Below are 272,633 nucleotides of genomic sequence, written 5' to 3'. Positions count from 1 at the left end.
ATATACATGCAAATCAAAACCAAATTTGGAACTCTTAATAGAAGTGCCTTCAAAAAAAGATTGAAATCAACACTTGATGTCAAAGGTCTCAGGGATTCTAGGCAAGCTCTCTTTGATCTAGCAAAAAGGAAGAGATATGATTGTCCTGATGGTCGATTAGTAGAACGTTTACCTCGAACAAATAGTGCTCCTGTGGAGGATAAGTTATCGGAAGATATTTATATTATATTCCATTTCATTGAAGGAGAAAATAATTACAGTGACATGAAAGCATGTATATCTAAATGGGCATTGAAACATAATTCTGAAACAAGATCATCCCAGCGTATAAACTCAATTCGCAGTGATTGTATATCACAAAGTCCGAAAGCTCCGGTCAATGATAGCGCCTTACAAAGAACTGATGAAGATGCTGATAGAATGAGCACAATATTTGCGCAGATAGCGATAATGAATGATAAGTTTGAAGAAAAATTCTCCAGATTGGAAAACCAGTTGGGTGATATTATCACACGGACAGAAAATGAGATCCTAAACTTAAAGTCAGACTTAGTGGAAACTACGAAGAAACTCAAAGAGGCGAACTCTCATATAGAACAACTGAAATTAAAGGAAGAAAAACTAATCAATGATAATAGAGGAATGTATTTCCAGATGTCATCAATGGCAACCCGGGAAAATGAGATTAAAGAATTATCTTCTCATGTACATCAACATCTAGATGTGATCATGAAAAAGATTAACTGTATTGAGGGAAAGTTAGACACAATTTGTACAAGACACAAACTTTTATTCAATCAGTCTAACAAAGGAAGTGATAGAAACGTAGACTTGCAAATGAAAGAAAATCATGGAAATCATGAACTATCAGCATACAAGGAGAGTAGACATGTTATCTCTCCATCTATTGATCAAGAAAATGTAGTACATGGACAAAAAGAAATACATAAAGAGCCTGCTAGAGCTCTTCCAGTAAATTTGCCTAGCAATGGTCCCGCTATGTTTACATTGAAAGATTTCCCGCCACTTTCACGGAATGATCGGACTAACATAACGGAAAATGTGAATCATAATCAGCGCACAGAAATAACATCTCACAATGCAAGTACATCAACCTACAATCAGCAAAAGAAATTAAGATATGAAGATAGAGCTAACATAAATATAAATGAAAACATAAATAAAGATCAAATAGGGCACAACAAATCACCAAATGATCAAAGAATGATTCCGAATGACGAGGAGAGACAAAAAAAGGAAGATACATCGTATAGACATATTGAGACAATTATTACCAGACCCAATCAAAGGAATATAGAACCGGATGTGTTTGAACCAGTTGTAAGAAACAAAATAAGACGCATTCTGCTATCAAATGTCAAATCGAGAAAAAATATAGATGTAGTAAGGACAGCTATTGCAACTCAGTGCAAGGAGGAAGGTGTGACAGTAACATTCGTCCGCCTCATAAAGGAACGACCCCATTGGGATGGATCAAATATATATACATTTCGACTAAATGTACTGGATAAAGATTTTGAACTGATGATGAATAATGAATCATTTTGGAGTTCTGGAATAAAATGTAGGGAATGGATAACAAACAGAAAATGGAGAGAAGGCTACTTACTTGATGAAACGCATGAGAATTACAAAATATATTCCTAATGAGCATAACCATATGACTAGTAATTGCTTCTTAATTATAATTATGATCATTATTTCAACATGGAATGTACGTGGTATAATGTCTAGCACGCAGAAATTAATTGAATTGTTACCAGACACAGATATATTTGTTATCACTGAACATTGGCTTTGTACAAAGAATCTAACGTATTTAGATAAATTACATGATGATTTCAAAGTAGTTGCGCTACCTACTGAAGAGATACAACAATGCTATAGAGGTAGTGGCGGGGTTGCCGTATTTTATAGATCATCACTATGCAAAGCAAGCACCTTACAAAATGAGTTCCCAAATATTATGGCGGTGAAAATCTTAGTGAGAGACTTGGAACCTATAATTTTGATTGCAACCTACTTTCCCTCGACAACTAGAACTGATGATGCATATGACAAATTTTGTGAAAATGTTTTTGATGTGTATGATAGGTATTCTGCTGAAAATATATGCATAATTACGGGCGACATGAATGCAGATCTTGTGTGTAAAAATCCATCAAGAAGAGATCTTGCTCTCAAAAAAAGAATAGAACAGAGAAACATAGTTGCTACGCTGGTGATAAAACCACATGAACATTACATCACGTATAGATCAAAAGACATGTCACGAACGTCCACACTTGATTATATATTAATACCTGAAATAATTAGAGGTGCTGTAAAAAGACACATAGTAAATGACAAAATCGATTTCTCAATATCGGATCACCTACCTATTACAGCGGCACTTGCAAAAGATATACTGAAGGAAAATAAAAAGACATGTGTATCTCCAAGAATGAAATGGAACTTGGCAAATCCATTAGAAATGAGCATGTATAAATCTGATGTTAGTGCATTCTTGAATTTCACCTATGAGTGTAAAAAGGTAGAAGATATAGAGAAGTATAATGAATTGATAACTAAGAGTGTAATAACTGCATCAGACCGATATATTCCAAAGTCCGAATTCAAATCGCACTTGAAACCATATTGGAAGAAAAGTGGGCTTGAAAATTTACATCAGAATATGAGAAAAGCGCGCGGAGAATGGATCAAAGCAGGAATAAATAGAAGCACAGAGTGTAGCATCAAAAGAAGATACAAGGACGCGAAAAGAAAGTTTAGAAAGAAACATAGGCAAGAGAAAAAGGTATATAAAGAGTGTATATTTGAAGAGATAGAAAAGAGTGCAGAAATGGGAATAGACGAATTCTATGCAGTCATACGGGAAAATAGAAAAGATAAATCGGACATTGGTAATATTGCATTTCGAGGAGTAGAATCTAATACTTTGGATGAATGTGTCAATCTATGGAAACTATATTTTTCTGAATTAAGTGGTACAACAGATGAGGAACATAATGATTGTGTCAAAATGAAGAATATGTACGAAGAAAGCAAACTAGAGAATGATAACATAAAATGTAATAATATTACAGAGGAAGAAGTGTTGCAGCATATCAAGTCTCTAAAAACAAAAAAATCACCAGGCATTGATTGCATATCGAATGAACACTTAAAGTATGGTGGAAAATATTTAATCAGACATTTAACTGCCCTTTTTAATTACATGATCCAGTATGAGTATTTGCCTAATGTATATAGATGTGGGATGATTATACCGATATACAAACAAAATGGTAAAGATAAAAAGGATCCAGTGAATTATCGTGGTATAACATTGACATCTTGTCTGGGAAAATTGTTTGAAAAAATATTGATGACTAGAATTCAAAAGTATTTAGACAAAATAAGCTTTCCACATCCTTATCAATTTGGATTTCGTAAGGAGGCTGGATCTATCTCCGCTGCTTTTACTCTTCAAGAATGTTTGATGTACTTTAATAATCATAACTCTAATGTATATGCTGTTTTTCTGGATAACGAAAAGGCATTCGATAGACTGTGGCATTGTGGACTATTAAAAAAACTAAAAATATTAGGAATTAATGCAAAAATATGGAGAATAATCGCCCATTCCTACACACAGTCAAGTGCCTGTGTAGCGTGTAGAGGATGTATATCTAACACATTTCCATTACGGAGAGGCGTTGGTCAAGGGCGTGTAATGTCGGCTTTTTTATTTCTCGTGTACATAAATGACCTATTGAATGAGCTAGTAATGACTAATTGCGGGATAACAGTGAATCAGATGAACATACCTGGCATGCTTTTGGCAGACGACACTACTCTACTAAGCTCTACGCTGAATGGATTGCAAATACTCGTGAATACAGCTTATCAGTATGCACAGAAGTGGAAATTGAAATATAACTCTAACAAGAGTAATTGGATGATATTTAGTAAAAGAAAGGAAGTGTACTCATCAAATGGAATTACTCTGGGATCACAGAATATTCCTAGAGCAAAAAAAGTGAAATATGCAGGAGTTACCTTTTCGCAATCAATGAAAACTAATGATCGTATAATCTATTCCTACGATAAAGCTAAACGTGTAACAAACTCACTATACTCAACTGGATTAAATGCAAATGGAATGAATCCTATAGTCTCTGTGAAAGTCTGGGAAAGAGTTATATTGCCATCTGCTTTGTATGGCTCAGAACTCTGGTTTAATATGTCATATCAGGGCATTGAATCAATGGAGAAAATACAACGATATTTCGCCCGGAGAGTACAAGGTTTCCCTCAAAGATCGCCTACTGGATCTACGACATCGTGCTTGGGGATGATATCAATGGAAGCTCGCATAGATAAGCAAAAACTCGTATTCCTTGGTCGCATGTGTAGAACATCAGCAAATTTAACGGCTAAAAAGGTTTTCCTCTGGGCTGTTGGAAATTTTATTTTTGACCCCCAACATAGCTACAACTCTTTTATATATGATGTAAATACTGTACTAAAAAAGTATGATTTAGAAGACTATCTCAACGACTTTATTTTCACTGGAAAATTTCCAGACAAAATAACATGGAAAAACTTAATTGGGACAAGAATACAGATATTAGAGGAGAGAAAACATGAAATGAGTATCAGAAATCCATCAGAGGGATTTGGTAGATTTTTAAAAATTAATCCAGGATTAAAAATGCATCATCTATGGAAAATAGCTTACACTGACTCAAGCAGAAAAATGGAATATGGGACATTAATTCGTATTGGAGGAATGCAAGCAAGACCTGGACTGTGTCCCCTATGTGGCAAAATGAGTCATGACCGTATTTTGCACATTTCGATGAATTGTGCCTTAACCTCAGACGACAGAAACCACTTGATGGAAAGTCTATTTTCGTATATGCCTCCAGTGATTTACCGTGATTTCTGTGATCAGATCGATGATGTTATACTGATTATACTACTTGAGCAGCAGAGGGGGCGAATCGGACATTTTGTCCAATCGTTATTTTGCTTAATTATTACTTTCTGCAACTCAACGATCTAGTGTCGTCAGCGCCTGGTAAAAAAAAAAACGACGACGTCGTTGGGGGATCGTCCAATCGTCATTTGGTTTAATTAACACCTTCTGCGCGTCGATCCCCAGCGTCGTCAGCGTCCGGTAAGCACATCGACGACCGCGTCGATGTCATCGCCCCCTCTGCTGCTATGATCTTACAAACAGAGTGATCACTAACTCCTCCTCTTGTAGATCAATTAGGTTATTTGACTGATCGGTAAGTCTAAAATTAATTCTTGTTAAAAACCGATTATGGCATCGCATATAGACCGGATTAATCGGGCTCTCAACGATTAAAAATCCGGGAGGGGCTGTTGGCGAAAATGAATAAAGGATATACCCCTGTTGAGCTTGATTTGATTGCTTGGTATCTACCTGGTAACTCCCTTCGATAACATCACACACTAGATTGATTGCTATCACCGATGCGATATTTACGTTGTATGGAGCAATATGCCTACCACCATCTCCGTTATCGTGTTTGAGGATAGTTGATGGGGGGGTGTCCGCGGGTGGATTCTCAGGCCATCCTAGTATGGTTCTTATTGAACTGTTATAAATATCAACCATATACCCCGGTGTGCTTATTTCAATCGTCGACGATAACGTCGGTTCATGAACCGTAATAGCGATTTTTGATTCCTTTCCTGTGATCGATTTTATCCTGCGTTGAAATTCTTTATTGATTTGCTCTATTTGGTATGACCCAGTTGGTATTGTAACCTCCTCCCAGTTTGGGGTCCCATCGGGTTTATTTGTCCGTGCAAAAACCAGCGAGTTATTAGGTTGTTGTCCGTTAAATGCGTCCGCTCGGATATTAGGCCAACTGTGATATACTCGCAATTTTGCCAGCGCTATTTCCTTTACTGGAACCGGTGATGGGAAGTTCACACTGAATTCGGGTTTCGTTGATGTTATCGATATCATACTTGTTTGTACCGGAGTGGTGTTCTCCGCGATCCGCTGAAGTAATTGAGACCCTTCGGGGTTCAGCGACATTATTATTATTCGTTGTTTTTAGTGTCTAATTTTAACAACCAGGTGGTTTCGGCTTCCAGTTGAAAATCCTCGATTTTTGACATCGCGGAGCTATATAACTGGACCATCGTGGAGAATTCAACATCGGATACGAACAAATTATCAATCGATAACGAGATCAACCCGGATAATTTCGAGTATGCGTCGGATACTATTTGATGTTTTACTGTATACTCGTTGAGTTTTTTCTGAAAACACGATGATATCTTCCTAGTGATTGCGTTGGCGACTCCAGCAACTGTTGTCATCGCGGAGACAGCGATTGGAACAGCGATCGGGGCTATCGTGGTTACCGTGGATAAAATAACACCGGCGCCAGCTACTATGCCCGACACTGAGTACACGACCGCGTCGATGGCGGTTATTTTTCGGCGGTATTTTTTTATTTTTGCACGGTATTGTTCGGAAAGCGTTTTCAAGTTCGCGGAGAATTCTTTTGCGGTATCGAATCGATATTGATGTGACGTCGGTGATACCTCTGATTCAACTTCCTTGGTGGTCATTTTTATTTTAAAAGAGCTAGTGTTTTTAATTACTTAGATTCGCTACAAATTCCACATACCATGTAATGTTTGCCCCGGCTAGATTTCTATCAACGGCATAAATTGTAAATAGTTCAGTTGCGTTCTTGTCTATAATTGTTGATATTGTATTGTTAAACCCGGATGAACTCGACGATAATATATTAAACTGCATCATTGAAACCAGTGTCAATCGATAAATGCCCTTAACAGTTGCGGTGATATTTACTGTATTCTGTGTAGGAGTCCAATCGAATGATCCATGCCGAATTGTGTATACTGTGTTGATGATGTTCTCATGAGGGATTTTTATTTTTTCGAATTGCTCTGCTACTCTCGGTAGTCCGTCTTTAATCGCTTCAACATCAGTTTTAATCGTTCCTATTTCCTGTATATGCGTGTCCACATCTTTTTTGTTCGCTGCAACATTAGTTTTGATTGTTTCTATTTCCCGTGTATTCTCGGTCATACTTTTTTTGTTCGCTGCAACATCAAGTTTGATTGTTCCTATTTCATATGTATGCACGTCTATACCTTTTTTGTTCGCTGCAACATCAGTTTTGATTAATCCTATTCCCCGCCAATACGCGTCTATATTTTTTTTGTTCGCTTCAATATCAGTTTTGATTGTTCCTATTTCCTGGGTATGCGTGTCCATATTATTTATGATCGTTGTAACATCAGTTTTGATTGTTTCTATTTTCCGTCCATGCGAGTCTACATTATTTATGATCGTTGCAACATTAGCGCCGATTATTTCTATTTCCCGTTCATGCGCGTCTACACTCTTTTTGTTTGTTGCAACATCAGTTTTGATTGTTTCTATTTCCTGTCCATACGCAGTGATATCATTTATAGTTATTGTGATTTCATCCGGCTTGGTATTTTTTTTACCAAAGAATTTATCAAAGTTGTCATCGATCCTGTTAACATTTTTTCGCAACGGGGGTAAATTGGCCGACATCTCCATAAGATCCGAAATAGCATTTTTTATTTTTGCAAGATTTGGTTCGTCTGCCGTCGTGGATCCCCGAAAAAATCTTTCGACAGTGTGTCGCACATCGTCGAAATGCGTTAGCGTCAACACGATCCGTTCTTCATATAATTTAATTTCACTACGTAAACCCTTTAACGAATTTGACATGGTTATATAATTGTCGCCAAGTGTACTTATTTTTCCATTTATCGTCAAGATGGATTCACCCGGTTTGAGTCGTCCGTCGCTGGTATACAGCGCGATAGTGTCCTCGGCGGCATCACGCTGTCGTATTAAAACGTCATTCAGTGACACATTACCGGATTTCAATTTACCCTGGCGGTCTTGAAATACAACTATTTCGCCCGGGTCAACACTTGTTAGATTCAACGTATCAGCGATTTCATCCTCAATTAGTTTTTTTATGTCGGCGGCGGCCGTTTCCGTGGATTCTTTCAGCGCCGAAACCGGTCGTCCCCAAATATCAATCATTATTATCTAATGTAATTGTCTCTAAATTTCCCACTAGTGTATTCGTTTACAACCACATGAGGTGGTTTTCGCGATGATGAAATCGCCGCGAGTACGTTCAATACCTCACGGCCACATATCGGTGGGTCACTTAACTGCTGTGTTGGCAGCGTGGAATAAAAAACCCGGGCTGAACACGCCCGGGCTGAACACGCCCGGGCTGAACACGCCCTGATATACCGCATGAACTCTTTCGGCGGGGCTAACCCGTATGAATCAAAATAGACGATTGCACGCGGATCAATCGCGTACGCAACCCAATGAGTTCCCGCTCCGGAGGACCCATCGAGGTTAATTATGCCTGTTTCAGTATTCCTTGGGGCCGCCGGTAATTGATCCCTCATAAAAACACCTCTGAAGTTTTTTATCGCTAACGCGTTTGCGGCGTCTATTAAATCAAAATTAGACATAGGAGTCATTGACTCAGGAGTCATAGACTCCCGAGTTAATAAACGGTTCCCGGTAGTCTTAGACCCTTTCCCGAGTACCATGAATACGGGGTTCCCGGTAGTCTTAGACCCTTTCCGGCCACGGGTCGTTTTTTTTTGTAGCCTTTCCCGGTTGCCTTCTTCAATGCCATCCCCGCCGCGGTACCAACGGCTCCTAACGCCGCCGCCTTAGCCACTGCTGGTGCGGCCGCGGCAATCAACGCTGGAATCGCAGCTAACAGTGGAAATATCCCACCGGTCCTTTCCATGTTTTTAATTGCTGCGGCTGAAAAATCTATTTGAACACCCTTTTTATTCTTCATCGCATCATTGAAATGTTTTATTTGACGCGCCGTCAACGATATCTTATGATTACCACCTGCCATCTGTGACGGCTTCAGCGTTATTGTGGTTCCGCATTGTTTAGCCGACTTTGATCGTAATTTCTTGACTTGACCATCAGTCAACTCTACACTGACGACACTATACGACATTTATTGTAAACGCGTTTTGTGCTTTCAATTACATGTTTTCCACTGGCGCATCAACGATTCTCATTCGTCCACCAACGCCTTCTAGCAGCATTGATTTATCGCTGAGAATGACAGCAACCGCTCTATAATTAACACCACCCGGGGCTATACGAGCTCGGAAGTGTATATCAACGACGGATTGTCTCGTTAAATCAAGATGTTCCAGCGAAAAATAATAAATCGGATACAGGTTTTTAAAATCAAGTTGTGATATTTGCAAACCAGTGTCGACGTTTTGATCACGACCCATATACGACAGCAATCGATGATACACACGTGCGACATGGTTGTCGCCGTAATTAAGCTGTATATCCTCGGATGGTTCCTGTTGTCCGTTTATTCTCAGCGAAACATCCCTGACTCCTAATTGATCAAATATCATATGGCTGCGTTCTTGACTACCCAATCGTTCCCTATTCTGCAGCGCTATGAATATATGACGCGGGGCTGAAACACCCTGTTTTGATGCTAGGTGCCATGTAAACGTATCAGCGACGTTATCCTCTTTAGCATCAGTTGTTACCGCTAGCCAACTCAACAACGATTTCCCTCCCTGTTCCATAAATGCTAACAATCGTGCTTCCGTGGTAACTGATGGAGTCAGCACCGGCATCCACAATGCCATTTTAGTTAAAACGACTTTACCGGCAGCGACGCCAGCAGCACGCCATATTGCATTGTTATCATCGCCCCTTCGCGTCAGCGCGATTGTATGCTTAGCCCCATAGACAACTTTTCTGACATTTCTGCAGAATCCAAATATGTGATGGAGTGGAATCGCGCATGAAAACTGTCGGCGTGGTCCTTGCAACATTCCTACTCGTGCTGCGAATCCTAGATTGTAATCATTGTTGGTGCTTTTTATAATATTGAAATTAGCGCCTGGTCTTGCTCTGCGGTCTGGATTGGCTGCTTCAGCCTGTGGGTCAGTTGCGGTATTTCTTTCCGCCAGCACGTTAACGTACTGAAGATGGTCAGCGTTATTGGTGGTGTCCTTCGAAAACATCATAGATGGGCCCGCCGATCTTGTATAATCATCCGAGTATCTCGCCAACCCAATTATCGTTGTTGCAACATCAACCTCGCGTTCTATTGATTCAATTTCTCGCCCGTCAATAAGATATCTGGCGCTCTCAAATAACGCCATGATACCGTTGTTGACGAAGCCAACTCGAACACGATGGTCATCTGCGTATGGTGCATTATCGGCGGCATTTGTCACGAGTTCTCCCTCGATTTCGATAAACGCTTCACACGGCAGAAAGTATTTACTGGTATCTTGGACTTGAAGTTCAATTCGCGATCGTAGGTCGGGTTGCGCTGCATAATAAGAATAAAATTGATAATCACGGACAGAATCATCCCTGCGCACTGGGGCGTCCATATCAAACGCGGGATCAGCGGTTCGCGCAAACATTCTATTATTTATCATGTTGATGTTTTCAATTGAAATCCATCAACGTCGTTTTCGTCGTAAATTCTTTGAATTTAAACCACTCCCCGCTATCGCGTTCATGAGCGCGTTGGTTGCCGCATCGGCGGATGGCGAAGTCGCCAACGACTGAGTCGTCGCCAACGACTCTAATTTTTCTTCCACGGCGTTATTTATTACTTTACTGACATTTGCAGGCATCACTGTCGTTGATGGCATTACCGGTGGTTTCTGTTTTCTTTTTGAAAATCTCTTGGATTTCACCAATGACATTAGTTTGTCCCGCGCGGCTGAAAGCGCCTTTCCGGCAACATCTCCAATAGCGCTGATTCCCTTATCACGAATAACATCAATAGCCTTCATTCCTAATTGTTTGGCTAACGGCGCTACTTTTGGAGCCATTCTTGTAAATAACCCCGCAATGGTGCTACCGAGACCATCTCCATAGTACGCGCGGTAAACAGGCAATCGCGAGTTTACCACGTAGACGAGTACTGGTTTATCGTGGTTGTAGTGTATGATCATCCTTATTAAAAACACCAGTTTTCCAATTAATCATCCACGAGCTCGTCTATGAGCGTTCGATATGCATTAATGTCCATAATACCGCCTGCAAATAACCGCTTGCAAATATCAGCGGCCTCATTGATTATTTCCGGAGAGTTATTTCCGGCTCGTTTTCCTCCGATTAGTACTTCCAGCCGTGATATATCACTGAGAACACTATTAGGACAGGTAACGCCGTAGGATTCTTTACCAACAGAGTATCCTTTTCCTTTTTTTGGTGTTATACTCTTAACTTCCTTGTGGAATGCGTCGTAATCGGATTTACTACGATGTGGTAATGCATCTTTATGTTTACTTGCTAAATACACTATTCTTGCCCAGTCCTTTAACGACTTTATATTTTTCTCGTAACCGCTATTGATATGCTTCTTATCTCGTATGTTCTTAGCAAAATTGTTGGCAGTAAAATTAATTAATTCTTCCCTGTTGCTGAAGTCTCTAATTTGATCTATTGTGCTCTTCTTGAGTACAATACGGGGTATATTCCCTTCTTTTTCTTCCGGTATTTCTTCTTCCGGTGTTTCTTCGGGTATTTCTTCTTCTGGTTCTTTCGCAGTAGCACCTAATTCTTCCTCGTCGGCCATTGTAACATAAGGTTCTTGTGGTTCGGTTATAGCGAGTGGCGGTGGCATCCGTGTTGTAGCAGCCGCTATTTTTGCAGGGAGTGTTTCTAAAGACCTTTTTGTTTGTTTTGTATCTGCCGCTATCTTTTCAAGCGCACCAAGAACGGGCACAGTTGCCGCCGTAACATCCTTAGTCGCTTTAGTTACCGGGGCAAATAACTGTTCACTTCCAACAGCAAAATCAGTTTGCATTTGTTGTCGCGTTTGAAGTTTCTCTCTCACTCTGTCTCGTAACGGTATGAACTTTTTAAGCGCTGCTAGCCGCTCTCTGGCTAGCCGAGTAGTAAGTGATTCACCTACCATTATTGTAAATTGATCCGCAATTTTCTAATTTTCCGCCGAGTGTACCATCGGGGGCTCCACGGAGTTTTCGTCTATAATCCTTCTAATGTTTTTGATCTTACTAGAAATCTCCCGGCGTCGTTCATAAACACGTCCGAGTTTTTTTCGTATTATTTCAACGGCAGTAAATAGTCCAATGAATGCATTTGCGTCATTGTGGTACAAGTTTTCATTGATCGTATGTTGTAATCGTTTTATAAAAAAGTACTCGCGGGCCAGGGTAAAACGCCCCCGTTTCGACTGTTCGTTAATAATCTCATAATCGGATAATATTTTTTCACTGTCGAGACCATCAGATAATTCAATTCCTTGATTTTTTAATTTTGAAATCTCGGCTAATATATTATTGATGTCTTCGATATTCATTATTCTTATAAAACATCTTGTTTTTAAATAAAAAGAAAAATGAAACCCCGTGTATCAATTCCGAAGGTGTTTAATAATTCGTTAGACGTGACCTCGTCAGCGCCATAGGCGCCGGTGACTTCATCACTCGCTGATTTCTGTTATATATGAAAATCGAATTCTATGCCCGGTCTTTTTTGAGATCGCTGAATTCTGTATTCCTTCTGCAACAAATCGTATTGAGGCGATATAAATGTCAAAATATTTTCCTGCCTCATTCATCGACTGAAATATTTTTTCCTCGTGAGTTGTTGTATCAAATGACTTTACACTCCTTGCTTTCTTTGGGTATTTACCGGTTTGGCCTTTTTTACTATTTTCACTCTGAGAGATGGCTTGCAGATTACACAGTCTATTATTTTGATAATTAGAATCAATGTGATCAATAACGAGAGTATCTCTGATCAATCCGTGGAAACATTCATAGATGATTCTGTGACAGAGATATTTTTTCCCTCCAGCAGTAAACATTAAATACCCGTGATTGTTTTTCCATCCAACCGGCATCTTCAGTCTACGATTTCTAACAATACCGTCGCGAGATGCCTCGTAATTGACGAGCAGGGGATGCGGCTGAAATTCTTGGTCCATTTGTATAATAATACTACTTGTCTAATTTATTATTTGGTTTAATTATGAATCTTTCAACGTAGTCTTGGGGGGTTTTGATGACGAAGTCGGCGGTGGGGTCAATGACGGCGTTTTTAATTCGCTTGTCATAATAGCGTTTTAGTTCCCTGTATCGCTTTCCGCCACAATTAATACACAACTGCGATTTTCCTCTTACACCGACGTGACAAACCAAGCACGGGAGGGGGCCAAGAGAACCATTACGAACGCTTTGTAAATGATACCCGCAGAATTCACCTCTACATGATTTATTGCACGGGGTTGTCGACCCAATCATCAACCATTTGCAGTGATTCATTATACTATATTCTTTCATTTAAATACTTGTTTTAATTATATGGATGAGTTTGAGAGATTAGCAGTAATTAAGCCCTGGAAAAATATTAAGTTCAATCTCGATAGAGTCCTCAAGGACACACCAAAAGCGTTAATAAACGATAAAACCCTGTTGAATAAAATACGCGATTGTATCAATGAATTCAAACGTGATGGTGCATCTCATAGTTGGTCAACATTTCGAATTGATGGTGTTGTTGATGATACCATGAACGACAACCGCGCAGCAATGATAATATCACAACTTGACAGTAAAAGGTATTTCTTCAGAGTAAAATTCATTGTCCGGGTGGAATCAGGCGAATGGATCATGCGTGATAAATTTGAACCAGTTCTCAGCGACAAGAAAACAGTCACTGTCAGCCGCGACTCCAAGCCGGGGTTGTTAACCGGAATTGACAAACCATACTATGAACGAGCGTATCCTGAAACAGCAGTTGTTTATGGAATATACCCGTTAAATAAGAAACCTGATATCGGAAAACTGAAACCGATGAAACAGTCAACTGGGATAAATTGTGTAGCAGAACGAATAATAGAGCATTTTACAAATGCATGTCGAGGAAACAAATTGACTGATTTACGACGTAGCAAAATCAACCAGTGGGAACTAACCGTAAAAGAGCGTGGAGCAACCATCAGCGACATAGCGAGATTAGAAACATCGCTGAGATTTCCAATAACCGTTACAACGATAACCGGTGAAGTATTATACGAATCAAAGTACAAATCAAAGGGAGCCCCAATCAAAATTATCGATCATAACGAACACGCATGGACGCCCGTGATCACAATATTTCCACGGAATAGAACAGTAAAGTATATACCCGAAGAATTCCTGGGAGAACAATTCTCCAAGGACGGTTTTCTCGCGGAGAGGAAACTATTTGATGCTATTGCCTACTTGTGTAAAAACGACCCTGTATCAGTGTGGTTACTTCGCAGCGCTGAAAACGATGCGGATACCTTTGATCAGTTTGTAAGACCAAACGGCGAATTATATCGCACTGAAGCATTTCACAACAGGATGAAAAAAACCGCCATAGAATTTGAAGAGCATGATGAACAACTGCTAACAAATTGTTTTACGATTCCATCGGTTGTAGCTCATGTTGCAGCAAGGAAAAATGCGTGGAGACCAACGCGCAAGGAATTTCTGCCGGATGTACAATCCAGTTGTTTGGAATACTATCACGGTGGACTATGGAACACTGAATACAACCGCGACGCTATGATCTCGGTTGATATGGTTGCCTGTTATCCAGCGAGTTTTCTCGGGTATGGATCCGCCGCTGAGTATTTCAAACGATTTGGACACCCCAGTCATGAAATGACTCGTGTTGCTATTAATCGACCACTGCCTGATTTTGATTTAACCGGATTCGCTCGCATAGTATCATTTGAATTCGCGGCAGGACTCCATCGCTGTTGCTATATTTGGATCGGTAGACACATGGCTGAAAAGAAGTGGCTGCCAATAGCGCTGCTACGGTATATGATTGATTGTAGCATGCTAGTTTCGTTGATTGTCAGTGACGCGATTATATCATACCGGGCGCAGACTGAAGTCTGGTTACCAGAACCGGAGCGTCTAGATAGCATAATTGACGAGTCCAGAAAAAACATTGATGCCGACGAGGAATATATCATCGAATGGTCCAGGAGGATATTTAACCAACGAAACCGCGAGGCAAAAGATCTCGGTAGAAGAATAATTGGTAAGTTCACACAAGGTGGAAAAAACTGCGACTACAAACGATATTGCTCACGGCTGATTATAGATGACGCAGAATATGATTTCGTAATCAAGGACGCAGTGGCAAAAAATAGATACGTGAACTGCAAAACAGCTTTCTTGTCCAATGGAACGAGGTTGGGTACAGTTGTTACCTACAGCGATGGAGACAGCCCGGCGTATCCACATTTGAGGGCGTCTATGCTGGGTTATGCCGCTATCAATTTATTCTCGATGATAAATAGATTCCCCGATACCGCGGTTAGAGTAGCCGTTGATTCGTTTTATATTGACGTAAAGTATAAGGGAAACGTAGCCGAGTTTACTAGTCCGGACGAGAGTTGGGGTACATGGAGAATTAAAAATGAAATACGACGCGATTATTCCTCGTCAGCAGATGTCACCGTTGAGAACAACTACTTACGTGGTGATAAATTGTCAGAATGGTCTAATGCACCATCGTGTTCTGATCCAATTTGTAGACACAAGACGGTTTATTTAAGCGGCTGTGGCGGGTCAGGAAAGACGACTCGGGCAATTGAATTATTTCGTACGCGGGCAAGTATAATCGTGCTTACACCGACCCATAGACTAGCGCGAGAGATAAAACAACGAAATGTTGACGCCGTTACTTATCACAGCTTTTTTCGATACAGCGGCGGTGAGTGGACTCCTGATCGAATGGGTGAAAAATTTATTCCCGACATTATCATCTGGGATGAGATATGTACTGTTTCGTTAGATACTTTACAAATGTTTCTTGAGTGGTTGCTGCGCGCGAATACAGCGGTGATCATGTGTGGCGACCATGGCCAACCACCACCATTTGTCGGCGAGGGTCCACATGATTGGTTAAGGGGTTTTGTGGACTATTATGAAGAAACCGATACTGATTACCGAGCACTTGATGAACAACTGCGCGAGGTTAAAAAATTAATCAGATTACAGCCGGATAGAATTCAATGTGAAATAATTCGCGAGGTGATTCCGGAAACGCCGTTAAATGAATTCTGGGAAACATGGAGATCAAACGATTTGATTGTAGCGAGTAGAAAGATAGTCAGAGACACACTTCAGCGGAAGTTGTTTACGTTGCATAAGGAAAAGTTTCCAACGCGTCCAGTGCCGTTATGTTATAGACCCGCGGACACACGGCGGCAGAACATTGAAGTTGAAATTCCAGGCCGGACAGAAAAACAAATTCTCGTGCTGAATGATATCGTGCTCGTTGATATCAGCGTCGTCGAGGACGCGCTACGTGCTGATAAATCCCCGTGGACGCTAGGATATGCAACAACAATACATTCCTCGCAGGGACTAACCATCACGGACACAATTGTTTGGATAGTTGATAATCGCATCGAATGGTCGAATCTAGTCTATCTTGCAGTGTCCAGAGTACGAAGGATAAATCAGCTTCGAAGAATTGTTATTGACGAAGCCACCGACGAAGCCGGCGACAAAGTCACCATCGATGCAAGCGTCATTGATAGAAAACTCTCGGGTTACCGCCAACAGGATAAAAAAAAACAGCGGAGTTTTGATATTGATGCCGAATTAATAATCTCGCTACGACAACAACAGAATAATCACTGCGCGAGTTGCAATTGTATAATGAGTTGGCGTTATTCGGATAAAGACACTCGCCAATTTACCGTTGATAGGATCGATAACAGTCTCGGTCATGTCAAAAACAATGTGAGGTTGACCTGTCTTGAGTGTAATAGACGCAACGGTGCTAGTTAAGACCACGCGGGGGTAATTGAGTATCGTTAGGTATCACTTGTAGTTGCTCGCGTGTAAATCCGCGCTGAGGAGCAGTTGAATCCAGTCTATAGATCGGTGGTCTACCAGTTGATCGTGTTATCGTTGATATGTTATGTGTGGTAACACTCCAAATAGGATCGGTAGCCCTTTTTTTACCGCCTTCAAGCTCTCCTGGTTCATATAGATATCTAACAGTGACATCGCCAAGAATCGGCTTGGAAACGCTATTTATTTTTGATTTTCCGGGTATATACTCGTATTTAATCGCGTCGCTGGGCTTCATGTTGATTGCTCGGGTAATCTCGTTATTTAACGCTGCAATTACACCTGGCAACCTTTTAACCCATTCACGAGATCGTTTTTCTTGGATGAATTCCTTCGCGTATTGATATCCAAATAACCGTTCAGCGAGAGTCCGATTGAATCGTTCAACAATTGCCTGATCACGATGTAGCGCAGTATGACCTCGTCGTATCGCGACGCTATGATGTTTCAGCGTTGATAAAACAGCGCCGAGAAATTCACTACCGGGATCAACTTGTAATAGATTTGGCCAGCGCAGAGGACCCCTTCGGTAAATCCGCTCAAACGCAGCGGCTACTTCAGTTGCCGACTTTGTTTTTAACGGCTCCGCTTGTTTGTATCGACTCGCAACATCAACTACGGTTAGCGCGTATTTGTAACCGTTGTCATGCGGCAAAAATAGTATATCAGCCTGATGAACTTCATTAGGTACGCTGACATCAAAGCGCGAGAAGTTGATTTGTTTAGGCGGTGGTAGATAGATTTGCCATATAGCCTGTTTGGATAACCAATTAGCCGCAGTGGTCTTTGTTACCTTTGCAGCGCTTGCAAGCTTACCAATTGCGGCCTTCCCCTTCCAGTATCCTCTCGGAGAATAATAGATGGATTCCATGTTGTTATTATAAACGCTATCGTTTTCAATTACCAGCGCCAGAAGCTCCGCTTCCAATCATTAATTTACCTTTCATAGCCGATTTTACCAACCATGAGGCCAATTTTTCTTTGACGGATTTATCAGGAATAGCATTTAATGCGTGAATTAATTTTACATCCGCGATATGACGCTGTTGCAGATCGCTACTTTTGTAAGCAACATCATGAGCATGACACGCCTTATCGATAGCGTTTATTGGATACTCACCGGGTTTGGGCTGATTTTGATCATCGAGTCTAATATCTAATCGTGTTCCGGGGCCACAGTAGTTATATCCTGGGAGGTGTTTTTCTCCTGGATACTTTGCCCACGGTGTTCCGGGGAGTTTTGCCAATTTGGCTGCGATGTCACCTCCTCGCTTTTTTTTAAAACATCTCCGGGTCTAATAGAAATAAATCTAAATTTCTTTGTACCGCATTGTACACACTTGCCAGTAAGGGCCGATCTGTTATTTCTTGTTGTAGCGGTTGTCATATCATTTGTGCCAGTACGTACTCTACACTTCACACAATATAGATCCATAATTTATGTATAGAGATATGAATATAATTGATTTTTCGGCGACTAAAACAAGAGAACCAGTTAAGCATGTTGCAGCGTTACCAAACTCGATCCGGATGATTATCATCGGACCATCTGGATCCGGCAAGACGCAATTGTTACTCAATTTAATAATGAGATGGATGAAGTGGGATAAGTTGTATTTGGTTGCTCCTAGCGTAGATGATCAACGATGCTACGAGGTGTTGAAAGATTTCAACGAGAATGCATCAGCGATCGCTAAAAAAAATGTTATTGAGTTTATTACAGATATCAATGATGCACCGGGTATTGATGATATTGACGGCGACGTTAACAATCTAGTCGTGTACGATGATGTTATGTTAGACAATCAAAAAAACCCAGCTAGGATATTTTCCAGAGGCAGGCATAAAAACACCGACGTGATATATGTCACTCAACGATACACTCAGATTCCAAAAGTAATTAGAGACAACTGTAATATTCTTGCTGTGTTCAACGGCGTTGATACACACACGCTACGAAATATTTGGCAGACATGGTGCGGCGGTGACATGGACTTTAATGTTTTTCGAAACTTTTTTAGTCATGCTCAGTCGACCCCACATGGATTCGTAACGATAAATTTACATGATCCTCGCACACGATATCGTATCGGACTTGACCAAATATTCGGTTAGTTGTAAATAATTTTCATTGTAAGCAGCAGAGGGGGCAATGACATCGACGCGGTCGTCGATGTGCTTACCGGACGCTGACGACGCTGGGGATCGACGCGCAGAAGGTGTTAATTAAACCAAATGACGATTGGACGATCCCCCAACGACGTCGTCGTTTTTTTTTTACCAGGCGCTGACGACACTAGATCGTTGAGTTGCAGAAAGTAATAATTAAGCAAAATAACGATTGGACAAAATGTCCGATTCGCCCCCTCTGCTGCTACTTGGTGGTTTAAATGATATATCAGAACGTTTAGAATTTGAGGCATGGTTAAATATGATCAGACTATCTACCAAGTATTTCATTAAGATAAAGGATATTATATATTCGATTCAATAGAGAACTCACTCAAAATATAAGGAAAGAAATACTTGTACTGGATTGCAAAGAGAGTAGGAAACTATTTTTGTTGTGAGGATACATTTTCAAATGTTTTATCGTATATATATCTCTATCTAGATTAGTAATGATTTTAATTTATTTATTCGTTTGCTATTGGAAATAATTCAATAAGTAACGAATCTACTATTTTTGTGATTCTATGTATTTAAATGCATTTCTTTTTTGTCTTAAAATCTTCAGAAAATGGAGGAATAAAAGAATATCATCATCATCTCTCTCAACATCACTATTAATACTAAGTATTTCGCAATTTCGGAAATGCCTAATTGCGAAATAGAAGATGACGTGATCATGTTTACAAGTAAAATTCACATAGCTTCTGTATGTCTTTGATAAGAACCAATAATTTTCCTCCGAGAAAAAGTTGTTTACTTGACCCTCAATCAAGGCCAGGAACTAATTAAAAAATAGAAACAAGTGTTTCTATTATTAGGTATTTATGGAAACATTCAGGTCAAACTGAATTTTCTGGAAAATATCAAATTCCTAGTAAACAAAATTACATTACATTGACATGTAAGATCCCAAAACCCACAAACAATCAAATCAAATCAAATCAAACACAATTTAAATCAAATAAAAATTAAATCAAATATACGTAAAAGTATTGAATTTTATAGTTTTCAGAAAGGTATATTTCAGTACGTATCAAGAGATACGAATTGTTACAAATTTTGATAACGGAATGATGGGAAGCTGTCGGGTAATAGGAAAGTAAGGAATCACTCGGCATTTTAAGAAAAAGAGAAAATCCTTTTCTTAATAAGTGCAAACATTCTATGTGCGAAGCAAAGATTTCGTTCTACTTTAGTTTTTCAGTTTTCAAAGTGGAAAAATAAAATGTCATAACCTTACAATAAACCCTAGTCTCACGCATAATACTGAGTTTAATAGTGAGGCAAATTGTATAAAATGCCTCTCTTCATGAGTAACATGAAGTAAAGTTGGGGTATTGGATAGTACGTAACTAATCGCAGGATATGGGATAACTGGGTGTTGTTCATTACAAATGGCGTGTTGGATGGTATTTTATAGGGTGCTAAATAGTAGATGACTGAGTTATGGATAGTAAATCACTGGTTGATGGATAATAAATTGTTGTATGTTGGATATTAAGTATGGGTGATGGATAGTGCATAACTGGTGTTTGATAGTAGAGAACTATCTGCTGCTCACTATAAACGGTGTGTTGGATAATTAATGTGTATGCTAGCATATCACTCGGCATTAGTGTCTACAACAGTATGTTGTTCGTATAGCGTGGGTGTTCTGTTGTAATAAATGTTATTTGGTTACTTTGAATAGCATTTTCGATAATAGCTGTAGGGTTTTGGATAATATTTCTCTGGGTATTGGCTAATCTAATGGTGTCTTGATGGTATAATAGCATAATGCTGGTGTTGAAAAGTAGATAACTTTGTGTTGGTCATTCAAAACGGCCTGTTAGAAAGTAGGTGTGGCGTGATGGATAGTAGGTTTGTGTGTGTGTGTGTGTGTGTGTGTGTGTGTGTGTGTGGTTTGGATTTTTAACGTAGTTTTAACAATCTTTCAGTCATATCGCTACGATGTCTCTCTCTCTCTCTCTCTCTCTGAGGACCAAGAACTGATCATAACGCCCCGCTTCTTCAAAAACTCTACTGTCTAGCTGTACCCAGTAGAATAAAATACAAAATTCTTCCCTTTGTTACATTTGATTGACTGCTTCTCGTCCGAAATACTGATCGCATCCATGTGTACACTCCAGCTAGGAACCTGTGCTCATCCTTTACACTCGTATTCTTATAATTCCCAAGGTATAACATGGGTCATGTGAGTGTACATGTGTGTGTGATTTGGATTTTTAACGTAGCTTTAAAAAGAAATTCATTCATATCGCTACGATGTCTGCAGTGTGACAATTTATAGTGATGTCTAGCACTAGGTCATCATGCCGCAGACATGTAGCATGATATTCCTCCCAGTCACATTATTCGGACATCAGGCCGACCAGTCCTAACACTAACCTCTTCATGTTGAGCGCCAAAGCGAGGCAGCTGTTAGTATCATTTTTGTAAGTCTTTGGTATGACAGTAGTGAAGTGGGATACCCTAGCGTCAATGGGAATTAGCATTACAGAACCCCTTGGGACAATCTGGCGTCAATGGAAAATTAACATGGAGAAAAATCGTGGGACAATCTAGCGTCAAGGGGAATTTAACATGGGAATAAATCGTGGGACAATCTAGCGTCAAGGGGAATTTAACATGGGAATAAATCGTGGGACTGTCTAGTGTCATAGGGAATTAAATAAGGGATTTTTTAAAAAAAAAAATTTTTAAATTTAAAAATTTAAATTTAAATTTTAAAAAAAGGGGTAGGCAATTCAAAGACTATCTCTTTTCGAGAAATATGGCTGGCCCTGAAAAGGGCCTTTGGTTTATGTTAATATGCCCTTAACATAAAGGGCATTTGCGACATCTTCTTTTCCTCAAACTTCGTCTTACAGCAGGGCCATACATCAGAGTCCTCTTGAGGCAACCTTGTCTCTCTATATAGACTCTTCTTATCCACAGGCTGCTGTTGGTCCTGTGGACAACGGTCCACTTGGATCGGACATACATGAGCATGTCCGTCCTGAACATCATTGTTGACACAAGGGTTGAAGATTCAACGTCTGTCCACATGTTGAGGCTCCGAGAATAGGTGAATCAATGCAGTGAACGGCGCTTATTTATAGGGACAGGAAGGATTGAAACGGATTGAGTTCATTCACCAATCCTAACACGCGTTACAGAATTCAGTCAGCCCGCATCCAATCCGAAGAGAGCAGTCTGTGACGTCACGTAGTCTATATAGATTCGCTAGCGCTTGTGTGCAGTCAATCTATGCGACAGTGATTCAACATGACGGAAACTCAGAAAACGATCCATTGGGTGCACCAGCAGGGGAGACTGCCCAAGGGAACTCGGACTTACTTTCAGAAGAGGTGAATTGGGATTTTGTGGATTTTCTCTCCTCGCAAGAATTTGTTCCGGAACCTTCGTTACCTTCTTCATTACCGCAAGTGGAAAATTTTAGACAGAGACAAAAAGAAGAATTGGAGAAATTTATACAACGACAAAAGGAAGCGGAACAGGCTTTTCTCCTACAGCAACAGCAACAAGAAGAAGAAGAGGTAAGAAAAAAAACAACAGCAGCAACAGCAAGAAGAAGTAGCAGCAAAGAAACAAGAGGGTGAAAATCAAACGGTCACGGTACTGTTGGACATTTTAGCGGAGTTAAGAAGTCTGAAACAAATGTATCAGACTTCTTTATCACGACCGAAGAGAATACGACCTTCCCGAGCTAAACACGTTAACCCTATGACTAAGCCTACCGTACCACCCTTAGTGATTTCAACCCAATCATTATCAACATTACGCAGTCCAGAAGTAGGTCTTGGCCGTGGCAAAGGCATAAGGCAGTTAAAGTTGATTGCTTAAACTCACCCTTTCACCATGAAGAAAAAAGGCCCTTTTCAGGGCCACCCAATACTCTAGAAAAGAAATACAATTTCAATTTGCCAATAACTCAAAAAAAATAAACCCCACCCATTTTACCCTTATAGTACGTGTCTGTGTATGAGTGCGTGAGTGTACGTTCTTATTTTAAAATCACAACTCAAAGACACTTACCTTATATCATTCATTTATTCTTTTCTCCATTTTTTAAAATCCAATTCACAATTCACAACTCAACACTTTAATTAAAAGTTCATTGACTTCTTCTTTCTCCTTGTTTACTCTCTCTGTTTTTTAAATTTCTTCACCGTCTTTTCCTCATTTTCTTCCCTTCTTCTTTTCTTCTTCTCCTCTTTCTTTGCCTCTTGTAAACAGAATTGTCTTTTTTCTTCCTCTTCTTTCTCTGAAGAATCCCTCTCTTCTTCTGAAGAATCCCTCTTTTCTTCTGACTCCTCTTGTTTCTTTTTTGGGCAATCTGGAGACCAATGTCCTTTTTCTTGACAATAATAACAGGTATCTTGACTTTTGTCTTTTTTAGTCCCTGTTTTTGTTCGTTTTTGACGGTCTGGACACTCTGAAGACCAATGCCCTTTCTTCTGACAGATATAGCAAGTATCTTGACTTTTATCTCTAAAGGAAGGAGAGTAGTCCGTAGGCTGGTCTGAAGAGAATTTTCTAATGACCCCTCGCAAAGCTCTGACGAAACGTTCCATCTGGTTAGTCTCTTCCATCGTTGTGCTCGGCTTGAGAGTGAAATGAATAGTGAAAGGACAAGACACACACCCTTTTATATACGCTGGTCTGCTATGACTATAAAGTAGCTTATGGTGTTTGAACTTGTGTCATTTGACTTTTTGCTTTCAAGATGAAACGATCCCATTCATTCGAGAAGAAAGAAGAAGAAAGAAGTAAGAGGCAGAAACGTGATCTATCGCCTCGTACCAGGGCTGAAATCTTGGCACAAATTCATGCCAGTGATTTTGAAGAGGACATGAGTGAACCAGAATCCAAACCCTCTAAACCAAGTCCATCACCCTTTGTCAACCCTGAAAAGTACTATTCCATTCGAGAGACGGAAAAGCGCTCCTCTAGAAAATTTAGAACCACGGCTTACAAATACACGGTGAAGTTTAAAGATTTCAAGGCTGAAGTGCCGTTAGAGAAAGCAGAAGTGTTCATCACCGAGGTGTGGGATTCTTTGCTCACTGCACTCAAGCAACAATGTCAACCCAAAGAAGACGATCGCTTGAGACTTTCCATACAACACGACGGTTTGAAATCCCTTGTTTGGATCGAGTTTAGCACCCCTGCAGAATTGACCGCTTCCAAAGTCATGGACAAGATTCAACACGTACAACAATCTAATGATCAGTTTGACATCACCGATGGTAAAGCCACACTGGACATGACCCACGTCTCTCCTCCTCAAGGGACAGGACGCAAAAAGATGTTATTGGTGGACGACCTTCGCAACACCAAAACAAGTCTCGTCCGAATTAACAACCCTCATGACCAGATGTGTTTAGCCCGTGCCATCGTGGTGGGACGAACCTATGCCAACAAGAACGACACGGTAGAATGGAAAAGAACCTGGAAAACTATTCAGCGATCCGATCGAGCCAATCAACGAAATGAAGCAGAACTCCTGTTACAACAAGCTGGCCTGTCCAAAGACACACCCTGTGGCATTCCTGAGATGCAAAAATTGCAAGATGCCCTAGCTCCACGCTACACCTTGAAAGTGCACCCTCAAGAAATGCGCGGGTCTCTGTTGTTTCGAGGCCAAGAATTTAAGGACGGAAAATACATTCATGTCTATTATAACGATGGCCATTTCGATACCATTACCAGTATCACTGGATTCCTAGGATACGGTTATTATTGTGAGAAATGTGATTATGGTTATAACAATCGAGAGCAACACAAGCATTGTGGATCGAAATGCCCAGGATGTTTGGCCTCTCCACCCTGTCTGAGCGAAGAACCAGTGCCTTGTTCGACTTGTCTGCGCACGTTTGTCAGCCCTACCTGTTACCAACAACATTTGAAAACACAAGGTTCACAGAAGAAATGTGCTTGTCAACTCCTGAGATTATGCTCTACGTGTGGACAAGGCATACTTACCAACAATGCCAAGGCACACGTATGTCGAGGAAAGAAAAAATGTCACATTTGTCACCACATCGTGGACTTGGAACACCAATGTTACGTGCAAAAATACCAACCCCCACCAGAGAAAGAGGACGGTCACAAGAAGAAAGGCAATTTCATCTTTTTCGATTTCGAATGCATGCAAGAGACTGGCATTCACATCCCTAATTTCTGCGTGGCTCATCGAGCGTGCGAGAAGTGCATTCAAGAACCTATCTTCAGTCATTGCCCTCACTGCAGCAAGATTCCTGGAGGACGTGAAAAAATCTTTCGGGGACCGAACACGTTAGCCGATTTTGCCCAATGGGTCTTAGACCCCGTCGACAAGACGTGGAGCCAAGAGGACATCGAACGTTACCGAGATTGTCATCGTCATGCCACAGTGATGGCTCACAATTTCTCCGGATACGATGGACAGTTTCTTTTGAGATACTATACGGAACAAGGCACCGAGCGTCCTAAAGTGACTTTGAACGGAGCCAAAATCATTTTCATGCAAGTGGGACAAGTACAGTTTAAAGATTCGATGAGCTATTTGGCCATGCCTTTGAGTCGAATGCCTAAAACGTTTGGAATGACAGAAATGGCTAAAGGGTACTTTCCACACTTTTTCAATACGGAAGCCAATCAACACGCCGTTCTACCCCATTTGCCTGAGGCTCACTATTACGACCCCGACAACATGCGTACCGAACAACGAGAAGCTTTCTACGCTTGGTACCAGGCTCACGCCTCGGACCCTTTCGACTTTCAGGAAGAAATGTTAAAGTATTGTCGTTCCGACGTGGACATTTTACGACGTTGCTGTGAACAATTTCGAGAACTGTTCATGGAACACGGAGGGGTCGATCCTTTGAAAGAAGCTTGTACCATTGCCAAAGCGTGTTCCTTAGTGTACCGCCAACGATTCATGCCTGAAAACACCGTGGCTGTCATCAGCCCTCAAACGACCCACTTTGTCAAACGTCAATACTCGGTCAAAGCCCTACGTTGGTTACATTACTTGTGCGACAAGGAAGACAAGTGGATTCAGCATGCCCGCAACGGAGGGGGCGAAAAGACCATCGGAACGTATTCGGTCGATGGCTGGGATTTAGAAAACCCCAAGATCGTGTACGAGTTTAACGGTTGCTTATTTCACGGATGTCCTGTTTGTTACCCTGACCGTGGCACTAAAAATCAGTTTTTGCAACGAACCATGGAAGACTTGTACCAGGACACTTGTCAGCGACGCCTAAAGTTAGAACAGCAAGGATACCAAGTGGTGGAAATGTGGGAACACGAGTACGATCACCGTATGAAAACCGATCCCGAGTTTAAACGCCTCGTGGAAAGTTACCAGTTCATGGACCCGTTGAACCCGAGGGATAGTTTGTACGGAGGAAGGACCAATGCCACCTGTTTGCTGTACCAAGCCGACGAAAAGAAAGGAGAAGAAATCAAATACTTGGACGTGTGTTCGCTGTATCCCTACGTGTGCAAATATTGTCGCTTTCCTGTAGGGCACCCACAATTGTTAACGGAACACATCGACCTGGTCAACATTCGACAATACGAAGGCTTGATCAAGTGCAAAGTTTTGCCTCCCACGAACCTATACCATCCCGTCTTACCTCACCATTGTCAAGGCAAACTGATGTTTCCCTTGTGCCGTACTTGTGCCGAAACGTGCAACCAAGACCAGCCTTGTCAGCACAGCCAGGAAGAACGGGCCTTGACGGGAACCTGGGTCAGCGTAGAATTGTTCAAAGCTCTGGACATGGGATACGAACTGTTAGAAGTATACGAGATTTGCCACTTTCCCAAGACACAACAGTACCGCAAGGGTGATCCCAGTCAGAAAGGCATTTTCGCCGACTACGTGGATGCCTTTTTGAAACTGAAGCAAGAAGCCAGCGGCTATCCTTCCTGGTGTCACACTCCCGAAGACCAAATCAAATTCAAAGAGAAATACTACGAACAAGAAGGCATCACTTTAGACCACATCGAGAAAAACGAAGGCAGGCGATCGTTTGCCAAAGTGATGTTAAATTGCTTGTGGGGCAAAATGGCACAACGACCGTGTTTACCCAAGACGGAATATTTGACAGAACCTTCCCGCTACTTCCAGATGATTCACGACAAAACCAAATACATGAAACACGTGGACGTCGTTCGAGAGAATTTGATCTTGGTCAATTACGAAGAAGATCTGGACTTTGTACAAGACGACCCTTTTGGAAATGTCATCATTGCGGCTTACGTGACAGCCCATGCTCGCTTAAAATTGTACGAAGCTTTAGAACTGTTAGGGGAACGCGTCCTGTACTTTGACACGGACAGTTGCATTTACATCCATCACCCGATTCAACATCACCCTAACATCGAAGGAGACCGTTTAGGAGCCTGGACAGACGAACATCCTGACGACAAGATTCTAAGTTTCGTCAGTGGCGGTCCCAAAAATTACGGCTACGAATACCGGGACAAACAAGGAGAAGTGCACACGACGTGCAAAGTGAAAGGACTGACTCTGAATTATCGTACCAGTCGAGTGGTCAACTTTGGGGTATTGAAAGAAGCCTTGCAATCGGGAGAGGATGGAAACTTTAAAGTGACCACCTATGAACCGAACAAGATTGTACGTTTACCCACTCACCACATCGTCAGTCGACCCTTGGAAAAAGTCTATCAAATTGTATACCAGAAGCGAGTGCGACTTCCCAATCACTTTACCTTACCGTACGGTCACGTCGGTATTGGTCTGTATATAAAAAGGAACCCTAGGCAAGATCGATAGTTCATTGGGACTACCAAGACCGAGCGAACAAGATGAATACTTTGAAAGAGACATCGTTCCAGTTTGGGGATTGTAAAAAAGTTGTATCTTCCTCTAGTGTGACTAATACTGGATGGATAAGACCCAGGCATTGCGACGGAAAATGTCCGGAAGGAAACTGCGATTGTCCATGTGGTTACCATTGTAATTGCGTAACGGAGTTTGCAGACGAGTGCGATTGTGAGCCTTGCGATGTGTATGATGCTGTACGTTGTGACCTGAGCGATGCCGTAAAGCATCATGGGAACTTTAGTGTCCCTACCCCTATCATGGAAAGCGATGCTGTGCGTGTCAAACCTGTGGGATGCGAAAGTGATGCCGCTCGTCCTCTTGGACATTTTACTGGGTTTCGTTTTAAAGGGGAATGTTCACCTTCACGTCTACCCCCCTACGGATGTCATCCAGCCCTGAGCAAACTCCTGCCCATGTCACTCAATCCTCATCGAAACGAACCTGTGAAAGACGAATATTCGTTCCCTGTGCGTTTGTCGGAATACTGCGACTTTGAAAATCGTCTTCAATCGTTCAAAGGAAAATGGCCTAAGTATCTGGGAGGACCGACCCCCGAAGAATTAGCCAGAGCCGGATTTTTCTACTTGGGCGAAGGAGATAAAGTCAAGTGCTTCAGTTGCGGTGTGTCACTTCACCACTGGGAACCGCAAGATTCGGCCTACGTAGAACATGCTCGATGGTCACCGAATTGTCATTACTTACCCTTAGTGGGACCGAGACATTGAAGTAACTTCTTACCATAATAATCTGTTCATGGATACTTTACAAGAGAACATTCGTGCTTTGCCTGTGGAGTTGAGAGAACGCATTTATCGAGAACTGGTCAAAATACAAGTGAAACGTAAAGAACAATTGCATCCGTTACGTCACCGGTGTTTGAACCACTGGTACCTGAAAGCTATACAAGGATTGATTCAATTGAAAGTGTTCCATCGAACAGACATTGATCAACGATCCTCTAGTTTTAAAAAGGATTGGTTTGGTATGGACGATTGTAGTTACATCATTGTAAACGTACTGCATCGAATTCCAGAGGAAGAGTTAACGAATTACCAACATCTTGAACACAATGTCAACTTAGTGAAAGAGGAAACTTCTGAACGAATTGTAATGTGTAGATTAGTGACTCAACGATTTAAATTCGACACTGAAGTGAAACCATGTTTGTGCAAAGAGTACATTTCTTGTGTCAGACCAAAGAGGATTTAGTATGACCTATTCATGGATACTTTACAAGAGAACATTCGTGCTTTGCCTGTGGAGTTGAGAGAACGCATTTACCGAGAGCTGGTCAAAATACAAGTGAAACGTAAAGAACAATTGCATCCGATACGTCACCAGATCTTTAACCACTGGTACCTGAAGGGTATAAGAGAACTGATTCGTCAGAAATTGTTTCAGTGGTCAGACCTTGTTCAATACTTCCAGGCCCCCGATGATTCACGTGTTGATCATTTTGGTTACTTCGAGATTCACCTAGAGCAACCCATTGAGGAAGACGAGGTAAAGGATTACCAACATATTTTACGTGGAATCTACTTAGCGGAAGAGGAAACTTCTAAACGAACTCTGACGTTTCGGTTACAGTATGCAAGATTTACATTCCCCACTGGAAAACGAACATCACTGGCTAGAAAGTACGTGTATTCTTTTCGAAACAAAGAGACTATAAAAACAGGCAGCTATGCCACGACTTATGTCGTATGTCATCCAACAGATTCCGTGGAAGGAACTCAATGACCATATTCAAACCGTGGATCATTACCATCGATTATTACAAGAACTTTATCCATTCAATTTGGGACGACAAGTGGTGTGTGTCTTAGTGACTTGTTTTCTGGGATTTCGTTTACCAGCCGATTCTTTGTGGACTCTTTACGATCAGTACTTACCACCTCCATGGCCTTAAATGGTCACGAAAAACTCCTTTTGCTCAAAGCCTTGCGGTTTCATCTGGATACTTCTCGACCTCAACAGGAAAAAAAGATTCGTCAACTTTTAGCTACCCAAGACGTGTATGACGATGTGTGTGTAGCTTGTGACTTACACCCTCATTGGACAGATGTTCGTGACTGGAAAAAGGGGGGTTTTGAGGCTTGGACCCAAGAAGTGGCCCAGTATGCACAAGAGTTGTTCAAGGAAAAAAGTTACTTTTCAACCTGTGTTAGTGACGGTGCCAGAAGAACCCGTCACCGAGAACAACCACTCGCTTCAGGACAGGACTGTCATGGACATTCCTGAAAGGTCATTCCGGGAGGACACTTGTGTGACAATACCTCATGTAGAGACTGTAAGAACATTACACACTGTCCCTAGGACATCTTGGTTACCCAAAACATGTTGTACAGACACTTGTTTATATTCCACTTTGATCGCTTTGCTGTGTTTTATATTCCTGTACATCACTATTTGGGTTGTATGTATTTTTGTCTTTCGTGTTCATATTTGAAACATTCAATAAACGTGTTCTGAAAAAAGTATATAAACTCTTGTCTTGTTTGTTTTTCGTGTCACAAGTGACATTTCTCACACCATGGCTACCTCTGCTGTCTCTGCTCCCTCTTCCTCTACTGTCAAAGTCATCGACGAACACTTAGATCGTGCCAGTTGGGAGGCTTTGTATCTTCGCCATCCCTTTAACATGCTCATTGCTGGACCTAGCGGTTCAGGCAAAACCGAATTCGTTAAACGTTTGATCGAACATAAACACCATTTGATCGATCGGCCACCTCAACGGATCGTGTGGTGTTACAAAGAGTGGCAATCGGCGTACAGCCTTTTGCGAGAAAGTGAAGGCGATTCCATCGTGTTTGTGGAAGGCATTCGTAAAGAAGACGACGGCATCGTCTCTGACTCCCGTCAAACCCATTTGGTCATTTTCGACGACATGTTAGGAGAAGACGAAGAAGAAATTAAATTGTGGTTCACGCGCAAAGGGCATCACCGTAATGCCAGTGTCGTTTACATCACCCAAAATTTGTTTCAACAAAGTAAAGCCCATCGCACCATCAGTCTCAATGGACATTACGTGGTCTTGTTTAAAAGCCCTCGAGATAAATCGCAAGTGCAAGTCTTAGCCAAACAGTTAGGAACGCCTTGGCTGACTCAGGCGTACGACGATGCCACTCAAACGCCACACGCCTATTTACTCGTCGATTTGAAACCTATGACTCCCGAGGATTTGCGATTTCGTACCCACTTGTTTCACCACTGGTGCCAAGACGGAGGGCCTGTCCTGTACACGTCTCCGTCCTCGACTTCATTTCACTCCCCATGAAAAAAATCTATAAAAACCTCAAACCCTTTTTCGTCTGTCTCACACAGTGTGAACATGACGTCCCTTCAGTCACATCTTCCCGTCAAATTGATTCGTGCCTTGTATGGCATCAGTCGAGAAAAAGATCCACAAACACGAGCCCGTGTCTTAGAAGCTAGTCTCAAAGAAGTCTTACGATGGTTCACGGTGACGGCACGTCAATTACTCCAAGGAATCATTCAGATTCCTCATCAAACCCAACGCTTTTTCGATCGAAACAAAGTCGCTTTGGTCCAACTGGCCGATCCCCGCATCGACACTCAAACCAAAAAACAAATCATTTTGAAACCTGGAGGGAGCGGTACTCTAGGAGGGGTCATCATTCGCTCACTCTTAAGATGGGATCCTAATGCCCCCAAAGTTATCCCCAAGACAAAAGTCCAACGAAGCCCCAAGAAGAAAAAGAAAAAGACCAAGTCCCCAAGAAGAATAACTTCTCCAGTGGCAGGACCCTCCTCTTACCAGACACCACCACCCCGGAAAAAGAAAAGAAGCCCCCAGAAAAAGAAACAGAGAAAAAGTCCTCAGAAAAAGAAAAGTCCACAGAAGAAAACTAGTCGCAAGAGAGGCACTTCGGCCAGGACACAACCTTACACTCGCAAACCACGACCTGCCACAGCGTCTCCGGCAGCCTCACGTTTGTCCACTTCTCCGTTGATGTCACCAGGAACTGAAGAGTACTTGGAGACGTTGATCACACCAAGAACTTCTCCGTTGATGACCCCCAAAAGAACTTCCCCAGTGGCAGGACCCTCCCATTTAGCAGCAGTGGCTGCTGCTCACAAAGTACCTTCTCCCAAAATCAAAGTCCATGAAAGATCGGGCATGTTACAAAGTTTACTGGATTTGTCCAAGCAAGAACTGGCTCGATTTAGTCCGTTACGTACCCCTGCACGACGTGTCATGCCTGTCCTCAAACTGATAAAACGTAAAGACAATCAGTGGCGACGCGTTCCAGTATAAAAAGACCTGTGACCAAGTCGGGGGTATCAGTGAACTTGTAAAAAGATGTCACCTCCAAGAAGCCACAAAAGAAAGAGACAAAGGCAGACGCGTCATCCGACAAAGTGCTTAGCCAAGCATCGACGTTACCCTCAGAAAAGACACAGTCGTTCCAAGAAAAAGAGGCGTCAACAAAGGGGAGGATTCCTTGGCGATTTTAGGAAAAACATTGTCACCTTTATGACAAAGCGATAGTCCCAGAAAAAAGATAAAAGGGTGTGTGTTAAGTCATCGACGTTAGTGTCTGTTCGGTGAATGTCCCGGAACCCACAAGCAAAAATGTCACCCTCCAGAAAACCCCAAGGAAAGAAAAGAAAAGGACTACCACCACGTTTAGCCAAACATGGGGACATGTTATCTGTCCTGTCCAAAGCTTCTCCACCCCTACGAAAAAAACTCATTCAAACGGCCTCCAAAGAGGTCATCGATACCGTGTGCGAATGTTGTTTGAACGTTTTGAAAGGCACGATCCCTTTGTCCAAACACCAGAAACAATGCTTAGGCAAACATCGTCACGTTCTTCGGAAAATGGTTCAAAAGAAAGTTCCCATTCGTCAGAAAAAGAAGATGTTGGTCCAACGTGGAGGCATTTTACCTCTCTTGTTAGGCCCCATACTGAAAGGAGTCTTGGGAACCATGTTGGGAGGACTGGTGGGAGCAAGATAAAAAGGCCTTCGGAAGTCCCAAGATCTCAGAATCGACCGCTGACAACCCCATGGAAGGACGAAAACTAGCTTTAGTGCCTTACAAACGATGGATTGAATACCATCGGTGGCAAGAACAACGCACCCCGCATTTACCTCCCAATCCCAATTTGAGCGAGATGTCCCAGTTACAACACGAATTGCAATCCTTGATGGATCGCCAAGATTTGTCCGAAACAGAAAAATCGCAAAAGTACGGTCAACTCTTGCAAAGACTGCAACTCTTTCACCAGAAAGCTTTAGACGAAACAGCTTTACCCACTCTGAAAGATTTTAAGACCTTGATGAAAAGTCCAGCACCATCATCATCATTACCACCACCACTACTGTCATCCCCATCCGTCACCAGAGATGCTACCCCACGAAGACCTGAGGAAGAAGAGACGCGCGAAGTGTTTCAAACACCGTCAGCAGCTCCCATTTCGAGTAAGATTGCAGCATCCTTATTGACCCCGTCCCCCACACCCCAACGAGAAGAAATGAAAGCTTGGGTTAAAAAGATGATGTCCACACCTCCTTCGACAGAAGTGAAAAAGAAAGAAGGGAAACCAGAAGCGAAAAAAGAAAAGAAAACCAAAGCCATTCCATTGCCACCTCCATCACCACCACCACTACCTTCGACTTCTACTCCCGTAGCCCATCGGACACGTAAATCCGTTTCCAAACCACCCTTTCGACCCACCCAAAGTAGCATCACCGAAGAGTGGGTGACTTATTAACACACCAACACAAAAATGGAAAAAGTCTTAGCCAGCATTTACTACGATCCCTCGCATCCTGCAGGTTACGCAGGAGTTCAAAAATTGTATCGTGCTGCCAAAACGCGACTGAAAAGTCTCCGTTTACCTCAAGTGCAACGATGGTTACAAGAACAAGCTACCTACACTTTACACAAACCCATTCGACGCAAGTTTGCCAGAAGTCGCACCCAAGTGGAAGGCATCGATCATCAATGGCAAGCCGATTTAGCCGATGTCTCTCATTTGGCCAGCTACAATCGTGGTTACAAATATTTGTTTTGTGTCATCGACGTCTTTTCCAAATTTGCCTGGGTCGTGCCCTTGACTTCCAAATCGAGCAACGAGTTAGTGCGAGCCCTGCAACGGGTGTTGAAACAAAGCGGTCGTCACCCTCTTCGATGGCAAACGGACAAAGGCACCGAATTTCTGAACCAAGCTTTCCAAAAAGAATTAAAGAAACGTGACATCCATTTTTTTACCACCGAGAATCCCGAAACCAAAGCCAGCATCGTGGAACGTTTTCAACGCACTTTGAAAGAACGCATGTGGAAATATTTTACGCATCACCACACTCTGAAGTACATCGACATCTTACCGCACCTGGTGCAAGCGTACAACCAATCTTACCATCGAAGCATCGGACGTGCCCCGCAAGACGTGACTCCCGAGAACGAAGTGCTGGTGTTTGAGCGTCTGTTCGGTACGTCCCCGACGAGGGCTGTCCCCAAGAAAAGTGGAGAGTTGACCGTAGGAGATTGGGTGCGCATTGGCAAAACCAAACGCACTTTTGACAAAGGTTACTTACCTAAGTGGACCACCGAATTGTTTCGCATCACTGGACGAGTACATGGCCGTCATCCTGCCGTCTATAAATTGGAAGACATGAACGGAGAAGCATTCAAAGGAACGTTTTATTTGCCCGAGTTACAACGTGTGACCAAAAAAGAAGACGACGTGTACGACATCGAAAGCATTCTCGAACGCAGAACCCGTAAAGTGGGCAAACGACGTGTCAAAGAAGTCAAAGTACGTTGGAAAGGATATCCCCCCAGTTTCGATTCTTGGATCGACGCTTCGCAAGTCATCGACTATAAAAAGAAGAAGTGACCATCATGCCCTTTCACACAGCAGACGCAGCTACGTCGACCACTCCTTCTTCCCCTAGTTCTTCTGTGCAAGATTTACAAAAACAACCCTTGTGGGTGTGGTGTGGAGAACGTGTGCCTAAAACGCAAATCGTCTTTTTCTGCCAAATCTTTGTGGTGTATTGTGTCATCGGGGCAGCCATTGCCAATTTGAGTTTGCAACAAGGAGACAAACAATTGTGGACCATTTTATTGAGCAGTTGCATCGGTTACCTGCTTCCCAATCCCTCCCTGAAATTCTCCTCGAACGGGAACCACGGGAACCTCGTGTCCAGTGCCAGTGTCAGTCACCAGTCCAACCACAACCAGAACCCCATTTTGGGCGGAGACACGCCTCTGACGTCCAGTAATATCCCCTCGGACAGCCACAGAACTCTGGAATTATGAATCACCAAAACCAATTTTACTTAACCTTACCCAGTGACAGTTCCATGGAGGTGTTTCCCCACAACACGTTGTGCTGTTACACGGCCAAATTACCTCAGGCCATCCCCTTAGATCACGAAGCCCATTGGGAAGTGGCTTTAGTAGAAATGATTCACCCGACCCAAGTCCTCAATGTCCTTCCCAATCAAAATTGTTTTGATGTGGAAGTTCATGACGAACAATTGCAACAGTGGATGGATAGCAATGTCAAATATGACAAGAAAACCCGTACACAAAAGTACACCACCTATCACTTGTTCATTTCCCCAGGCTATTATTTTAGTGGTCAACATTTGGTCAGCACCATAGCCTCCAGGTTTAATGCCGTGTTTCTGAAAGCTTTGGAGCATGTTAACAAAAGTGTCACCATGGAGTACCACAAAACAGCTCGTCGCTTCTTGATGAAATTTGAACGGAGTAAAATCCTGTCCATTTTATTTTGTCCTGAATTGTATGACATGTTGGGCGGAGACATGAACCTGAGAATGAGCATGATGAAGAAAAGCGAATTACCCATCGTTTACGACAACGAGTCTTTTAGCAAGTTATTTCGTGCCCCGGTAGAACTGAACCAAGGACTGAATTTGATGTTTGTGTACTCCGATGTGGTGGAGTATAACGTGGTGGGACACACCTCCGTACCGTTACTGCGTGTCATTCCTTTCAAAGTGGATTCTGCCACGAACACTGACGAGGAAGGTGGAAACACTTACCACGTCCACCGCGAATTTGTCCATCCTCACTATTTACCTGTCAGCAAGTCGTATTTGGACACGGTCAACATTGCTATAAAAGGAGATTTGGGACAAAATATTCCATTCACCAAAGGAAAAGTCACGGTGAAACTCCATTTTCGAAAACGGTTTTCTCACGACTCGTAAGTAAGTCATGTATCCAGTGTACCGAGGGGTTGCTCGACAGCGAGGACACGGTTTAGGAGACATGTTAAAATCAGCCTTTCGTTCGGTGGCCCCAGTGTTGAAACCGATGGTGACACGCGGATTGCACGCTTTGAAAGATGCGGCACTGACGCAAGGCAAAGAATTTCTCCAAAATGTCATCATCGACAAACAAAACCCTAAAGAAGCCTTCATGAGGGCAGGCAAAAATGTCTTGCTGCAAACGGGTAAAGACATTTTGGGCCGACGAGACACACCTATAAATGCCCTGCACGCTACCGAGTCAGGCATTCAGCAAGGACAAGGCAGAAAGAGACGACGCAGAAAACACCCTTTCACCAGACTTCAAGCGAGAAAGGCCAAGAAAAGAAGAACCGTTCGAGACTTAGACGTTTTCGATTATTGAAACATAGAAAAAATGATGCACCGAGAGTCTTGCGCCTGTTCCAAGACGGAACTGGATCTGTTTGCCATGCCCCCCACCATGATGACGATGCAAGAATCCCAGTGGGTGGAATTTCACCCCGTCTCCTCATTGACAGCCTCAGCTCCCATCGAGTTTGAAATCAAAGGACAGCCCGAAGATTACATCGATCTGAATAGCAGTTACTTGTACTTGAAAGTCAAAGTTGTCGATGAGGACAATTCGACCCTAGATGGCGATGAGGTAATAGCTCCCGTCAACAATTTCATGCATTCCTTGTTTAGCGGAGTGGACTTGTACTTGAACAACAAACTGGTCAGCAGCAGCATGGATACTTACCCTTATCGAGCGTACCTGGAAAATCTCTTGACGTACGGAATAGATGCCAAGAACACTCATCTCAATGCCTGTGTGCTATGGGAAGCTGACGAAGCAGGCCAGTTTGAAAGATTCGAAACTGATGCAAGCAAAACACCAAACAATGACGGATTTGTAGAACGAAGAGACAAAATCAAAAACGGACAAAGTTTAGAACTGATGGATCGTTTACATCTGGACATGTGGTTGCAAGAGAAATATTTGCTAAACGGGGTGAATGTTCGCCTGAGACTGAATCGTAGCAGTGCCGCTTTCCATTTGATAGGTACTACTGTTTGCAAAACTGTCATCGAGGAAGCCAGGCTCTACGTACGCCGTGTGGAAGTGTTACCTAAAGTGGGTAACGACATCAGTCAGACGTTGAGCAGAACGACCGCCAAGTATCCCATACGACGCGTGGAAGTGAAAACGTTCACTATTCCCAAGGGACAGCGATCCATGATCGAAGATCATCTGTTCCAAGGACAGCTACCCAAACGTTTAATCGTTGGTATCGTCGAGAATACAGCCTTCAACGGAGCTGTCGAAAAAAATCCTTTCTACTTTCAACACTTTGGTGTGTCCAAGATCGAAGTCAGTCGCGATGGCAAGACCTTGTGTACCCGACCTTTCGAACCTGACTTTGAGAAGAAGAATTACTTGAGATCGTACTTGTCCCTGTACGAAGCCACCGGCCAGTTAGGAACCAACACCAGTCACGGCATTACGTACGAGGATTACGCAGGAGGTTATGCTTTGTGGGCTTTCGATTTCACTCCAGACCAAGGCAGCGACGAGGGACATTTCCACCCTATAAAATCTGGTCAAATTCGTGTGGAACTTCAGTTTGCAAACCGAGACCCTGATGTAACGGTGAACGTCATCCTGTATGCCGAATTTGATAATACCATAGAAATCAATAGTTTGAGAGAAGTCATTCTAGATTACTAGAAAGCCATGGAAAACTGTTCTTCCTCTTTACCTAGTGGAGAAACTTTGGAGATGGAATGTGTGGAAAAAGAAGAAGTGATCATGATGAAGTCGAGATGGCCAGAACAAGAAGCCCATTTAGTCTCCTGTTTTGCCAAACACTTGGTCGACAAAATGACGGAATTGATCAAGAAAAATTGTTATGGATGTCAAAACGATCATCCCAGTCAAATTCAACACGATAAATGCCTGATGTTGAGTCAAGAAGAAAAATTGGACGAGTATCTGGACGAAGCTTGGAGTCTCATCTCGAACAAAGACGTGTTGCACCAGTGGTATAAAGACTTGCGTGAACATTCTTGTCCACCATTAACCACTCAAGAGATCCATCGTATCGAAGCTCTCCTATATCAGAGTGAGGAAACAGAACGAATAACCGTTTATTCGTCAGACATTTTCAAGCAAAAAGTCAGGATCGAATTGACGACTTATTATTACCTGTGAAGAAGAAAACAAAACAAATGGATACCTGGGAACTTTATTACCTTTTGAACCACAGTTCGTATACGGCTTCTTGGAATCCTGTCGTCTGTGCTAAAGATGAACTCCCTCATCGCAAACCTAAAGACCATCAAGCTTACGTGATCAACACGGACGACAGTCATCTCCCAGGAACCCACTGGGTAGCCGTCTACTTTCCTCAAGAAGGATGTGTGGAATATTTCGATTCGTACGGATTGCCCCCTTTGGAAGACGATATCATTGACTTTATGAGAAGAAATGCTCAAACCACCCGATTCAATAATGTGAAATTACAAGGCACAGATTCCTTGGTGTGCGGACAATATTGTGTGTATTATCTGCATCATCGCAGCCTAGGCTATTCCTTAGAACAGTTAGTGACTCATTTTGATCCTCGTTCTTCTGCTAGAAACGATGTGAAAGTAGATCGATGGTTTTGTGACCATTATGCTTATCTTTTGTCTCAAGCTAGGAAACGTAGTGTCCATCAATGGCCTAATGATTTCCAACAGTGGAAATCACAATTTCATTCACAACGTTGTCAGCCCTGTTTAAAGTAAATTATCCATTGAAAAAAATGTTAGTGATTAGAAAAAATTGTTTGATGTTATAGTGTTGGATTATTGTTAAAAATGTTAGAGTTGTTGTTTAGTGTTAAGTGATTTTTGAATAAAAAATGTTGTGTTTTGAAAAAATGCTTTTGTCTTTTGTTTAGCTATAAGAATGTTGGATTGATGCTCTTTCATTTCTTACTATCCCTCTCATGACACTCACTAAACGTTGCGACTCGAAAACCGTGTGGGGATGTTTTCCTTCACGTCCGCGCTTTGACTTTAAGAACCGGTTTGTTCCCAGTCTAACCATCCACTGTCGACTCATCCTCCTAAGAAGATGTGCTCCAAACTAGCTAAGCTCAACGAAGCCTACGTGAATTTGCATAGGGTCAGACACAGTCTGATACCGAAGCCAGAAGAAATAGAGAATGTGAGAATGTTAAAAATCACTGAAGACCTAATAGAAGAGCTCTTCAGAGAAGAAGTGAACAGGGAAAAAGAAGAATGGACAGAGAAGTACAGACTTCAAAAACAGCAGCAACAGCAACAACAAGAACAGCAGCAGCAACCTGAACCTGACAGAGGCTTTGTCGATTGCCGTATCGACACCAAAGAGTTCTTCTTCTCTTTCCGAAGAAGCAGACCTATTGCCAGAAAGTCTATCCTCAGAGGACATCGCATTCTTAGAAACTAAAAAAAGAATGCCATAGCAAAACAAAAACAGCCCTTTTCAGGGCTACCCTATACTCTAGAAAAGAAATAACTATTAATTTGCCAATGTGAGTAGGTAGAGTAGTGTGAAAATAAACACTAACTCTTGCTATTAAAAATGTGAGGGTATGTGTTGGTGTGATAGTGTTAGTAAGAGCTTAAAAAAATAAGTTGGTGTGGATAGTAGATTAAAATGATATCTTTTCTTAGTGTTTGAGGTGTAAATTTGGGGTTAGATTGGATTGATTTGAGTATGTGGATAGTAGATTGAAGTGATTTATAAAAAATTTTAAATAGTAATGGGTAGCATAAAAAGTGAGTGAGTGTTTCTTTTAGGTCCGCGCATTGTTGTTTTTTTGGTCATGATGTAGGTAAGATGAATTTTATGTTATTAGGGGATGTTTTCCTTCACGTCCGCGCTTTCAGTATAAATTGAAACTCGTTCGGCAGTCCAGCTACCCTTGTTGATTGATCAACACCAAAAAATGAACACGAGACTTGAGAAACTGTTGGAGCTTCATGTGCATCTGGAATATGCCAGGCGCATATTAAATGAACTGGCCGCGGAAGCCATTGTCGAGGAGGGAAGGATAAGAGAGGAGGAAAGAAGAAACAAAGAAGAGGAGGAGAGAAGATATAAAGAAGAAGAAAGAAGATATAAAGAGGAAAGAAGAAACAAAGAAGAGGAGGAGGAAAAGGAGAGAAGAAAAAATTTCAAAATCCCAGAGAGCGAAAATTGGGATTCTGAAGCGACATATCCTGCCTCTGCTCTCTCCCCCCAAAAGGTAAAAAGTAACTGGGGGATAAGATGCGTATGTGGCGCCAGGCCTGGAAGGTGCCACCATTAACCAGGTGCCCATGAAGTTCCAAACAAAACAGCCCTTTTCAGGGCTACCCAATACTCTAGAAAAGAAATAACGATCGATTTGCCAATGTGTGTAGGTAGAGTAGTGTGAATATAAACACTAACTCTTTATTAATAGTGGAAGTGTATGTGTTTGTGTGTTTGTGTTTGTAAATGATGAAGTAAGTTTGTGTGAATAGTAGATGATGGGTTTCTTAGCGTATGTGAAGAGTATAGTTGGGGTTATATTATATGAAATGAAAAAGTAGGGGGATGTTTTCCTTCACGTCCGCGCGTTGTTCGGTCATGATCTAGGTAAGATCCATTTTATGTTTTTAGGGGGATGTTTTCCTTCACGTACGCGCTTTAAGTATAAGAACCCACAGTATTCGTCGTTCAAACCATTCTGCAAAGAATAAAAAGAAGATGGCGTCAAACCAAATGGACAAAATACAAACCTTGCAAGACGTTTTAGACAACTTAGGAATAATGGAACAGATGCTAATAAGACTCGTTGAAGACCATTATTCCTATAGTCCCCATCGTGTAAAGATGGAAATTAATAACTTAAGAAAAGCAAAGGACAAGATTAGTGGTGTCATGAAAGAGATAAAGGAGGAGAAGGAGGATGAAGAGGAAAGAATAAGAATACGCAAATGGAACGAAAAAATTGAAAAAGAGGAAGAAAGATGAGGAGGAAGAGAAGAAGAAAGAAGAGGAGGAGAAGAAGAAAAAGAAAGGGAAGAAGAGAAAGAGTGTTGGAGATAAAATAAGAAGTTGGTGGAGGAAAAGAAGAAATTAGAAGCAGAAGAAGAAAACCCAAAGGCCCTTTTCAGGGCCAGCCATATTTCTCGAAAAGAGATAGTCTTTGAATTGCCTACCCCTTTTTTTTAAATTTAAATTTAAATTTTTAAATTTAAAAATTTTTTTTTAAAAAGAATCCCATATTCAATTCCCCTTGACACTAGACAGTCCCACGATTTATTCCCATGTTAAATTCCCCTTGACGCTAGATTGTCCCACGATTTATTCCCATGTTAAATTCCCCTTGACGCTAGATTGTCCCACGATTTTTCTCCATGTTAATTTTCCATTGACGCCAGATTGTCCCAAGGGGTTCTGTAATGCTAATTCCCATTGACGCTAGGGTATCCCACTTCACTACTTATGACTCAGCCGGGGATCGAATCCACGACCTCTCGCATCCGAGGCGGACGCTCTAACCACTAGGCCACCGGAGCGGTACGGATAGTAGGTTTGAGGAAATGGATAGTACATGTCTGGATTTTTATTCATTCTAAGTGAATGCTAAACGTATAAACATCTTCAGTATTATGTTTTCCCTTGTCGTCGTACAGGCCTACGATGTCAAACTTATGGACCAACTGTGTAATGTTAAATTTCCATTGTCGCCATAGAGACCTACTTGACATAATGTTGATCTCTTATTGTCGCCATACAGGCTCACAACCTTAAACCTATGTACAAAGGGCACACTGTTAAATTCCCATTTGTGGCCATATATATCCACAACCTTAAACCTATGTACAAAGGGCACGCTGTTAAATGCACGTTTGTGGCCATATATATATATCCACAATGTTAAACCAATATATTAAAGGCATATTGGTAAATTCCCGTTTGTGAACATCATAGATGATAAAAACGTTTTTTTTTTTTTCGTTTTTTTATTTTACCTCGAAAAACGCGTTTTTTTACGTTTATTTTTTTTTGTGCGTTTTTTATATGACTTCATTCACACGAAAAAGCGAAACCGTATGCAGTGCAAGAGAGTGCGAGATGTAGTGTTTGTGCATGCAAATCTTCGCCTGAAAGAAAAGCTGGACAATTATATAGAGGAAACCATAGAGTGGTCAGATCAGTCAGATGGTGATAGCGACATTGAGTGAAACAAATTTCAATGTTATCTGGACTACGGTTTAAAACTTTTGACATTTTTTCATATTTGTATCAATGAAACTTTAAAACTGGTATGTAGCCTGTAAATAAGTAAAATATTGAATTTTGTGTTGCCTAAAAACTACTGGAACGTTTTTTTTTTTTCTTTTTTATTTATTGAGAAAAATGCGTTTTTTACGTTTTTTATTTTAATTTTAACGTTTTTAACATATATGGTGAACATATAGATCTACAACGTTAAACCTATGGACTAAAGGCATACTGTTAAATTTTTGTTTGTGACCATATATATCCAAGATGTTAAACCTATGAATAAAGGCATGATGTTAAATTCCAGTTAGTCGCCAGAGAGGTCCACTCAGGATAAACATATAGTAATAAATTATGCGCATTTGTTATAGCGCCCCATTTTAAGGAATTCTTATATTTGTGTGATTACTTGTTTGATTGTTCTAGGATCGTGCAAATTTATTGTTATAAACCGGTGCGGAGTAGTTTGCGCTCGTGAAAAAAAAGTTTCTGAATTTAATTATATCCATGTCACCGCTTCACCAGGTTTGATGAATATATCGCAACGTGTGTGTGTCTACGCCATTAAACACAACTAAAATATTACAGTTATCTCTGATCACTTTTGGTATTTGTGTGTATCGTTGAGTAACATAAATAACATCGGTATTTTTATGTCTACCACGGGAAAAAATCCTAGCTGGATTTGACTGTTTATCTAGCATCACATCATCATACACAACTAAATTATTAATAAATCCGTTTAAAACATCAACGGACGGTGCTTCATCAATATCTGTTATAAACTCTATAACATCATTATTTTCGTCCAGTAATCGCGCGTTTTCGTTAAAATCTTTAAGTACTTCATAACATCGTTGATCATCAGCGGATGGTGCTACCAAATACAACTTATTCCATTTCAACCATCTCATTATCAGATTAAGTAATAATTGCGTCTTACCCGATCCAGATGGTCCCATGATAATCATTCTGATGGAATTCGGTAGTGCAGGATGGTGTTTAACTGGCTCTCGCTGCCGAGTTGCTGAGAAATCAATTATATCCATATATATTATAATATGAATTTATATTGTTTACGCTGTAAAGTTAAAACTACAACCACTGATTTAGCTACGGTTATAACAAAAAATAAAAAAATAGCGTATGGTGGAAAATGTTCTGTATGCGGTAGAAGGAAATTTTCGTTTTTACCTAATAGGCGCGGTGGTGATATTGCTAATTTGATGTCAAAGTTTCCAGGTGCTCCATGGGCTAAATACAGCGGAGAAAAACATCTACCAGGATATAATTATTGCGGTCCTGGTACTCGACTCGATATCAGGCTTGATAATCAGGATCAACCAAAACCAGGCGAGGAACCAGTAAACGCTATTGATCGAGCTTGTCATGTTCATGATGTAGCTTATAAGAGTAAAAATCTACAAGATAGGCATATTGCAGATGTGAAATTAATCCATGCATTAAATTCCATAAAAAATAAAAATATCAGAGAATCATTAGCTAATTGGTTAGTAAGATCTGCGATGAAAAGTAAATTAGCGCTAGGGGCTGGTAATATATCATGGAATCGATTTATTATTCACCAATTGGATACTGGAAGGGTAAAGCAGCAATTAGTAAACTCGCTGATGCAGCAGCAGTTAAACATTCTGCTGCTAAAACGTGGTTGTCCAGGCAGGCAATATGGCAAATTTATCTACCACGTCCTAAGCAAATTCGATTTGCACATTTCAGTGTCAGTGTTCCTAATGAAGTTCATCAAGCTGATATTTTATTTTTACCATATGATACTGTACTTAGAAAAACGTACAAATACGCGCTAGCTGTTGTTGATGTTGCAAGTAGATATAAAGAAGCAGAACCGTTAACGACTAAAACAGCTGCTGAAGTAGCCGACGCATTTAAACGAATTTATCAACGAGGACCATTACGATGGCCACAGCTGCTACAGGTTGATCCTGGCAAGGAATTTCTTGGTCCAGTATCATCGTTGATGAAACAACATAATACCAAAATACGACGAGGACATACTGCAATTCATCGTGATCAGGCAATTGTTGAGCGATTTAATCGAACACTTGCCGAGCGGTTATTTGGATATCAATACGCGAAGGTATTGATTCAGGATAAAAGATCTCGTGAATGGGTGGCAAGATTACCAAATGTGATAGCAGCGTTAAATAATGAAGTAACTCGAACGACCAACATGAAACCTATTAATACAATTGCAAGCGCGCACATACCTACACAACGACGTGATCTTTCAGCACAACCATTATTAGGTAATATCACTGTAAGGTATTTATATGAGCCCGGCGAACTAGAAGGTGGTAAAAAAAGAGCGACTGATCCTATTTGGAGTGTTACCACACATAAGATATCCACCGTAACTAGATCCTCAGGTAGACCCGCAATCTATAGACTAGATTCGGCTGCTCCTCAACGCGGATTTGTACGTGAACAATTACAAGTTAATAAAATCAAACATGCCTCCGGGATAACATTTAACAGTTCGATCTCGTGGAAATATTGTTACTGCCTTAGTCCACGCATGTGCGTTATGATCAATAATTTCGATCGAAGCTCCTTTTGATCTATATTTTGATTCATACAAAATTTCTCCTGTTATCGTCGCTACGGTTATTGGAAATCTTATTTTTTTTCCTAACTCAGCGACATCTTTAATAGACGCACCAGTATCTTTAACGATTTCTCCCCACGTGTTTATTATTTTACGTCTCTTATCCGTTAGACCGTTTCCACGAGTCGAAACGGTAAAATTTTCTGTTACTCGTTCAGCTACACAATTTATTTTTGAAAATTTCATCGGCGCTAGTTTATCAACGCTAGGTTTTTCATTCATCACATAGATTCCATAAATAACCGCGGTCACAGGATATGCTCGTTCATAATACGGTTTGTCAATACCTGTCAATAGACCTGGTTTGCAATCTTTACTTAGTACGACAGTTTTTTTATTACCGTGGACAGGATCATATTTGTCACGGATAATCCAATCATTTGTTTCTGTCAACACGACGAATTTTATTCTGAGAAGATACTTGCGATTATCAAGATAGTTAATGATAATTGCTGCTCGTTTGTCGTTCATCATAGCGTTAATGATATTTTTGTCGCGTATAATCTTGAACGTTGACCAGACATGAGATGCACCATCTGTGTGAAATTCTTTCTTGGCGTCGTGAATTTTATTAATCAAACTTTTATTTTTCGGATCAACCAGATCTCGTACTGGTAAGTCTGGAGATATTCTGTCGAGGTTTAATTTATCCACGCTCCAGGGCTTTATTCGGGATAATCTATCGAATTCGTTCATATTATATTTCAAACAAATATTTAAATTAAAATATTATGTATACAATGTCTCAATGCAAATGGCTTATCGTGGGTTCATTGACTCGTTGTAATAAATCCTGTAAAAAGGAATTCTGCGGACAACACATGCAAAACGTTCACCGTGGAAGCTTAGGACCAATACCATGTCTGCGATGTGGTGCTGGAGTACAAGAAAAAACACAGTTGTGTGCGTGTTGTGGTGGTAAACGATACAGAGGGCTTAAAAGATATTATGACAAAAAAAATAACGACCCTGCCTGAGTCAATAACAATGCTATAAAATCCGTGGAGAATTATCTAAGTTTTCAGACAAATTATGATTTAAACAAATTATATTATTGTATAATGGAGCAAAATGAATTTGTCCCACATCCTATAATAGGTGGCGCTATACAGTTTCGCATTTTGCATAGGGTTAGGAATTTAAAGAAAAAGAATGTCCCCGGCTTTCCTCACTGGTTATACTGGCTATTTAAAAAAGACCTTGTATATCTTAGGTATAATGCAAAGAACCTTTAATTCCCTTTATTTTGGTGTATGATTGATGGGTGTACTGTGGGTTATAGAGTATACAGCTTGGCCTTACTTCAAATGTGCACCTTTCAAAAAAGTGCTAGCTCTACTTGGTCATTTTCACTTCCTGAACTTCAGAGGTCAATTGTATAAAAACGAGCCGATAACTTTTTTTACATTTTATATATTTGGTAATTCATTCATTGCACTTTCAGAAGCTGGTATTGTCTAGTCTGGCAAAATTCATTTTCCCTATTTTAATAGCTGCTATGTATAGTGTACTTTAGACTAATTCAGACTGATTTTTTAACACAAGGGGGCAGTCATTTTAGTTAGCAGTGTGCTTAAATCATGTAAAATTTCCAAAAGTACAATATCCAAAAGAAATATCATCCACATTACATTAATGTAGCATAGAGGTATGCAAACATTCTCTCCACTGTGCATGTTTTAAATGCGAACTACTTCACCTTACATACGTCACTCTCTCAAAAGCACATATTATCTGGTGAGCGCCACCATAAAGAAGATGTAGGTATTATTTTTTTATGATTTAATTATGTTTATATGGCTGAAACATTTAAGTCGCAAGCATCAAAACAATCCTTATGAATAATTCTCCTGCCTTTTTCCCCACAGAACAGTATTTATGAGTGTCAGAGTCTCTAACAAGTCCAGCCTACCCCCCCCCATGATAAAAGTGAGCTATTTTAAGAATGCACATTACATTTTGTAAACATAGCAACCAATGTTATGCTGAATGATAGGAACATGAAACTAGCCAGAATTATTTCTGAGATATCAACAATGAATTTTACAATTAGAAAAGGGAGGTAACTCATCTGCTTCATAAAGGTCAAAGGTCAAAGTGTAAAATATTTGCCTATTGTTTAATATGGAAGAAGCGAATTCACTTTCTCATCATTTATTTTTTTATTTCATTGCAAATAAATGAAAAGAAACATTTTCACCATATATTTCTGTCACTTATTGCAACAGTTTTAAATTTAAGTTGACTCTATTCCTATATTCTAAGTCTTCTAATTTCCCCATAATTAAGGTCACTACTCACACAAACATACCTCATGGCAAATTATGTAAGCAAGAGAAAAACGATCATAATTAGCTTATTTTCATGCTTAAATGCAATATGAATGTACCATTTTATTCAGAACATCATACATAATTATATGAAAATAAAAAAAAATAATTGCAAACATTTTTTTATTTTCTTTAAGGTGGCGCTATACAGTTTCGCATTTTGCATAGGGTTAGGATTTTAAAGAAAAAGAATGTCCCCGGCTTTCCTCACTGGTTATACTGGCTATTTAAAACAGACCTTGTATATCTTAGGTCTAATGCAAAGAACCTTTAATTCCCTTTATTTTGGTGTATGATTGATGGGTGTACTATGGGTTATAGAGTATACAGCTTGGCCTTACTTCAAATGTGCACCTTTCAAAAAAGTGCTAGCTCTACTTGGTCATTTTCACTTCCTGAACTTCAGAGGTCAATTGTATAAAAAAGAGCCGATAACTTTTTTTACATTTTATATATTTGGTAATTCATTCATTGCACTTTCAGAAGCTGGTATTGTCTAGTCTGGCAAAATTCATTTTCCCTATTTTAATAGCTGCTATGTATAGTGTACTTTAGACTAATTCAGACTGATTTTTTAACACAAGGGAGCAGTCATTTTAGTTAGCAGTGTGCTTAAATCATGTAAAATTTCCAAAAGTACAATATCCAAAAGAAATATCATCCACATTACATTAATGTAGCATAGAGGTATGCAAACATTCTCTCCACTGTGCATGTTTTAAATGCGAACTACTTCACCTTGCATACGTCACTCTCTCAAAAGCACATATTATCTGGTGAGCGCCACCAATAACAAACTACGAATCAAATATTGATGGTATGATCAGAAATTGTCAGAAGAAAGTACCAGTTGGTTCTGTTAATAATCATGGTTATCTATTGTTTACTGCTGGGAAGAAACCTTATCTCTGTCATCGATTTGTGTATGAATGTCACAAGGGGTTGATCAAAGATGGTCTTGTGATCGATCATATTTACGGAAATTCTCAAAATAATAATTAATCCAACCTTCGAGCTGTTACACAGAGCGAGAATAATACATGTGGTAATAATGGGAGATGTAAAACAACCGGAAAGAGGGCGGTAAAATCTGCAAACATAGAAACTGGCGAAGAAATTATATTTCAATCAATGAATTTAGCTGCGAAATATTTTAATATTAACTCGCCTTCAGTACAATTTGTCGCGGAAAATATATATAAATCCACTCTTTCCAAAAAATATAAACAAAAAATTATTTTCTATTATTGTTAATGAGATAAAGTATTATCACTACCTCGAATTATATTTATTAACTATTTATTTTATGGACCCGGTATTGTACAATCGTATACTACTTATTTTTCGACTTATGCGAAAGGGAGATAATTCTTTCAATATATCTTTCTTCGTAGATTTCTGATTTTTATGGTCGTAATTAGTGAATTAACCATCTACGTCGTAATTAATATCAATAAATATACTAAAGAAAGATATTTATGGTTTTTTAGCTCACAAAATAGAAGAATAAACGTATTTCACATCGTACATTATAGCGAGCTATTTTTAAATCTGTTACGAGAAATTGAGGCAAAACACGCTGTTTTAATGCAGATATTTACAATCTGTTCAGAAATACAGAAATATTTAATCCGATCTGTAGGTGGTAAAACGTTTGATGGTGCAGTGGTAGTATGTAAATATATTTTATCAAGACAGAACACGCTGTTAGTGCAAGATATTTACAATCTGTTACGTGAAATCGAGGCAGAACACCTACTCATTTACATATTTACAATATATTCAGAAACCACTGTTTTAATACAGAAATATTTCCAATCTATTCAGAAACCGCTGTTTTAATGCAGAAATATTTACAATCTATTCAGAAACCGATCTGTAGCTATATAATAACTTCTGAAACGTATATTGTTAGATGGTTCGATAGCTCAGTTGATAACGTATCTGGCCGTGATACTCCAGGCCCCAGGATCGAATCCCATGACTGACAACTCTCAGTCGTTTACGCATATTAGTGATTTTTATAATTAATTGGGGCACCGCCAGCCCCTCTACGCTCAACAAAGCCCCTCCAAACACACGTCACCGGTGGTTGATACATGTTTTGTATCACCCACGGGCTGATTATTGGGCGTGTGTGTGTGTTCTGTTGAGCGTAGAAAATGGCCCCATATATGTTTGTGCCGTCCTTAATTAAGATTTCATTCATTGTATATATTTCATTTCATTAATTCATTGTATATATTACATTTCATTCATTCATTGTATATATTTCATGTCATTCGTTCATTGTATATGTTTGTGTGTACCGTCCTTAATTAAGATTTCATTCATTGTATATATTTCATGTCATTCATCCATTGTATATGTTTGTGCCGTCCTTAATTAAGATTGTCATTCATTCATTGTATATATTTCATGTACCTACTGAACTTGCTAAAATACTCGAACAGAGGTTCACATGTGGGGATTGTCATTCATTGTATATATTTCATAAATGTTTGTGCCGTCATTCATTCATTGTATATATTTCATGTACCCACTGAACTTGCTAAAACACTCGAATAGAGGTTCACATGTGGGGATTGTCATTCCTCATAGATGTTGTGTTGTGCCTCTTCCTGAACTCGCTAGAACACTCGACTAGGGGTTCATAGGGGATATTTTTTTATTTTAAATATATATATATACTAAATAATGAACTACGAAAATACAAGTATTATATTTCAAACAAATATTTAAATTAAAATATTATGTATACAATGTCTCAATGCAGATGGCTCATGGTGGGTTCATTAACTCGTTGTAATAAATCCTGTAAAAAGGAGTTCTGCGGACAACACACGCAGTGCATTAACCGTGGAAGCTTAGGACCAATACCATGTCTGCGATGTGGTACTGGAGTGCGAGAAAAAACAAAATTATGTGGAAAGTGCGGGGGAAAACGGTTCAGAGAGCTTAAAAGATATTATGACAAAAAAAATAATAATAGTGAAAATGCTATAAAATCCGTGGAGGATTATCTAAGTTTTCAGACAAACAATGATTTAAACAAAAAATATTATTGCATATATGGAGCAAAATGAATTTGTCCAACATCCTGTCGTAACAAACTACGAATCAAATATTTATGGTATGATCAGAAATTGTATGCTTAAAAGACCGGTTGGTTTTGTCATTAATACTGGTTATCTAATGTTTACTGCTGGAAGGAAAAATTATCTCTGTCATAGATTTATTTTCGAGTGTCACAACGGATTGATCGAAGATGGTTTTGTTATTGATCATATTGACGGGAATCCTCAGAACAACTCCTTATCCAACCTTCGTGTTGTCACGCAAAGCGTGAACTCTGCACGTGGTAATACTGGAAGATGTAAGACAGTTTCTAGAAGGGTGATCAAGGCTACAAACACAGAAACTGGCAAAGAAATTATATTTCAGTCTATGAACGCGGCTGCGAAATATTTTGATATTAACTCGCGTGTGGTAAAATACGTCGCAGAAAATATAACCAAATCTACTTTCTCAAAAGTATATAATCAGAAAATCACCTTTCAATATTGTTAACTATCATCACCACATTGAATTATATTTATTTGGAGTCGCTGTATGTCCCCCTTATACTACTGAATTTTTAATTATGCAAAAGGGAGATTACTTTGTAATATATAGTTTTCTTCGTAAATTTCCCATTTTTATGGTCAGATTAACCATTTACGTCGTACTTAATTACTCGTAGAAGTATATTTATGGTTTCTAACTTACAAAATAGAAATTTCCCATCATACAACATAGCGAGAAACTGAGGTAACTTGACCGTTGTTATTGATCCGCGAGTAGTTGTAGGCAGAACATGCTGCATTTACAATCTGCTTAGAAACCGTTGTTATGCACAAATCGATATGCAGGTGTATTCATACCGCACGCAGGTTTGTATTTGCAGTCTGTTACGAAAAACACTGTTATATTCATAAACCGTTGTTATAATACAGATATATTCAGAAACCGTCATTTTAATGTAGAAACAGTTATTTAAATGTAGAAACTATTCCGCTGTTTTAATTCAGAAATGCTGTAGCTATATATTAACTTCCGAAACATATAGTGTTAGATGAATTTGATAGCTCAATCCGTATCGTATTGGACTGTGACGTTCGCGGTCCAGGATCGAATCCCATGACTGACAATTGGTCGGGTGGTTACGCATATTAGCGATTTTTATAATTAATTGGGCTCCGCCAGCCCCTCTCCGCTCTCAAAACCATCCAAACCACATATCACCGGTGGTTAATACATGTTTTGTATTACCTACGGGTTGATTATTGGGGTAGGTTATTCTGTTGAGCGGAGAAAATGGCCTCATTCATTTCATCTCATTATATATATTTCATCTCATTTCATTCATTCATTCATTTCATTCATTTCATTTCATACTTAATGAACCTGCTTAAAGACTCGAATAGAGGTTCATCCATAATATATGTTTGTGCCGTCCCCCTTCTTGGGCCTCTAGACCGTTGTTTGACGGGTTAGAAGCTCTCGTAGAAGGAATATTTCGTGTGCCTGATGAACTTGATAGAATGCGATGGCAAGCTATGAGTTCTTGGTTGTACTGTCTTTCATTCATTGCATACTTAAACCTGCTAGAGGTTCACATTTCATAATATATGTTTGTGCTGTCCTTGAAACATCCCGACGAACTCGCTAAACACTCGCTAGGGGTTCTATAGGGATAATTTTTTAATTTTAAATATATATATACTAAATAATGAACTACGAAAATATCAATGATGTAATTGTTGCTATTAAAAAATTGGAAAAAGATGGAATTAATATATCTAATGAACTAAATCCTGAAAAAATAGTTTCTGATTTTGAGATTTTACAAGAACGTAAAAACCAAGGAATACACACACTATCATCTGAATATAAGCTCATGAAACGGATTCAGGCGGCAATGTTTCAGTCGCTAGCTACCGTAGAAGATAATCAGGTGCAGGAATTCGTTCCTCTCTCCGCCGCAGTGGAAAAAATTAGATCGCTGTTATCCCACGAGTACGAGGAAAAGAAAACAATTAGTACTCGCATAAGACTATTAAGAAAAATTATGTTAGCGAGTAACCTAGTTGGTGAAACGATCCAAAGTAGTAATTCCGATGAAGATGACTGAGATCTTTATTCTGAATTTGATGGGTGAGTTGGTACTCAGATTTATGCAATTTGCAATTTTGATGGATGAGTTGGTGCTCAGATTTATTATTTATTTATTTATTTTTTCTGAATTATTATTTATTTCTGAATTTGATGGGCTAGTTGGTACTCAGATTTATGCAATTTTTAACTCTGATTGGCTAGTTGGTACTCATATTTGTTATTTATTTATTTATTTTTTCTGAATTATTATTTATTTCTGAATTTGATGGGCTAGTTGGTACTCAGATTTATTATTTATTTCTGAATGAATTTATTTATTTACTGAATTAATTTGTTTTTTTTTAACTGAAATTTAACAAAATTGTACAAATTTCTTAATTTTGACTACCATTTACCCCATCAAAAACATAAAATTGTACAAATTTCTTAATTTTGACTACCATTTACCCCATCAAAATGAAGAATTTCTTAATTATTTCACAAAATACAACAAAATTGTACAAATTTCTTAATTTTGACTACCATTTACCCCATCAAATTTACAAAATTGTACAAATTTCTTAATTTTACAAATTATTTATTTACTGAATTAATTTATTTACTTACTGAATTAATTTATTTATTTACTGAATTAATTTATTTATTTACTGAAATTTAACAAAATTGTGCAAATTTCTTAATTTTGACTACCATTTACCCCATCAAATTTACAAAATTGTACAAATTTCTTAATTTTGACTACCATTTACCCCATCAAATTTACAAAATTGTACAAATTTCTTAATTTTGACTACCATTTACCCCATCAAATTTACAAAATTGTACAAATTTCTTAATTTTACAAATTATTTATTTCTGAATTATTATTTTATTTCTGAATTATTATTTATTTATAACTCTGATGGGTGAGTTGGTACTCAGATTTATGCAATTTATAACTCTGATGGGTGAGTTGGTACTCAGATTTATGTGAAATGATCAAATTTTCAGAAAAAATAAAACATTTTAAAAAAGATGAATTTTTTAACAGATATATTTATTCGACTTTGATGCAGGAGTGTGCCTGATCTCTCTCGACGGAGTTCATCTAATTGTTCTTGTGTTAATAAGAAATCCTCGTTTCCGTGTTCATCGATGGCTAAATTGTTCTATGTTTTGTGAAAACGCGCGTTTTCAAGTGTATAAAAACCCTCACATTAAGATTTCACATACAGATTTATTACAAGCTCTTCTCCACGTAGGTCAATTAAGCGATTAAGGTGGTCTGTGAGTTTGAAATTTATTCGTGACAAATACTGATTATGTGTGCGTAGATAAACAGGATTGGTTGGTACTTGTACGATCAAATCACCAGGGGGAACTTGTGGTGTGAACGTGTATAGGTTGTATCCTTCTTGAGCCTGATTTAATTTTCCAAGATCTATTTGATAACTGCCTTCGATTACGTCACAAACTAGATTAACCGCGACCGTCGACGTTATATTAACGATTCCCGGAGATATGTGTCTACCGCCGCCGAGTGGATCATTATTATGTCTGAGAACAGTTGCTGGTGGGGCTATTTTTCTCCACACAGCTAGTATTTCAGAAAAGTTTCTCGCGACAAGATCACTGAGTGATCTTATCAATTCGCCAGTTTCAAATCCTGGTAGTGTAAAATTTAATAAATCTGCTTCAGTTATTTTATAATGATCAATGTATGTTTGTTTGATACTATTTTTTTCTCCTGTATCTGTAAAATTATTAGCATTTATTACCTCAATAATGGTCTGATTAAAATGTTTAAGATCCAATACAATTTGATTTAAATGTTGTATCGTTGCAATGATCTGATGTCTTAGATCGTCATTAGGATATTCCAGGATATAGTTTTTAAACAACTGTGCTAGTGTCATTAATGTAGTTGTGTATTCAGTTTTAATTTCGCTAACCTTTGATCTGAAATCTCTTTCATAAACAATATTAGTTGATGTTTTCACATCAAAATCAATGATAGAAAACGGTGTCATAGGATAATATTTTCCATCATTAATAATACGAAAATCCCTACCAGTCCATGGATACAAATTTCGGTATTTTGGAGTTGTTATAAACCCGGCATTGTCAGTGATAAAATCAATTAATTTTGGCTCTGGTGGTCCTTCATACACTGGCGCAATATCAGGCCAACCTAGTACGGATCTTATTGTGGACTGATAAATATCAACGACGTAATCAGGAGAGTTTATTTCAATCGTCGAGGACAGGGTCGGCTCATGAACATTAATTGATATTTTTGCTTCTTTCCTGTTATTGATTTTATTCTGCGCGCAAATTCATCATTTATTTGTTCGACCTCATAACTACCAGTTGGTATTCTAACAACAACCCAGTCAGGTGTTCCATCGGGTTTGTCTTTATCAGCAAATACAAGCGAATTATTTGCTGGTGTACCATTAAATGATCTCGATCTGATGTTTGGCCAGCTGTAATATACTCGTAATTGTGCTAGTGCAATTTCATTCGCGCGAATTGCAGTTGGAAAATTGATGTTAAATTCAGGATTAATCGAGCTTAGCGAGATCATCGTGGTCTTGTGCGGGGTTGTGTTCGTCACGATCTGCTGCAGTAATTCCGTCATTATTGATACTCGTACCTTTAATACCAGCGCAATTGTATACGCTGATCATCATTGAAAACTCAAAATCGGATATAATTCCATCACTGAGACTCGCTGATAACAACGAGGATAACCTCGTGTATGCGACAGTTGCTATGTGTAATTTTATCTTGTAATCGGATAATTTTTCATTCGTGCAAGTACATATTTTTTTTGCAACGATATTAAGCACACCTGCAATTGTCGTAGTTGCACAAACACAAATAGTCACAGCTACTGGTGCCATCATTGTTACCGCGGATAATAGTATTCCGCTTCCGGCAACAACAGCGGATACCGAATAAACAACAACGTCGATGATAACTAATCGTCGTTGATACTTTTTTATTTTTGCTGTATATTGTTCGACTCGATCTTTCAACGCTACCTGCCATTCACGCGCTTGATTGTACCTAAATCCTTGAACGTCGATAGCACTCAGTTGAGGTGTTTCAGCTACAAATTCCAAACACCACCAGAAGGATGTTGCGGTTAATTTCTTATCAGCTGCTTCCAGAATAAATATTTCCTCGGTTCCGTTATTTAATATGACTGATACAACCCCGGAAAACTTATCAGTTGAATGACGCCATGGATACGTTGTAAATATTTCAAATTATGCAGCACTAAACACAGACAGCCTGTACACACCAGTGACTGTTGCAGTATATTTGATAGTATTATTTTGCTGCGACCATGTTGCAAATCCCGATGATACCGTGCATACGATGTTGATAATATGCCCGGAAGTCATTCCGGTTGGGATTTTAATCAGACTGGTTTTATTAACGATTTCAGGAATTCCCGCTACGATGTTTTGCTGTGTTTGTTTGATCGTGTCTAGGTTAGTTTTGATATCAACGAGTTTCATGTCAACGGCCTGCGGAGTGCCGAAGAATTTATCTATGGATTCGTCGGTTTTTTTGAAAATTTCTTCGAAATCTTCCAAAAGCGCCTACGTGAACATCATACTCGGCTCTCAGCGTGGATAATTTATTATCTACGATACCATAGCTAATGTCAACATAATTTTTCGTTGCAGCATCTTCACCGGATGTTGGATCTCCTAAAACTACTATTTTATTTCCGTTCATGCTAAGTTCACCTGTCATTGTGTCACCGGTATTTTTTACGCGATTAACAACAGCTGCCGTAATTTGATTTCTGATGGTTGTAAACGATATACTTGAATCCCTGATTCTGCCGCTGTCAGTAAACACGGGTATATTATCCGTAACTGCACCAAGTACTCGTCGAATTATATCATTCCATTTGATATTGCTGCTTTTTAGTTTACCATGTCGATCCTGAAAAATAACAACCTCATCTGGGTCAACTCCAGCCAGGTTCATGATATCAGCGAGGTCATCCTTAGTCGCGTACTTCGATAGATCAACGTCGCCGGGCTTTTTCGTAACGCGTGAGGAAGATCTTCCGTAAATATCAACCATTATAATAAGACCTGTTGTTTAAAACGAATCGGTTGCTTGTATAATCATGCACGACTTTATGTGGCGGCCTGGATGATTTTGATATAGCGTCAAGTACATTAATTACTTCACGGCCGCATATTGGCGGATCTGTCACTGTTTGTGTGGGTAGCGTTGAATACCAAACTTTGGTTCTTGCGTGAAGTGGTGCAACATACTTGATAAATTCAACAGGCGGAGCTAACCCGTATGAATCAAAATAAACGATTCCACGTGGATCGACCGCGTATGATACCCAATGAGTACCGGGTCCGGAACGTTCGTCGAGATTAATAATACCTGTTTCGAGTTTGTTTGGTTGTTTTGGTAATTGATCTCGCATGAAAACACCTCTAAAGGCTTTTATTTTTAATCGTTTAGCAGCATCAAGTAAATCAAAATTTGATGCTGGAACGTCTAACGTGGAAGCTTTAGACCTCTTCCCCAACGAGATCCTGGCAATCTTAGACCGCGTCCCTTTTTTTTTGTATCCTTGCCCTGTTGCTTTCTTTAGAGCCATTCCAGCAGCTGTTCCAACAGCACCTAACGCGGCTGCTTTTGCTACGGCTGGCGCGGCAGCAGCTATTAACGCTGGAATAGCCGCGAGGAGTGGAAAAATACCGCCTGTTTTAATTGAGTCTTTAACCGCACCCGCAGAGAGATTGAGTTTGACGCCTGTTTTTGATTGTTTAGCGTCGTTGAAATGTTTAAGCCGGCGTTCTGATAATGATAGCTTATTTTGACCACCCGTGATCTGATCTCGCTTTAGTGATATTTTCATTCCGCAGTTTTTTGCTGAATTTGATTGAAGGTTTTTAATCTGACCTTGAGTCAGACTGACACTAACGTGTTGATATGGCATTTTATGATAATACTCGTGTTTTTAAATAACATGATTAAAGATTTTCCACTGGTGCATCAACGACTCTCATTCGACCACTACCACCTTCAAGTAACATGGCTTTATCGCTGAGAATAACCGCGATTGCTCTATAATTAACATTACCTGTATCTAATGTTGCTTTAAGATGTATATCAACGACAGATTGTTTTGATAGATCAAGATGCTCCAGTGAGAAATAATAAATCGGATACAAGGTTCTGAAATCATATTGTGATATTTGCAACCCAGTATCTACATTTTGATCATGTCCCATAAATGACATCAAACGATGATATGCACGTCCTATATGATTTTGTGCATAATTTAGTTGTATATTTTCTGTTGGTTCTTGTTGTCCGTTTATCCGTAAGGAAATATTTGTGAGACCTAATTGGTTAAATATCATATGAGAGTGAGTTTGTGAGTTTAAACGATTAGTTTCCTGAAACGCAATAAAAATATGCCGTGGTGCAGAAACACCTTGTTGTGACGCTATATGCCATGTAAACTGACCGTTAACATTAGTTTGCATACAATCTGTTCTTGTTATTAACCATGACAACAAGAATTTACCACCTGTGTCCATGAAAGAAATCAATTTTTGTTCTTCTGCGATCGTTGGAGTCATTACCGGCATCCACAGTGAAAGTTTCGATAATATTACTTTACCAGCATCACCAACAGGTCTCCACAGAGCGTCGTTATCATTAACCTTTCTTACAAGAACAACCGTGTGTCTAGCTCCAAAAATAACCCTTTTAACATTCCTACAAAATCCAAAAATGTGCGATAGTGGAATTGTACATGAAAAACCTCTATTGTCTCCTGACAACATATTTCTACGCGTTGCAAATCCCAAGTTGAAATTTTCACTAGAACCGTGAACCACTGGCCACACATCAGCATCACCGGTATTGGCATTATTTCTTGGTCGTCTTATATTATACGGATCGCTTTCAGGGTTATTGGAGTTATCTTTCACAAACATCATTGTGGGACCTGCTGATCTTGTATAATCATCAGAATATCTTGCTAGACCAATTATTGTTGTAGCAACGTCTACATCTTTCTCAATCAATTCAATATTTTTTCCATCAATCATATACGTGGCACTATCAAATAATGCCATGATCCCGTTGTTGACAAAACCAACTTTTACTGCACCTGCGTAGTTAGTATCATCCGTTTTTATAATTGTACCTTCTACCTCAATAAAGGCCTCAGCGGGTAAAAAGTATCTACTTGTGTCATGAACTTGTAGTTCAATTCTTCCACGTTGATCTGGTACTCGTGCTTCATAAGAATAAAACTGATAATCACGTACTGATTCATCTTTAAGGACAGGTGCTTCCATGTCAAATGCTGTGTCGGATACGCGCTTGAACATTTTATTATAATTATTTCGTCTAACACGTTGATTACCGCGTTCGGAAAATTCCACTTCCGGATATCAAACTTGAGATATTATTTCCCGATTCACCGAGTCCCTGATCTGCTAACGCTGCTAGTTTTTGATTTGCAGCTTGATTTATTATTTTACTTACGTCTGCGGGCATAATATCAGTACTTGCCAGTTTCACTGGTGGTTGTCGTTTTCGTCGCAATAATCGTGCTAGTCTATCTTTGATCGCCGAGAACGCCTTACCAGCAACATTGACAATTGCACCAGGAGCTTTTTCACGAACAATATCAATAGCTTTCATCGATAATTGTTTTGCAATAGGCGCTGCTTTTGGGGCTAACCTTGTAAATAATCCCTGAATGACATCACCAAGTCCATCTCCGTAAATAACCCTATAGATTGGTAATCGTGAGTTTACCGCTCTGACCGATACGGATTTACGATGATTATTGTGTACGATCATCTTATTTTATTTACCATTTATCTAATCGCGGTGACTAATCATCAAAGAGCTCATCAATAAGTTCTCGGTAAACGCCGATATCCATGATACCACCTTGAAATAGTCGCCGGCAAATATCAGCTGCTTCATTGGTTATTTCTGGTGAGTTATTTCCTGCACGTTTCCCCCCTATAAGAACTTCTAACCGTGACACGTCATTGCGGATATTATCAGGACAAACAAAATTATTTTCTCCTGATGCAGTCAAAAAACCACTTCCTACAGCGCCCGGAGGATCATCGTCATCCTTTTCTGCCAACATCTGTTCTCTTTCTTTTTTAAACTCCTCAGTTGGTTCGCTCAATATAGTACTTCGTCGGGCGTATAACCGCTGCATGGGTGAAGGTTTTTGCTGCGGTGAAGAAGACTGTTCTTGTTCTATCTGTTGCAGAGGTGGAGGAAGTTGATACTGAGAGAGTTGTTCTTGTTTTAGTTGTTTCATTCTCTCTTTATAAAGTCTTTTTACTTCTTCATGAAGACTTTCGTATTCTGGACCTCTAGCTTGTTTTTTGTTGTAATATACGCGATATATCCATTTAATAAAATTATCATCATTTACTTTTTCATGACTAGTTTTTAAAATACCAGATTTATTAAATATACCAAATAATATCATTTCAGGTAATTTTTCTTTTTCAGTATTTCTAATATCTTCAACAATTCCTTCGTTAATTCTTGCAATCAATTCTAAGTTTTATCCTACTGGTTTGGATTCAGATGCATGTTTTTTTCTCACGTCGGCGACTTCAGTACGAAGTTTTTCAATACCTTCAAGTATTTCCTCACCAACAGGTGGAGGTTGAGCTGCAGCTATGTCAGTTGGAAGATCTCGTAAAATCTTTTTTGTCTGTTTAGTTCTTCTTGCTATTTTTTCAGTCTGCGCCGCAGTTTGTTTTGATACCGGAAGAAGATCTTCTTTGATGACAGTTGTAACTTTCTCAGTAGCTGCGGTGACGAGCTTAAACAGTTTTTTAGTTTCTTCTTCGTACTCAACTTGTGCTTCTTGCTGCGCTTGTAGATTTTTTCTAAATGAATCTCTAACAGGAAGAATTTTTTAATTGCTTCTAATCGTTCTCGAGCTATCCTTGCAGTATGAGATTCCGGATGTACCATTTTATTATAACATAATGATTTAATTATAGCAGCAGAGGGGCCTTGTCTACAATTATGTTGGGGACAAACAATAACCATAGACGTGGTATTGACCTCTATGAAGGGTCACTATTTTTTTGTATAAAAACAAGGGTGACCATTCCCTAAAGTGGTCTGATCGCCCCCTCTGCTGCTCAAAGACTTTTAAAAATTATACTAGCAGCGGCATCGCTTGGTACTCCGCATTAAAAGTTTAGTGCTTGGACTGGTCGACCTGGTGTCAGGATAATGTGACTGGGTGTGACATCATGCTAATGTCGACGGCACGACGCCCCAGTGCTAGACATCATTCTAAAATGCCACACTGCAGACATCGTAGCGATATAACTCAAATTGTTAAAACTACCTTATAAATCCAACGCGCGCGCGTAGACACACACACACACACACACACACACATCCCCTAGTCGCTATATTAAATTCGTGTTGCAGCCTTAGAGCCCCATTTAGCATATGTTAATTCCCGTTGGTCGCTATATCGTCTCACTATGCAGTTTAAAGTTTATATTGGCCCTAAATATAATATGACTTGGGGAAAGCTCTCTCTCTCTCTCTCTGTTATAATAGAATTTATTTTGCAAAAGAAAATCTAATTTAAGTATGCGCTCCTAATGCAGATTTAAACGACATTCACGGTGTCTTTCACTAGATTTTGGTTGCTAAAATAAATGTTATATAGTTTATTTCCAAATTGGGTGGAATTAACACCAATTAATCCACGCATTAATAGATAATTGTTTTATATGTTTGATGCCATATTTAGAGTCAAAATATAAATAGAAATAATTTTGGCGATCGTCAACTCATGTTTGATAAGACACTACTTTTTTGTTATAAGGCTTTATCATAGCTATAAAAAAGTGAACGTTGACCTGAAGAAAAGTCATTGATTTTTTTTTTCGTCACAGGATCATGCTAATCTTTAATAAATACAACAAACATTACTTTCAACTTTTTGGACTTAGCAAATGTTTAAACTCTCCACATCGGAAGGTTAAATAGAACGAAACATAAAATGGATTTCCAGAGGAAGTGACAGATTAATAGTAAACTATTTGCACGCTATTAACTTTCATGTACATTATTGTAATTGTTTAATTCATTTATTTATCCTTATTCCCACAAAGATGCAGTGTATTTAGTGTGTTCGTTGTGCACATGCGTTTGTGCATTTATTATTGTTGACTACTCTTCACGCGAGAATCACGAAAAGCCTAGTGGCGGAAGGCATGAAAAATTTGATTTGAAGATGATGGATACCACTGTATCTTTCTTGGATCCCCAGAATCCATGGGACAGAAGCGACCGATCTTTGGCTCCACTTCGCAGAGCTCTAATTCTGGCAGAGAAGACCGGTCACATCCGAAAGGTGTTCACCTTTAAACATTGCAGTGGCATACGTCTATTACATTATAAACAAGTTTCAACCTGATATGCTGATTCACAGCCCAAGGATGTGTATACTATAGTAGCTTACAATTTACATGCACTATGCATAAACATTATTACAAGTATAGCAGACGCGTATAGATAAATTGTAAGCAACTGTACGAGTCAATGTAAATCGCATTGTCTAGTGTCGTTGCTAGTTCTACATTGTAAGACTTCACCCCCACTCATATCACTTTTTATCAAATTATTGTACACATATTCCGACTATATTTTAAAGATTTTACATTTTATTATTTTTGGAATACATTATACAGAATTATGACATCTTTAAATTGTATCTTTTTTATTGTAATACCTCAGTTTATTATTTATTTGGAGGGTTCGGTTTGATTTGGTATTTTAGGATTTTTAGTGCTAAGACAATTTGAATACGGTGCTTTGTCCAAGGACATACCTTAGTAACCAAACTGGGCTGATGGTTGAATTCAAATTTGCATCACTTGGTCATGAGTACAGCCTTATAACCACTGCATCACTTGGTCATGAGGACAGCCGTATAACCACTGCATCGCTTGGTCATGAGTACAGCCTTATAACCACTGCATCACTTGGTCATGAGTACAGCCTTATAACCACTGCATCACTTGATCATGAGTACAACCGTATAACCACTGCATCACTTGGTCAAGAGCACAACCTTATAACCAATGCATCACTTGGTCATGAGCACAGCCTTATAACCACAGCATCACGTGGTCATGAGCACAGCCTTATAACCACTGCATCACTTGGTCATGAGTTTAGACTTATAACCACTGCATCACTTGGTCATGAGTTTAGCCTTATAACCACTGCATCACTTGGTGATGACTACAGCCTTATAACCACTGCATCTCTTGGTCATGAGTACAGCCTTATAAACACTGCATTGCTTGGTTATGAGTACAGCCTTATAACCACTGCATCACTTGGTCATGAGTACAGCCTTATAAACACTGCATTGCTTGGTTATGAATACAGCCTTATAACCACTGCATCACTTGGTCATGAGTACAGCCTTATAAACACTGCATTGCTTGGTTATGAGTACAGCCTTATAACCACTACATCACTTGGTCATGAGTACAGCCTTATAAACACTGCATCAGTTGGTCATGAGTACAACCATATAACCACTGAGCCAGCATGACTTCTTATAGGGAAGGGTTTATCTTCCTAAAGTTTCTGTGCAATTCATTTTTAAAGTTTTAGAACTTCACTATTTATTGGCTGACAGCCATTTTTGTGCTGAGATGCTGTTAAACACTATTATATACATCCTCACTAGAAAGCTCCCCACTATACTGCTGTCTCATAATACATCCTCACTAGAAAGCTCCCCACTATACTGCTGTCTCATAATACATCCTCACTAGAAAGCTCCCCACTATACTGCTGTCTTATAATATATCCTCACTAGAAAGCTCCCCACTATACCGCTGTCTCATAATACATCCTCACTAGAAAGCTCCCCACTATACCACTGTCTTATAATACATGCTCACTAGAAAGCTCCCCAGTATACCGCCGTCTCATACAGGTATCTATTGATCTCATTAAGATCATCTAATATTTCTGATTATTTCTGTAAATTTATTTCACTTTATTATTTTAGTTCTTGACTTATATTTAATCAATATAAAGTGATTTCACTTCATGAAATACTGTTTTTGTTTGAATACAGTATCAAAACACAGTCTTTTTAGAACATATCTCTTTATAAGGTTCCATCACTTTTCAAGTGGTCCATTTTTAGGGTTCCTTTGAACTGTACTAGTTTCTTGGTTCTTAGTGTTACTTCATGTCATTTAGTGAATTTAAGGACATTATTGAGTGTTACTTCATGTCATTTAGTGAATGTAAGGACATTATTGAGTGTTACTTCATGTCATTTAGTGAATTTAAGGACATTTTTGAGTGTTACGTCATGTCATTTAGTGAATTTAAGGACATTATTGAGTGTTACGTCATGTCATTTAGTGAATTTAAGGACATTATTGAGTGTTACTTCATGTCATTTAGTGAATTTAAGAACATTATTGCAACAAAAAATAAAGATTTTATTTTATATTTTTGTTCTAGAGGAGTGATTATGAAGCCCAAAAAATTGAAAAGGAGATGGAAGACAAATACCCTTCCCTGAAGCTGATCAATGTCCTGAGAGAGGCCACTAAGCTGCGAGGGGAACTGAGTAAAGTCAGTACTGGATTGACTGCATGAGCATAGACCACTTTTTCACATAGTATTTGTTTTATAAGTATCATAAATTCACGTTGATCAAAATGTCAGGTGATAAAATTTCAGTCACACTTTGCAACAGTGCCTAGTGTTGTCTTTTTCACATAGTATTTGTTTTTGTAAGTATCATAAAGTCACGTTGATCAAAATGTCAGGTGATAAAATTTCAGTCACACTTTGCAACAGTGCCTAGTGTTGTCTTTTTCACATTGTATTTGTTTTTATAAGTATCATAAAGTCACGTTGATCAAAATGTCAGGTGATAAAATTTCAGTCACACTTTACAACAGTGCCTAGTAGGGGTGAAACGATTCATCGATACATCGATGCATCGATACTTTTGCCATTTCGATACACGTATCGATACACAAGGTGAAGAATCGATACAAACCGATATCTACCTTATAATAACTACATAAATCTTCAGCATTTATGATAATTAAATTAGGAGCTCATTAGACCAAACTGTCGTGGTAGTTGTTTTGTATACACAGGAAGTATAGTGTGTGAGATTCAGTTAGTCATCTCCGTTCCCGCACCTGGACCAGTTCTATAGATAAGAGTTTCCTTGTACTAGGAAATTACATTATTTTTTGTTTTTTAAATAATACCATAATTTAAAAATATAATCAAAGACATAAATTAATAATAGTTTCTGAAGGAAAAATTTTTTTCTTAAAATTATTATAATAATGTAAGTGTCAATTCTTTTCTCTTTGCGTGGGACTAAACTATCGGTATGGGTGTGGAACCGGTGATAGAACTTATGATTATTCTTAATCACTAAGACGTTTGGGATGCTTTCATGCAATGAACTACAAACAGCGGGGTGACCAAGGTGATTCCAACATCCGGTCAAATGGAGCAGACGCAAAAGGCCGAAAAAATTGAACCTGCGATTAGAAGATCATTGGCCTGGAACTATTTTGGATATCCTGTGGAGTATGAGAATGGAGTAAGAAAAGTAGACAAGTCCAGGTGTGTTTGCAAACTGTGTTTTACAGCTCTTAGGAATACTGGAAACACCACAAATATGTCTACACATTTAAAACGGCACCACCCAACCATTGCCATTGGAATTCCTTTTAAAGATGATAAGATTTCAGCTCCCAAGGTCAGTGTTTCTCCTACTCCTAAGCCATCACATCCAACAACCACTGGTTAGCTCAGATTGACTGAAGTTTTTCAGTCTCCATTAATTCCATCATCGCAAAGATCACAGACAATCACTAAGCATATAGCGATGTTTATTGCACATGATATGCGCCCTTTCTCAGTGGTTGATTCGCTAGGTTTCAGAAATCTGATTCGTACCCTGGAACCTCGCTACATCATCCCATCAAGAACACACTTCGCAGAGAAAGTTATCCCAGACCTATACCTTCACACCAGACAAGAAGTGCAAAGCACCATATCAGAGGCAGAATCAGTGGCCATTACTACAGATGGTTGGACGTCAAGGGCTACAGAGAGTTACATAACAATCACAGCTCACTTGATTGATAAGGAATGGTGCATGAAAAGCTTTGTTCTTCAGACGAGACCTTTACACGAGTCTCACACTGGTAAAAATATAGGAGCAGTACTAGTTGATGCCAGTAAGGAATGGCAACTGGAAAGGCCCCACAAGTTACTCCCCATAGTAACAGATAATGCTGCTAACATGGATGTTGCTATTCAAGAGGCAAAGTTCACACCACATATCAAGTGCTTTGCACATACTATAAATCTGGCAACCCAGAGAGGGTTACAAGTTCATCAGATGTCACGCCTTCTTGGGAGGATCCGGCACATTGTCTCGTTTTTCCATCGCAGTACAACTGCTACTACCCTGCTGAAATCCAAACAAGAGCTGTTGCAGCTTCCTAAACACAAACTTATCCAAGATGTCCAGACACGTTGGAATAGTTCTTTTGATATGATTGATCGATTTTTAGAGCAGCAGCCTGCCATTGTAGCTACTCTATTAAGTAAGGAAATCAGACAGAGGGAGACGGACTTAAACACTTTATCAGAGGATGATGTATCAAATGCGGAGATATTCTCAAACTGCTCAAACCAATGAAAACCATTACAACGATATTGTGCGATGAAGCAGCACCTACCATATCAATGATTTTTCCTCTTAAACATTGTATTATTAGTGCAATGGAAGTGCAAGAAAGTGACTCTGCACTTGTGAAGGCAGTCAAGGTGGCAATCTCCCAAGACCTAGACAAAAGATACAATGACAAGGACATGCAGCAGTTTCTATTGCAGAGTTGTGCCCTAGATCCAAGATTTAGGGCTCTAACTGATGTAGACGATGCTACAAGGATCCAGATATATGCTTCCATTGTCATGCAAACAGTGAAGGTCAATGAGGTAAGTCAAAAATTTACATACGAGTATCGTTGTGTTATCTACGTGCAGCAGTTGAAGTATAACATAATATTATTGTCCCCTTTAAAGATTTTAAGGATATATGAAATTTCTTTTGGTAGTTAAAATTGGACACTTGTCCCCAAAGGTTACCCTAGATGCACCACTGATCTTGGTATGCCCCAGAGTCACCTTCAAAGTTCTTATGTCATCCGATTCTCTCCATCTCCCTCTGAAACACTGACACACACACACACACACACACACATAGAGCAAACACACAAACTATTACATAACTTCATTGTTTGAAGTTCATAACTTCATATACACAAATATTTCTTAATATTCAATATTGATCTTATATTGATAAAATCATGTTGTTTTATTCATATTAAATGCCAGTGAATTAATGCTAAAATGTTAATTAACATAAAATTGCGAGATTCGTATTAACTTAAGGAGTACATATTATTTAATTTTGATTTTTATTACAGTGTGAAACAGTAGTGAAGACAGAGAAGACTGATGAACTCACTCATGTACTACCATCTAGTCTTCCCCCATTACCACAGCTTCCTGCAGTACAAGTTACAGAACGAGATAACAGACCAGCAGCAACAGCGAAGGTTGAAGTTGATGAGCCTCCAGTGAAAAAGGGTGCACTTGAAGATCTTTTTGGAGATGTGTACGTGGTCAAGGTGGAGCCATCAAAGTCCCTCTTTCAGAGGGCTGACACAGAGATAACACGTTATAGGAATGAGACATCTAGTATACATATTGGTGACAACCCACTGATGTGGTGGAAATTCAACGAAACATCATTCCCTTTGCTGGCCAAACTAGCCAAGATGTTGTTGACTATTCCAGCAACATCAGTGCCATTTGAAAGAGTCTTTTCAACTGCTGGAGATGTTGTATCAGCACAAAGAGCCTCTCTGACTGGGAAGAATGTAGATATTTTGATTTTTTTGAAGAAGAATATGAAACTTTGAAAGTTGTGACGAGTAGTCTGACAGTCTTGTGCATATGTTATGCAGAATGATTTAATTCAGTTCATTTATGCCTTTTACAGAGTCATCACAATTGCCAGATAGTTTTAGAACAATGAGTTTGTGACTTAAGAAGACTCATTCATTTTCTGGAAAACACATTTATGTTGATGAGGATATCATTTTCAATCATCATGAACTTTTCTTTAATTCAGTTATTGGATTCAAATACACATGACAATTTATGTGAAATTACATTTAACACTGTTTGCAGTTAGGTGCTTGCGCGTTATAGACTGATATAGCATATATCAGGTTCAACATTATTTGCAGTTAGGTGCTGTGTATTATAGATTCATATAACAGATCTCAGGCTCAACGTTGTTTGCAGTTGGGTGCTTGTGTGATAAAGATGGATGTAGCAGATCTCAGGTTCAATACTGCAGTTAGGTGCTTGCAAGTTGTAAATTGATATAGCAGATCTCATGTTTGACACTGCAGTTGGGTGCTTGTATGTGTTATAGATAGATATAACAGATCTCAGTTTTTACACTGCAGTTGGGTGTTTGTGTGATATAGATTGATATAACAGATCTCAGGTTTGACACTGCATAATTATTATTTCTGAATCCCAATAATTTTAAATTTATTTTGTATTTTTGTATTACATGTACTTTTTAGTGCATTATTGTGTTGCAGTATGTTATTGCATGATGAATCAGACACAAAACTTGTAATAGTCCTGTGCATCTGTTAGGCAGAATTATCTAATTCAGTTCATTTATGCCATTTACAGTCATCACAATTGTCAGCTAGTTTTAGAACACTGAGTTTGTGACTTAAGAAGATTTATTCATTTGCTGGAAGATGCATTTAAGTTGATGAGGATATCATCTTCAGTTATTAGGAACTTTCTTTAACTCATCTATAGACTTCAATTACACACATGGCAATTTATGTGAAATTAATTAGTGTTTGCTGCAGTGAAGTTTATCATTTGTGTTTTCTAAGATGATCTTTCTTGAACTGAAGAAAGGAGGAAAGTATACAGCTTAGAAAAGGTTGCATAATTATGATTTCCTAATCCTAAGCATTTTAAATTTTTGTTGTATTTTTGTGTTACATGCACTTTTTAATATATTATTTTGTTCCAGTATGTTGTTGCATGATGAATCAGACACAAAACTTGTAACATTTCATTTTTATTGAATGAAGGATAAAGAAACACATCAAAGATTTTGTTATATTTTATTTGGTTACACAGAACAACAATGTTAGTAGTCGTGACATTGTATCTTGATTCAATTTTTTCTCTGTTATCATTATACATAACAGGTTAACAAGGTGACTCACTGCTGATACATTGCATATTTGACACTGTTTGAACTTGAAAATACCATTCAACATATACATTCACATGATTAATCAAATGTACTGTGATAATCCCATTTTCAGTTTGATACATGTATCGATATGTATTGTATCGTAGGCTGTGTATCGTGTATCGTATCAATACGTGGCACAGGCGTATTGTTTCACCCCTAGTGCTTAGTGTCGTCTTTTCGCATTGTATTTGTTTTTATAAGTATCATAAAGTCACGTTTGTTGAACAGAATGACAGGTGATAAAATTTCAGTCACACTTTACAACAGTGCCTAGTGTCATCTTTTTCACATAGTATTTGTTTTTATAAGTATCATAAAGTCATGTTTGTTGAACAGAATGACAGGTGATAAAATTTCGGTCACACTTTACAACAGTGCCTAGTGTTGTCTTTTTCACATAGTATTTGTTTTTATAAGTATCATAAAGTCACGTTTGTTGATCAAAATGTCAGGTGATAAAATTTCAGTCACACTTTACAACAGTGCCTAGTGTCGTCTTTTCGCATTGTATTTGTTTTTATAAGTATCATAAAGTCACGTTTGTTGAACAGAATGTCAGGTGATAAAATTTCAGTCACACTTTGCAACAGTGCCTAGTGTCATCTTTTCGCATTGTGTTTGTTTTTATAAGTATCATAAAGTCACAATTGTTGAACAGAATGACAGGTGATAAAATTTCAGTCACACTTTACAACAGTGCCTAGTGTCATCTTTTTCACATAGTATTTGTTTTTATAAGTATCATAAAGTCACGTTTGTTGATCAAAATGTCAGGTGATACAATTTCAGTCACACTTTGCAACAGTGCCTAGTATCGTCTTTTTCACATAGTATTTGTTTTTATAAGTATCATAAAGTCACGTTGATCAAAATGTCAGGTGATAAAATTTCAGTCACACTTTACAACAGTGCCTAGTGTTGTCTTTTTCACATTGTATTTGTTTTTATAAGTATCATAAAGTCACGTTGATCAAAATGTCAGGTGATAAAATTTCAGTCACACTTTGCAACAGTGCCTAGTGTTGTCTTTTCGCATAGTATTTGTTTTTATAAGTATCATAAAGTCACGTTGATCAAAATGTCAGGTGATAAAATTTCAGTCACACTTTGCAACAGTGCCTAGTGTTGTCTTTTTCACATAGTATTTGTTTTTATAAGTATCATAAAGTCACATTTGTTGATCAGAATGTCAGGTGATAAAATTTCAGTACACTTTGCAACAGTGCCTAGTGTTGTCTTTTTCACATAGTATTTGTTTTTATAAGTATCATAAAGTCACATTGATCAAAATGTCAGGTCATCAAATTCAGTCACACTTTATAAGTATCATAAAGTCACGTTTGTTGATCAGAATGACAGGTGATAAAATTTCAGTCACACTTTACAACAGTGCCTAGTGTTGTCTTTTTCACATAGTATTTGTTTTTATAAGTATCATAAAGTCACGTTTGTTGATCAAAATGTCAGGTGATAAAATTTCAGTCACACTTTGCAACAGTGCCTAGTGTTGTCTTTTCGCATTGTATTTTTTTTTATAAGTGTCATAAAGCCACGTTTGTTGATCAGAATGACAGGTGATAAAATTTCAGTTACACTTTACAACAGTGCCTAGTGTTGTCTTTTTCACATAGTATTTGTTTTTATAAGTATCATAAAGTCAAGTTTGTTGATCAGAATGTCAGGTGATAAAATTTCAGTCACACTTTACAACAGTGCCTAGTGTTGTCTTTTTCACATAGTATTTGTTTTTATAAGTATCATAAAGTCACGTTGATCAAAATGTCAGGTGATAAAATTTCAGTCACACTTTGCAACAGTGCCTAGTGTTGTCTTTTTCACATTGTATTTGTTTTTATAAGTACAGTGGAACCCCGCTACAACGCAATGATCGGGGTTCATAAAATTGGATCGCGTTAAAAGCGGGGTCGCGTTAATGCGGGGTTTTACAATATTTAACTTTTTTTCCGAGAACATATACGTGTATACATGTACAATGATCAAAAGTCGGCTTATCATCAGATGAATATTAACTGGAATGCATTAATTAAGATATATTCAAAATAATCGATGGCTAATATATTTATAGGTTATTACTGTGCATTAAAAACATTTACTAATTTTTATTTGTTTGAACGATAATACAGATTGACCGATAATACCAGACTATCGCTATATCATGAAAAGTGTATCAACACCGTATGCTACCGTGCCATCGTGGCATGCAGTTCATCCTTAATGGATGTAATTTCATTGAAAATCGTACAGATTTAAAATATTCAATAATTTTGTAATAGTCTGAATTCGTCGTGTAAAATATAGGATGAACAAAATATTGAAACCATTTACTTGCCGTCTGATATCGTACGGTCATTGCATGCAGCTATTCCCGGGTCTACATACGGTGTCTGTATTGGATATTATTTACTTTCAACTGTTTGTTGTTTGATCACACCGCCAAGCACAGCATACATGTTGGCGGCTTTCGTCCTTTGATGTTTATTAAATTGTGCGACTCTTGTATCAACCACAGCTTTGGCTGTGATTGCAGTTAAATAAGAAGCCCATGTCGGCTATTGTTTGAGCAACGACTGTATACAGAATTCATGGAAGACAATCACAAAGACGATTTACTGGCTTTACTCATGGATCCGTAATAAGTAACACTTCCGATAATGTTTACTTTGGCTTAACAATTCAAAAACCTAATGAAACCAGTTTTCTCTTCTAGAGTAGAATACGGAGCTTCACCACAACCTGTTCAAATTGATAAATTTCAGAAGCCAAGCGTTGTACACACTATTTCTCGTACGTTATATATATCGTATTATTTTAGAATTCATACACGATCACTTCTCCAAAATCACTTAAAGAACCTGGATAAATTGTTAAGTTCCGATCGTTTATTATTAAAAGTCATACGCGAATTCTTCCACCAAATTATAATAAACGTTTTACACACTATTTCTCGTACGTTAAACAAATATTTTCACGGTCCGATAAAAATACACGTAAATGAATTTCAAATTTCAGGAACCATGCCACGATCATATTATTTTAAAAGTCACAACTAATCTCATGCCCAAAATGAAGTTAATTTCTTGTTTTGTTTTTTTTTTACTTTTCTCCGAATTTTTTTTCTCCTTGTGTGAATGAATATATGAAATTTCGGGAGCCATGCTACGACCGCGTTATATCCGAATTCGCGTTATGGCGGGGCGTGTTATAGCGGGGTTCCACTGTATCATAAAGTCATGTTGATCAAAATGTCAGGTGATAAAATTTCAGTCACACTTTGCAACAGTGCCTAGTGTTGTCTTTTCGCATTGTATTTGTTTTTATAAGTATCATAAAGTCACATTTGTTGATCAGAATGACAGGTGATAAAATTATAGTCACACTTTACAACAGTGCTTAGTGTTGTCTTTTTCACATAGTACTTGTTTTTATAATTATCATAAAGTCACGTTTGTTGATCAAAATGTCAGGTGATAAAATTTCAGTCACACTTTGCAACAGTGCCTAGTGTTGTCTTTTCACATTGTATTTGTTTTTATAAGTATCATAAAGTCACGTTTGTTGATCAAAATGTCAGGTGATAAAATTTCAGTCACACTTTGCAACAGTGCCTAGTGTTGTCTTTTTCACATTGTATTTGTTTTTATAAGTATCATAAAGTCATGTTTGTTGATCAAAATGTCAGGCGATAAAATTTCAGTCACACTTTGCAACAGTGCCTAGTGTCGTCTTTTCGCATTGTATTTGTTTTTATAAGTATCATAAAGTCACGTTTGTTGATCAGAATGACAGGTGATAAAATTTCAGTCACACTTTGCAACAGTGCCTAGTGTTGTCTTTTTCACATTGTATTTGTTTTTATAAGTATCATAAAGTCATGTTTGTTGATCAAAATGTCAGGTGATAAAATTTCAGTCACACTTTGCAACAGTGCCTAGTGTTGTCTTTTTCACATTGTATTTGTTTTTATAAGTATCATAAAGTCATGTTTGTTGATCAAAATGTCAGGTGATAAAATTTCAGTCACACTTTGCAACAGTGCCTAGTGTTGTCTTTTTCACATAGTATTTGTTTTTATAAGTATCATAAAGTCACGTTTGTTGATCAGAATGACAGGTGATAAAATTTCAGTCACACTTTGCAACAATGCCTAGTGTTGTCTTTTTCGCATTGTATTTGTTTTTATAAGTATCATAAAGTGACGTTTGTTCATCAAAATGTCAGGACATCAAATTTCAGTCACACTTTACAGTGCCTAGTGTTGTCTTTTTCACATAGTATTTGTTTTTATAAGTATCATAAAGTCACGTTTGTTGAACAGAATGACAGGTGATAAAATTTCAGTCACACTTTACAGTGCCTAGTGTCGTCTTTTTCATATAGTATTTGTATTTATAAGTATCATAAAGTCACGTTTGTTGATCAGAATGACAGGTGATAAAATTTCAGTCACACTTTGCAACAGTGCCTAGTGTTGTCTTTTTCGCATAGTATTTGTTTTTATAAGTATCATAAAGTCACGTTTGTTGATCAGAATGACAGGTGATACAATTTCAGTCACACTTTGCAACAGTGCCTAGTGTCGTCAAACTCTTGATCATTAGGAATAAAATTCAAACAGCTTTCTAATTACTGGAAAATGCCATTAGTAAGCAGCTGTACAATATAACATTGAAATCTTTCTGTATTGTTTGATTACCATCTGAAATTCTAATTGAACAATATCCAGATACCTTTTGTCAATCCAGCATCCACAATTGACCAATATCCAGATAGACTGTCAATCTGACATCCTTAAACCACCAATATTAAGATATATTCTGTCATTCTAACATCCTTAATTGATAATATCGAGGTAAATTATGTCAGTATCTATTGAAAGGAGCACATGTTGTAAATTTTGGTGTCTCTTATGATACCAATAATTTTCGTACCTTAAACTAATATCTTTTCTTCTCTTTGCTCAGTTATAGTCAAATGAATGTCTTCCATAATCCATTATCAGGCAGTTCTGATAACTTGTTGAAACATAATATGATGGAGAGACCTTTTGAGGAGCCTTTCATTCAAATATGTAATTAAAAAAAGGACGTCATAAATACATAAAAATGCATATAGATGTAGTGCATAGGAAATCTGATAACAGAAATTTTATTTGTTTCAGATAACCTCACAAGAACCTGGAATTTAAATTTCAGGAGGCCAAGTAGTTTTAGTCATTATTGCAGATTGATTGCATTCATAATAACAATGTTCGATTTATTACAAAGTAATCCCCAATGTAGTCATGGGACATAAATGTAGAGGAGATTGCTGTTTGTTGAACTTGTTCAGGGGACATAAATACTGGTGGAGATTGCTGATTGTTGAACTTGTTCAAGATTTTTTTTTATGTACACAGGTTAGTCATAGACAAGAAGGGCCTGAACTTTGATATATCCCACATTTCATTTGATTAACATGTGTCATAGAAAGGTCCACAACTTTGATATATCACACAGGCTTTATTTGATAAATATCTGTCCTAGACTTAAATGGCCATAACTTTGTAAGCCATTAACATGGAAATTTCTTGTAATCAATCTTTTCTTAGATTCCATGAAGATGCATCTTCATTTCATATTCAGTTGAAATCCTTTGATTTGGACATGCAGGCAGACGGATTAAGTGATTGCTGTGTTGCCGTTCACTAATGGGTGGGCCAAGAGTATTTAGGAGATTTTGGTACACTTTGCCTTGAAAATGGAACATAACATGGAAATAAGTGATTTCTGGTTATCAAATAATGAGAAATGTTTATGACTGCCCACCTGCCAGTCCTTTGATGGTGGTTACAATGTGAGGTTTTGCAGAAAATGGCAGTTCTCTCTTATGATAACTTGACATTATTTTCCTTTCAGGTGAAGACATAATTTATTTGCCTTTCAGGTGAATCTGGAGATCCAGTGCAGGATGCAGGACAAAGAAACTAGTGACATTACTCACCTGAATGTGCTAGGTCTGTACACAAGTACCATTTTGAAATACCATTAAATGTTTTCAAAGGCAGAGAGACCCAGTTTAATATTGTGTTCATAGCAGAAAGCTACTTATGTTTTCTGACAAACATTTTTGATATACAGTATGTGATAACTACTTGTGGAAAGTAGAATTGACACTTAACACAGGTGTCTTCTTAAAAATGTAAAATTCTTCTTCAGTTTGTTGTAGGGACTTTGAGAATATAGCTAGTTTGTTGTAGGGACTTTGAAAATATAGCTAGTTAAGACAGATGATTGCTGAATAGAGATGAACTCTCATGCAGATTTGACTGTATTCATTTTATTACATATATACAGTAAAGTCTTGCTGGCTAAAAAATGTTTGGTTTGAAAACACCCTATATTATTCGGATTTGTGGTAATATCTGACAGAATGTTGATAGTAATATTAAATCTAACTTTTACAAACTCACTGTTGTAAGGCAGAAAAATGGTTTTAAAAAATGCTTGGATGCCCACTGGGTAATCATACTGGAAAGTCAAATTGCCCCAGAATTTATTTGGTTTACTCAGATTTCCATAGTTTCTGTTCAGTTATAATTTACACATATTAAGACTTCCTTTCAGCACTTTTTTTGGTAAAAGCCATCTTAGTCTCATTTGAGTTCTTCCAGATCTCGACCTGGCACAACATTTAGTCTCATTTGAGTTCTTACAGATCTCAACCTGGCACAACTTTTAGGAATCAGACTTCTGATTCCTGCAGATTGATAGAGCTATTCCAAATGCTCTTTTATCTAAATAGTCTATGTCATGGGTGATTCTCTGTGTGTGTGTGTGATTTGGATTTTTAATGTAGCTTTAAAATAATTCAGTCATATCGCTACGATGTCTGCAGTGTGACAGTTTATAGTGATGTCTAGCACTGGGGCATCATGCTGCAGACATGTAGCATGATGTCCCACCCAGTCACATTATCCTGACACCAGGTCAACCAGTCCTAACACTAACCTCTTAATGCTGAGCGCCAAGCGTGGCAGCTGTTAGTACCATTTTTGTAAGTCTTTGTTATGACTCGACTGGGGATCAAACCCACGACCTCCCACATCCAAGGCGGATGCTCTAACCACTAGGCCACCAGAGCGGTCCATGGGTGATTTTGCAAATCATATCCCTATTAAAATTTTAAGGTCACAGGAGCCTCTCTGTGTCTTTTATTATCAGCTGCTTTGCCTTTTTTTTTTGAAAACTTCTTGTGGAAGTGTTCTTATTTAGGGAATAGACTGCTGCTTTGTTGGGTTTGAGTCTCGGATTCAGCCAATGTGGGTATGTGAAAAAGCTTGCCAGTAGCTTCTCATGGGTCTGTGGTTCTTTCTGGGGTTTTTCCAGGTTCTTCCTCCACCATTAATACTGGCTGCCATGTATAGCCTATTGTGTGCTGAAAAATGGCGTTAAACCCTACAACAAAAACAACAACAACAACAACAACAACAACGACAAAAACTGCTTTGTTAATGTTCCTCTCCATTGTGTAAATTTGTCATCAGGCTTAGTCACAGGGACCTGTGACAGTAGGAAGATTGATGTCTTTACCCATAGAGGGTATTCATTTATTACTAGCCAGTGACCTAGCTGGAGATAATGTTGTGGTCACTCCACTTGTAACTAACAAGCCTTGTTTGGATCAAAAGGTAAATCGTGTTGAGATTGAAATCCCTGGTTTATACACAACTTGTGCAGTTACTAAAGCTATGACAAAAAAGAATGATGATGATCAGGAAATTATTTCTTTAGTGGACACATTTATTTGTCAGTCTTTTGATGATGTCATTTTTGTTCATGGCATTGATTAATCCAGAGATAACGATCATAGTGATCCTCTTTTTACAACTCATTCTCTCTCATCTAATGAGGGTGAGAAAAGACAATCACTTGTCAAACAGGAACAAGATCATGTTATTTGTGAAAAATGGTGTCCTTATGAGAAAGTGAAGATATTATTATTCTTGACTGTGAAATAGAAAGAACTAATCTTCATTCTACTCAGTCAGAAATAAAACTAAGGTATGACAGAAATACACAGAAAAGGAGTTTTTGGCTTGTTGATAGAGTTCCGGCTCTATTGCCCTTACCACAAAATCGCCTTCAACTTTACAGTGTTTAATTAAAATGATTACATATGGTCTAGGTAATTGTGATGCTTACATTGATGACGTTATAATCTAAAATGAGACCTGGAAAGATCAGATGGAAACAATTTGGAGATTTTGATCAACTTAGTGATACAAATTTGACTTAGTGATACAAATTTGACAGTTAATTTAGGAAAAAGTGAGCTTGTGTTACATTTTTAGGACATATTTTGGGACACTTTCAGTTCCTGGTCAGTCTTCATTTTTCTTCCATCATTTACACTGAATTAACAGCTCCTGGTCAATCTTCATTCTTCTTCCATCTTTCACACTGAATTAACAGCTCCTGGTCAATCTTCATTCTTCCATCATTCAGATAGAACTAACAGCTCCTGGTCAATCTAAATTCTTCCATCATTCACATAGAATTAACAGCTCCTGGTCAGTCTTCATTCTTCCATCATTCACATAGAATTAACAGCTCCTGGTCAGTCTTCATTCTTCCATCATTCAGATAGAACTAACGGCTCCTGGTCAATCTAAATTCTTCCATCATTCACACAGAATTAACAGCTCCTGGTCAATCTAAATTCTTCCATCTTTCTTGAAGAATTAACAGCTCAGAGTTCTTTAATATTTGACAGAAAGCTTGGGTAACTTGTATACAATCAAAATTATTTAGTTGATCTACAGTCGATAGTGACTTTTGTTTTTCTCAGAGTCCAAGATTGCCAAGATTAAGAGTCTCAACAGCCATCTGGAGGCAGTTACAGAGAGCAAGGACCAGTTGATCAGTAGGCTACAGCAGCCATTTGTTGGAGAATATCTCAAGCTGGAAGCACGATATCACAAGTAATAAATACCATAATTTATCAAGTACAAAAGATTATGCTTGAAAACAATGCCGGGACACTTACACCACTGTGGTTTAATTGTGACTATGGCACGAGTCAAATCATGAAATTGTTTATGACACATTTTCTATTTTCTTAGTAATTTTTGAAGGACCGTAGCTTTCATTTTATATGCCGAAGTATTATCAAGATGAATGCATGTTGAAAAGAATTACTGGAATATGTCATTTCTGCACTCTTATATGGACAGAGCAATTGGCAAAGAAAGAAAAGAGATTTTATGATTTTATTTTTATTTTACGTTATTTTTTTTGGTGTATAAAATCTGTTCAACTATTTCGTGAGCCACTTATTTTTTTTGTTTTTAATTTTCCTTGCTGCATGATTATATATTTCTTGAAAATTATGGAAAATGTGGTGCACATTAATTTCATAACAAAAGATTATAAATATTGACCGAGTTCAAAACTGAAAATATGTTTGTAAAATTTTGAAAGCATTAATCTCTAGAGCCTGTCCATTGTTGGATTCAATGTGTTCTTTCTTTTTCAGATTTGCAAGTGAATTGTTTCCAATGATTGCCCCTCTTCTTTCGGACCTAACCACACATCTGGAGAACTTTGTTTGGGTGGAGTCTTTCAAAGTGGCAGATGGAAAATTGGTAAAAGTGCTTGTTTGAGATCACAGAACATACATGGTTCATTGGCCCTGGAGCAAGTTTGTTTCAAGAAACTTTTAGGGAGTTTTCAAGGACTTTTTTCGATGAATATTCTGTCTTTTGGAAACTGAACCTGCTTCATGTGTTTATTTATTGGTGTTATGTATTTTTTGATGAACCAAATTTTATCAAATAATTATTTATTATTTTTGGGTAATATGTAAAAAACAGAAGTTCTCAATTTCAATAGTGATATATTTTAATTCTGTTTTATTGTTTTGTTTTCCCTCAGATTCATTCATTTGTTTTAGCAAATTTAAAGATTTTAAAAAATAAACAGATGTCATTTAAATTCCAAGTTTTCAAGACAGCCCTTCATATTCAAGAGTTTTTCAAGCTTGTATGAACCATTTACAAAGCTATTTCTGCAGATGCATGTGAAAACTGTAAACGTATGGCACATGATATTAGGACTGATGTTAAGGGTCATTCTAACCTCTTCATAACATTAGGACTGATGTTAAGGGACATTCTAACCTCTTCATAACATTAGGACTGATGTTAAGGGACACTTTAACCTCTTCATAACATTAGGACTGATGTTAAGGGATATTCTAACCTCTTCATAACATTAGGTCTAATGTTAAGGGACATTATAACCTCTTCATAACATTAGGACTGATGTTAAGGGACATTCTAACCTCTTCATAACATTAGGACTAATGTTAAGGGACATTCTAACCTCTTCATAACATTAGGTCTGATGTTAAGGGACAGTCTAACCTCTTCATAACATTAGGTTTGATGTTAAGGGACATTCTGACCTCTTCATAACATTAGGACTAATGTTAAGGGACATTCTGACCTCTTCATAACATTAGGACTGATGTTAAGGGACATTCTAACCTCTTCATAACATTAGGTCTGATGTTAAGGGACAGTCTAACCTCTTCATAACATTAGGTCTGATGTTAAAGGACACTTTAACCTCTTCATAACATTAGGACTGATGTTAAGGGACATTATAACCTCTTTATAACATTAGGACTGATGTTAAGGGACATTCTAACCTTCATAACATTAGGGCTGATGTTAAGGGACATTCTAACCTCTTCATAGCATTAGGTCTGATGTTAAGGGACAGTCTAACCTCTTCATAACATTAGGTTTGATGTTAAGGGACAGTCTAACCTCTTCATAACATTAGGTTTGATGTTAAGGGACATTCTAACCTCTTCATAACATTAGGTTTGATGTTAAGGGACATTATAACCTCTTCATAATATAAGGTCTGATGTTAAGGGACATTATAACCTCTTCATAACATTAGGACTGATGTTAAGGGACATTCTAACCTCTTCATAACATTAGGACTAATGTTAAGGGACATTCTAACCTCTTCGTAACATTAGGTCTGATGTTAAGGGACAGTCTAACCTCTTCATAACATTAGGTTTGATGTTAAGGGACATTCTAACCTCTTCATAACATTAGGACTAATGTTAAGGGACATTCTGACCTCTTCATAACATTAGGACTAATGTTAAGGGATATTCTAACCTTCATAACATTAGGACTGATGTTAAGGGACATTCTAACCTTCATAACATTAGGTCTGATGTTAAGGGACATTCTAACCTTCATAACATTAGGACTAATGTTAAGGGACATTCTAACCTTCATAACATTAGGACTGATCTTAAGGGACATTCTAACCTTCATATCATTTGGACTAATGTTAAGGGACATTCTAACCTCTTTTATGATCACATAAGATGAATAGATTAATGTAGAATACACACATATATCTGTATATCCAGAGTTCTCTGAATTTGTTATAGTTATGCAGGTCATCATCCAGTAATGTTTATATTCCAAATTGTACATGACTAATTATCTTAGTTGAGATACCAAAATGACTCTCTTCTAAACATAATCCCAAACCTGCAACTGTCTAAAATTCATATTAACATGGTGGCACTCAACAGAACCCCAGCAGATTCTGCTAGGTGAAAAATGGTAACTTTAAACTCAGAGTGAACAGTTGTCACACCAGCGAGGTCTTAAAATGGCTGATCCTCGCCATTGCTACAAATCTTCCAATGAAAAATTTGCTTGATGTGACTGGGGCTCAAACCTAGAAGTTGTGTTACTTAGAAAATATTTAAAATTGTTTTTTCTTTTCCAACAGGAAAGTTTGCTTACTGATCTGAACAGCATCTTGGCATCTCTGCAGAGCAAGTTCCAGGCTTTGACTCAAGTACGACAGAGTGTGGACCACCTGTACCAATATGAAGTGTCTGATCATGAGCATCAACAATCAGCCATGTCCCATTGATACTTCTGTCCACAGTTCCAGAGACATTTGCATCTTCTCAAGACCGAATTTGAATGATATTTCTGAATTGCTAGCCTCATGCTGTCCCAATGATAATTCTATCCCATGGTTCAGAGACATTTTATCTATTCAGAGACTGTTGCAGTGATATTTAAAAATAGCTATCCTGTGATCTCGACCCAGTTCTGAGGAGGGAGGGCACCTGTGAAAACATTAGGTAGCAAACTATAGTGTTAGTAGACAGCTGGATCTAGCCAATAATTGTTCCCATGTGACTGGTTTACTTTGTCCTTTGCCCAATTCACATGTTTAGTCTGTGTCTGCAAAAGCAAGTTTTAGGAATTGATGAAGATCTTGTAGTGTGAGCAGGATTGCTACAGCCATAAAGTGTCAGTAGGTGTCCTGGTGATATCCGTTAATTTGTTGCTTCCATGTGTATAGTGAGATAGAGCACTTCAGTCTGTCTAGGATGTATCCCACAAGCCTGGACTACAATTCCACAGGCTTGGACTCCAATTCCACAAGCCTGGACTACAATTCCACAAGCGTGGACTACAATTCCATGTGCTCAGACGGGCCCCATTTTTAAAAAATATTTGTCACACAATATTGCCATTTCTGTACTATGGAAAAAATAAAATCTTACAGGATCAGCAGTGTTGATGTTCATTAGCAGGTGTGTCTTGCTTTAAACAGTTTCTCATTATACATTTGGTGTTGTTCATAGATGCTACTTTATATATTTACATTACTAAAGTGCTTCTGCCAAACTAATATTATGGCAAGTCTTTCCATATAATCTCACCTCTGCCAAAGAACGGCCAGTTTTTATTCTAAAATTAAAGCCATCATTGACCAGCTTTAATATCTTGATTATTTATAATGCCTCTCACAACAATGTTTATTTTGTCTAAACTCTCCAGATTGCAACAGTAAGGTAAACAATTAACAGCTTGATGTGTACACATTAGCCTCAATTGGAATACTCGGCTGTGTATCATTGCACCAGTCGCAGTGACTGCTGGAACAGTTCTGGTCCCCAGTAGACTGGTTCTGGCTATTGTTTTGTAATGTGTAGATTGAATGTGTACAATACCATTTTTTCATCTTTCTTCCATCAGTTGTCTTTATTTTAAATCTGTTAATTTGCAAAGTAGGTAGGTTTCTACAACAAAAAAAATGTTATGTGCAGTAGACAGCATTAAAAACTGTAATTTTGTCCTACTGCCAGTAGAATCACAAATTAAAGCCATGTGGGCACTAATTATCAGGAATGCAGGCAATCTGTTACCTATTCATACTTTGTTTTGTATACAATGTTTGCAGCTTTCAATATAAGTGCAGTCAGAAGACAAAGTTCATAAGAGTGAAAGGCGTATATGGGGATAAATACTAAAAGTTTTTGAACAACTTGAAATAAAATCCACCATTTTTTCAGAATCATAAATGTTTTCTATGGAAAATTAGACTTTGTTTTTAACAAACCCAACAGTCACTTTACTTAGAATATAAAAGGTGCCAATATGAAATTAAAGGGGCCCTTTTCACCAGGCTGAGATTTTCTAAGCAGTGGGTATGTTGATAAGACTAAACCTTTATTTAGTGTGATTGGACTAAACTGACAATACAGCCAGCTGTTTTATGATTATGTCCATTAAATACAGTCAAGATGACAGCTGTAGTAGAGCTAGATATCATAGTTTGTTGGTAAGACTGCATACATAGCTGTTCTTGGCCGTGATATAGCCGTAGTTGCACTAGACTGACAATACAACCAGTTTTTTGATTTCTATCTGCTGAATGTAGGCAGGATAAACTGAAATGTCCAAGAGCAATTGTTGATATGTACATTTTTGTAACACTGTATTGAAAACTTCTGAATATTTTTTAGATTCATTAGACAAGGATGTATGGGTTGTGTGAAGTATGGACATGAACCTGTGGATATCACAATGTAACTTTACTGAATAGAACACTGTAAATGCAAGGAGAGAAAGATATAGATAATTACAACACAATTTCTAATTTTGTTTCAAACTGTATTTCATTTGCATAAGTTAGGTATTTCAGGATGTGCAATCATAAGTTTTACAATTACAGCTTAGAAAAATAAAATCAAACAATCCTTGTTACAATCAAAAACATCTCTCAAGGTACTAATCACACAAGTTAAACATGATAGCTATTGTCAAGCTAAACACACTAGTGTAACACAAGCTTGTACTCACACAAATTCCACATGACAGTGTCAGTATATACCCACTCCCGAAACACAAGCTTGTACTCGCCCAATTCCACATGACAGTATATACCCACTCCTGAAACACAAGCTTGTACTCACCCAATTCCACATGACAGTGTCAGTATATACCCACTCCTGAAACACAAGCTTGTACTCACACAAATTCCACATGACAGTGTCAGGATAGACACTCCTCCGTCACAAGCTTGTACTTGCACATGTTTCACATCATAGCTATAGTTAGGATATACACACTTCTGTAACACAAGCTTGTACTCGCCCAAATTCCACATGACAGTCTCAGCACATATACACTCTTGTAATACAGGCTTGTTCAATTTGTAAACAATACCACAGACTTGTATGGCACATTACAATTTTTTTTGAAAAAATGTCAACAATTATATGATGGATTATATTTAATACAGTTATAAATTAAACCTCAAAGTAGTTTCATTAAAGTACATTTTTTTGTGCACAAAACTCTGAATCCGGTTTTAATATAAATCTATGGAATTTTGACAATTCAAAATTCAATAGTCAAAAACTATTGAAATGCTTTCTGAAAATGGAGCTTTCTGTATAAAATAAACACATGTTCACTTTGCTATCATTTGCCTACTAAATATGATATATATGTAGGGGAATTATATGTTGGAATGGCAGAAAATATGCACTTGAAACCAGAAGCCTAAGAGGGCCTGATAACACTGGTAACCAACATGTATGCTTGTGAAAGCAAATTCAAACATGTAATGAATTTATATAGTGGAAAGAGGTTCTGAGCACTTAGTTGCCACACTATCAGTTCTTGCATAAAAAAAACATGTATGTTTTCAGCTTCATGCAAGAAATAAAAAGGGGTTGGTTGGTCTAAATATCTTTTCAAAATAATGTTTTTGTCTCTCTCCATTTACCAGAAGTGATTCATGTTTGCATGACCTATTTTATTCCTTTGAGAAAATATCTGGTTTATATTACTTAACAACATGATGTCATCTGACAGTTACATATGCACTCTATATATTAAGTAACATTGTTATCTGACAGTTACATATGCACTCTATATATTAAGTAACATTGTTATCTGACAGTTACATGTGCACTCTATATATTAAGTAACATTGTTATCTGACAGTTACATATGCACTCTATATATTAAGTAACATTGTTATCTGACAGTTACATGTACACTCTATATATTAAGTAACATTGTTATCTGACAGTTACATATGCCCTCAAATTAAATAACATGATGTTATCTGACAGTTACATATGCCCTCAAATTAAATAACATGATGTTATATGACAGTTACATATGCACTCTGTATATTAATTAACATTGTTATCTGACAGTTACATATGCACTCTATAGTTTAAGTAACATTTTTATCTGACAGTTACATATGCACTATATATTAAGTAACATTGTTATCTTACAGTTACATATGCACTATATATTAAGTAACATTGTTATCTTACAGTTACATATGCACTCAATATAATTAAAAAATCTGACACTTACATATAATTAAAAAACATGTTACATATGCACTCTAATTAAAAAGTACGATGTTATCTGACAGTTACATATGGCCAGGTGAGCATAAAAATGGCAATTACTAATAAAGTCAATATGTGAAAACATTTTATTCATTGCTGTAGATATGCATGTGAAATACAAATCTTTAAGAGCCATGAGTCAACACCATTAAATGGAAAATTTTATTTTCACTTAGGATTTACATGATTTTTAATGTGTTTTGTAATAATGGGACACTTTCTTGCTATGGGTGTGCTTAAGTGTGTTAGGATCATCAATGAAGAAAAGAGCTGTCTTGGCGTATCATCCTATATATTTGCAGGGCCAAAGGCATACTTGATAAAAATCACATTGCTTTTAGGTTTGAGAAAAAAAAACACAACATTAAAACCCTGACATTTTTAAAAGAAAAAACATGTCTGTTGATTGATTTCTGAGTGCAGGTTTAAAGAAAATGAAGTCTCAAGCAGACAACCACATACCTCAACAAACTTGGATGTGGGAAAGTAAATTAAGATTTCAACAATAAATACTCTATGACTGTATGAAGCTGATAGTAACATAAAAACACCCATTAGCAGAAACTGTAGTTATAGCTGGTCCATACATTTGGAATAGTTCATGGATATTTATAGGGGTTCATTATTTGAACAGTAGATCTGGAAAGCTGCATCATCTTGATACCACTGCATATCACATACCTACAAGAAATAACATGTATTACTGATATTAAATTATAAATCATTGCCTATCAACATAAGCTTTATGCTTTTAAGTGCCTTTAAGGAAGAAACCTTCATTTTAATTAAATATTTATGCTACTTTTTCAAGCATTAGTCATAGATAATGAGGCACCACATAATGCTTATGGATATAACATTCTATTCTGGAATACACAATAGGCATTAACTATCATGGCTGTGTTTAGTTTACTCTCTGGCAGTAATTAGAATCCTCCTTCATTTTGGTGAATGAATGGAAAATGATGGAAAGTATTGCATGCTTTTAGGACACATGGTACTAATGGTATGGAAAAATGGGAACCAGCCTGGAAATGGGTGAACATAAAATAGAGTATATATGGGTTAGGCTGACCAGGATTGGTTAATAATGTAAGTTATGTTGTAGGAAAAAGAAATCTTTTGAGAGCTTATCCTAGTTGTAAGTGAAAAAAATAGAGACATTGTTTTATTGATGGAATTTCAGTCCTTTAACAGTCTTGAGTTTGGAACACTCATTACTAAAATTAGCACCTGACTCTTTGGTGCGGAATTGAAAGCACATGTTTCAAACACATGCAGGTCCAGAAAATGCCATGGCTCATATCCTTTCCTTTACACAGAAGCTGACATCCAGGTTTCATCTATACTGATAAATATAGGTTTGATCATGAGCACTGAAAATTTATAAGTTACTGAATTTTTAATATCATGGTGTTTGCATAGGTTTACTATGGGAACTGAATTAGTACCGCGAGTCCTTTAATGTTGCCAAAAGACTTGCAGTTAAAATTTTGAACTGTGCTTATATTTTACAAATATACTTGTTTTGATATTATATAATGTTAACCTGTACCAAGAAGGGGGGATTAACATTAAGTCATAATGAAGTTCACATTATTCAGAATGCTTAATTGAAAAACAAAATGGATGTCTATATCAGATTATCAAAGAAGGATTAGCTGGAGCTAAACATATGTAAATAATGAAATCTACATATATGTATAATGAAATCTACATATATGTATATAAAGAAATCTACATATATGTAAATAATGAAATCTACTTATATGTAAATAAAGAAATCTACATATATGTGTATAAAGAAATCTACATATATGTATATAAAGAAATCTACATATATGTAAATAAAGAAATCTACATATATGTAAATAATGAAATCTACATATATGTATATAAAGAAATCTACATATATGTATGTATATAAAGAAATCTACATACATGTAAATAATAAAATCTACATATATGTATATAATGAAATCTACAAGTTTCAAAATAATCCATCATGAGCAGGACAGATTGCACAGTATATAAAATGGAAGTCAATTACACTATGCTGTGGAGGGTGTTAGATTAGAGTTCTAATGACTACTAATTTTCAAAACAATTCAGTCAATATGCCAAGATGTAATACTTAGTAGAAAAACCTCATTCTAAAAGTACTGACTCAAAGGGCATCAACTAATGAAAAAAAGAAAATCATATTGCCAAGATCTGATACGACATATCAAGCTTATATACGTTAAACTCATTCATTCAATAATTATATACTAATAGCTGACTTGAATACATTGCTATAAATTAAAAGGCAATGAATGTACAAATTTAGCTATTTTAACTGTTTGAAAAAAAGTTGACAAATAAACAAAATGAAGCAAACTTTCAAGTATAACATTCTGATGTGCATCAGAACTTAAATGAGGAAGTTTTGAAACAAATTTAAATTCAAGATGAAAAATGATGAAACTAGCATATATGTTTAGCATATATGTTTTTTAAAGGAAATAAAAAATGTTTTTCATTCCATAAATTATAACAATGACGAACTCTTCACATAAATCTGAGACTCCAACACAGATTTATATACAAGAAAAATCAGCTTGTTAGATTCTCGTCCAATCATAGGATAACAAGAAAACTATTAATGGAGTTTTTCCTTCCACTATGTGGGCACTTCTATATATTTGCCCCATCCATGGAAGCACTTGGTAAAATTGCGGTGTTCCTTGTATTTCATGGCGAGTAGAAGTTTTCTTGGTCTCTCTGGCTGTTTGTTCCTTAAGTGTTGTATATACACCTGAAGCAAGAGAAAAAGGTATTTCTGTAAGCATACAGGTTTGAAATATTGCATATTCTGTCAAAAATGTGTGTGTGTGTGTGTGTGTGTGTGTGTGTGTGTGTAATGATGTTTTACAGCACTTTGGCACACAAGTGGCTATGCAGTGCAAAAGCTCAAAAAATGTAAAACTAAATTGCACAAAGTAATGTTCTCTTATTGCCTTCTCCCATGGAAACTTTTGTTCTTTGGTGGAATATTTAGTGCCTGAGACAATGACAGTATGGCCAGAATACAAATCTTGGATTTGTCCAAGTGATGTACCATGTCTATTGATGCACCCTATTTATAAACTTACAATATTAATAGTGTCCAAGAAATAAGCTTAATGAAATAGTAGATGACAGAAGCATGAAATGGCTAATAGCTTTCACTGGAGAGTGTGGTACATGTCATGAAGTAACTATATCTCAAGTTAATAACCTGTATGAAACAGTAAAATACTGAGCTAAAGACTAGTTAATGCAGGTCACTAGTGTGAAATATAGTTCACAGTGGCCTAGTTATGACTTGTGGGTGTTGCACTTTTCATGATGCATCTACCTAACAAAATACATACACTCTCATAATCCAGACCACTGTGGTGGGAAATATAAGCCAGTGACTCCTATAATGCCATCTTTATCACATAATATATTGCTCTGCAGGTAATAGTGAAAGAAAAGCTGAGCTAAATGCAAACCGTAACCTAGAGAAATGGAGTTTAATGCCATGGCAAGCTCAAACACTGAACTATGAAAAAAGGTATCAGTGACCTGGTTATATTACTCCTTATGAAGACCTCAAACATTTAAAAAATGTGACTCTATAATCAATAATACCCGAGAAAATGACACAAACACAAGCCATAACATCAATGCAAATGTCAGACAGACACCATCAATCCATAAGCTGGAATGCCCTTTGCCATCTGGCCAAACAATGCTGCATCATCAATCCATAATCTGGAATGCCCTTTGCAATGTGGCCAAACTTTGCAATCTGGCCAAACAATGCTAATGCCAGACAGACACCATCAATCCATAATCTGGAATGCCCTTTGCAATGTGGCCAAACTTTGCAATCTGGCCAAACAATGCTAATGCCAGGCAGACACCATCAATCCATAATCTGGAATGCCCTTTGCAATGTGGCCAAACAATGCTGCATCATCAATCCATAATCTGGAATGCCCTTTGCCATCTGGCCAAACAATGCTAATGCCAGACAGACATCATCAATCCATAATCTGAAATGCCCTTTGCCATCTGTCCAAACAATGCTGCATCATCAATCCATATTCTGGAATTCCCTTTGCAATGTGGCCAAACAATGCTGCATCATCAATCCATAATCTGGAATGCCCTTTGCAATCTGGCCAAACAATGCTAATGCCAGACAGACATCATCAATCCATTAGCCAGAATACCCTTTGCAATCTGGCCAAATAAGGATTAGATTTGTGAAATATGATACTGCAGCAAGTACATTTGTTGATAATTTTGAAGCTTGGTGATTTTAGAATGATATATATATAAAGAGATGAGTACATTACTTATCGTAAAAAAAATACTTAATAACAATTTTGATTTAATTCACTTACATATTATATTTTGCATCACTTTACCATCCAAAGAGGTTACAATACATACCTGTGCACTTTTAAAAGCTAGCTTAATCTCCACATCACTAGTTTTTCTGCCAACCCACAGGTAGACAATCTGTCCATTGTCCAGGATCATCACATCATCATCTGCTAAGTCATCCTGACAAATTAAGGATACACTAGTTAGATGGCAGTTAACTGATTAACCAAGCATACACTAATTAGATGACAGTTAACTGATTAACCAAGCATACACTAGTTAGATGGCAGTTACCTGATTAACCAAGCATACACTAATTAGATGACAGTTAACTGATTAACCAAACATACACTAGTTAGATGACAGTTAACTGATTAACCAAGCATACAATAATTAGATGGCAGTTAACTGATTAACCAAGCATACACTAATTAGATGACAGTTAACTGATTAACCAAACATACACTAGTTAGATGACAGTTAACTGATTAACCAAGCATACAATAATTAGATGACAGTTAACTGATTAACCAAACATACACTAGTTAGATGACAGTTAACTGATTAACCAAGCATACACTAGTTAGATGGCAGTTAACTGATTAACCAAGCATACACTAATTAGATGACAGTTAACTGATTAACCAAACATACACTAGTTAGATGACAGTTAACTGATTAACCAAGCATACAATAATTAGATGACAGTTAACTGATTAACCAAACATACACTAGTTAGATGGCAGTTAACTGATTAATCAAGCATACACTAGTTAGATGACAGTTAACTGATTAATCAAGCATACACTAGTTAGATGGCAGTTAACTGATTAACCAAGCATACACTAGTTAGATGGCATTTAACTGATTAACCAACAAATATGATGAAGAGTAGATAAATTCAGAAATACAACTAATGCAGGTTTGAAATGAGGTTTTTACAAAATAGGGCCAAATGCCCAGTTACCTCCAGAAAAGGCAAACAAGTAGGTGCTCAGGTTTTGTAATCAAAAGCTTACAGGAAATGAAGATTATAACGAGATAAATAAATCAATAAGCTGCCAACCATATGTCATGTGTAGACATCACTTCTGCCAATAATTTTATTTCTCTTAATCATCCTAACTATTTCTGAGCTATGCTAACAAATACCAAGTCAAAACCCTAATGGGACTGTTTTTCGCATCATACTTATAACATCATCAACTATATGCGTAAATCCGTCCTCTGCCCCAAACAATTAATTGCATAAATCCATCCTCTGCCCCAAAATATTAACTTAATAAATCCTTTCTCTGCCCCAAAATATCACATTCATAATTCTGTCCTATGCCCCAAAAAATCAACTTCATACATCTGTCCCCTGCCCTCAAATTATCAATTGCATAAATCTGTCCTCTGCCCCAAAATATCAACTTCATAAATCTGTCATCTTCCCCCAAAAATTAATGGCATGAATCCGTCCTCTGCCCCAAAATATCAAGTTCATAAATCTGCCCTCTGCCCCAGAATATCAAGTTCATAAATCTGTTCTCTGCCCCAAAATATCAAGTTCATAAATCTGTTCTCTGCCCCAAAATATCAACTTCATAAATCTGTCCTCTGCCCCCAAATATTAATGGCATAAATCTGTACTCTGCCCCAAATTACCAATTGCATAAATCAATCCTCTGCCCCAAACTTTAAATTGCATAAATCTGCCTTCTGCCTCCAAATAGTGAAATAAAACATATTATACACACGTTTGGACATCAGGATCTACATTTTGTTTCAAACACAAATGTGAATACTTGCTTCATCAGAAATCTGTATTTATGGGAACAAATTCAATCCTTATTTTAGCCTGTATAAAGCATTGTTACAGGTATAGGGTTAGATTCAGATTCAAAGTAACAATGTTCTAATTAGACAGAAACTTCAACAAACAATTTGACCAAAAGTGTGCATCAACATCACGTGCAAACATGAGACCATAAATCAAAGTAAAGATTTACCTAGAAAGGCTTTCACACCTGACCTTTAACTGCTACTGTTCAACAGGAAAACCACATGTGCATTTTCGTCAGACACAAATCTACTTAAGCAAACAATTTCTTGTTTCCGTTGTCAAGCTTACACTTAAGTCATCTTAACATATCAAGTTACAAAGTTTCAATTTTGAAGACAGTTTATTTTAACAACTGAAAACAAATAATATTATATTCATAGATTTCAACTCAAAAAACACAGGTTGGTACTTTCTGTACCATTTCAATTCTACCAGCTCAGATTAACAGAACAGCAGAACAGTATGAAAATGAAATACATTATACATACTGATAACAATTGGTAAGTGCATTGGTTTAGCCCATTAACTGTAAAGAAAAGGGACCTGTAAACTTGTTATGGGGTGGGTGGTTTAGCCCATTAATTTTAAGGAAATGGGCCAGCAAACTTGATATGGTGTGGATAGGAAAGCATTTAAAGACATCCCCACTTTTCAAATTTTCCTGTAGTTCATCCTCAACAGATTAAGTCCTTTCTTTGGAATTATCCTGCTTTCTCAAAGGACTGACACTCTACTGGCTGAAAAGAATTTCTTGGAATTGAAGATAAATCCATATCTTTAATTGCTGGCGTTGAAATCATCTGTGATATTTTAGTGCAGCAATTTTTTTCAAATCAGCCACTCTAGTTGGATGTAAAATCAACACTATTTTCATACAGGATGAAGAGACCTCCATTCGAAGACTTTCAGTGAAAACCCCCATATTGATAGGACATTCTATTCAGGAGAATTAGGAAGATTTTCAATCTATTCCTTGTGTCTGCCCTATATATGAGGTCAGATTGGTATCATTTTCATTCAGGACCAATTTGACTTCTGGTGAAAACCCCACTTTGATATCACTCTCCAGTTTCGAGGAAGAAAAATATCAATGTTTACAAGATGGCTGCCAGGTGGCCATACTGGATAGGTGGCGCTCACCAGATAATATGTACTTTTGAGAGAGTGATGTATGTAAGGTGAAGTAGTTCGCATTTAAAACATGCACAGTGGAGAGAATGTTTGCATACCTCTATGCTACATTAATGTAATGTGGATGATATTTCTTTTGGATATTGTACTTTTGGAAATTTTACATGATCTAAGCACACTGCTAACTAAAATGACTGCCCCCTTGTGTTAAAAAATCAGTCTGAATTAGTCTAAAGTACACTATATATAGCAGCTATTAAAATAGGGAAAATGAATTTTGCCAGACTAGACAATACCAGCTTCTGAAAGTGCAATGAATGAATTACCAAATATATAAAATGTAAAAAAAGTTATCAGCTCTTTTTTTATACAATTTACCTCTGAAGTTCAGGAAGTGAAAATGACCAAGTAGAGCTAGCACTTTTTGAAAGGTGCACATTTGAAGTAAGGCCAAATCTGTATACTCTATAACCCATAGTACACCCATCAATCATACACCAAAATAAAGGGAATTAAAGGTTCTTTGCATTATACCTAAGATATACAAGGTCTTTTTTAAATAGCCAGTATAACCAGTGAGGAAAGCCGGGGAAATTCTTTTTCTTTAAAATCCTAACCCTATGCAAAATGCGAAATTGTATAGCACCACCTTAAAGAAAATATAAAAATGTTTGCAATTGTTTTTTTTATTTTCATATAATTATGTACGATGTTCTGAATAAAATGGTACATTCATATTGATGTTAAGCATGAAAATAAGCTAATTATGATCATTTTTCTCTTGCTTACATAATTTGCCATGAGGTATGTTTGTGTGAGTAGTGACCTTAATTATGGGGAAATTAGAAGTCTTAGAATATAGGAATAGAGTCAACTTAAATTTAAAACTGTTGCAATAAGTGACAGAAATATATGGTGAAAATGTTTCTTTTCATTTATTTGCAATGAAATTAAAAAATAAATGAAGAGAAAGTGAATTCACTTCTTCCATATTAAACAATAGGCAAATATTTTAAACTTTGACCTTTATGAACCTGATGAGTTACCCCCCTTTTCTAATTGTAAAATTCATTGTTGATATCTCAGAAATAATTCTGGCTAGTTTCATGTTCCTGTCATTCAGCATAACATTGGTTGCTAAGTTTACAAAATATAATGTGCATTCTTAAAATAGCTCACTTTTATCATGGGGTGGGGGCTGGACTTGTTAGAGACTCTAACACTCATAAATACTGTTCTGTGGGGGAAAGGCAGGAGAATTATTCAAAAGGATTGTTTTGATGCTTGCGACTTAAATGTTTCAGCCATATAAACATAATTAAATCATACAAAAATAATACCTATATCTTCTTTATGGTGGCGCTCACCAGATAATATGTACTTTTGAGACAGTGACGTATGTAAGGTGAAGTAGTTTGCATTTAAAACATGCACAGTGGAGAGAATGTTTGCATACCTCTATGCTACATTAATGTAATGTGGATGATATTTCTTTTGGATATTGTACTTTTGGAAATTTTACATGATTTAAGTACACTGCTAACTAAAATGACTGCTCCCTTGTGTTAAAAAATCAGTCTGAATTAGTCTAAAGTACACTATATATAGCAGCTATTAAAATAGGAAAATGAATTTTGCCAGACTAGACAATACCAGCTTCTGAAAGTGCAATGAATGAATTACCAAATATATAAAATGTAAAAAAAGTTATCGGCTCTTTTTTATACAATTTACCTCTGAAGTTCAGGAAGTGAAAATGACCAAGTAGAGCTAGCACTTTTTTGAAAGGTGCACATTTGAAGTAAGGCCAAATCTGTATACTCTATAACCCATAGTACACCCATCAATCATACACCAAAATAAAGGGAATTAAAGGTTCTTTGCATTATACCTAAGATATACAAGGTCTTTTTTAAATAGCCAGTATAACCAGTGAGGAAAGCTGGGGAAATTCTCTTTCTTTAAAATCCTAACCCTATGCAAAATGCAAAACTGTATAGCGCCACCATATCACATTGGCACAATATTTATTTAAGACCAACTAGACAACATAAGAAGTTTTCAGTGAAAACCCCATGCTGATATGACTTTCTGCTCAGGAGTAGCAATAACAAGATTTTCAACATGGCTGGAATGTTGGCCATATTAGATGTCAGATTGGCACTTTCATCATTCAAGACCAGCATGACACCATAATAAGTTTTTAGTCAAAATTCCATTTTGATATGACCGTCCATTCAGGTGATGTAGCAATTTTCAAGATAATGAATGTCTGGGCTGCACCATTTTGATTTAGGATTCATTCAGGAAGACTAACAATAAAACAATTTCAAGATGGATGCTATGGTCACCATACTGGACCCCAAATGGACATCATTATCATTTTCGACAAACAAGACATAATAAAATGTCTTTTAGTAAACTCTCCATGTTGGTATAACCATCCAATCAAGATGAGGAGTGAAAACAAGTTTCAAGAGGGTTTTTATTGCAGCCATATTCAATTTGGATCTCTGAGCAAAATATTTTCACAGGATCAACTAGACCTTGGGCTGATTGTGTGAGTAAAATTTCCTGGTAATCCACCTAACAATTTAGAATGAGTAGCATCAACAAACAGACAGATGTTATACAATGGACAACAGGCCTTCCAATAAGCCCTCTTGATCTATGATTAGTTGAACTAAAATGTGTACAGGTTGCTTTTCCATTCTCTCACAAGGCAAGTCTGGGGCACAAAGTAGGCATAGCTAACACAGCCAATCAGAACTCAGCAGCCAACAATTATGCTATTATCTGGTTAATGACTTTCAACATTTAACAATTATGCCACTGTCTGATTAATGACTCCGCATCCAACAATTATGCTGTAGTCTGGTAAATGACTTTCAGCATCCAATAGTTATGCAAATTTCTGGTGTATTGACTTTCAGCAATCAACAATTATGTCATTGTCTGGTTGACAATTTTCAGCATCCAACAATTATACCATTGTCTGCATAAAGTCTTTCTGTAGTACTGAATTTTAGCGTCCAACAATTGTTTTTTATCCTGTTGTCTGGTTAAGGGGGCACTCACCAGGTAATATATACTTTTGAGAGAGTGACACATGTAAGGTGAAGCTGTTTGCGTTTAAAACATGCACAGTGGAGAGAATGTTGGCATACCTCTATTCTACTTTAATGTAATGTGGCTGACATTTCTTTGGATATTGTACTTTTGGAAATTGTACATGATCTAAGCACACTGCTAACTAAAATGACTGCTTTCTTGTGCTCAAAAAATCAGCCTGAATTAGTCTAATGTACACTATCCATAGCAGCTATTAAAATAGGAAAATGAATTATGCCAGACTAGACAATACCAGCTTCTGAAAGTGCAATGAATGAAATACCAAATATCATCATCACTGGCGACTCGGTCTCGAAAGACCATGCGAATAGCGCCCTTGGGGTGTTGTCTGTCTCTGTTGGCATCGTCTGCTGTGGCTGTGCAGGCCTATACGTGAGTGACAGTCCCTACTGCAGTTGGTGCAGACATACTGGGAAGTCTGCATTACTGTGGTTGCTGTTGCGTTCTTCTTTCTCTTACGTTTCTCTGCCGCCAACTGGCCTCTCCTCGCATCAGCGACTGATATGCCATTGTTTACCATCAGTCTCCAGGTGCCTCGGTCCTCAGCCAGCTCTTCCCAGCCATCGGGTGAAATGTTGCATGCCTTCATGTCCCTCTTGCACACATCTTTGAAACGGAGTGAGGGGCGTCCGACTCTTCTCATGCCAGTGGCCAGCTGTCCATATAAGATGTCCTTTGGCAGCCTTCCATTCTCCATGCGTCGGACGTGACCCAGCCATCGAAGGCGGCGTTTAATTAGCAGGGAGTACATGCTGGGGGTACTTGCACGCTGCAGGATCTCACTGTGTGGAACACGGTCTTGCCAGCTGATTTTCAGGATGCGTTTTAGGCACCATACATGGAAGGAGTTGAGCCGGCGTTCTTGCCTCATGTAGGTACTCCACGTCTCACTTCCATATAGAAGGGTGCTGAGAACGCAGGCCTGGTAGACTCGGACCTTGGTGTGCTCTGTCAGCGCGTTGTTTTCCCAAACCCTCTTTGTTAATCGAGCCATGATGGTGTTTGCCTTTCCAAGCCTTCTGTCCAGCTCCATATCAATCGAGAGTGTGTTGCTGATGGTTGACCCTAGGTAGGTAAAGTTGTTGACTGCTTCCAGGGTGACACCGTTGATTTTGATTGAAGGGGCAATGGTGGTATCTTGCACGCTGACATTTGTTTTTTCCAAGCTGATTGTGAGACCAAACTGCGTGCAGGCAACAGCAAAACAGTCTCCCAGTCTCTGGAGGGCTTCCTCGGTGTGGGCCACAAGAGCTGTGTCATCTGCAAAAAGCATCTCCCTGATGAGCACAGCTCTCACTTTGGTCTTTGAGTGCAGTCATGCCAGGTTGAACAGCCTCCCATCGGACCTGGTGTGTAGATATATGCCACCCGTGGACGTGTCGAATGCGTAGGACAGGCAGGGAGAAGAAGATCCCAAAAAGTGTTGGTGCCAGCACGCAGCCCTGCTTCACACCACTGTTAATTGGGAAGGAAGTTGAGGATGATCCATCATACAGGACTGTTCCCTTCATATCTGCATGGAAAGAGATTATCATGCTGAGGAGTTTTGGGGGGCAACCGATCTTACTCAGAAGTTCAAAAAGGCCCTTCCTGCTGACCAAGTCAAAGGCCTTGGTGAGGTCGATGAACATCATGTAGAGTGGTTGACCTTGCTCTCTGCTCTTCTCTTGGAGTTGTCGCAGGGAGAAGATCATGTCTGTCGTCGACCTGCCTGCTCTGAAGCCGCACTGTGATTCTGGGTACACACGGTCTGCAAGCAACTGCAGCCTGTTGAGTATGATGCGGGCGTACACTTTACCAACAATACTCAAGAGCGAGATCCCTCTGTAATTATTACAGTCACTGCGGTTGCCCTTGTTTTTGTAAAGGGTCACAATTGTGGCATCACGCATGTGATGCCACAATTGTGACCCTTTACAAAAACAAGGGCGACCGCAGTGATTTATACCAAATATATAAAATGTAAGAAAAAGTTAATGGCTCTTTTTTATACAATATACCTCTGAAGTTCAGGAAGTGAAAATGACCAAGTGGAGCTAGCACTTTTTTGAAAGGTGCATATCTGGAGGAAGGCCAAGCTGTATACTCTATAACCCATATTACACCCATCAATCAAATACCAAAATAAAGGGAATTAAAGGTTCTTTGAACTATACCTAAGATATACAAGGTCTTTCTTAAATAGCCAGTATAACCAGTGAGGAAAGCCAGGGAAATTCTTTTTCTTTAAAATTCTAACCCTATGTAAAATACGAAACTGTAGAGCGCCACCTAATGACTTTCAGCATCCAATAATTATGCCATTTTCTGTTTACTGACTTTCGTATAAACTTGTGAATATTGCTTAATTCTGGTGTGATTTTTAATGCAGGGAAAATACAATCTGTAGAATATTTTAAAATTTTGTGAGAATTGTTTATCCAAGAGGCAACCATTGGTAATCATCAGACTGGGATGAAGTGCAAACTTACTTGGCAAAAATCAGCACACTTTTCTGATACTATGAAGTACCCTTTCTCATTAGAACAGCGGAATAGTCGGGCATACTGCATGTAAGAAGCATCCTGCAGAGAAGAAATGCATCCATTATGTACCAAACTTCATAAATTCCACTTATTTCTTCTATTTCAACCATACCACTACCAAAAACTACCTGTATCAAGCCCGGCATCAGCAAATAAATGGATCAAAAACATACCACCTTGTGCATCAAATTTTTTTAAGACTCAAATAAGTAAAAGTGGTGTGATGTAGGAAAAATATTGCATAATACAGGCTGACATGTACAGTCAAACCTGTTCTAACAGGTACTTTTATAGTGCAGACACCAGTCACAATGCCTGTTTTAATTTCCTCCATGCATATTTCCTATATATGAGTCGTGTACATAATTGTCACATACTTTTTGCTGTCAGGAGACAGGTATTTTCTAACATGCCCCAATGGTTTCTTCTTGTTTTAAGTGGTCACTGGAGCACATTGACAGTGACCATTTGATACATGCAAATTAAACTTTTGTTTCATGATAAAGGCATAACATGTGAATTGATGTGTAAGCATTTTTTGTATCTTGCTTGCAGTCCTTGTATTCCAGTCATATCGTAAGTGAAACTCAAAGATGTCAGTAGGTTCTGTTCAAAAGCAAGGCAATATATCATTTTGGACAATTTAAGTTGAGGGTTGGTTCTAGTCTTTAAATACTCTGACCCCACCCCCAACAAAACAAAACTCATGCTATCATTTACAGAAAAAAACTCAACACAATATTAGTTGAAAATGAGTCCATCATAGGGACTTATGCTCCAATGGCTGGAAAAGAATTTCCAGAAATTAAAATTGAGACCATTTCTTCCTTTTAACTGTTGAGTGTTGAAACCATCACAAGTAACAACTATATTTTAACTACTGAGTGTTGAAACCATCTCAGTGACAACAATATTTTAACTGTTGAGTGTTGAAACCATCTCAGTGACAACAATATTTTAACTTTTGAGTGTTGAAACCATCTCAGTGACAACAATATTTTAACTGTTGAGTGTTGAAACCATCTCAGTGACAACAATATTTTAACTGCAGTGGACAAAATGGATGTCAGATTGGCATCAATTTCATTTAGACATAATTGATCAATTTTGGATATCAGAATTCATGTCAATAGTCATGTCTCATGCTTTATCGATTACTAGCTTAAAATTTTGTATGGTAGTGATTAATACCTTGGTTTTTTGAATGGTTAAAACTTGTGCATATTAGGTTAATATATTAAATTATACAAACATGTACCTAGTACAGTTTGAAAAGTTGAGTCAAGCCTGAGCATTTATCTACTAATTCTGAAAATCTCTTTGATCCCATCTTATTTCCTTTCAGCTACATCTCATTTTTGTTTTCTTTTTAAGTATGAATTCATTTTAAAAGTCTTAATTTATAATGTAATCCTGTTGGTTCATATTCAATTGGATATTAATGTTTTCTGTTAGACTGTTGATTAATTTCACCATTGTTTTCTTTTTCATAAGAATCAGGCCTGAGTGATTTCAAGTATATTTATTATATATTTTATTATGTATGTCTATACAATGTGGATTTTCATTCAGGATTATAGTTTGTAAAGGTTAATAACATTTTAAAAACTAATTTCCCAACTGATCATAATTTTGCACTCTCAGAAGAAATCATTCTTCTAATCATAGTGCATAGACCCATTCATAAAGTTCCAAGGTTGAATCCAGGTAAACATCATGTGATGTGATGGAGGTTTTGGGTTTTTCTGCAAGGCCAGGTTAACCAAATTACTGATCATCTAGTGTAACCCAAGTGACCTTGTTTACCAGTTTGATGTGCAATGTAAATGAGCCATCTTTATGATTTAGTAACTACATTAGCATTCTATATAAGAGAATTGTTGTGTAGAACAAAGTTGTCAAAATTTAGAAAACTTCTACTGGGTACCCGTTGATTCTGATGATCAGTTACCTGGGTACCCGATGAAAGGGAAATTGTATTACATGTGTACAGACCTGAAGTTAAGTCTGCATTTTTTAAATTCACTGTATCCAATATATATCACTAACTAATGTCATGTGCTACAAAGTCCAAGAATACACCCTCATTGTCTGATAAAGTTCTGAAATCCTCCTTCCTCGTCTAGTAAACTGTCATGGTCAAGTCATCATAAATATCATGTGACTCCTTTTCCTAGGACTCATTGTGATATGCAAATACTTATTTAGAGACTGAACTTGGGCTTATTAAGTAACACTTTGATCATACAATTTCTGAAATCTATGCAAGGTTGCAACTGAACACATATCTATTGTGTGGGAAGATCAAATAACCACCCTCTGTTACTTTTCACTAAACTGTACTTGCAGCACAATTAAGGGTTGTCATGTGGGAAAACAAGCTATGGGATTATGGTAAATTATTTACTGTAGGAGACAGACCTTTGCTTGGCACTGTAGAAGTACACATATTCAAGGTTCAGTCAAAAGAACTGTCAACTTGAAAACAAAGTGAGTGCTGCCTTAACAAGCACTGGCAGAAAACTTGTGTACAGTAAATGGGTACCCTATGGCTCTTTTTACTCAGTTAATTATGAATGGGTGGGTACCCATGTACCCACTGACAGCTTTAGCATATAATTAGGCTTTCTTAGTAGTACGATCAGTCTTGTCTTGGTTATTCAGTTATATTGAGAGGAATTCATTTATTTAATTTCAATCATTCATTGGAATTACAGTGCTCAAACTATTCAGATTATTTGGAATAATTGTTGACACAGATTTAATGTGAATTCATTCACACACATTTGGATATTTAAACTCTGTATCAGAAATACTGTGAATTCATTTAAAGACATTTTCAGATTATATCAGAGTGATTCTTTGGTACTTGGTAACTGAGGATCAGTGTGCATCATTTTCATTTAGAACCAACTAGACACCATTAGAAGTCTTCTGATAAAACCTTATGTCAAAATGACTTCCCATTTAAGATAGTCATCATTAAAATTGCCATACTGGATGTCAGATAAACAGCACAATTTTAAGTTAGGACCAACACAAGTCTTCTGGTGAAAACCCAATGTTGACATAACTTTCTACATTGGAGGAGTAACACAATCATGATTTATAAAGATGGCTGCCATTGTGGCCATATTAGATATCAAATTCGTACCATTTCCACTTAGGACTAATTAGACATACAATAAAATCTACTGGCGAAAGCACAATGTTGATATAACCAACCATCTAGGAGAAATAGCAATAATAAAATCATGAAGATAGTTATTATTGTGGCCATATTGGAGGTCAGATTTAACCATTTTCATTTATGACAAAGAAAACATCATAATAAGTCTTGAGTGAAAACCCTAAACTGATCATGACAATTCATTCTGAAGAAGTATTGGTAAGAATTTCAAGATGGCCACTATGTTGGCCATCTTGAAAGTCTTAGTGGTACCATTTCATGTAGGGCCAACTAGATATCCTCCAAGTAAAAACCCCATGCTGATATAACCATCCATTCAGGAATAGTAGTGATAACATGATTTTCAACTGAGCCTTTGTGGTGACCATATTGGATTTACATGTTGCACTATTTTCACTTAAAACCAATCAGATGTATTCTGGTGAAAACCCCATGTAGATATGAGTATCCAATTAGGAAGAGTAGTGAAAACCTGATTTTCAAAATGGCTGCTGTGGTGGTCATACTTGACATGAGATCAGCACTTTCATTTCGGAAAAACTAGTCCATGGGATGATTTTGAGTGTAACGTTTCATAGCAATCTTCCAAGTAGTTTACAAACTATTACATAAGCTCTTCTGGTCTATGATAAATAAAGAGTTACAGAAAAGCTATTATATTGAATATATGGAAAATAAGACTTACAGTATCATATGGTTTCTTGCCTCCAATTCCCACCCAGAAGAAATTCTCTGGTTCTTCACCTTCATTTATCATTTGAACTGTATAATTATCCTGCAAAAAAAGTTACAAAACAAAATTATCAACATGAAAGAAATGAAACATATTAGCTGGACTCTTATTCTCAAACTTTACAGTGAAAACTTCAACTTGGAAAACAATTAACAATTAAAGATGAATTAAGAACCTGTTCATTCCTCGCAAAAGAGAAAAATATGAGTGCAGTCCTTGTACATGTCTTATTATGTGTTCAAATGTCTTAATCTCTTTTTTTAATAAGGATACCATGTGTTAGGCCATGTAATATTACACAAGTGGAGGTCATTAAGCCATGTAATATTACACATATGGAGGTCATTAAGCCATGTAATATTACACCAGTAGAGGTCATTAAGCCATGTAATCTTACACATATGGAGGTCATTAAGCCATGTAATATTACAGTAGTAGAGGTCATTAAGCCATGTAATCTTACACATATGGAGGTCATTAAGCCATGTAATATTACACGTGTAGAGGTCATTAAGCCATGTAATCTTACACATATGGAGGTCATTAAGCCATGTAATATTACACGTGTAGAGGTCATTAAGCCATGTAATATTTATACAAGTGGAGGTCATTAAGCCATCTAATATTACACAAGTGGAGGTCATTAAGTCATCTAATATTACACAAGTGGAGGTCATTATGCCATGTATTACACATGTGGAGGTCATTAAACTATGTAATATTACACAAGTGGAGGTCATTAAGCCATGTAATATTACACAAGTGGAGGTCATTATGCCATGTTGTTGTTGTTGTAGGGTTTAACGCCACTTTTCAGCACAAGATAGGCTATACATGGCGGCCAGTATTAATGGTGGAGGAAGAACCCGGAAAATTCCCGGAAAGAACCACCGACCCACGAGAAGCTACTGGCAAGCTTTCTCACATAACCACATTAGACGAATCCGAGACTCGAACCGACGCAGACAGAGGTGAGATGGCAGTGATCCGTAATGGTGGGCACTTTAGACCACTCGGCCACTCGGGGCCCCCTATATGCCATGTAATATTACACATGTGGAGGTCATTAAGCTATGTAATATTACACAAGTGGAGGTCATTAAACCATGTAATATTACACAAGTGGAGGTCATTAAACCATGTAATATTTATACAAGTGGAGGTCATTACGCCATGCAATATTACACAAGTGGAGGTCATTAAGCCATGTAATATTACATAAGTGGAGGTCATTCAGTCACTACTGAAGAGCTACTGACAGGCATTAAGTACTGTATAATAAATTAATTTCATGTCTAAGAGGGTAATAATGCATAATGGGGCCCTTTTTGATAAAAATATCTCCCAGAAAGATCGACAGAGCTTAAAGTGACCTATGCATCCTTCCATAGCACTATATCTATGGTTAAAATCAGATTAGAATCATCTCCAAGAAAGATGCCTTAAACTTAAAGTGATCCACACATTTTTGTAGCATTTTGTCTCTAATCAAAATCTGATATAAAACATCTCCCAGACAGATCCTTTAAAGTGACGAACACATCATTTTCATAGCATTATGTCTCAAATCAAAATATGATACATAACATCTCCCAGACAGATCCCATGAGCTTCAAGTGGAGCACCTTATTTACATTGCACTATGTCTCTAGAATCAAACACAAAATTTGTTCTCTGTGCTACGTTTCACTGTTGGACTCTAGTCCAACATACCTATCTGACCTCACCCATGTGTACGCACCAACAAGATACTTACACTCCTCTTTTGACAATCGTATACTCATTATTTCCACTATGAAAACAAAGTCATATGGACAGCGTTCTTTTGCATACCAGGGCCCAGCAACGTGGAATGAATTGCCCACTGAACTTAGACACAAAGACACAGTGATCACATTCAAGAGTGCTCTCAAAACTCACTTATTTCGACTGCAAGAACAAACTTAAAGACCTAATAATGTTTCCTACCTTAAATATTCTCATCATGTGTTTTTATTGTTTTCTAATTTCATGGTGTTTGTTTTTGTAATCATATCATTATGTTTTTTATCTTATAGGTGTTGTCTAATGTTGTAAAGCACTTAGAGCTTCTAAAGATTAGGCGCTATACAAAGTCCTCATTATTATTATTATTAGTAAAAAAGCATTTTATTTATTACTTTTTTGTACATTATTTAAATAGTAATTTAAATTATTTGTGTACAATCTGAATTTAAGATAATAAAAGAGCAAAGGCACTTTAAAAAGTCCATGCCAAGTATAGAGCATAAAACTCTGATGACATGTTGATCAAACGAAAAGATATATATATAGCTCGGTATGTGAATGTGTATTGGGTGGTGAAGTGAGGGTATTTAGAAAGTACCATTTGATAAGATCCACTAATCATCAAATTTAATTGACTTTTCGTAGACAAAACGAAAGCAATGGTGAGCAATATGCTTATATAAATATAATACCATATATCAAAATCTCACCATCCATACCAAATTTAATATAAGCACCTTCAGACCCTCCCCCACCCCCAATATAATTGTTTCTTGAGTAACCCTAAAAAACAAAATAGGAAACTGTCTTCAAAATTGGAATTTAAGTTCTGAATTGTATATATGGATGCTAATCGTTAATATAATCATTGATTTTCAATTTTCTTGGTATAAAGATAGTGAAAAGATAATTCTTTGACAAAGTCTGGTGTAAAAACACTTATTCAAATCTTGGTATAAAGATAGTGAAATGATAATTCTTGTATTCAACTCCTGGTATAGAATGAATAGATAATTCTGACACAGTCTGGTGTAAAACATATATTCAACTCCTGGTAAAAAAGACAGTTAAAAGATAATTCTGACCCAGTCTGCTATAAAACATGTATTCAACTACTGGTATCAAGAGAGTGAAAAGATAATGCTGACCTAGTCTACTGTAAAAATGTACCATAGTTATTCTTATAGACATCACCCTTCAATAAATACACCACTCTTTATCCACAAAAAGTTTGTACCTTATTGAGGCTTATAGATTCATATACATCCATTATATGTCCAAATAATTTTAACAGTACATGAGTGATCCAATGACTTGGAAAACCAAAACAACTTAAACGATGAACATTTTCAGTCAAACAGTGATGTACAGTATTCAATGCCCCCGCCCCATTGCACAGCCCTTGGGGTGTCTATCAGAATAACTACAGTATTCAAATCTTGGTATAATGAGTGAAAAAATAATTCTGACCCAGTGTGGTGTAAAACAGGTTTTAATATTGGAATAAAAGGGAGTGAGAAGATAATTTTGACATAATTCAGTGTAAAACACGTTCAAATATTGGTATCATGAGCAAGAGGGACAAACCCAAATGTAAATCCATCTTTATGTAACTTTAGAAGTTTTATGACTCTAGGTCTTGAACTATGAAAAGAAATGAACAATTTATTTCTCTAACCTACAATAAAAAATCACATCTGCAAACTCTGATCATGGATTCCCACTGACTGATAAAACTGGAATGTATTGTCTATTAACCCCATATATATATATATATATATATATATATATATATATATATATATATATATATATATATATATATATACACACACACACACACACACACATACACATCCCCACTTGACCTATGATGCAAAAGAATATTCCAAACAACAAATTATTACAATGGAAAATTTCACAAACTTGTAAACAAGGTTAGGCCTTGAACTCAGATTCTAGAAAACCTCTTGTTTACTACTTACAATCAAGGACAAAAGTCAGGTATGCAAAAAACCCATTCACAACCCTCAATCACTGACAATAGACAGATATACATAACAGAAGATGCTGTGTTTGTTCATACATAATATGAACCCAACTGCAAATAGCATTGACTGTAATGAATAGTGTACCTGCAGATCTGGGTCTTGACTGCTTGATCTGCAAGCACATTTTTGGACAGTAGATCAGGGTCTACAGTGTTTGATCTGTCAGCACATTTATTCACAGTATATAAGTATCTACACTGTTTGATGCCAGTGCACATTTTGGACAGTATACAAGAAATGTGTGGGTTTGAATCATGTAATCTGGTCAGCCCCAGTCAGCTAATGTGGTGTATCCCTTGGCAAGACACATTAAACCAACTGAATAGCACCAAATAACCTATTTGTGTTGCTGTGCTGTAAAACAACAAACCAAATATTTATCAGGTCTATACTGTTTGATTTGCCAAGCACAACATGTACAGCAGGTCAAGGTCTACACTGTTCAGACAGTCAATCAGGTCTATACTGTTTGATTTGCCAACATGTTCTAGATCATTGGTTGAATTTAGATACATTATAGAGATAGATATGGTTAGCATCACATTATAAATATATATATTATATATATTACCTTGTACATCAAGTAAGCTATTTTCTCTGCTAGTGTGGCCTCATCATGATCAGCCTTACTTCCTATCCAGACATATACAATACCCTTCAAATCCTCACTGTCAAATGGAACCATCAACATGAAGCTGAAGAAAGCAAGAACGAATAATTTTTCTTTAGCTAAGATGATGGAAGAGAAAATCATGCACTGTCACAAGAAGACAGAATCCATGCTATATAACAATGATGATGACTAAATGATGATTTGAAACATTTTAAACTTTGGAAAGATGTCTTCTTTAGAAAGTTTCATACAATGGCAAACTTATTACAAACATTAAAGTTTAACATGAACATGGAGGAAATGCTGAATGTTACAATTTTTCAAATATGTTTATGGTTCTATCCCATTTTTAAAGAACATATCTGTCACAGTCAATAAGACAGTGATTGTCAGTTTCTTTCAGGAAATACGTAGTCAATGCAGTTAATGAGAGTTTAACTAATGAAATGGTTATCAATGTGCTTGGATAAATAGATCACCATAAGTCACAATCTCACCACCAATCCACCCCATAAAAAAAACATGATGAAGATAAGCCCTTGTGAAAAACACATGTTGGGAATAAGATATGTTTCTTCAACAGTACTTACATGGTCATAATACTTGAAGAGTCCATTAACTACCTTACAAATACAGCCCTCCTCAGCTTGTTTTTAGTAACAAGAAGGAAGTCAGACAAGAGTGATCTCACCATGGATAGGGAGATCGGTGCCAAATCCCATCCATACTTTAGATGGAGAAGACATGAAATCTGTCAGGCTTTGAAATATAACTGAGGGGAGGCTGGAAGAGTGTCGGCACTAAGTCGTATCAAAGAAACATATTTTGACTCCAAAAATTGGCTTCTTATTCAAATACATAAAATAATAGATGAGGAGAACAGACAGAAGGAGTTACATCCCTTCCACCCCCATCTTCAGTCCTCTAATGTACATGAAGCAGATTCAAACCACTAAGAGACATGTACTAGAATTAATATGTGGCTTGTTGGAAAAACTAAGGTGAAGGGTCCAGTATGAAAACTAAGGTGAAGGGTCCAGTATGAAAACTAAGGTGAGGGTCCAGTATGAAAAATAAGATGAAGGGTCCAATATGAAAACTAAGGTGAGGGTCCAGTATGAAAACTAAGGTGAGGGTCCAGTATGAAAAATAAGATGAAGGGTCCAATATGAAAACTAAGGTGAGGGTCCAGTATGAAAACTAAGGTGAGGGAGTTACATCCCTTCCACCCCCATCTTCGGTCCTCTAATGTACATGAAGCAGATTCAAACCACTAAGAGACATGTACTAGAATTAATATGTGGCTTGTTGGAAAAACTAAGGTGAAGGGTCCAGTATGAAAACTAAGGTGAAGGGTCCAGTATGAAAACTAAGGTGAGGGTCCAGTATGAAAAATAAGATGAAGGGTCCAATATGAAAACTAAGGTGAGGGTCCAGTATGAAAACTAAGGTGAGGGTCCAGTATGAAAAATAAGATGAAGGGTCCAGTATGAAAACTAAGGTGAGGGTCCAATATGAAAACTAAGGTGAGGGTCCAGTATGAAAACTAAGGTGAAGGGTCCAATATGAAAAATAAGGTGAAGGGTCCAATATGAAAACTAAGGTGAAGGGTCCAGTATGAAAACTAAGGTGAGGGTCCAGTATGAAAACTAAGGTGAAGGGTCCAATATGAAAACTAAGGTGAGGGTCCAGTATGAAAACTAAGGTGAGGATCCAATATGAAAACTAAGGTGAGGGTCCAATATGAAAACTAAGGTGAAGGGTCCAATATGAAAACTAAGGTGAAGGGTCCAATATAAAAACTAAGGTGAGGGTCAAGTATGAAAACTAAGGTGAGGGTCCAATATGAAAACTAAGGTGAGGGTCCAATATGAAAACTAAGGTGAGGGTCCAATATGAAAACTAAGGTGAAGGGTCCAGTATGAAAACTAAGGTGAAGGGTCCAGTATGAAAACTAAGGTGAAGGGTCCAATATAAAAACTAAGGTGAGGGTCAAGTATGAAAACTAAGGTGAAGGGTCCAGTATGAAAAGAAGTTTAACTTCAAAGGACTTGTTCCCCATGATTGATTAGGAGCCTGTTTAGCAGTGAACCAATGTAATGTAACTGCTGATAGTTTGGATCTCACTGGTTCTGCCTGCTCACACTAGAATAAGTAGAAAACAGGTGAGCCAAAAAGGATCCAGACACAGGTTCAAAAGGCGTTTCATTCAGTCATGTCAGGTTTTATTCAGTCATGTCAGAAACCACAATTTATTCCTTTTCAAGCAAAGAGATAAAATACTTCAGTCAAGACAAGTCAAATTTCAAGAGAAGTATGAAGAGGCAATTGTTTTGGCCTACATCCCCCTTCCAAGATGATGAAACTCTTCTGAAATTGTAAAATGGTAGCTTTGTTTAGTGATATGTGGTTAACATTTTTTCACAATGGGCCAAAAGAGAAAGCCAGCTATCTGCAGTATTGAGACTTTTAATGGAATGATGTGTTTTCACTTGCACCACTAGAAGATAACTCCATATCCCTTTGCATTCTATCAAAGTGGTGTGCTTCACGCTTGAGCAATTCTGTTCTTGTTCTGAGAACTGTTTTTTCTCAAGGGTTTCACTGGTATGAGCCAGGCATGATGGTTCAACAATTCTAGCTTTGGTTTATACACCTACTGTTATTGTTGCTTTAGCAGGTAATGAAGGACCAACATTTTCATGGGAATTTCAACTGCAAAGTTTATTTGAAAGGTACATTGATCTATGACTTTGATGTATGGGGGAGGTTGGAAGAACGTATATGCATACAGATATAGACCATTCCATTTTAAGGAGACAGTGCTGACTGCCCAGGATTTTGGATCTGGAATTGGAAAGTCAAAGGTGGATAGCCAAGCAGTTCTCAGTCTTGCAAACATATTTAAAAGTGGTCAACCCCAGTGGGCATGGGAGTAGCAATAAAAATATTTCCAAGATGGACACTGGACACAGTAGTGGCCGTATTAGACCCCTGATCAGCACCATATTCATTTAGGACCGACTAGACATCATAAGAATCCTTTAAGTAAAAATCACATAATATTACGATCCCTACAGGTGTAGGAGCAATAACAATATTTTAAAACTGACTGCCATGGTAGCCGTAATGGATATTAGATCAGCAACATTTTCATTTAGAACAAAATACATGTAACAAGGTGTCTATAAGCCCAATTTTGATATGGCCAGCCATATTGGATGTCAAAGCAGCACCATTTAAGACAATCTAAACCATGGGATGTAAAGTTTAATGAAAATCTAAACCATGGGATGTAAAGTTTAATGAAAATCTAAATCATGGGATGTAAAGTTTAATGAAAATCTAAACCATGGGATGCAACGTTTAATGAAAATCTAAATCATGGGATGTAAAGCTTAATGAAAATCTAAATCATGGGATGTAAAGTTTAATGAAAATCTAAATCATGGGATGTAATGTTTAATGACAATCTAAACCATGGGATGTAAAGTTTAATGAAAATCTAAATCATGGGATGTAAAGTTTAATGAAAATCTAAATCATGGGATGTAAAGTTTAATGACAATCTAAATCACGGGATGTAACGTTTAATGACAATCTAAACCATGGGATTTAAAGTTTAATGACAATCTAAATCATGGGATGTAAAGTTTAATGACAATCTAAATCATGGGATGTAAAGTTTAATGACAATCTAAATCATGGGATTTAAAGTTTAATGACAATCTAAATCATGGGATGTAAAGTTTAATGACAATCTAAACCATGGGATGTAAAGTTTAATGACAATCTAAACCATGGGATGTAAAGTTTAATGACAATCTAAACCATGGATGTAAAGTTTAATGACAATCTAAACCATGGGATGTAAAGTTTAATGACAATCTAAACCATGGGATGTAAAGTTTAATGACAATCTAAACCATGGGATGTAAAGTTTAATGACAATCTAAACCATGGGATGTAAAGTTTAATGACAATCTAAACCATGGGATGTAAAGTTTAATGACAATCTAAACCATGGGATGTAAAGTTTAATGACAATCTAAACCATGGGATGTAAAGTTTAATGACAATCTAAACCATGGGATGTAAAGTTTAATGACAATCTAAACCATGGGATGTAAAGTTTAATGACAATCTAAACCATGGGATGTAAAGTTTAATGACAACCATCTAAGTAGCTCAGGAGCAGTAGCAATAACAATGGACAACAGTTGTAGGATAGTAGCAGTAGCAGCAATAACAATGGACAACAGTTGTAGGATAGTAGCAGTAGCAGCAATAACAATGGACAACAGTTTTAGGATAGTAGCAGCAATAACAATGGACAACAGTTTTAGGATAGTAGCAGCAATAACAATGGACAACAGTTGTAGGATGGTAGCATGTTGATATACACATATTCAAATACTTACTGTAGCACAAAGGTTCATGGTGATTAAATGAAATTTCTGAGACAAGATTCACAAAATTCTGTCATATACAATGTAAAACTGCAAGTCCAAGAACACTATGCCTCTAACAAATTATGTATTATGATTCCAACTTACCAGAAATTTGAATTAAGCAATGTGGCATCTGGCTGTATCTTTAAAAGAAAAGGAAACATTATTTTTTAATGCACAAGACAAAACAAATAAATTCCTACAAATTTGTTACTGAAATTGTGCTGAGCTCTTGTTATCTATATTCAAGTCAAAGATCGAAGAAAACCAGAATTTCAAAACTCAATCTGGAAAATGCTGATGAAAATTGTAAGGAGCATTAATGGTAAAAAAATGTGGCCTAAAAATGAATTGACTGATCATGAAAAATTAGATGGAACTTAACCCTTGGGAAAATGTAATCAACTTGAGAGACAACGTGTTGAGGGTGACCTTGATTCATTTAAACAAAATTTAGGAATGATTTGAATGACCTGCATCTCTGACAATCCTTAATGACAATATATAATGACAAGACTTAATGTCAAGTCTCAATCACAAGTCTTAGCAACAAGTCTCAATGACAAGTCTTAGAACAAGTCTCAGTGACAAGTCTTAGCAACAAGTCTCAAGGACAAGTCTTAGCAACAAGTCTCAATGACAAGTCTTAGCAACAAGTCTCAATGACAAGTCTTAGCAACAAGTCTCAATGACAAGTCTTAGCAACAAGTTTTAATGACAAGCCTTAAAGTTTGCAATAGTTGCGAAGCTTTGATGACAAGCATTTTGGCAGCCGTTAGTCAGAAGCCTTTGTGGCAGCCCTTAGTGACAAGCCTTTTGGCAACACTTTGCAACAAGCCTTAGCTGCAAAGGTCTAGCGCAAAGCCTTTGTGGCAGCCCTTAGTGAGAAGCCTTAATGACAAACCTTAGTGATATGTTTTAGGGGCAGGCCTTAGCCACAGGTCCTAGTGGTAATTATTAGTGACAATCAGTACCTTACAAGTCCTAGTGGCAATTATTAGTTACGATCAGTATCTTACTTACAAGTTCTAGTGGCAATTTTTAGTTACTATCAATGCCTTACTTACAAGTCCTAGTGGCAATTTTTAGTTGCTATCAATGCCTTACTTACAAGTCCTAGTGGCAATTTTTAGTTACGATCAAGGCCTTACTTACAAGTCCTAGTGGCAATTATTAGTTATGATCAGTTCCTTACTTACAAGTCCTAGTGGCAATTTTTAGTTACAATTAGTACCTTACTTATAAGTCCTAGTGGCAATTTTTAGCTATGACCAGTACCTTACTTATAAGTCCTAGTGGCAATTTTTAGCCATAGTGACAAACCTCAGTGATAAGCCTTAGTGCTATGCCTTGGTAACAAGACTTAGTGAAAGGCCCTAATTACATGCCTTGGTAACAAGATTTAGTGAAAGGCCTTAGTGACATGCCTTGGTAACAAGATTTAGTATAAGGCCTTAGTGACATGCCTTGGTAACAAGACTTAGTGAAAGGCTTTAGTGACATGCCTTGGTAACAAGACTTAGTGAAAGGCCTTAGTTACATGCCTTAGTGGCATGCCTCAGTGACAAGCCTTAGTTACAAGATTTAGTTACAAGATTTAGTGACATGACACAACTATGATGTCTGCAGTGTGACAGTTTATAGTGATGTCTAGCACTGCAGCATCATGCTACAGACATGTAGCATGATTTCCCACCCAGTCACATTATACTGACACTATGCCGACCAGTCCTAACACTAACCTCAATATGGTGAGTGCCTAGCAAGGCAGCACACATGCAATTTATAATTTTTTGTCATTTTCATTTAAGATCTTTGAGTAATCTGTTACATACATTTAAAAAAATGCATTCCCTGGGTACCGAATATGTTTATGTGGAACAGTCTTCAATAAAACTGCAAGTGATAATCTCAAATGGGTCTTAGCGATTCTATATTGCTGATTTTTATGATAAAGACAGATGTGCTGCAAATCATAATCTGATGATAATTTTCAACAATTAGGCAAAAAACCATCAGAACACGCAAACACAATTTTATGGTAAAGAACATGCCTATTTCACATTTAGCCGACTGTTGTTTAACAAAACTTTATGTTGTGAATGGCATATTTAAAAAGAGTCAGTGAAAATTCAATAACATGGCAATATCATGAGTTAAACTTTCATTTTTTACGATGACTAAAGAAAAAAGTTTCCATAAAATACAAATGGTCAAACTAAAACCTGAACACATCTGGTGGCTATGGGACTGCCATTGGCTCTGAGATGGAAGAATTCTGTAACTGGTTTCTTTGCTTCTGCCCCGGGCAATTTCCTCTTTCCTTTTCTTATTACAAACTGTCTTTTAAAGTGTGAAAGAAATTTCAGGTTTTCTTGCTGCTGACGTGTCCTTACAACCTCAAGTTTGTCTCCAAATAAAGACTCAAACTTCTTCTGCAAACTGTAGACAAAAATACAAATCAGAACAGTGATAAAATCAGAAGTAATAAATGAAAAAAGGAGTCAAGTTTTCAGTCAAATTCATTAATGAGTGAAGGTTTTTTCTTTTTCTAAACTGGGGAAGAAATTGACCATAACTATTTTATACTTCATTTTTAAATTAAATTATGTTTCTCTGAGAATACTTACTCAATTACATGTTAGGAAAATAAATTCTTATCTTCTGAATTCAGCTATCTGTAATTTTGGCTATGAACCACATTACTTCCCCTTACCAAATACCCATCAACTGATGTTTACCAGTTTCAAGCCAAGTGACACATCAGATAGGATACTTATATTCGTGGGGAGATGGGGAGGGGGAGATGGGGAGGGGTTTTAGCAATGTGATCAGCTGAGTAGTCTTGGAGAAACATAATTTACTTCAACAAAATTTACTTTTTTGTTTTGAGTACATTCTCCAATCACATTAATATTAGAAGAAAAGAGCACCCTACTTCACCATTCAAGGGAAGAAACACCAGATTCCAAATATGCATTAAAACCTACTCTCCTAATATGACAGCAGCATAAAGCCATGGCTATGTAACCTGTTTTTGGAGGATGTCATCCAGTTATACCTGTCAAAGTTGATGAAATTGACTGCAACAGAATAATAGATGTATTTGATGATTTTTATGAATGCCGATGGACTGATGTTGACACTAGATGGGAGTGTATGATAATGGTACCAAAGAATGATGGCAAATTCATTCCTTGTTATTGAAAACCTGAATGACCATGCCATTTCCAACTTTAGCATGGCAGTGTATTCGTGGAACCAACTGAGGTCTATGACTGGCTGGAGTTTCCAATGGCTTTAGGAAAAACTTTGAGAAAAACTCTGGAGAGTTCAGTTTTCAACTGTTGAGTAACAACCAGATCTTTGCACAATATTGTATTTCTTTGAGGGCATGTTGGGAGGTTTGTGGAAAGCCCCCTTTGCTGCCTGCCTGCCTCTGCACCTCCTCTATTCTACCACCATGAGGTTTGGTGCTTTATGGCATGACAGTACAAGTAGGTTATTTAGTGCTAAGGCAACTGGAGTCAGGTGCCATGCCCAAGTACAAACTATGGTAGCTGACCCAGGCTGGTCCAATGGTAGAATTGGAACCAGTACAGTTTTGGTCATGAGTCCGGCATGCTAACCACTGCGCCACCACAGCTCCCACCACTAAACAGTAATGGTCACCCGAAGATGTAGCACTGAGAGCCAAGAAAAGATGTGGCTTGAGTTATGATGAAAATAGACCGACATCTCTTCTTGCTGAATCCAAGATAGCTTGTGTTCGCTATAGAATGGTGCAAAGCCTTGCTGAAAACCTTTGCAATCCTGGCTGTAGACCTAATACATGATTAATGCCTGATATGTCTACCATAGAAGTGTTAGTCATAAGCTCAGAAGAGGCAGTGAAGAACATTCTTACCTGGTAAACTGCAGTTTCATCATACTCAACACTGCAGTGGTTTTATCTAATTTCAGAAACCAGTAGTAAATGTGTCTGAATGTATTCAATACAACCATGATGAAAACAGCTGATTTATAGACAAGAATGCACATGTCTTCCAAGTTTAATGAAGCCATCATCTTATAAGTCTGAATCACAGATTGAAGTGGCAGGTATTCAGAAGTCAGTAACACATGATAAATTTCTGTGACAGCTGAATTCAGTCCGTTCCACTGTGTATAGAAAATCATCAAGGTTATCACTACAACTTACTGTGGGGTTTGTCCTCGTCTATCTCCTTGTCTGTGTGGAACATCCTGGAGAAATGGACAACTTACTGTGGGGCTTGTCCTCATCTATCTCCATGTCTGTGTGGAATATTCCTGGAGAAATGGACAACTTACTGTGGGGCTTGTCCTCATCTATCTCCATGTCTGTGTGGAACATTCCTGGAGAAATGGACAACTTACTGTGGGGCTTGTCCTCATCTATCTCCATGTCTGTGTGGAACATCCTGGAGAAATGGACAACTTATTGTGGGGCTTGTCCTCATCTATCTCCATGTCTGTGTGGAACATTCCTGGAGAAATGGACAACTTACTGTGGGGCTTGTCCTCATCTATCTCAATGTCTGTGTGGAACATCCTGGAGAAATGGACAACTTACTGTGGGGCTTGTCCTCATCTATCTCCATGTCTGTGTAGAATATTCCTGAAGAAATGGGCAACTTACTGTTGGGCTTGTCCTCATCTATCTCTGTGTCTGTGTGGAATATTCCTGGAGAAATGGGCAACTTACTGTGGGGCTTGTCCTCATCTATCTCCATGTCTGTGTGGAATATTCCTGGAGAAATGGCAACTTACTGTTGGGCTTGTCCTCATCTATCTCCATGTCTGTGTGGAACATTCCTGGAGAAATGGACAACTTACTGTTGGGCTTGTCCTCATCTATCTCCATGTCTGTGTGGAACATTCCTGGAGAAATGGACAACTTACTGTTGGGCTTGTCCTCATCTATCTCCATGTCTGTGTGGAACATTCCTGGAGAAATGGACAACTTACTGTTGGGCTTGTCCTCATCTATCTCCATGTCTGTGTGGAACATTCCTGGAGAAATGGACAACTTACTGTTGGGCTTGTCCTCATCTATCTCCATGTCTGTGTGGAACATTCCTGGAGAAATGGACAACTTACTGTGGGGCTTGTCCTCATCCATCTCCATGTCTGTGTGGAACATTCCTGGAGAAATGGACAAAGCATTGCCATCATCATGTATTTTATGGTACCTCCAATGGATCAGCCATGGACACATGAACAAATGAATTGGAAGGGTGGAAAGTGCCATGGCTTATCTTCTCAGTATGGACAGGTGCTTTAAGGCCGGCTGCATAGATGACTCAGCTGCTGGCTAGATGTTATGCAATGATATCAGCTGGACAATTGGCTCTGGAACCAACCATGCAGAATGTGCAGCAAAATGGATGGATCAGTCAAATTTATCTCCTATATATCAACATATCATAGAACAGTCAGCTGGTTGGCATATTGGTTCACTTAAGTAACAGATATTTGATCACTAAACAATAGGTATGACTGGAAAGCTTGCAGGTTGGCAACTGAAGCAGCAACAAATAGCCTGGAAGGATGGTGTTATGCATCATCAAGACCTGATATATATTCCATGTGCTGGGACTTGCAGGCCCAAAGGCCATGGTTGGACATTAGTATTCATGCTAATTGGACTATAATGCAGGACTGTCACCTATTGTTATGGAATTTTGTATGCAGGACTGTCGCCTATTGTTATGGAATTCTGTATCATCTTTTGAATGTATAGTATAATTTTTATTTGAGTTGTTTGAGACTATGATATGTTTTAAATCCTTTAATTCAATGGTGTGTACCATCATAAAAGTATACTCTGTAGTAAGAGTTCAATTCATGACAAGGTCGACCAAAGGTGAAATTAACAACTAAGCAGGTCAGAAATGGTACACGAGTGTTGAATGTGGGTTACATTAACAAGTATGTGATTCACAGTACACTTGCCCTGTAGAAAGCTGTCATGCACACCCTAGTATTTGATTGGCTCAATGAGAGCTGAAGGTCAGAATGGGACTATTTTTGTTTATGACTGTTTCTGTTATTCTAGTGAATCAGATTTATTTATTTGAAATACAAAATGACACTATATAATGAAGATACATGCACCATGTTTATTCCTTCAGTCATACATAGTATTTGTATAAATCAGAGAGGAATTTGTGATTTAGCACCCCGAATAATTTAAACAGTCAGTACTTTGAGAATTAAGTAATTATATTTAAGGACTTTAGTCTTTAATTAATTCAATCGAATTCTGTGAAACTTTAAAGGACTTCTGTGATATTCTTCATTCACAAGATTACATTGAAGTAAGAACATTAGGATTAAAAATTCTGTTGTTATGGTAACACAGCTCAACACAATCTTTGTTCAGAATACTAGTTTCCAAATTGGCAAGTTAGACTAGTTTCCCAATTGGCAAGTTACACTAGTTTCCAGATTGGCAAGTTAGACTAGTTTCTAGATTGGTGAGTTACACTAGTTTCCAGACTGGCGAGTTAGACTAGTTTCCTGAATGGAAAGTTACACTAGTTTCCAGATTGGTGAGTTACACTAGTTTCCAGATTGGTGAGAAATTGATTGTATATTATTCGGATTACATTATAGGAATTCACACACTGGAAGTTATTTTTGATTCTTTCTTTCTTTCATTTTCTATTTTATTTAAATAAATTTATATTTTGGAAATTTGAATTGCTTGACGGATTTTACTTCATCTTGTTACTTAGGTTCAAACCCCCAAAGTAACACTATAAACTTCAAACTACCAACAGAGATTGGTGACAAATTTAAGGATGAAAAATATCTGGTCAGCAACTGCATCCTCACTTCCTGTACCAAGTGATGCATGGTATACAAGTATACAACTGGTTGATGGTCAGCAGCTAGTAGAACTGGTGGAGGAAGAACCTTGGAAAACCCAGTAAAAACCCTAACTCTAACCCTCACCACTATGCTAGTAATCTATACCATCTTCAGATGAAGGCTCAAAACACCATGCTCCATCCGAGACTTCACACATCTCTCATCGCTCTGGAATCTCTAAATGCCTTTTCATGACACAGTGGACCAGATGCCTTATGAGCATGATGCAATAACACTGAGTACAATGAAAACTTGGAGCAAGCAAAACATGTCTCAAGTGTCTTCATTAGCATTGTTTCTTGCAATTAATGCATTTCACTGCACTTGTTGAAATGAAATGGCAAAAAGGACAAAAAATTTGAGAATTGGAACCCAAAACTGTTTGCTAATCACAGTTATTGTTGTTTTGGGTATAATGCCATTTCTCAGTGCATGATAGGCTAACAATGCAGCCAGCATAACTGGTCAAGGAAGAGCCTGGCAAAATCCCAGCAAAAACCACCAACCCATGGGAAGCTACTGGCCACTTTACCAACAATGGCCAAGCCTGAGACTCAAACCCATGCAGCAGAGTTGAGATGGCAGTGATCAGTAAAGGCAAGTAGTTTAGGCCAACTTGGTCACCTCACTAATCACAATAACAACATTCATTACTTAGAACAGGCAAACAATATATGCAGTGAGCATGAATAAACAAACAACACACCCCAATAGATACCATGTTGGAGGAAGAAAAAAATGTAAAAAATGTACAAAAAATGTAAAAATGTCCACAAATGTAAAAAAGATCACATAAATATTGATCCAAAATTTAACAAAATGATTACAACATGTAGCAAATACAATAATACCAATTATGTTATTGATTTTCTGGATGAAAGGGTTGAAATCCAGAAGATATTCAAGGATTTCTGAAGATCTTACAGCAGCATGTTTATATTACCCAGACAGGGGAGGTAATGTGTGTGTGTGTGGTTATAGACAGAAGATATTCAAAGATTTCACAAGATCTAGCAGCACCATGTTGATAGAACATAGCAAGGGGAGGTAATGTGTGTGTGTGTGTGTGGTGATCGACAGAAAAAGTAAAAGGAGAAATTAAATGTTGCATGGATAAGTGTGATGAAGGAACGTGAAATATTTACAGTTAAAAAACCCACCGGGAAATGTTGATTTGTTGTAAAGGAAGAAAAAGTTTACATGTAAATACTGAATTGTTATAGAGGATGCCCACTTACATGTAAATACTGAGTTGTTGTTTGTGAAGGTGACTTTAAGATAAATGTTGATTTGTTCTCTTCAAGCCTTCCTTTAAATGCCAAAATACATGTACAGGGCATCTTTACAGCTGCCTTCCTTTAAATGCAAGAAATATATATAAAAGGATACTCTTAAAACTTCCCTTCCTTTAAATGTCAGAAATACATTTACAGGAGTACACCTTTGAAGCTGCTTTGCTATAATATTTACCTGAAGGTAAAAGTTAGCCAACCCATGTTACCAGCATCACGGCCCTGCCAGAAATAAACAACACATTTAAATTCATCCTCAGGGGGTTCTTCTTCCTCCATATCCTCCTCATCCCCCTCAGGTAATTCCAATGGTATCCAGTAGCGGCACAAAAACACATAGCAGTCTTCACTGTGAAATATACCTGTAATGAAGATGAGATGGTCTGAGAAGCAGTTAGTCTGCTACAGGCCCAAGTGTCATTGCATCTTATCAAAATGTTGTAAGTTTCTACCTCTTAATGGCATAAATTCATAGGAGTTTCTGTATGACTGATTGTAAATAAGCTTTCTTGACTGGGACCAATTAAATATGAATTTCATGGAATCATCATTTTTAGGTAAATTGGAAAACATAAAAATCTCCGAGGTTAATGCTTAATATTCACAATGCAAGAAACCAATAAACCATTACTTATTTACTAAAAATACTAAATTCACTATGAAGTTTTGCATCTTGATTGGTACTACTCTGAAGACCTTTCAAATCCAGGACATGTTTATGTATTTTGTTTTTCCTACAAGTCTTTGCTTTGTATATGAATCTCAGTTTTGGTTTTATACAAAAATGGTTTGCTGTATATGTTTGCCTCATCCACCCTCCAAGTCGGCCGAACACGATTTACTTGCTTTGGTGAGTTATTATATTTTATCTCAACAAATCTCGATAGACCCCTGTGTCAAGTAACTCTTGGAGGAAAAGGGGCTGACGTAACTCTTGGAGGAAAATGGGCCCAAATAACTCTTGGAGGAAAAAGGGCCCAAGTAACTCTTGGAGGAAAAGGGGCCCAAGTAACTCTTGGAAGAAAAGGGGCCCAAGTAAGTTATGGAGGTAAAGGGGCCCAAGTAAGTTATGGAGGAAAAGGGGCCCAAGTAACTCTTGGAAGAAACGGGGCCCAAGTAAATTATGGGCAGGCCACAGGCATAGTACTATCTTGGTTCTGGAGCACTGCTCAAACAAATTGTTAATGTAAATTTGCAATAACACTGATTAAAATGAAATTATTTAGTAAACTACATTTTCCAAAAATAATTTCCCAATCACATTACGATCAGGGGGATTACTCTCTGCAACCTCTGAATCCTGCCCAGTATTAAAAATGAAATCTTCCTGTTCATTGCATAATGACAAAGGGGAATAACTCTAATAGGTTAACTCCCTTTGTTCCTGCTCTGTAGCCACTTGTCTCCCTTATGTAACCAGTTTAATCTTGAGTGAAACCTATAGCAGGATGCTCATATTTGCAGATAATGATGGGAGGAATTGAGAGTATCGTCATCAAATAAATAATTTCAGAGAAACATCATTTGCAATAATTCCTTTCTCCAGAAAGAGCAAACTACTCCTAAAGTCTGCTGAGTGAATCCTGGGAAGGTTGCAGGGTCATGCCCAGGACTGAGGTTATGATGTTATGGAGCATGGTAATTTTGACCCAGCAAGATTTTGCTCTCTCTCATCTCAGCAAAGCCATGTCCTGCAAATAGAAGCTGGAGACAACAGAAGAGGTGTGCCAGCCAAAAGTCTCCTTTATGTCTCGAATTCAGAAACTATGTTTGAAGGCTGGTTTCACTGTAATTGCTTGTATTTCATGAGTTGAAACTTTCATGAGTTGCACCTGATCCTGTTAGAGTTCTGAGTATCCAGATTTAATAACTCCATTTAGCCAAGCAGCCAGTGGGATTATGTCTTGCTTTCCTGCCCTGGCCTGAGTACATGTTTAGCCCCTTCAACTGAATATATAAGCCTTTATTGCCATGGCTATATCTGTTAGCCTCACAAACGTGTCTCCACTCCATCTATGCTGAACCAATAAACAGTAAGACTGACTTTAGAAAAAACAGGCAGATTAACAATGGGACAAACAGGATTAAAAGAAAACATATGAATCATCTAGTAGGTTGGCCAACTTCTCCTCAAGTCCATCCAGAACAGACAAAAGTTATGACAGGCTGAAAGGCAGGCAGACATAATGAAAGAGGAGTGGACAAAAGCAAACCTCGTTCATCATCCGGGAGTCTAACAAATTTCCTTCCTTCCAGGACAAATGCTTCCATTCCATCCAGGTCCTCATTCCATTCCTCTATCAGCTGTTCCTGTAAATCAAGTAACACAATAAAAACCCCATCAATGTTGGTATGGCCTGATTGCAAACAATGAATAATGTCAATTCAATTTTAGTCCTTGGGTACTGATCTTGACAGATTTCTTTATGTTCCTTTCAACCAGATTGATAAAATTAAATACCAGCTTGTCTACACTTTTGAGGTAAAACGTATAAAGGTAAATTTTACAATGCATATTAACAGATCTATTTCTAAATATTTTATTAAATGTAGCATGTAACAAAATTAAATTCAAATATCACAATATCAATTAATTAGCTGTGTCCTGAACAAATATTTTATGATTCATATGAATAGTCAAAAATAGGTTTAGGGCAATTGATTGGACCATGGCAACATGCTTAGTTTGTACCCCATCTGTTCTGCGTTTAATACTAAGGGCCATCAAGTGCAGTGGCTTAATAAAATCAGTAAAGGATTTTCCTAAATGACCATCTGAAGTCACCATGTTTGAGAGTACTCAGTTAAGTTTTTTTGAACTTGTATAATTAACTTTGACTAATCTGTATTTGTTACAATACATATTACTTACGGCTTCCTCCATGGTCATGGATGGTTGGCGAGGCATGAAGATTGCTGACAAATCAGTCTTGAGTTTATCTCTTTCCATAATTACCTGAAATTTACACTGATGAGCATATAGTGAAGAATTTTTTAAATAGGATTAATTGGTAAATCTTACAGACAGGTGAACCAATCAAGGATATGTAGAATAACCATAGAATTAATTGGTAAATCATACAGACAGGTGAACCAAACAAGGATATGTAGAATAATGATAGAATTAATTGGTAAATCATAGGCAGGTGAACCAATCAAGAATATGTAGAATAATGATATAATTAATTGGTAAATCATACAGACAGGTGAACCAATCAAGGATATGTAGAATAATGATAGAATTAATTGGTAAATCATACAAACAGGTAAACCAATCAAGGATATGTAGAATAATGATAGAATTAATTGGTAAATCATTCAGACAGGTGAACCAAGCACGGATATGTAGAATAATGACAGAATTCATTGGTAAATCAATCAGACAGGTGAACCAATCAAGGATATGTAGAATAATGATAGAATTAATTGGTAAATCATTCAGACAAGTGAACCAATCAAGGATATGTAGAATAATGATAGAATTAATTGGTAAATCTTACAGACAGGTGAACCAATCAAGGATACAAATAGGATTAATAAAAAAACTCAGTACTTATGTGGATCTTATTTTGTGGATTATTCAAACTAAAAAAATATCAAAAAAATTTAAGTGGATCTTCTTTTAAAATCTACTTCTAGCTATAAAGCTTGTAACAGAAGGTTAAATTCAAGCATGAAACATAAGATCAATTAAACCATCATAACAGAACAAAATAAAATTTCATGATACAGCCTGTCAGACTGCCATCATACTCTTATTGAATTTAACAAAAGAACTGTTTTTAATACAGTATTAAAATGACAATACCCAAGTGATAAAATATTAAAACATCAATTCGTTAAAGTGCTTTATCTTACATTCAGATGAAAATATTTCAAATAACTACAACAACAAAAAAACTTCAGTTCCAGTTTTGAAATTTGATAAGACAATATTAAAACCACAAAATGTGAAATATTGAAAATCTGAACAAGACCATTGGACTGTTCTGATACAAACCTTCAGGTCAGCTCCCCTCCTGATGACAGACTCTGCTGTCCTTGTAAAGTCCACGGGTAAGGCATCATCCCAACCAACAAATTTAGTCTTGAAGATTTGTGGCTCTGTTCCCTCTAAACATCGGGTGACACTGCAGAATTCTGGGCGGTCAATCATAGCATTCATTTCTTGGGACAATTTCAGAGCAGCAGCACGGACCAGGCGTGTGGACTTCTTGCCAATCCAGACAAACAAATCAGATTTACAGTCCAGAAGATAGACACATTTTGTATCCAGTAGATCGCAGGTTAACCTGCCTTTAGGAATTTCAACTGAAAGAAGGAGAAATGGAGAGAACTATTAAGTAAATCAAGTATCTTTAAAAACATTTTAAATGGCTAAAGGGATCTGTGGTAACTCAGTTGATAAAGAGCTGGACTCATAACCAAGAGTTGTGGGTTAAATACCTGCCCTGCTTAGCAAGGAATAGCTGCCTCAGTATGCTCTTGGGAAAGTCACTTGGTTTCCTTGGCTTGGTATAGCCATTAACATGTTTAAAGTGCCATTAAAACAAAGAAACAAAACAAAATGGCGAGGAGTACAATCCTAAAAAACAAGTGACCTGAGTGGGTCTGAAATCACTCAATAAGCACCGATTGCCCCCAAAACAAATGCAACTTACAGTTTTGATTAAAAAAATTTAATATCTTCCAGTCTTTTCACAAGTTCTTCAATTGGAGATGGCTCAAATCACATGCAATTCAATTACTGACATCTCAAAATCATCCATACTTCAATTACTGAAGTCTCAAAATCATCAATACTTCAATTACTGACATCTCAAAATCATCCATACTTCAATTACTGACGTTTCAAAATCATCCAAATTTCAACTAAAGATGACTCAGAATCATGAATATTTCAATCACAGATGGTTTAAAATCATGTAGGCTTTAATTACAGATGACTCAGAATCATGAATATTTCAACTAAAGATGACTCAGAATCATCAATAATTCAACTGCATTTGGCCCAAAATCAGTAGACTTCATCTACAGATAATAATAATGATAATAAAAAATTTATTTAGGGAAGGGAACACAGTTAGTTACAGTACCTAATCAACCTTGAGACCTTCTTTTATGTACAATATATACAGTATATATAGCAGATGATACACTAAAGAATTCAGTTATTCTTAAAATCAAAGTTTCAAGTCTGTAACTTACATACAATCATCAGTATATACATACAAATATATAAAACATAATATTGCACAAAATACATATCATCGTGTGCACTGCGTGCTCAGCCATTTAACAGCATCATCATCAGCAAGTTGCAGAGCCGGCAGTCCATGGGAGAACTTTGTTAGTGGACAGTTGTTCACAAATGTGTGACATGGTCTGTAGAGTTCCACAGCAACAGGAAAAGTAAGTGGCCTGGTCCCATCAGACAAGGTTGACTGCACAATGACCCTGACCTGTTTGAAAGCGGTTCAGCATGGATCACAGATGATGTGGAAGGTTGAAGCCAGGAGGGCAGACAGATGGCTCAGCTATGAAGGAATGGTTTACAACATCTGCTGAAGACCACTTGACACTCCATGCTGAAATAGCTGTCATATCCTCTGGCAACGAACCTAACCAGATTGGGCATCTCGAAGTCAGGCAGACTGCTGGATATGAGGTGATGTCCATGTACAGTGGAAGTTTCTCAATGGCATAGACCTTAGCCAACACTTTTTTTATTGCTTCTTGGCGAAGCAAATGTGGAGCAGGAATGTTGCTGAGTACCGGCAGCCATGGTAAAGAAGTTACATGTAGTGTTCCAGAGATAATGCACATTGTTTTGTTGAGCTGAACATCAATTAACTTGGTGTGGGATGATTTGAGCCCAGATAGGAATGCAATACTCGACTGCTGTATAACAGAGGGCCAGTGTTGATGTCTTGAGTGTCTGAACACTATTTTGCTGCAGTTTTTTTCAGGTGGTTATAGAATGTCAGTGATCTGTCCAGAGTCACACCAAGGTACATAAGACAGGTGTATGGAGCATTTGGTACATAATAGGCAGGTATTGAACATTTGGTACATAACAGGCAGGCATCTGGAATATTTCATACATAATAGGCAGGCGTCTGAACATTTGGTACATACTAGGCAGGTGTATGGAATATTTGGTATATAAAAGGCAGGCATCTGGAACATTTGGTACATAATAGGCAGGTACTGAATATTTGATACATAACAGGCAGGTATTGAACATTTGGTACATAACAGGCAGGTGTATGGAACATTTGGTACATAATAGGCAGATACCGAACATTTGGTACATAACAGGCAGGTGTATAGAACATTTGGAACATAACAGGCAGGTGTATGGAACATTTGGTACATAATAGGCAGATGTCTGGAACAAGATCCTTCCTGATAAATTTAGTTTATCTTAGTTGCTCAGTTTTAAAAAAAAAATCATTAACAGTTATGCTAATTTTAATGGTAATATTTTATATACAAACAACATCCTTGTTATTAAGCTAAATGTTGTCAGACTGTGATCCAAATTCATTATTTCAGTATAGTTCTTCAGACATCATTTAATGTTTTGATGCTGTCAGATTGTGATCCAAATTCATTATCTCAGTATAGTTCTTCAGACATCATTTAATGTTCTGCCATCTTCAAAATCAGTACCCATACAATATTTTAGATAAAACATTATGTGTACACACTTGAGAGGTATTGATGCCAGGATGCTGTCAGATTTTATCAAAAATACTTTGAGATTCAGATGATTATGAGTTTTTCTTGTAACGAACTCTCATGATTTCGTCAAAACAGCACCATTGGTTTTTGAGTTGAACTAGATCACTGCACATTGACAAAGAATGTATGAAAGATATAACCAGACACACTGACAAGGAATGGATGAATGATATAAACCAGACACACTGACAAGGAATGATTGAATGCTGTTAACCAGACACACTGACAAGGAATGAATGAATGATATAAACCAGACACACTGACAAGGAATGGATGAATGCTGTAAACCAGACACACTGACAAGGAATGAATGAATGCTGTAAACCAGACACACTGACAAGGAATGAATGAATGCTGTAAACCAGACACACTGACAAGGAATGAATGAATGATATAAACCAGACACACTGACAAGGAATGGATGAATGCTGTAAACCAGACACACTGACAAGGAATGAATGAATGATATAAACCAGACACACTGACAAGGAATGAATGAATGATATAAACCAGACACACTGACAAGGAATGAATGAATGATATAAACCAGACACACTGACAAGGAATGAATGAATGATATAAACCAGACACACTGACAAGGAATGAATGAATGATATAAACCAGACACACTGACAAGGAATGAATGAATGATATAAACCAGACACACTGACAAGGAATGGATGAATGATATAAACCAGACACACTGACAAGGAGTGAATGAATGATATAAACCAGACACACTGACAAGGAGTGAATGAATGATATAAACCAGACACACTGACAAGGAATGAATGAATGATGTAAACCAGACACACTGACAAGGAATGGATGAATGCTGTAAACCAGACACACTGACAAGGAATGGATGAATGATATAAACCAGACACACTGACAAGGAATGAATGAATGCTGCAAACCAGACACACTGACAAGGAATGAATGAATGCTGTAAACCAGGCACACTGACAAGGAATGAATGAATGATATAAACCAGACACACTGACAAGGAATGGATGAATGATATAAACCAGACATACTGACAAGGAATGGATGAATGATATAAACCAGACACACTGACAAGGAATGGATGAATGATATAAACCAGACACACTGACAAGGAATGGATGAATGATATAAACCAGACACACTGACAAGGAATGAATGAATGCTGTAAACCAGACACACTGACAAGGAATGAATGAATGCTGTAAACCAGACACACTGACAAGGAATGAATGAATGATATAAACCAGACACACTGACAAGGCATCGATGAATGCTGTAAACCAGACACACTGACAAGGAATGAATGAATGATATAAACCAGACACACTGACAAGGAATGAATGAATGATATAAACCAGACACACTGACAAGGAATGAATGAATGATATAAACCAGACACACTGACAAGGAATGAATGAATGATATAAACCAGACACACTGACAAGGAATGAATGAATGATATAAACCAGACACACTGACAAGGAGTGAATGAATGATATCATACAGACACATTGACATAGAATAGATGAATGATGTAAACCAGACACACTGACAAGGAATGAATGAATGCTGTAAACCAGACACACTGACAAGGAATGGATGAATGCTGTAAACCAGACACACTGACAAGGAATGAATGAATGCTGTAAACCAGACACACTGACAAGGAATGAATGAATGATATAAACCAGACACACTGACAAGGAATGAATGAATGATATAAACCAGACACACTGACAAGGAATGAATGAATGATATAAACCAGACACACTGACAAGGAATGAATGAATGATATAAACCAGACACACTGACAAGGAATGAATGAATGATATAAACCAGACACACTGACAAGGAATGAATGAATGATATAAACCAGACACACTGACAAGGAATGGATGAATGATATAAACCAGACACACTGACAAGGAGTGAATGAATGATATAAACCAGACACACTGACAAGGAATGAATGAATGATATAAACCAGACACACTGACAAGGAATGAATGAATGATATAAACCAGACACACTGAAAAGGAATGAATGAATGCTGTAAACCAGACACACTGACAAGGAATGGATGAATGCTGTAAACCAGACACACTGACAAGGAATGAATGAATGCTGTAAACCAGACACACTGACAAGGAATGAATGAATGCTGTAAACCAGACACACTGACAAGGAATGAATGAATGATATAAACCAGACACACTGACAAGGAATGGATGAATGATATAAACCAGACATACTGACAAGGAATGGATGAATGATATAAACCAGACACACTGACAAGGAATGGATGAATGATATAAACCAGACACACTGACAAGGAATGGATGAATGATATAAACCAGACACACTGACAAGGAATGAATGAATGCTGTAAACCAGACACACTGACAAGGAATGAATGAATGCTGTAAACCAGACACACTGACAAGGAATGAATGAATGATATAAACCAGACACACTGACAAGGCATGGATGAATGCTGTAAACCAGACACACTGACAAGGAATGAATGAATGATATAAACCAGACACACTGACAAGGAATGAATGAATGATATAAACCAGACACACTGACAAGGAATGAATGAATGATATAAACCAGACACACTGACAAGGAATGAATGAATGATATAAACCAGACACACTGACAAGGAATGAATGAATGATATAAACCAGACACACTGACAAGGAGTGAATGAATGATATCATACAGACACATTGACATAGAATAGATGAATGATGTAAACCAGACACACTGACAAGAAATGTATGAATGATATAAACCAGACACACTGACAAGGAGTGAATGAATGATATCATACAGATACATTGACATAGAATAGATGAATGATGTAAACCAGACACACTGACAAGGAATGAATGAATGCTGTAAACCAGACACACTGACAAGGAATGAATGAATGCTGTAAACCAGACACACTGACAAGGAATGAATGAATGATATAAACCAGACACACTGACAAGGAATGAATGAATGATATAAACCAGACACACTGACAAGGAGTGAATGAATGCTGTAAACCAGACAAACTGACAAGGAATGAATGAATGATATAAACCAGACACACTGACAAGGAATGAATGAATGATATAAACCAGACACACTGACAAGGAATGAATGAATGCTGTAAACCAGACACACTGACAAGGAATGGATGAATGCTGTAAACCAGACACACTGACAAGGAATGAATGAATGATATAAACCAGACACACTGACAAGGAATGAATGAATGATATAAACCAGACACACTGACAAGGAATGAATGAATGATATAAACCAGACACACTGACAAGGAATGAATGAATGATATAAACCAGACACACTGACAAGGAATGGATGAATGATATAAACCAGACACACTGACAAGGAGTGAATGAATGATATAAACCAGACACACTGACAAGGAATGAATGAATGATATAAACCAGACACACTGACAAGGAATGAATGAATGCTGTAAACCAGACACACTGACAAGGAATGGATGAATGATATAAACCAGACACACTGACAAGGAATGAATGAATGCTGCAAACCAGACACACTGACAAGGAATGAATGAATGCTGTAAACCAGACACACTGACAAGGAATGAATGAATGATATAAACCAGACACACTGACAAGGAATGGATGAATGATATAAACCAGACATACTGACAAGGAATGGATGAATGATATAAACCAGACACACTGACAAGGAATGGATGAATGATATAAACCAGACACACTGACAAGGAATGGATGAATGATATAAACCAGACACACTGACAAGGAATGAATGAATGCTGTAAACCAGACACACTGACAAGGAATGAATGAATGCTGTAAACCAGACACACTGACAAGGAATGAATGAATGATATAAACCAGACACACTGACAAGGCATGGATGAATGCTGTAAACCAGACACACTGACAAGGAATGAATGAATGATATAAACCAGACACACTGACAAGGAATGAATGAATGATATAAACCAGACACACTGACAAGGAATGAATGAATGATATAAACCAGACACACTGACAAGGAATGAATGAATGATATAAACCAGACACACTGACAAGGAATGAATGAATGATATAAACCAGACACACTGACAAGGAGTGAATGAATGATATCATACAGACACATTGACATAGAATAGATGAATGATGTAAACCAGACACACTGACAAGAAATGTATGAATGATATAAACCAGACACACTGACAAGGAGTGAATGAATGATATCATACAGATACATTGACATAGAATAGATGAATGATGTAAACCAGACACACTGACAAGGAGTGAATGAATGATATCATACAGACACATTGACATAGAATAGATGAATGATGTAAACCAGACACACTGACAAGGAGTGAATGAATGATATCATACAGACACATTGACATAGAATAGATGAATGATGTAAACCAGACACACTGACAAGAAATGTATGAATGATATAACCAGACACACTGACAAGGAATGAATGAATGATATAAACCAGACACACTGACAAGGAATGAATGAATGATATAAACCAGACACACTGACAAGGAATGAATGAATGATATAAACCAGACACACTGACAAGGAATGAATGAATGCTGTAAACCAGACACACTGACAAGGAATGAATGAATGCTGTAAACCAGACACACTGACAAGGAATGAATGAATGATATAAACCAGACACACCGACAAGGAATGAATGAATGATATAAACCAGACACACTGACAAGGAATGAATGAATGATATAAACCGGACACACTGACAAGGAATGAATGAATGCTGTAAACCAGACACACTGACAAGGAATGAATGAATGATATAAACCAGACACACTGACAAGGAGTGAATGAATGATATAAACCAGACACACTGACAAGGAATGAATGAATGCTGTAAACCAGACACACTGACAAGGAATGAACGAATGATATAAACCAGACACACTGACAAGGAATGAATGAATGATATAAACCAGACACACTGACAAGGAATGAATGAATGCTGTAAACCAGACACACTGACAAGGAATGAATGAATGCTGTAAACCAGACACACTGACAAGGAATGAATGAATGATATAAACCAGACACACTGACAAGGAATGAATGAATGATATAAACCAGACACACTGACAAGGAGTGAATGAATGCTGTAAACCAGACAAACTGACAAGGAATGAATGAATGATATAAACCAGACACACTGACAAGGAATGAATGAATGATATAAACCAGACACACTGACAAGGAATGAATGAATGCTGTAAACCAGACACACTGACAAGGAATGGATGAATGCTGTAAACCAGACACACTGACAAGGAATGAATGAATGATATAAACCAGACACACTGACAAGGAATGAATGAATGATATAAACCAGACACACTGACAAGGAATGAATGAATGATATAAACCAGACACACTGACAAGGAATGAATGAATGATATAAACCAGACACACTGACAAGGAATGAATGAATGATATAAACCAGACACACTGACAAGGAATGAATGAATGATATAAACCAGACACACTGACAAGGAATGGATGAATGATATAAACCAGACACACTGACAAGGAGTGAATGAATGATATAAACCAGACACACTGACAAGGAATGAATGAATGATATAAACCAGACACACTGACAAGGAATGAATGAATGATATAAACCAGACACACTGAAAAGGAATGAATGAATGCTGTAAACCAGACACACTGACAAGGAATGGATGAATGATATAAACCAGACACACTGACAAGGAATGAATGAATGCTGTAAACCAGACACACTGACAAGGAATGAATGAATGCTGTAAACCAGACACACTGACAAGGAATGAATGAATGATATAAACCAGACACACTGACAAGGAATGGATGAATGATATAAACCAGACATACTGACAAGGAATGGATGAATGATATAAACCAGACACACTGACAAGGAATGGATGAATGATATAAACCAGACACACTGACAAGGAATGGATGAATGATATAAACCAGACACACTGACAAGGAATGAATGAATGCTGTAAACCAGACACACTGACAAGGAATGAATGAATGATATAAACCAGACACACTGACAAGGCATGGATGAATGCTGTAAACCAGACACACTGACAAGGAATGAATGAATGATATAAACCAGACACACTGACAAGGAATGAATGAATGATATAAACCAGACACACTGACAAGGAATGAATGAATGATATAAACCAGACACACTGACAAGGAATGAATGAATGATATAAACCAGACACACTGACAAGGAATGAATGAATGATATAAACCAGACACACTGACAAGGAGTGAATGAATGATATCATACAGACACATTGACATAGAATAGATGAATGATGTAAACCAGACACACTGACAAGAAATGTATGAATGATATAAACCAGACACACTGACAAGGAGTGAATGAATGATATCATACAGATACATTGACATAGAATAGATGAATGATGTAAACCAGACACACTGACAAGGAGTGAATGAATGATATCATACAGACACACTGACATAGAATAGATGAATGATGTAAACCAGACACACTGACAAGGAGTGAATGAATGATATCATACAGTCACATTGACATAGAATAGATGAATGATGTAAACCAGACACACTGACAAGAAATGTATGAATGATATAACCAGACACACTGACAAGGAATGAATGAATGATATAAACCAGACACACTGAGAAGGAATGAATGAATGATATAAACCAGACACACTGACAAGGAATGAATGAATGATATAAACCAGACACACTGACAAGGAATGAATGAATGCTGTAAACCAGACACACTGACAAGGAATGAATGAATGCTGTAAACCAGACACACTGACAAGGAATGAATGAATGATATAAACCAGACACACTGACAGGGAATGAATGAATGATATAAACCGGACACACTGACAAGGAATGAATGAATGCTGTAAACCAGACACACTGACAAGGAATGAATGAATGATATAAACCAGACACACTGACAAGGAATGAATGAATGATATAAACCAGACACACTGACAAGGAGTGAATGAATGATATAAACCAGACACACTGACAAGGAATGAATGAATGCTGTAAACCAGACACACTGACAAGGAATGAACGAATGATATAAACCAGACACACTGACAAGGAATGAATGAATGATATAAACCAGACACACTGACAAGGAATGAATGAATGATATAAACCAGACACACTGACAAGGAATGAATGAATGCTGTAAACCAGACACACTGACAAGGAATGAATGAATGCTGTAAACCAGACACACTGACAAGGAATGAATGAATGATATAAACCAGACACACTGACAAGGAATGAATGAATGATATAAACCAGACACACTGACAAGGAGTGAATGAATGCTGTAAACCAGACACACTGACAAGGAATGAATGAATGATATAAACCAGACACACTGACAAGAAATGGATGAATGATATAAACCAGACACACTGACAAGGAATGAATGAATGCTGTAAACCAGACACACTGACAAGGAATGAATGAATGATATAAACCAGACACACTGACAAGGAATGAATGAATGATATAAACCAGACAAACTGACAAGGAATGAATGAATGATATAAACCAGACACACTGACAAGGAATGAATGAATGATAAAAACCAGACACACTGACAAGGAGTGAATGAATGATATAAACCAGACACACTGACAAGGAGTGAATGAATGATATCATACAGACACATTGACATAGAATAGATGAATGATGTAAACCAGACACACTGACAAGGAATGGATGAATGATATAACCAGACACACTGACAAGGAATGAATGAATGATATAAACCAGACACACTGACAAGGAATGAATGAATGATATAACCAGACACACTGACAAGGAGTGAATGAATGATATCATACAGATACATTGACATAGAATAGATGAATGATGTAAACCAGACACACTGACAAGAAATGTATGAATGATATAACCAGACACACTGACAAGGAATGAATGAATGATATAAACCAGACACACTGACAAGGAATGAATGAATGATATAAACCAGACACACTGACAAGGAATGAATGAATGATATAAACCAGACACACTGACAAGGAATGAATGAATGATATAACCAGACACACTGACAAGGAGTGAATGAATGATATCATACAGACACATTGACATAGAATAGATGAATGATGTAAACCAGACACACTGACAAGGAATAGATGAATGATATAAACCAGAAACATTGACAAGGAATGAATGATATAATACATAAACACTAACAAGGAGTTAATGAATGATATAAACCAGAGACATTAACAACGTGTGAATGAATGATATAAATCAGATACACTGACTAGGAATGAATGAATGATATAAACCAGACACATTGCCAAGGAGTAAATGAATCATATAAACCAAACACATTGCAGTCATACATAATCAGTCCAACACTGCAGATGCTCTAACCACTTGGCCACCAGAGTGGTCCTCATGCTCATGTAATGACAGGACTTGTAGAAATGATTAAATCATGTATTACAATGTTTATGCTGTGACAGGACTGTACACTTGATTGAATCATTTATTACAATCTTCATGCTGATGTAATGACAAGTCTGTACACTTGACTGAATCATGTATTACAATCTTCATGCTGAAGTAATGACAGGACTGTACACTTGACTGAATCATTATTACTATGTTCATGCTGATGTTATGACAGGACTGTACACTTGATTGAATCATGTATTACAATCTTCATGCTGATGTAATGACAAGACTGTACACTTGACCGACTGAATCATGTATTACAATATTTATGCTGAAGTCACAGGACTGTACACTTGACTGAATTATGTATTGCAATCTTCATGTGGATGTAATGACAGGACTGTACACTTGATTAAATCATGTGTAACAATCTTCATGCTGAAGTAATGACAGGACTGTACACTTGACTGAATCATGTATTACAATCTTCATGCTGATGGAATGACAGGACTGTACACTTGACTGAATCATATATTACAATGTTCATGCAGATGGAAAGACAGGACTGTACACTTGATTGAATAAAGTATTACAATGTTCATGCAGATGTAATGACAGGACTGTACACTTGATTATGGTGTTCCTACTTTTATCCATGATAAGATTTCAAAACATGATGACATTTAGATTCAATAACTAACAGATCCATGGTTATTTGACTTTCATAATTTTTAAATCATTACCTTTTTCAATGGCATATTAAGACATTATTTTCTACAAAATATTTTCTGCAACAAATATAGGAATAAATTCACTGAATTTTCAATCAGATATTTATAATTAACATACATCTTACAGAAGTATATTGGCTTTGCAAATTAAGAAGTTATTGATGACAAAGTACCTTAGATCATAAAATAAATTTTATATGCTTTTACACCTATTCCTTTTTGTTAGGAATAGTGAGGTAAACCTTGGTAAACACAATGGTCAACACAATGGTTCTGCAGGCCACCAAGTTTAACAAAAGGATATGCATCAGAGCAGTTGGTATATGTGCAATTCAATTCAAAGGTCATGGGTTCAACACCCCAAGCCAATAAGGTCAGTTGCATCAATATGTCCTTTGGAAAGGCACTTTATTCTAATTTCCTTGATGTGATATAATCAATGATGTGTCCTTTGGAAAGGCACTTTATTCTAATTTCCTTGGCATGATATAATCAATAATGTGTCATTTGGAAAGGCATGATATTCTAATTTCCTTGGCATGTTATTACCAATATTGTGTCCTTTAGAAAGGCATTTTATTCTGATTTCCTTGGCATGATTTAATCAATAATGTGTACTTTGGAAAGGCATGATATTCTAATTTATTTGGCATGATATAATCAATAATGTGTCCTTTGGAAAGGCATGGTATTCTAATTTCCTTGCCATGATATAATCAATAATGTGTCCTTTTGGAAAGGCACTTTATTCTAATTTCCTTGGCATGACATAATCAAAAATGTGTCCTTTGGAAAGGCATGATATAATCAATAATGTGTCCTTTTGGAAAGGCACGATATTCTAATTTCCTTGGCATGACATAATCAAAAATGTGTCCTTTGGAAAGGCATGATATTCTAATTTCCTTGGCATGATATAATCAATAATATGTCCTTTGGAAAGGCACTTTATTCTAATTTCCTCGGCATGACATAATCAAAAATGTGTCCTTTGGAAAGGCATGATATTCTAATTTCCTTGGCATGACATAATCAATAATGTGTCCTTTTGGAAAGGCATGTTATTCTAATTTCATTGGCATGATATAATCAATAATGTGTCCTTTGGAAAGGCATGATATTCTAATTTCCTTGGCATGATATAATCAATAATGTGTCCTCTGGAAAGGCATGGTATTCTAATTTCCTTGGCATGACATAATCAATAATGTGTCCTTTTGGAAAGGCATGGTATTTTAATTTCCTTGGCATGATATAATCAAAAATGTGTCCTTTGGAAAGGCATGATATTCTAATTTCCTGGGCATGATATAATCACTAATGTGTCCTTTGGAAAGGCACTTTATTCTAATTTCCTTGGCATGACATAATCAAAAATGTGTCCTTTGGAAAGGCATGATATTCTAATCTCCTTGGCATGATATAATCAATGTGTCCTTTGGAAAGGCACTTTATTCTAATTTCCTTGGTGTGATATAATCAAAAATGTGTCCTTTGGAAAAGCACTTTATTCTAATTTCCTTGGCATGATATAATCAATAATGTGTCCTTTGGAAAGGCACTTTATTCTAATTTCCTTGGCATGATATAATCAATAATGTGTCCTTTGGAAAGGCACTTTATTCTGATTTCCTTGGCATGATATAATCAATAATGTGTCCTTTGGAACAGAATGATATTCTAATTTCCTTGGTGTGATATAATCAATGATGTGTCCTTTGGAAAGGCATGATATAATCAATGTGTCCTTTGGAAAGGCATGATATTCTAATTTCCTTGGCATGATAAAATCAATAATGTGTCCTTTGGAAAGGCATGATATTCTAATTTCCTTTTCATGATATAATCAATAATGTGTCCTTTGGAAAGGCATGATATAATCAATAATGTGTCCTTTGGAAAGGCATGATATTCTAATTTATTTGGCATGATATAATCAATAATGTGTCCTTTGGAAAGGCATGATATAATCAATAATGTGTCCTTTGGAAAGGCACTTTATTCTAATTTCCTTGGCATGACATAATCAAAAATGTGTCCTTTGGAAAGGCATGATATTCTAATTTCCTTGGCATGATATAATCAATAATGTGTCCTTTGGAATGGCATGATATTCTAATTTCCTTGGCATGACATAATCAATAATGTGTCCTTTTGGAAAGGCATGTTATTCTAATTTCATTGGCATGATATAATCAATAATGTGTCCTTTGGAAAGGCACTTTATTCTAATTTCCTTGGCATGACATAATCAAAAATGTGTTCTTTGGAAAGGCATGATATTCTAATTCCCTTGGCATGATATTACCAATAATGTGTCCTTTGGAAAGGCACTTTATTGTAATTTCCTTGGTGTGATATAATCAATAATGTGTCCTTTGGAAAGACATGGCATTCTAATTTATTTGGCATGATATAATCAATAATGTGTCCTTTGGAAAGGCATGGTATTCTAATTTTCTTGGTTTGATATAATCTATAATGTGTCCTTTGGAAAGGCATGATATTCTAATTTCCTGGCCATGATATAATCTATAATGTGTCCTTTGGAAAGGCACTGTATTCTAATTTCCTTGGCATGATATTACCAATAATGTGTCCTTTGGAAAGGCATGATATAATCAATGTGTCCTTTGGAAAGGCATGATATTCTAATTTCCGTGGCATGATATAATCAATAATGTGTCCTTTGGAAAGGCACTTTATTCTAATTCCCTTGGCATGATATTACCAATAATGTGTCCATTGGAAAGGCATTTTATTCTAATTTCCTTGGTGTGATATAATCCATAATGTGTCCTTTGGAAAGGTATGATATTCGTAATTTCCTTGCCATGATATAATCAATAATGTGTCCTTTGGAAAGGCACTTTATTCTAATTTCCTTGCCATGATATAATCAATAATGTGTCCATTGGAAAGGCATTTTATTCTAATTTCCTTGCCATGATATAATCAATAATGTGTCCATTGGAAAAGCATGATATTCTAATTTCCTTGCCATGATATAATCAATAATGTGTCCATTGGAAAGGCACTTTATTCTAATTTCCTTGCCATGACATAATCAATAATGTGTCCATTGGAAAGGCATGATATTCTAATTCCCTTGCCATGATATAATCAATAATGTGTCCATTGGAAAGGCATGATATTCTAATTCCCTTGCCAGGGCCCCGAGTGGCCGAGTGGTCTAAAGCGCTCTTTGTTACAGATCACTGCCATCTCACCTCTGTCTGCGGCAGTTCGAGTCTAAGATTCAGCCAATGTGGGCATGTGAGAAAGCTTGTCAGTAGCTTCTCGTGGGTCGGTGGTTCTTTCCAGGGTTTTCCGGGTTCTTCCTCCACCATTAATACTGGCCGCCATGTATAGCCTATCGTGCTGAAAAATGGCGTTAAACCCCACAACAACAACAACAACAACTAATTCCTTTGCCATGATATAATCAATAATGTGTCCATTGGAAAGGCACTTTATTGTAATTTCCTTGCCATGATATAATCTATAATGTGTCCTTTGGAAAGGCACTTTATTGTAATTTCCTTGGCATGACATAATCAATAATGTGTCCTTTGGAAAGGCACTGTATTCTAATTTCCTTGGCATGATATTACCAATAATGTGTCCTTTGGAAAGGCATGATATAATCAATGTGTCCTTTGGAAAGGCATGGCATTCAAATTTCCTTGGCATGATATAATCAATAATGTGTCCTTTGGAAAGGCACTTTATTCTAATTCCCTTGGCATGATATTACCAATAATGTGTCCACTGGAAAGGCATTTTATTCTAATTTCCTTGGTGTGATATAATCAATAATGTGTCCAGTGGAAAGGCATGATATTCTAATTTCCTTGCCATGATATAATCAATAATGTGTCCATTGGAAGGCACTTTATTCTAATTTCCTTGCCATGATATAATCAATAATGTGTCCATTGGAAAGGCATGATATTCTAATTTTCTTGCCATGATATAATCAATAATGTGTCCATTGGAAAGGCATTTTATTCTAATTTCATTGGTGTGATATAATCAATAATGTGTCCTTTGGAAAGGCACTTTATTCTAATTTCCTTGCCATGATATAATCAATAATGTGTCCATTGGAAAGGCACTTTATTCTAATTTCCTTGCCATGATATAATCAATAATGTGTCCATTGGAAAGGCATGATATTCTAATTCCCTTGCCATGATATAATCAATAATGTGTCCTTTGGAAAGGCATGATATTCTAATTTCCTTGCCATGATATAATCAATAATGTGTCCTTTGGAAAGGCATGATATTCTAATTCCCTTGCCATGATATAATCAATAATGTGTCCTCTGGAAAGGCATGATATTCTAATTTTCTTGGTGTGATATAATCAATAATGTGTCCATTGGAAAGGCATGATATTCTAATTCTCTTGTCATGATATAATCAATAATGTGTCCTTTGGAAAGGCATGATATTCTAATTTCCTTGCCATGATATAATCAATAATGTGTCCTTTGGAAAGGCATCATATTCTAATTTCCTTGGCATGATATAATCAATAATGTGTCCTTTGGAAAGGCATGATATTCTAATTCCCTTGCCATGATATAATCAATAATGTGTCCTTTGGAAAGGCATGATATTCTAATTTCCTTGCCATGATATAATCAATAATGTGTCCTTTGGAAAGGCATGATATTCTAATTCCCTTGCCATGATATAATCAATAATGTGTCCTTTGGAAAGGCATGATATTCTAATTTCCTTGCCATGATATAATCAATAATGTGTCCTTTGGAAAGGCATGATATTGTAATTTCCTTGCCATGATATAATCAATAATGTGTCCTTTGGAAAGGCATGATATTCTAATTTCCTTGGTGTGATATAATCAATAATGTGTCCATTGGAAAGGCATGATATTCTAATTCTCTTGTCATGATATAATCAATAATGTGTCCTTTGGAAAGGCATGATATTCCAATTTCCTTGCCATGATATAATTAATAATGTGTCGTTTGGAAAGGTATGATATTCTAATTTCCTTGCCATGATATAATCAATAAAGTGTCCATTGGAAAGGCATGATATTCTAATTTCCTTGCCATGATATAATCAATGATGTGTCCTTTGGAAAGGCATGATATTCTAATTCCCTTGCCATGATATAATCAATAATGTGTCCTTTGGAAAGGCATGATATTCTAATTTTCTTGGTGTGATATAATCAATAATGTGTCCATTGGAAAGGCATGATATTCTAATTCTCTTGTCATGATATAATCAATAATGTGTCCTTTGGAAAGGCATGATATTCTAATTTCCTTGCCATGATATAATCAATAATGTGTCCTTTGGAAAGGCATCATATTCTAATTTCCTTGGCATGATATAATCAATAATGTGTCCTTTGGAAAGGCATGATATTCTAATTCCCTTGCCATGATATAATCAATAATGTGTCCTTTGGAAAGGCATGATATTCTAATTTCCTTGCCATGATATAATCAATAATGTGTCCTTTGGAAAGGCATGATATTCTAATTCCCTTGCCATGATATAATCAATAATGTGTCCTTTGGAAAGGCATGATATTCTAATTTCCTTGCCATGATATAATCAATAATGTGTCTTTTGGAAAGGCATGATATTGTAATTTCCTTGCCATGATATAATCAATAATGTGTCCTTTGGAAAGGCATGATATTCTAATTTCCTTGGTGTGATATAATCAATAATGTGTCCATTGGAAAGGCATGATATTCTAATTCTCTTGTCATGATATAATCAATAATGTGTCCTTTGGAAAGGCATGATATTCTAATTTCCTTGCCATGATATAATCAATAATGTGTCGTTTGGAAAGGTATGATATTCTAATTTCCTTGCCATGATATAATCAATAAAGTGTCCATTGGAAAGGCATGATATTCTAATTTCCTTGCCATGATATAATCAATAATGTGTCCATTGGAAAGGCATGATATTCTAATTCCCTTGCCATGATATAATCAATAATGTGTCCTTTGGAAAGGCATGATATTCTAATTTCCTTGCCATGATATAATCAATAAAGTGTCCTTTGGAAAGGCATGATATTCTAATTTCCTTGCCATGATATAATCAATAAAGTGTCCATTGGAAAGGCATGATATTCTAATTTCCTTACCATGACATAATCAATAATGTGTCCATTGGAAAGGCATGATATTCTAATTCCCTTGCCATGATATAATCAATAAAGTGTCCTTTGGAAAGGCATGATATTCTAATTTCCTTACCATGACATAATCAATAATGTGTCCATTGGAAAGGCATGATATTCTAATTTCCTTGCCATGATATAATCAATAAAGTGTCCTTTGGAAAGGCACTTTATTCTAATTTCCTTGCCATGATATAATCAATAATGTGTCCTTTGGAAAGGCATGATATTTTAATTTCCTTGCCATGACATAATCAATAAAGTTCCCTTTGGAAAGGCATGATATTCTAATTTCCTTGCCATGATATAATCAATAATGTGTCCTTTGGAAAGGCATGATATTCTAATTCCCTTGCCATGATATAATCAATAAAGTGTCCTTTGGAAAGGCATGATATTCTAATTTCCTTGCCATGATATAATCAATAATGTGTCCAGTGGAAAGGCATGATATTCTAATTTCCTTGCCATGATATAATCAATAAAGTGTCCTTTGGAAAGGCACTTTATTCTAATTTCCTTGCCATGATATAATCAATAATGTGTCCTTTGGAAAGGCATGATATTTTAATTTCCTTGCCATGACATAATCAATAAAGTTCCCTTTGGAAAGGCATGATATTCTAATTTCCTTGCCATGATATAATCAATAATGTGTCCATTGGAAAGGCATGATATTCTAATAACCTTGCCATGATATAATCAATAAAGTGTCCTTTGGAAAGGCATGATATTCTAATTCCCTTGCCATGATATAATCAATAATGTGTCCATTCGAAAGGCATGATATTCTAATTCCCTTGCCATGATATAATCAATAATGTGTCCATTGGAAAGGCATGATATTCTAATTTCCTTGCCATGATATAATCAATAATGTGTCCATTGGAAAGGCATGATATTCTAATTCCCTTGCCATGATATAATCAATAATGTGTCCATTGGAAAGGCATGGTATTATAATTTCCTTGCCATGATATAATCAATAATGTGTCCACTGGAAAGGCATGGTATTCTAATTTCCTTGCCATGATATAATCAACAATGTGCTGTTATAAACCAATCCATCAAATTCCTAATAACAGTGCCATGATCTATTTTCCTTGGGTGTTACTTTCAAAAACTGTCATCACTGCCAGAAAAGTTATATGTCTTAATATATATGTAAGCTATAACTCACATTAGATAAATCTACAAAAAAGACAGAGCAGAATGTTAAGTCTGTCTTACATGTGAACAGGAAAGATGTTGAACATCAATAGATAATTACAAAAAAAATTCAGTACTGACCAAAACACATCAGTGTGGTATTAATTCTTACATATATAAGAAATATTTTTATTAATTTTTATAACTTAAATCAAATACTACAACCTGCACTATCTAAAGCTCTCAAAACTCACTTATTTCGACTGCAAGAACAAACTTAAAGACTGAATAATGTGTCCTACATTAAATATTCTCAGCATGTTTTTTAATGTTTTCTAATTTCATGGTGTTTGTTTTTGTAATCATATCATTATGTTTTTTATCTTAAAGGTGTTGTCTAATGTTGTAAAGTGCTTAGAGCTTCTAAAGATTTGGCGCTATACAAAGTCCTCATTATTATTATTATTATTATTATCATACCATCTTATGTTTACAGTAATATTAACATAAACATAACACAGACATATCCTGGTTGACTTTTAACACTGCCTGAATTAATGATGGAAGACTTCCTTCAATATTTGAATACTGACCTATCTGGAGTGAAAGAATCTGAATCTGGGAGACCAGTCTTATTTTACAAGAAACTTATTTCCGCACAATATTCTGGGAGACCAGTCTTATTTTACAAGAAACTTATTTCCACACAATATTCTGGGAGACCAGTCTTATTTTACAAGAAACTTATTTCCACACAATAATCTGGGAGACCAGTCTTATTTTACAAGAAACTTATTTCCACACAATATTCTGGGAGACCAGTCTTATTTTACAAGAAACTTATTTCCACACAATATTCTGGGAGACCAGTCTTATTTTACAAGAAACTTATTTCCACACAATATTCTGGGAGACCAGTCTTATTTTACAAGAAACTTATTTCCACACAATATTCTGGGAGACCAGTCTTATTTTACAAGAAACTTATTTCCACACAATATTCTACACGTCTACATATTCAACATGCCTCGGCCAACCAGGGTATGTACAGACATTCTTTTACATGCTATTTCTCTCATAACACCACAGTTAATCCCATCATTCTAAATCTAAATGTACAGTCTTTGTACCATAACATCACAGCTAATCCCATCATTCTAAATCTAATTGTACAGTCTTTGTACCATCCCATCATTCTAAATCTTATTGTACAGTCTTTGTACCATAAACCACAGTTAATCCCATCATTCTTAATCTAACTGAGCACCTCAGTTTTCACTATACCATTATATATTTGCTGCAGATCAGGGAATATGTTCACTGCAAACAATGTAATATGAACTACGTATAAGGATCAGCTAATCTGAATTGTACAGTCTTTGTACCATAACATGTAAGAATGCAACTGACCTTGTGGGAGTTCCAGATATCCCATGCCAAGCCCCACCTTGTAGAGTCTGGGTTCTGCTGGCTCAAAGTGATCAGGCACCCAAGCCTGAAATAAGTCAATATACAGTCACAAAGTAACCATGTGATCATCTGTTGTACATGTATACCATAAACAGATGTATAAAACATTTACCTTCCTGTCGTTGAAAACTAATGAAAAATCACAAATCTGCTTTACACAGCATTTCCTATCACTCACCATATCACTCATAAAATATCACAAGCAACCATTGCAAAGACACTGCATTGTTGATCAAACAACCACTGCCAAGACCTGTTCCTTGTTTACCAAGCAACCACTGCCAAGGGATGTTCTTTGTTTACCAAGCAACCACTGCCAAGACATGTTTCTTGTTTACAAAGCAATCACTGCCAAGATATGTTCCTTATTTAGCAAGCAACCACTGCCAAGACATGTTTCTTGTTTACCAAGCAACCACTGCCAAGACATGCTCCTTGTTTACCATGCAACCACTGCCAAGACATGTTTCTTGTTTATCAAGCAACCATTGCCATGACATCTTCCATGTTAACCAAGCAACCACTGCCAAGACATGTTTATTGTTTACCAAGCAACCACTGCCATATCTTCCTTGTTTACCAGGCAGCCGTTGCCAAGACATATTTCTTGTTTAACAAGCAACCATTACCAAGACATGTTCCTTGTTTACTAAGCAACCATTGCCATGGCATTTCCTTGATTACCAAGCAACCACTGTGATGACATGTTCCTTGTTTACCAAGCAACCAATGCCATTACATGTTCATTGTTTACCAAGCAACCAATGCCATTACATGTTCATTGTTTACCAAGCAACCAATTCCAAGGAATGTACTTTGTTTACCAGACACTCTCATATGACATCATGAAACATGAAAAAATTCCTTGCAGGTATCAACTGAAGGAAATTAAGTTTTAAAACCCTAATGTTTACTGATGTATCATTTTAAATTTAACTCCATGGGGAAGAGTTCATGTTGCTTTCCATTCAAGAGATATTTCACCAAAAAAATATCAACATTTTCTTTCTGGTAGGGTACTATTTTATCTTGTGTGTAGTTGTATGAGATAGAGTACTCCACCATTTTCATGCTATTTGTGCATTTTTAGAACAGTCATTTATAGTTGAGTCATTTTTAGCTGGATCATTTTAAGAAGGGTCATTTTTAGTTGGGTCATTTTTAGCTGGGTTATTTTTAGAAGGGTCATTCTTAGCTGGGTCATTTCTAGAAGGGTAATTTTTAGCTGGGTCAGTTTTAGATGGGTCATTTTCAGCTGGGTCATTTTTTGAAGGGTCAGTTTTAGATGGGTCATTTTTAGCTGGGTCAGTTTTAGAAGGGTCATTTTTAGCTGGGTCATTTTTAGCTGAGTCATCGTCATGGTGTTTCCAAGGTGATTTGTGGTAGAAAAATTCCAAATGTGACATAACTGTTTACAGGCTTCATCAAACTGTTTCTCCAACTCTCTTTGTTTTGATTAATAGTTGAGGTGTTTGTGCAACATGCTGACCATTGCCACTGAAATGTTGGTTATATACAAATGTACAGACCACATGTGTTGCAAACTGACCATTATCTTCATCTACTGACCATGATAACAGTTTTAGTATTTCTATGTGTCCCTCTTACATGGCTAATGACCACTGTCTTTCATCTGCTGTGTTGTAAATATGTGTTTGTATGACATTCCACAAAATCATCTGTTGCGCAGTAAATCTATTTGTTAATATGACATACCACAAAATCATCTGTTGAGTTGTAAATCTATGTGTTTATATGACATACCACAAAATCATCTGTTGAGACAGAGCTATTTATTTATAATGAGATACCACAAAATCATGTTGAGTTGTAAATCTGTGTTTATATGAGATACCACAAAATCATCTGTTGAGTTGTAAATCTGTGTTTATATGAGATACCACAAAATCATCTGTTGAGTTGTAAATCTGTGTTTATATGAAATACCACAAAATCATCTGGTTCTCTTTATCATTTTCATGCAAAATAACTACAGCTTAATTCATCCAAAATAAGCATTTTGGGATGCAATAAATTTAAGAAAGTCATCCCAGAAGCATGCATATCAGGAATCCAAGACCCAATTTTTCAAATCTAAAATGAACAGTACGTTCATGACATGTAATACAATTCTGTATGTATGGTCATAATATTGGAGCTTTGGTGGAATCTATTCCTACCTGTACACTGTCAGGAAAAATTAAATTCCAATGAAATAAAATGATGGCCATTTTTCAAATTTCTGAACACTGAATTCCTTCAACATTCTGGGTGGCACAATAACCAGAACTGTTAGATATCCTCACGAGTTCTTCTTTTCACTTCTACACATGTGACAGAACAAAGACAGATTGGGACAAATTGGGAGATTTGCAAAATTACACAATTTGGATGGGAGTTTTAACTTCAAAAATTTTTTCATGCAGATCTTGACTTATTTACCCAATGCAGACCCAAAACCTGGGTTACACTGCTGTTTTTTGTGGTAGTTTTTATCAGAATATTTTTTGCAATTTCTGAGTTAGGGAATGTTATTCTGACTAAAGCTGCAATCAGAATCAACAGATTATGTCTGGCTATAAAGCTGGCAAACAATGTCTCGCACAAATATCTTTATCCACATTTGATGTAGATTGGGCAAACATTATTTCAGTGATGGTGTGTGTATTGTCATGTTTAATATGCTTTATATCATTTGATACAGTGATGGTGTGTGTATTGTTGTGTTTAATATACTTTATATCATTTGATACAGTGATGGTGTGCATATTGTTGTGCTTAATATGCTTTATATCATTTGATACAGATCCTGCAAACATGATTTCAGTGATGGTGTGTTTATTGTTGTGTTTAATATGCTTTATATCATTTGATACAGATCCTGCAAACATAATTTCAGTGATGGTGTGTGTATTGTTGTGTTTAATATGCTTTATATCATTTGATACAGTGATGGTGTGTGTATTGTCATGTTTAATATGCTTTGTATCATTTGATACAGTGATGGTGTGTGTATTGTTGTGTTTAATATGCTTTTTATCATTTGATACAGTGATGGTGTGTGTATTGTCATGTTTAATATGCTTTATATCATTTGATACAGTGATGGTGTGTGTATTGTTGTGTTTAATATGCTTTATATCATTTGATACAGTGATGGTATGTGCATTGTTGTGTTTAATATGCTTTTTATCATTTGATACAGTGATGGTGTGTGTATTGTCATGTTTAATATGCTTTATATCATTTGATACAGATCCTGCAAACATGATTTCAGTGATGGTGTGTGTATTGTTGTGTTTAATATGCTTTATATCATTTGATACATTGATGGTGTGTGTATTGTTGTGTTTAATATGCTTTTTTTCATTTGATACAGTGATGGTGTGTGTATTGTCATGTTTAATATGCTTTATATCATTTGATACAGATCCTGCAAACATGATTTCAGTGATGGTGTGTGTATTGTTGTGTTTAATATGCTTTATTTCATTTGACACAGTGATGGTGTGTGTATTGTTGTGTTTAATATGCTTTATATCATTTGATACAGTGATGGTGTGTGTATTGTTGTGTTTAATATGCTTTTCATCATTTGATACAGTGATGGTGTGTGTATTGTTGTGTTTAATATGCTTTTTATCATTTGATACAGTGATGGTGTGTGTATTGTTGTGTTTAATATGCTTTATATCATTTGATACAGTGATGGTGTGTATATTGTTGTGTTTAATATGCTTTATATGCAGTATGAAGTGTAATATCATTCTTGCCAATGCAGATTTCAAAATCAGCTTCAGAGGAAGGTCAGAATGCATTTTCATGAATTTTAAACTTGATTCCAAAGACTGAAATTCCCGTTTCCACCCATTCATGAGATATTTTGGTTGCTTAGATTCTGGTGTCCAAGCATTTGGAGATAATGCATGTTTAGACATTTTGACACTTGGAAGCCAGACTGACCCTGTTTTATATTGATTGAACTCTTTAGTAATCCAACCATAATCCATAATCTCTTTAATCCTTTATTTATGACACACCTAGTATAATCCATGCCAACAACCATTTCCAAATGAACCTACCAACAGAATACAAGGGGTGTTTTATGCTGCCTGAACTTAAATTGTCTTGCCATGCTTAAGCCAGTTCACCATCATGTGATCACAGGCAGTATTAATGTAAATGTACTACAGACCTGCCAACCCTGAAGAGTCAGTCTCAGTAAGACAGTTGATTTGTTTCCATAAGATTGACCAGTTTTCAGTAAGGTGTAATAAAATATCAGCAACTGCTATTGTAAAGCTGGAAAACAATTAAAAGTTTGACGCATCGACGATAAACATTATGTTCAACTAAAAAGTTTGAAAAGTACTCATAAACTTTATTTACCACTAGCACAGTTGCACAAACTCTAGTTTCAAACCCTATGCAGCTCAAAGGCTTGTTGCTATCTCTCAACTTGCCATAATTCTTGGAAATTCTTTTCCATTTCACATGATGATAGCAATCATATCTCCTGCCACAAGACATACTCAAAATTGGCACGTGATGTCCAATAAACTTGTGTCCTTTCCAGCTTTTATTCACAATAATCTGAATACTCCTTTTTGTTCTACTGTGTTGATTATTAACACTTTTCTAGAAGCTCATTTTCCTTTTCGTCTTAAACATGCATTGCTTTCTGGACGCCATTTTTAAAAACTCTATAATCAACAGTTTGATCATGAAGACGCTTAGAATGAACAGGTGCAGTTTAAAGTGTCTGGCATGCTGCTGCAAAGTTAGTCTGGATCCCTGATTAATTTCACTAATTCTAATATGAAACCCGGATCCAAATGAAACATGGATGAACCAATTATCCAGATTTTGTGGCAACAATCATTTTTCCATAGTTTTTGCTAGTATGCCATAAGTTCGTATATTAAGGGTAATTTTTCGAAAAGGCGAAATCGTAAGAGCTGGCAGGTCTGATAATACAATGTAAGTATGGCATGAACAAAAATGGAACAAATAACTTTTTTTCAATATAAAGTTTGCATACATGGCATATTTAAATGAGTGACAGGAGGAATGGGAGACATCTAATCTCAGGACACAACCCTCCGGGTGGTTCACATGTATGCTCATCCCTGTCACCTTGTTCTACCTGACAACAGTCTAAATAGTTTCTTTTACAGTGACTATGTACCAGTTTACCACTTCTGCACTGCAGTACTTGTCCCTACCACGTCAATGTGTAAAACTCTAGTCCAAGATTTTATATCCCAAATTTGGATTTTCCAGAATTTTGTCAGTATATTATCTGAATGTAGTCTTCAATAAAAATGCACACAATAATTCTGGAAAATCAAGAGTGGTTGGCACCCTGAAAATGACAACATTGTAGTTTATCATATCCCTATCATTATTCTGCATGAATAGAGCTTCAGAAGATTTACTTGGTACTAATCATGAAAGAATGTTTGTACTAACCAAGTTAGACTGTGGACCATACTTTCGACCACCTTAATCTGACTGTGTAATCTTTGAACCACTATCTGACAGGCTGATAATTTTTCTGTCGACTAGGGACCAATGTTTCTAATGACCACCATTATAAGCACTATTTTGATCTATTTATCTAATGCATTAGTTACTTACCACTATTATGGTTGATTTATTGACTATGTCTGAACATAGGTCACTACATATGGGACCAAAATCTGGCATAATGACTGCTATAATATATGCACTAAGCAAAGAGTTTTGATATACTGGTGACTTTTATTTCACCTACTAACAAATATCTGAGGGGTGCCCGAGTGGCCAAGTGGTCTAAAGAGCTCACTATTACGGATCACTGCCATCTCATCTCATTCTGCATGGGTTCAAGTCTCTGGCTCTGCCAATGTGGGTACATGAGAAAACTTGCCAGTAGCTTCTCATGGGTTGTTGGTTCTTTCCACGGTTTTCCCGGGTTCTTCCTCCACCATTTTTACTGGCCGCCATGTAAGCCTAGCTTGTGCTGAAAAATGGCATTAAACCCTACAACAACAACAAGAGTATGAACTCAATTATCATAAAAGCCAACCCCAGTGGTTGTTTTTCATTGACCATAGTTTCCCAGATGAATCCAGCAGAAGCTACAAACCACCACAAGCACATCAAGGTTCACCCCGTCTTCGAGGCACCATATTTCCCATACAGAGAAAGGCACCATATTCTATAAACAGTGAAAGGCACCATATTCCACATAAAGAGAAAGGCACCATATTTCATACTGAGAGAAAAGCACCGTATTTCACATACAGAGAAAGGCACCATATTCCACATACAGTGAAAGGCACCATATTCCACATAAAGAAAAGACACCATATTTCACAAAAAGAGAAAGGCACCATATTGCACATACAGTGAAAGGAACCATATTTCCCATACAGAGAAAGGCACCATATTCCACATACAGTGAAAGGCACCATATTCCACATAAAGAAAAAGGTACCATATTCCACATAAAGAGAAAGGCACCATATTTCACATAAAGAGAAAGGCACCATATTTTACATAAAGAGAAAGACACCATATTCCACATAGAGTGAAAGAAACCATATTCTACATAAAGAGAAAGGTACCATATTTCACATACAGAGAAAGGAACCATATTTCACATAAAGAGAAAGGCACCATATTCCACATACAGTGAAAGGAACCATATTCCACATAAAGAGAAAGGCACCATATTTCACATGCAGAGAAAGGCACCATATTTCACATAAAGAGAAAGGCACCATATTCCACATAAAGAGAAAGGCACCATATTTCACGTAAAGAGAAAGGCACCATATTCCACATAAAGAGAAAGGCACCATATTTCACATAAAGAGAAAGGCACCATATTTCACAAAGAGAGAAAGGCACCATATTTCACATAAAGAGAAAGGCACCATATTCCACATAAAAAGAAAGGCACCATATTCCACATAAAGAGAAAGGCACCATATTTCACATAGAGAGAAAGGCACCATATTTCACACAGAGAGAAAGGCACCATATTCCACATAAAGAGAAAGGCACCATATTCCACATAAAGAGAAAGGCACCATATTCCGCATAAAGAAAAAGGCACCATATTCCACATACAGTGAAAGGCACTATATTCCACATAAAGAAAAAGGCACTAAATTTCACATACAGTGAAAGGCACCATATTTCATGTAAAGAGAAAGGCACCATATTCCACGTACAGTGAAAGGCACCATATTTCACATAAAGAGAAAGGCACCATATTCCACATAAAGAGAAAGGCACCATATTCCACATAAAGAGAAAGGCAACCATATTCCACATAAAGAAAAAGGCACCATATTTCACATAAAGAAAAAGGCACCATATTCCACATACAGTGAAAGGCACTATATTCCACATAAAGAAAAAGGCACTAAATTTCACATACAGTGAAAGGCACCATATTTCATGTAAAGAGAAAGGCACCATATTCCACGTACAGTGAAAGGCACCATATTTCACATAAAGAGAAAGGCACCATATTCCACATAAAGAGAAAGGCACCATATTCCACATAAAGAGAAAGGCAACCATATTCCACATAAAGAGAAAGGCACCATATTTCACATAAAGAGAAAGGCACCATATTTCACATAAAGAGAAAGGCACCATATTCCACATACAGAGAAAGGCACCATATTCCACATACGGAGAAAGTCTCCTGTGCAAGCCAGCCTACTGACTCCAAAATGTCTCAAATGAACTTTACATCTGAATGCAAGATTCATCAAGATCATTTAAATTTCATGAACTGGTATCTTCATGAGGCAGACAAATGAATAACTCATACGTGCCATGCGGCCAGTGCTTGAGAGGTTCTGTCTTGCATTTTCCATCTTAACAGTTAGGAAAAGCCATTCTTGGGAACCATGGATGCATTCTGTATGCCTTAACAATGAAGAAGAGCCACTGTGGAGCACCATGGATGCATTCTGTATGCCTTAACAATTAAGAAGAGTCACTGTGGAGAACCATGGATGCATTCTGTATGCCTTAACAATTAAGAACAGCCACCGTGGAGAACCATGGATGCATTCTGTGTGCCTTAACAATTAAGAAGAGCCACTGTGGAGCACCATGGATGCATTCTGTATGCCTTAACAATTAAGAAGAGCCACTGTGGAGGACCATGGATGTATTCTGTGTGCCTTAACAATTAAGAAGAGCCACTGTGGAGAACGATGGATGCATTCTGTATGCCTTAACAATGAAGAAAAGCCACTGTGGAGCACCATGGATGCATTCTGTATGCCTTAACAATTAAGAAGAGCCACCGTGGAGAACCATGGATGCATTCTGAGTGCCTTAACAATTAAGAAGAACCACTGTGGAGAACCATGGATGCATTCTGTATGCCTTAAGAATTAAGAGTGGAGAACCATGGATGCATTCTATATGCCTTAACAATTAATAAGAGCCACCGTGGCGAACCATGGATGCATTCTGTATGCCTTAACAATTAAGAAGAGCCACTGTGGAGAACCATGGATGCATTCCGTGTGCCTTAAGAATTAAAAGTGGAGAACCATGGATGCATTCTGTATGCCTTAACAATTAAGAAGAGCCACTGTGGAGAACCATGGATGCATTCTGTATGCCTTAAGAATTAAGAGTGGAGAACCATGGATGCATTCTGTATGGCTTAACAATTAAGAAGAGCCACTGGAGAACCAAGGATGCATTCCGTGTGCCTCAGAGAACACATGAGTGCATAAAATGAACCTGCAACTTTTGATCGAGGAGAGAGAGTGAATTATTATTTCTGATTGACCACAGACTGGTACTTGTTGTTGGAGACAAAAGCAGGTTGTATCATCAGCAAGACAAAATTATCAGACTGGATCTGTAAGTAGCTTTGGTGAACAAACAGGGCATTGCTCACCCTCCATGCTGAAAATAAAGCTACCTGCAAGCAAATTTTATATATTAGCTCCAGCAAAACTGAAGACAGGAAACAGGTGCAAATTGAACTACACCATGATACATTCCACTTGGGAAACAAGATGAGCAAGGGGGTTTGGTCAGGTCAAATTGGTCATTATGTGAGACTGATCCTTATTGTGACTGGTATCTTCTATTCCATGACATCGAAAAGGGACAGTGGTTAAGCTCTAATCAAAGAAGAACATTAACTTTGGAATCAAAGAAGTTGATGTAATTGTTCTGATACAAATTAATGAAAAAGTGTGTGCGTGTTAAGGTACCTCAGCACAAGCCATGGTGACAATACTGGATATCTGAACAGAACATTTTATTTAGCACTAACTAATTCATTTAGGATATCTGAGCAGCACAATTTTGTTATGACCAACCAGAAATTGGGATGAATATGTGTGTGTGACTGTGTGTGTGTGTGTGTTTGTACAACTTTCATTGCAATCCTCCACGTAGTTTAGGAGGAGTAGCAAAAAACAGGCTTTTGCTAAAAGATGTATGGATGATGCATGCCATGTGATGGACAACATTTCATCCCATAAGCTCTTCTGGTCTATGAGCTAAAAATGAATTATTGAGCTGTGGCATTGATCCTGAACATATGATCCCTACTGTGGTATTTGACAAACTTGTATCAATCGTGTCAGGGATTCATCTGTTAATCTTAAGCAGTTTTTAAACTACAGAGCAGAATAGTGAGATCAAAATTATAAAACTGGACAATATATCCAAATGTGCAACTCACAAAGAACAAGTCCACAACAACAGGAAAAATATGTATAAATGTACTAAAAATTACACAAATAATGTACTAAAAATTACACAAATAATGTACTAATAATTACACACATAATGTATACAAACAGTTTAACTATACTAAATCAATCTTATACAAACAGTTTAACTATACTAAATCAATCTAAGTCACAGAAGTTTGTTGACAGATGGTTCGAATAAATTGAATGGATTCTGAAGACACTCTGAACTATAGTTGCCAGTCTCTTACAAAACCATGAATGGTAAACATCTGGTATAGAGGTGGTCACCTAGTGGTGATGGGGGAGGTAAATTTTAAAAATTGCTTCCCTTTGATTATATGATAAATAAATGGAAAGACAAAAGTTTTTCATCTTGTGGTTTGGATTTGAAAGTTAGTGGAGTTTTGTTCCTGACTTAACTGTATGAGACATGGAATGCCTCAAAAGAAAGCCAAACTTGATAGTGAAATTTCAGTAAGGTGTAACAAAATATCATTAATTGCTATAGTCAAGCTGGATAACATGCATTTAAAAGTCCAAAAGTGTGATTCAAGGATGATGCAATGACAGTAAACATTGTGTTCAACTATGCCAAACAAATTTGTAAAGTTACTTTACAGAAGTGTGATTCAAGGATGACGCAATGACAGTAAACATTGTGTTCAACTATGCCAAACAAATTTGTAAAGTTACTTTGAACCTTAATTTCCTCCAGTACAGTTTCACAAACTGCAGTTCTAAACCCTATGGAAATCAATGGCTTCTAGCTATCTCTCAACCTGACATAATCATGAGAAGAAGACAAAAAATTCACATTGGCCATTTTTTTCTCACTATGTTCGATACTCAAACCAATGGATTGTTGTCCTTATTGCTTTATTGCTTTCCCTTCCCTCCAAGAATCTGAATATTCCTCATTTTACGAGTTTTTTTGTTGCTTTCGTTCTGAAAATGTATCGCTTAATTGATGCCATTTTAAAAACAAATAAGCAACAGCTTTATCATGCAGATGTTTTGCATCATGAAATACATGCAGTTTAAAACATGAGGTACTCCTGTAAAGTTCCCTGACCAATTCCACGAACTGAATCTAATGTGAAACCCACATTGAAATCAAGCATGAACAAGCTACTAACCAGTCTTAAGAGCAAACAATCATATTTCCTTAGTTTGTTCTTTAATTCTGGTTTTTTAGGCTCATTTCTGTAAGATTTATGGCAAATTTGTAAGGGTTGGCAGGTCCGTAGTTACTAAAATGAGTTTAATTCTTTTCAGTGAAATCTTAACAATATCTAATTTACTGACCACAATACTTCTTTCTTCAGGAGTGGTACACTCCAATGCATTCCAGAAGTCGGTGACCTCCTGGCCCTGATTAAAGACAACAATCTCGGCTTTGGACTTCTTCTCATTCTTGTTGATCTTCTCAGCAATTAGCCTAAAAGCAACAAAAAGCCAATCACATCTGTCTCTCTCTAGTCATGTTTATTCTTGGTCATGTACTGCATGTGTTTCAGATTCACTTTTCAAATTTACTCATGTCAAGAATGTGAGTAGCTTAAACATAAAAAGGATGGTAAAAATAAACTGATATTATTTTGACAGTAAAACGTCCTCTTGTTTTGTATTGTTTGTTAGTTCTTTTTTTTTTAAAATTGCCTCTTCATTATATGCTATTATGATGTATGCTGGACTTATCCTTGTCCAAAATCAAGTTCATTTTCTACTTGACCTGAATTAATGATTTGTTTTATTATTCTGTAAACAACTAGTACATAGCTAAAATATTCTCTATGTGTATGGGTTTAATATTAGGATAATTATTAATAGAAGTAACAAATTTATTTGGGTCTGAGTCTAGGTTATTAGAATTCCCCTATAAATATATCTGGCCTAACTGACATATTCCAAGTTCTAATTTTAGTAATAGACTGTCTAATAATAACTGAGATTTTATCTGGTAAACATTAAGATCATTCTAGAAGGTTCTCTGCCATTAGGTAATATTTTTAATATTTTCTTTTTAGAAAATGCTAATTGTCACCTGAAGTCAAGTAGAAGACTATATAATCTTGCTACTGGAAAAATTATTTACTCATGCTGTAAGATCTTAGCAGAATCAATTGTATTATTATTGTGTCCAGAAGTCCATTTGGGCTGGAATTCATTTATTTAAATAATCAATTCAAGTGATTCTTCTCTGGAAATACAAAGTACTCTTCAAAAATAACATTCTTGGAAACAGAGACTTCAATTTATCCTGAAATTACAAATAAGGATTTAATTCTTGGAATGTACTACTGTAATCCAAAAGACTGTTGGTACATCATGACATGAGCCACCACAGGCACATCAACACCTTCACCAATGGATTTAATCTGGATTTCCACTAAAGTTTATTCAGAACTGTAATGATTAGGACTTGTGTCTGTACTTATAGGATTATTCGGAATTTAATTTGCAATACCATAAGTTCCTTATTTTTATAATTTCACTTTGTATTCTAGAGAAATAAAATATTTGTTCAATTTTACAAAGCTTGCTGCTTCTCACTCTTTACTATTACTTGTTTTAAGACCACAGAGTTGTAATACTCTATTGATCATCTGTATGTAGGCACCATTCATATCAATATGTATTTACCTGCATAAAAAAGAATACTTATTGATGGTTCATGAAAACTGTACAGATTGAAAACTAAATATTTTACAGTATGTTACAAGATCTGTATGAAATTTAACTTTGATGTGTACCACTGATACTGCACAGCTGATAGATTACACTAAATTATACCTTAGAAGACAATTAATTTGCTTACTGTATGACTTTCAAGCAATATTTCACATATTATGTCCAAATTTTCATTACCACAATGGCTGTCACAAGTTTAATTTGAGATATGGAGGACAAAACTGTATCTACCTTGTTTTTGTCCTGGTGACACCTCTGGCTTTCTTGCCAACCCAGATGTATATTGTCAAGCCATCATCAACAAGGTACACAAAGCGAGGATCCAAGGACTGGGCACTCACTGGACACTAGAGGACATATATATGGTTAAAGGGATGCACAGCATTTGAAAAATAAATTGCACTGCGGTATGTACATCTTTTATAAAAACATATATCGTACAGTTCTGGTATAAAAAAGAGAATAATATAGCTTAAAATGTGTGTAAGAAAAGCAACAATTTTCTATTAGGAAAGTATAAAGAAATATAATGTAAATATTTTAGATAATTTAAAAAAATATGCCAGCAGTTCTCAGCATATAACCCTTAAGATAATAAAAATATACATTTTATGAGTTCAGCATTAATGCCAAACGTTTTGGGGACAACTGTTGTACAAAACACCTAAACCCGTAAGATCTTTTGATTTTATAACAGAGCATATGTTAAGAAGGGATGTTTTTTTAATAATTTTTTTTTATAAACTTTATGTAAAAAACATGTATGCCACAATTTTATTGGATAATACCGTACATCACTAATGTCCAAGTGGTTTGTCATTTGTATTTTGAATGATCTGATAAAATCTGCTTAAAACCCTTGCATTTTCTTTGATCTAGATTCATCTTATGCAAAGGCAATCCATATACTCTTGAAATAGTACTTGTATCTAGATTTATCTTATGCAAAGGTATTCCAGATACTCTTGAAATAGTACTTGTATCTAGATTTATTTTATGCAAAGGCAATGCAGACACTCTTGCAAATGTAATCCAGATACTCGTGAAATTGTACTTGTATATAGATTTATCTTATGCAAAGGCAATCCATATACTCTTGAAATAGTACCTGCATCTAGATTTATCTAATGCAAAGGCAATCCATATACTCTTGAAAAAGTACCTGCATCTAGATTTATCTAATGCAAAGGCAATCCATATACTCTTGAAATAGTACTTGCATCTAGATTTATCTTATGCAAAGGCAATCCATATACTCTTGAAATAGTACTTGTATCTAGATTTATCTTATGCAAAGGTATTCCAGATACTCTTGAAATAGTACTTGCATCTAGATTTATCTTATGCAAAGGTATTCCAGATACTCTTGAAATAGTACTTGTATCTAGATTTATTTTATGCAAAGGCAATGCAGACACTCTTGAAAGGTAATCCAGATACTCGTGAAATTGTACTTGCATCTAGATTTATCTAATGCAAAGGCAATCCATATACACTTGAAATAGTACTTGAATCTAGATTTATCTTATGCAAAGGCAATCCATATACTCTTGAAATAGTACTGGCATCTAGATTTATCTAATGCAAAGGCAATCCATATACTATTGAAATAGTACTTGCATCTAGATTTATCAAATACAAAAGCAATCCATATACACTTGAAATAGTACTTGCATCTAGATTTATCTTATGCAAAGGCAATCCATATACTCTTGAAATAGTACTTGCATCTAGAGTTATCTTGTGTAAAGGTATTCCAGATACTCTTGAAATAGTACTTGTATCTGGATTTATTTTATGCAAAGGCAATCCAAACACTCTTACAAAGGTAATCCATATACTCTTGAAATAGTACTTGCATCTAGATTTATCTTATGCAAAGGCAATCCATATACTCTTGAAATAGTACTTGCATCTAGATTTATCTTATGCAAAGTTATCCAGATACTCTTGAAATAATACTTGCATCTAGATTTATCTTATGCAAAGGTAATCCATATACTCTTGAAATAGTACTTGCATCTAGATTTATCTTATGCAAAGACAGTCCAGATACTCTTGAAATAGTAATAGTACAATTATTCTGTAGTGATAAAAAAATTAGTCAAACAAAATTTTTACACCAGAATTTTTAATTTTTATATAACTTTAAAACAGCGTTGTCTATCAGTTATTTCTTTGATTTCACACGCTATTACTCCAAGATAATTTAAGCAGATGGAAAGAATAGACCCAATTTCATTCCATGGCTTTGAAATATATGCTGTCCCCTAATAAACATTAAACATATCATCATTCTTATCTCTCAATACATCAATTTCAAGTTATGGGTTAACCTACCCTTTCCATATGAACAGACTGTGTTCCCGATACTCTGTATACTTTATTCTCATACATCTAAAATTATACACAAAATTTCAGCTGTCAAACATTGGAATAGAGAATTATAATAAGCATACAAGTCTAAAGGCTACAGGAATAGGGTTGACATGCCATGTTGGGATGGCATGTGTTTGTATGTCTCATTAAACACAGCAAAAAGTTACAAAGTTACAATCAACATCCAATTAGCTGAAATACTCTACACTGTAATGGATAATATAATGTAAAAAAAGAAATAATGAATAATATAAAAATACAATTAAATGGATGTAATGTAACATAGGAAATATTGAAAGTTTAAAAGTACTATGTACTGAAATATGTAATGTACCTGAAGAAATATTGAAAATTATAAAAACGCTATGAAACAGATAATGTAATGTAAAATCAGAAATAGAGAAAGTTAGACAAATACATAGGAAACAGAGAAAGATAGAACACTAGATAGGAAATAGAGAAAGAGAGAAAAATACTATCTTTGCACAAACGGAATTAGCAAAATATTTAAAATTTCAATATTATGCTATCCTTGCTATATGTGTTCTTTTGTTTGTCATAAACACAGTAAAAATATTATACAAAGAAGTTTAAATTAAATATAAAACTATTATATGTTATATAGCCCAATAAAGACATCTATGAACAAAGACATATGTTAATAAAAATATCTCACAATAAAGATGTTTATAAAGACATCCATGAATAAATATATGTGATTAAAGACGTTTATTAATAAAAAACATCCATGAATAAAGACGCCTATAAAGACATGGACGAATAAAGAGATTTATGAATAAAGACAAATAAAGACATCCACAAATAAAGACTTCTAAAAAGACATCTATATAGACATCAATAAATAAAGACATCCATGAATAAAAATATATATAAATAAAGACATCTATAAAGACATCCATGAATAAAGACATCTATAAAGACATCCATAAATAAAGATATCTATGAATAAAGACATCTATATAGATATCCATCAATAAAGATATTCATGAACAGACATTTATATAGACATCCATAAATAAAGATATCCATCAATAGACACCTTTATAGACATCCATAAATAAAGATATCCATGAATAAAGACATCTATAAAGACATCCATGAATAAAGACACGTATATAGACATCCATAAAGATATCCATGAATAAAGACACCTATAAAGACATCCATAAATAAAGATATCCATGAATAAAGACACCAATATAGACATCCATAAATAAAGATATCCATGAATAAAGACATCTATAAAGACATCCATAAATAAAGATATCCATGAATAAAGACACCAATATAGACATCCATAAATAAATATATAAATGAATAAAGACACCAATATAGACATCCATCAATAAAGATATCCATGAATAAAGACATCTATAAAGACATCCATAAATAAAAATATCCATGAATAAAGACACCAATATAGACATCCATAAATAAAGATATCCACGAATAAAGACATCTATATTGACATCCATCAATCCATGAATAAAGACATCTATAAAGACATCCATAAATAAAAATATCCATGAATAAAGACACCAATATAGACATCCATAAATAAAGATATCCACGAATAAAGACATCTATATTGACATCCATCAATAAAGATATCCATGAATAAAGAAAGCCTTATAGACATCCATAAATAAAGATATCCACGAATAAAGACATCTATATTGACATCCATCAATCCATGAATAAAGACATCTATAAAGACATCCATAAATAAAAATATCCATGAATAAAGACACCAATATAGACATCCATAAATAAAGATATCCATGAATAAAGACATCTATAAAGACATCCATAAATAAAGATATCCATGAATAAAAACATCTATAAAGACAACCATAAATAAAGATATCCATGAATAAAGACACCAATATAGACATCCATAAATAAAAATCTCCACGAATAAAGACATCTATATTGACATCCATCAATAAAGATATCCATGAATAAAGACATCTATATTGACATCCATAAATAAAGATATCCAAGAATAAAGACACCAATAGAGACATCCATAAAAAAAGATATCCATGAATAAAGACACCAATATAAACATTCATAAATAAAGATATTCATGAATAAAGACATCTATATTTACATCCATCAATTAAGATATCCATGAATAAAGACATCTATATTGACATCCATCAATAAAGATATCCATGAATAAAGACATCTATATTTACATCCATAAATAAAGATATCCATGAATAAAGACATCTATATTTACATCCATCAATTAAGATATCCATGAATAAAGACATATATATCGACATCCATAAATAAAGATATCCATGAATAAAGACATCTATATTGACATTCATCAATAAAGATATCCATGAATAAAGACATCTATATTGACATCCATCCATAAAGATATCCATGAATAAAGACATCTATAAAGACATCCATAAATAAAGATATCCATGAATAGAGACACCAATATAGACATCCATAAATAAAGATATCCACGAATAAAGACATCTATATTGACATCCATAAATAAAGATATCCACGAATAAAGACATCTATATTGACATCCATCAATAAAGATATCCATGAATAAAGACATCTATATTGACATCCATCAATAAAGATATCCATGAATAAAGACATCTATAAAGACATCCATCAATAAAGATATCCATGAATAAAGACATCTATAAAGACATCCATAAATAAAGATATCCATGAATAAAGACACCAATATAGACATCCATAAATAAAGATATCCACGAATAAAGACATCAATAAAGACATCCATAAATAAAGATATCCATGAATAAAGTCACCATTATAGACATCCATAAATAAAGATATCCATGAATAAAGACATCTATATTGACATCCATCAATAAAGATATCCACGAATAAAGACATCAATAAAGACATCCATAAATAAAGATATCCATGAATAAAGTCACCATTATAGACATCCATAAATAAAGATATCCATGAATAAAGACATCTATATTGACATCCATCAATAAAGATATCCACGAATAAAGACATCTATATTGACATCCATCAATAAAGATATCCATGAATAAAGACATCTATATTGACATCCATCCATAAAGATATCCATGAATAAAGACATCTATATTGACATCCATCCATAAGATATCCATGAATAAAGACATCTATAAAGACATCCATTAATAAAGATATCCATGAATAAAGACATCTATATTGACATCCATAAATAAAGATATCCATGAATAAAGACACCAATATAGACATCCATAAATAAAGATATCCATGAATAAAGACACCAATATAAAGATTCATAAATAAAGATATCCATGAATAAAGACATCTATATTGACATCCATAAATAAAGATATCCATGAATAAAGACATTTATAAAGACATCCATAAATAAAGATATCCATGAATAAAGACATCTATATTGACATCCATCAATAAAGATATCCACGAATAAAGACATCTATATTGACATCCATCAATAAAGATATCCACGAATAAAGACATCTATATTGACATCCATGCATAAAGATATCCATGAATAAAGACACCAATATAGACATCCATAAATAAAGCTATCCATGAATAAATACACCAATATAAAGATTCATAAATAAAGATATCCATGAATAAAGACATCTATATTTACATCCATCAATTAAGATATCCATGAATAAAGACATCTATATTGACATCCATCAATAAAGATATCCATGAATAAAGACATTTATAAAGACATCCATAAATAAAGATATCCAAGAATAAAGACATCTATATTGACATCCATAAATAAAGATATCCACAAATAAAGACATCTATATTGACATCCATCAATAAAGATATCCACGAATAAAGACATCTATATTGACATCCATCCATAAAGATATCCATGAATAAAGACATCTATAAAGACATCCATAAATAAAAATATCCATGAATAAAGACACCAATATAGACATCCATAAATAAAGATATCCACGAATAAAGACATCCATCCATAAAGATATCCATGAATAAAGACATCTATAAAGATATCCATAAATAAAAATATCTATGAATAAAGACACCAATAAAGACATCCATAAATAAAGATATCCACAAATAAAGACATCTATAAAGACATCCATAAATAAAGATATCCATGAATAAAGTCACTAATATAGACATCCATAAATAAAGATATCCATGAATAAAGACATCTATATTGACATCCATCAATAAAGATATCCACGAATAAAGACATCTATATTGACATCCATCCATAAAGATATCCATGAATAAAGACATCTATAAAGATATCCATAAATAAAAATATCCATGAATAAAGACACCAATAAAGACATCCATAAATAAAGATATCCACGAATAAAGACATCTATAAAGACATCCATAAATAAAGATATCCATGAACAAAGTCACCAATATAGACATCCATAAATAAAGATATCCATGAATAAAGACATCTATATTGACATCCATCAATAAAGATATCCACGAATAAAGACATCTATATTGACATCCATCCATAAAGACATCCATGAATAAAGACATCTATAAAGATATCCATAAATAAAAATATCCATGAATAAAGACACCAATAAAGACATCCATAAATAAAGATATCCACGAATAAAGACATCTATAAAGACATCCATAAATAAAGATATCCATGAATAAAGTCACCAATATAGACATCCATAAATAAAGATATCCATGAATAAAGACATCTATATTGACATCCATCAATAGATATCCACGAATAAAGACATCTATATTGACATCCATCAATGAAGATATCCACGAATAAAGACATCTATATTGACATCCATCCATAAAGATATCATGAATAAAGACATCTATAAAGACATCCATCAATAAAGATATCCATGAATAAAAACATCTATATTGACATCCATCAATAAAGATATCCATGAATAAAGACACCAATAAAGACATCCATAAATAAAGATATCCACGAATAAAGACACCCTTATAGATATCCATGAATAAAGACGTCCATATTGACATCCATCCATAAAGATATCCATCACTAAAGACATCTATAAAGACATCCAAGACTAAAAATATCTATAAATAAAGACATCCATGAATAAAGATATCCATCTATAAAAACATCCAAGAATAAAGACATCCATGAATAAACATGGCCATAAGTAAATCAAATGTAGAAGATTTGATAGAAGAAAAAAAATATAAAATGGAAGATGATCTAGTTGCCAACACTGAAAGCATCTAAAGTTTGCAATCTTGACCAAATAATGGAACTACAATATCAATTTTAAATGACAGTTAACTCAATGGAAGAAAAAAAAATGAAAAGGATCTGTCAGGTATTACCATTTCCTCCACTGTGTAGAATCCACTGGTTGTACGTCCTCCCTCTATGTAGGAGACTCCATTCTCAAACATATACAAAAATTCCTCGCTTTCATCTCCCATTTCCTCCCGGATAGTCCGACACTCCGCTCCCAATAAGTTACGCAAATTCACTGCATGGATGGCTGCACAGGCCTTCTTATCAAGCTGGAGAAGAAAACACAAATGCTTATGTCCTAAGTGTAAGGGGTAAGCCTCATTAAAGATAATTTAACTATAGCATAACAAGATTTTTTTAAAAATATTTTACAAGCTGCCCAAAGAGATGTGAAGAAAGCCTATGTAGAAACATTTCCCTCTGGACAGTTTTGTGGATATTAATTTATACATTCCAGACAAAATACACATTTGAATGATATGCCTTAAAATACATAATCAATTCTGAAACTACACCTCTTCCCACCTTTTGTGTGTGTGTGTGCGCATGATTTGGATTTTTAACATAGCTTTAAAATTTTTTCAATCATATTGCTATGATGTCTGCAGTGTGACAAGTTTATAGTGATGTCTAGTGCTGGGGCATCATGCCACAGACATGTAGCATGATGTCCTACCTAGTCATATTATCCTGACACTAGGCCAACCAGTCCTAACACTAACCTCTTAATGCTGACTGCCAAGTGAGGCAGCTGTTAGTACCATTTTTGTAAGTCTTTCGTATGACTCAGCTGGGGATTGAACCCATGACCTCCCATATCCGAGGTGTACACTTTACCCACTTTTCTATGAAGGCACATTTATGCAGACATTTTAAGGGACAAAGGCTTTTTAGGAATAACCTTAAATTACAAGTCAGTTAAATATGGATTCTCTGTAACCATCTATATTGACCTGCCACAAAATGCTGAAAAGATGCAGCATTGCCATGGAAATGGCTATGACCGTATCACTATTACATTTAATAACAAAAAAACAATGAAAAGATTGTTAGAGAATAACATTTTTACAAATTAAATCAATAACAAAACTAATTAAAAAACCCAGACTAGTATCATACATTAGTTTCAGTTTCATGTATCTTCCACTTCTATTGGGTCATTATAACGCACATCTTTTGAGCCATGGAGAAATGCAATTTTTCTCATGCTCAGATCATTTTCAATAATCAGTATCTTTCCATGCACCCCACTGGCAGCATTCCCTTGACGACCCCACTGGCAGCAATCCCTTGATGACCCCACTGGCAGCATTCCCCTGATGACTCCAGTGGATGCATTCCCATGATGACCCCACTGGCAGCATTCCCTTGACGACCTGACTGGCAGCATTCCCTTGATGACCCCACTGGCAGCATTCCCTTGATGACCCCATTGGCAGCATTCCCTTGATGACCCCATTGGCAGCATTCCCTTGATGACCCCACTGGCAGCATTCCCTTGATGACCTCACTGGCATCTTTTCATTTAAGAAGCTAATGCTGTACTGGACAAACAAAATTTCCACCAACTGAAGATAAAACCATTCCTGCTTCATGCTGAAACCATCTCTGATATTCTTGAGCAATAATACTTTTCAAATTAGCTATTGTAGAAGGCATAAAAGATAAGCACCATTTTCATTTAGAACAAACCAGGCATCATAAAAAGACTATATGTGAAAACCTTTTTTTGATCATTTAAGAGAGTCAGTGTCAAGATTTTCATTATATTTACTGTGTCTCAGAAGGTAATATTTTCACTCAGGATTAACTAGATATCATAATTATTCTTCTGGTGAAAACCCCATGTTGACATGACTTTCCATTTAGGTAGATGTAGCAGAATATTTTCATGATGCCTGCCATGGTGGCCAAACTGGATGTCAGATCAACGCAATTTTGTTAAATACCAAGTAGGAATTCATACGAAGTCGTCTGGTAAAAGCCCAATGTTGATCTAAACTTCCATCTACGAGGCGTAACAACAAAATTTTCAAGATGGCTGCTGTCATGACCTTATTGGATTGACACCATTTTTATTTCAGACCAACTCCATACCACTGGGAGTCTTTGAGTGAAGACATCATATTGATATGACCTTCTCTTCGGCAAATATAGCAATACAATTTTGAGGATGGGTGATGTGGTGGCCATACCCTTTTTTCTCTATATACCATAAAGACAAAGGGGAAATAACTCTTACACATTACCTCCTCTCCACCAACAATGGGTGCGCCAGTTTTAAACAAAGAAATTAACTTATGATTCTTGTCTTAGCAGGAATTTTGGGATGGTTTTATAAAAATGAGATCAGCTAAGTATCCTTCAAGAAACATCATTTGCTAAACAATTTCCTTCACCTTTGAATACATTTCCTGATCACATTAATATTCAGCGACTAGGTACAAGGGTGAAGGAATACTGAGCATCCAACCTCTGGCTCCTTTCAAGAGTGGCTGGATTCCCTATGTGAAGGATAGTCTAATCTCCTGTCTTGACAGCAGCACAACTGACAACTAGCGAAGAAGATAACACTTATGATACATTTTATGGGCAAATCCATCAAGTGCACTAATCTACTTCCTGTGATGAGGTTGTGCTGATGTAATTGGGTCTGGTGGTCATTTGGGCATTGCACTGATGTGACTGGGTCTGGTGGTCATTTAGGCATTGCACTGTTGTAATTGGGTCTGGTGGTCATTTGGGCATTGCACTGATGTAATTGGGTCTGGTGGTCATTTGGGCATTGTGCTGATGTAACTGGGTCTGGTGGTCATTTGGGCATTGTGCTGATGTAACTGGGTCTGGTGGCCATTTGGGCAGCAATTACTGAACACAACATATTCAAATATTGCCTCTGTGAAGTTAATTCCTGTGGAAAAACTAAAGAAGGCTCACTGTTCATACCAGCTAAAAGCTTCTATGCCTTGACTCAAAACATTAGGTTCATAAGTGAGGCTAACAGAGATTATTCTAATTTTATGAGCTGAATGCTTCATAAGGCAATTCTTATCATTTGAGACATCATGGTATGCCCAGCGTATAACCGATTTTAACCACAATGGGATGATGCTGTTGCATCAGTCTCTGAATACATACCACTTCCCCATGAAGGCCTTTAAAATGGAGGGCTTTCCAGCTAACAAGATTCATCAACATTCAATGGCTGAACTTCTTAACTTTGCAGAACTTTCCTGACAAGCAACCAGAGTGAAGGTGAAGCCAGTCTGGAATACCTGTGATCATGGCTGTTTGAGTAGGTTTAGCATTGCCTGGATTTTCATGGATAAGACTATCACTAGACTGAGTTGATCAATGACCCAAAATTGAGTTGATCATTGACCCAGGACTTGTGTATTGTTTTTGGTTCTATGATAAGTGTTTGGAAAGGCCAAAAACACATCTCAACAGTGTATTCACAGTCCAGTCTTCCAGGTCTGGAACCAAAGGTGGGCAATTTGTGATTACACCTTGTCGCAAAACCGTATAACATTTGATGCTTTCAAAGGGAGGTAATCTGATGAAGGATCAATGGATAATTCTGTATGAAGGATATCATCCTTTCTTGACTACGAGCTGGCCAGGACTCTGAGCCGGCTTGGAATGTGTCTCATTTGTATGGCTTTATTTAGTTGAAAACACCAGCAAAGAAACTTCCAAACAAGAATGGATATGTGAGTGATTCCCCCACCCATTTGAGGTGGTAGGCCACCACCACCAAACTATTCTTATATGGTCTTAATTTCTAAGAAGTTGATGTGAAGTGGTAATTCCTTGGGACTCCTCTTGGCAATGACCGTGTTGAAGCATGGCAATAGACTGACTCCCCAAACATATGAACTGGCATCAGAACAAACTGCCATTTCCTGCTGATGCTGTTCCAGAGATACCCCTGCCATGAGCCAATCTTTGTTTTTGATGCAGGAATAAAGCTATTTTGGTTGTGATCCTCTGTGATTGAGTTGACCAGGCTGAAACTGGACAATCAGGGCCATCTGCAAGGGGCTCAAGAAAAGCAGCCAAGAATAATCTCAGCACTGAGCAAACATATGAGTTACAGGAAATCCACTCCCTGTTTGAAATTAACTCTACCTACTGCTGTAGATGATCATCTCTCCTTTGATGCTGAGAATGATTAAGCCTTAAAGTCTAAACAGTAGGCATGGCAAGTGAGTTCCTGTGCTACTTCATTCTTTTATCTTGCCACCAAATAATAACGGTGACCCAAAGAGTGTTGCACAGAGCACCAAAGAATGGTGCACCTTAGATGAGTGATGACAAAGATAGACATCTCATCTCACCAAAACTAAAGTGGCAGAGGCCATCACAGCATCAGCCACAGAAAGGTGTGGAGCCCTTTTAATGGCACTGGTGACCCTTGTTGTTTATTCACAGGTATGATGGCTGTCTGCTTTTTCAGCAAGCCCAAAAATGGCTAGTGATGTCAGGTCCAACATTAAAGATGTTACCATGACATTACAAATGAGCTCTGAGGAGGCATGAAAGAGACTCTAGTCTCATTACAGAAAAGTGGAGCAGTCATAACCATGGGATGTTCTTGTCTAGCATCGAAAGGTGTGTGTGTGATTTGGATTTGTAACGCAGCCTTAATAATTTTTCAGTCATATCGCTACAATGTCTGCAATGTGGCAGTTTATAGTGATGCCTAGCACTGGGGGATAATGTTGCAGACATGTAGCACGATGTCCCACCCAGTCACATTATCCTGACACCAGGCCGACCAGTCCTAACACTAACCTTTTAACGCTGAGCGCCAAGCAAGGGAGCTGTTAGTACCATTTTTGTAAGTCTTCAGCATGACTCAGCCAGGGATTGAACCCACAAACTTCCGCATTCCGAGGCAGACACTCTAACCACTAGGCCACCAGAGTGATGCGCCAAAAGGTAGGCGTTAAGAGAGTCTGAATATGTTCCATACCAGCATGGCAAATAGATTTAAAAAATGTCCTTTATTTTCAATGACTACAGCAGTAGGTGGCAGGAGGGAGGTTACTTCTCCTCTTGCAGGTCTACTCACACCTTGACTTTACAGCTCACAGTGGGCAGTGGAAGGCATTTGGAAACTTGTAACACCAGCTTTGAAAATAAATTCAGTCCATTCCATAGTTGGATCTGTTCAGAGTTTATTAAGACATCAAGGATATTCTCACACTCACTGTGTGAGTCATCAGGGACTACATCCATGTCCATGTACCACATTTCCAGAGGCACTGTGCAAGTCATCCTCATCTGGTTCTACACCCATGTCCATGTACCACATTCCCAGAGGCACGGTGCAAGTCATCCTCATCAGGGTCTACATGTCCATGTACCACATTCCCAGAGGCACTGTGCAAGTCATCCTCATCTGGTTCTACACCCATGTCCATGTACCACATTCCCAGAGGCACTGTGCAAGTCATCCTCATCTAGGGCTACATACATGTCCATGTACCACATTTCCAGAGGCACTGTGCAAGTCATCCTCATCAGAGTCTACACCCATGTCCATGTAACGCATTCAGAGAGATACAAATGAAGCATTGCCATTGTCCCTAAATGTATCATTGTATCACTTCAATGGAAAAGCTGTAAAATAAAATTGTAGTTAAATTTGCTAAGTTTTGCCACCATGGATGGCTGGTGAGTATATGAATGGTTGCTGGATGGACGGCTTAGTAGCTGGCTGGGCAATTGGATGGTTGGTTTCAGAAACGCCCATGCCAAAGGTGCAGTGAAATAGATATGTAGCACAGCTTGGCAAAGTGGTAGATCCAGGGTCACTAGAAAATAGATATGTGGCATAGCTTGGCAAAGTGGTAGATCCAGGGTCACTAGAAAATAGATATGTGGCATAGCTTGGCAAAGAGGTAGATCTAGGGTCACTAGAAAATAAATATGGATGGCTGAAATGGATGGAAAACAGTCAGAAAGGCATTGTATGGCATGAAGTCAGAAAGGCATTGTATGGCATGAAGTCAGAAAGGCATTGTATGGCATGAAGTCAGAAAGGCATTGTATGGTATAAATGAATGAAGAAATAAATTATCATGATTTTAAAAAAAACATGCTTGTACTTACAGGGTCGAAGGTAATGTTCAAACATGCAGGGTGACTAGGCTATGTTGCCTAGACCAATTCATATTGACTAAAATATATATTCATTAAACATAATACATACTCCAAAACAGAGCCTAAAATGAAATGCATAACTTATACACCTGTACTACTGTCATTTCCCATCCCCATAACATTAAGAAATGTAAATTTCACTAAATTCTGACATACTTTCAGAGTCATGGACAAGTACAAAATCTTCAACAATAAGTTAATGGCATAATACAGGATGACATCATCATTGGTATGTTTGGCATTGGATGACATCAACATCACTGTCTCGCATTGGATGACATTAACATCACTGTCTTGCATTGGATGACATTAACATCACTGTCTTGCATTGGATGACATTAACATTGCTGTCTTGCATTGGATGATATCAACATCACTGTTTTGCATGGGATGACATTAACATAACTGTCTTGCATTGGATGACATTAACATCGCTGTCTTGCATTGGATGACATTAACATCACTGTCTTGCATTGGATGACATTAACATCACTGTCTTGCATTGGATGACATTAACATCACTGTCTTGCATTGGATGACATTAACATCACTGTCTTGCACTGGATGACATTAACATCACTCTCTTGCATTGGATGACATTAACATCACTGTCTTGCATTGGATGACATTAACATCACTGTCTTGCATCGGATGACATTAACATCATTCTCTTGCATTGGACGACATTAACATCACTGTCTTGCATTGGATGACATTAACATCACTGTCTTGCACTGGATGACATTAACATTGCTGTCTTGCATTGGATGACATTAACATCACTGTCTTGCACTGGATGACATTAACATCATTCTCTTGCATTGGATGACATTAACATCACTCTCTTGCACTGGATGACATTAACATCACTGTCTTGCATTGGATTACATTAACATCACTCTCTTGCATTGGATGACATTAACATTACTGTCTTGCATTGGATGACATTAACATCACTCTCTTGCATTGGATGACATTAACATCACTCTCTTGCATTGGATGACATAACATTGCTGTCTTGCATTGGATGACATTAACATCACTGTCTTGCATTGGATGACATTAACATCACTGTCTTGCACTGGATGACATTAACATCACTGTCTTATATTAGATGACATTTACATCACTGTCTTGCACTGGATGACATTAACATCACTGTCTTATATTAGATGACATTTACATCACTGACTTGCATTGGATGACATTAATATTGCTGTCTTGCTTTAGATGACATAACATTGCTGTCTTGCATTGGATGACATTAACATCACTGCCTTGCATTGGATGACATTAACATCACTGTCTTGCACTGGATGACATTAACATCACTGTCTTACATTAGATGACATTAACATCACTGTCTTGCACTGGATGACATTATTATTGCTGTTTTGCTTTAGATGACATAACATTGCTGTCTTGCATTGGATGACATTAACATTGTTATATACTGCATCAGATCACATTACCAATGCTATTTCTTGCATTAGATGACATTAACATTACTATGTCTAACATTAGATGACATTAACATTACTATGTCTTGCATTAGATGACATTAACATTACTATGTCTTGCATTAGATGACATTAACATTACTATGTCTTGCATTAGATGACATTAACATTACTATGTCTTGCATTACATGACATTAACATTACTATGTCTTGCATTAGATGACATTAACATTGTTATATACTGCATCAGATCTCATTAACAATGCTATTTCTTGCATTAGATGACATTAACATTATCACGTCTTACATTAGATGAAATCAACATTGCTGTCTTGCATATTTTCTTCATAAGATGCAAGATTCAAATTAATATTATAAAATTATCGCATAGTGGCAACCAAAGATCTCTTAATACAATTATTTATGTAACAAATAAATCTAGCAGGCAGAGTAAGAACAAAAAGACCCCAAAAAACCCAACCAAACAAAAAAAAAAAACAATCAACAAGAAAAAACAGTATTATGATGACTTGGTATTTTTCAACATATTTTTGGGAGATGGGTTACCAACGCAACCGAAATCACATGGCAAACGATTTACAATTTTTATAGTGAAAAGGAAAATCATAGTCACAAGACCTGATTTCACTTTAATAAACATAAAAATACAATGTTGAAATAAAACAGATTTTATGAGACATGAAATTTCTGTAATTTTACTAACTTTTTTAAAAATGGTTCTATGATTTGTTCCATTCTATCTGAATATGTTTTTGTTCCAAATGTAATGGTTGTTTATCTTATTTCAAAGCACTAAGCAAACTGGATAAAAGGGGGGGGGGTTGTGGGGCAAATTGTTATACAGCTGAAGAATAAAAAAAATGATAAAAAATAGAATTTGGAAAAACTGGCAAAATGCAAATAATCGTTTTTGACTAATCCTGGTTTGTCAGGAACCTCTCTATATTTATCAATACTAGGTTTTATTTTCCATGTGTTGTATCCGTCAGCAATTCCAAAATGTGAAATATATATTTAAGTTCAAAAGTATGTATTACAAAGTAGCAGTAAAGATAAAAAAATTAAATTTTGATGAAAGGAAGAACATATACAATGGATAACAATTCTGATTCCAATCCTTGACAGTATACAAAAATCTGACATTTCTGAACCTATTTACTTTGTTAATACATGATTTCCAGTGCGTACAGAGATTGTAGAAAAAATCTGAGTATAGACGTGATGTGACGCCCATTTATATTAGATTTTTGATTGTCACAGAGAAGTCACATTAAATTACAATATTCCTCCTCTACACCTTTCTGGAGTTCTCAAAAGAGAATTTTATAAATAAGGGGAATATACATTTGAAAATGTGCAAATAATTGTGAAAAGGAAATAAAAGGTTAAAAAAGCAACATTCTCAACATATTTTTTTCTTATTCTAAGTGGGAAAAGCAAAGGGATACAAATACTGTCATTTGACATATTATGTCAGAAAATACATAATGTACCTGAGAATAAATTAGTAATTCTTAACACTTTAAAATTCCCACTCTCACATGCTTTATATGTAGTACATACTGATGCCATTTTTCCAATCCAGTACCAGATCTTCCAGTTCAAACTATTTGTCTCATCTATGAAAGTCTTCAGGATGATGTAACAGTCTGCCTCATAGAACTTTCCAATCAGGGCTGGAATGATCAGACAGATGTACAGTGGTTAATGGAGGATTATGTTGTTAGGGCTCTTCCATTAAAATATACTTGGCAACAGGAAGGCACTATTGAATGTGGTATAGTCACCCATAGCTGCAATTTACACTTTTGTATGCCTTTTATGTAAACTCTGAATAATTAGAGTACCTTGGCACATATTTTCAAGAAACTGCCATCTATGGGTACAATATGTATAGAAATGAAACACCCTTTGCCATCTATGGGTACAATATGTATAGAAATGAAACACCCTTTGCCATCTATGGGTACAATATGTATAGAAATGAAACACCCTTTTGATTATGCTTCTTATCATTAAGCAAGTTTTATTATTTTCAGCAACTCTGCTTTGCATATCATGTAACTTTATTACCTTGCATGTCACACCGCTCTATATTACTTTGCATGTCACAAAATTCTATGACCTTGCAGGTCACAACTCTATTACCTTTCATGTCACACTATTACCTTTGCATATCACACAACTCTATTACCTTTTATGTCACACAATTCTATTACCTTGCATGTCACACAATTATATTACTTTGCATGTCACACAATTATATTACTTTGCATGTTACACAACTCTTACCTTGCATGTCACACAATTCTATTACTTTGCATGTCACACAACTCTATTACCTTGCATGTCATACAATTCTATTACTTTGCATGTCACACAATTCTATTACTTTGCATCACACAATTCTATTACTTTGCATGTCACACAATTCTATTACTTTGCATGTTACACAACATACTACTTTTGACTTTCTTTCACTACCTGTTTCTCTTTGCACATCCTTCTCGTACCCCATTATAGATTAAATTATTAGTTTGCATCTTCACAATCTATATGTAAAAAACCACAACAGACAGCAATTAACAAGGTGATTAAGTCATACATTAATGACAGTCACATTTGGAATGCTTATTCAGTCTTCACTGAATCCATTCAAAAATCATTAGCATACATACAAAATTGGAATAAAATAAAAAGCCAATTCATTATTTAATACTATGTCATTAAATACAATATTTCACATGCATTCGCCTCTTTTAAGACCCCATGAAATATTCTCGGTTTCTTTTACAAAAAAAGGCAAAGTGAAGTATTTGTAGATTCATAAACAACTCTTGATACATATATATCAGATCTAAATGTACCATCATCAAGTAGATTGGGCAAAAAGTTCTCTATTTCCCAGCAAGTAAAACCTGTAAATAGAAAGAAAAAAAAATTTGTTTTCTGATGAATTTTCTTATAGTATCTGGCATTCTACTAGGACAAACAATGCAAATCAATGTACAAGGCAAGTAATTTCAAGAGAGGAATCACAAGGAAAGAGAACAAAGAAATGATGACATTTTTTTACTATTAAAAAACTTTAGTACAGATTCATGTACCCAATGAAGTTTGTTCCTTTAAATTTTGTTGCATTAATAACAATTGGCAATGTCAGACTTATTATGAAATTTAGATTTATGCATGTATTTATCTAAGTATTTATGTAAGTATTTTAGTGAGAATGAGCAATGCCTAAACGATTTCTCATCCATTTAATAAGTATTATTATTTAACACTCATTTGGAATGCACACTCAGCACTACGTAACAATCATATGGAATGCATACTCAGCATTATGTAACAATCATATGGAATGCATACTCAGCATTATGTAACAATCATGGAATGCATACTCAGCATTAAGTAACAATCATTGGGAATGCATACTCAGCACTATGTTAACAATCATTGGGAATGCATACTCAGCACTATGTAACAATTGGGAATGCATACTCAGCATTATGTTAACAATCATTGGGAATGCATACTCAGCATTATGTAACAATCATCTGGAATGCATTCTCTGCAGTTTATTGCTCTGGTCACAAGGAATAACAATCATTTGGAATGCATACTCAGCAGTTTATTGCTCTGGTCACAAGGAATAACAATCATTTGGAATGCATACTCAGCAGTTTATGGCTCTGGTCACAAGGAATAACAATCATTTGGAATGCATATTCAGCAGTTTATTGCTCTGGTCACAAGCATTAACAATCATTTGGAATACATACTCAGCATTATGTAACAATCATTTGGAATGCATACTCAGCCATTTATTGCACTGGTCACAAGGAATAACAATCATTTGGAATGCATACTCAGCAGTTTATTGCTCTGGTTACAAGGATTAACAATCATTTGGAATGCATACTCAGCAGTTTATTGCTCTGGTCACAAGGATTAACAATCATTTGGAATGCATACTCAGCATTATGTAACCATCATTTGGAATGCATAATCAGCCGTTTATTGCTCTGGTCACAAGGAATAACATGTTGGGATCAACAGAGTGTACTCATCCAGCAGATCACTGGTTTGATCACAAGGAATAGCACAAGTACTCATCAGCCATCACATAGCTTAGAAAATAAGAACACTTTATTAAGGAATGGACAGCATTTCAAGCATTCTTAATCCAAATAAAGCTGTCAAGTTGGAACATAAAAATGTCAGCTAAAATGAAAGAAGTTTCATAATATTTTGTAGTGTGAACACAAAAATTAAATGGTGGTTTCATAAGTTGAGAAAACTGTCATGAACTATAGTCAACTGATTATCAACTGATGAACAAGCATAAAGGAAGAAATTCAGAGAGACGAAAGTAAAATACAACAAGCATTTTTAACTGTTTTTGAAGTCATCTTAATTGTGTTCATCAGATTACTGTTTGTCCATCTTTTGAGGTTTTGCAACAAATAATCAATGCCATGTACATAGTTACTAAGCTGTGTTCAAACATGTGCCATGTACATAATTACTAAGCTGTGTTCAAACATATTATATGTACATAATTACTAAGCTGTGTTCAAACATATGCCATGTACATAATTACTAAGCTATGTTCAAACATATGCCATGTACATAATTACTAAGCTGTTTTCAAAACATAAGCAGATACAATGAAAGGCTGGAACAAATTACAAATGCAGGATCCATCTTTTAAAGACAATCAACTTCCATACCTGGTATTTGTCCAACATCTTCATCAAATATCTCACTGTAGTTAAGCTGCGGCCTCTCAAGGTTTTCATTCCATTTCTTGGGCCTACAATAAAAGTATCCAAGTGTTTTACATGATACAAGTGAGTATCAAAGCAGAAAGAGAATAAAAGTACATATAAACCATTCTCACGGGAGCTTTGGCACCAGTTACCAAAAATACACTGTAAACTAAACACAAGTACTCTATACCATAACAAAGAAATCTGATGTTATGGACACCTTTATATGCAGATGTGCAGGTCAATTCTTCCTCTGGTTAATTTAAGGAATTCAACTGAAAATAATTCAAGATATTGATATAGTTACTAACGTCTATTTTGTGCCAAGTGACCACACCTCCAACATGTTGATGACCTTATTTTCTTGTCTGGGTAATTGATATTTATTGGCATGAAAAAGCATGGATACCTTATTTTATTGTCTGGGTAATTGATATTTATTGGCATGAAAAAGCATGGATACCTTATTTTCTTGTCTGGGTAATTGATATTCATTGGCATGAAAAAGCATGGATACCTTATTTTCTTGTCTGGGTAATTGATATTTATTGGCATGAAAAAGCATGGATACCTTATTTTCTTGTCTGGGTAATTGATATTTATTTGCATGAAAAAGCATGGATACCTTATTTTCTTGTCTGGGTAATTGATATTTATTGGCATGAAAAAGCATGGATACCTTATTTTCTTGTCTGGGTAATTGATATTTATTTGCATGAAAAAGCATGGATACCTTATTTTCTTGTCTGGGTAATTGATATTTATTGGCATGAAAAAGCATGGATACCTTATTTTCTTGTCTGGGTAATTGATATTTATTTGCATGAAAAAGCATGGATACCTTATTTTCTTGTCTGGGTAATTGATATTTATTGGCATGAAAAAGCATGGATACCTTATTTTCTTGTCTGGGTAATTGATATTTATTTGCATGAAAAAGCATGGATACCTTATTTTCTTGTCTGGGTAATTGATATTTATTGGCATGAAAAAGCATGGATACCTTCAAAAATACTTGAAAGAACGCTTTAAAAAATTTTTTTATAATCATTCTCAATCTCCATTGTAAAGGTATGTTGAATCGTGCGATACATAAAAACAATGAAGAGTAGGAAACATAAGAGAAAATAACATCCAAGAACATTACTTCCTCCATGCAAATGAGTCTATGCTGACAAAGGACAAATCTGAACAGTCCCTTGTCTGTCTTGAAAATGAGTCTATGCTGACAAAGGACAAATCTTAACAGTCCCTTGACTGTCTTGAAAATGAGTCTATGCTGACAAAGGACAAATCTGAACAGTCCCTTGTCTGTCTTGAAAATAAGTCTATGCTGACAAAGGACAAATCTGAACAGTCCCTTGTCTGTCTTGAAAATGAGTCTATGCTGACAAAGGACACATCTGAACAGTCCCTTGTCTGTCTTGAAAATGAGTCTATGCTGACAAAGGACACATCTGAACAGTCCCTTGACTGTCTTGAACACTGAATTACATCTTTGTATGCAACCGAACCTTGCAAACTTCCTGTAAGGGTATGGTCTTAGAAAGTAAACAGACTGAGAAATATTATCTAAAGGAATACAATTCTGAATGCTAACCACTTAAATGGATAACAGTTTCATTTCCACAAATTACTTTAATGTTTTTCTTGATGTTCACATTGCACTTAAAGGCTGAGATCTAATGGAAGTTTCCAACTGAAAATAAGTCCAAATATTTTCATATACTTCACATGCAAGAGAAAGTTTATTCTTCTTGGAACTGGTTCTCTTTAAAGTTTTGAAACCCAGCAAGATATTTCACACTTGGGTATTATCTGTGTCATATCTGGAATGAAAACACGGTGTTCTGTGTCATATCTGGAATGAAAACATGGTATTCTGTGTCATATCTGGAATGAAAACACGGTATTCTGTGTCATATCTGGAATGAAAACACGGTGTTCTGTGTCATATCTGGAATGAAAACACGGTGTTCTGTGTCATATCTGGAATGAAAACACGGTATTCTGTGTCATATCTGGAATGAAAACACGGTGTTCTGTGTCATATCTGGAATGAAAACATGGTATTCTGTGTCATATCTGGAATGAAAACACGGTATTCTGTGTCATATCTGGAATGAAAACACGGTGTTCTGTGTCATATCTGGAATGAAAACACGGTATTCTGTGCCATATCTGGAATGAAAACACGGTATTCTGTGCCATATCTGGAATGAAAACATGGTGTTCTGTGTCATATCTGGAATGAAAACACGGTGTTCATAAAAAAAGGAAGGCCTGGGTCTGCACATCAAGCCCACAATGAAAGCGAAACCACGTGATCTTCACCCCAAGATAAAAAGTGGGGCATACATGTCACTTTTAGCTTCATAATGTGAAGTCCAATACATCAAGGAAGTCCATCAATTAGTTAGAAAATAGAATTAAAAAAAAAAAGTGTAACCAAAACCATGACAGACATTTTATACGACTGTGACCTTCACCCAAGGATCACAGGAGTAGCAGAGAATGAATTATCTTAACTTCATAATGATTCAATCCATCTAAGAAGAAAAGCCATCAAGGAATTTAGGAAAAACAATGCCACACAAATTTTCCATGACTCTAGGTCAAAGGGGCAAGTGTGCATGTCACTGCATGAACTAAGTTTAACATTAATTATATCTCATTATGATGCAAAGCCATCAAAGCCAAACAATGAGACACATAAGGGTCCAAGGGGCAAGTGTGCATGTCATTGTACGAACAGTCTTAGCTTCATGCTGATTACATGCAATTATGTTGAAATTCTATCATGAAGTTTGGAAAATACAAGCCAATGAAAATAATTTCACCAATATCTTAATATGACCATCAGAGCAAAATATTAAGAAACAAGAAAATAAACAAAATATTACAAATTAAGAAAATAAAAGCATTTACTTGATAGGTTCCTTCAGTTCATCTTCCTGTGTCACAGCCAGCTTTTCTGCCTTGTTCTTTGCCACGTCCCTCATACCCTGAGAACAAAATCAGACTGTGTTTCCAAGCATACATAACCAGGTGCAGAACTGTACAAATAAGTGTTTTGCTATGATCAAAGTAGAAAACCAATCAGATAATTATTGCATCTTATTATCATTCATAGATATTTTGATTATTTGTCCACAATGAAGTAAATAGAAGAGGTCCTTGTTCCAGTCACTCTTTAACATCACGATCTTTTCCCAGTTCTTTACAAAACACTCATTGACTTCTGTCCACTATCATACCAAAATTCTCTCACACATATTTTACAAGCTGCCATCCAGCTGGCTTCGACTTTCATCACTATGCAATTGAAAATCAAATCTGGTCCTGGGGAAAACACGGCTTAGGTCATCCTACAAGCTTTGGTTTTATTCACTATGCAATGAAAAGCCAAACCTAGGCTTGTGGAAAAAATGACATGAAACAAAAATAAGGAACCCAAAATTTTAGGCTGTTGGATGGCTGTGTATGTATTAATGGAGACTAATTATATTAATAATGAAAATAAATAATGCCTTCAAGGAAAACAAAATTTAAAATTTATATTATTCAGGATGAATGCTGATTGTGCAACAAATATTTATCAGTTTAAATAACCGTGACTTCTGACCTTGAGCACTTTTTCACTCTCCTTTCCGTCTCCTCTTCTCCGCAGCCTCAGTTTGCGAGCAATGGGGTCTTTGTGGGCTAGAAACAATAAAGATACGTTAGCTGTAACTAGTCATGTTTCAAGTTTCTGAAGGCTGATTGGAGTTTTTATTTGTCATAATTCATTAATGCATAACATCTTTGGTCATATAATTTTATTGCACTGTCTCACCGGAGTTATATTTTTTTAGCTTCTTTTTGGTTCCTTATGTAGCACATATCAGTAACCCTAAAAAGAGCTTCTCTTTTCACTTTAACTATTTATGGCTCATCAGTTTGGAACTACCCAATTTGTACAAAATTTATCCACTATGTCAGTAATTTGGTATCCCTTATGTGCTTATTAATTTTCTTTGTAGCTGGTAATTTATTTTAACATTGGATGGATATTGTGTATGTTTTATATTAGTATGCACCTGCCATACCAACAAAATCCTGCTAGAATTTGTAGAAGATAAATGTTTTTAAATTAAACATATTTAAATATTCTTTCATACTGACCATTCTTCTTTCTTGCCAAATCAGTCAAGTTTTGAATTTTCTTAATATGTGAGAAACTGAGATTTTATGTATCAACAATCTTTGTAAAGTACACCAGATAATGTAAAATATACTGGAATGCAAACTAATCTAAGTGATGAGAGATCAAAACAAATGGTTGAAAGTTAATCTAAAATGAAAATAAATTCCATAAAATCTGAAGAAAATGGAAGTATTATCATTATAAAACTTTGGTAATGTATTATTCTGATCCAGACACTTGGCACATACCATGGTGACCACTGATAATGACCCAAACTCTTACAAAAACTTTGATACTGGTTAATCCAAACCCAATGACCATTGATAATGACCCAAATTCTTACACTAGAATTCTATCAACTGAAACTGTGAGGATCGGCTTTAGAATGTGTTACAAGGTTTTCTTTTGGATGCAAACTTTCAGCAGTCAAATTCTGGCAATGTTTGTCCATCACATACTGGGGTGAGGTTGCCAAAACCATATTGTGATGGAGTTTGACCTTGACCCTTGTGACAGCTGTAGTGTTACAAGACAGATATGGAAAGTAACTAGATTTCATAATGGGCATTAAAGTGCAGTAATGAGGAAGAATTTATTAGTGACCTTGATTCTGATGCATCAAGTATAGAAAAGTACATGTCCATCTCTAAACCTCAAACACGAGCAAACATAAATATATACCTGTGACCCTGACCTTGAAAACTGGACCACCAGTGAGTACTTGCTGTCAATAAATGTTTAATATGTCACAATATTTATTTTGTATTCATGTTGTAGCTTACAATAATAATGAGTTTTGTATTCATATTGTAGTTTACAATCATTATGTGTTTTGTATTCATGTTGTAGTTTACAATAATTATGTGTTTTGTATTCATGTTGTAGTTTACAATCATTGTGTTTTAAATTAATGTTGTAGTTTACAATAATTATGTGTTTTGTATTCATGTTGTGGTTTACAATAATTATGTGTTTTGTATTCATGTTGTAGTTTACAATCATTATGTGTTTTGTATTCATGTTGTAGTTTACAATCATTGTGTTTTGTATCTATGTCATAGCATACAATCATTATGTGTTTTGTATTCATGTTGTAGTTTACAATCATTGTGTTTTGTATTCATGTTGTAGTTTACAATCATCATGTGTTTTGTATTCATGTTGTAGTTTACAATCATTATGTGTTTTGTATTCATGTCGTAGCATACAATCATTATATGTTTTATCTGCTGTATTTAGGTCAAACTGTACATAAAGTGTCTGTTTTATGTCTTCCATCCATACTGCATAATTTGCATAACTCAGTGGTTATGTGTTACCAACCCCATTTAATTTAATTTAGTACAATGTCAAGTATCTGCCTCCCTCTTTTTATTTTATTGAAGTATGTGATCATCACTCCTGACTGATTGAAAGAAAAGAGACCAGGCATTTATGGTTTTCTCAGATATAAGTCGATTGGTGTGTCTTACAAACACTTACAATGATGCTGAATCAGAAAAAGCAAGCATCAGTTAGACTTTGGCTAATCTGTATTGAATGGAAGAAGTTACTTATCTTAATCAAACAGACTATGGCTGAATATTATATAACTGTCAAAATTAACGTATTATGAAATTCAGGATTTTTGGTAGCAATACCAATATATAGTGAAAAAAATAGGCTGCTAACTGCTCTTATTGAAGCCACCACAATCCGGAGAAAGAGAAATACTTACTTGGTGGTGAGGTGATGGTGGCAGGTTCAGGAGCACCTGCCAAACGCAGCTGCATGTTTAGGGAGAAATCTATGTTGTAAAACTCTATGTTTTTCTTCAGTTCAGCTGGTTTTGGAGGCATCATAAGGTCAGGATTCTCTCGCACATCCAGAGTCTTAAAAACAATAGATACATGTTAGCAACAAGAAAAGATTTAGAATCAATTAATCAAATCATATTAAAATTTATTATTGAATAATGCTCTACATCTGAACTATTTTTACTAGGTTCCAAATTCACTCTCATTTGTCAAATTATACACATTTTATGTATATTGCAACTATTACACAATGCATAAAAAACAATTATTTTAACATAAAATATGTTTCTTTGAAAATATTTACCTGATTCTAATATATTATGATTGAATGTATGACAAATGTGCTAAAAAAATTCTCCAAATGCTAAGGTGGAAGTTGTCTGAAAGCGTATTCACCATTGGATGGAGGGTCTGGCACCAAATCTCATCCATTTTGTCACTTAGTACTGGCATGGATTCCTGTTGGATGAGGGTCTATCACCAAATCTCATCCATTTTGTCAGTTATGACTGAGTGTATTTACGTCAGATGGAGGCTCTGGCACCAAATCTCATCCATTTTGTCATTTAGTACTGGCTTGGATTCCTGTTGGATGAGGGTCTGGCACCAAAACTCATCCATTTTGTCACTTAGCACTTGCTTGGATTCCTGTTAGACGAGGGTCTGGCACCAAATCTCATCCATTTTTCGGATACTACTGGAGTGGATGTGCATGCACCTATCAGGATGTAACTGCAGGGTTTGGGAGAGTGGGTGTGCCATATTATGATCAAGTATTACAGAAAAACAAGGGGCTGATGCTCTACTGGGTGAGAAGAATTTCCATGAATTCAAGATAAGACCACTTCTTTCAACTCATGAATGTTGAAACCACCTTTGATATTCTTCAGCAAGAACAAGATTTTTCAAATAAGTTGCTGTTGATAACAAGATATTCAAGATTTATGCCATTGTGGCCACATCTGATACCAGATGGCACCATTTCTATATAGTACTGACTAGACATCATAAAAAGACTTCTGGCAAGAAAACAAAATGTTGATGTTGCAGTCATATTAAAAGTTCGATTGGCATCATTTTCATCAGTGACCAATTGGACATCATATAGAATCTTTCAGAGAAAACTCCATGCTGATATAATGATTCATTCAGGAGAAATAGTGATAACAAGAGTTTCAAGATGGAAACTGCAGTGGGCATACTAGCTATCTGAGTGGCACTCTTAGAACCAGTAAGACATCATACTAGCTATCTGAATGGCACTCTTAGAACCAGTAAGACATCATCCTAGCTATCTGAATGGCACTCTTAGAACCAGTAAGACATCACTAGCTGAGTGGCACTCTTAGAACCAGTAAGACATCATACTAGATATCTGAGTGGCACTCTTAGAACCAGTAAGACATCATACTAGCTATCTGAATGGCACTCTTAGAACCAGTAAGACATACCATCTATCTGAATGGCACTCTTAGAACCAGTAAAACATCATCCTAGCTATCTGAATGGCACTCTTAGAACCAGTAAGACATCATACTAGCTATGTGAATGGCACTCTTAGAACCAGTAAGAGATCATACTAGCTATCTGAATGGCACTCTTAGAACTAGTAAGACATCATACTAGCTATCTGAATGGCACTCTTAGAACCAGTAAGACATCATGCTAGCTATCTGAATGGCACTCTTAGAACCAGTAAGACATCACTAGCTGAGTGGCACTCTTAGAACCGGTAAGACATCATACTAGTTATCTGAGTGGCACTCTTAGAACCAGTAAGACATCATCCTAGCTATCTGAATGGCTCTCTTAGAACCAGTAAGACATCATACTATCTATCTGAATGGCACTCTTAGAACCAGTAAGACATCATCTTAGCTATTTGAATGGCACTCTTAGAACCAGTAAGACATCATACTAGCTATCTGAATGGCATTCTCAGAACCAGTAAGACATCATACTAGCTATCTGAATGGCACTCTTAGAACCAGTAAGACATCATACTAGCTATCTGAATGGCACTCTTAGAATCAGTAAGACATCATAAGAACTTGTTTAGTTGTTGTTTTGGGTTTATATCATTTCTGAGCACAAATTAGGCTGATTATACATGATGGTCAGTATAATTGGTGGAGGAAGAACCTGGGGAAATCCCAGTAAAAACCACTAAACCACAGAAAGATACTGGCAGCTTTCTCACATACCCACATTGGCCAATTCTTGAACCCTCACAGACAGAGGTGAAATGGCAGTGATTGGTAAAGGAGAGCGCTATAACCCACTTGGCAACCTTGGGGCCACAGAATTTGCTCTGTAAAAATCCTATGTTGATATGACCATCCGTACAGGAGGAGTAGTGTTAAAAATATTTTCAAGATGACCACTCTTGTTGTCGTACTGGACATCAGACTGACACTATTTTCATTTAAGACCAACATAACATAATGTCCTTTAGTGAAATATCCATGTTGATATAACCATTCATTCTGGAGGAGTAGCGATACCAAGATTTTAAAGATGGCTGCTCTGGTAGCCATACTGGGATAACAAGATTTTCAAGATGGCTGCTGTGGCAGCCATACTAAGAGACAGATTGGGACCATTTTCGTCTAGGCATCAGCTAGATATCATAAGAAGTCTTCTGGCAAAAACATTATGTCAGTATGACTTTCAGTTCAGGAGAATTAGCATGAACAATATTCTCAAGACTGTGGCAATCATATTAGACATCAAATCATACTGGACATCAGATCATATTGGACATGAGATCATACTGGACATCACATCATATTGGACATCAGATCATACTGGACATCACATCATACTGGACATCAAATCATATTGGACATCACATCATACTGGACATCAGACAATCATACTGGACATCAGATCATATTGGACATCAGACAATCATACTGGACATCAGATCATACTGGACATCAGACAATCATACTGGACATCAGATCATATTGGACATCAGACAATCATATTGGACATCAAATCATATTAGACATCAGATCACACTGGACATCAGACAATCATACTGGACATCAGATCATATTGGACATCAGACAATCATATTAGACATCAAATCATACTGGACATCATACAATCATACTGGACATCATACAATCATACTGGACATCAGATCATACTGGACATCAGACAATCATATTGGACATCAAATCAGCATTATCTTCATTCAACTAGAAACCTATTGTATCCAAGATTATCTAAGTGAGAAATAAATTGGACTTGGGTTAGATCATGATTAGCAGAGAAAGAAATCCATTATATCCATAATAACTGAGACTTTGCAAGAAAGAAATCCACTGTATCCATAATAATTGAGACTTTGGAAGAAAGAAATCCATTGTATCCATAATAACTGAGACTTTGCAAGAAAGAAATCCATTGTATCCATAATAACTGAGACTTTGCAAGAAAGAAATCCATTGTATCCATAATAACTGAGACTTTGCAAGAAAGAAATCCATTGTATCCATAATAACTGAGACTCTGGAAGAAAGAAATCCATTGTATCCATAATAACTGAGACTTTGCAAGAAAGAAATCTATTGTATCCGTAATAACTGAGACTTTGGAAGAAAGAAATCCATTGTATCCATAATAACTGAGACTTTGGAAGAAAGAAATCCATTGTATCCATAATAACTGAGACTTTGGAAGAAAGAAATCCATTGTATCCATAATAACTGAGACTTTGGAAGAAAGAAATCTATTGTATCCATAATAACTGAGACTTTGCAAGAAAGAAATCCATTGTATCCGTAATAACTGAGACTTTGGAAGAAAGAAATCCATTGTATCCGTAATAACTGAGACTTTGGAAGAAAGAAATCTACTGTATCCATAATAATTGATACTTCGGAAGAAAGAAATCTATTGTATCCATAATAACTGAGACTTCAGAAGAAAGAAATTCTTTTGTACATTTTGTTTCTTTTTTGAAAATATTCCCTGATCACATTAATATAAACTTCACTACCTCCCAAAATAAGCAATTCCTTTCATGTCTATATACAATACCAAAGGAAGAAAGTCTTACCCCTTACTTCCCTTTGCCCATACTAGGTGGTGCTAGTCTAAACTCAACAATACATAAAAGAGAATGGTCACATTTATTGGGTGGCGTGGAATGATTTGGAAGCATTGTGATCAGGTAAATATTCTTGGAGAAACATAACTTTATTTACTTTTCCTCTGAATATGTTCCACTATCACATTAGTACATTACGGAAATAGGGACCACTCCGGTGGCCTAAGTGTTAAGAGCATCCATGTCAGATGCAGGAGGTCATGGGTTCGAATGCCAGCCAAGTCATTACGAAAGACTTATAAAAATGGTACTAGCAGCTGCCTAGCTTGGTGCTCAGCATTAAGAGATTAGTGTTAGGACTGGTCAGCCAGGTGTCAGGATAATGTGGGACACAATTTTACATGTCTGTAGCATGAGGCCCCAGTGATGGACATCACTATAAATTACCATACTGCAGACATGGCAGCGATGTGACTAAAACTGTTAATCTACATTAAAAATCTAAAACACACACACAGACATTAGGAAAACAGGTGAAGAGGAGGAAATGCCTGAGCATTCAGCCTCTACCATTATTCAGTGAAGAAATGTCTGAATTTCCAATAAGAATATCTGCTATATGAATATACCTTTAGAACAAATGATGGTCATACCTGTGACCACTTCAAAACAAATGATGGTCATACCTGTGACCACTTCAAAACAAACGATGGTCATACCTGTGGCCACAACACTCAGATAAGGATAAATGCTTTCCCCTTTTGAGTAAACAAAACTTGGATGAATCCAGTGAAAGCACTAAACCCGTCTCTAGGAGGAGATTGTGCTGATCTGAAAAGGGTGTGGTGGTCTTTAGGGTCACAGCCACCAGACCCAACAGCCTTAATGTCTCTGTGATGCTAGTTCTTGATGATACAATCATAAGAAGCACAAAAATGAATGCCAACCAACTGTTTCTAGTACATTTCAGACATAACATTGTATTTCAACATGTGACTCACCAAGATTTAATAAATTGTGCAGAAATTCCACAAATGATCAATGGATGAAGGGACCATCTGGATGCGCTGATTGAGCCCTTCTTGACAGAAAACCTGCCAACACATTTGTTCTGCCAGAAACATGTTTGGTCTGGAGCATTATCTTGTGTTGAGAGAACTACCAGTCCAGGATGTGCAAGTTAGATACTTTAAAATTTGTATTTCCTTTATTAAGGTGTTAGCAACCACAACAGAATTGTCCACCATTAAAAGAATCACTTTCCAGAATAGACTTTCTTGCCATGAATGAATGGATTTCATTTTAGCCTTGAATTCCAGGAGGTTTATATTAAGAACTTTCTACTGCAGACTGCACATGCCACTTATCATGGTAAAGTGAGGCAACAGGTAAGTACACCAGCTGGCCAAACTGGAATTTGTACAAATCATGACTGGTCTGGGTTTCTCCAATGAAATTGCTGCAGTAACTTGACAATGACATAGAAAGTTTTTTTTTAACTCAGTCAAAAGCAAGATGCACTGATTTACATAACTGGAAAACAGGTGCTATTGAGCAAGCAATTCCATCTGCATACAAAGGCAGCCAAGGAGATTCAAATACAGCCAAATGAGGAGTTGCTGAAACTGGTTTCCTGTTTGAGCTCAACTTTTAGAGCTCGAAAAGTGAAACTCATAACAGAGGGAGACATACAAGATTGAGATGGGTCAGAAATTTCAAACAGATGGATAAAAAATGGTGAGAACGTTTCACAATTCTCCAGAAAACTCTGGTCAGTGAAAATAAGATAAATCTGCTTATTTCCTGTAACAAAACAGTGCTTACCCTGTGTTACCGTGTATTTCTGAAGGATGTCCTTCAGATATGCTGACTTCACTGTTGACAAAAAGGTACACAGCTATTGGCCAAGATGAAGTCAGCAAGATTGACCACGAAATTTCTAAATTTGTTCCTTTTCATGCACAATAAAGGAACTTGTGTGAAGAGGAATAAATCAGGACATGAAAGTATGCATTGGTATGATTAAAAACTTGTCCCTATTGATAGAAAAGCATACTGACTGGAAACTTGTCCCTATTGATAGAAAAGCATACTGACTGAAACTTGTCCCTATTGACAGAAAAGCATACTGACTGGAAACTTGTCCCTATTGATAGAAAAGCATACTGACTGGAAACTTGTCCCTATTGACAGAAAAGCATACTGACTGGAAACTTGTCCCTATTGACAGAAAATCATACTGACTGGAAACTTGTCCCTATTGATAGAAAAGCATACTGACTGGAAACTTGTCCCTATTGACAGAAAAGCATACTGACTGGAAACTTGTCCCTATTGATAGAAAAGCATACTGACTGGAAACATGTCCCTATTGACAGAAAAGCATACTGACTAGAAACTTGTCCCTATTGACATAAAAGCATACTGACTGGAAACTTGTCCTTACTGACAGAAAAGCAAACTGATTGCAATCTTTCCAATCTGACTCTTTGTGCTAATACTTACCTTACTGTGTAGCTGGTTCATGTCTATCACCAGCCTGAGTTTGTCATTGACTTTTTGTACTAGATAAACCCTTGCATAAAATCCTGGAGAGTTTGGCTTGTGAACTTTATCTACCACCTGTTTTAAAATCTCGTCTTTCATGGGATCTATTAGAATGTCCATAAAAGAAGGGGAATATAAGAGCAGATGGGGATGGACAAATGAATTCTGGACATCATCCAAAACTGCTTGGATCACTCATCTGTTGTTTAGAAAAAGTTTGATCCAAGCAAGACTTAAATGGAGCAGCGTGGCACCAACAGCAAAACCCTCCATGTGCAGTGAGGTCAGTCAATCACTGACAATTGCTGGGAAGCTTGGATGAAGAGAAACAGTTCTGTTGCACCCTTAACAAGTTGATGAAATGTTTTCTGTCATCTGAAGCCTTGTTCTGGTCAATATTGCTATTGTTGAGAAGGATTCTGACATCTGCCTCCTAACATGTCTCCTGTGTGTTAGGGACCTTTGCAGGATGAAAAGGAGAAGAAGTAGGTAAAGAGAGCTGAAGGATAATCCTTTTGTACCACCTACTATCATATATTATATATATGAACTCCAAATAACAGCGGGGAGTCAAAGCACTGGCCTTAAAAGTACAACTGGATTTTCTTATTGGGTTTAGCTAATAATAGCAGACATTCCATCTGTAATACCAAAAAATAATCAAATCCAACTTTGTTTACATTTACAACAGTCATGACACTAAAGATTGTGACTTGTCAGGTTGGAAAAAAAAACACCACAAACTTTGACAAATAATAACATGTACATCCAAATAAAGAGGTCATTCAGGCCATGAGGTGAACAGGAAGATTACACTGATATAATGAAGAGGTCATTCAGGCCACGAGGTGAACAGGAAGATTACAATGATTTAATGAAGAGGTCATTCAGGCCACGAGGTGAACAGGAAGATTACACTGATTTAATGAAGAGGTCATTCAGGCCACGAGGTGAACAGGAAAATTACACTGATTTAATGAAGAGGTCATTCAGGCCACGAGGTGAACAGAAAGATTACACTGATTTAATGAAGAGGTCATTCAGGCCACAAGGTGAACAGGAAGATTACACTGGTTTAATGAAGAGGTCATTCAGGCCACGAGGTGAACAGGAAGATTACACTGATTTAATGAAGAGGTCATTCAGGCCACGAGGTGAACAGGAAAATTACACTGATTTAATGAAGAGGTCATTCAGGCCACGAGGTGAACAGAAAGATTACACTGATTTAATGAAGAGGTCATTCAGGCCATGAGGTGAACAGGAAGATTACACTGATTTAATGAAGAGGTCATTCAGGCCACGAGGTGAACAGGAAGATTACAATGATTTAATGAAGAGGTCATTCAGGCCATGAGGTGAACAGGAAGATTATAGGAATCTATAATTTTGAAATTTGAAAAGGGGCATTCTAAATAATTCACATGCTCCTTTTTCGTTGGGTCTTAAATTCATGTTTTTGAACAACCACAAAATAAACATAATAAGTCCTGAAAAACAGAAATCATAGTAGCTGGACAGCTCAGACAAGGGAATTTTTACTGCTAATAGGTTTTATAAGGCATTGTCATTTTAAAGATGAGGTGTCGTGGAAATGGGGATGAGGTTTTGAAGCACATCACTGGTCAAATTAAAACTGCAATCACTGACAAAAAAGAATTGAGCTGCATTACATAGAAATCTAATTTACAAGGAAGTACTGATGGCCAGCTATCTCTTATGAAATGGTAATTTTCTATATGTTTTCTCAATAATAATGAATTTTGGTGTGTGTGTAAAAATCTGTATAATTTAATGAAATAGCTGGATAGCTTCACATTTGAGATGGTAAAAATTTCATAATGTGCGCACAGATTACTAGAAGGTCTGGCTTTGCTATAATAACTTGTTCATTTCTGGATTGGGGGCCCCTAGTGGCCGAAAGCACTCTCTGTTATGGATCACTGCCATCTCACCTCTGTCTGCATGTGTTCGAGTCTCGGATTCAGCCAATGTGGGTATGTGAGAAAGCTTGCCAGTAGCTTCTCATGGGTCGGTGGTTCTTTCCGGGGTTTTCCTGGGTTCTTCCTCCACCATTAATACTGGCCGCCATGTGTAGCCTATTGTGTTCTGAAAAATGGCGTTAAACCCTACAACAACAACATTTCTGGATTTAAGACTTCTGTTGATTGTGACTCTAAAAGCTTGAGAGAAAAAAATGAAACCTCAAGTAAATAAAGTTTGGGTCCATAGTGCTTTGAGTTTTCAAAGTTCAAGGTAATAAAATTTGGATTCTAAGTTGTTTGAATAGAGAAAAGAAATCTAAAAATAAACAGGAAATTGTGATAAGGTGAATTGAAATATCTGGAATATACATTTAATTGTAATTTATTCAATGATATAGTGAAAATACATATGATTTTAAATACACCAGTAGTCAACTTTATTAGTGAGGTGAGAACAATATTGTAGCTTATTTGATCCAAAGTACACTACTGATATATAAAGGTGGGTGAGATGTGTGTAACTATGAATCTGAATGACACAAGTGAATCAATAATGTGTCCTTACCTCTAGTTCTGGAAGTAGATGAACAATATCAGGGAGTGTAATCAGACGATTGGAATTCAAAAACAGTTTCTTCAGTTTTCCACACCTATCAAATACAAAAGACATAAAGAAATCATATCAACTCACTTTACTTCAGTACATAATGACTATTCTGGTTAGCAATAATATCGTATCTAAACAGAGTTTTAGAAATCATTCTCAAAGCAACATTTACATTTCACAGATAATGATTTAGGCTAATGTATTTTGGGGAAAGTTTTAAATGCATTGAGCCACATAATATTACCATATAAACTTGTCACAAAAATCCAGAGCCATGTATTATTACTATTTAAATATCTGACATGGATCTAATGAGCCATGTAACATTACCATAAAGAAAATTGGTGACAGGTATCCAATGAGACACAAAATATTACTGTTTAAACTTCCTGCGATGGCAGAAAGATTCTAAATGATATTTTTACTGATAACTTGAAAAGTAAATGTAAAACATACATGATATGATAATACCATATTTTTATTTCATAGTAAACTGTGATAAAAATTGTGAACTGCACCATAATAAATAAGGTTATCTTACCTAAAAAGTCCCTCTGGGATCATTTCAAGATTGTTGTTGGCAGCACTGAAGATCTCCAGATTGTACAACTTTCCAATACTGGCAGGGATTCCCTCGAAGTCTAATTGGTTACTGTTCACAAGCAGCTTTCTGAGGGAGGCAAGTTTGTGTAAGGATGCCTACAGACACAAAACAATTGTTTCAACACTTGTCTGATGAAGAAGTGCACACATTAATTATCTGTACAACTAAATGCTCTGAAGTAAATGAAAATTGATTGTAGCCTTAAAAAAATGTGATATTAACAAAAGTTTAGTGTTCTTTATAGAGATGCAAGTATGACATATATTTTCAAGCTTTCCTGTGCATCAGAATCACTGTCTTTTAAAAATATCTACTGTTTTGCCAAGACACGTTACAGAAACATCAGTCAAAACAAAAATTACTAAAGCTAATGTATGAAAATGTATGCCTCATGCCTTCTTCATGCAGATTGTGCCACATTTATTTGATGTTTTATTGGAAATGTAAAACTGGAGAACTACCACTATGTTGCAAATCCTTCCATCTCAGACAAATGTTTTAGCTATTGGAGCTAAGTGCTCTCTGGTAAAATATGTGGCAGTCTGACAGTGATCTGACTCTTGATACCAAATCCCATGATTACTGGTCAAATATGTGGCAGTCCGACAGTGATCTGACTCTTGCTACCAAATCCCATGATTACTGGTCAAATATGTGGCGGTCTGACAGTGATCTACCCTTGATACCAAATCCCATGATTACTGGTCAAGTATGTGGCAGTCCGACAGTGATCTGACTCTTGATACCAAATCCCAAGATTACTGGTCAAATATGTGGCAGTCCGACAGTGATCTACCCTTGATACCAAATCCCATGATTACTGGTCAAATATGTGGCAGTCCTACAGTGATTTGACCCTTGACACCAAATCCCATGATTACTAGTCAAATATGTGGCAGTGTCAGACCTTGATAAAGGGAATGACACCAAATTCCATGATTACCAGTGAGATATGTGGCAGAACAACTCTGATCTGACCCTTGATATAGGGACTGACACCAAATCCCATGATTAATGGTCAAATATGTGGCAGTCCGACTGTGATCTGACCCTTGATATAGGGACTGACACTAAATCCCATGATTACTGGTCAAATATGTGGCAATCCTACAGTGATCTGACCTTTGATACAGGGACTGACACCAAATTCCATGATTACTGGTTACTACTTGTGCAGAATGCAAGTTCTCCTGGTAGTGGTGAGGTTGGGAGGGTTTATCCTTATTGTGAGCAGGTAAGTATTATCAAAGATACATTTTTTACTAGAAAAACTAGTTTCTTCTTCAAATATATTACCTGATCATAATACTTTAGTTTGAGCTCTACAGTTTTGTACTTTGCATAGAGTTTAATTTTTAAAGAGAAAGAATTTCCTAGATTTTCTTCAATGGCAATACAGTTTTGTTTTAAAAAGACCACATCTATAGCAGGTACTGTTAAAAGAACTTTTAATTCCATTTATTTTGGTGTATGATTCATAGGTATAATTTGGGTTATAGAATATACAGCTTGGCCTTACTTCAGATGTGCACAAATCAAAAAGCTGTAAGCAACACCTGGTCTGTTTCACTTCCTGTACTAGAAAGGTAAACTGTAAAAAAAGGAGCTTATAACCTTTATAACCTTTTTTAAAAATATTCTGCAATTAATTCACTGTATTTTTAGAAGCTGGTATTGCCTACTATGGCAAAATTCATTTTCCCTACTTTAATAACTGCTCATTAGTTTGGGGTGAATTTTCAGGACATGGTAGCAACCATTTAGATAAGCTGTGTCCTTATATCATGCACAATTTCCACAACCACAACATTTTAAGAAATTTCAGGCACAGTACAGGAAAGTAGGATAGAGATATTTCAACATTTCATTGCAAATGCAAACAACTTCACCTTACATCCATCAGTGTGGCTGGACCACAGAATCCAAATACTGAGATGCAGCTTTTGGAAAATAATTTCCCGTTCCGCAAATCCAACAGAAGTTGTCATGCCATTCCTTAAGGAGCTATCTGACTGACCCATGAAGGTGCCCTGTTGTAGTGTGGAAATATGCCCCACTAGTTCTAACTGACTGAGCCATGAAGGTGGCCTGTTGTACTGTGGTAATAGGTCCCACTAGTTCTAACTGATCATTCAGGGATGAAATATTCCACAAGTAAAATCTATATGAATCTGACCTCCATCCTAGAGTTTGTATGTCAGCTAGGGAACAGTTTCATTTGTTGCCAAAATGTTCATAAGATTTTAGTTTAACTCTCCATAAAGCCATCATATTCAGGATGATACAGCTTATGCTCAGATATCATTTTCACTCTCATAGAAATTTGAACAGATGGGATCTCCTTTGCACTGGCTTGATTCTTTCCTGGTACCAATTATAGCTCTCAGTGGGTAATAGAGATGTCTTTGAATTGAAAGGTCTCTCCTGGAAAGAGGTTTCACCACAAAAGACTGATTGCCCATGAGCATGAGCTTGTTTTGGCAGTGACAACAGGGGCGTTCATAAGTGACAATGACCCATCCTGTCAAAACTGTAAGTAGTTCAGGCCAACTGACAAGGCATGTATTTCCCTAATTCTGTTTCTTGTAGCTATTCCAGTTAGGAGTCAAGGCTTATAGGAGAGGTGAACCAATAAAGCTCTTAAGAGCAGTCCACATGGTGCTTTATTCAGTCAGGTTAGACACATCAAATTCAAGCTTGACAGGAGATCAGACAGGTCTTTGTTTTGACTGATCTTCTCTCTGATAACACAGTGTGTCAGAGATTGAAGAGTATTAGCCTTTTATTGTGACTGGAGATAATTGTTTCTCTTCAAAGAGCCAAAGCAGGAAGTTAACTATCTGAGGTATTGAAGTCTTAAGATGAGAAGTGTGTTCATGCCCGCACCAGTGAGGAAATTCTCCACTTCCAGTCATAGTCTTTCAAAGCGAACGGTCCTTCTTGCTCCAGCAATTCTTTGCACCACTTGTTGTTCTGAGGGCTTGCTTAATATAATCTAGATGTGCAGGTTCAACACCTCTGTATTGGGTATAATGCCTGCCATTGTGGTAGCTTGAGTAGATGAGGAAATATCTCCATTTTCCTTGGGATTTCCACAGCCAGATTTACCATGTCTCTTATCTATAATATTTCCCACTGGAAATGAGCAATCAGAATGATGCAACACTCAAATTCTCATGCATTCTGTAGCAATTATGGCTTGCAAGGTGTTGAATGATAAGTGTGTGTATCCAAACTGTTCCAATCTCTGGGAAGAGCATTGACTACTCAGGCTTTTAGATCTCAGATTGGTGAGACAAAGGCTATGAGTTTTGCATCCCACCAGTGTTCAATCCATCCACTATTTTATTGGTTGATTCCTTTGGGATGCTTGAGTACTTTAATATATTCAGTCTGCCCAGGTTACGGCAAACTTGCAGAGGTCTGGGGATTTGGTTTTCCTTTCGCCTTCTGAGATAATTTACCTCAGTTGAGATATGGGATAAAATAAAAATGCTGTTTCCATGTAGCTTCTCATGCCAAAAATGAAATACTTTCACTATGGCTTTCATCTCAAGGATACTGATATGCGACAGATGATCATAAGTGGGCCACTATTCACTGGTGGAAAAAGATGTTTGCACATGCTTGCAAAAAACAATGTTTTCGTTCATGTCTGAATTTCAAATCATTTTCTGTAGGCTTATATGAAAAGATAACTTATTCTCCATTAGGGTCACATTTACTGCCTGCCCCCCTACAAAACAGTTTTTGCATCTCAAAACCCTCCAACATTGTCTGGGAATATGGCAGGTATGGTCAATGTCTCAAGAAGAATGTGGCCATGCTGCCTCCACCTGAGATGGACAGTGGTGAAGACTGTCTAAAGTGGCAGCCAACCCTACAAGTGGATTGTCCTAATTGCAATATGATTACTCTAAGCAAATCCTCACTGTAACTAGTGTGTTCCAACTTGCATGAGTTACTAAACCGGGTACAGTGTGCCTTGAGTGTCTTGCTGCACTGAAGTGAGCATGCTAATTCATGACAGTGCCATAAGCATACTGGACAGACTGGGCAGATATACTGGACAGACATTCCATCTTGTAACTTTAAGGACAAAATAAGCATATTGGACAGACATTCCATCTTGTAAATTTAAGGGCAAGAAAAGCATACTGGACAGACATGCCATCTTGCAACTTTAAGGGCAAGAAAAGCATTCTGGACAAACATTTCATCTTGTAACTTTAAGGGCAAGAAAAGCATTCTGGACAAACATTTCATCTTGTAACTTTAAGGGCAAGATCAGCATACTAGACAGACATTCCACGAGAGTGCCATAACCATACTGGACAGACTGGACAGACATGCCATCTTGTATCTTTAAGGGCAAGATCGATTATGGTGTTGACTTCTTGCAATCTGAAACATGTGGCAGAGTCTGGTCATGAGGGAACAGTGCCACTTTATCTTCCATGATGTTTATCCAGTTCCTTACGATGAGGCAGGTTAGGGAATATGTGAAACATAAAATTGGCAAGAAACAAAATCTGAGTTTGCCTGATTTAAACTCGAACTCACTTATAAGTAGCAGGTAGAGAAGACTGACCATTCATCCAATATAGTATCAGACCCATAGGTTCTGCCAAAAATGATGTGTCTCGTTGATTTTGTTGTTGTTGTTGTTTTAAGGTTTAATGCCATTGTTCAGCTATACATGGCGGCCAGTATTAATGGTGGAGGAACAACCCAGGAAAACCACAGAAAGAACCACTGACCCACGAGAAGCTACTGGCAAGCTTTCTCACATACCCACATTAGCCAAATCAGAGACTCGAACCCACGCAGACAGAGGTGAGATGGTGGTGATCTGTAATGGAGAATGCTTTAGACCACTCGGCCACTAGGGGTTCCGTTGTCTGGTTGAGGTGGTAAAGATGGTGTTGGGACTGTAGCGATCACTCATGGGGCCACCCTGGATCCTTTCATGGCTTGTTGACCCTATAAACTTCAAAACTCAAAGAACACAAAATCACTGATGGAGGCGATGTCAGCACAAATGCTGACAGCATCTTCATTTCTCAATAGCGCTTCTTCATACTCATATTTTGTTTTTGTGTTCCAAGTACTAAGACCATGTGACTTTAGTCCAGACAGTCCAAGTACTAAGACCCTGTGACTTTAGTCCAGACAGTGCATATATTACATGTGTTCCAAGTACTAAGAAACTGTAACTTTAAATCCAGACAGTACATATATTACATGTGTTCAAAGTACTAGCACCCTGTGACTTTAAGTCCAGACAGTCCAAGTACTAAGACCATGTGACTTTAGTCCAGCCAGTCCAAGTACTAAGACCCTGTGACTTTAAGTCCAGACAGTCCAAGTACTAAGACCATGTGACTTTAAGTCCAGACAGTCCAAGTACTAAGACCCTGTGACTTTAAGTCCAGACAGTCCAAGTACTAGCACCCTGTGACTTTAAGTCCAGACAGTCCAAGTACTAAGACCACGTGACTTTAGTCCAGCCAGTTCAAGTACTAAGACCCTGTGACTTTAAGTCCAGACAGTCCAAGTACTAAGACCCTGTGACTTTAAGTCCAGACAGCCCAAGTACTAAGACCATGTGACATTAGTCCAGACAGTGCATATATTACACGTGTTCCAAGTACTAAGAAACTGTGATTTTAAGTCCCGACAGTGCATATATTACACGTGTTCCAAGTACTAAGAAACTGTGACTTTAAGTCCAGACAGTGCATATATTACATGTGTTCCGAGTACTAGCATCCTGTGACTTTAAGTGAAGACAGTGCATATATTACACGTGTTCCAAGTACTAGCACCCTGTGACTTTGAGTCCAGACAGTGCATATATTACACGTGTTCCAAGTACTAGCACCCTGTGACTTTGAGTCCAGACAGTGCATATATTACACGTGTTCCAAGTACTAGCACCCTGTGACTTTAAGTCCAGACAGTGCATATATTACATGTGTTCCCAGACTGACAACCCATTCATGCCAGATATGTACTAACCTTGTCATCTACACATCTGCACTATTTACACTGTAAATTCAGTCCATAATCTAAACCAGAGTGGTCCAAATGTGGCCCACAGGGGTCACTCTTTTGTGGCCTGCACTCATAAAAAAAATGAGTTCTATAATTATAGTATAAATTCTATAATATATAATGTATGATCCATCAATTTTACATTTTTGGTCCATGTGGTGCAAGGTGTCAAAGATATTGGACCACCTTAGTCTAAACCAATACCAGCAGCTATTTATATACAAATGTCATCAGCCACACATCCTGCTTAGTGTGGTTGATATTACTGGGCTACTGCACTATATTATGTGAAGTGACCTGTGAAAATTGCTCAACATGGCAGTCTTTACAGGTAACAATAGAAGTGCTGCTTTCAGTAACTATGAAGTGAATACTATATATGATACAGTGTAAATTTTCCTGTCCGAAAAGCCCCGAACAGACTGCTTAAACATACAAAGTCAATGAAGCCTTACTTTTAATAACTACAAAGTGAATGCTATATATAAATAACATGGTTTGAAATTACCTGTAAGAAAGGTCCTCAAAAACCTGCCTAAATTTATCAAAGTATCACTTTTAATAACTACTAAATTGATGCTATGGCTATAAATTAACTACAGAAAACTTACTTGTAACTGACTCGAGTGGAAATTATAAAGCATCAACTACATAAACACTACAACCATGACTTTTCTATAGCACAAACATTACCTGCACAGCACAATAAGATTATGTGAATGGCCCATGGCATGATGTTGCAACAGTGACCCATGCAGGTAAGTACAGAACAGTCTGTAAGGCATATCAACAGAAGAAAGCATGCTATGTGACACTACATTCATGGGATTTGGCATCAATCTTTGTTTCATAAGGGGATCACTCAGTCTGACTGCCACATATACGTCCAGACAGTATTTAACTCCTATACCTAGAAATCTGTAGCATGAGGGGAAGCTGGATTTTTCATGTAGTAGTATTACTCCTAATGTACTATGATTAGGTAACATATAAAAAAAAAACACAGAGGAACACATTTCATACACTTGTAATACTTACAGGTAAAGAGGTGAGCTTATTTCTGGATAAATTCAGTACTTCCATACTGGTCCAAGTATCTGTGAAAAAAAAATTATGTTTAAAGTTCACTGGCCACATATATTGTACAAAAGTGTGATATTATTATAGTAAAAAAATGCAATTATTATGTATGTACACCAGAAAAATATTTAATTAGACTGAAAAATCTGCTTTTATAAATGAAAAAATCTATTCAGCAAACTCTGTAAACAACTGGTGGTTTCCACATGCCAAAAATGAATATGACATACATTTATCCCTTCTTTTCAACCTAGTATGGTTAATTTCTCCATGTAAATGTTTATGTGATATATCTTATGATTGTGCTTTTGTACAGCAAATATGGTGCACTGTATTGCATATGAATGTACAGTACAGCAAATATGGTGCACTGTATTGCATATGAATGTACAGTACAGCAAATATGGTGCACTGTGTTGCATATGGATGAAACCAAAAGAGTGATGATGGGACAAAAAGGTTCTTTATTTTTCCAAAAAGACCCTGTTTACCAGAAAAAGTGGATTGAAGCTGTGGGATCGAATAGGGTGAGGGATGGGAAAGTTATACCATTTATGCCAACAGCATCATCCCGCTTGTGCATACGTCATTTTAAGGACAGTTGGTGTACAAATGAAACTGAGTTTGTTAAAAACAGCAGTGCCTACAATCTTCATACAGAATGTCAAATATAAGAAGCAAAAAAAATTCTGTCACCCGAGAAGTTTGGACCTCCTAAATCCCGAAAAAAGGGATAGAAAGAGCGTAAGTAAAATATATCAAATAAAGATTATAGTACAGTAATGTAACTGCATATGTAAAATATTAATGCTTAAAATAATCAAACTTTTTGAATGTGCAGAGTGTTGACTTCGATCAAACTCTTTAATTAGCATTATCATAACCAATATGAACTCAAAAGGGTTATGAAAAAAGAAAAATGAAGTATTACTTTGGGATATTTATCTATATGTATATATACCTTATTTACTATATATATTGGGACAAAATAAAATGATAATTTTTGTCCTGTCCCAGATCTTATGGTAAAACTGTTTTTTTTCCTGAAGGTTATATGTCCCAAGACTTAAGAAACTATATAATTTTGTGCTGAATTTGGTGCAATAAAAAAGATAAACAAAAACACTTATCTGAAAATAAAATGAATCAAACTATCCTTGCATTGTTAACATTTATTCCTTCTTTTTTTCATCATGCAAAATTTATTGAAGAAAATAAATGTCCACGAATTCCGTATATGCAGCAGATGCTGGTTGGTGTATGCATCCTCATTGTCGAGTGTACTGCTTATGTCAGAAAACACACGACACATTCACAGCTGCCAAACCTCCAGGCTCGCAAATAGTGAAAATACGGATAAAAATTAGTGAATTTTGACATGAATTCATGAAGTAATCTTCGAGTCCGGGAGTATTTTTCGGAACAAATGTTTAGCATGGTCTCCAGCTGATAAAGGTAGATTGTATTCAACAAGAAAACTCACAAATAATGTTTCAGCATTGGTAGCTTGCAGGTCTTCCATTGATGGCTTAAAATATTCCAGAGCTGAATTTTCCCAACCTCTATGTGCTTTTTGCTATAGTCTGACTTTACATCCCCACTTGTTTGTACCCCACTACCGATTTCAATAATGCAAACCTTTAATGTGATAAAAAGTGCAAGGAACTTAGTCAATTCATTCACTGATTTACAATTTATAACCTGACTGTGAGTAGAGTGTCCCTAACACTGCCATCATCTGCATGTTTCACGCTTAATGGAAGCTTTCAATATACTAGATGGACATGTTCGAGATCCATTTCCAGTTCCTGGACAAGTCCATTTCCAGCAAAGGGGTGTATGTGTATGCAAGATTACAGATGTAAATAGATGTCGTCTGCTTCTGATATTTACAATGTTGAATCAAGCAGAGGAAAAGAGTGACAACAATAAATTTGTCTTTTCACATGGGTTTAACAAGTGGTTTAATTTCTATGACCATGTGTGCAAATGGATATAATTTCAAACTCTCAGCGTTATGGTAAATTTACCGAATTATCTGGCAGTTACTGAATAGGATTAACTACATCATTATGTTGTTTGATGGAAATAAACTAGCCCATAGTGTATGCAATATGGTGCCATGTTAATATGGAAAGTCTGTTAAGCATGAATGGTGCAGGGGATGCCAGTATTAGTGCCATTTTGGTCACAGTCTGGTTAGAAATTATAAATCAATGATTCAATTGACTTAGTTATGTGCACTTTTTATCACTTTATTACAGTAATAAAAAAAAAAGTTAAAATATTGAACTGGAAAATCAATTAGTTTAGACACTGACTGTTGGTCCTGTGCTTTACAGAATGTTATGCCCGTGGTCTTGGTCCTTCAAGCAGATGTACCTACAGTAATAAGACACACACACACCCGAGTTAAGTACTACCTACAGTAATAAGACACACACACACCCGAGTTAAGTACTACCTACAGTAATAAGACACGCACACACACACCCGAGTTAAGTACTACCTACAGTAATAAGACACACACACACCCGAGTTAAGTACTACCTACAGTAATAAGACACACACACACCCGAGTTAAGTACTACCTATAGTAATAAGACACACACACACATCCGAGTTAAGTACTACCTACAGTAATAAGACACACACACACACCCGAGTTAAGTACTACCTACAGTAATAAGACACACACACACCCGAGTTAAGTACTACCTACAGTAATAAGACACGCACACACACACCGGAGTTAAGTACTACCTACAGTAATAAGACACACACCTGAGTTAAGTACTACCTACAGTAATAAGACACACACACCTGAGTTAAGTACTACCTATAGTAATAAGACACACACACACCTGAGTTAAGTACTACCTACAGTAATAAGACACACACCTGAGTTAAGTACTACCTATAGTAATAAGACACACACACACACCCGAGTTAAGTACTACCTATAGTAATAAGACACACACACACCTGAGTTAAGTACTATCTACAGTAATAAGACACACACCTGAGTTAAGTACTACCTACAGTAATAAGACACACACACACCTGAGTTAAGTACTACCTACCAATAAGAAGCGAGAGTTCTGTGATCTGATTGTTGCTGAGGTTCAACCTCTTCAGGGAAGTGAGTTTGTATAGAGGCTCTGGCACACGGGTCAGGTCATTGCAGGAAAGATCTACATCTGGAAATGAAATAAGTGTTTGAATGAATAAGTTATATCTATACCTGTGTAACTCAAAGATATCAATATGTCAAGTTCAAAAATAAGGCAGCTTTTATCATTAGAGTAGAGAGTCAAAGCAATTAGTTAACTGGATGGTGTGAAAAGTAGTTGTGTTATTACAGCAGAAACTGAAATCACCATTTGTGCCAGTGTGACAGGTATAGTTTTATATCACCATCTTTTTGCCTGTGAAATAAAGCTATCTCTAAAGAAAAAAGTTTGTCATTAAGAAGCAATACAAGTTACATCCCTAGGGCCATTCAATATTCAAAACGTGTGTAAAAGGAAATTTCAGTTCATGAGTCACATGAGCATTTTTTTTATTTCTGTTCATCATAGGATTCTCACAATGGTCTTTTGATTTTGATGAGTTCAGCAACGGACTAATTTAGATCTTGTTTTTACATTGCAAACAAAGTTTGGTATGAAGTTTTAAGTCAGTGATGATTTCATTTATAAGATGGATTGAAGTGATACAGTAATTATGTGTAAGCAGGACACAGTAATCATGTGTAAGAATGACATAGCAATCATGTGTAAGCAGGACACAGTAATCATGTGTAAGCAGGACACAGTAATCATGTGTAAGAATGACATAGCAATCATGTGTAAGCAGGACACAGTAATCATGTGTAAGCAGGACACAGTAATCATGTGTAAGAATGACATAGCAATCATGTGTAGGCAGGACACAGTAATCATGTGTAGGCAGGACACAGTAACCATGTGGTGAACATAAATTTGAAAGAACAACATATATTCATAATTATGATTTTGTTGTACAGTATAAAAACAATTCTAATAACAATAATCCTAATAATAATAATAATAATAAAAATAATATTCGGTGCAAACTATTTGTTCAAACCAATTTTAAAATGTGAACCTGTGTGCAATGGCCAGTTTTGCCTTTTCCCATGAGTGGCAGATAGTGAGAGGTTTGACTGTATATTATAATATAATATAATATAATATAATATAATATAATATAATATAATATAATATAATATAATTAAAGCTGTACTGATTAATCGGCCATACTCATAATATGGCCGATTATTAGAACAATCGGTATAATCGATATCAGGAGAAATAATCGGTGCCAATGTAAACAAATTTCCAAAACATAAATTTAATCATAACATTCATCTGACAAGTCTTGAATTTTAAATCAGAATTAAATAGTGGATATTAAGGAATAAATATTTGATTTGGGGGTTAATTGAAAGACAATATATTCTTAAAAGTAAATACTTTTTAACACACTTGCTGTAAACTACTGCTGATTGTCTGCACACAACAAATTATCAATACCATGAATGCACTCATCCCAGTCACAGCAGCCAACCAGCCAATGAGACCTTGTGTGTGTTGAACTTCCAGCATACACATCAGTAGATAGCTAGGCATATTAGATAGCTAGCAAAAATTTCCAACTACTACAAAACCAAGACTCACTATAGTTAATCTGCTATTTAGCCAGTCCTGCAATGCTGCTAATCAATGAATAGCGGTCGCATGCTGAAGCAGCTTAACACTGACATACAAATATTATGCAGCATTGATACTGGCATGCCAGTGACATTACCTCTGGATACCCAGCATTGATACTGGCATGCCAGTGACATTACCTCTGGATACCCAGCATTGATACTGGCATGCCAGTGACATTACCTCTGGATACCCAGCATTGATACTGGCATGCCAGTGGCATTACCTCTGGATACCCAGCATTGATACTGGCATGCCAGTGACATTACCTCTGGATACCCAGCGTTGATACTGGCATGCCAGCGACATTACCTCTGGATACCCAGCATAGATACTGGCATGCCAGCGACATTACCTCTGGATACCCAGCTGCTGAGCTGCTTCAGCACGCAACTGAAAATGCTCCAAATGTTGCTGGCTAGAGAGTGTGAAGTGAGTCAAGGTATTCAGACAATGAGCCGTGATATGTTGACATCATTGAACACGAGCTTTGCTGATGTTGCCAGCAACAAGAAGCTTGTCTTGGCCACCATCTTGGATCCACAATTCAAACATCACCTATTCAGCGAAGAATTACTTGTGACCAGATCCAAAGAATGGTGCAGAGCAGAATGCATCACAGTTGCATCAGCTGACAAGCAGGAGGAACCCCCAACAAAAAAAAAAAAGAAAACCTGAACTGAAACAAACGCCACTGGACCATCAATGTCACATCTCTGGGTTTTGTTTTATGTGGCCTGTAACGAACCTGTCCGTACCATCAACGAAACAACCGACATGGATGACGGTGGTGACGCGATGATTGAATTGTATCTGGCTAGCCCTCTGTTGCCACGAGAAGACATATACGGCAGGTGAACACTCACAGGTTTCAGTTCCCCTACTTTGCCAAATTAGCTAGATGCTATTTGTCTACACCAGCTTCAAGCGTTCCGAGCGAGCTGCTCTTTAGTGGTGCTGGCCAGATTTTTTGGGTTTGCTGTGGATTGTTACTTTGCGAGAAGGGAGAAATGTTACTGTTGCTTAAATACAAAGTACCTCAACTAGGCTTTCAGTATTAGCTGCAGCCAGCGAACAGTGATGTCTAACTTTAGTCTTAAAGCATGCGTATTATTAATTTTAATTATCATTGGGCTATCATTATTAATATTTTTTAGTCATTTATTGAAATCTAGTAATGGCAACCTGCGTTGTTGAACATAAGTTAAAATACTTGTTTAATACAGTTTCATTCATTTTTATCTTGAACTGGCAAACCATGACTTTTATCAGTGTTAGTTTTAAAAAATTTCAAGTTTTATGTTTGTGTGATTGTTATTTTCTATAAATAGCAATGTACTTCTTATCCGGTTTCTGTTTGTTTTTGTATAGAGGTTCAAATTCACTTGCCGCATAAACAAACTTGTTATAACTCCCAAGGCAAAATACCTGCTTGCATTACACTAATAGGTTTATGTTTCTGAACCAGCCATTGTTATAAAACAAACAATAATGAAATAACCAGTCTCATAATTGGTATAGGCAATTATAATAATCGGCTATATGGGGTATTGGCATAATCGACAAAAAGTCATATCGGTACAGCTTTAAATATAATATAATATAATAATAAACTAGTATTTCCGACTCAAATCCATAGGCAAAAACATGCAATCTCACAAAAGTTATGAAAAAGAAAATATTCAATGAATTTTTGATCCAACAATTAATTATTGATAATTAACGGCTACAAGCAAAGTGAAAAACTTCTTTCAATATTGTGTTATTACCACAACAATCTTATTTCTAAATGAATACACTGTCTTTCTAAGTAAAAGGCAAAGACTTAATACTGTCATTCACAAGTAACACTAAGGTACCTATCGTAACCCATTAAAAATATAAAACTATTGTTATAACAATCATTAAATTTTGCCATTGTAAAATGTGAACAAATCTGTCTGATGCAGAGCACAGTATGACAACATCTGAAAAGCAATGTTTCTACATCTGTGGAACATGTTTTAAAAGACATAAGAAGCATATTTAATTGTAAACAAGAATATTTAATTGTAAACAAGAATATTGTTTTTGTTTACCAAAAATGGCTAATAACAAATGCTCACTTACAAACAGCAGCTTTTTCTGCAAGGTCTAACTACAGGAATGGACACATTTTTCAGATTTTAAGACTTAAAAGACATATATCCAGCCGTCCTTTACAAAAACAAAAATTAATGCCCAAATAAAAAAAATGTTCATAATAATAGTAATGTTCTGCGAATCTACTATTCATCTGTATTTGACCTTCAAAATCCCTCCAGATCATTCAATTTCGATGATATTTTATTACGTTTCAAAATATCAGCGAAAACCCCATGTTGGTTCTAGCAATCCCAGAAGTGGCAAAGATTGATGAAGGCAGATACCAATCACATTCCATTAAAACAACATCAGATATCAATCACATTACATAAAAACAATGTCAGATACCAATCACATTACATAAAAACAATGTCAGATACCAATCACATTACATAAAAACAATGTCAGATACCAATCACATTACATAAAAACAATGTCAGATACCAATCACATTACATAAAAACAATGTCAGATAACAATTACATTACATAAAAACAATGTCAGATACCAATCACATTCCATTAAAACAACGTCAGATATCAATCACATTACATAAAAACAATGTCAGATACCAATCACATTACATAAAAACAATGTCAGATACCAATCACATTACATAAAAACAATGTCAGATATTCAATAACATTACATAAAAACAGCGTCAGATACCAATCACATTCCATAAAAACAATGTCAGATATCAATTACATTCCAAGCAAACAACGTCAGATATCAATTACATTCCATGAAAACAATGTCAGACACCAATTACATTCCATGAAAACAATATCAGATACCAATTACATTCCATGCAAACAATGTCAGATAATAATTACGATAAATGAAAACAAAGTCAGATACCAATTACATTCCATGACAATGTCAGATACCAATTATATTCCAGGAAAACAGTCAGATACCAATTACATTCCATGAAAACACAGTCAGGAACCAATTACATTCCATGAAAACAATGTCAGATATCAATTAAATTCCATGAAAACAATGTGAGACACGAATTACATTCCATGAAAACAATGTCAGACACCAATTACATTCCATGAAAGGGGCCCCGAGTGGCCGAGTGGTCTAAAGCGCTCTTCGTTACGGATCACTGCCATCTCACCTCTGTCTGCGGCGGTTCGAGTCTAAGATTCAGCCAATGTGGGCATGTGAGAAAGCTTGCCAGTAGCTTCTCGTGGGTCGGTGGTTCTTTCCGGGGTTTTCCGGGTTCTTCCTCCACCATTAATACTGGCCGCCATGTATAGCCTATCGTGCTGAAAAATGGCGTTAAACCCCACAACAACAACAACAACAACATTCCATGAAAACAACATCAGATAATAATTACATTCCATGAAAACAACATCAGATAATAATTACATTCCATGAAAACAACATTAGATACCAATTACATTCCATGCAAACGATGTCAGATAATAATTACGATAAATGAAAACAAAGTCAGATACCAATTACATTCCAAGAAAACTATGTCAGATACCAATTACATTCCATGAAAACAATGTCAGATATCAATTAAATTCCATGAAAACAATGTGAGACACAAATTACATTCCATGAAAACAATGTCAGACATGAATTACATTTCATGAAAACAATGTCAGATATCAATTACATTCCATGAAAACATAGTCAGGAACCAATTACATTCCATGAAAACATCAGATAATAATTACATTCCATGAAAACAACATCAGATAATCATTACATTCCATGAAAACAACATCAGATACCAATAACATTCCAAGAAAACAATGTCAAATACCAATTACAATCTATGAAAACAACGTCAGACACCAATTACAATCCATGAAAACAATGTCAGGTGCCAATTATGTTCTATGAAAACAATATCAGGTACCAATTACATTTCATGAAAACACCATCAGATACCAATTACATTTCATGAAAACGTCAGTTACATTCCATGAAAACAATGTCAGACACCAATTACATTCCATGAAAACAATATCAGATACCAATAACATTTCATGAAAACATTATCAGATACCAATAACATTCCTTGTTTACAACGTCAGATACCAATTACATTCCATGAAAACAATATCAAATACCAATAACATTTCATGAAAACATTATCAGATACCAATAACATTCCTTGTTTACAACGTCAGACACCAATTACATTCCATGATAACAATGTCAGATACCAATTACATTCCATGAAAACAATATCAGATACCAATAACATTTCATGAAAACATTATCAGATACCAATAACATTCCTTGTTTACAACGTCAGATACCAATTACATTCCATGAAAACAATGTCTGATACCAATAACATTTCATGAAAACAATATCAGATACCAATAACATTTCATGAAAACATTATCAGATACCAATAACATTCCTTGTTTACAACGTCAGACACCAATTACATTCCATGAAAACAATATCAAATACCAATAACATTTCATGAAAACATTATCAGATACCAATAACATTCCTTGTTTACAACGTCAGACACCAATTACATTCCATGAAAACAATATCAAATACCAATAACATTTCATGAAAACATTATCAGATACCAATAACATTCCTTGTTTACAACGTCAGACACCAATTACATTCCATGAAAACAATATCAAATACCAATAACATTTCATGAAAACATTATCAGATACCAATAACATTCCTTGTTTACAATGTCAGATACCAATTACATTCCATGAAAACAATGTCTGATACCAATAACATTTCATGAAAACAATATCAGATACCAATAACATTTCATGAAAACATTATCAGATACCAATAACATTCCTTGTTTACAACGTCAGACACCAATTACATTCCATGAAAACAATATCAAATACCAATAACATTTCATGAAAACATTATCAGATACCAATAACATTCCTTGTTTACAACGTCAGACACCAATTACATTCCATGAAAACAATATCAAATACCAATAACATTTCATGAAAACATTATCAGATACCAATAACATTCCTTGTTTACAACGTCAGACACCAATTACATTCCATGATAACAATGTCAAATACCAATAACATTTCATGAAAACATTATCAGATACCAATAACATTCCTTGTTTACAACGTCAGACACCAATTACATTCCATGAAAACAATATCAAATACCAATAACATTTCATGAAAACATTATCAGATACCAATAACATTCCTTGTTTACAACGTCAGACACCAATTATATTCCATGATAACAATGTCAAATACCAATAACATTTCATGAAAACATTATCAGATACCAATAACATTCCTTGTTTACAACGTCAGATACCAATTACATTCCATGATAACAATGTCAGATACCAATTACATTCCATGAAAACAATATCAGATACCAATTACATTCCATGAAAACAATATCAGATACCAATAACATTTCATGAAAACAATATCAGATACCAATAACATTCCTTGTTTACAACGTCAGACACCAATTACATTCCATGAAAACAATATCAGATACCAATAACATTTCATGAAAACATTATCAGATACCAATAACATTCCTTGTTTACAACGTCAGATACCAATTACATTCCATGAAAACAATGTCTAATACCAATAACATTTCATGAAAACAATGTATTTGATTAAAAATTGTTTATTGCTAATCATCATAATTTATAATCTGCCCTTACAGTTATCTTTCCAACCAAATTTATCTTTTTCTTCTTCTATATCACTGACGAAATTAACCATACACCACTCCACACACCTGTCTATGAACTGACCAATCATATTTCAGCAGTGATTAAAGATAAAATCTAATTAACTGCACACACCTTATACACATAGCTTACTTATTTATGTAGAACATCAGAATCACAAAAAATAAGTTCCAAAGATCTGAATTTTTATGAAATTACAGGTTACACTTAATGTCGTCAGTGCTACCATCTAGAGTCACAAAGGGGCATAACTGCGATAAAATTTGCTATGGAGTGATAAGTTTAATCAAGTCTTCTCTGTGTGCTATAAACAAAGTGACAGAATGTCCAATTATTTTATGTAATCACACATGGAAATAAATCAGCTTTATACTGCATTATATGCAATTATTGCATAAAAAGTCAACACATGAGCCTAGACGATCAGTTTCAACAGCTCACAGCATACAAATTTACATTGAAGACTGGTGTGTCTATTTACCTTTTAGATTGGTAAGTGTGTCTATTTACCTTGTAGATTTGTAAGCGTGTCTATTACCTTGAAGATTGTTAAGTCAGACCTGCCAACCCTAATAAAATAGTCTCAGTAAGGCAGCAGATTTTTTTCTGAGTTTGAGCAGTTTTCAGCAAGGTCCAACAAAACATCATGTACTGATATTGTCAAGTTGGAAAATGTGTATTTAAAAAGTTCGGTATTCGTAACCGATTCATTGACAGTAATAATTATGTTCATCTGAAAAGTTTGTAAAGCACACATACACCTTATTTACCTCTAGCACAGCTGCACAAACTTCAGTTCCAAACCTATGCAGCTCAATAGCTGGTTGCCATCTCTCAAATGGATGTAATTCTTGCTTGTTATTTCTTCAGTACACATGATGGCAATCGTAATCGTAACTCCCAACATGTGTCCAATAAACATAGTTGTGTCCCTTCCTGCTTTTATTCAGAACTATATGAATATTTCTTTTTATTCTTCTGTACTGATTATTAAAACTCTCTTAAGAGGCTTATTGTTTTTAACATGTAGCTGAATGCTATTTAAAAAATTCTATAATCAACAATTTGATCAAGTAGATGCTTTGCCTGGAAAAATATGTGCAGTTTAAAGTATCTGAGATACAACTATAAAGTTAGTCTGGTTCTCTAAACAATTCCACTTAAGATAATGTGAAACCTGAATCCAAATCAAATATGCATGAGCCAATTATCTGGAATTTATTGCAAAAATCATATTTCTGTAGTTTTTCCTTGTATTCCATAAGTTCGTATTTTAAGAGTAATTTCTGTAAGTCTTAAGGCAAAACTGTAAGGGTTGGCAGGTCTGACAAGCATGTCTATTCACCTTTCAGAATGGTAAGTGTGTCTATTTACCTTGCAGATTGGTAAGTGTGTTTATTTCCCTTGCAGATTTATAAGTGTGTCTATTTACCTTGCAGATTGGTGTGTCTATTTACTTTGTAGATTGGTAAGTGTATCTATTTACCTCGCAGACTGGTAAGTGTATCTATTTACCTTGTAGACTGGTAAGTGTCTATTTACTTTGTAGATTGATAAGTGTGTCTATTTGCCTTGTAGAATGGTAAGTGTATCTATACCTTGCTGATTTGTAAGTGTGTCTATTTACCTTGCAGATTGGTAAGTGTGTCTATTTACCTTGCAGATTGGCGCATCTATTTACTTTGTAGATTGGTAAGTAGTTCTATTTACCTTGTAGAATGATAAGTAGTTCTATTTACCTTGTAGAATGATAAGTGTGTTTTTATTTACCTTGCAGATTTGTAAGTGTGTCTATTTACCTTGCAGATTGGTAAGTGTATCTATTTACCTTGCTGATTTGTGTGTCTATTTGCCTTGCAGATTGGTAAGTGTGTCTATTTACCTTGTAGATTTGTGTGTCTATTTACCTTGCAGATTGATAAGTGTCTATTTACCTTGTAGATTGATAAGTGTGTCTATTTACCTTTTAGATTGGTAAGCATGTCTATTTACCTTGTAGATTGGTAAGTGTGCCTATTTACTTTGTAGATTGGTAAGTGTGTCTATTTACCTTGCAGATTTGTAAGTGTGTCTATTTACCTTGCAGATGATTGATAAGTGTGTCTATTTACCTTGTACATTGGTAAATGAGTCTATCTACCTTTAGATTGGTAAGTGTGTCTATTTACCTTGAGATTGGTAAGTGCATCCATCTACGTTTTAGATTGGCAAGTGTGTCTATTTACCTTGTAGATTTGTAATTGAGTCAATTTACCTTGTAGATTGTAGGTGCGTCTATTTACCTTGTAGATTGGTAAGCGAGTCCAAACCAGATGGAAAGTTGGCCAGTGTTCTCTGAGTGTTTCTCATATGTAGTGTTTGGAGGGAAACCAGAGCAGGCAGTTGTCTGGAATGAAGACAATATGGAGCTGATAGCATATAAAATGTCTCATCAAAACTGGTGAATTTTTTTAAAACTTGTACTTTGAGGTATTATAACTGAAGAGAATTTCAAATAGCTCAGAAAATATACCAAGCAGGGGTGAAGCGATATCCCTGTGCTACACCTACCAATCCAATTCTTGATACACAGCCTATAATAGCATACAGGATTGATTGTATCTTGATGGTCCATCTTTACAAGGTCTGTCAGTGGGAGGTGGTGCCCTTCCATGTGTGTTGACATATTGGTTTTATTTCCAGTATGTAGATTACAGACAGACAGACTTAGCATCGATTTATATACCATTCTCATCCACTGAAAGATAACAAAAATACTTTCAAAGGACTATATGTTAGTTGTCAGTGATTTTAATTCAGCCGTTAATGTCATTTGAGATTGCCTCATTTGATTTGATGCATGGCTGATCTTGGCAACTGTACCCTTTTTTTGCACTGCATGACTGCTTTAAAAGCATCTGATTTGATGCATGGCTGATCTTGGCAACTGTACAATTTTTTGCACTGCATGATTGCTTTAAAAGCATCTGATTTGATGCAGGGCTGATCTTGGCAACTGTACCCTTTGTTTGCACTGCATGATTGCTTTAAAAGCATCTTATGATCAATTTCATGTCTTCACTTTAAATATGGAAACAGAAGAAATAGTGCAATTTCCTCATGCAAAAAAAATCTCATCTAGAACAAGCCTGGGCGTGGGAGTGGGGACAAACAAAATCTACCTCCTGATGCAAAACAACTACCACACCCACTGGAACTGAAGGAATTCTACTGACAACACCTTTCCATTGAAAAAATAACAAAAGGTGACAAACTTGTGTGGTTTGAAATCTGCCCCCTCACCGATTCTGTTCTAATTGTGTTCATCCCATCAGCACATTCAGTCACAGATTAAATATATCAGCATTCACAATTTGCTTCCCAGTAAAGATCATCATCAGCATTCACAATTTGCTTCCCAGTAAAGATCATCATCAGCATTCACAATTTGCTTCCCAGTAAAGATCATCATCAGCATTAAGTTTTTCTGGCACATACTTCTGTGTTGTGCAGGAGATTTGAAGTTCTGTTGGTGGTTGTTATTTGCCTTGGAATGGCACAAAGAATAACCACAATCAGAATTCATTGCAACAAATTTCACTACATGACACACCAGAAGCATCACCATCAACATATGAATCCACAGAATAACTTTGCATAAAAGAGGTTATTAAATAATGAGTGAATTACTTCATTATATGTGTGGGACTCATTTACAATATCTCCTTTATCCTGAACATGTAGTTGGGATAACATAATTAGCATGGAACTGGAGATGTGCAGTGGGGGGATATGACAAACCATGTCACCTTGTGTTATTTTGTAGATGGCATGTGGATGTTGTCAAAAGTTAGGGTTTCTTTTACTGACAAAAATTAGTGCCTGTTCCTGTGACATCTGTCTCAGATGAGTTCTCAGCATAAAAACAAAAAGGTAAACAACTAATAATTATCCATGACTGCTGATTATTAATGTAACTTGTATAGGGTAATTATCATTTTGCCTCGATTCTCCACCTCTTGTATTGACACATGTATAGGTATGGCAAAAGTATTGATGCATCGATAAATCAATGAACCATATTACCCCTAGTACCAAGGTGTAATATAGATATCCTCTCCCATGATTAAAGTATTGTTTCCTAAGCCTATGTTATAAATGGTGATTAACTTGGTGCAAATATTTAAATGAGGTATCAAATAATAAAATAAGAAATCAAGAAATAAAGGTCCACCAATTATACTGGCCATCATGTATAGCCTATCTTGCGCTGAAAAATGCTGTTAAAGCGTACAACAACAACAACAACAACAAGAAATAAAAAATCACCATTTATCATCAAGCTGAAAGATTTCTGATCATTTGATTTTTTAAAAATCTTTGATGTTTAATATTTGAATCAAGAAGTTCACATTTGAAACAGCTTTGAAAAACTGTCATTGTACAATTTAGATGTCAAACAACCAGTTTATTGTCTGCCTAGTACATGTTAGATGTAATCTCATTTTGAAAAACATAATAACAATTTCTTATCTCAACTAAAAACTTACATGAACTGTTTGTTGACTCTATGTAAATTCTTATTTGAAGTATTGATTAAGGAAAAAGATAAGAGAAATTGTCAACATACATAATCATGCAGAAAAACCTTTGATCTTTTTGAAATGGTAATTGCTGTTTTAATTGAGTATACTCTCACTCATCAAGCCTTCCTACCGTATCATCTTTATCAGCAAGACTGATGGATATGATTTTGTTTTCATTAAAATATCTACTGTTGTTTATTGACTCAACGATGACCTCTACAGCACAGAATGCTTCAACAATATCATTCATGAGTGCTTTTTATTATGTTGGTCACAATAACAAAGTAATTTGCACATTTTAAAATGAGATATGAACCCATCTGTTGTTTTTTTTTAAAATGATATCTCAATATATGCCAAAAAATCAATGAAAAAATCTAGAACAACAATAGCAGTAATCCATGACAGATGCACAAGTAATCTAGAGCAACAATAACAGTAATCCATGACAGAAGCACAAGTAATCTAGAACAACAATAACAGTAATCCATGACAGATGCACAAGTAATCTGCAGCCACTGATTATCTAAATAAACCATTCAAAGGACTGCTGCAGAGAAAATATCCAGCATGCATGAAGGAACAGGATTCAAAAAGTGTAAAAAAAAAATGACAGTCCTTTCAAAGCAGCAGATGACTAACTGGATTCCTGAAGTCACTATAGATTTAAAATAAAAATGGAAACAATCATCAACAGCATCAAGGTTACCAGGATTTCAACTGCAATTACTGGCAGAATGAACCCAACAGCTGTGGGAAACTCTTACCCCAATCTAGCCCTGAATAGAATTATATGTGTAGTAAATATCCCTGATAAAGTTCTTGTTTTCAGTCCTTAGCAATATGGACTTTTGTGCCATTTACTAATGTTATCTATATTTAATTTAATTGTTTGTTGTTAGATTTTTTTAAAAATTATCCCATTACATGTTATTGTAATGTAATACTGCATACTGGACTTGATATTTTTTCTTCAAAATTAAGTTCACTTCTGTTTGACTTGATTTATATTATTTATATTTATTTCATTGATGTAAATACCTAATAATAGAAACATTGTATCTAGTTGCGGACCTTAAAATCAGTGACAATTTTGATAAACAACTTTTTAATATTTTTTAAAATTCTTTCTCAGAGTAAGAATCATTTAATTGAGTTAAGGTCATACCTGGATTACACAACGTGAGGCATGTGTTAATTCGTAAACAAACTTCTATTTTTTCCCCCAGAAAGATGAACTCTTGACCCTATCTGGGCATCTGTTTTGCATTTTAGTTAGTGTTATAACTGATGTTATGATAAAAATTATATCAGTCATGCCTTAACACTTGAGAAGTCAAGTTGATTTATGTTGTGTTCAGTTTGGGGCTGAAATTTTTCTTCTTTCAATTAATGAATTTCGAGTAATCGTTTTCCCTGGAAATATTAAAGTGCGCTGATAATTCTTGGACAAAAATATTTATCAAAATTTATACGGAATGCAAAAACTGGAATAATATTTTCTGTGATTCAACAAGAGATTGTTGACACATCATTACAATGCTGACTACTGCATACGTCATTACCTTCCATCTTGGATTTTCACCGAGATTTGAACTGGGATTCACTTAAAAATTTTTGTTGATTGGACTTGTGGTTTTAATTCTTGGATTACAATTTGGATTTAATTTGCAAATACCGTAAGTGCTTGTTTCTCATTTTTTTTACTTTGTAGTCTAGGGAAATAAATTATTTGTTAAATTTTACAAAGCTTGTTGTCTTCACCCTTTTCTGTTACTTATTTTAACAGCATAGACTCGTAATACTAAGCATTAAAAAGTAATGACTGAAAGGATGTGGAAGCTACCCTCCCATCTGCTTGGGTCATCTAGTCCCTGACCATTTTTGTTATTGTAAGTCATCAGAAGAACTGATGTGGTTGATAATAATCTGCATTAGATGAATAATGTATCAACCACATCAATTCCCTCTGATGACTTACAATAGTCACAAAGCAGTCAGGGACAGAGGGTGACTAGATCCCCCTAGCAGAGGGGAGGGTAGCATCCATATCTTTTCAGTCATCACTTTCTAACAACTACTATTTTAATGGAAGTGAAGGCAACCCTCTGCAGGATATCACTCTGACAGATCCCAAAACAACAGAGCCTGGTGAATCTCTATGGAGGTGTATCAGCAGTTCTATCCAACTCCTCCACAAATAAATGTCTGTAGGAAGTGTCTGCACAACCTTTGTCATCTGGTAATTCTCATTAGTGACTACAAACACATAATGAATCTCCATATTAGTGAAAAGGCACAACAAAATGGTATTGATGTGTCTTGTGGGACAAAGTTATTTTAATAAAGAAAGAAAACCACATCTTAGACTGAAAAATAGTTAAAAACATACACGGAATACACTTCCCCTATGTCAAAAACTACTTCAATTTGCTCCATGTGGAAAACATTACTTGATACAGGATTTGTATGAGGTCTCTAAAAGAATATGCTTCCTAGTAACAATAAAAGTATGGTTGTATTTTGGCTCCAACTATATATCCAAGAGGACAGCACTCAGTTCTAATATCCATCTGCGTGGGCTCATAACATTGGCTTTTTATAGCTAAATGCTGGATTTACAAGATAATGGTCATTACCCTTATGTATTATGATCATATATGTTGAAAAAACAAGTTTTCCTAAGCAAATGTAGATTTCAAACAAAGGTAGACTGACACGAATTATGTGTAGATCTCAAACAATAGCAGGCTGACATGAATTATGTGTAGATCTCAAACAATAGTGGGCTGACATGAATTATGTGTAGATCTCAAACAATAGTGGGTTGACATGAATTATGTGTAGATCTCAAACAACAGTGGGCTGACATGAATTATGTGTAGATCTCAAACAATAGTGGGCTGACATGAATTATGTGTAGATCTCAAACAACAGTGGGCTTTGTGTTACCTAAGTTGGGCATGTATCAGAGGGTTGTTGTTCAGGATCAGAGTCTGCAGACTTGTCAGGCGTCTCATCTGTGGAGGCAGGGTCTCTGAAAGGCAAAAATAGTGGGATGCATGCAAAGGAATATTGTTTATCTGTATGTAATATGTGAATACTGGAATCAAAGCTATGTGGAGCAATGATATATGTCAACAATACAGACAAGTTAGTGAATAGTTTTACTTAAGACATAGTACATTAGTCATCCATTTAAATATTGTCAAACCTGATATTATAGATTTATGTTTTCTTTCCATTGGCCTCTTTTTTTATATAAAAAGATATTAATAGTACAGTTATCAAGTCAACAGTGTTTAATTAATCCTAGCTAAGGTGTTGCCACAGATCCAAGTAGGTGTTTTATTATGCCTACCTAAGTTGTTACCACTCAGATCTGTGCCTAGCTAAGTTACTGCCACACAAATCTATGCCTACCTAAGTTGTCATCACTCAGATCTATGCCAACCTAAGTTACTGCCACACAAATCTATGCCTACCTAAGTTGTCATCACTCAGATCTATGCCAACCTAAGTTACTGCCACACAAATCTATGCCTACCTAAGTTGTCATCACTCAGATCTATGCCAACCTAAGTTACTGCCACACAAATCAATGCCTGCCTAAGTTGTTGCCAATCAGATCTATGCCCACCTAAGTTGTTGTGACTCAGATCCAGGTGTGTTTTATTAAGCCCATCTAAGCAGCTGTCACTCAGATACAAGTAGGTGTGTTTTGTTATGCCCACCTAACTTGTTGCCACAGATCGAAGTAGGTGTGTTTTACTATGCCCACCTAAGCTGCTGCCACTCAGATTCAAATAGGTGTGTTTTAATATGCCCACATCAGCTGTTGCCACTCAAATCACCGTACGTGGATTTGATTATGCCCACTTTTTATATTGCCATTCAAATCCAAGTAGGGTGTTTTATTCTGCATACCTATGCTGCTGCACTCAGATCCAAGTAGATGTGTTTTACTATGCCTACCTATGTTGTTGCCACTCACACCTATACCTACCTAAAGTTGTTGGCACTCAGATCAATGCCTACCTAAGTTGTTGCCACTCAGATCTATGTGTACCCAAGTTGTTGCCACTTAAATCCAAGTAGGTGTGTTTTACTATGCCAAGTAAGTTGTTGCCACTCAGATCTATGCCTACATAAGTTGCTGCCACACAAATGTATGCCACCTAAGTTGTTGCCACTCAGATATATGCCTACCTAAGTTGCTGCCACACAAATCCATGCATCCCTACGTTGTTGCCACTCAGATCTATGCCTACCTAAGTTGTTGCCACTCAAATCCAAGTAGGTGAGTTCCAGAAGATTGATGAACAGCTGATTGGGAATCATCTCAATGCTGAAATGACAACGAACATTTGCACAACATTTTACATGAAACAACAACAAAATGATGTGTACAATATTTTACATAAAATGGCAACAAAATGACATTTGTCAAACATTTTACATGCAATGACAAAAAACTGAAAACACTTTACATGAAACAGCATACTTATACTTATTGTACATTTTACATGAAATAGCAACATATTGACATTTGTTGTACATTTTACATGAAATAACAACATACTGACATTTGTTGTACATTTTACATGAAATAACAACATACTGACATTTGTTGTACATTTTACATGAAATAACAACATACTGACATTTGTTGTACATTTTACATGAAATAGCAACATACTGACATTTGTTGTACATTTTACATGAAATAGCAACATACTGACATTTGTTGTACATTTTACATGAAATAGCAACATACTGACATTTGTTGTACATTTTACATGAAATAGCAACATACTGACATTTGTTGTACATTTTACATGAAATAACAACATACTGACATTTGTTGTACATTTTACATGAAATAACAACATACTGACATTTGTTGTACATTTTACATGAAGAAGCAACATACTGACATTTGTTGTACATTTTACATGAAATAGCAACATACTGACATTTGTTGTACATTTTACATGAAATAACAACATACTGACATTTGTTGTACATTTTACATGAAACAGCAACATACTGACATTTGTTGTACATTTTACATGAAATAGAAACAAACTGACATTTGTTGTACATTTTACATGAAATAGCAACATACTGACATTTGTTGTACATTTTACATGAAATAACAATATATTGACATTTGTTGTACATTTTACATGAAATAGAAACAAACTGACATTTGTTGTACATTTTACATGAAATAACAACATACTGACATTTGTTGTACATTTTACATGAAATAGCAACATACTGACATTTGTTGTACATTTTACATGAAATAACAACATACTGACATTTGTTGTATATTTTACATGAAATAACAACATACTGACATTTGTTGTACATTTTACAAGCTATTAGTGATGAACTGATACAATATTTCAATCATAAAAAAAAAATAATCTGAGAATAAAACCAATTACTGCTTCCTGCTCTCATATGACTGACAATTTATCACTGTAACTCATACATTTTTAAATGCCAAAGTTTCTATGCAACATTTCTGGCTTTATTAAAATCAGCATTTTTTCTCTCACCTCAGTTATGACTGACAATTTATCACTGTAACTCATACTTTTTTAAATGCCAAAGTTTCTATGCAACATTTCTGGCTTTATTAAAATCAGCATTTTTTCTCTCACCTCATTAATAAAATCTTTGCAATGAATCCATCTAACAATCAGTAGCTGGTATTACAGTCCACAGTTATCAATTAAACTCTTAAGTGTACAATTCTAACCTGTCAATTAATTATCACTGCTAATATTTCAATGAACTACTGACAAGTTAAAATGTCAATTAATCTGAGCAATAACTTCATAATCTTGCTTAAACCATTTTAAAACTGAATTGGGCTTTAATATGACAAATGCATACTCATTTTTACAATGAATTTAATCCCCCCAAAATCTCATCCCCCCCCCCAAATTTAAATTCTTCATACAAAGCCATATATAGTCCTTTGACCTAAACAATTTTGATTTCCTTCTTTCTTACTGTAATGCTCAGGGAGCTCATGCTCTTAAACTCTGAACACTCTTTTTACATGATCAAGACAATGGGAGCAAACAGCTGGAATGGACAAATAAATAAGCCATTTTCCACCATGGGTCCATGTTTGCAACAAGACATCCTTACCTCAAATACACCTATAATGGCTTCTCTCTGGTACATAGCCATACTTTCGATATTAAACTTACAAAGTATCCTTTAAGTTAAGAATGCAAAATATTTTGAAAAATATTTTAAGAAGACATTTGGAACAAAGGAGATAACAATGTTACCTAGAACAGAGGTCCTAGCATACATTTAACTTAGGTTTGTTGGTGATAAGTCACCACAAGTAGGAAGATGAAAGTTAGCTAGTCATATTTGTTACACATTTTATTTTACGCACTTCAATTTTATAGCCGGCTATTTTTAAAGATGTGTGGAACAGGAGGCAAAAGTTTAAATTCAGACACGTTAACTTCAAGATAAACTTGTTTATGTTATTAGATGCTTTCAAAGGCTTGAGATACTTCTTATGTGCATTTGATTTGCATTATTTGTTTGTTACTTTATATTTTTTTAAATTTCATTACAATGCTATTGTAATGTGTATAGAATTATATTGTTCATGTACATTTTGTGTCAGAAGATTTCAATCTTATGTATTTTATTTTATAACATGCATATCTGACCAATAATAAAAGGAAATATAAACTGAGTAAGTCTTTCTTTTTGTTTTTGAGGGAAAGTGTCATGTATATTTAATTTGCATTGTTTGTTAATTATTTTTTTATTATTTCATTACCTGCTACAGTAATGTAACATTGGAGACTTGACTGTGTCCAAAATTTAGTTAATTTCTCACCTGATTTTAGTTTTATTTTGTAAACAACTAATACACAGCTAAAATATCCTCTATGTTTATGGGCTTAATATCAGAATCATTATTAATATAAGTAAATATGCTTATTTGGTTCTGGGTCTAGGTTTTGGAATTTCCATTAGGTAAATAGTTTTTGTTAGAAAATGCTGATTTTGACCCGAGGTCAAGCAGAGAACTATATGATCTTGTAACTTTGAGCATTTCTCAGTCGTGCTTTACGATCTATCACTTTCAAGTTTTATTATATGTTGTGTCCAGTTGGGCTCGAATTAAGTTCTTCAATTTTTTTAATTTAAATGTTTATTTTCTCTGGAAATATAAAAGTGCTCTGATAAAATTCTTGGATGGAGACATTCACTGAATTTATACTGAATTCAAACCTGGAATGATATTACTGTGATTCAATAAAAGACTGTTGGCACTTCAACACTCTACATGCTACCACAGACACATCATCACTTTCAATTTTGCATTTAATTTTGACTTCTACTGAGGACTTTAGATTATCAGACTTGAGTCTGTACTTCTAGGATTATTTTTTTAATTAATTCGCAATAACATAAGTTCTTCTTTTTCATTTTTGTATTCTATCGAAATAAACTAATTGTTGAATTTTACAAAGGTTGTTGCTTTTCACTCTTTTCGGTTACTTATTTTAAGAGCATAGACTCGTAACATGCATAAATGCAAAAAAACTATATGTTTAAGGATGGGAAAAAACACAAATGTCAAAAATTACTAAGATGTTTAAGCATAATGATACATAAAAATGTCAAAATACTTGTATGCTAAACATGTGGATAAAAACAAATGTCAAAAATACTTGTATGTTAAAAGATGAAGTGTTATGTATATTTAACTTGTATTATCTGTTGGCTTTTATTCATGTTATATACATTTGTATTTTGTACTTTACCTTGTCCAAAATCAAGTTCACAGAATACTTTACCAGTGACATTTATTTTGTAAACAACATAATACATTAGCTAATATTTCTCTACGAGTGTTGATTAAATATTCAGATCATTATTAATGTAAACATGTTTACATGAATTTGAGTTAAAAGATAGTCTTGACTCTGATGTTATAATCTTCTAGAATGGAAAATTCCATTTTGTGACAGAATATTTTAAGAAAATGGTAAGAGCAACCTAGGTTGAGTAGAGGGGCAAATAATCTTGTTTAATTCATTCTTGCCTTAACATCTGAAGCAGAACCATTCTTATTGTTGTGTTCAGTTTTTATTTGGATGGATTATTTTATTCAAATTATTATTCACTGGAATTACAAAGTGCTCAACAACATTTATAATTATAGTGAATTCAAACAAGTTCAAACAAGAATATTTTGGATTATACTTTTGTGGTTCATCAAAAGACTTGGCACATCATTACAATCCAGGCCACTGGCAAATTAGCATATCTGAGACTACAGGCACATCCATACATTCAATATCGGCACTTATTCAACATACCACTGGAATACGGTTAGAACTTCATATACCTGGACTTGTGATCGAACTTTAAGGATTATTTGGGATTTAATTAACAATACTTTAAAGGCTTTTTAAATTTTCACTTTGTATTCTAGGGAAATAACTTATTTGTTGAATTTTAGAAAACTTGTTGTTTTTCACTCTTTTCTATTACTTAGTTTAAGACCACAGAGTTGTAATGGAAGATGAATGCAAATAAATGTAAAAACTACTTAAATGTTAAAACATGAAGATAAATACAAATGTTGAAAATACTTACTTATTGTTACTGAGATTCAGGACAATTACACCTTTAGCATTTTCAAGCTCAGGGGGAACTTCACTCAGTTCATTGTGGCTAAAATCCTACAAATATAAGCTTTAAATTGGAACTCTTGGAAATCAATAAGATATTTTTAAAAAATTCCAGAAACTGAACTGTACATAATACTTGAAAATAGGCTGCTTACTAAATTGTTAACATTTGTCTCCATGTAGGTAAAATGTTTCTTAACAATATTTTAGCAATTTGAATATACAGTAATTAGAACATAGAGCCAGTCAAATAAAATATTTACTAAACATCGCCATCACTGATTGTTTAATTAGTGACTTAAGCGTGACTACAAACATTATCTTACTCCAAGTAAATCCAAGCCTCATGACTTTGGAGCAGCTACAATGATAAATTCAATTAATATGGGAGATTCCTTTCCCCAAAAATAAAACATAACTATTTTAAATGAGAAACAAATTCAGAAATTACAAGCATCAATACAAGCAGTTTATTGTTTGCAAAGAAACATCATAGACATCAACTGCTACTCCATGTGGCAAAATGGGCTCATTGCAGAATAGTAAATTGGAGGTTGCACTAAACATCACTTCCACCTGAAATGGTTCTGGATCATGTATAAAGTTACTGCATGGAAATGTCACTTAGTACCATACTAAAACTGTGACTTCCTACCATACTACAACTGTGATTTCCTGCCATGCTAAAACTGTCACTTAGTACCATACTAAAACTGTCACTTAGTACCATACTAAAACTGTCACTTAGTACCATCCTAAAACTGTAACTTCCTGCCATGCTAAAACTGTCACTTAATACCATACCAAAACTGTGACTTGCTACCATACTAAAACTGTGACTTCCTGCCATACTAAAACTGTGACTTCCTGCCATGCTAAAACTGTCACTTAGTACCATACTAAAACTGTGACTTCCTACCGTACTAAAACTGTGACTTCCTGCCATGCTAAAACTGGCTCTAAACCATGTATGAAGTTGTAGGAGAAGACCAGGATAAAATAATATTCAATAACAACTTATAATTTAACTCATAGACTGGATATAAATAAAAGAAACTGTTCTCTATCAAGTCTAATAAACTTACAGAAATAACAGTGTAACTACAACTATTATTATTATTATTATTATTAAAACTAAAAGATGTCATTGTGCTATTACTGAAATATACCCAGTCTTCATAACAGTCTTTCACATGTCCCTTTTCTGTCTTGAAGAAGATATGACATCTCCCTTTTGTAGGGAATTTAAGATGGTCTCTTGGTAAAATTGGTTTTTATAAAAAATGAAAAATGACATTTCAAGTTACAATTCAATAATGCTTTCTGAATATTTTATGAGACTTCGCATATGATTTCCCCATTAACTGAATAAACACTATAACAGTAGTTGGAGGATACCAAAGACGGGAAGCATACATAGAGAAACATTGTTTTAAATTACCACTACAGAGAGATCTTCAAGATGAAAGATATCATCAGGGATCCCCTTGTCAGTCAGTTTGTTGTGGCGACAATTAATGGTTCGAAGAGCTGCCAGTCTTCCGATGTCCTCTCCAAGATTGCTGATTTGGTTCTTCACCAAAGTCAGATGTTCCTGGAAAGATTCAATCAACTATCTAAAACCAGAATGCCAGTTTTCTATTAACCGATTAATGAAGTTCTGTTATTCATCTATGTCAATAAAATTTAAATGGTCAAGAACAAAAAGAAAATACAAAATATGCTTTTAGGACATGGAACCCCTCTTCTATAAAATATGACTTAGGACATGGAACCCCTCTTCTATAAAATATGCTTTTAGGACATGGAACCCCTCTTCTATAAAATATGTCTTAGGACATGGAACCCCTCTTCTATAAAATATGCTTTTAGGACATGGAACCCCTCTTCTATAAAATATGCTTTTAGGACATGGAACCCCTCTTCTATAAAATATGTCTTAGGACATGGAACCCCTCTTCTATAAAATATGCTTTTAGGACATGGAACACCTCTTCTATAAAATATGCTTTTAGGACATGGAACCCCTCTTCTATAAAATATGCTTTTAGGACATGGAACCCCTCTTCTATAAAATATGCTTTTAGGACATGGAACCCCTCTTCTATAAAATATGCCTTAGGACATGGAACCCCTCTTCTATAAAATATGCTTTTAGGACATGGAACACCTCTTCTATAAAATATGCTTTTAGGACATGGAACCCCTCTTCTATAAAATATGCTTTTAGGACATGGAACCCCTCTTCTATGGCAATATTAGTTGAAAACCAGGAAGAGACACCCAGTGTTGCAAGCATATAGGCTATTTTTCCGCCTAAAACTGATGATGTTCTTGTAAATTTGATACATTTCAGTATCTTGATCGTTATAAGGAACAGAGAAAATGTCCTCCAAAACAGCAATAGCAAATATGACAGTTGTAAACTTCATCTAATTAATTGTGATGATAATTGGTAATTAGAATACAGATCTCGTGAAATTATGAACTATTGTAAAGCATTTACAATTCATAATTTAAACCTGAGAAGAAACAAACAACAACTCAAATCTTTTGTTACAGTGAGTTTCATAATTTTTCCTTAGTATTAAACAGTTATTTTATACATTTCAGTCAGCTCTGGAGAATGGAAAGCCAGAAATCCTACTTAATGCAGCAAAAATAAAGGAGAAACTTCTACGCATCCACACAGTCAGGCTTACTGAACAGCAAGTCAACTCTAGTTGCAGTGATCCTGAGTGCAGCACTAAATATTTGTAAATCATGTTCTGTTTATATTAATATATGCATTAAACACATCAGATGCTAATTGGTCATTTATTGTATTTTTTAATGAACATGTTTCATGTCATATTTCGTAAACGTCAAGGAGTGAAGTTTGCTCAAAGTAATTGGCTAATTATTTTGGTTTGAGGAATATTTCCCCATGATTGACTTCCCATAATCAAACAAGTAATCACATAAATCTAAGAAGTCCTCAAAACAAAGCACCATAAACAAATGTGCATACTCCAAATTTATACATTCATGATAATTTATGTGATGCAGTGTATATATAAACATGTATATACTATTAAAATATCTGGAATTTAAATTATAGTAATGTGTTAATTAACTGGTATATCTGAATAAACAAATTTCTTGTATACATGTACATTAATGCTTTGTTGGTCGTATGTGGCAGCTTTAGACTTACCAATTCAACTGATATAAATTGTTTTTTTCTTTTGCATTATGTATACAATATTTATAAATATTTCTGTGCTGTATATATTTACAAATTACAAAACAATTAAATATTGAAGTATCTTCTAAAAGTGTCTTATTGTATGACACCCTTTACTTTGATTTTTGCTGCACACAATGTGATTGCAGACATTTTATTTTTTATTGAAATAATATCTGGATTGCACTTAAAATATATCAGTTATAACCATATAACTACAAAATATAATTAGGGTGGCCATTCATACGGTTTATAAAATATAATTAGGGTGGCCATTCGTACGGTTTATAAAATACAATTAGGGTGGCCATTCATACGGTTTATAAAATATAATTAGGGTGGCCATTCATACGGTTTATAAAATATAATTAGGGTGGCCATTCATACGGTTTATAAAATATAATTAGGGTGGCCATTCGTACGGTTTATAAAATATAATTAGGGTGGCCATTCATACGGTTTATAAAATATAATTAGGGTGGCCATTCGTACGGTTTATACAATACAATTAGGTGGCCATTCGTACGGTTTATAAAATATAATTAGGGTGGCCATTCATACGGTTTATAAAATATAATTAGGGTGGCCATTCATACGGTTTATACAATACAATTAGGTGGCCATTCGTACGGTTTATAAAATATAATTAGGGTGGCCATTCATACGGTTTATAAAATATAATTAGGGTGGCCATTCGTACGGTTTATAAAATATAATTAGGGTGGCCATTCATACGGTTTATAAAATATAATTAGGGTGGCCATTCGTACGGTTTATACAATACAATTAGGTGGCCATTCATACGGTTTATAAAATATAATTAGGGTGGCCATTCATACGGTTTATAAAATATAATTAGGGTGGCCATTTGTACGGTTTATAAAATACAATTAGGGTGGCCATTCATACGGTTTATACAATACAATTAGGGTGCCCATTCGTACAGTTTATGAAATACAATTAGGGTGGCCATTCATACGGTTTATAAAATATAATTAGGGTGGCCATTCATACGGTTTATACAATATAATTAGGGTGGCCATTCGTACGGTTAATAAAATATAATTAGGGTGGCCATTCGTGCGGTTTATAAAATATAATTAGGGTGGCCATTCATACGGTTTATAAAATGTAATTAGGGTGGCCATTCGTACGGTTTATAAAATGCAATTAGGGTGGCCAATCGTACGGTTTATAAAATATAATTAGGTTGGCCATTCATACGGTTTATAAAATATAATTAGGGTGGCCATTCATGCGGTTTATAAAATACAATTAGGGTGGCCATTCATACGGTTTATGAAATATGATTAGGGTGGCCATTCGTACGGTTTTATACTGGACCATTGGGTTTTCAGCTGTTCTGCCTCCTTATTAACATATCAATTTTTGTACATTAAAGCGTTTTCAGAGTTAATAATGGTTGATTGTGGTATTTTTATGGCCGATTGTAGTGGATTTTGGTGTCGTGGACTGTGGCATATATACTGGTCAATTGTGTTATTTTCACACTTGATTTTAGAAAATTGTGGTCGATTGAAGTATTTTCACAGTAAAACGTGGCAGAATGTGGTGGATTATAATAGATTCTGGTGGATTGTGGTACATTATACATGTAGATTGTGGGTGCCATTTTCATGCTTGATTGTAGAAGAATGTGGTCAATTGCAGTATTTTCATCATATATTGTGGGGGATTGTAGTGGACTGTGGTAGATTCTAGCAGACTGTGGTAGATTCGAGTGGACTGTGGTGGATTCTAGCGGACTGTGGTAGATTCTAGTAGACTGTGGTAGATTCTAGCCAACTGTGGTAGATTCTAGTGGACTGTGGTAGATTCTAGCAGATTATGGTAGATTCTAGTGGACTGTGGTAGATTCTAGCAGACTGTGGTAGATTCTAGTGGACTGTGGTGGATTCTAGCGGACTGTGGTAGATTCTAGTAGACTGTGGTAGATTCGAGTGGACTGTGGTGGATTCTAGCGGACTGTGGTAGATTCTAGTAGACTGTGGTAGATTCTAGCCAACTGTGGTAGATTCTAGTGGACTGTGGTAGATTCTAGCAGATTATGGTAGATTCTAGTGGACTGTGGTGGATTGTGATAAATCATGTTGCCACTTATTTTGTATTCTTTTTATCTATTTTCACATTAAAACTTATGCAAACAAATAAAGTTATCAAAACAAGAGTTCTAATAATAGTGTGTGTGTGATTTGGATTTTTAATGCAGCTTTAACAATTTTTCAGCAATATCGCTACAGTGTCTGCAACATGACAGTTTGTAGTGATGTCTAGAACTGGGGCATCATGCCGCAGACATGTAGCACGATGTCCCATCCAGTCATATTATCCCAACATCGGGCAAACTAGTCCAGACACAAACTTTTTAATGCTGAGCGCCAAGCGAGGCAGCTGTTAGAACCATTTTTTACAAGTCATTGGTATGACTCTGCCTGGGTTCAAACCCGCAACCTCATTTCAGGTGGACATCTAACCACTAGGACATCGGAGCAATATATGTAAATAACAAGAATCGTTTGAATTGATAGAACATGATCTATAGATAGCTGGAAAAACACAGACATCTCAGAGCATCATATGAACTAATGTTCTTTGCAACTAATTACAGTTGTTAGGCAAACCTTCATCAAACTTCCTTTTTTTGCAAAGATACAAGAACTCATCTGTTCAACTATATCAATAAAAATTAAACAGCGTGACTGAGGAATGGCAAAGGTTTTGTAATCATTTATTTACAAGTATGTATACCTCAGAATGATTTGAGATAACTTATTTTTATTCATATAATTATTTGCTCAACAGTAAGTATGGATCTGTCTCCTTTCAATACAGTGTGATTGTGATGTATGCGAGATTTGCATTCTGTGTCGCGTGCGTAATTTGAGGTTTGTGTAAATTGGGATCATTTTCTCCATAGAAATTCATTGTTACAATGCTTCTGCAAAGTAGATTAAAATAAAAATTAATTAAAGTTTTCATAAAAAGCCTTGGAAAATGAACATAAAATAAAAACATGAAAGGTTAATCAATAGAACATATGTACAATTAATTAAAACAATGAGAGCTGCATCAAAGAGTAGTGTTGATACGTTCTTCGGAACTGTCTGTAGAGACAGCAACAGGGACGGGCGCAGGCACACTACTTTAAGTGGAAGGCTCATCTGGAGACGACGCTCTGATGAAAGAGTCTAGCATAGTTGGAGTCTTATGTTGCTGTGAGGAATGCACAGGAGCTGCATCACTTTTGGTTCTTCCACAGGAAAATTTGGAAGTGATCTTCGAGCCCAGGAATATTTGTCGGAACAAATGTTTAGCATGGGTTCCAGATGATAAACGTAGCTTGTGTTCAACTAGAAAACTCACAAATAATGCTTCAGCACTGGTAGCTTGCAGGTCTCCCGTCTATGGCTTAAAATATTCCAGAACTGAAATCTGCAAATTCTTGATTTTCACATCGTCTCTGCCATCATGCCCAATACTAAAATTTGTGACATACTGTGTGCAAAAAGAATGATGTATATCAATGTTTAATGGCAGAATGCACAGCCAATTTTTGGTATATTCCAAATTAAACTTCACTTTTTGAGCAATACATTTCTTTTTCCCTGGTGGTGAAGCCATTTTCAAGATCTTACATGTGATGCCGAATGGTAATTCAAACCAGTGTTGGTGACACATGCGTGGAGCAAAGTTCCGGTCAGGCCCCAGTTTCTCTCAAAAGCATTTGTAAAACTACTCTTATACATATATATTAAAATACGCTAACATGCTTGCTACTGGGCAAACTACCAATCGGTTGTAGTTCTACTAATATCGCAACCAGCAGTACCGGACTGTTTCGGCAACTGCCAATATCATCACTAGCGCTTAACGGGAAATCAGATATTTTATTACAGATTTAAAATAATTGAGAATTGGAGAATTCGTGAAGTTTTTGCTTGCGACGTGACTGTCTGAAAAAGTTATGAAATTCGTGCCAAAGTCGTGAGGGTTGGCAGCTATGAGTCTACATGTACTATTACAATATATATTTTTCATAACTTTAATTATTGGTACAAGCTTTTAACGTGTGAAAGAAAATTAAAAAGATAAGCTGATTGTATTAAAAATAAAACACAATTTCAAGATTAGAATACATTCCGTATTATATTTAACCTTATTTTAAATTTTACTGAGATATCATGTTTTCACATTCTGGAATAACTCAAATCTTCTGATGGTGTATCAAAAAAATTCCAGTCAACTTTTATCAAATTTGTACAACCCAGAGTATACATTTCATCTTAACCCTTTACCTCATGCAAGCATCTTTGGACGCCTCTACTCCAGTCACATGGAAGCGCCTTTTGACGCCTCTACTCCATTCGCATGGAAGCGCCTTTTGACGCCTGCTGTAAACATCAGCCATTTTGAGTTGGTTTTCGTAACGCCACCTTCGGGGGAAAACCCCCATTAGATACTACATTCATTTCTGCGAATGATAAGTACGTCAGATCACGTGGTCGCTGTTTATGCACTGGTCGATATCTGCTATTTAAAGTAACTGGGTTGTAATCTCCACTCTTCAAAATGGTGGTCGCAGATTTCATTCAGTACTTACCATGGTTTCACAATTAGAATCACAACTATGAAAGATTCAATAACTTAGGTAAAGGATCTGATATTGATGTAGGCAGCAATCGGGACCCCGTGTGGCCGAGTGGCCCAAAGCGCTATCCGTTATGGATCACTGCCATCTCACCTCTGTCTGCATGGGTTCGAGTTTCAGATTCGGCTAATGTGGGTATGTGAGAAAGCTTGCCAGTAGCTTCTCATGGGATGGAGGTTCTTTCCGGGGTTTTCCCGGGTTCTTCCTCCACCATTAATACTGGCCACCATGTATAGCCTATCGTGTGCTGAAAAATGGCGTTAAACCCTACAACAACAACAAGAAGGCAGCAATCAGTTTTTATAAATTATCAAATTCAGATGACTTAATGATGCAGACGAAAAACATAAATTTCGCATATGGGAAATGGCAGCTACGGTTGGTCACGCAGCCTCTCTCAAGCTTTTAAAGCACATAAAAATTCTTCCGTGAAAAATAATTACACAGCTATAACAATTGGACTTTACTCTTAAATTTTTCCACATATAATAGATGTGTACCAAAAATGTAAAATGGTTAAAATTGCTGTTAAACGTAACATACACTACATTGCTTAACAGGTTACAGGCAGGCCTATGCGTATGCTGTTGACTAGGTATCATGTGTTCTATTTATAGCGCGCTGCACTTTGTCACTATGCTCTATGAGGTAAAGGGTTAAATCTCTCACCAGCTTCTTGAGGTTAGCAATCTCTCGTGGAATGGCATCAAGGTTGGTTCGAGTCAGCTTCAGCCAACGCAGCCCTGTCATATCAGCAAGTTGTGGTGGTAATTTCTCTCCCTGAAAAGAAGGATGCATAATAAGGAAAAACATCTCAAATTTGTCTAGTCCTAAGTTAAATGAAGGAATCCAAGTAATATGTGTGGGATTGGTGACTTTTAATCAGATGCCCAGTTCAGATATGTTTTAGTGTTCCATTGGGTTCTGTTCTTGGACTGATTCCCTTCATTTTATACTCAGCCCCTCTCAAATGTCATAGATCATCAGCTAATGTTGCACATTTCTGATCTGAATTCACAGACTACATATAACAAGCTGTTGATGAATTGTTGTAAAACTGAAGACGTTTTGATCACCATGCAAACACTTTCTCATTCCCATCCTTTACCTCAAACAATACATATCAGCAAAACCAACATATCCAGTCCTCAAAATATATCACAGCTTGACACCTGACTGATGCCCAAGGCCCCTCTAATATGAAATCAGGCCCATCCTGTATTCTAAAAGAGATATCCGTCGGGCTTGTAAAAAAATAATAATCAAATTTGTCTAAGAAAGCTTTGATCACACTGATGAAATGCGGAAATGTATTTTCATGATGCTGACATACCTTCTATAACTCAGCGCAAATCTTATTAAAATCAGATTGTCACTGTTCTACGTGAAGTGGAGATCTCATTTTAATCAAATTGTAACACAGCATGTCATGCTAAAAACACAATTTTGTACTCCCAGACCCCCACACAGTCATGTTTCGAGAAATACAATTTTCAGTAATCTTCAAAAATAGAAAAAAACACTCCACCACTTTCAGTATATGCACATTTCATGTAGCATATGTAAATGGTAAACAGTAAATTTGGAGCTGATGTAAAATTATCCTCTGGGCAGTTTAAATAGCGGTAATTATGAGGTAAGGAGGTCAGGTATAAACCACCATTTCACATATTACTTAACTGGCTACCAATAGGTAGAAAGATGTGTTTGAAGACTGCAGTGGGAGGGGCCCCGAGTGGTCTAAAGCGTTCTCTGTTACAGATCACTGCCATCTCACCTCTATCTGTGTGGGTTCAAGTCTCTGATTCGGCCAATGTGGGTATGTGAGAAAGCTTACCAGTAACTTCTCGTGGGTCGGTGGTTCTTTCCGGGGTCTTCCTCCACCATTAATACTGGCCGCCAATGTATAGCCTATCGTGTGCTGAAAAATGGCATTAAACCCCAACAACAACAACAATAATCAGACTTAGATGAGGTTTTTTATCTTTATTAAAATAACTTTGTCCCACAAGACACATCAATACCATTTTTTGTGCCTTTTCACTAGTATGGAGATTCATTAATGACCTATTATGTTTTTAGTCACTAACGAGAATTACCAGATGACAAAGGTTGTGCAGACAATTCATAAAGACATTTGTTTGTTTCTTAGTATCCTCTTCATGGTAAGTTCATTATGCCATTTTTCGGCTACTATATTTAAAATAGGGAAACTTTGGGCCAAATGGAAATTGAAGTCCATGCTTCTGGAATTTCAGTCTGGGCTTATGATTTTTTTAAATTCACCAGTCTGTGTCTGTTTCTTTGAGCACTGACAACAATTACACAAACATTACAATACCTATGCATTACTTTTGACAGTACTCTCATTATGAACATACAGTAAGCAATACTGCATACCCAGAGCTGAGACACATCAGCTCCATTGCAATTTTCATTCTGTTGATTCCACTATAACACTAAAGTGTTCCTTAGTACTTTCTAGATGTGACTACTGTAATTCACTTCTATATGGTTTATCTCATTATCTTCTACAGAAACATAAAAACATTCAAAACACAGCTGCTCAAACCATCGTAAGAGCATCAAGAGCCAAGTATGAATTGCCTCTCTTTGTACACACCAATGGCTACCCCTTCTCTCCAGAATGAAACACAAAATCTGTTCTGTTACAGTTCGTTCACTGCCTCTAGTCCAAAATACCTCTATGACCTCACAGCTGTGTACATCTATTCTAGATTCTTACACTCCTCTTCAGACACATGTATTTCCATTATTCCAACTATAAAATATTGGTCCTATGGTCCACACTCTAGGGACCAGCTACCACTTGACACAAAGACACTGATCTCATTAAAGGAAGCTCTAAAAACACACATATTTTGACTGCAAGAACATACTTCCAACTTAACGTTTCCCTACCTTGAATTTTTTTTGTTTGTAATTTCATTGTTTGTTTTATTTAATCTTCTCTATGTTATTAAGTAGTAACTATTATTCTGAAGTACTTAGAGCTATTAAAGCTTAAGCACTGTACTAAGTCCTCATTATTATCATTATCATAATAATAATTATTATTATTATCATTATTATTATTTTATTATTATTAATACCAATGCAGAGCTGCCAGCCTTCCAGGCTTGCAATTAGTAAAAAGAGGGATAAAAATTAGTGAATTTTGAACACAACTAGTGAAAAATTATACTATGATACTAGCTCCATCAACTTTGATGGTCAGTACTGCAGTATATGAAAATCCCAAAATAAAAGTAAAACATATCATTTACATGTACAGGGCTTGAATTTAACACAAATTTCTTTGTAGCCAGAAGGACAAGTACATTGAGAAATTTACTAGTCCTGCCAAATTTTTACTAGTCCAGCTTTCATGTACGTTCACCGATTCAATTTTAAAATTCGAACAACCTGCAACAAAACTGGATGTTTTCTGTGTTTGTTTTCGCGAATTACTTACACCAGTGGGGCCCCGAGTGGCCGAGTGGTCTAAAGCGCTCTTCGTTACGGATCACTGCCATCTCACCTCTGTCTGCGGCGGTTCGAGTCTAAGATTCAGCCAATGTGGGCATGTGAGAAAGCTTGCCAGTAGCTTCTCGTGGGTCGGTGGTTCTTTCCGGGGTTTTCCGGGTTCTTCCTCCACCATTAATACTGGCCGCCATGTATAGCCTATCGTGCTGAAAAATGGCGTTAAACCCCACAACAACAACAACAACTTACACCAGTTACACCAAATAACATTCCTTTCCTCGTCATAATTCAGCCATTCCCTGTCTTTTGTCCATTTCTTCTGAAATTTTCCATTATGCTTTTCCCTATCATAAGAATTATTGCTCATCATTCTCATTCAACTTTTGCTTTTTTTCTGGTGGCTGAACAGCTTCTATTAAATGCCACATTTTGCCTGTCTTATAAGGAGGGAATTGTGCCTTGTTTGGAAATACGAGATGTTATAGTATAGATGATGCGAATTATTTAAAGCAAGAAAAGGAATTGCACAGTGTCCTTTATATAAGAAAATCAAACAGGTTTCAAAACATGCGTCTTTGCCCCCCTCCCATAATTAAATGGCCTCTCCCTAACAAAGATTAACTTCAGCAGATGTTCTGCATGATGAAAGCAGAGGCTATTGTAAACACTGTTATAAATTGTTAGCATCAGAAGATAGTGTTAGTTTCAGCTTGGAAAAGGTGTGTTCACATCAAACGAAGCCATCTGACACTTGGTGCGTTGTATTTAACAGCTCCAATTATGGTATCATAAGTCGTAAGTTTGGTAATTGTTCCTAATTAATCGAACCTCAATGTATTGTTGAAATTAATAATAAGGCTGAAAATTTTCAAATCTTAGATGCCCATGCTCAGAGATTTTAATTCCCAGCAAATGTACAGCATTCTGCTTTGATATCTCCACGTGTATTCAATTATTTGTTCATTTTTGTAAGGGAAAAATATAAAAATTTATCTTATCATCATAGAAAAAGTAGTTGTATGGAAAGGATGTTTCAATAATGTAATCATGATAAATTGATCTAATTCTTATAATTATTTCAATGGAAATCTAAAATATGTAGTTTCCTGTTTGTGACTGTTGGAGCGTTTGGGTAGCGAGCAAAAAAAAAAAGAACCTTAAACAAAAAAACCTGCAAACTAATTTCTTTGAATAGCTTTTGCTGTGTTCTTTTATGTGGAATACCGCTTTGTAGTTTGTTACTGTGGTCGAGTGAATAAAGTGTGATACCAGGTCATTTTTTCATTTAATTCGTTATCACATTAATTAGGATCAATTACCAAACTTTCGTTGTTAATGACAGGAAATGCATAAAATCAGATGGATTCTTGTTATAGAAACGCACCTTTCCAGGGCAGAAATTGACTTCATCTTCTCATGCTAATATTTTATGACTGTTTACAATGGCCACTGCTTTGATTCTACAGAACATCTGCCAAGTCAAGTCTTTATTAGGGAATGGTGTAAACAAATACTGACTATTGATAACTGAATCTTACTAGCCCATCAAACTATTTACATTATGAAAGTTACTAGTCTGACAGGAAATCTGCTAGCCTTGGGCTAGCAGACTACTGCTAATTTTGTGCCCTGATGTACAATATTATTTTCAGCAAAATGTACTGATATACACAAACTTCAAGCTATTTGTCATAATATGATGCTATGGCAGACTTCCTCAACTGGGCTTGGTAAAACAAAATTAAACAGTTCAGGCTTCTTGCCTGCTGTTTAATCATGGTGACTAAAATTGTTGCAAATTTTCAGCACCTAAGGAGGCACTAAAGTTTGTCTTATTTTTCCGAACAATAGGAAATATTCTTTCACTGTCACTATTGCTGATCTCCAACTGCGAAAGGCAGGTTATAATTTATTTTCAACAAGAAAATTCACAAATAATGCTTCAGCACTGGTAACATGCAGGACTTGAGTAGGTGGCTTTAAGTATTCCAGAGCTGTGGGTGCTCATAATTTTCTATATGCTTTTGGCAAGCAGTGTTCTTTTTCACATAGTTCTGCCACACACCCACATATATATTATTATACAGTACATGTCTGACAGGTAAATTGTAAGCAATATTGAGTGTATGTGTACATTCCCAATTCTAAAATTTTATTCCTTATTTAAGCCAACTGAGAATTTGGGGAATTCATGATCTTTTTTAATGTGGTGTGAATCTGCGAATTGCTATCATGAGTCATGAGTCATGAAATTCAAGCCAAAATCAAGAGGTTTGGCAGGTCTTCCGAAGTTTAAAGATATCATTCATATATGTGAGATTGCTTTCACAAATTAAGTGCAGACATCGATTCATTCATAGCTATCAACGATGTGTGAGCAAGTACTCTCCCACAAGGGAAGGGGGCCACTTTTGATGCCCCATGTGGCCCAGGTGCAAAGGACAAGTGGTGAGGTGTTCTGCATTGCACAAGTACATTGTGGTGAACATTGAATCGAGTTAATGGTAAGTAAAAAGCTTACTTTTGCATCTACCGCTGTTCTGTAATTCAAGAAGGGATGCACCATAGAGTTGAAAACATTGTCCATATCGCTCTTGTCACAGGTTTTCAGATGAGCACGTAAGTGTCCACAAAAGAAAACTTCACGAAAATCGCACGTATCGGAGCCTGTAACTTCAGTCTGGTACAACGCAGAAAAGTCAATGATGGCTTGATGGATAGAAAAATATCTCAGAAGTAAAACAAGCCATATAGTATGGTCGCGTGCCTTTAAAGACGGAAATAGCAGAAGGAAATCGAGGGTCATGGGTGGAGCGAAGTATCTGGAAGTTCCGTACCTTCTCTCTTGGGGCCCCGAGTGGCTGAGTGGTCTAAGGCACTCTTCGTTACGGATCACTGCCATCTCACCTCTGTCTGCGGCGGTTCGAGTCTAAGATTCAGCCAATGTGGGCATGTGAGAAAGCTTGCCAGTAGCTTCTCGTGGGTCGGTGGTTCTTTCCGGGGTTTTCCGGGTTCTTCCTCCACCATTAATACTGGCCGCCATGTATAGCCTATCGTGCTGAAAAATGGCGTTAAACCCCACAACAACAACAACCTTCTCTCTTATATATTATGATAGAGAGGGTCCTATGTCAAAACGGGTCATCGGGGTAATCTAAGGTATTTTTGTCACTCTGTATGATTTTTTTCCTTTAGATGATTGTTTTTTTTCTTAACATCAAGCTCGCGTCGAGCACCTGTGAGTGTTAGGACCACTCTGATCACAATCAGGTTAGAAATTATAAATCAATATATGAACTGACTAAGTTCTCTGCACTTGTTTATCACATTAAAGATTTCCTTATTTAAATCGGTTAGGGTACAAACAAGCGGGGAGGTATATTTAGACAATAATATTTGTGGTAGCGATTTCTAATGTCTTTGGAACCTATCGATCTTTGGAAATATCTGGATTCCATTACAAAACAATTATTCAGTTCAGCTAGAACATATACACATTTGAATCACAGCCCTAGACCCAAATAAAGATTACCTCAAAATCATTTTTAGAGAAATCTATTCCCCGAACGAACGGCAAGACCCCTGTCTCAGCCATCTTCTTGCTGAAAATGGAAAATTAACGAGATATGCCAAATGAATGCGGAAGTACAGTGTAGACCTTTTATTTTACGTGTTAAGTAACATCCGTACGCTGTTCAATAGTGATAATGGTGTGTTTTTTCTCTCACGAGATTTGTTTTTCCTTTAGAATTTGGTTGTCTTAAATAATATCGAGTTTATTTTGTGGAAGATATAATGATCTAATATCCATAAATAAATGAACTAGAATTTTTTTTGTGGAAAAATTAACAAATTATGTAGCTCATCTAGTTCAAACCTTCTACCTCCCCCCACCCACAACGACTTTGTGAACATGCCAAAGTTACCATGGCAGAGGATAGGCATGACACCTTACCATATACGTTGAACCCTCTCAAGCTGTTAGCTATGTTTAGCCCCGAGTGGTCTAAAGCGCTCTCCGTCACTGCCATCTCACCTCTGGCTGCGTGGGTTCGAGTCTGGGATTCGACCAATGTGGGTATGTGAGAAAGTTTGCCAGTAGGTTCTCGTGAGTCGGTGGTTCTTTCCGGGGGTTTCCCGGGTTCTTACTCCACCATTAATACTGGCCGCCATGCATAGCCTATCTTGTGCTGAAAAATGGCGTTAAACCCCACAACAACAACAAATATTTAGCTACTAACTGTTGAGGTGTCCCACTTTGGTCCAAAAGCTATAAAGGATTTTATATTTATTTGTTATTCCTGCATTTTCTGTGGTAGTGGATTTCATTGTAAAAACGCAAAAAAAAAAAGTTTGATTAACAAATTTATCAACAAATGTTTTTGACTGGGTTCTCGTCACGGGTTCCCCGATTTTCTTCCCCCAGGTCTAAAAAGGAGAATTTTAAAGGGACTGTTTCCTCTTCCTTATACAACTTTGTCATAAGCCGGTTTCCTCTCCTCTTTTTTTTCTTTCTCTTTCTTTTAGTGATCTGTACCAGATATCTACCCACGGTCCAGTGTTTGCTATGTGTGTTTTTTTTAGCTATATTGTGTATTTCTGCTATTCCCTAACATTCTTGTTTGGACTGGCGTGAGTAGTAAATGGGGATACCCTACGTACAATGGGAATTAGCATTACAAACCACCCTGGGACACTCTACGTACAATGGGAATTTAACATGGCGAAATGCCAGTAGCTTCTCGTGGGTCGGTGGTTCTTCCCGGGGGTTTCCCGGGTTCTTCCTCCACCATTAATACTGGCCGCCATACATAGCCTATCGTGTGCTGAAAAATGGCGTTAAACCCTACAACAACAACAACAACATGGCGAAAAATCGTGGGTCAGATTACGTACAATGGGAATAACCATGGGAATAAATCGTGGGTTACTTTACGTACAAGGGAAATTTAACATGGCGAAAAATCGTGGGTCACTCTACGTACAAGGGGAATTTAACATGGGGAATAGAGTTTGGGCTTGTTTAGAGACAAGGGGAATTGAATATGGGTTTTTTTTTGTTTTTTTTTTTTAAATATTTTTTAAAAAGGGGTAGGCAATGGAAAGGCTATCTCTTTTCGAGAAATATGGCTGGCCCTGAAAAGGGCCTTTGGGTTTTCTTCTTCTTCTGCTTCTAATTTCTTCTTTTTCTCCACCAAGTTCTTATTTTATCTCCAACACTCTTTCTCTTCTTCTCTTTCTTTTTCTCCTGCTCTTCTTTCTTCTTCTCTTCCTCCTCTTCTTTCTTCCTCTTCTCATTTTCTTCTTCTTTTTCAATCTTTTCGTTCCATTTGCTTATTCTTATTCTTTCCTCTTCATCCTCCTTCTCCTCCTTTATCTCTTTCATGACACCACTAATCTTGTCCTTTACCTTTTTTAAGTTATTAATTTCCATCTTTACACGATGGGGACTATAGGAATAATGGTCTTCAACCAGTCTTATCAACATCTGCTCCATCATTCCTAAGTTGTCTAAAACGTCTTGTAATGTTTGTATTTTGTCCATTTGGTTAGAAGCCATCTTCTTTTTTTATTCTTTGTAGAATGGTTTGAACGACGAATACTGTGGTTTCTTATAGTGAAAGCGCGGACGTGAAGGAAAACATCCCCCTACTTTTCTCATTTCATATAATAAAACCCAAACTATACTCTTTCACATACGCTAAGAAACAATAAACAAAATCCATAATCTACTATCCACACAATCGTACGTGATCGGTTACAAAACCCAAACTATACTCTCCACATACGCTAAGAAACAATAAACAAAATCCATAATCTACTATCCACACAATCGTACGTGAGCGGTTACAAAACCCAAACTATACTCTCCACATACGCTAAGAAACAATAAACAAAATCCATAATCTACTATCCACACAATCGTACGTGATCTGTTACAAAACCCAAACTATACTCTCCACATACGCTAAGAAACAATAAACAAATCCATAATCTACTATTCACACAATCGTACGTGAGCGGGTACAAACACAAACACACAAACACAAACACACAAACACATACGCTAAGAAACAATAAACAAAATCCATAATCTACTATCCACACAATCGTACGTGAGCGGTTACAAAACCCAAACTATACTCTCCACATACGCTAAGAACAATAAACAAATCCATAATCTACTATCCACACAATCGTACGTGAGCGCTTACAGAACCCTAACTATACTCTTCACCTACGCTAAGAAACAATAAAGAAACCCATAATCTATTATTCCCACAAACATACCTTAGCTCTTACAAGCACCAACACACAAACACATACCCTCACACTATCTTAAAAAAGAGTTAGTGTTTATATTCACACTACTCTACCTACACATTGGCAAATTGATGGTTATTTCTTTTCTAGAGTATTGGGTAGCCCTGAAAAGGGCTGTTTTTTTTTTGTTTGGAACTTCATGGACACCTGGTTAATGGTGGCACCTTCCAGGCCTGGCGCCGCATACACATCTTGTCCCCCAGTTACTTTTTACCTTTTGGGGGGAGAGAGCAGAGGCAGGATATGTCGCTTCAGAATCCCAATTTTCGCTCTCTGGGATTCTGAAATTTCTTCTTCTTCTCTCCTTTTCCTCCTCCTCCTCTTCTTTGTATCTTCTCTCCTCCTCTTTGTATCTTCTTTCCTCTTCTTCTTTATATCTTCTCTCCTCCTCTTCTTTGTTTCTTCTTTCCTCCTCCTCTCTTATCCTTCCCTCCTCCACAATGGCTTCCGCGGCCAGTTCATTTAATATGCGCCTGGCATATTCCAGATGCACATGAAGTTCCAACAGTTTCTCCAGTCTCGTGTTCATTTTTGGTGTTGATCAATCAACAAGGGTAGCTGGACTGCCGAACGAGTTTCAATTTATAGTGAAAGCGCGGACGTGATGGAAAACATCCCCCTAAAAACATAAAATTGATCTTACCTAGATCATAACCAAAAAAAAACAACAACGCGCGGACCTAAAAGAAACACTCACTCACTTTTTTATGCTACCCATCACTATTTTAAAATTTTTTATAAATCACTTCAATAGACTATCCACATACGCAAAGCAATCCAATCTAACCCCAAATTTACACCTCAAACACCAAAAAAAGACATCATTTTAATCTACTATCCATACCAACTTACTTAACCACTTACAAACACAAACACACAAACACATACCCTCACATTTTTTTAAAAAAGAGTTAGTGTTTATTTTCACACTACTCTACCTACACACATTGGCAAATCGATTGTTATTTCTTTTCTAGAGTATTGGGTAGCCCTGAAAAGGGCTGGTTTTTTTTGTTTTGCTATGGCATTCTTTTTAGTTTCTAAGAATGCGATGTCCTCTGAGGATAGACTTTCTGGCGATAGGTCTGCTTCTTCGGAAAGAGAAGAAGAACTCTTTGGTGTCGATACGACAATCGACAAAGCCTCTGTCAGCTTCAGGTTGCTGCTGCTGCTCTTGTTGTTGTTGTTGCTGCTGTCTCTGAAGTCTGTACTTCTCTGTCCATTCTTCTTTTTCCCTGTTCATTTCTTCTCTGAAGAGCTCTTCTATCAGGTCTTCAGTGATTTTTAACATTCTCACATTCTCTATTTCTTCTGGCTTCGGTATCAGACTGTGTCTGACCCTATGCAAATTCACGTAGGCTTCGTTGAGTTTAGCTAGTTTGGAGCACATCTTCTTAGGAGGATGAGTCGACAATGGATGGTTAGACTGGTAACAACCGGGTTCTTAAAGTCAAAGCGCGGACGTGAAGGAAAACATCCCCACACGGTTTTTGAGTCGCAACGTTTAGTGAGTGTCATGAGAGGGATAGTAAGAAATGAAAGAGCATCAATCCAACATTCTTATAGCTAAACAAAAGACAAAGGCATTTTTTTCAAAACACAACATTTTTTATTAAAAAATCACTTAACACTAAACAACAACTCTAACATTTTTTAACAATAATCCAACAATATAACATCAAACAATTTTTTCAAAACACAACATTTTTTATTCAAAAACCACTTAACACTAAACAACAACTCTAACATTTTTTAACAACAATGCAACACTAAAAGTTTCTCCACTAGGTAAAGAGGGTTAACAGTCTTCCATGGTTTCTAGTAATCTAGGGTGACTTCTCTCAAACTGTTGATTTCTATGGTATTATCGAATTCTGCATACAGGATGACGTTCACCGTTTCATCAGGGTCTCGGTCTTTAAACTGAATTTCCACACGAATCTGGCCGGATTTTATAGGGTGGAAATGTCCCTCGTCGCTGCCTTGGTCTGGAGTGAAATCGAAAGCCCACAAAGCGTAGCCTCCTGAATATTCCTCGTACGTAATACCGTGACTGGTATTGGTTCCTAACTGTCCGGTGGCTTCGTACAAGGACAAGTACGATCTCAAGTAATTCTTCTTGGTAAAGTCAGGTTCAAAAGGTCGGGTACACAAGGTCTTGCCATCGCGACTGACTTCGAGTTTGGACACGCCAAAGTGTTGAAAGTAGAAAGGATTTTTTTTGGCAGCTCCGTTGAAGGCTGTATTCTCGACGATACCAACGGTCAAACGTTTGGGTAACTGTCCTTGGAACAGATGATCTTCGATCATGGATCTCTGTCCCTTGGGAATGGTGAAGGTTTTCACTTCCACGCGTCGTATGGGGTACTTGGCGGTCGTTCTGCTCAACGTCTGACTGATGTCGTTTCCCACTATAGGTAACACTTCCACACGGCGTACGTAGAGTCTGGCTTCTAGGATTTTGGTTTTGTAACTGTCACTATCAGCCATCAAATGGAAAGCGGCACTGCTACGATTCAGTCTCAGGCGGACATCCACCCCGTTCAGCAAATACTTTTCTTGCAACCACATGTCCAAATGCAAACGATCCATCAGTTCTAAACTTGTGTCGGCTCCCGTGATTCTCTTTCTTCGTTCTACAAATCCATCATTGTTGTCTTTCTTTTCATCAGTTTCCAATATTTCAAACTTGGTAGGGTCGTCAGCTTCCCATACCACACAGGCATTGAGATGAGTGTTCTTGGCATCTATTCCGTACGTCAAGAGATTTTCCAGGTAGGCACGATAAGGGTAAGTATCCATGCTGCTACTGACCAGTTTGTTATTCAAGTACAAGTCCACTCCACTGAACAAGGAATGCATGAAATTGTTGACGGGAGCTACTGCTTCATCGTCTATAGCACCTCCAGTCTTATCTAGAATTTTGACTTTCAGGTACAAGTAACTGCTATTCAGATCGATGTAATCTTCGGGCTGTCCTTTGATTTCAAACTCGATGGGAGCGGAATCGGTCAGTGAGGAGACGGGGTGAAATTCCACCCACTGGGATTCTTGCATCGTCATCATCGTGGGGGGCATGGCAAACAGATCCAGTTCCGTCTTGGAACAAGCGCAAGATTCTCGGTGCATCATTTTTTGTCTCTTTTCTCAATAATCGAAAACGTCTAAGTCTCGAACGGTTCTTCTTTTCTTGGCTTTTCGCGCTTGAAGTCTGGTGAAAGGGTGTTTTCTTCGTCGTCTCTTTCTGCCTTGTCCTTGCTGAATGCCTGACTCGGTAGCGTGCAGGGCATTTATAGGTGTTTCTCGTTGGCCTAAAATGTCTTTGCCCGTTTGCAGCAAGACATTTTTGCCTGCCCTCATGAAGGTTTCTTTAGGGTTTTGTTTGTCGATGATGACATTTTGGAGAAATTCTTTGCCTTGCGTCAGTGCCGCATCTTTCAAGGCGTGCAATCCTCGTGTCACCATCGGTTTCAAGACTGGGGCCACCGAACGAAAGGCCGATTTTAACATGTCTCCTAAACCGTGTCCTCGCTGTCGAGCAACCCCCCGGTACACTGGATACATGACATACTTACGAGTCGTGAGAGAACCGTTTTCGAAAATGGAGTTTCACCGTGACTTTTCCTTTGATGAATGGAATATTTTGTCCCAGATCTCCTTTTATAGCAATGTTGACCGTGTCCAAATACGACTTGCTGACCGGCAAATAGTGAGGATGGACAAATTCGCGGTGGACGTGGTAAGTGTTTCCACCTTCCTCGTCAGCATCTGTGGCAGAATCCACTTTGAAAGGAATGACACGCAGTAACGGTACGGAGGTGTGTCCCACCACGTTGTACTCCACCACATCGGAATACACGAACATCAAATTCAGTCCTTGGTTCAGTTCTACCGGGGCACGAAATAACTTGCTAAAAGACTCGTTGTCGTAAACGATGGGTAATTCGTTTTTCTTGATCATGGTCTTTCTCATGTCCATGTCTCCGCCCAACATGTCATACAATTCAGGACAAAATAAAATGGACAGGATTTTACTTCGTTCAAATTTCATCAAGAAGCGACGAGCTACTTTGTGGTACTCCATGGTGACATTTTTGTTGACATGTTCCAAAGCTTTCAGAAACACGACATTAAACCTGGAGGTTATGGTGCTGACCAAATGTTGACCACTAAAATAATAGCCTGGGGGAATGAACAAGTGATAGGTGGTGTACTTTTGATTTTGTGTACGGGTTTTCTTGTCATATTTGACATTGCTATCCATCCACTGTTGCATTTGCTCGTCATGAACTTCCACATCAAAAAAATTTTGATTGGGAAGGACATTGAGGACTTGGGTCGGGTGAATCATTTCTACTAAAGCCACTTCCCAATGGGCTTCGTGATCTAACTGGATGGCCTGAGGTAATTTGGCCGTGTAACAGCACAACGTGTTCTTGGGAAACACCTCCATGGAACTGTCACTGGGTAAAGTTAAGTAAAATTGGTTTTGGTGACTCATAATTCCAGAGTTCTGTGGCTGTCCGAGGGGTTACTGGACGTCAGAGGCGTGTCTCCGTCTAAAATGGGGTTCTGGTTGTGATTGAAGTGGTGACTGGCACTGGCACTGGACACAAGGTTCCCGGGGTTCCCGTTCGAGGTGAATTTCAGGGAGGGATTGGGAAGCAGGTAACCGATGCAACTGCTCAATAAAATGGTCCACAATTGTTTGTCTCCTTGTTGCAAACTCAAATTGGCGATGGCTGCCCCGATGACACAATACACCACGAAGATTTGGCAGAAAAAGACGATTTGCGTTTTAGGCACACGTTCTCCACACCACACCCACAAGGGTTGTTTTTGTAAATCTTGCACAGAAGAACTAGGTGAAGGAGGAGTGGTCGACGTAGCTGCGTCTGCTGTGTGAAAGGGCATGATGGTCACTTCTTTTTATAGTCGATGACTTGCGAAGCGTCGATCCAAGAATCAAAACTGGCTGGATATCCTTTCCAACGTACTTTGACTTCTTTGACACGTCGTTTGCCCACTTTACGGGTTCTGCGTTCGAGAATGCTTTCGATGTCGTACACGTCTTCTTTTTTGGTGACACGTTGTAACTCGGACAAATAAAACGTTCCTTTGAGCACTTCTCCGTTCATGTCTTCCAATTTATAGACGGCAGGATGACGGCCATGCACTCGTCCAGTGACACGAAACAATTCGGTCGTCCAGTTAGGTAAGTAACCTTTGTCGAAAGTGCGTTTGGTTTTGGCAATGCGCACCCAATCTCCTACGGCCAACTCTCCACTTTTCTTGGGGACAGCCCTCGTCGGGGACGTACCAAACAGGCGCTCAAACACCAACACTTCGTTGTCGGGAGTCACGTCTTGCGGAGCACGTCCGATGCTTCGATGGTAAGATTGGTTGTACGCTTGCACCAGGTGCGGTAAGATGTCGATGTACTTCAGAGTGTGGTGATGCGTAAAATATTTCCACATGCATTCTTTCAAAGTGCGTTGAAAACGTTCCACGATGCTGGCTTTGGTTTCGGGATTCTCGGTGGTAAAAAAATGAATGTCACGTTTCTTTAATTCTTTTTGGAAAGCTTGGTTCAGAAATTCGGTGCCTTTGTCCGTTTGCCATCGAAGAGGGTGACGACCACTTTGTTTCAACACCCGTTGCAGGGCTCGCACTAACTCGCTGCTCGATTTGGAAGTCAAGGGCACGACCCAGGCAAATTTGGAAAAGACGTCGATGACACAAAACAAATATTTGTAGCCACGATTGTTGCTGGCCAAATGAGAGACATCGGCTAAATCGGCTTGCCATTGATGATCGATGCCTTCCACTCGGGTGCGACTTCTGGCAAACTTGCGTCGAATGGGTTTGTGTAAAGTGTAGGTAGCTTGTTCTTGTAACCATCGTTGCACTTGAGGTAAACGGAGACTTTTCAGTCGCGTTTTGGCAGCACGATACAATTTTTGAACTCCTGCGTAACCTGCAGGATGGGAGGGATCGTAGTAAATGCTAGCTAAGACTTTTTCCATTTTTTTGTGTTGGTTGGTGTGTTAATAAGACACCCACTCTTGGAGGATGCTACTCTTTTTCTCTTGGGGTATTTTCTTCGATTGCAATGCTTTGCGTGTGCGGCCAGCAATAGGTGTCGAAGAGGAGAAGGATATCTGAGCGGGGGATATCGGTTCTTGTTTCACTTCTGTCTTCACTTCTGTCTTCACTTTCTTTTTCTCTTGTGAGGAAGAAGGGGTGGCCATCATCTTTTTAATCCATCCAATTCTTTAGGTAGGTGGTGTTGTCAACTTGTGTACTTTTTCTGGTGGAGTTTGAAACCCTTCCTCTTCTTCTCCTTTTTCTGTCTTGGTCACGGGTACTGGTGGTACTGGTACTGGTACTGGTACTGGTGATGGTGCTGGACTTTTCATCAAGGTCTTAAAATCTTTCAGAGTGGGTAGAGCTGTTTCGTCTAAAGCTTTCTGGTGAAAGAGTTGCAGTCGTTGCAAGAGTTGACCGTACTTTTGCGATTTTTCTGTTTCGGACAAATCTTGGCGATCCATCAAGGACTGCAATTCGTGTTGTAACTGGGACATCTCGCTCAAATGGGGATTGGGAGGTAAATGCGGGGTGTGTTGTTCTTGCCACCGATGGTATTCCATCCATCGTTTGTAAGGCACTAAAGCTAGTTTTCGTCCTTCCATGGGGTTGTCAGGGGTCGATTCTGAGATCTTGGAACTTCCGAGGCCTTTTTATCTTGCTCCCACCAGTCGTCCCAACATGGTTCCCAAGACTCTTTTCAGTATGGGGCCTAACAAGAGAGGTAAAATACCTCCACGTTGCACTAACATCTTCTTTTTTTGACGAATGGGAATTTTCTTTTGAACCATTTGGCGAAGAACGTGACGATGTTTGCCTAAGCATTGTTTCTGGTGTTTGGACAAAGGGATCGTGCCTTTCAAAACTTTCAAACAACATTCGCACACGGTATCGATGACCTCTTTGGAGGCTGTTTGAATGAGTTTTTTTCGTAGGGGTGGAGAAGCTTTGGACAGGACAGATAACATGTCCCCATGTTTGGCTAAACGTGGTGGCAGTCCTTTCCTTTTCTTTCCTTGGGGTTTTCTGGAGGGTGACATCTTTGAGTCTTCAGGAGCACCAAAAAAACACTGATACCCGACTTGGTCACAAGCCTTTTTTATACTGGAACGCGTCGCCACTGATTGTCTTTACGTCGTATTAGTTTGAGGACAGGCATGACACGTCGTGCAGGGGTACGTAACGGACTAAATCGAGCCAGTTCTTGCTTGGACAAATCCAGTAAACTTTGTAACATGCCCGATCTTTCATGGACTTTGATTTTGGGAGAAGGTACTTTGTGAGCAGCAGCCACTGCCACTAAATTGGAAGGTCCTGCCACTGGGGAAGTTCTTTTGGGGGTCATCAACGGAGAAGTTCTTGGTGTGATCAACGTCTCCAAGTACTCTTCAGTTCTGGGTGTCATTAACGGAGAAGTGGACAAACGTGAAGCTGCCGGAGACGCAGTCACCGCCGTGGCAGGTCGTAGTTTGCGAGTATAAGGTTGCGTCCTGGCCGAAGTGCCTCTCTTGCGACTAGTTTTCTGTGGACTTTTCTTTTTCTGGGGGCTTCTTTTCTTTTTCCGGGGTGGTGGTGGTGTCTGGTCAGAGGAGGGTCCTGCCACTGGAGAAGTTCTCCTTGGGGACCTGGTCTTTTTCTTCTTGGGGCTTCGTTGGACTTTTGTCTTGGGTATAACTTTGGGGGCATTAGGATCCCATCTTAAGAGTGAGCGAATGATGACCCCTCCTAGAGTACCTCTCCCTCCAGGTTTCAAAATGATTTGTTTTTTGGTTTGAGTGTCGATGCGGGGATCGGCCAGTTGGACCAAAGCGACTTTGTTTAGATCGAAAAAGCGTTTGGTTTGATGAGGAATCTGAATGATTCCTTGGAGTAATTGACGTGCCGTCACCGTGAACCATCGTAAGACTTCTTTGAGACTAGCTTCTAAGACACGAGCTCGTGTTTGTGGATTTTTTTCTCGACTGATGCCATACAAGGCACGAATCAATTTGACGGGAAGATGCGACTGAAGGGACGTCATGTTCGCACTGTGTGAGACAGACGAAAAAGGGTCTGAGGTTTTTATAGATTTTTTTATGGGGAGTGAAATGAAGTCGAGGACGGAGACGTGTACAGGACAGGCCCTCCGTCTTGGCACCAGTGGTGAAACAAGTGGGTACGAAATCGCAAATCCTCGGGAGTGGTAGGTTTCAAATCGACGAGTAAATAGGCGTGTGGCGTTTGAGTGGCATCGTCGTACGCCTGAGTCAGCCAAGGCGTTCCTAACTGTTTGGCTAAGACTTGCACTTGCGATTTATCTCGAGGGCTTTTAAACAAGACCACGTAATGCGCATTGAGACTGATGGTGCGATGGGCTTTACTTTGTTGAAACAAATTTTGGGTGATGTAAACGACACTGGCATTACGGTGATGCCCTTTGCGCGTGAACCACAGTTTAATTTCTTCTTCGTCTTCTTCTAACATGTCGTCGAAAATGACCAAATGGGTTTGACGGGAGTCAGAGACGATGCCGTCGTCTTCTTTAGGAATGCCTTCCACAAACACGATGGAATCGCCTTGACTTTCTCGCAAGAGGCTGTACGCCGATTGCCACTCTTTGTAACATCACACGATCCGTTGAGGGGGCCGATCGATCAAATGATGTTTATGTTCGATCAAACGTTTGACGAATTCGGTTTTGCCAGAACCGCTAGGTCCAGCAATGAGCATGTTAAAGGGATGGCGAAGATACAAAGCCTCCCAACTGGCACGATCTAAGTGTTCGTCGATGACTTTGACAGTAGAGGAAGAGGGAGCAGAGACAGCAGAGGTAGCCATGGTGTGAGGAATGTCACTTGTGACACGAAAAAACAAACAAGACAAGAGTTTATATACTTTTTCAGAACACGTTTATTGAATGTTTTTTTTCAAACATGAATACGAAAGACAAAAATACATAAAAGCCAAAGGCTTAAGTACAAGAATAAAAGGCACATGAACGTGGAATAAAAAACAAGTGTCTGTACAACAACCACATGTTTTGGGTAAAGTTCTAACCAGTTCTATAGTAGGGGGTAAGGTCACACAAGTGTCCTCCCGGAAGGGTCTTTCAGGCCTGTCCACGACAGTCCTGTCCTGGGTGACGGGTTCTTCTGTCACCGTCACTAACACAGGTTGAAAAGTAACTTTTTTCCTTGAATAACTCTCGTGCATACTGGGCCACATCTTGTGTCCAAGCCTCAAAACCCTGGTCTCGGTGATGTCCAACATTTGACTCCTAACCAATCTGGTTTCTTCTTCGTCAACGACATGGTAAGTTACTTCAATGAACAATGAACTATTGGTCTTGGACGTTGTCCCTTTTTATATGCTGACCAATATCGATGTGACCGTAGGGCAACGTAAAGTGATTGGGAAGTCTCACTCGCGTCTGGTACACGATTTGATAGATTTTTTCCAGGGGCCGACTGACGATGTGGTGAGTGGGTAAACGTACAATCTTGTTCGGTTGATAAGTGGTCACTTTAAAGTTTCCATCCTCTCCCGATTGCAAGGCTTCTTTCAATACCCCAAAGTTGACCACTCGACTGGTACGATGATTCAGAGTCAGTCCTTTCACTTTGCACGTCGTGTGCACTTCTCCTTGTTTGTCCCGGTATTCGTAGCCGTAATTTTTGGGACCACCACTGACGAAACTTAGAATCTTGTCGTCGGGATGCTCGTCTGTCCAGGCTCCTAAACGGTCTCCTTCGATGTCAGGGTGCTGTTGAATCGGGTGATGGATGTAAATGCAACTGTCCGTGTCAAAGTACAGGACGCGTTCTTCTAACAGTTCTAAAGCTTCGTACAATTTTAAGCGAGCATGAGCTGTCAAGTAAGCCGCAATGATGACATTTCCAAAAGGGTCGTCTTGTACAAAGTCCAGATCTTCTTCGTAATTGACCAAGATCAAATCCTCTCGAACGACGTCCACGTGTTTCATGTATTTGGTTTTGTCGTGAATCATCTGGAAGTAGCGGGAAGGTTCTGTCAAATATTCCGTCTTGGGTAAACACGGTCGTTGTGCCATTTTACCCCACAAGCAATTTAACATCACTTTGGCAAACGATCGCCTGCCTTCGTTTTTCTCGATGTGGTCTAAAGAGATGCCTTCTTGTTCATAGTATTTCTCTTTGAATTGTATTTGGTCTTCGGGAGTGTGACACCAGGAAGGATAGCCGCTGGCTTCTTGTTTCAGTTTCAAAAAGGCATCCACGTAGTCGGCGAAAATGCCTTTCTGAGTAGGGTCACCCTTGTGGTACTGTTGTGTCTTGGGAAAGTGGCAAATTTCGTACACTTCTAACAGTTGGTATCCCATGTCCAGAGCTTGAACAATTCCACGCTGACCCAGGTTCCCGTCAAGGCACGTTCTTCCTGGCTGTGATGGCAAGGTTGGTCCTGGTTGCACGTTTCGGCACAAGTACGGCACAAGGGAAACATCAGTTTGCCTTGACAATGGTGAGGTAAGACGGGATGGTATAGGTTCGTGGGAGGCAAAACTTTGCCCTTGATCAAGCCTTCGTATTGTCGAATGTTTTTCAGGTCGATGTGTTCCGTCAGCAATTGCGGGTGCCCTACAGGAAAGCGACAATATTTGCACACGTAGGGATACAACGAACACACGTCCAAGTATTTGATTTCTTCTCCTTTCTCTTCGTCGGCTTGGTACAGCAAACAGGTGGCATTGGTCCTTCCTCCGTACAAACTATCCCTCGGGTTCAGCGGGTCCATGAACTGGTAACTTTCCACGAGGCGTTTAAACTCGGGATCGGTTTTCATACGGTGATCGTACTCGTGTTCCCACATTTCCACCACTTGGTATCCTTCCTGTTCTAACTTTAGGCGTCGCTGACAAGTGTCCTGGTACAGGTCTTCCATGGTCCGTTGTAAAAATTGATTTTTAGTGTCACGGTCAGGGTAGCAGACGGGACATCCGTGAAATAAGCAACCGTTAAACTCGTACACGATCTTGGGGTTTTCTAAGTCCCAGCCATCGACCGAATACGTTCCGATGGTCTTTTCGCCTCCTCCGTTGCGGGCATGCTGAATCCATTTGTCTTCCTTGTCGCACAAGTAATGTAACCAGCGTAGGGCTTTGACCGAGTACTGACGTTTGACAAAGTGGGTCGTTTGAGGACTGATGACAGCCACGGTGTTTTCAGGCATGAATCGTTGGCGGTACACTAAGGAACACGCTTTGGCAATGGTGCAAGCTTCTTTCAAAGGATCGACCCCTCCGTGTTCCATGAACAGTTCTCGAAATTTTCCACAGCAACGTCGTAAAATGTCCACGTCGGAACGACAATACTTTAACATTTCTTCCTGAAAGTCGAAGGGTTCCGAGGCGTGAGCCTGGTACCAAGCTTAGAAATCTTCTCGTTGTTCGGTACGCATGTTGTCGGGGTCGTAATAGTGAGCCTCAGGCAAATGGGGTAGAACGGCATGTTGATTGGCTTCCGTATTGAAAAAGTGTGGAAAGTACCCTTTAGCCATTTCTGTCATTCCAAACGTTTTAGGCATTCGGCTCAAAGACATGGCCAAGTAACTCATCGAATCTTTAAACTGTACTTGTCCCACTTGCATGAAAATGATTTTGGCTCCGTTCAAAGTCACTTTAGGACGTTCGGTACCTTGTTCCGTATAGTATCTGAGAAGAAACTGTCCATCGTATCCGGAGAAATTGTGAGCCATCACCGTGGCATGACGATGACAATCTCCGTAACGTTCGATGTCCTCTTGGCTCCACGTCTTGTCGATTGGGCAAAATCGGCTAACGTGTTTGGTCCCCGAAAGATTTTTTCACGTCCTCCAGGAATCTTGCTGCAGTGAGGGCAATGACTGAAGATAGGTTCTTGAATGCACTTCTCGCACGCTCGATGAGCCACGCAGAAATTAGGAATGTGAATGCCGGTCTCTTGCATGCATTCGAAATCGAAAAAGATGAAATTGCCTTTCTTCTTGTGACCGTCCTCTTTCTCTGGTGGGGGTTGGTATTTTTGCACGTAGCATTGGTGTTCCAAGTCCACGATGTGATGACAAATGTGTCATTTTTTTTCCTGAACATACGTGTGCCTTGGTACTATTGGTACGTATGCCTTGTCTACACGTAGGGCACAATCTCAAGAGCTGACAAGCACATTTCTGCTGTGAACCTTGCGTCTTCAGATGTTGCTGGTAACATGTAGGACTGACAAACGTGCGCAAACAAGTGGAACAAGGCACTGGTCCTTCGCTCAGACAGGGTGGAGAGGCCAAACATCCTGGGCATTTCATTCCACAATGCTTGTGTTGCTCTCGATTGTTATAACCATAGTCACATTTCTCACAATAATAACCGTATCCCAGGAATCCAGTGATACTGGTAATGGTATCGAAATGGTCATCGTGATGATAGACATGAATGTATTTTCCGTCCTTAAAATCTTGGCCTCGAAACAACAGAGGAACGCGCAATTCTTGAGGGTGCACTTTCAAGGTGTAGCGTGGAGCTAGGGCATCTTGCAATTTTTGCATCTCAGGAATGCCACAGGGTGTGTCTTTGGTCAGTCCGGCTTGTTGTAACAGGAGTTCTGCTTCGTTTCGTTGTTTGGCTCGATAGGAACGTTGAATAGTGTTCCAGGTTCTTTTCCATTCTACCGTGTCGTTCTTGTTGGCATAGGTTCGTCCCACCACGATGGCTCGAGCTAAACACATCTGGTCTTGAGGGTTGTTAATTCGGACGAGACTTGTTTTGATGTTGCGAAGGTCGTCCACCAATAATATCTTTTTGCGTCCTGTCCCTTGAGGAAGAGAGACGTGAGCCATTTTCAGTGTGGCTTTACCATCGGTGATGTCAAACTGGTCATTAGATTGTTGTACGTGTTGAATCTTTTCCATGATTTTGGAAGGGGTTAGTTCTGCGGGTCTGCTAAACTCGATCCAAACAGGGGATTTCAAACCGTCGTGATCTATGGATAGTGTCAAGCGATCGTCTTCTTTGGCTTGACATTGTCGCTTGAGTGCGGTGAGCAAAGAATCCCACATCTCGGTGATAAACCCTTCTGCTTTCTCCAAGGGTACGTCGGTCTTGAAATCTTTAAACTTCACCGTGTAGGTGTAAGCCGTAGTTCTAAATTTTCTAGAGGAGCGCTTTTCCGTCTCTCGAATGGAATAGTACTTTTCAGGGTTGACTAAGGGTGGTGAACTTGGTTTAGAGGGTTCGGATTCTGGTTCACTCATGTCCTCTTCAAAATCACTGGCATGAATTTGTGCCAAGATTTCAGCCCTGGTACGAGGCGATAGATCACGTTTCTGCCTCTTACTTTCTTCTTCTTCTTCTTTCTTCTCGAATGAATAGGATCGTTTCATCTTGAGTGCAAAACGTCAAATGACTCAAGTTCAAACACCATAGACTAATTTATAGTCATGGCAAACCAGCGTATATAAAAAGGGTGTGTCTTGTCCTTTCACTATTCATTTCACTCTCAAACCGAGGAGAACGATGGAAGAGACTACCCAGATGGAACGTATCGTCAGAGCTTTGCAAGGGGTCATTAGAAAATTCTCTTCAGACCAGCCGACGGACTACTCTCCTTCCTTTCGAGATAAGAGTCAGGATACTTGCTATATCTGTCAGAAGAAAGGGCATTGGTCTTCGGAGTGTCCAGACCGTCAAAAAAGAACAAAAAACAGGAGCTAAAAAAGACAAAAGTAAAGATACCTGTTATTATTGTAAAGAAAAAGGACATTGGTCTCCAGATTGCCCAAAAAAGAAACAAGAGGAGTCAGAAGAAAAGAAGGATTCTTCAGAAGAAGAGAGGGATTCTTCGGAAGAAGAGAGGGATTCTTCAGAGGAAGAAGAGGAAGAAAGAAGACGATTCTATTTAAAAGAAGCAAAGAAACAGGAGAAGAAAAGAAGAAGGGAAGAAAATGAGGAAAAAACGGTGAAGAAATTAAAAAAACAGAGAGACTAAACAAGGAGAAAGAAGAAGTCAATGAACTTTTTAATTAAAGTGTTCTGTGGTGAATTGTGAATTGGATTGTAAAAAATGGAGAAAAGAATACATGAATGATATAAGGTAAGTGTCTTTGAGTTTTGATTTTAAAATAAGAAGCTACACTCACGCACTCATACATAGACACGTACTATAAGGGTAAAATGGGTGGGGTTCATTTTTGAGTTATTGGCAAATTGAAATTGTATTTCTTTTCGAGAAATGTGGGTGGCCCTGAAAAGGGCCTTTTTATTTTGGTGTAGGGGTGAGTTTAACCAATCAACTTTAACTGCCTTAAGCCTTTGCCACGGCCAAGGCCTACTTCTGATGATAGGGTTGAAATCACTAAGGGTGGTACGACGGGCTTAGTCACAGGGTTGGCGTGTTTAGCTCGGGAAGGTCGTATTCTCTTCGGTCGTGATAAAGAAGTCTGATACATTTGTTTCAGACTTCTTAACTCCGCTAAAATGTCCAACAGTACCGTAGCCGTTTGATTTTCACCCTCTTGTTTCTTTGCTGCTACTTCTTCTTGCTGTTGTTGCTGTTGTTTTTTTCTTACCTCTTCTTGTTGCTGTTGCTGTTGCTGTTGGAGAAAAGCTTGTTCCGCTTCCTTTTGTCGTTGCATAAATTTCTCCAATTCTTCTTTCTGTCTCTGTCTAAAATTCTCCACTTGCGGTAATGAAGAAGGTAACGAAGGTTCCGGAACAAATTCTTGCGAGGTAAGAAAATCCACAAAATCCCAATGTACCTCTTCTGAAAGTAAGTCCGGTTTCCCTTGGGCGGTCTCCCCTGCTGGTGCACCCCAATGGATCGTTTTCTGAGTTTCCGTCATGTTGAATCACTGTCGCATAGATTGACTGCACACAAGCGCTAACGAATCTATATAGACCACGTGACGTCACAGACTGCTCTCTTCGGATTGGATGCGAGCTGACTGAATTTTGTAACGCGTGTTCGGATTGGTGAATGAATTCAATCCGTTTCAATCCTTCCTCTACCTATAAATAAGCGCAGTTCACTGCATTGATTCACCTATTCTCGTTGCTTCAAGATGTGGACCACAGTTGAGTCATCCACCCTTGTGTCTTCCATGATGTTTAGGACGGACATGCTCATGTATGTCAGGTCCAAGTGGACTGTTGTTGATAGGACAGATACTAGTCAATGGATGAGGAGAGTTTACATAGAAAGAAAAGGATGTCTCAAGAGTGTATTTGTGTATGGACCGACAGTTAGAAGGAGTTTAAGAAGAAGAAGAAGAAGATGTGACAGATGCCATCTATGTTAATATTAATATTAACATAAACCCAAAGGCCCTTTTCAGGGCCAGCCATATTTCTCGAAAAGAGATAGCCTTTCCATTGCCTACCCCTTTTTAAAAAAAATTTAAAAAAAAAAAAAAAATCCCATATTCAATTCCCCTTGTCCCTAAACAAGCCCAAACTCTATTCCCCATGTTAAATTCCCCTTGTACGTAGAGTGACCCACGATTTTTCGCCATGTTAAATTTCCCTTGTACGTAAAGTAACCCACGATTTATTCCCATGTTAATTCCCATTGTACGTAATCTGACCCACGATTTTTCGCCATGTTAAATTCCCATTGTACGTAGAGTGTCCCAGGGTGGTTTGTAATGCTAATTCCCATTGTACGTAGGGTATCCCCATTTACTACTGGCATGGAGTGATTAAATTTTTTCTTGGGTTTTGGTTATGATTATTTTTCTCTCTAAAAGGAGTAAGAAAATTTGCATAAAAAGATAAAATCCTTGTAAGGAATTGCTACGTTAATATTTTGAGATCTCGATATATATATATAGTATATATAAAGGGTTATTTCTTCACTCCGTGTGGATAGTGTATAATGGTTTTCTTCTTCCCTCTGTGGTGTGCGTGTGTGCGTGTGTGGTGTGTGTGTGTGTGTTAGCGTACGTTGTGTAGATCGTATATTTGGTTGTTTTTTTTTTCTTCCTCCCGAGTGTGGATAGTATATTTGGGGTTTGTATGCGTTAGCGACCTTGTGTGCATAGTATATTTGGGGTTTGTATGCGTTCGCGTACGTTTGTGTGAATAGTTTATTTGGGGTTTGTATTATCTCCCTTCTGTGTTGATAGTATATTTCGGGTTTGTATGCGTTCGCGTACGTTTATGTGGATAGTTTATTTGGGGTTTGTATGCGTTCGCGTACGTTTGTGTGGATAGGTCATTTGGGGTTTGTATTATCTCCCTTCTGTGTTGATAGTGTATTTGGGGTTTGTATGCGTTCGCGTACGTTTGTGTGGATAGTTTATTTGGGGTTTGTATTATCTCCCTTCTGTGTTGATAGTATATTTGGGGTTTGTTTTTTCCTCTTCCCTCTGTGTCTGTGTGTGTGTGTGTGTGTGTGTGTGTGTGTTCGCGTACGTTGTGTAGATCGTATATTTGGTTGTTTTTTCTTCTTCCTCCCGAGTGTGGATAGCATATTTGGAGTTTGTATGCGTTAGCGACGTTGTGTGGATAGTATATTTTGGGTTTGTATGCGTTCGCGTACGTTTGTGTGGATAGTTTATTTGGGGTTTGTATTATCTCTTTCTGCGTTGATAGTATATTTGGGATTTGTATGCGTTCGCGTACGTTTGTGTGGATAGTTTATTTGGGGTTTGTATTATCTCCCTTCTGTGTTGATAGTATATTTCGGGTTTGTATGCGTTCGCGCACGTTTGTGTGGATAGTTTATTTGGGGTTTGTATTATCTCCCTTCTGTGTTGATAGTATATTTGGGGTTTGTATGCGTTCGCGTACGTTTGTGTGGATAGTTTATTTGGGGTTTGTATTATCTCCCTTCTGTGTTGATAGTATATTTCGGGTTTGTATGCGTTCGCGTACGTTTGTGTGGATAGTTTATTTGGGGTTTGTATTATCTCCCTTCTATGTTATTAGTATATTTGGGGTTTGTTTTTTCCTCTTCCCTCTGTGTGTGTGTGTGTGTGTGTGTGTGTGTGTGTGTTCGCGTACGTTGTGTAGATCGTATATTTGGTTGTTTTTTTTTCTTCCTCCCGAGTGTGGATAGTATATTTGGGGTTTGATTTTTCCTCTTCCCTCTGTGTGTGTGTGTGTGTGTGTGTGTGTGTGTGTGTGTTCGCGTACGTTGTGTAGATCGTATATTTGGTTGTTTTTTCTTCTTCCTCCCGAGTGTGAATAGTATATTTGGGGTTTGTTTTTTCCTCTTCCCTCTGTGTGTGTGTGTGTGTGTGTGTGTGTTCGCGTACGTTGTGTAGATCGTATATTTGGTTGTTTTTTCTTCTTCCTCCCGAGTGTGAATAGTATATTTGGGGTTTGTTTTTTCCTCTTCCCTCTGTGTGTGTGTGTGTGTGTGTGTGTGTGAGTGAGTGTGTCTGCGCGCGTATGTTGTGTGTGTGTGTGTGTGTGTGTGTGTGTGTGTGTATTGGTCTCTGTTTGTCCCTATAAAACTCACTTTATCCCTATCAGATACACTCTACCTACCTTCCTACAGTAGCGCGTATTCAGGTCAGCCACTTGCAACACTGTTGCCATTTATCCCCTAGTGTTCAGTACAGTGACGTCACTGACGCTGGAAATTTTGAGACTATAAATATCGACTTGGGGATTTCCACATTTTGTAGCTATACATAAATACTAGAATTCATAAACAGGAACGTCACTCAAGCTGAGGCTATAAAAAGATAGTGGGATTTTTCAAAGGAAAAACCCACAAGTTGGAGCTATAAATAGATAGTGGGATTTCATAGGAATTTCAGCTGATTATAGATACATAGGTATTTATCCACGATCGTCACAGAAGTTGATATTGTAAGTAGTTACTAATTTTATCCATTTTAGTCTAAACCATTGTAACTTAATTTTCGGGGATATGTTTATTTTCCTTTAAATTCTGGGACAATTTCGTCATTTTAGCGTTACTTTTAGTCACATCCATTTTGTCGTTGAGCATTTCCTTGATTATAGCTATTTATAGCATCATTACAATTATGCAAATTTTTGAACACCCCAGCAAGATTTCAGGTCTTCGTAATGCTTTATATATAAATCCCACGCTTGTACTAGTGTATGTATGTTTCTTTCTCTGTTGTGTTTGACCCTCTACCATCATTGTCCCTAGATAGTCCCACCATGTTCAATTCCCCTTGACGCTATACAGATCCACCATGTTCAATTTCCATATGTTAAATTCCCTTGAGGCTATATCCCCCAGGGGTTTCCGTAATGTTAAATTTCCCATTGTCCCTAGACAGTCCCACGATCTATTCCCCATGTTAAATTTCAGATTGTCCCTAGACAGTCCCACGATCTATTCCCCATGTTAAATTCCCATTGTCCCTAGACAGACCAACACTATAGTCCCCTGTTCCATTCACCTTGTCCCTAGACAAGCCCAAACTCTATTCCCATGTTAAATTCCCATTGTCCCTAGACAAGCCCAAACTCTATGTTAAATTCCCATTGTCCCTAGAGTGGCCCAGCGTTTTTCTCCATGTTAAATTTCCATTGTCCCTAGAGTGGCCCAGGGGTGTTTTTAATGGTAATTTCCATTGTCCCTAGGGTGGCCCCATTCACTACTCACTCAGCACTAAGAGGTTAGTACTAATATTAGTACCCTTACTCGTACCACAACAAATCAAGTTGAGGCTACGACATCGTAGCTACTAAGAGGTTAGCTTTAGGTTTGGTTAGCCAGGTCTCAGGGTGATGTGGTTAGTTGGGACACGATGCTGCTTGTCTGCGACACTATGCCTTTCATCTTTTCCAATAACGTGTTTTAAATTCTTGGACCATCTGCCGATATTGCCTGTTTATTCTAATTAATTTTTACTATTGCTGGATAACATATTAAGTGTGGCTGATAAATCTTGCCTGCGTTGTTTTTCATTTTAGAATCAAGTATTGAAGAAATTTATACAGTACTATTTTTCCAATAAAATATTTCGTACTAAAGTTAGTGATCCTGTGATTATACACATATCATGCCTTCATTACGATACCAACTTTATTTTATTGGGTTAACGCTTTCTTTACATCCCTGGTATTGAGACGTTCTGTCTGATGGACCTTTACTTGCTATCTATGCTTTCAACATAAGAATCGGATGTTGTTATTGCTCTTTAAAATCAGTGAGTCATACACAAGGAACAATTAAGTTTTTTAAATCGCCAATAAGTGTGTGTGTGTGTGTGTGTGTGTGTAATGATACTTGCAACAAAAAAAATGGTCAGATACTAATACTGAATAGGTTCCTTTCCCATGCTTGTATTTTTTATCTTTTTTTATATGCGATCAGAAATATCAAATACATTTACTCTATTGCAGATGTTGGTATCATAATACATTATTGCCAAAATGCATTGTGAGACCTATAAATCATCGTACAAAAATTTAAATGGCTTGATTTTATTCTGTGGTGCTTTGGTGCTTCACATCACCATCCGATTTTTTTAAAAAAATACCTTTTATAGGCAATCAGACTTTCATAAATAAATATTTTGCATTTTCATTAAAATCTTTAAACACATCGTGGCATCGCTTGTCATCTACAGATCGTGCAATTAAATATAACTTATCCCACTTGAGCCATCTCATTATCAGATTAAGTAACAACTGCGTCTTACTAGACCCAGTATTACCTATAATAATTGCTCTGATACAGTTTGGTAGCGCTGGATGATGTTTTACTGGCTCGTGCTTGCGTGTCGATGAGAAATCAGTGATATCCATGTTGTGAAAATATAACAAATAATATCGATTTATATTGCGTTCGATGCAGAGCACCCATCCTCACAAGTGGATTAAGAACAACAATAACAAAAAGCGTGGACTTACAGTCAAGTGTGTGAAATGTGGTACAAAAAATATAAATTTATTTCGTCTCGTATGACGAGAGGTGGTAATATTGCTGCTTCACTGGGAAAATTACCAGGAACTCCATGGGCTAAGTATCCAGGAGAAAAACATCTTCATGTATATAAGTATTGTGGTTTTGGAACCCGACTTGATGAGCGAGATCAACCAAGACATGGAGAGTATCCAATAAACTGAATTGATCAAGCATGTAACGTTCATGATGTTGCGTATAGAAACAAGGATTTACAACAAAGGCATATTGCAAATGTGAAGTTGATTCACTCGTTAAATTCCATAAAAAATAAATCTCTCAGCTAAAAACTTGCTAGCATCCAGGTAAGATCTGCGATGAAAGGTATTAGGGGCCGGTAATTAATCGATTATTACAATAATGGAGTCGATTTATTATAACTTAAGAGGATATTAGAGGGGTAGAGCAGCGATCAGTAAACTTGCTGATGCAGCAATTGTCACACGTTTTGTTGCTGCAAATCGGTTAGAACGACAGGCAATATGGCAAATTTACCTACCACCACCTAAACAAATTCAGTACTCAAAATGAAGTTCATCAAGCAGATATTTTGTTTTTCCAACATGCTACCGTTAAAACTGGTAGACGTCAATCACACATATACAAATGCGCGTTGACTGTCGTTGATATTACAAGTAGGTATAAGGAAACAGAGCCATTATCAACTAAAATAGCAACTGAAGTTGCATCTGGATTGAACGAATTTATTAACGAGGACCCTTGCAATTGCCACATTTACTACAGGTTTTTATTTAATGTAACAATATTTCCAGTGTGAAGAAGGACAGGGCCATGTTTGTCACGGATAATCCAAGCATCGTCTAGTTCTGGAATAAACTTTACTCTAAAAGAATCGTTGATTATCGAGATAATCAATAATCGTCGCTGATTGATCAGCGTTCATTGTAGCATCGACAACACTTTCGGTATTGTTCCTGATTCTGAATGTTGACCACACACCATCGTCGCGAAATGTTTTCTTGGTGTCAAGAATACTTTTAACCAGGGTTTCCGTCGGATCAACTAGAGCTCGCCTTCGTAAGTCAGGGGTTCTTCTATTAAGATCAAATCTGGACTTAGAAGGCTCAGTTGTAGATAATATCTCAAACTCTTCCATATTATATATATATATATATATATATATATATATATATATATATATATATATATATATATATATATATATATATATATATATAATTCAAACGAAGAATAACTGTATATGGCTAATGATAGATTGTACAACTCCCTGTAACAAAGCCTGCGTAAATGAATTCTGTGGACTTCACTTACGAAGTGCACGTAGAGGAGTCTTAGAAAATTAAAACCGTGTTTGAAATATAGTGTTAGAGGAGAAACGCAGTTGTGTGCGCAATGTGGTGATAAAAAATACAGAGAGCTGAAACGATATTATGATTTTAAAAAATTGCACCAACAATAATGACATGGTCATAAGAAACGCTGAAACATCCCATCATCAAGGATTATGATGCATCTCGACAAAGTTTCCAAACTAACTGAATTCCAAAACTTACTGACTTTCCAATAATTGAATTCTAAAAACAAAAGAGTTTACAAACTAATTAATTGAATTTCAAATCTAATTGAAATCCGAAACCTACAGAGTTTCCAAATAATTGAATTCCAGACCGACAGAATTTCCAGAATAACTCAGTCACGTGATTTTCATAGGACAAACTGCATAGGCGTTAAATGACTTTAAAAGGCACACATAATTTTTCTTCCAGTCAGTCTGGAAGTGTATTCGGGATTAAACAGGAAAGTAAAATACATTGTCCTGAACTGTTGTGTTAATTGCCACAAAGAAAATTAAATATAATCGTTACGATGACACAAAGAAAAAAATAATCGCATAATATTACGCAGTAACAAGCGGGATAACTACTTAAATATTCTACCGGAGAGAGCTTTGCTTGACAGAGTTACCTCCCTTCAAATGTTTGTATCAAACACAATCGAGAGATACTGAAATGTTAATTTTTGTTCATACGTTCTTGAATACGCCGACTTATCAATATGATCTGCGACGTGCTCAACCGAACACTCGTAAATATCAAAATATTTTACATTCATTGATTGAAATATTATTTCTTCACCAGTCATTTACGAACTTAATAGCCCTTTATGCAATTGTTTTGTGCTTACCAGTACACCAAATTTATTATTTTTACTCTGTGCAATAGCTCAAAATTACCCAAAGAATTATCTTTCTGATTTGAATTAATATGATGGATCACATGACCCTTTTCGATTAATACGTGAAAACACTCGTACACAAACCTAAAGGAATAATATCGTTTTTCTAGCAGAAAATATGAGATAAGAGATAACCAAATTTATAAAAAGCACCGACAGACTTTTTTAGTCGACAATTCCTGATGATACCATCACGGTTTTAGAATTCAGTTAGTTTGGAAAGTCAGTCGGTTTTGGAATTCAATTAGTTTGGAAACTGTTGGTCTTGAAATTCAGTTATTTGGGAAATTATGTAGGTTTTGGAATTCAGTTAGTTTGGAGACTCTGTCGGTTTATGGAATTCAACTAGTTTGGAAATTCTGTTGGTTTTAGAAATTGTCAGTTTTGGAATTAAGTTAATTCGGAAACTCTGTTAGATTAAAAATCAATTAGTTTGGAATTCAGTTAGTTTGGAAATTATGTCGTCATTCTAGAACATTCTGCGTAGACGTTAAATGACTATAAAAGGCACCCATAATTTTTTCTCAGTCTGTCTAGAATTGGATTCGGGAGCGAAAAGGTAAGTAAAACATCACTTATTACTCTAGGAGTTGTATTTGCACTATACTACACAATTGGATATGGTCTTGGTTGAGGAATATAATTTAAATATATATTTATTGTATGAACTATGAAAACATAAATGTTATTATTTTTGCAACTAAAAAGATTAAAACATGACAGTATAAAACTATGTGATGAATTGAGTCCTGAGAAAATTATTTGTGATTTTGACTCGCTAAAACAAAAAAAATTTGAAGATAGGGATTATTACCAGCAGAACACATATTAATAAGCTGATTCAACAATCTGTTTCAATCCTTGGCGACAGTCAAAGGTAAAGAAGCTGGAAATTTGTATCTCTATCACGTCCAATTGAAAAAACTAGATCAGAAATATCTCACGAATACAAACCAAAAATAGTATTAATACATGCGTAAGACAATTGAAAAATGTTATGTCAGATCGTGAAAGCGCTATCACCAGTGACCATAGTGATTGTGAAAACGTCACTAAAAGATATTGTGAAAGTGAAAGTTATAGCAACAGCGAACGTTTCAGCTTTGTCTCTGGTAATGGATTCTGGCGAAAACGATTACAAGGTTATTAGTGATTGTAAAAGTGCTAACACAAAATAATGACATGATTATAGTATTTATTCTGATTCAGATTTATTCTGACAAAAACCTTTATTCTGATAATAATATCGATTGATAATAATATTTATTCTGATAATAATATTTATTCTGATTCAGATTTATTCACTTTATACCCATTTATTCTGATTATAATATTATTTTCTGATATTTATTCAGATTATGATATTTATTCTGATTTAGTCCTATAATTATTATTTTTGTGTGTTATTTATCCCAAATAATTTTGAAATTAGTCCTATAAATATTTTGTTTTGTAGCCTTTACGAATTTTTTTTATATGAAATCAGTCCTATAATTATTAGTTTTAGTAGCATTTACCCTAACAAACTCGATAATCAGTGAAGAATAAGATTTTTAATTTTTATTCTGATAATAACATTTATTCTGATAATAGTATTTATTTTGATAATAATATTTATTCTGAGAATAATAAATGTTTATTCTGATAGTAATATTTATTCTGTAATTTACTATTTATTATGTAATTTTCTGTTTTCAGTAAGATTTTAACAATTTTGAGTACCGTATACCCCATCAAATTAAAAAATCAGTGAAGAAAAAACTGAATCTGATAATCAATAACATCTTTTCTTATTTTTTTTAATTCAGATTATAATACTTTTTCTGGTTCAGTCCTATAATTATTATTTTCAACACCATTTAGCCACAAAAATTAAGAAATCTGAATGATTTCCATAATTTCGAGTGCCATTTAATTCACCATATTTAAAAATCTGACTGATTTTCACAATTTACCATTTACCCCAGCAAATTCAATAATCAGTGAAGAATACAATTATTCTAATAATAGTATTATTCTGATAATAATATTTATTTTAACAATAATATTTATTATGTAATTTCCTGTAAGATTTTAACAATTTCGTGTACCTTATACCCTATCAAATTCGAGAATCAGTGAAGAATAAGATTATAATATTTATTCAGATAATAATATTCATTCAGATTATAATATTTGTTCTGTCCTGATAATAGTATTTATTCTGATTCAGTCCTATAATTATTATTTTAGTAGCATTAATCCCAACAACTTATGAAATCAGTCCTATAATTATTAAATTTAGTATCATTTACCCCATCAAATTAAACAATCTGACTTATTTTCACAATTTCAGGTAACATTTACCCCAACAAATTATAAAATCAGTGAAATATGAGATTTTTAATTTTCTTCTGATAATAATATTTATTCAGATAATAATTTTCATTATAATACCATTTATTAGATAATTTTCTGTTTTCTAGTAGGATTTGTATACTGTTGAGTACCACATACTCAATCAAATTATAAAATCTGACTGATTTTCACAATTTCGAGTAAAATTAACATTATCAAATTATAAAATCTGACTGATTTTCGTTATTCTAAGTACCATCTACCCCATCAAATTATAAAATCTAAATAATTTTCGTTCATTTGACTCTCATTTACCTGAAATCTGAACGAGAATCAGTAAAAAATAAATTATGTTGTTATATATTTTATTTCCCCTGATTATGAATCAAGATTGAAAATCAATCAGTAACGTGAAGATTTATGATCTTATTAACAGAATCAAATTCAAAACTTCATGTCTGAAATCAAGCAAGTGTCCGGATTGGTCAGTAAGTTTGAATTGTATCCTTGATATTAGCTGTTTATGACACCGCAAATAGATCGGATTAATGGGTTCTTATACGATCAAAAATCCAGGAGGTATTTGAGGTGTAAATGTGTATAAAATATATCCCTGCTGAGCCTGGCTGGATTTTTCAAGCCCTGTTTGAGAACTACCATCAATTACATCATATACAAGATTAATGTTATATTAACAATTCCTAGTGAAATATGACGACCTCCACCCTACGGATCATTGTTATGTTTGAGAATACCTTGAGGTGGTTTTTTCTTTCTCTCCACCACTCGACAATTTATGGAAGATTTTCATTGATAAGATCCGTTGACTGACTTTTTAGTTCGTTTGCGTTAAATCCTGGTATTTTAAATGTTGGTAATCGTTCCTCTGTAATTACATATGCGTTCAGGAAGAACTGTTTAATTTTAAAGACATCATCTACTTCACCAATGATACTTCTAATTACTTTATAAGTATTATTAATTACAGTTTCAACTCAAGATCGGATATAACCTGATTTAAATGTTGTATCGTTGAGATGATCTGCTGCTTTGTATGCTATAATATTGTGAGACGCTTGAAAATAAATTTTGCAGCTGATCGACCACATATTTGTATTCTGACTTGATGTCGTCGGAAAGTTTATTATATCATTTATTTAAGACTATTTCACCGAACTCATAATTAAAATGCATTTTATTGGTGGGGGCTTTGTACCGTCAGACGAATGAAGGTATCTTCCACAAGTTTCCATGGATATTTTTTTCGATATTCTGGAAGCTTCAAAAATATTTTTTGTCCGTGGAGAAATCATCACGTTTTGGGGTTCTGGTTTGTTCTTGATATTCAGGCGGAACTTCTAGCCATCCTAATCCTGTTCGGATTGACGACTGGAATTCGTCGTCGATTTCTTGAATCTGATAACTATATGTAGACTGTTACATATATTGGATTTAATTTCTATTTGATTTAATTTAATTGTTTGTAAGTTTCAAACTCATTTTATTTTTAATTTCATTATATGTCAAAATAATGTAGTTTTGTTTACTAAGAACTCGGTACTTTTCCAGAAAATAGTTTGAACTTGACTGTTCATTTGTAAACATTTAAAGTTGACCTAGTTCCTGACCCTAGTTCAGAAATTAGTTAGAGTAATAAACAACGTTTTATTTTGATCTTATTCTTAGAGTAAAATGATTGGTTCTTGTCAAGTTCATACTGAGACTACGTACTTTTATACGCTAATACGTTTCGAAGGTTCTGGAAAGTTGACCTTCATCCGGGAATTTGTTTTGCGTTTCGAGTTATTGTATAATCATTGCTAATAGAGATACCTCTCAGTCAGGCTTCTAAACGCTGGGGCTTAAAGGTGTTTCTTTTTTTTGTGTGTCAGTTTAGAGTTTTTTTTAATGTTTATTCGAATTATTTGGATTCAAAACGATTAAATGTTTTTCCCTAGAGCGCGTACATAATTCTTGGACAAAGGTATTTCATTAACTCAAACACCAGGTTATTGTTTCTGAATAACACAGCACTGTAGACATTCCAGCACCACAAAGGATACCGTATACGTCATCTCCTTCCATCTTGGATTCTTCGTCGGGAATATAACTTGGACTCGATGGAACATTTCATTATTAGGACTTCTAAAGTTTAATTCGTGGATTATTCTTGGAATAATTTTTGGGTTTCATTCTTAAAATCGTAAGTTTTTATTTTTTTCCTTTTTCCAGTATTTTTCCAGAGAAATAAATTATTTGTTAAATTTTTTAAAGCTTGTTTTTTTTCACTCTTTCTTATGTTGCTAGTTTATTGAGCCTAAACACTTAACATAAGAGCGGATAATTCAAGACACCAATAGTAAATTAAGCAGAGTTATTTTTCTTTTTCTGGTTCTACTACAAATATTTCCGTCGTTTTGCTCCAACATCACCAACATATATCCAGGAGACCCACATGACTTAGTCAGAAGTGGATAACGCCGTGAAATGGTGGTAGATATCGCAAATGTTTCAACGCCAAGTACTGAACCTATATACACCGGTAACCTCAGCGCGATGTTTAATGGATTTATTGAGTGGTGACCATAATGCTTGTCCAGACGCTGCTGTATACACTGAAGTGTCGGTAATTTTCTTATTTTATTTTTGTCAGAGAGTTTAATACCGGTAACTACTGGCTATTCAAAGAAATCATCAACGATTCCATTTATTCTTTTACGATAATTTGAAAATGTGTTCACATGAGTAGTACAATCAGATTTAAATGTGGTTATTGCAACATTAAATGAAACTAACGAATTCATCATTGGGAGGTTTCGATCGTCGATGTATTTCTTGGTTACAGCGTCATTGTCTGAATCTGGTTCTCCAAGGTCAATAATTTTATTATTAGACCTATTGAGAAAACCAGTCATTGTATCACCGGATTTTTGTACTCGACTACGAATATTATCTGATATCGTTGACATAATAACACCAGGTTTAACTTTTCAATTATTATCAAGCACAGCTATGCTATGTTCAGTTACTTCATTACGTGTAAAGATAATTTCTTGCAATGAAAGATTACTTGTTTTTAATTTTCATTGCTTATCTTGAAACACAACCACTTCGTTTCTATCTATATTTGCAGGATTTAATAATTCAGATATTTCATCACTAATCGGTTTACTCACAATTTCATAAGTTATTCCGTTCTTTTTGGTTTTTGTGAAAAAGATCTTCCGTGAATATCAAGCATTATACTTTAAGATCTGTTTGAAACGATGACGGATGGTTATACCGTCTACTTGTATACTCGTGCAAGACTTTATGTGGTGGTGTTGTTGATGATGACAGCGTCGAGTACAGAAATTACTTCACGGCCACATATTGGCGGATCGGTTATTGTCTGTGTTGGTAGTGTTGAATACCAGACTGTAATATTTTGAGGATGAGTGCTTTGCACTCTGCCGACATATTTCAAAAATTCATTTGGTGGTGTTAATCCATACGTATCAAAATAAACAATTCCACGCGGATTAATCGCGTATGCAAGCCAACGAGTACTGGATCAGACTTTTATCGAGATTAATGATACAGGTTTCATTATTACTTGGTTGTTTTGATAATTGGTCACACATAAAAACACCTCAGAATTGTTTTATATTAAATTTTTAGCAGCATCAATTAAATCAAAATTTGACAAAGGAAGGAGACGCTTTGCGTCTACCGAAGTGTTCCTGGAAATCTCAGACCTTTTCCGTACCAATGAAGGGTTCCTGGTAATCTTAAACCCATTTCCTTTTTTTAGAAGTCTTTATTCCTTTTCCTGCTGCTTTCTTTGGTGCCATTCCAGCATCAGTTCCAACAGCACCAAGTTCAGATGCTTTTGCAACAGCTGGGGCTGCAGCGGCTATTAACGCTGGTATAGCTGCAATATATGGAAATGTACCACCCGTTTTAAACGCGTCTTTAATGGCGCCAGCAGAAATGTTAAGTCTAACGCTTGATTTTGATTGTTTAGCGTCATTGAAATGCCTGAAATGACGATCTGACAATGATAGATTATTTATACCACCTGTAATCTGATTTTATTTAGTGATATTTTTATTCCACAGTTCTTATTTGATACTAATTGTTGCTTTTTAATCTGTACATGAGTCAGACTGACACTAACATATATGGCATTATAATGTTATGAGCGATTTAATGACATGTTTTCCACTGGGGCATTCATAATTCTCATTCGTCCACCAGTACATTCCAATAGCATTGTTTTGTCTGAAAGAATAACTGTGATTGCTCTGTAATTAACAATCACCACTTGTGTTTATGCGAGCTCGAAAATGTATATCAACTACATATTGTCTAATTAAATAAGGTGTTCCAGCGAAAAATAAAAAATCGAATAAAGTGTTGTAAAATCCAGCTGTGATATTTGTAGTTTTGGAATCTTCTATTTTCTTTACATGTCAATGTAATGAAATTATGGTTACAATGAATTTGATATTTTCCAGAAAATTCAGTTTTACCTGAATCTTTCCATAAATACCTAATAAAAGAAATACTTGTTTCTATTTTTGACTTAGTTTCTGGCCTTGACTAAGGGTCAAGTAAACAACTTTTTCTTGGAGAAAAATGATTGGTTCTTATCAAGGACATACAGGGGCTACGTGATTTTTATATGTAAACATGATCACGTGATCCTCTATTTCGCAATTATGCAATTCCAAAATTGCGAAATACGTAGTATTAATAGTGACGTTTAGAGAGAGACCTCAGAGTTTTGGGGCTTTTAAGCACTTCATGTCAACTTGTTTTCTTCTGTTGCAACTAGTTTTGGGTCTTTGAGTTTTATTTTAAATATTTCGGATTTTCAAAGATTAATTTATTTCTCTGGAAATATTTTGTCTCATATATAATTCTTGAACAAAGAATTTTCTTAAAATATGTTTTTGGATTTCCAAAACCGGAGGATTAATTATGTGTTTCTACAAGGAACTGTAGACTTCAGCACAGTACAGGTTACAGCATACGTCATCGCCTTCCATCTTGCATTCTTTGTCGGGACTCGAGCGTGGAATCATTAGAACATTTCAATATTAGGACTTCAAAAATTTTATTCGTGGATTATTCTTGGGTTATTTTTGGAATCGATTCTGGAAACCATAAGTTCATATAATTTCATTTTTACAGAATTTTTCCAGGGAAATACTTTATTTGTTATATTTTTCAAAGCTTGTTATTTTCATTCTTTCTTGTGTTATTGTTTATTCGAGCCTAAATTCCACTTGAGACTTCTGACGAGGTTGTAATTTTTGTCTGAAAGAATCACAGACTGGAAGATATTTCTTAATTTCTTCTAATCGCTCTCGAGCTAATCTGGCTGCGCGAGATTCCATTACTGAAATAATAATGATTCAATTAATCACACATTACAGCATCAGGGAGTGTGCGACCACAAATGAGTGTTTGAAAGGTAAACAAAACATACAAAAACACAAGCGGCAAAGATACATTAACAAAATGAACTAACCCAATTGGAGAAAATCTCGGTCAGTTAGAAGCTTCGGTTTGACGTTATTGACCTTATATTTTTCATTTTTGTAGGAAGCTTTATTTTTCATGAATTGACTTTCCAGCAAGTGGTCTGTTCACCTTCCCTGCTGCTTGGACTATTTGTGATAGGGACTGATATTTTGTTCAGTGGAATAATGCAGAAGGGATTGTTCCATTTTATGGAGACGCCTTTTGTAGTTGCTATGGTGGTAAATATGACGTAGAGTTTCAGGCGAAATGAGGCTGAAAATTATGATTTGACTGACCTACACTGCCGTCCATATTATTTTTTTGAGAACTCAGTAGGTAAAGCCATGCTTGTATTTCGTAAGAAAGAAAGAAACTTAAAGTTGAATGTTAAATAATGTAACTACTCTGATAATAAGTATTTAGATTTAACAAATCCAAAATCTTCTCCATTATAAGTGTTAAATGAAGATTCATTCAATCCAAAAATTGTCCCTAATAGGTGTTAACTGTACATTTAACCATTCCAAAATCTTCTCCATCACAGGTGTTAACTGTTGTGTCATAATTGATAATTTATTAATAATATTCCAAATTTGAAAAGCGATAAAGTACCCAAGACTAGGTAATACGAATTAAATATTTACAATATTTGATACTTTTATATCAACATTATTTGGAACAATAGGATTGCGAGCATAAAATATTAAATACTAATAATACGATTAACAGTTCAATGTCCAATAAAACAACCCTTAAAGTGGTATTTAGCCAAAAATAACTCATTGAAGTGATGTTTAGCCAAGAATAATTCTTAGCCAAAAACTGCTTAAAGTTGTATTTAGCCTCAACATAATAAGAAAGAAAAAAAAACAACAACAACAGGAATACATAATTTGTAGAGTTCTCTGACCTACAACAAGAAATGTAATGATAAAACACCACTTACTATTTACAATGCCTTTTGCAATGACAAACATTCAAACAGGTACTGGCCGTTCAGGGTAGGATGTGAAAGAAGAGGCATAAAAAGTAGATTTAGAAAGAAAACAAACTTCCCTATAACTTTCAAATGACACCCTCTTATAAAGTAAAAAATCTTAAACACCTCTATAGTTTAAACATTATTAATATCATTCACACAAGGTAGGATGTGAAAGAAGTCATATAGAATAGAATTTCAATCCATTATCAATAAAAATAACTTTCTCAGGCGCCTTCGCAACACTATTATCCCTAGTGTAAATAAAATTTACAAATCTAACACTTAATGTTCCCACCCTTCCCTACCCTACTTAAAAACAAACAAACAAAAAATCAGCGTCCATTTTATTATTATCTTATTCCCTATAATATTACTAATGGAGTAGAAGAAGAAATAAAAACAGGCCATAATTTTAAAATTATTTCCAGGAAAGGAGAAATTGACATTAAACTACCATTTATGAGTTTCTGAAGACAAGGGTAACTTCTACGGTAGAAAAGTCCGTGGTCTATTATTCATTGATTAGTTTCTACGGTAGGAAAAGTCCTTGGCAAATTATTCATTGATTAGTTTCTAAAAACCAGTTATTTTTAAGACATTATTTAATAAGCACAGTATGATTTGGCAATCGTAGGGAAAATACACTGTTATGATTAAGTTAGCCCATTGATCAAAATTCTGACTTCCGGAAGGCATGTGTAAGAAAAGTTACATACCCATAGCCATTAAATTTTGATTTTACGCCAAAGCCTCGAGTGAACAGTTGTCACGACCAGCACGGTAGCTGCTTAAAGCAAATTAACCAAAATCAGGACATAACGTAGTACATTTTTGTCAGGCAGCTGATGCTCGCAATGTGACCGATGTTTGTTGG

The 272,633-nt window shown here is 36.8% G+C and overlaps 3 protein-coding genes across 3 annotated transcripts; 2 read left to right on the top strand and 1 right to left on the bottom strand.

Moving 5' to 3' along the window:
- The first annotated feature begins 61,922 nt into the window (after positions 1–61,922).
- Positions 61,923–81,745, top strand: LOC149806237 (uncharacterized). The gene is made up of 6 exons (XM_089951184.1): positions 61,923–62,079; positions 64,224–64,337; positions 75,058–75,127; positions 77,962–78,094; positions 78,649–78,757; positions 80,946–81,745. The coding sequence occupies exons 1-6, from the start codon at positions 61,960–61,962 to the stop codon at positions 81,090–81,092; spliced, it is 693 nt and encodes a 230-aa protein (XP_089807310.1). The 5' UTR covers positions 61,923–61,959; the 3' UTR covers positions 81,093–81,745.
- On the top strand, positions 64,899–74,822 carry LOC149806238 (E3 SUMO-protein ligase ZBED1-like). The gene is made up of 3 exons (XM_089951258.1): positions 64,899–66,743; positions 67,235–67,690; positions 74,757–74,822. Exons 1-3 carry the CDS (start codon positions 66,441–66,443, stop codon positions 74,820–74,822), a joined length of 825 nt encoding a protein of 274 aa, XP_089807384.1. The 5' UTR covers positions 64,899–66,440.
- Positions 81,746–83,110: 1,365 nt separating the features above from the next.
- LOC149806236 (protein flightless-1 homolog) lies at positions 83,111–238,034 on the bottom strand. The gene is made up of 33 exons (XM_089951183.1): positions 237,957–238,034; positions 231,608–231,718; positions 224,485–224,637; positions 223,009–223,094; positions 218,619–218,695; positions 217,300–217,384; positions 212,065–212,168; positions 202,297–202,413; positions 199,172–199,230; positions 192,014–192,171; positions 191,431–191,515; positions 182,195–182,348; positions 179,917–179,993; positions 179,220–179,296; positions 176,253–176,335; positions 174,387–174,437; positions 173,083–173,195; positions 163,951–164,136; positions 158,530–158,586; positions 156,421–156,536; positions 154,804–154,936; positions 143,702–143,786; positions 122,909–123,219; positions 121,781–121,864; positions 121,122–121,218; positions 119,087–119,270; positions 112,945–113,161; positions 110,825–110,862; positions 106,227–106,350; positions 101,790–101,879; positions 97,861–97,953; positions 89,365–89,478; positions 83,111–87,694 (listed from the first exon to the last, which is right to left on the bottom strand). The coding sequence occupies exons 1-33, from the start codon at positions 238,017–238,019 to the stop codon at positions 87,560–87,562; spliced, it is 3,717 nt and encodes a 1,238-aa protein (XP_089807309.1). The 5' UTR covers positions 238,020–238,034; the 3' UTR covers positions 83,111–87,559.
- Between the last annotated feature and the right edge of the window lie 34,599 nt (positions 238,035–272,633).

The sequence above is a fragment of the Sinohyriopsis cumingii genome, chromosome 2 (assembly GCF_028554795.1).
Source record: "Sinohyriopsis cumingii isolate HCF-2022 chromosome 2, ASM2855479v2, whole genome shotgun sequence".
NCBI lineage: Eukaryota > Metazoa > Mollusca > Bivalvia > Unionida > Unionidae > Sinohyriopsis > Sinohyriopsis cumingii.
The sequence above is the reverse complement of the archived record's forward strand: the minus strand, read 5'-3'. Positions and strand labels throughout refer to the sequence as shown.

What these genes read in the sequence shown, in the direction of transcription:
- LOC149806237 (XM_089951184.1), top strand. Translation starts at nt 61,960, where the DNA reads ATGATGGATACCACTGTATCTTTCTTGGATCCCCAGAATCCATGGGAC. An exon ending in CTGGAAGCACGATATCACAA is followed by an intron (nt 78,095 to 78,648) that starts GTAATAAATACC and finishes TTTCTTTTTCAG; the next exon opens with ATTTGCAAGTGAATTGTTTC. An exon ending in AAGTGGCAGATGGAAAATTG is followed by an intron (nt 78,758 to 80,945) that starts GTAAAAGTGCTT and finishes CTTTTCCAACAG; the next exon opens with GAAAGTTTGCTTACTGATCT.
- LOC149806236 (XM_089951183.1), bottom strand. Translation starts at nt 238,019, where the DNA reads ATGGCTGAGACAGGGGTCTTGCCGTTCGTTCGGGGAATAGATTTCTCT. An exon ending in CTGATACATGCCCAACTTAG is followed by an intron (nt 212,169 to 217,299) that starts GTAACACAAAGC and finishes TCTTCATTCCAG; the next exon opens with ACAACTGCCTGCTCTGGTTT. An exon ending in TAGCTTTTAAAAGTGCACAG is followed by an intron (nt 87,695 to 89,364) that starts GTATGTATTGTA and finishes CTCTTGCTTCAG; the next exon opens with GTGTATATACAACACTTAAG.
- LOC149806238 (XM_089951258.1), top strand. Translation starts at nt 66,441, where the DNA reads ATGAAAACCATTACAACGATATTGTGCGATGAAGCAGCACCTACCATA. An exon ending in AAACAGTGAAGGTCAATGAG is followed by an intron (nt 66,744 to 67,234) that starts GTAAGTCAAAAA and finishes TTTTTATTACAG; the next exon opens with TGTGAAACAGTAGTGAAGAC. An exon ending in CCTCTCTGACTGGGAAGAAT is followed by an intron (nt 67,691 to 74,756) that starts GTAGATATTTTG and finishes TTTCATATTCAG; the next exon opens with TTGAAATCCTTTGATTTGGA.